The sequence below is a fragment of the Acomys minous genome, assembly GCF_964271855.1.
Source record: "Acomys minous genome assembly, chromosome: 7".
Taxonomy (NCBI): Eukaryota; Metazoa; Chordata; class Mammalia; order Rodentia; family Muridae; genus Acomys; species Acomys minous.
This window is the reverse complement of record NC_140488.1, coordinates 69,738,631-70,012,702: the sequence shown is the minus strand read 5'-3', so window position 1 is coordinate 70,012,702 and position 274,072 is coordinate 69,738,631. Positions and strand designations below refer to the sequence as shown.

Genomic DNA, 274,072 nt, shown 5'->3' with positions numbered 1-274,072 from the left:
TCTGGAGTCAACCAAAAACCCAAGGTGATAGGTACTTCTGTGAGGGATTTTCTTTTTTTCCTTTTAAAAGTATTTTATTCAAATTTACATTGCATATTAAGTAAAAGATGATCAAGAAATAAAGATAAAAATAAAGAGATGAAGAAAAAATATTTTATTTATTCATATTATATCTCAGTTGTTAGCCCATCCCTTATATCCTCCCATTCCTCCCTCTCTCCTGCTTTCCCCTTACTCCCCTCCCCTATGACTGTGACTGAGGGGGACCTACTCCCCCTGTATATGCTCATAGGGTATCAAGTCTCTTCTTGGTAGCCTGCTATCCTTCCTCTGAGTGCCACCAGGCCTCCCCATCCAGGGGACATGGTCAAATATGGGGCACCAGAGTTCCTGTGAATGTCAGACCCCACTCTCCACTCAACTGTGAAGAATGTCCTGTCTGTCCATTGGCTAGATCTGGGTAGGGGTTAGAAGTTTACTGCACCTATTGTCCTTGGCAGGTGCCATAATTTGAGCAGGACCCCTGGGCCCATATCTGCCCATCATAATGTTCTTCTTGTAGGTTTCTAGGACCCTCTGGATCCTTCTAATTTGCTATTCTCCCATGCTTCTCTCACCTAGAGTCCCAATAGGATGTCCCCCCCTCTGATCCACTTTCCTGGTAAGTGAAGACTTTCATGGGACATGCCCCTTGGGCTAGTGTCTAGATATAAGTGAGTATATACCATTTGACTCTTTCTCACCCTAAATCTGGGCCACACTTTCAGGAAGAAGACCATGTCAAAGGACACAGGAAAAGTGTTGTTCCCTCACTCTCCCTGGCAAGTTTCTCTCTCCTGTTGCTATGGCCAGTATTAAATCCAACCTCTTTAAGGTTCAGTGCAGTCTGTAAACCTGCAGCTCTCCAGGACTCCTCATGGACTCTAGCACCAGCCGTGTGAATGGAATAACTACTAGTTCTTGGCCTTTTTGTCATGAGACCATCATTGTTGGACTATCCAGACCATATCCTGTCAGACAATCTGATAAATCCTGTCCCACACATTCATTCTATCAGTTTTGTTCCTTTAGATAACCCAGAAATACACACAAAGTATATATCAGGGTAGAAACCAATAGCTGAATACATTTTTTGAACAAATAAGAGTACAAACGTTTAGTAGATACTTTTTATTATTTCATATAGATGTTAAATGAACATGTAGAAGTGATTTTTACCATTTTGTTCTAAATAAAATTCCAAAATACTGTTATCCCAAAGTTCTAAAAAAATTTTGGAAAACATTATCTTGGAAAGTTAAAGCAGGTAATAGTTTCAACAAAAGGTCTTAGTTTTACATAAAAATGTAATGTATGTTAACAAAATGATGAAATTCCAGGCACAGCTGTTTCCTTAATAATCTCCCCTACTGTCATCAAAGTTCTTAAAATGAAGGCAGGTTTAAAACATTTTTTTTGCTGTTACTTCTACCAATAATCTTTATCTTTAAGTATGAGTTAAGATCTATCTAAGATTTCTAAATTTGATGTAATTTACTTTCTTACTTCCTAAAAGAATAGGCTAGTTGATCAGGAAATACTGAATTGCAACAGCACACAAAACAGCAATAAGTGCAAATTCGACCAGAAGGATCAGGACAAAGGTATCGTCACTCATCTCTGCCTTGTACTTTTCATCTTTCTCGCTGTGGTGCCCTTTCCCTTTACCTCCACTGCCTTTGCCGTGCCCGGACTGATGCTTGTAAGTTGAGAAAAGTGTGCTGGGGCTATATGGCCCCCAGAGCTCTTGTATACCATCGGCATCTTCATATTGGCGTCCAGCACAGACCTTGAAGCGATATCGTGTATTGGCAAGATAGTTGGAAAAGGAAAAGGAAGTGTTTGGCCCTTTGTAAATCTAAAGAAAAAAGAGATCAAATGAAACTTAGTTTCTTTGCAATTAAAATATATTGTATAGGTTTTTTTTTTACAAGAAAAAATTCATTGGTTTTATGAACATGTTCACAATGAAAGTAAAATTTTATTCAATGTTTCTAATGTTTTGAGGGAATTCAGTATTGATTAGATAGTTTTGTTTAATAAAGCATAGCAAAACCCTACAACTGTTAAGGTTTAATTACAGTATGTATTTGAATCATTGATTGTGGCCAGTGGAATTAAGAAATACTAAACCATTCAATGATAATGAGATAATTAAATGAATAAGCTAGTTGTCCCCAAGTACAGATTATTTATATAAGTGTTACAAATGAGATGGAACTTTGGGATAAGACTTAGTTACTTTATTTGTTTTTTTGGTTTTTCGAGACAGGGTTTCTCTGTGTAGCCTTGGTTGTCCTAGACTTGCATTGTAGACCAGGCTGGCCTTGAACTCACAGGGATCCGCCTGCCTCTGCCTCCCGAGTGCTGGGATTAAAGGCGTGTGCCACCACTGCCCGCAAGAATTAGTTACTTTAAACACCATTAAAAATAACACACTTGGATGTCCTCTCCTCTGACCCACTTTCTTGGTAAGTAAGGTTTTTCATGGGACGTATCCCTTGGACTAGTGTTTTGATATAAGTGAGTATATACCGTTTGTCTCTTTTTGCTTCTGGGTGAACTCACTCATTATGATAATTTCTAGGTCAATCCATTTGTCCACAAATTTCGGGAATTCCTCGTTTAGGCGAGAGTAGCATGGAAGAATGGGGAAATAACAGGACCCACAGGGTCCTGGAAACCTACAAGAAAACTTTATGACAGGCAGATCTGGGTCCTGGGGTCCTCCTCAAACTAAGGCACCAGCCAAGGTGAAATAGGCAGTAAACTTCGAACCCCTACCAAGACCTAGCCGACGAACACGATATTCTCCACTGTTGAGTGGAGAGTGAGATCTGATTCTCACGTGAACTCTGGTGCCCCTTTTCTGACCATGTCCCCTGGATGGGGAGGCCTGGTGGCACTCAGAAGAAGGATAGCAAGTTACCAAGAAGAGACTCAATAATCTTAGAGCATACATAGGGGGAAGAAGTCTCCCTCAATCACAGACATAGGGGAGGGGAGAAGGGGGGAAGTGGGAGGGAGGGAGGAATGGGAGGAAACAGGGGAAGGGCTAACAATCAAGATGTAATATGAATAAATTAATTTAAAAAAAAAAATAACACACTTACTCCTTGCCAAAAACGCAAACCTTAGCTGGACATAGAACTATATATATTTTTTGAGACAGGCTTTCTCTGTGTAGCCCTGGCCATCCTGGAACTTGCTCTGTAGACCAGGCTGACCTAGATCTCAGAGATCTATGTGCCTCTGCCTCTGAAGTTCTGGGATTGAAGATGTGTGTCACTACTGCCCGGAAGTTTTGTTTTTGTTTTTGTTTTAAATTAAAGATCTATGAGGTAGCCCAGGCTACCCTCAAATTTGCTATGTAGCCAAAGACTACCTTTGCTCTCCTGCCTTTGTCCCACAAGTTCTGAGTCTACAGCCATGTGCTACCATGCATAGCAGAATGGTAAATACTAAATTTGAGAGAATATACCTGTTCAGCTTTTTTCCCATTGGTGACTTGAAGACAGTAAACAATGGGATCACCTTTAATTGGGTTCATGGAATCCCATTTGATCTCACAACTGTTGTTACTCAGTGGATGAAATTTAGGTGCTGGAAAAGGAAAATTACATTTTAGAAGGTTTTAGTTTTTCCTACATGATGTTGAATACATTGAAATGACTCATACAACTACACAATCATTATAAAAACATAGACCTAATATATATATAAATAAATAATACCATACTTAAAAAGCTATTTCTGTATTTTGAGAGGGCTTCCTATGTAGCTGTGGCTGGCCTGAAACTTGCTATGAAGACCAGACTAGCCTTGAAGACATGGATAGTCTCCTGCTGTTGCCTGCCTTATGCTGACAATAATGGTGTGCAATATAATTCCCAACAGAACTGTACTTTTTATCGGAAATAACTTTTGTCATACCATCAGGCATCATGATTATAGAAAAACCTTCAAAGTTATAAATTAATTGTTTAGATTTTCTATTCATATTTTATAAATTTTAATTTTGTCTTGTTCCTTCTAGAATAATCTGCATGGTATTTATATGGTACATTGTACATTTAGAATCGTTTTTGTATGGATAAATATTTTTATTTTAGGAGTTCAGCAATTGTGAAGGAGCAGATTCTCTAGTTCATGTTGTTAGTCTCTACATTGTAAGAAAACAGGGCTTAACTATACTGGGACAGTAGTCAGGAGAAGAAGAAAGAATTATTGGCATCAAAGCATGATTAATTTAACTTGAATTTGTTTCAGTTAGCATTACACCGAAGAGGAATGATTTCATGTTAGTGACTGAACATGGGGCCTGGAGAGATGGCTCAGAAGTTAGGAGCACTGCTAGTCTTCCAGAGGATCTGGGTTCAATTTCCTGCACCTATATGTCAGTTCACAACTGTCTGTAACTCCAGGTCCAGGGAATCCAATACCCTTACAGAGATATACATGCAGGCAAAACACCAATGTACATATAATACAATAACAATGGTTATTGAACTCATGTGGAAAGATTGGATCAAATATTACAACTGGGAAAGGGAAAAATAATCCTCAAACTCAAGGTTCTGAGAACTGCAAACTTGGGACTTATCATTGGTGTGATACATAGTCTTTTACTTTTCTGATTGTAACAGGCCCCTAGACACTAGCACAACTGACTCCATGATGGGAGTAACATTCAAGCCATAAAACTCAGCACATAGACAGTACCACCTGCCAAACATGAAACAAAGGCCCAATCCATCAGAGTCCATGGCTCTGGAAAGTCTCTAGATGTATTAACCTTGCTTTTTGGCTTCTGTAGTTCTGTTTCTGGCTAACTGTTCTTGTTAACTGAACTATGTCAACCGAGGACATATTGTTTTTGTGCTTAAAAACTCACCCTGAGAATGGCTAGGTGCTACACTGGGATCCTGAATGCCCAGTGTAGTCTCTGGCCAGCTAATAAAGGTTTTCTACTGGCTAAAGCCCAGTCTTCTCTGGTGGATACCCCACAACACTGCTAAGGAGAGTAAATTCATAGTTTTAGAAAGAAACTTATTAAAGATTACATATAAATTTTAGCTTTAATATGTATAGCTACACCTATTACTATCTTTTCATGACAAACCATTTGAGAAATATAATGTGTAGCAATGAGTGGATATGACAATGTGGAAGGCACACCTTCCTGGAAGTCAAGAGCCTGCAGTTCTGATCTTGGCTCTGCTATGGATTCAAAGATTCCTGTCTCACATTTTTCTTAGTCCTTTAGATTTATTAATTTATCTTATGTCTGTTCTGCTTGCATATAGGTATGGATACCAGTGTGTGTGCTTGGTGTTCACTGAGCTCAAAGAAGGAACTGGGTCCCCTAGAACTCGAGTTATGAATTGTTTTGAACCATCAAGTAGGTTTTGGGACTCGAACTTGGATCCTATGAAAGATAAATACATGCTTTTAACCTCTGAGCTATCACTTCAGCTCCATGTTTTACTCTTAAAAGTGGTAGTGGTAAGCCTGGGCGTGGTGGTGCCTGCCTCTAATCCCAGCACTAGGAGAGGCAGAGGTAGGCGGATCACTGAGTTCAAGGCCAGCCTGGTCTACAAAGCAAGTCTAAGACAGCCAAGGCTACACAGAGAGACCCTGCCTTGAAAAACAAACAAACAAAAAAGTGGTAGTGATGGAATTAGATGATATCTAAGATATTTGAAAAATATTGTTTGTGGGAGTCATATTAAACTATTTTCCTTCCTTTTTTTTTTGAGACAGGGTTTCTCTGTGTAGCCTTGGCTGCCCTGAACTCACTTTGTAGACCAGGCTGGCCTTGAACTCACAATGATCTGCCTGCCTCTGCTTCCTGAGTGCTGGGATTAAAGGTGTGTGCCATCTCAACCAGGCCTGAAGTCTTAATAAATCTTACATTGCCCCTTAAAACCATAATTAAGCATTACCTTTTTTTGGTATCTTATTAGTGAATTTTAAAAACTAATACTTCTAGGTTTTTAATATTTAATTTCCTTTTTATATTATTCATTTTATGCGTGTGGATATTTTGCCTGCATATATGTATGTCTGTACCACATGTGTGCCTAGTACCTGTGGGGGCCAGAAGAGGGCATTGGATCCCCTGGAACTGGAGTTACCGATAGTTATAAACGGCCTCTTGGGTGCTGGAAATCAAACCCCAAGCCTCTGAAGGAGCATCCACTGCTCTTAACCAACGAGCCAAGAATTAATTTTTAATCAGCAAACAAACCTCTCTTAATATAGTATTTTCTAGTTCCTGCTTGATTTTACATATTTTCTGTAGAAGCACTAATAAAATATTTAGTGTCTCTGTACACTATTTACCTTTAAGTGCACCAGGTGGGGTTTTTGTAGTAGTGAATGTGTAGATGTCAGACTCTGGTCCCTCACCAGCTTCATTACATGCCTGGATTTTAAAATTGTAATTTTTATATTCACTTAATTTTTGCACTTTGTGAGTCAGATCAGTCCCGTAGTAAATGATAGAAAATCTGAGAAATAAAAAAAAAAAGATTAAAGAAGCAATATTATAATCAACAGTTAAGCCCGATCATAGACTGCCAAGGTGCTGGGCTTTCTCCTTTTCTCTCATAACTTCTATTCTCTGGTACTTATACTGCACTGGGTAAAGGAAAAAGTGGCTAGGAAGAAGGGAAAACACACACTTAACCATGGACAAGAATTGAAAGTATTGTTTCGCACAGCAACAGACTGTTTTCATGCCTACTTAATTCACTGAAACTATTTTGGATTAAGACGGGTGTGTGTGCGTGTGTGAGAGAGAGACAGAAAGAGAGTCAGAGAGACAGAGACAGACAGACAGACAGACAGACAGACAGACACACACACACACACACACACACACACAGAGAGAGAGAGAGAGAGAGAGAGAGAGAGAGAGAGAGAGAGAGAGAGAGAGAGAGAGAGAGAAAGAGAGAATATGGAGAATGGAGACTGCTTGGCAAGATATAATGTTTTAAGCTCCTTTTTATTTTAGTAGATGTTAAGTGGTAAAAGTAGTTACCTGCCAGATCGATCTTCCATTAATAAGTTGTAGCTTATTAAGTTGGCAAATGGTTTTTTGCTTGAGGGAGTGCCCCATTTGAGTCTGAGACTATGGTTTCCATAGACAACACAATCAAGGTGTGGAGGGTCTGGTGGTAGTGGTTTGGTTTTGCTTCTTATTGATGGGCTAAAAGGGCTTAGTCCATAATGATTGATAGCTTGAATCCTTATTCTAGTGGTAAAAATAAATTAAAACATATGAATTTATATTTAGTAAATGAAAATATTTTCTTCATAAAAGCCAACCCACTATGTCTCTATATAGAATGACTATCATACTGATCACAGGACAGTTTCCAAGATATAGCTACTATTGAAAATTATTAATGAAAAGCAGAAATGGGCTCTTACTATTACCGAATTTCATCAATGATTCAGAACTCTTTTCAAAATAAATCCATAGTATATTAAGTACACAAATGTAGATCTGCTCAAAATTCTCAACAGTCTTTCCATTTACCCAAAATAAGATATGAGTGACTTACTTGTATGTAGTGTTAGGTTGTAGATCTTTCAGGACATATTCTGTTACTCTATCAACAGTTAAGATTTTTTTATCTCCATATTCGATGTTATATCCTGTGATTGGAGAGCCATGGCAGTCTGGCTCCTCCCACTCGATAGCTATGCAAGTTGATGACATTTTGGGAGGCAATTTGTTTTCAGCTTCTTGTAACATTGGAACTACTGCTGGTACAGTTGCAGGTGTAGTTACTTTTTCAGTTGCTCCAAACATTCCAACCCCAACTATATTTATGGCCTGAAAAACACATGTTTTGTTAGCAATTCTTTTTAACCATTTTTCTGTGCATGAACCATTTTTTCTATAACAAAATAATGAGTTTTAAACTCATAGTCTAACAACTTGGCTCTATGTATTGCAGAAATGCATGCTGGGACTTTCAGGCTGTATCTTTAGTAATGTAAGGAGGAGTGCACATGAGGGAAGTAAAGTCAGGAGTGTTAATATGGATATTTTAGGAAAATTATGCCCCCACAAGACTCACTAATTATGATTCTAAGCTTTCCCCAATTCTTCAGGCTTGAGTTTCTATCTGTTACACTCCCAATCAGTCAATCAAATTCAGTTTTTTTTTCCTTCAAGGAAAAGAGCACCACTGTCCAGCCCAAGCTAACCTGGATCTTATGATTCTCCTGCCTCCATCTCCCAAGTGTTGGGATTCTAACTGTGAACCACAATGCTCAGCATTGCCTCCTTTCTTTTCTTTCTCTTATTGTGGTAGTACTGAGTGGTGCTGAGTCTGACTCCCTGGGCCTTTGAGTATGCTGGGCAAATAAATGGTCTACCATTAAGGCCCACTTGGTGATGGTTTAAACTCTACAGAGAGCACATTTCAGATCATTTTAAGTTTCTACTATCCACCCCCCTGAAAACAGTTAAGTTACATATGTTATAATTCTAGTTCTTCAGAAGAATGGACCACTTCCAGCTGGGCTATGGTAAACATTTATGGAAGAACTGGCTTTGAGGACCAAGATAGGCAGAGAAGTACAGTTTGCAGGGAGATTCAATTTGTTTGGAATAAAGATTCTATAGAGGCTTTCTTAACTGTAATAACTGTCTCTTAGAGAGCAAAAGTACAGCCATCTTATCTTGAAGGCAGCCCCATCCCAACCTGAGCAAACCCATTTTATTTAATTAAAATATAATTACTTTCCCTCTTCTCCCTCTCTTCTTTTCAGCTCCCATTATGCTCCATCATTTTCAAATCCATGGCCTCTTATTCTTTATTATTATGGTATATAGGTATATAAATTCGTATATATGAAAATGAATGCATAAATGCAAACTTTTGAGTTTAGTGGTGTGTGTGTGTGTGTGTGTGTGTGTGTGTGTGTGTGCGTGTGTGTGTGTGTGTGTGTGTGTGTGTTTGTTTATCACTGACCACTTGGGATTGCACAAAGTATTAAGGTCTCATCCCTGGGGAAGAATTGTTCTCTCTCTCTCAGCAGTTTTTAATTGCCTGTACCTCTTCATCTAGGGGTGGAGGCTATAGAATTTCCCTCATATATGTTGGCATGTCAACTTAGGTATCATGGTGCAGGTCTTGTTTTAAACAGACATATTATCTCCTTCGTTCATGTAGCTGACAGTTTCCAATTTCCCCAATGTCAAAGTCAGTAATACTATTCCTACACATCTAATTTGACAACACCATCTCATCAAACTGATAACGTCATTGTGCTCCACCAGAAAATGCCCGGACCACTGACTGACTACCCTACCACCACAAGCCCTATAAAAACCCTAGTCTGTAGAAGAGAAATTTGCTCTATCATTCTTTTCCCCTCATGATAGTCCTCAAGCTTAATCCAGAATAAATGTGTCCCTGTGTTTTCTTCTTGATCTTTTCCCCAGGGGGACCTTATTGTATAGCACACAAGTTGTTTAATAACTACCCAGTACACTGAGTGGTGCATATCTCCCTCAGAGATACCTCCTCAGTATACTTCAATACCTATTCTTCCCTGTGGGGCTGTGGGGACTCAAACACATCATTCTTTGTCTCTTTGTGTCAGTCATCCTCATCCCTAGAACTCCTTATTGTCAAATGCTCTTGTCTTTGCAGCCTTACAGTCCAAAGACTCCTACGACCTCATACAGGACCTTCAGATAGGTTAACGGTTCAGCTTTTCTCATCTACCCAATGGACTGAATCCCTTATTCCCTCGTTTTCAAATTGCCTTGCACTTCCCTATGCATCAAACACACAAACAAAAAACCGAAAAAAAGAAAAACCTCCCTCTCTTAGATCTCAAGGGTACTTTCTTCACTTTATCACCACAGTGTCTGTAACCAGGTCTTAGGCATTCTAGCCTAACTGCTGTGATTACCCTTAGCCTGTAGCCTATTTACCTAAATAAACTGATGCCATATGTCAGAGCTGGCGCCTCCTGTCTCTAACTTCAGGCAACTGCTGTTCTTGCTATTCCTCACAGCAGTCAGTCTATCTTATATTAACTTGTTTTTTCCTGTCCTCTCCTCCATATCCTCCTTTTGCCTCCGGCCTTGTCACATCATCCTTCTCTACCCTGCAGCTTCTGTACAGCCCCGCCCTCCACTGTCCCTGACATTCTGCTCCCAGCTACAGATGATACCTTCTGGCAATGCACGCACGCACCCACGCACGCACACGTACCTCACGACTACTCAAAAAAGGGAGTAGAAGCCGTTAAGGTTTTTGGCCAGCTTAGTTCCACTCCCTTTCCCAGAGTCTTGCATTGGTTGATTGAGGGTATGTATCACCCTCAAGGACCCTCCCCCACATGGTTGGGCTCCTGTTGTTGATGGGTATCATAGGAATACCAACTCCTTCCATTTTCAGTGAGCACAGGAGACAAACTCCCTCCTTCCTGAGACCATTCCTCAGCAGGCAGAGCTCACTGCACTCACGAGGGTCCTGCTCTCAGCCTCTCTATCCTGACTCTATTTATACCTACCTAACCTATGGCATCATTCACTCCATCCCCTATATTTGGAGAGAATCGGGTTTCCTTACACCTAAGGCAACCACCACCATCAATGAGAGGCATTCCTCTCTCCTCTTTGAAGCATTCATATTGTCCAAAGGGGATGCCATCATCCACTGCCAAGGCCATCAGACAGACAAAGGCTTTGTCACCCTGGGGAATTGAATGGCCCATCTCTGGGCTGGCCGAGCAGTCTAGGGCCAGGATGTGCCTCCCCCCCTTTCCACTGTATACACCAATAGACTCCTCTCCCCACCTCACCTCACATAGGCAGAACACCTCAGCTCAGCCAGAGGTTGAATTTCAGGAGCCCTATTTCAGGGGTCCCACTGGCACCTCACCAAAAGACCCAGCCTGATATGCCTCAGCTGTGTCCTGAGGAGGAGAAGGAGGGCTGATGGCATGCTCTCTGATCCACTTCCCAACCTGTCCCTCCTCTCACTACTCTCCCTCCCCCTTCCCCTCCCCCAGGGATCCTTACGTACCTCAACTGTCTTACTACCCATCAACCTCAGGGAATCCCATAACTCCTGAGTGTTCTCCTCGTGTTGGCACTATGTTTACCTGTCCCTGGTGCAGACATGGCTTTCCTGCTCCATATGTGTTTGGTTTTCTTCAACAGGGGAACTGCACCATGCCCACTAGAAAACCTGAAACCGAATGTGTGTGCGGGACCACTGGGGTTGAGGCAAAGACTTCTGCAATCAGGCCACTAGAATTAATGTCCAGAGATTTCTTACCTGCCTACAACCCCTCAACATCTCTTTAGGAGGCCAACCCAAAAGGCCCTTTGCCTGGCCTGCCAAGCCCTCCTTCACATCCCCTGGATTTCCTTTCTCCACACCTGGTGGCAGCCTTCACTCCTCTCTGTGCAAGCACAAGTTAACTCCTCCCCCGCCTCTACCACACCAACACACTTTTCTCCTCAATCTGGTGAACTCCTTAGACTAACTGAACTGTCTACCCTTAAGCAATCAGTGACCAAAGCCTGATCCTTCAGAGTCACTGTCCTGACTTCCCTGTGTCCTTCTTTTTGAACCCCTAGTCCTCCTCTGTCTCTCTCCAACTCCACCTCTACCTGCTGTTTGATTCTCACCCATAAGTTCTCTAAAATCCTGTTCCTAAAACCCAATACCCTCAGAAGTTAACTTTGGAGGTGCCCCCTTCAGACTGTCATGCCTTTGTCTTTGGACACTCCATCTCCCTCTGGCACACTCACTCGTACCAAATGTGGACACTCAGGGAAGTTCCTCCAAAATGTTCTGCTTTGACCTTTCCCCTGCTTGGCATACACCACTGGCCTATTCTGAATTTGCACCCTCCAAACCTGCATGTACTTCCTCGGTAATTGGCTAGGCGAATGCACTCCTTCCTTTCTATTCCCTACAAAGTCTCTTCTCTCCTCTGAGGTACTCATGCTGGCCTCTGGCTCCATCATGGCCTCTAAGCAGTGCCGATGGTTCCTTTCCTCACAAGCCTGAAAGTCCTGACAGAGTTGGGTACAGGGACCTACATCCAGTGAGTAATCAGTTAACCCTTCTTTCCAAGCAACTGTTAGAGGGCATCAAGTATGTTGTACACCAGCTTCCTGACAATCCAAGACCACATCTGTTCCCTAGCTGCTGTTCTTATGCAGAACAGCTAGGGTGTCTCTGTTTTCTAGATGCTACCCATGGAGCTATGTGCACACTTCTGGGTGAACAGAGCTATTTCTTTACTAGTAAAGAGGTGGTGAATGAGGTTTAAAGGCTAGTGGGCTGGAAAGATGGCTTGACAATTGAAAGTGAGTGTTGCTCATCCTGAGAATTGGGTTTATTTTCCAGCACCTACATGATGTCTCACAACCACATGTAACTCCTGTTTCAGAGGAACTGCTGACCTTTCTTCTGGCCTTTGTGGGTGGCAGGCATGTTTATAAAATTAAATGAAAACAGTTAAAGGATAGAGCCATTGCTCTTCAGCAGTTCCTCCATCTTATGATTAACCCTTTCACCTCTTTGGTGCTCCTGATTATCCTGGGACCCCTCTTCCTCCCTCGCTCTACTAATCCTTTCCAGAAGGCTTTGGCTGGCAGGATCACCTCACAAGAATGTCTTAAATTTGTCTTCCTCTTGGGTTGGAGAGATGGCTTAGGGGTTAAGAGCACTGGGTTCAATTCCCAGCAACCACATGGTGGCTCATAACCATCCATTATGTGATCTGATGCTGTCTTCTGCTATGCAGGTGTACATACAGGCAGAGCACTGTATATAATAATAAAAATATATAAATCTTTAAAAAAATCTGTCTTCCTCCTTCAGACCCTTCATTCCTAGGGCCATAAGCAAGTACTATTAGATACTTGGTGGAGCTGTCTTCCAACCAGACCATAGAATTTGAATTGAGAGAAGAGAGGCCTGAGCATCTTGCCTTGAAGGCAGCTGCATTCTGGCCTCAACAGTGCCCCCTGTCATGAAAGTAACAGTTTCAGTTTCCTGAAACCGAATGTGGTATATTTGTTTGAGACAAGGTCTCACTCTGTACCCCAGGCTAGCCTTAAACTTAATATGTATTCCAGGATGACCTGAAATCTATGGTATTCTTCCCACATCAGCTTCCAAAATTCTGGGAACCATATACTACAGGCCTGGTTGCAGTCAGTTTTTTTTGTTTTTGTTTTTTTAAGATTTATTTATTTATTATGTATACAGTGTTCTGCTGGCATGCGTACCTGTATGCCATAAGAGGATACCAGATCTCATTATAGATGCTTGTGAGCCATCATGTGGTTGCTGGGAATTAACTCAGGACCTTTCCAAGAGCAGGTAGTGCTCTTAACCTCTGAGCCATCTCTCCAGCCCCAGAGTCAGTGTTTTTAATAAGTGTTTTAGGTAATTGCTAAGCTAAGAGAAATCGGAAAAGCACAGAAGTATAAAGGAAATGTGGCAGATCAAGCTGGAATGGGAAATACATAAAAAATCCTGTGGGCTTTAGATAACACAAGAAGGAACTCCAAATGATGTTGTTAAATATAAGCAATATTCATTAGATTAGAAACTCCTTTCCTTCTTGAGTCTCCTCTGGTCTTTACATTGGAAATGACACTAGAATTGTGTATGTGGGAAGAATAGGTTAATAGCTGTTGCCCTTTTTATAGTGAAGGAAATATGAACTCTACCTGCACTCTGCAAAAATATGTGGTTGCCGGAATAAGACTTTTAACTTCATAGCGCAAACAAGGGCCAGTATAGATGACATGCATGGAATCTTTAGCCTGCCCCCACTGCAGTCGGTAATCAGTGATTTCAGGGCCATTGCATTTAGGAATCTGAAAGATGAAACACACACAGAAATTTAATTCTTTCTTTTTCTAAATGGTCACTATATTAGATACCGTGGGAAGAAATAACACATGAAAGCTTGTAATCCATCAAATGATACAGGATGGAGATGTGTAGGAACAAACACAGGCAAGACAGTGTAATAACATTAAAAGGCACAAGTTAAAGCAAGAAAAAGGACTTCCTTATTCCACATATTAGATCAATGAAAACAAATATATTAATATTGTTTAGCATTACCATTGGTTAGTATGCTAAAACACATGCCCTGGTGAGCTAGCCTGTATAAGTTAAATAATCAGCTCTGCCATGCATTATTAACAGACTAAGCCTTTTGTGTCAATGTTAAAAACCATTGCTTGAGACTGGGGGAAAAACAACCTAAATAAATCTATATGTCTAAATAATAAGGCTAATTCTTATTTTTAAAAACATAGTTTGTAAGGCATTCACACGGTTGTAAAAGTATGTTTTTAAATCTTGAATGTTGTATATGTACCACATTGTAGTTGCATGTTAGAAAAGAATACTAATCTGGGCTGGGGATATTGTTCAGAAGTAGAGTGCGTGCCTAGCGTGTATGAAGCCCTGGCTTCAGCCTTAGTGCCACAGAAAAGTAAACTTCTTACACATTGCTCTGCCTTCACTGTCTCTTGCATTGGCTTTACAAATTCAATTAGTTACCTACTGGTGGTCTATTTTGGTCCCCAAATTTATAGTTGAAATCTGAAGAGTAGATTATCAGTTCTGTAGTCTTCATGACATGAGCAGTATTAGGTCCCAGGCACATTTTAGAAACCATGGTCCCAGGGTTTTGGGATCCTAATTCCAATCTATGATTCATTTAATTCCCCCACCCCCTACCCCCAAATGCTCCAAGTAATTAACATGTTTGTGTATCAGCAAAATGAATAACAAGTGGAATTGGTAACATACTTCCCAACTGACAATAACACAGGTTGGACCCTTGCAGGTTAGCACAGGTGTACCACACTGAGAAGGAGGGTGCCGGGCGGGGACAGCTCCACACTTCGTTGAATGAGATCCAAGCTACAAATTAAACAAACATACAAATAAACAAACACATGCATGACTGTGCAGGCGTGGCCACTCCTCATCTTGGCAACAAGTACAGTGCAGGCATGTATGCATTCAAAATGAAATAAGTACAAGCGGGCCATCTGCATAGTACAGCCTTTCTACTCCTAGTTTATTTTAACCAGAGACTGTGGGTTCTGCAGGAATTAATTTACTTACTGCACACTTCTTTTCAGAGCTGGGGCACTCCTTTTTGTCATTCTGAGAACCGTTTCCTTTTTTGCCACACACAAGTGTTTCCAGGTTCCCATTAACAGAGCGATTGCCTACAAAATATGTAAAATGCACTTAGTTCCCTCCCAATCCCCGCCAATCTATCTTTGTACTAGTGATTGAAGCAAGTGTTTTGTGAATACTAAGCACACATATTATCATTTAGCTTCACACTAAGTCCCTAGCTTTTAGGGATGTTTCTTTAACAGGCAACATATAGTAGAGTGAGTTAAGACAACTCTTTTCAAATGCTTAGAGACTCAAAGCTTCTTGTATCAATTAACTTCATAATTTGACTTAGACATTAAAAAGTTGGGTTTTCAAATACTGAGAGTTGGCTTGCTAAGAATTATTCAATTCTGTACTAAAAGGAAAGTCTAGTTGATAATATTAACATGCACACAAAGCAAAAGCCACAAGACAGGAAGTTTAGGGACAATTGTCAATCACACAAGGAAGCCTTATACTTACCAACGAGGTTGGCCTTCTTGCGTTTGGTTTTGCCATTTAAGGGCAGTGGTTGACAAGACTCAGGAGGAAGAGTAGGTGTCTGAATTGTCAATATGTCTGAAGGCTAGGAGAAAGAAAAGGTTTATTACCACTATATGAAATTCAAGATCAGCTTTAGAAAACATTAAGTAACATAACAGTTTATTTCAATACTCAATTTGAGAACTTTTCTTTTCCTGTTTTCTTACCTGGCTTTGTCCTTCAGGTGAAACGCAAAAGACTCTCAGTTTATATGTGGTGTCTGGTTGGAGGTTATCATACAGAAATTCCTGTAGAGTGCCTTTGTAGATTATTTTCCAGAGATTCGCTGAAGGAAGAAGAGAAAATTGGTTCAGTGTATTCATAAATAATCTATAAATTTTATAGTTCCCCAATAATAATAATATATGCATTATATACATACATATGCTAAGAAGCAACCATTTTGGAATAGCACTTGATCCAATAATCATTTTATGATTGTTAAATAATTTCATTCCCAATAGAATTCAACAAAAAGTGTAAGGGATCAATAAATAATTATTTCTTATTAAAACTCAAAGGAAATCAATTACATTCTGGGGCTTGGTTTATAGGTGTGTATTAATACCAATTTTCTGGTTCTGGTAATTGCACTATGATTACATAAGATGATGATATTAGGTGAAGCTAAATGAAAAATTTACAGGGGATCCCTACTATTTTTCATAATTTCTATATGTCTATAACAATATTTCAAAATAGAATCTTTTAAAATGTGTATGGCCTTACCATCATCTGAATTTTGATTAACTTCCAAGATGTAACTTGAAATGTTTGCTCCACCATTATCTTTGGGTGAATCTAAAGGAAAAAAACTTAAGTGATTCTTGAAAACACAAGCCTTTCACTAAAATTTTGTTTCCTAAATTATGACTTTTCACAGAAAATATAATCATGGCACACTGTTATATTAATATTTATATATTAAAAATCTCAAAACAATATAAGATACATACATTTGGTATCACTCATCAATCATTTAGGTAGTATTTCAAAGTTATTGGGAAGAGACAAAAATGATAAGCATATGTGGAATAATTATCATTTACCTAGTTTAGGGATAATAAATTTATATAAATATAATTTCTGGTTAAACTACCATTTATCTCTGACACTGACTTCTAACTATGGTCCTTATATTGGATATATATAAATTTTACTTGGAAGAAGGCCATGTAAGGATCCATATAAAGTTCAACAATTTGTTCATGTGTGAATAGTTAAGCTAGAATAGGAAATTCAATAGCAAATTAGAAAAAATAATAGGGTTTACAGCTAAACTTATTTCTATGGCAGAATATTTCACAAGCAAATAATATTTTACTTAGGGCAGTTGCAGAAAGATTTCTTCTCAGTAATGAATACTAATATGGAAAAAGCAAAGTTTAAACATAGAAGCATTATTTACCCCATCCAATTTTCACTTGGTGTGCATGGATTGCTCCCACCACATACAGATTTTTAGGGCATCCAGGCCTGGCTGGACGAGTACTGTATTTCACTTCTCCACTGGAATTGCTTCTTCCTTCCAGATTGTAGGCAAAAATCTGTTTGAGTAGAAGAGAATATTTTGTTGATCACTGGAAATAAAAGTCTGGTTTAATAGTTTATAGTGTGCCAGCTGAATGAGAATTTACAAGTTAAATGCAAAGTAAAGTTTCATTTCAAAGAAAAAAAACAGCACTCAATTTTATCCAATGATCTTATATGAAAGCATCACACCAATTTATAAGTCATGCTGCATACCCGAAACTTGTACGTAGTATTTCTCTGAAGATTTCTTAGTGTGCAGGAGAGGTCTTCGCCATTGTATTTAGGCTTAAAACCCAATTTCTGAAAACGAAGGACAGTGAATTTAGGAAAAAAGCCTAGGTTCAAGGTCTAGCCTCAATTTACTGTCTACCTGAATGGTCTTGAGAAAGTAACTTAGTCTTTCTGAACCCCGAAGTGGTTTGCACATAGGTTATGGCTGTTAGCTTGGTGTTCTTGTGAGACTCCTAACAGTGGGAGTGGGTATATCTCTGACTCTTTTGTGTGCTCGTGAGCCCCTTTTCCTCCTACTGGGTTGCCTTGTTCAGCCTTGATATGAGGATTTATCTAGTGTTATTGCATCTTGATATGCCATGTTTGGTTGATATCTCTGCGGGAAAGAGGAGGTTGGAGGGCGGAGTGGAGGGAGTGGAAACTGTGGTCGGGATTTATTATATGAGAGAAGAATCTATTTTCAGTAAAAAATGGAGATAATTTCTATTTTCAAAGGTTCCGTTTTTCAAGATGTAATGAGACAGGACAAGTGAAAGCAACTAGGCTATTAGCTACAAACCAGAGCATGTCTCAGTGTCATCTGCTTTATTCAAATCTTGGTAACATGTACACAATTAATTTATGGCTGCTTTTGAAACTGGCTAGCTATTTGACAGAGATATGTAAGGTCAGAATGAAATGAAGTAGTTGCCCACCCTCATGAGGAGACTGAGATGAAGAAAGGACACAGCTCAACAGAATTCTGTGAAGGTGTTGAAACACATGTGTGACTACAGAGAGTCATCCAGAGCAAGTCTGGGGTTGGACATGCTGACAGGTTTCTTTGAATAGAGACCGAATAGAGCACGGAGGTGCTGTTCTTGCATTAAACTAGTTGCGGGATAAGGAGACCTGTGCAGACTTGCCATGTACTGATCCCGTTCAGAACACAGTGACTCAATGTTGGTTTTTTTTCCAAGTTAGAAGCGAGTATAAAAAGGTATGGAAAGCTCAGGCTAAAGATCATAGTGCCGGGGGTGGGGGTGGGGGTGGGGTGGGGATGGGGAAACAAAAACAAAAACAAAAACAAAAAAAACCAAAAAACCCCACCAAAACCCAAAATGAAACTTACAGATTTTGCTTCCTCCATCTCTAGCACATAAGTAAGAGTGTCATTTGGGTTTGGGTTTGTTGGCGCACACCATTCTAGTGTCAAACTGTGGGCTCCTGCTTCTTTCAGCTTAGGTGGCAGTGGTGCTGGAGGTGTGTTTCCTGATGTATAGAAGACTGCTATTTCACTGAAATTACTAAAAGGATGTAAAAATGAAAGCATTAGTTTCAGGATCTGATGGCAGTATAGACTTTCAATGGTGAAAAAAAAAATTCAGTGTACCTGAAGCCGAAGTTATTTTTGGCAGCTAATCTGAACGAATACTTTGTAGAAGCACTCAGTTTACAGATCTTGTGCTGTTTCATGGTCCCAGTGTAACAGCTTTTGAAGTCTTCACCTTTACCCTTTGACAATGCACACAGAATATTAGAATAATTTAAAATATTATGCTGAACATATGTTCACATAGCATTAATCAGTCACAATTAGGTGAGTCTTAAAAATAACTCTGAATCAGATCTAAGCCAGATGGGGTCCCGTCACTAAGAGGGGGAACTGGACACAAGCCCCCATCCCTGACCCAGAAGCTGTCTCCAACTGATAACTACTTGCAAAGAAAAAAAGTTAGTTCCCTCCAAGGGAGTCACACTGTGTATACAAACCACAGTTAAGGGCAGGCCCCATGCCCAGCAGTAGTTGGCCAATACAAAAAGAACTCAACCATATTTTGGAGGTTTGCTGTGTCTGGCATTTAAAAAGCCCTACAAGTCTTTTGCTTATATATTATGGCTTCTGAGTTGGTGTCTTTATGAGATTTCTGTGTGTGCGAATCTGTGTGTCTCAGTGCTTATGAATGTTTCTTAGGCTTTTTCGCTGGCTCTTTTTGTTTCTGTTCTTTTGTTTGTTTTGTCTTATTCATGTTTGTTTTTATCTTACTGTATTGTTTTATCTTACTGTATTTTCTTCTTTCTGTTTTTAGATGCCAGTTTTCTAATGAGAACAAGTAAGGGTGTGGATTTACATAGGGGTGATGTAGGAAGGGGGGCGGTAGAGTTGGGGAAGGTGAAACAGTAATCAGAATATATTGTATGAAAAAAATCTATTTTTAATAAAAAATAAATTTAAAAATAAATGTACATACCTCATCCCATTCCAAAAGAAAGCCGTTTATTTTGGATCCATTATCATTGCAACCCTAAAAAGATCGAATGGTAAAATTATGATGGATTATATTTATATTTATATATATATATGCTGCACATATTATGTACATGTGTATATAGTTAAAGTGCCAAAATTACTGCTGCAAAAATTTGTCTACAGATATTTTGTTTTTATGACAATTCAGTTTTAAGGTTAAAGCACACATTTTGCAGGCTACAAGACATACCCTGATTCTATACTTCCTGTTTTCTGACTGCATAAAAGGAAGACAATTAAAATGAATATCTAAGGAGATGGAGAGGTAGATTTATTGGTAACCGGGATGATTGATCCCAAAAATTAACTGTTAGGAATGGGCAGTTCATTTTTTTATTAATTATCAAAATTATATCAATATTTCTCAATTCACTTGGCATAATCTTTTAGACAGAAGAGAAACATTATGAAGAGTGTTGGAGAAATAAGTTAGGTGAAGTATGTATAATCTACAAAGTTTAAGATACAGGAGAGTATTTTAATATCACATTGAGATACTTTTGTCAGTAAAATACTTACTTTCCATTGTAAATTCAAACTGTTCTTGGTTTTGTTAATCAGTGTTGGTGCAAGAGGAGCGTCTGGTTCACAGCCTGATGTTGTAAAGCTAACCACTTCAGACACGCTTCTGTTTTCTGCGTCTTTTATGACTGTAACTCTGAAAGGGGAACAGCAATTGTTTAAGCTCTCAAGTATGCAAGCTTGTGATTCCAGATGCATTTTTTGTTGTTTCTTTTGTCAGCATATATTGATTATACATAGCAATGGATCTCATGATGTCATTTTCATATATGCTTATCCTCCCCGCTCTCCACTACACTTTTTTGTTCCCTACCCACTCTCATCGATCCCTTTTTTCTTCCTAACTAGTCCCCCGCTTTCTACTTTCATGGTTTTTCTTTTTTGCTAACCTACTGAGTTTAAACTACGGTTGCTTACATGAGTATGGAGGTGGGGTTACGTGAAACTGGAAGAAAAGGCCATGTTGCTGGCAAATAGCTAGGTTGACTCAGCAATTCTAGGTACTAAACGTATAGATTAAGGAGTCTTAGATGGCTACGAGCTGCTGGTGGCTTGTGTGTGACAGACTTCTTACCTTAAAAAGTAGACCTTGCAAGGTTGTAGATCGTGTAGAGGTACAGTCACTTCATCACCACTGTGAAGACAACCTTTGTTTATATGGGATCTCACACATATTTAACAGCTAAGTAAGCAGTCCTAATTTCATAATAACTGACAAAGAACCATTCTCCTTGAACGGTAAACCATTTTTACACATGTGCAGAACAGTGTTATGAGTAGGCTGCAGCCTCCATTGAGGGGTAGCTGTGCTTCACCAAGCACAGCAAGGTTTTGAGGGATGATACGATCTGGGAGGTATATAGTTTTCACAGCTAGCAGACACTCTGTGGAGCTGCTCTAGGTCTCTAAGGCAGGTGCTCAAGTTCAGAGGGTAGAGGATGCACATCTACCCATCTGTACCAAGAGGAAGCTGAAGGAGCTGGGCAAGGAGCTGGTAGTCATCCGGAAAGCAGCCACCCAAAAGCACTGAGTTTGTCTTGTCCTTTCATTCAGTAAATCTTCATACCACACACCCGAAATCATATTACTAATTCAGAGCAGCCAATTTGCATTGTACTACCGCACACATTTAACTGAAATAGTACAGATCTGCTTTTAAGTAGCTCATTTAAAAGAGGGTAGATATGAAAAGCTGCAAAGAATACTGTGCCTCATGGGATTCTTTCATTTGTTTTCAGAGGGATGTTTCTGGGTGGGATCCGATCTGTTACATGAGCAGAAGGATGAGATGCCTGCATTTATGTCTGTCTGAGCAAACATAAGCACCTATGTGCCCCACCACACCAGGGACTTCTTCCTAGCTCTAGATCCTCAAAGACCTCTCTAAAAACAGAAGCTGTTGATGCCTTTAAGCAAAGGCCACTTAAAAGAGAAGGTTATAATCAGAAAGCATAAGCAAGCAGGCAACCTCCTTCCTGTGCTGTGGCCTCTCCTCTTCTCCTTCCTCCTTCTCCCAATGCTGAGAGCTAAGTTTTATTTCTTTTCAGGCTAGTGATACTTGCAGTGTACATTACATACCAGAAACAGATTTCCATCCGAGTAAATTTTCTATTTCCCTGTCTCCCCTACCCAGCAGAGAGAGGATGGAGGGCTGTGATTTTTAAATCTCGCAATTTTACCTGCTCGTTATCAAAGAAATAAAAACTCTACACAAATTCCTGTTTTCACTTTGAGTCTCTGGCTAAAGATGACAAAATTCTAGAAATAAAACTGTGAAGGTCGAGTTTTCAAAGTATTGTACATGATTCTCTGGCCTACTTATTGCCTAACTGACCCACGGGTAGAAGATTGTCTCTTACCCTCTAATTGTGTGTCTTTCCTTCCCTGTCTCTCTCAGTTTACATGCTCATCCAGGCTGGTTGCTGTTTGGAACATGTGCTGAGCAGCACGTGCTATCTTCCATGGTCTTCTCCCCAGTCCTGGCTCTATCTTTTGATTCGTACCCCTGAACTTATCTTGCTGTTGTCAAAATGTCTTTCTTAGAATCAGCTCGGGGAATGAAATTCTTAGCAGAGTTCAAGTCTTGAATTCCCAGTGCAATCTAAATCACCTCACTTGTTTACCCAAAGACCACATCATGTGGCACTATTTGTTCCTAAAATGAACCAAGTGAAAAATGAGAGGGTTTTTTTTTTTTTAAATTCTCCTTGAGTTCAATTTTGTCTAATAGGAAGCCTGTAGCTGAAAATGGATGAACGGACATCTGTCTGTCTGTCTAGGTTTTTCAAGACAGGGTTTCTCTGTGTGGCTCTGGCTATCCTGGAACTCACTCTGTAGACCCGGCTGGCCTCTAACTCAGAGATCTGCCTCTCTTTGCTTTCCAAGTGCGGGGATTAAAGGTGTGCGCCACCACTATCTGGTGGTCATTAACATACTTAATGAGCTTTGTGGCTTGATACTTGGTAACATACTACTAGAAATCTACTCCTGTCAAAAAGAATTTAGGAAAAAATGAAGAATTTAGCCTAAGTATAAGTTGGGGCACAATGACTATATGTTTATACAGTGTATTTGAATTGAATAATGAGAAAAATGAAAAAGACTTACGTATAAATTTTTTTATAGATTCCATTTTTACCATTGCTAGACAGTGCCAATTCAAATGTCATAGGAGAATTAATATCATGTTTTTCAGTACTGTTCAGACTCCATGAAACAGTAGCAGATCTTGTTTGAATATTAGAAACCTAAAATGAAGAAATGCAAGAAGTATACTTAAAATTCATAATCTATATACAGCCTTTTCTCTTTTTTCTCTTTTTTTCCAGCCTTTTCTTAAGTCTTATTTGATATTAGATGTAAACACATATTAGGTCCTAAGTACTGTAACTAAATAATTAGCTACTAATCATATCGTTAATGATGCTCACTGGCTTTTACTTCACTGATGACGAACATTATGAAAATTTTAACACAGTAAAGGCTTTAAAGAAAAATAGCAGTGAATTTGCATGGTTTAGATGGAAAATGTAAAAGAGCAGGACATCCTCACTTTTGTTACTTACCACAGGCTTTTCAATGTTGAAAGAGCATGTCTGTGTTCTGCATTCTACATTGTGTTCTAAAAGTAAGAAAAAAAACCACACCTCAAACAAAATAATATATTGGCAAAACCAAGAGAAAATAGTTAGATCTGTTATCTTACTACAAATATTTTATCACTATGAAACTACTAAGACCTAAGTATAATTTATATTAAAACATTTAAAACAGACCCGGGTAGAAATATGCATTAAATTCTAGTAGGATATTTACAAATTTCTTCAATTTAAATAAAATCAGACAAATTAAGTAGGATTGAAATGTGCAATTTTCCATTAGACAATAACTAGGAAAAAATTCAAGGCTGTATTTTTTTTCAATGTGTAGTTGTGTGTGTGTTGCTAGGAAATTAATCCAGGGCCTTTGGCATACTACAGAAGCACTTTACCACTGAGATGCATTCTAAAATTCATCATGATTTTAGAAGACAGCCTAATTATGACTTTGCTTACACTATGTGGACTTCAAAAGTAGAATAAGAGTATTTGCTACAATATATATAAACCTGAAGGACATTATATTAAATGGAATAGGCCAAGCACAGAAAAAGAAATAAGTCATGATCTCACTGGCATATAGAATTTAGTAATGTTAAACATCGAATCCCTACTCTGATCTAGCCAATGGACAAGACATTCTCCACAGTTATGTGGAGAGCAGGGACTGACTCTGACATGAACTCTGGTGCCCCATATTTGACCACTTCCCCATGGTGGGGAGGCCTGGTGGCACTCAAAGGAAGGATAGGCAGGCTATCAGGATGAGAGTTGATAGATAACCTATGGCCATAAAGTGGGGGAGGAGGTCACCCTCCGTCACAGGCCTAGGGGAGGGGAATAGGGTGAAAGAGGGAGGGAGGGAGGAAGGAACGTGAGGATACAAGTGATGGGATAACAATTGAGCTGTAATCTGAATAAAATAATAAAATAAAAAAATTTAAAAAGAATTTAGTAATGTTGAAAGAAACATCATCAGGGAATAGGAGCGGGGTGGAAGAGAATGGGTAATTGCTGATCAAAGGGAACAGCGTTTCATATAGGAGGACTAGGTTTTGAGAGCTATTGCATGGCAGGGTGACTCTAGTCAATATAAGGTATATTTCAATATAATGAACATATATTTCAAATGTTTCAACATTACAAAAAAAACCCCGATTGGTAAGTGAGATGATGGATGTTAATGTCATTTACTAATTCCACATTATATAAGTGTGGGTCAAACTGTCACATTGTGCTTTATAAGTGTTGGCTTATTATTTGTCAACTAATAAAAAAGAGACGATTAAAAAAATGGAGGAACAGCTATAATGAGGTAAAGCGGAAATAGAGGCAGAGAATGGCACCTTAATGTTTAATATATGCTGGCGAGGTGACATGAGAGTTTAGGTGCTTTCCACGTTTACCAGGGCCCTGCATATTTGAAATGAGAAAACAAACTCCCACAAGTTGCCCTCTGACCTCCCTCATTCACATGCATACACAGGCTAAATAAACAATTATGTGTACTAGAAATTTATTTACAAATGCGCTTAGAGTCCAAACTATTTGGCTTGAGTACTCATTGGCAACAAAACTGGGCTCCTGGGTTTACCTTTTAGAGCTGCATTTGACGACTGACTCTTCTTTTGTTTTCCACCTGATACTTGCTTATTGTCTCCACCTCCCATATTATTCTCTCTCTTTCCATGACTGTTTTCAGTATAAGCCCCGGTATTGTTGGAAATGTTGGCAGCACCAGAAGGTCTGAGATCATTATTAATCGAAGAGGGGATATGAACATTTTCAGAGGTGGAAGTGTTGTGTGCATTGTTGGAAGCATAGCTCGGAGAACTATCCGATGATTTGTGAGTTTTATAAGAGGTGTCTGGATTGCAATTACTTCTGGAAGGACCTGGAGGGCTGTTATTGATGTCAGAGCAAAAAGTAGTGTTTGAGGTAGAAGTGCTAGGGGCATGGTCAGAGGAACTAGTGATTTTGTCAATACTGTTAATGCCTGGAGGACTGTCAGCCATGCTGTTTCTTGGAATATTGTCAGTAGTGGAAGTGTCTGAAGTGGTGTTATCAGTGTCAGTGACTGGAGCAGTAGTCACAGTATAAGGACAGAGAGTACCAGAAGTACCAGACACGTCAGCGGCTTTGTTCAGGAGCAAAGGGGTATCATTAAGCGTGGAGCTATTCTTCTGTTCACCAAATTGGCGATCTCTCATTTTCTTCCTTGAATAGTCTCCCATTTTAATAGTTTTTTCGTCAAATTGGTTGTGATGTGCTCTTCCGGGAGGATAGGTTTCTAAAAGAGATAATGTGATAATGTTCAATAATTGAGCACTAATAAGTCATACTGTCCTTTAAAAGTTTTCTTACTTTGCTTCAATATAAATATTCAGCATTAATGTTTATGTTCTATGTATATGCATTTATGATATCCTGATAGGCACAGAAAAACCATGAGCAAGTACAGTATTTTCCTAGATAGCAACTTCCCTTTCAGATCTTTTTTTCCTATTTGTTTGTTTATTTCCTTTTTAATTTAATTAATTTATTCAGATTACAACTCAATTGCTATCCCCTCACTTGTATCCTCCCGCTCCTCCCTCCCTCCCTCTTTCACCCTATTCCCCTCCCCTAGGCCTGTGACAGAGAATCTTTTCCCCTACGATATGGTCACAGCCTATCAAGATCTTAATGATTGGGCTGAGAATCCTCCGGTGTCCTTTATATTCCCAATAGATAGCACAGAGAGTCAAAATTTTTATGATTTTCCAATTTAATTTTATAGACCATGTATCAAAAATTACATGCTATAGAGAGTCAAAACAAATATTTATAAAAGTTCAGTTTAATGAGTATTTTACCTAGGTCCTAAACTTTAGGCACTGTAAGCATTTTACCTATCGACTCTCATCAGCCCTAAGGTGTATGCATGATGTACAATCATTCATGAAAATTTTGTACTCGTTTCCATTTTAATAACTGTCCAAATCTGTTCACCTTTAATGAACTGAAAATATTTCATATTTTTCCACTTTTGTAAAGTTTTCTGTTTTGATTGGCACAAATTCATTGTATGTAGTGATATGTGTCACAAAAACATTTTCACACAAGTATACCATGTACTTTGCCCAATATCTACCCCCTTACCCTCCTATTTCTTTCCCCTCCCCTTCCTGCTCTTCTCCAGTTTTTGAGATAGCTGTTGTTGTTGTCGTCGTCGTCCTCCTCCTCCTGAGACAAAACTCACATAGATCCAAGGCAGGCCTCAAAGTCTAGCAGAGGAACCCTTCTGCTTCCCCATTCAGAATGCTGACATTAGAGGCAGCGCTCCCATGCCTAGATTTATGTGGTACTGGGATGAGACCCAGGGCTTTGTGCATGCTAGGCAAGTACTCTACTGACTGAACAATACAATTCCCAGACAGTCTCATTTCTCCTTCTATGTCACATCTATGTTTATATCTCAAAGACAGCATTTTGCACTTAAGAAAAGTATATTCTGTGGGTACAGAGATGGCACAGTGGTTAAGAGCAGTGACTGCTTTTCCAGAGAATCTGGGTTCAAGTCCCAGCACCCACATTGCAGTTCACAACAGTCTGTGACTCCAGTCCCAGGGGATCTGGTGCCCTCTTTTGGTCTCCACAGGCACTGCAAACACATGACATACAGATACACATTCAGACAAACACTTCATACAAATAAAAATAAAATCTCATTAGAAGAAAAGCATATACTACCGAGATGCTCCTGGTATAGAAATGATGCCGGTGGTGGTAGCAGTGGCAGTGGCGGTAGTGGTGGAGGTGGTGGCAGCGGCTGTGGAACAGCGTCTTGGATGAAAGCTATTGGAAATTCCACCTGAGTTGGGGGATACAGAAGTTGAGAGGGCTGTGAGTACGTGAGTGATGGTGTTGTTATGCAGGGCTGTTGCACAGGAGCTACCAGAGGCACATGACAGTCAAGTGTCTGAGGCACGATGATAATTTTTTCAATTCCGTTTTCTTCCACCACCTAAAAGAGAAGATAGAATCAAATGTACACATTAAAATTCATAGACATCATTGTTTTGGATCTATGTCATATGATGTGACTTTAGAGGCCAATAATCAAGAGGGTAATATCATTTTCTGTCCCCCACCCAGGTAGCTTGATTTCTTTTGAGACAATGTCTCACTGTGAAGTCTTTGGAACTCATGTAGATAATGCTGACTTTGAACTCACAGAGATCCACTTGCCTCTGCCTCCTGAGTACTGGTATTATAAAAGGTTTGTGCCCCCCCCCATGCCTGCCTGTAGCTAGCTTTTTAAAGAAGAGGTAATTTCTGCCACATTTCAAAACCTTAAAGTGTAACATATAATATAAAAGTATCATTCCTAATCCTTACTGTTTGAATACTTCCCAACTGGAAACTACTGTTAATTTCTTATGAGCACTTCTAAAATTTCTTATTTCCCCTTTTCTTATTATATCACAATAGCATTATTCTACCATCCCATAGTTTTCTATTTTATTTAGTATATTTAGTAATATACCTTTGAAGACTTTTATGTATAGATGTATAATTTGCCCCTCCCCCTTTGTTTTTGTTGTTTTTCAGACAGGGTCTCTCTATGTAGTCCTGGCTGTCCTAGAACTCACTTTAATAACATATCACTCCAAAGTTGTAAAAATGTCTGTCTGATAAATTCTTTAAAGTGAATTGCTGAGTGCAAGTATTGTGCACTCATATCTTCATTAGATATTTTCTTACAAGTAAATCTGTTTAGAATGAAAGTACATTATATTGATGTGTTTAACATGTTCTGCATCTACACCACTATGCAATTTTCACAACCAAATAAGCCATGAAGACAAAGGCTATGAGGAAGAATAACAAGACATTTTCTCAAGTACTATATTTCCAAGGCCATTGAGAATTTTATTAATCTCAATGTAAGTGTTATCTGCCTGCCATTTTAAGTGAACAATAAATATTTGAGGAATTTTAAAATAAGTTTTCTTAGGTCTTTAAGAATGAAATATTATTGAGTTTAAAATACTAAGTGATTTTAAAGACTAAAGATTATACATTACCAGAAGCCATTACTGTAAGAATTGTAAGGTACTTAAGGTGGGTAAGTAAACTCTACAGAGCAATGGAAGATTATTAAGTATTAAGTGTCCTAAATTCAGAAAACAATTAGATATCATTTATGAGACAATCTAAGGGAGGTTTGGTTAAAGCCAATCACTTGAAATAATTACAGTTAGAGGAAATATTTAAAGAAACGTTAACAGTAAAATATCTATTATCATATACTGACACAGTAAAAAATGTTAAGTGATAAACTTTTAAACACAAAAAAACCACATTAGCATACCTGAGATATGTAACCAGGAGGAAGGTATATTGGTGGCAAATTACCAGTTGGTGCAATGAGAGGTACGTCAGCAGGTCCTAAGAGAATTATTAATGAATTTTAAGCAAGTCCATTACAGAATCTAGTTAACTTTGCATAGAGGAAATCAGCACTGAGATTCAACAATAGCCATTTTGAAAGGATATTGCTGTGTATTTACAAAACCTATTGCCAAATTATAGATGCATCACTGAGAATTTGTTTCAATAATAGAATATAATCAAGAGATACATTGAGCACTGGGTGAAATGTATATTATAAAAATATTGGCAAGTTCACTGAAAGTGAAAATGAACTATCACCTTTCTGGTAGTGTTCTCTCACTTAACATGATTATATTGCCTAAAGATTTACTTTGTGTCAAAATAATTTCTTGCAGTGATATTACCTAATAAAATGAATGGAATTGTTATATTAGGTCTTCCTTCCAATAATATTAAAGAGAACACACACACACACACACACACACACACACACACACACACACACACACACTAACAATTGATAAAAAAAAAAGAGGCCATAAATTTGCAAGAGAGCAAAGAAGGGCATCTGAGATAGTCTGGAGAAAGTAAAGGGAAAGAGGAGGAATTATAATTATACTATAATTTCAAAATTAAAAAAATAATTAAAAAAAAGTAAAACAGGAGCCTGGAGGGATCGCTCAGTGGTTAAGACCATTGGCTGATCTCCCAGAGGACCTGGGTTCAATTCCTACTTCCTACATGGTAGCTCATAACTCAAGTTCCAGGGCATCTGATGCTCTCTTCTGGATCCACATTGGTGCACAGACATACATGCAGGCAAAACAGTCATACACATAAAATAAAAAGAAATCTTCAAAAATAAAATAAAGCACAGTTGTTAGGAAATGACTTACTATAAAGAAGGACTTCAGCAATGCTGTACTTTTATACCACATATTCTTAATATCTCAAACATACATTTGCATGGCAGCTAAAAGTTACTCCAGTGCAGATACTTAGATGTCATCATTCTTTGGGTTATTTGAAATTATTATAACTAGTTCCTAGTTCAAACAATATATGAATTTAAAAGCCGTAGAATGGTAATTTGTGTGAGTTCATGATAAACATCACACACCAACTATTTAAAATTTGTTGTTAGATATTTTCAGAAATGCTTGAGACATGAGTACAGAGACAAAAATCCCAACAATATAAAAACACAAATTCCACACACTTTAACAATCAGATTCTGACCAATTAGACTTTTACCTGAGTGACTTGAGATGTCTTATATGGATATTTAGTCTCTTTTAAAAATGATTTTATTGTATGAGAGTTTATCTGCATGTGTGTATGTGGACCTTGTATTTTCCTGGTACCTGCAGAATCCAGAAAAGGGTGCTGGATTCACTGGAATTGTACTTACAAATGGGTGAAAGCTGTCTCGTGGGTGCTAGGAACTAAACTTGGGTCATCTGCAATAGTAATACCACCTCTTTTTTTGTTTTGTTTTATGAGACAGGGTTTCTCTGTGTAACCTCGGCTGTCCTGGAATTCACTCTGTAGACCAGGCTGCTCTCAAACTCACAGAGATCTGTCTGCCTCTGCCTCCCAAGGGCTGGGATTAAAGGTGTGTGTCACCACTGCCTGGTGACCTATTAACTTCTTAACTAGAGTAGAACTTCCGATGAGCCTTACCCCAAATGGTCAGTCTCAAGAAAGAAAATGAGTGCTAAGAAATTTACTACTTAACAAACTAGTGAGATCCTTATGAGCCTATCTGGATACAGACCCACACAAATTGCATGAAATAAGACTAAATAACTTTCCTTTAGAAGAACACTCATTCCTTTTCCAGGCCTGATTCTTTCTCTGAAAACTTTCTTGCTGTGTTTCTGTCTGCAGCTTCTTTTTCCTTTTTGGTAATTTTATACATGTATACATGGTATGTTGGTCATATACATCCTTTCCAATCCCTCCCTCCAGCTCTTCTCACTCTTCCAACATATCTTCCATTTCCTCTTCTACTCTCTTATTTTTTTAAAAATATAATGCGTTAAGTCCAATTAATTCTACCAGTGTGTGCGCACATGTGGATTCACACAGTGAGGCATGAGCAATCTAGGTGGAAGCCCTCCCACAAAGAGAAGTGGCCTTCTGTCAATTGTCATCAACTGCCATTTCTCCTCAGGGAGGGGCGGGGCATGGAAGCTGCACCCTCTCCATGCTGGACTTGAACTCTCTCTTTTGAAAATAATTCATTTAATCTTATTTTATGTGCATTGGTGTGAGGGTGTCAAATCCCTTAGAAGTGGAGTGACAGCTGTGAGCTGACATGTGGGTCCAAATGAACCCAGGTCCTTTGGAAGAGCAGACAGTGCTCTCAACTATCTCTCCCGCCCCTAGAATTTAACTCTCTTGAGCTTGTGAAGGTCTTATGCCATAGCAATAACCACAACTGCCTAGTTCAATGTCCAGAAGCCAGCCTTCACAAACACTCCTCTCCATCCTCTGGCACTTATGTTCTTTCTGATCCTATTTCCAAGATAATTCCCTGAGCTCTTTTTGGTGTGAGTGTGCATGCTTGCGTGTGTGCGTGCACACGCATGTGTATGTGTGTGTGTGTGTGTGTGTGTGTGTGTGTGTGTGTGTGTGTGTTGATATAGAGGCTCTATCTACTGCTGAACAGTCAAAATTGCTCATTCTTAGTATTTTGAAGTTAGAAATCTCTGCATTAACCACAACCCTCTGCAGTTAAAAGCTTCCCTGGCCAGGGTTGAGAGCAGCCCAAGTCCGTCACTCCCTGGAGCTAGAGTTTACTGTATTTTCTTTACTAGTTCCTTATCTGTTCTGGTCTGGTAAATATGTTTACCCTAGTGCCTTTGGCATGCCATTGTTGTTTCTGAAACAACATTTTGGTGGATGGAAGGGCACTCATTCTTGCCTCTTTTGGCCTTTCTCCAGTCTGGTGATTATGGTTTGGGCTGTTTTCAGTGAGCTCCAATGGCTTCTGAGCTAGGACTCTGAACTAATGTCACTCATAAAGAAAATTCCTTTTGGTTCCTAGTGGAAAGGCTTTCTATTTGTTCGTGACTGAAGGACTCTGGCCAAAGCTATTCTTTGGTGGGAACTGAAGGCAGTAGAATAGGAGGGAAGCCCACTATAAATCTCTAAGGCTAAGGAGCTATTTTCAACATGTCTTGTGGCTGGCAGCTTGTCCAGAATGAATTTCTGCATACTGAGGACACCTCCTTTACCCCTCTCCTTCTCTCTGTCCCATTGTTTGCTGCTGCTTTCCAAACCAGGAGTACCCAAGCGGGTTTTTAAGTTCTCCAGGACCACGAATCCTCTCTTTTCCATCACAACTGTTTTATGGTCAATCCTGGTCTGTGAGATTTCCTTTCAAGGTTAATCTAGCCTGACTAAATGGTTGGGTATGGGTTTTGAGTGAAACTCTCTCACCTCTAAAAATCAGAAGGGTCTCTGTTTTCAGAGGATGTGCCAGCTTAGAACATTCCTCAGACTGGTCAGTATGATGAGACTAGATCTCACCTCTGACTACAGGGGAAGTCCACTGCCCTCGAGAAATACCTTCTGGGTGAACATGGCCAATTCGTGTCAGACCCACGCAATGGTCTTATACCCCCTATATTCTCTCTGACTGAACCTTGGGTTATGGTTTCCAAAACTGGCCTAAATTTGATTCTCACTCTTGAAAAAAATTCTTATTTTCCTTTGTAACAAAATTTGGCCCTCATAGATCAAGAATGCCTGCCACCTTATGGCCTCACTGCCATTTTCTTTTTTGACCTCTCTAGGAAATGTCCCACAGTTGACTGACATCCTGACGAGGGCCATGGTTTTCAGAAACCCCTGAGCTCTCCTCACCACCATGGGCTTCCAAACCGCCCCCAATACCTTCAACAGTCCCTTTGAGGACTCTTGTCTAACCTCTCTAAATTGGGACCGAGGAGTGAAATCTGACCCAGTAAATGTCCTGGTGCCGACATAAATTGGACAATGTCTCTCTGTGGTTTGAATGGCACATTTGACTTGGCAAATTCTCAGGGACCTTGATCACTTTAGGACTATAACCAGAAAGTGACGGGAAGCTCCCTTAAAGTCCTCTGCCTCCTCATTGGCTTTTCTTCTGCCAACCCCATTCTCCTACTGAAATTCTCCTCTTAAGAGAGACCACTCCCTTCTCTCTCTCCCTTGGAGATTCCACCTTTAGAGCTGCTGTTGATCCCCTCCCAAACCACCTCCCACCTGGTGCCTCTGCCTGCTGCTCTTGAGCCTGGTGACTCACTGAGCAATGGCTACAGTAACAAAGTGGGGAGTACTTCAGTTTTCTCCCTCCTCTTCACTGCTTTCTTGATTCTGGCATGGAAGACCAGCCCAGGGATCCACATATCATACCCCATTCAGTCGTTCCTCCTAGGGCATAACTCTCGTGTACTCAGTTCTCATCTCCCACCACTGTCCATTTCCTTTACTAGGGAGGGATTTGCGTCATAAGCTTGAATCTGCCACAAGTCTCTCTTAGCTGTCAAATTATTTTCAACTTCTCCTCCTGTGCTGAACCTAAGGGTGACTCCCTCCTATCCTTCAATCCTGTTCTTGTCTCAAAAGTCAACCTCGTTATACGGGACACAAACCACCTGACAACTGCCCAGCACCACCCATTGGTGTTTATTTCCCTCAGACGTCGTTCTTGATATATCTCCATTCTGTAGTACCTAGTTTCCCCCTGCTGGCATGCAGGGACTCAAACCCATCCCTTTTCACCTCCCTGTGACTATCCCCAAGCCCACAAACCCACCACCATCACCACCATGCTCATCCTTACTATTTGAAAACCCAGTGTTCCTACCACCTTGTGCAAGACCTTTGGCAGGCCAACTGTCTCATAGTTCCCATCCACCCCCATATTCCCCAACTTTCTACCATCTTCTCTCAGATCCGCCGCCCTTCCCCCCCCCCCCCCCGCCCAGACATCAACTCCCTTTTCAATCTTGGGCCTCGAACTTGCCTTCTTCACTGTTATCCTGCAGTCAGACCTTGAAACCTTTCTGCTTTCACTTGGACTGTCCCTGACTCAAGTTTCTCCCAGCAACTTACCTGGACAGTTCTCTGCAGGGATTCTGAGGCAGCCCCTACCATTTGGGGACTGTTCTTCAGTGGCAGTCAGCCTCTCTTCTTTTTTTTCTCCTCTCTTTCTCTCCAAATCTCCCTCTTTCTCCTCCCAAGTACTCCTCTCTTCCCACAATATTTTCCTCCGAGACATAGCAGACCTGCTGTACAGTCAATTACCTTCCGTAACACAGAGAGACCTCCTTTCAGTTCTGTGTCACCGAGGTGACCTGTAGCTGTAGGTATTCACTGTTGCTAGTCTCTCCCAACCTATTTATGCTGCATTCAAAGATGATCTCATAGTCATCTGGTCTCCACTCCAGACGTGCACAAAGGCTTTATAACCCTTAAACAGGCCCTCAGGAACTCCTGCCCTTAGGCTCTCCAATTCCTCCTGACCTTTTTGTACCTTTGCCTCTATTGTGCTAATAACCAGGGCTTAGGCCTTCTAGTCCAACCCACTCCGACCTGTTGCTCATTTCTCTAAACAAATTGAACTATATATCAGAGCTAGCCCCCTTGTACCCCAAAGTTCTAGAAACTGCTATTCGCTCATCCCCAGAGCCTTCAAAGTTACTTTCCTTCAGCCCACTGTGCAACTTGACTAGTTTTCTTACACTATTCTCCACTTCCTCCTTTTGTTCCCAGTCTTGTCACACTACCCTTCTCTAACTTGCAGTTTCTCTTCAGCCCTGGCATCCACTCAACCCTAACCACTCTGCTTTCTATAGAAATACAGATGAAATCTTTCTTGTGGCCCCAGTACTTTACAATTATTCCAGCATAGTAGATGAGGCCCTTAAGGTTGGACACAACTTCCCATTCCTGAACCTCTGGATAGGTTCATTGATGGAGGTTCTCTCAAGAAACCCCCTTGTGACAGCAATCTTAGAGAAGTACCATGATGATCTTGACTGTTTCCCTCAGTGGGTGGCAGAGGCAAGTACCTTCCTTTCTCAGACTACTTTTCACTGCACTCATTAGGGGAGCCTAAGCCTAGGCAGAAATACCACAGTTAGCAACTACACTCTAAGTATACCTATGCCATCATTCATTCAGAACCTCAAACTTGGAGAAAATAGTGTTTCCTCACTTTAAAGGGCACCTTGTCATTAACAGGAAACATCCCATGTCTCCTTGAAGCAGCCCCATTACCAAAAGACTCCACTTTGGAAAAAATGGCTACCTAAACCCTGGGTATGCTAGCAGGCCAAGGGCCAGGATGTGCCCCACTATCTTTCTCCCCTGACTATATTACTTATCTTCTCGCTTTTCACACGCATCTTTCCATAGCGGCAGAACACCTCAGATCTACCAAAGCCAACCTTTGAGAACCCTACTGTATCTCAACAACCTAGTAATCTCTTTCTCACCTGAAAAACCTTTCATTCCCTCAAGAGAACCACTCCTGTTTTCCTGGCCAACCACTTTCCCCTCTGAAATGTCCTTAGCACACACGTTCATCTCCGTAAACGATGTAACATCTGTCAAAAGGTCTCTCCACAAGCTAATATTAGCCCCCCACCTTTCCCAACTTATCTACTTATGGTGCAACTCATGCCTCCCTCTCACAATATGCACCAAATACTTCTTGGTAGTACTTGTAATTGATACTTTCAAAGGTTGGGTGAGGGCATTCCTCACATCTAACAAATGTGCCTCCATTGTGGCCTCTGGGCCACTAAGAGAAATCATTCTTCACTTTGGGGGACTGGCCCCCATTCAATTTGACAATGGCTCTGAATTTGTTTATCAAATAACTCAATGGACCAGCTCTGCCCCCAACATTTGCAGAAGTTTCTATATTCCTTATCACACCCTGGGAAAGGACAGAGAGTGAATGGCACCTTCAAAACAACCTAGCCTGCTTCTCTCTCTAGGTATGTAGGGCTGGATTTCTTTCCTCAGACTTCCTGATGTTCTTTATAACCCCCTCATCCTTGGCCCTTCTGAGGTAATGTATAGGCACCCCATTGTGTCCACACATCCTTTTACTTTGAACTCATCAAAAAACTCTCCCGCTTCATTGAGTAACCTCTATTTTAGATACTTAAGACCCTCCCATAGTTCTTCAGTAAGTCCCATGCTCCCGCCCTTATTCCTGCTCCAATAGATTACTTCTTGCTTCTCCTACCTTGAGATCTTGTTTTGATTCTCCATTCAGTGAATCCTCTAAAGGCCACAGGGAAGGGCTTTCCTGCACAGGCCCATTCTAACCACCCTTCGCACATCCAAACTTCAAGTTTTTCCCCATTGGTACCACTTCTCCTCTATAAGGCAGGTTCTCTTTGACCTTGGGGACCTGAACACACTAGTTACTAAATACTCTTCCACCTGCACAGGGCCTCATCTGCACCCCAGAGGGTCTAGATCCTCCCCAGTCTACCACCTAGCCCTGCTCCTGTTCTTTTTCTTTTCCCTCCCTCTCAGACAGGGGTCTGGGTCATTACTTGATACCTAAACCAGCCTGTCTTTTTCACTACCAATCTCCTGAAGTCCTTTAATGATTCCCTCAACTCCTTGTGTTGGATCTGCCTTCGCTTGCCTCAGGTAGCTAGCTAACAAGGTTTTCCTGCCTTCTATCACTGCCTGGCTTGCTTCAGAAGCAGGGCCCCACCATGCCTGACATGACACTGTTAGATCTGAGTACACACATGGGGGATAGAGGCAGAGATTTCTGCAAATAGGCCACCATAATTAGTTTTCAGAGATCACTTACTTGCCTACAACCTCCTCGGTGTCTTTTTACTGGCAATAATAAAAAGGCCTTTGCCTGGCCTACCAAGCCCTGCCCACCTGGCCCCCATGCAACTCCTGACCATCATCCTTCATTTTGTTAATGTTGGCAGCTTACAACCTGATCTTTGCAACCTTACCCTAACCATGCTTGCCCCGGCTCACTCCATTACCACTCCTCTCCTTGTTCAATCTGAAGAACTCCTTAGAACATCTGAATCCTCACTGTTAATCAGTCAGAAATCGAAACCCAGATCTCTTAACTGCCAGGGAAGAGATTGGCTTTCTGATCCCTTCCTTGTGTCTTACTTTCCCCACCCTCTAGTTTTTTCTTCTATTCCTTATTACTCCCCAATACATCTCTACCTGCTATTAAATTAATACCTATAGTTTCCCTGAAATCCTCTTCCTAAAACCAGATATTTTCAACTTAACCTTGCATGTGCCCCTTTCAGATTCTTATGCCACCATATGAGGCCTGTAACAGCCCTTAGCTGTTGGACACTCCATCTCCCTCTGGCACGCTCACTCACACCAAATGTGGACACTCAGGGAACCTCTTCCAGATATCCTGCTTTGACCTTTCCACTGCCTGGCATACACCACTGGAATCTTCTGGATTTGCAGCTCTCAGGCCTACATGTGTCTACCTGTTAATTAGATAAGTGTATCTACTCTTACCTTCCTCTGCCGCACATCTAACTCTTCCCTCCTGACACACAAATCCCAATCTAGATCTTGACCTCTGTCAGGGCACACTGGGCTGTGAAGATGATCGTCCTCTTAGTAATCTTGGGGGTTCTGATGGAAATGGGTACAAGGTTTTCCATCCTGTGAGTAACCCTTCTTTCCAAACAAGTATTAGGAAGTTTCAAAGATGTTGCATGGCAGCTCTTGACAGTCCAAGACCAGATCAGTTCCCTGGCTGCTGTTGTCATGTGGGATCTTGGTTTCCTGGAGGCCACCAAGACCCATAGGGGTATATGTGTACTTCTGAATAATCAGGGATAGTTCTTTATAAGCAAGTCAGCCCTGGTAGAGATGGAGTACAAAGATTAAGTGATAGAGCCACTGCCCTTCTTCAGGACTCCAGCTCATGGCTGGCATCTTCATTGTCCTAGATGCTTCCTTTGGCTGATCCCTTTCACCCTGATCATCTTGGGCTCCTCTGCCTCCCTTGCTTACCACCCTCTTCCAGAAGTTTTGGCTCACAGAATCACTTTAATTTCTTTTAGGGAAGTAAACCCACAAGAACATCCCAAAGCTGCCCTCTTTTTCAAAGCCTTCGTTCCTAGGGCTGTTGCCCCTCCCTAGTAGGAAGTACCATTAGAGCCTTGGTTGACCTCTCTTCCTTCTGAAACATGAGTGACAAGGTCCATGAATTGAGTGACAAGGTTCATGATCATCTTGTCTTGAAGGCAGTTCCATTTCATCAACTAACAGTTTCAATTTCCTAACTCTTAACTGATTCCTAATTCCTTAACTGAATACCCCATTCTTGCACATCCTAGTTCACCCACTAACACCATTTCATCTAACCTATATAAGGGCATTCTGATCATTCAGGAAAATCCCCAGCCCCACCACCAGTAACCATGTTCCAAGCCTAAGCCTTATAGAATCCCTCACCTGTGGAAGTTGACTCTCTTTCCTTCTGATGAGAGCCAGCCCTCAAGAAACAGGCATTGTGTGCCACCTCTGTCCTAGCTTCTTGGCCTTCCAACTACTTTTGCGCTTCACACACTCCAAATCCACTCCTGCTGCCACCCCACCCCCTCCCCCGTGGCCCTTTGCCTCAGCCCACACCTCATTCACACCCCCTCTGTTACATGACTCCCACTCTGATTCTCCCCCATTTCATGCTGTCTAGGACCCCCCTAAATGAGGTCATCAGACTCTTGAGTACTTTCCTTTTCTAAGTCCCTCTTGGCTTGAATAGAAGCCATATTTTTTTCCCTTTTTGTAGATCCTGCCGACCATGACCATAGACAGTTTCTCCACACCACCCAGCTGTTTGGCCTGACCTGACTGGGTGACTACATTATCCTTTATTCCCCGTTAACCCTGGATGAGATGGAACATTTCTGGGGAATGGCTGAGGCCCATGATGACAGCCATCTTTGTCAGGCACCTGATGATCACTTAAAGATAGCCATGGCTGTCCCTACACAGAACACTAATTGGTCTTCAGTATTTCAGCTGGCATGGCTGAACGGGCCCATAAGGTAAAACCATTAAAGGCTTAGAGGTCACACAGGCTCCACTTGAGAAACCAGTCCTCTTTCAGTCCGATTAACCCAGACTGTTAAAATTTGTCAATCTTAAACCTGAGCTTCCTGAGAAGTCTTCCATTTTTGATTTCTCCATCAGCCTCAGCTACTAAGAAGAAAGCTGCAATGCCTTGAGCAGGGTCCAAAGATCCCACAGAGGGACTGTCTCAACTTGGACCTTCATGTCTTTAACAACACAGTGGATGCAACTTAAGCTTCAAAAAGCAAGTTACAGGTTAAATCTCACATGCTTGTTTTGGCCATACAAAGACCAGCCCAAGGGACCTCTAAAGAAACCTGTCACTCCACTCCTGGTCCAGCTGGGCCAAGTTTTTGTTGTGATATTTTGGATACTGGGCAAAGTTTTGTCCAAACCTGAGGCCACCCACCAAACCATGCCTAGTTTGTAGTCACCGGGGCACTAGAATAGGGACTATCCCAGACAGGGGAACATTCACAGACAGGGATCCTCGACCTAAAATGCTTACAAGTCTTCTCTTAGGCAGCTTTCTTCTGTGCTGATGCTGCCAACTGAGGAACGAAGGTACCCAGGATCCTTTGCCCCCACAACATCTAAATCCACAGAATACAGGGTAATTATGATAGTCTATGACAAAATCATGTCCTTTCTTTTGGATGGCAGTGCAATTGACTACTTCTGCTCTAACCGCCTATCAGGAAACAACTATAGGAGTTTCTCTCCCTTTTGTTGTCATGAAAGGACAGCACAAGATCCCACATATCACATTCTCCTGTTCACCTTTTCTTTCTGTCCACCTTTTCTGTAGGCGCTCATTTCTGTTTTTACCCTCCTGTCCCTTTTGTTTACCAGGGAGGGACTTATTGCATAAGCTTGGAGCCTGTCAAATTATCCTCTCATGCTAGGCTGCAGCTGACAGAGAACCCATTTATTCCTTGACCTTCACTGTGACTCGTGGATGACCCCATTATATGAGACATAAGTTATCTAGTATCATCCAATAAACACCAATTGTCATGCATCTCCCTCAATAACCCTTCTGAATATATTTTGATAGCCCAATACCCATTTTCCTTTGCAGGGCTATGGGTATCAACCCTGTTATCTTCCATTTCCTGGTTCCTGTTAGCCCCATTGCAGAGAGCTCCTTCCAAAATATGCCCATCCATGCAGTCAGGAAACCCAAGGGCTCCTATTAACTGTGAACCCATCCACCTAGTAGTCCTCAACCCTTTCTCACACCCCACCCCCTGGCCCCCATCACCACTCCACAGTCTTGAACCTCACAGGTTCTTTCTTCACTATTGTCTCCCACCTCAAGTCCTATAGCTCTTTTGCCTAATCCTGACTCAAATTTCTTCCAACAACTTAACTTGACTGTCTTCCCCCCAGGGAATCTTAGGATTCAGTGCTCTGGACAACTGCTGCCAAAGCCCCTTGTCTCCACACCAGCACCCTTCTTCAATACATAGCAGAGCTGCGCCTATGTTTCTTACCTGACTAATTGTCTCCTGAAGTCCCTAGTCTTCTCAATTTCCTAGCCAACCTTAGGAAGTCTCTAGAAACAAGACTCAGTGGATCCAATCCCAGGTCACCTAACTGGGCCTGGCAGTCACCCCCCATACCCCACAATTCCCACTTCTTGGAAGGAGGAGATTAGCCTAATCCATTTCTCTAATGCGAAGAAGGATTTTCATTCATTTTTAGGGCTCATAAGCTCCTGCCAGTTGTATCTCCAACACTGCTATTATTTCAAAGCCCTTTTATGCTACATGAAATGGTGACATCGATGATCACTTGGCTCCCACTCTAGAAATACATAAATCCTTTACAACCCTGAAGCTGGCTCTTCCTTTACTTCCTGCTCTTGGGCTCCCCAACCTATTCTAGCTTTTCCACATTTACCTCTGCAGTGCTTGCTACCAGGTCTTAGGCATTCTAGCCTAACTGCTGTGATTACCCTTAGCCTGTAGTCTATTTACCTAAATAAACTGATGCCATATGTCAGAGCTGGCGCCTCCTGTCTCTAACTTCAGGCAACTGCTGTTCTTGCTATTCCTCACAGCAGTCAGTCCATCTTACATTAACTTGTTTTTTCCTGTCCTCTCCTCCATATCCTCCTTTTGCCTCCAGCCTTGTCACATCATCCTTCTCTACCCTGCAGCTTCTGTACAGCCCCGCCCTCCACTGTCCCAGACATTCTGCTCCCAGCTACAGATAACACCTTCTCGTGACAGACACACACACACACACATACCTCATGATTACTCAAAAAAGGGAGTAGAAGCCCTTAAGGTTTTTGGCCAGCTTAGTTCCACTCCCTTTCCCAGAGTCTTGCATTGGTTGATTGAGGGTATGTATCACCCTCAAGGACCCTCCCCCACATGGTTGGGCTCCTGTTGTTGATGGGTATCATAGGAATACCAACTCCTTCCAATTTCAGTGAGCACAGGAGACAAACTCCCTCCTTCCTGAGACCATTCCTCAGCAGGCAGAGCTCACTGCACTCACGAGGGTCCTGCTCTCAGCCTCTCTATCCTGACTCTATTTATACCTACCTAACCTATGGCATCATTCACTCCATCCCCTATATTTGGAGAGAATCGGGTTTCCTTACACCTAAGGCAACCACCACCATCAATGAGAGGCATTCCTCTCTCCTCTTTGAAGCATTCATATTGTCCAAAGGGGATGCCATCATCCACTGCCAAGGCCATCAGACAGACAAAAGCTTTGTCACCCTGGGGAATTGAATGGCCCATCTCTGGGCTGGCCGAGCAGTCTAGGGCCAGGATGTGCCCCCCCCTTTCCACTGTATACACCAATAGACTCCTCTCCCCACCTCACCCTATCACATAGGCAGAACACCTCAGCTCAGCCAGAGGTTGAATTTCAGGAGCCCTATTTCAGGGGTCCCACTGGCACCTCACCAAAAGACCCAGCCTGATATGCCTCAGCTGTGACCTGGAGGAGAAAGAGGGCTGATGGCATGCTCTCTGATCCACTTCCCAACCTGTCCCTCCTCTCACTACTCTCCCTCCCCCTCCCCCAGGGATCCTTACATACCTCAACTGTCTTACTACCCATCAACCTCAGGGAATCCCATAACTCCTGAGTGTTCTCCTCATGTTGGCACTATGTTTACCTGTCCCTGGTGCAGACATGGCTTTCCTGCTCCATATGTGTTTGGTGTGTGCGGGACCACTGGGGTTGAGGCAAAGACTTCTGCAATCAGGCCACTAGAATTAATGTCCAGAGATTTCTTACCTGCCTACAACCCCTCAACATCTCTTTAGGAGGCCAACCCAAAAGGCCCTTTGCCTGGCCTGCCAAGCCCTCCTTCACATCCCCTGGATTTCCTTTCTCCACACCTGGTGGCAGCCTTCACTCCTCTCTGTGCAAGCACAAGTTAACTCCTCCCCCACCTCTACCACACCAACACACTTTTCTCCTCAATCTGGTGAACTCCTTAGACTAACTGAACTGTCTACCCTTAAGCAATCAGTGACCAAAGCCTGATCCTTCAGAGTCACTGTCCTGACTTCCCTGTGTCCTTCTTTTTGAACCCCTAGTCCTCCTCTGTCTCTCTCCAACTCCACCTCTACCTGCTGTTTGATTCTCACCCATAAGTTCTCTAAAATCCTGTTCCTAAAACCCAATACCCTCAGAAGTTAACTTTGGAGGTGCCCCCTTCAGACTGTCATGCCTTTGTCTTTGGACACTCCATCTCCCTCTGGCACACTCACTCGTACCAAATGTGGACACTCAGGGAAGTTCCTCCAAAATGTTCTGCTTTAACATTTCTGTTGCCTGGCATACACCACTGGAACCATCTGGATTAATGGCTTCCAGGCGTGTGTGCTACGTGAACAATTGGACGGATGCATGTACTCTTACCTTCCTATAACCCACAACTGCACTCTGCTGAGAGGTCACAATCTATATCTTGACCTCTGTTAGGACACACCTGGCTGTGCAGATGATCATCTCCCTAGCAACCTCCAGAGTCGTCACAGCCTCTTGAGCAACAACTGAAGAACAAGTCAAAGGTGTCCTCATCCTTCAGGCCCTTCACATCCCAAACCTATGTCCTTCTGTAGGAAAGAGAGGAAGAGCCAGTGCCACCCAGTTTTCCTTTGTAGCCATAGAGCCTGAATCAAGAGATCAAGATCAGAACTTGGAGGTCACACCACTCCAGTCCTTCCTCACTATAAAAACTGCATTCCAGCTTGAATGCCCTTTCTTCCTGTGCTTACATTCCAGCTTGAACAGCCTTCCTGTGGCCAGCAGTTTCAACTCCCCATAATCAACTTCCTCAAATCAACACCACTAATATTCCTGCAGATCCTAGTTCAGGCATGACTGTTACCTGGTACACCGTGACCTCAGTTCCTTCTTTAGCTCCAATAAAAATTCTAGTCTGTAAGCAAAGTTTGCTCTCTTCCTTTCTCTGATGAGAGCCCTTCTTGGCTTTATTTAGAAACAGACCTCAAGACTATTTTTTCAGGGATAATTTCTATAGTTCATTACTAGAAACAGACCTCTCCCCACCACTGTGGGGTTGCCTCATTGCCTTCCTTTTCTTTTTACACTTTGTTCCCAGTAAGGAAACAGGTGCCTCTCTCACTAAGGACTGATGAGACCCCGTGGTAGTTTGAATAAGAACAGTCCTATAGGCTTATATATTTGAGTGTTGGGTTCCTCATTGGTAGGCTATTAGGAAGGATTGGAAAGTGGCCTTGGAGTAGCTCTGACCTTGTTGGAGGAGGAGTATCACTGGGGGTTGGGCTTTGAGGTTTCAAAAGCTACAGCCAGGCCCAGTCTCTCTCTCTCTTTCTCCAACTTTTGGATAAGATGCAACCTTCTAGCTACTGCTCTGCTGCTATGCCTACCTATTTGCTGCCATGTTCTCTACCATCACGGTCACAGACTCACTCTTTGAAACTGCAAGCAAGCTGCAAATTCAATTTCTTTTATAAGTTGCCTTGGTCATGGTGTCTCATCACAGCAATAGAAAACTAAGATCCTAAGCCTAGACAGATTTTTGTATTCTCTATGTCTATGAATGAGCCTTTAGCAGTTCTAGAAGTGGCAGAGACAAAAGTAATTATTGATAAGAAAGTGAAATTTTGTGTCTTGAGCACCTTCTCAGGTTTGACATTTGGGTATTAGGTCCTCCTCCCTGGTGTTAATGGCAAGGATGCTTGATAACCTTTTAGACCTGTATGATAGGCAAGTAGCATTTCACTCATTCTTTTTTGCTCCCACCTAGCTGCTCCCTTCCCTTTCTAGGCAGGGCCATCATTTTGGGGGGGGGACCTCATGTTTAAACTTCAGATCCACTTAAGGCTCCAGAGGCTCATTTGTTTTCTTTAACACTATGTCTCCTGTCCTGGAGTGATCTGTTGCTGTCCAGGGCCTCAAGGGTTCTCCATATATTCTACAAAGTAGATGCATATAAGATGTTTCCCCTGAGGTCTAGGATACCTCCATTCCTGGATAGTCCCTAACAGGCACTCCTATCACAGCTGCCCTTAAGGATCCTATCAACTTCCTGGGATGCTCCAACATCCCTTAAAGTCTGAAGTAGGGAAAGACGTACAGCCTTTCACTGATCAATTCTGGCCTACTGGGCTACTATACCCCTGTAACTCTGCATGCTACACCCCTGTCTGGGGAATAAAGAAGTCAAATGGGTACCACAGAACAGCCTAAGATTTGAGGACTATGAATGAGGCTGTGGTTGTGATCCATGCCATTGTTTCTAATCTTTACACTTTCATAGAACAGATACCCTGCAATATCTTCTGGGTCCCAGAATTAGACATTAAAGATGCTACTTTTGTATTCCTGTTGACACAAACTCTAGGCTCCTGCTTATGTTATAATGGCAACACCCCTCCAACCATGTTATTCAGTGGTCTTACCATAGGGCTTTGGGGATAGCCCTTTGTTTTCCAATGTTTAAAACATATCTCTACAGGGACTTTTCCTCTCTTAAATGTCTCCCTAGGAATAGTCTCTTTCAGTATGTGGACATTAATCTGTAACTAAGATATATACAGTTCAGATTCAAAACACTGTTCTAACTCTTCAAAAAGTGTCTTCACATAGCTATAAGGCTTCTTTTTAAAGGCTCAGATCTCCCCAAAAGGTCCATTTATTGAGACTTGGACTAACAGCACAAGCAGCTTTTCCAGTTACTGGAACCATCTTTTTTGTTTGTTTTGCTTTTTTTTTTGAGATAGTGTTTCCTCTGTGTAGGTTTGGCTATGCTGGACTCACTTTGTAGACCAAGCTGGCCTTGAACTTACAGAGATCCACCTACATCTACCTCCCAGAGTGCTGGGATTACAGATGTGCACCACTGGCCTTGGCTCAACAATCTTGTTTTTACTATAGGTACTCCAGCCAAAACAGCTAAGCACCTTCTTAGGAATGGTAGGATTTTACAGAATCTGCTTTTCCAAGTTTGACCTAATAGGTAAACTGTCTACGAAGACTTGAGGGAAGCAGAGGAAGAGCCATTAGATGAGATCCCTAAAAGGACATGAACAGTCAGTCTATCCCTTAAGCAGACACCTACCTCCTGGCCAGCATTAGCTCTGACAGATCTTGGTACAATTTTTTTTTTGTCTTTGTAAGTACATGAGCAGAAAGGAGTAGCAGTGGGATTTTCAACAAAGGCTTTTGGGGCCTCTCGGTGTCCATCTGCTTATTTTTCCAAGCCTGGCTGCACAGGGCTGCTGCACTTACCTCAGGCTTTGGTCCCCCATAGCTCTCTTGGTTGGGAAGATCTCCCAGTTAACCCTGTGCCAGAGCAGGAGGACTCACATGCCATACTATATCCTTGAAAATCTCCACTCAAGGGTTTTCCACTGGGTATCAGACAGAACCAGCAAAAACCCCTAGATGGCATCACCACCTCAACCCTTCAAAGTGTTCCCTTGAGGCAGAGCTAGTGGGTCTTGGGGCTCATTACCTAGTACAGTATACCACTGGACAGATGACCAAGGCTGTCCCTCAGTACCAAGCTAAGTACAGCTCAAACCTGAACTAGCTTTTTTGGTATTATCCCCTCATATTAGCTTATATGAAATAAGAAAAAAAAAAGGCAATTTTCAAAACTGCCTTGTGCCTGCATAGGTTCAAATACAGATAAACAGAAAACACTGAACCCCTGTTGGAGTATGTTATTCTAGCTATTTGCACCCCCTAACCCTCACTTGACAATCTACCACACACACCCAAACTATAAGTGTAAAACTGAGAATCACTAATCATAAAGCTAGAAATGTAACAAGGTCATGGATCTGATGTTTTAAAGTAAACAATATATAAAGTGCAGAGATGACCACACACATGGTTTTTGTTGCTGAGTGGCAGAGGGAGATGCTTAGATGCTGTGGAAGTTTGCACCCTCTCAATTACTCACCCAAAGGAGAAAGAGAGGAAGAGGAGTGTGCTTTCTGTGCTTAATTGGCCAACCTGCCACTTGAGGCTGGTGCTCAGATTCGCAAGGTCATGAAAGAAACTGGCTAACTTTCACTACACGGCATCTCCAGTAGTCTTATTATAATGTCATGGTCATTTCTCACATTAACCCAGGGAACTGAGCCTATCCTCGAGTCCTCCCCACAGTTTGAAAGCCCCTTTGAAGTTGTTTGGACCAGATTTTATCAAGTATTACTCATTTCTCCAAAAGCAGCAAGTCTACAAGGTCTATTTTACATGGCTTCATCGGTGCAGTAAGAACACTGTTCCACCTCTAGAAGCTCATAAGCTTCCAGGAGCTTTTTGGAGATCCTTGACTCCTCTTATAGTAAGACCCAGGAAAGGAGACCCTTAAAGCCCCCTAGATCCCATGAGTCGCTAGTTCTCATTCTCTTGCTCTTCTGTGTTGTATGATATAATTTTACAAGCTCTTTCCTCATATTCCCTTGATATGCTTTCTCCAAGACCCAACTCAGTTTAGGGAACTCTCCTTTTGAGAGATTTATATGTATGTATGTATGTATGTATGTATGTATGTATGTATGTATGTGTGTATGTATGTATGATTTTTATGTGTGTGAATGATATGTGTATGTATGAGTGCAGGCATGCATGGCTGGAGGTCAGAGAACAATTCCAGGAGTCAGTTCTCTCCTTGCTTGTGCTCCCAGGGAATTAAACTCAGGTTCACAGGTTTGCATGGCAAAAACGTTTTCCTGCAGGGCCATCTTATGGTCCTTAGGGAAATTTCTTAAACTATTCTTGGATTGAAGTTATCACTTACCTTCACTCACTCCTCACTGTGCTCCTATCCGGGGCAGAGGGGTTCTTTTTACCTTCACAACCATTATTAATATACTTACCTGCCTCCCTAAAATCACCCTATGGTGATACTTTTTAACCATTGTCACTTTCATTATCCTCCCATTCTTATTCATAGACCCTACAGTCATTTTCCTTTGTCACCTTTTCCAAGAGGTTTTTGATCTCCTGTAATAATACAATTCAACCCTTGCAAAGGATTTCTGGCTTTGCCAGACAATAACTTCTAGCTAGACTATTACTTCTTTTCTTTTATTGTTTTTTTTTTTTGAGACAGGGTTTCTCTGTGTAGCCTTGGCTGTCCTGGACTTGCTTTGTAGACCAGGTTGGCCTCGAACTCACAGAGATCTGCCTGCCTCTGCCTCCCTGAGGACTATCAATTCTTACCTGGCCACTCCATTTAAATGAACCCAACTGATAGCCTCCATTTCTAGTGGAATCTGTACCATGTGGGACACCTTCCAACATTCTCATGGCTGAATATAAACACAAATGTCCCTTCCTCACATCCTTTCATTTATCAGATTGCCTCTCAAGCCAGATTTCCATTTTGGTTAGGGCCACAGGGAAAAGTCTATTCCTGTGGGCACCGTCATGTCACTTCACTCTCCCGCTAGCTAGGACAAAAAAGACAAAAAAAAAAAAAAAAAAAAAAAAAAAAAAAAAAAACCAGATCCCAAAAAAGATCTTCACCAACCCTACATCTGACAGAGATCTAATATCCAAAATATATAAAGAACTCAAGACATTAAACATCAGCAAACCAAATTATTCAATTAATAAGTGGGGTACAGAACTAAACAGAGAATTCTCAACAGAGGAATATTGAATGGCTGAGAAACACTTAAAGAAATGCTCAACCTCCTTAGTCACTAGTGAAATGCAAATCAAAACAACACTGAGATTCCATCTTACACCCATACAAAGCCCTTTGCCCATGCTCATGCAAGTAAACTTAATTAAACTCAATGGGTCACAAAAAACAAGCAAGCACACCCATGAAAGTAGAAGAAAAGACCAGATGGGGAGAGAAAGGGCATCATCAGTGGAAGGGAAGCAAGAAAGAGCAATGAAGAGATGATCACAATACAGTATGTACATACGTGAAGTAAAAAGTATATATGTTTGCATCTTTTTAAAAGAGGAGAAGAGGCCATTAAAAGAACATGTGATGATATTTGCCTTTGAAAAATTTGTTTCATTCTGTGCAGTTTATACTGAGCTTTACGAATTCAATAAACCTGAATTTAACTTTGATAAGAATACATACCACTATAATTCAGATGCTATTTATTTTTTCAAATATATTATAGACATATTTGCAAACATAGAACTATATAAAAACTAACCCACATATCCTGTTATGTCAGTTTGCCTTTTTGTGGTCTTATAATTTGATGCAAACATTAAGAGTATATACAGTTGCTTTCATTGCCTTTTGGTATTCTCAAGTCTGGCAACTATGCCAAACATTCCAATGGATATAAGTACAGTCCTCTGTATTAACCTGTAGTGCATTAATCACCTGAAAGATTTTACTGTTAAAAGCTTTAGCACAGGTCATATTGTGAGGTAAGTGATTAAATTCCCATATGAAGTTAGAAGTAAAACTATAAGTAAAAACCAGTATCTACAATGTCTGGCTTTCTTCAAATACAATTTTTCAATTAACTTCCATTCATGTTTGAAAAGTTCATTTTGAAGATATTTGGAAAGATTAGCAAAATTAGCTGGGCTTCTTCTGTTGATGCTAAACTCCTATGAGGACTATTTTAAGAATATTCAGTCTCCTAAACAGTAAGAGCAATTTTACACCAAATTTAGGTTCACTTGATCTGACTGTAAAATAACACACATCTAATTCTACTTTAACAAACCTTGAATATTTTGAATGGACCCGTCATCAGCCTTTATGGTAAGGATCTCTCCAGGGTTAACGTGAACGAATACAATCTAGAAATAGATAATTATTTAATAGCATAGATTTCTATGGGAAAAGTTATTATCCCTTTGAATAATATCCAGGCACCCCAATTATGGGGATTTAAAAATGATTAAGGATAAGAGTACAATTGGGTCAATGAATGCTTAGGAGAAATTCAATACCCCTTAGTAATAACAGCTCATTCTTCCACCCAAGTAAAATTTAAATAGGTGCATTGAGATGAAAAGACAACATTCTCCTCTGCATCTACCCCCTAGAACAAAACCTCCACAAACAAATAAACAACCCCCTCCCAAATAAAATTTATCTGAAGGTAAAATTCAGACATACATGATTCCAGTATTGAGGACAAGAAGGCATCTTGGGCTGAGTCACAATCTGTGGGTAACTAGTATACACAGCCATGGCACTGGGATCCAGAAGGTGAGACTCTATCTAAAAAAAAAAAAAAAGGAATTTTGATTACATTTTTTTTACTTTTGCCACTTTTAGAATAAAACTTATCATAAAATAAAATTTATTATCATACACTAATAAGAGACTAGCCATTTTGACATTTCATGCATACACATATCTCAAGCATCTCTGTCTATGTTGTTATGCTAAAGTACCATTTTTGCTTTTTTTTAAATTCAGGAGACAAAAAGTTTGTCATCTTTTTATATTATATATTAAGTTAGGCCTTCTCTATCAATTACAGGGGCAAATGCTGAAGTTCACTATTTCTAGAAACCAACTATTTCTATTTCACAGAAAACATAGCCAATCAAATACAATACTTTCAAATATTAGATAATTGAACAAATCTGAAGGAACGTTAGTCTTAAGTTAAAGCCACAATTTCAAAAGATAAACCCTATGATACTGTAGGTTTACAATATAGGACTAGGACTTTTAAATTACACAAAGGAATATAAAAGAGCAGCTAAATTAATTAAAAAGGAAATATTATGTAGGATAAGCTGGTGTTGGATGTCCTGTTATTTTTATAAGGCCTGCAAAGAAAGCAACCAACATTGAAAAGACAAAGAACAAAACCAAAAACTTTCCAAGTAAGTGATTATAAAAACCAATGCCAGATTTTCTAATATTTTAACCAGTTACAGTGAAAAGAAAAAAAGAAGCAAAACTTCTCTTACAGGGTACATGGGATCTCCATTGATAACTGGCACTGTCGGAGGGATTTCAGAAAGAATAGGTGCAAGTTGATGTTCCATTGACTCTAAAAGGATTGACTTTCACATTAAGTGATATTTCTAAAATAAACAAACAAATAAACAGAAACTAACAGATTAATTAAATGTAGTCAGAATCTTGTTTTTAAATGACAAAACATGATACGGTACTTCTGAGAAAATCCATCTTAATTTTCCTTTCTACGAATGTTTGACATAAGCTGAATTACGTTAAAACATCATTTAAAGTAATCAATGATCTTCATAAATAACAACCAAGTGTGGAGGTGATGGTTTCCGCTTGATTGTTTTCTCTTCATTCATGTGAAGACAAACAAAGATAGCTCATTAAACAACATGAATAAGGGTTTAACTAAACAAGTCATTGACTATTTGATCTACTTACATGTAGTTCAAACAGTTGTTTTCCAATTTATGACAATTATAAACAAGGTTTTGTATTATAAAGATAGCTGTAAGAACTAACTAGTTCACATTAATTATGTTAGAAATACAGACATTGGCCTTAGTTATCTTGTACACTAAACCAAACAGTTCAAACCTAATGTAAAACTTTAAACCCAAACATTTAAACTTATATATATATTTAATTTAAATACTTCATCTATAGATGACACTAAACAACAAGCGAAACACTTAGATGAAAAACTGGAAGGAAATGTAGTTACTTTGAAGATAGAGAAGATGCTCAAGAAGAAACCTCTCTGGAGGGAGGCAAGTCTTGAAATGAGGGCCCGTGATAATTCCACAGCTCTTTCAGTAAGAGAACACTCATATGTCATAATTTAGTGACATCATTTCCTTTCCAAGTTTTTAAAGTGGTGTTACGATATTCCTTATTTGTTAATATTGTTTTCCCACAAATTAAAGACCAGTATTTTAAAAAGAAAACTGATGTGGAGTTATGAAGTAATCTAGATTGTGTCTCGTAGCGAAAAATACACATATTTTTAGGTTTGAGGGATCATGACTAGTTACCCCTTTAAGAGGTTGTGCCAAGAAACTTACCATTATTCTAAATATCTCTTTTGTAATCAAGGTATTGCCTTAATTTAGGGCAAAAGTCAGTGTGTTGTGGCCTATTCTGATGGCTGGAGCAACTTAAAATACCACTTTAAAGCGCAGTTTCTCTCTCCCTCTCCTCTCTCTCCCATTTCCCTCTCTCTCCCTGTCCTCACTCTCCCATTCTTCTGTCTACCTTCCTCTTTCTATTCCTCACCTTCCCCTTCTTTCTTTTCCTCTCCCCCTCCTCTCTCCCCTCCTCTTCTTTCTTTCTCTCTTTCCTCTCTCTGTATCTGTATCTCTTCTCCTTAATCTCCTCTCTCCCCCTCTCTGTCCTTCTCTCTTTGTCGCTCATTAATGTGCTAAATTTCATCAACCTTGCAATCATTTGTACATAAGTCATCTTAAATTGGTATCATTTACTATGTCATTGTTAGAATCTGTTTGCTTGTAGATGACATCCATATGTAAACAGATTCATAGTGCACAGGCTGAGGGAGAGAATTAGCTCTTCAGTACAAAGTGACAAAGACGTTTTACTTGTTCTGAAATTATAATTGATATTATATTTTCTAAAACAGAGACATCTTAAAATTCTTTTCCTATTATATTGTATTCAGTTCCTTCTTTGGACTTGCTTTGTTTTTGTTTTCCCACACACACTCTCTTTGTTACGCAGAGCCCTGGCTATCCTGGACTCACTCTGTAGACCAGTTGGAACTCATAGTAATCCACCTGCCTCTGCCTCCCAAGTGGTAGGATTAAAGGTGTGCACCACCACAACCGGCCCCTTCTTCGGACTTTTAAATCTTTAAATATTATAGGTTAAGTTATCTCTTTTATAAAAGGAATCCAGTTCTCTTTTACAGCATGGGTAGCGAATTATGTTTTCTCTTTATAATTGATCATTAAGGTCAAAATTCTAGAACTGAACTTCCATAGTTATATCAGTATTATTACAGACAAAAGTGGACTAAAGAAACAAAACTACAGTCTTTTCCTATCTACAGTGTAGTCTAACAACTGCTTTAAATACAGCTTTCATCCATTAGGTACAAGTAAGATAAATAAGTACACAATGAAGGACAATTTGACAAAGGCTTGGTTGCCAAGGATTTTTTTCTAGTGTAGAGAATTTCTAGGGCTGCTTCATTAAATACCTCTTTCCCAACATAATCTATTTTCCAACTCATTAAGTAGGTCAATTAACTACTCTATAAGGTGAAGTACCTTTTTCAACGAAGCTTTAATAGTTTTGAGTTTCCAGGCTCTTGAAATCTCCTGGAAAAATAAATCACATAGATGCTTCCATTTTTCTGTTTCATTTTCTTCACAAAATCACTATTATTCTGCTACTACTTTGTACTGTAGTTGGCTTATGGATGTAATGCATTAACGTGGAACAACTTTAAGGAAGAAAAACGCTGTGTCAGAAAGCACAAAAGCTGTGAGTGGCATTTGTGCAACTACAAATCCCCTGAAATTCATTGCAGTACATTTACTGTGTATGAGCAAAATTTATTAACTGTGGCCAAAATAAGGACTTACAAAACACAGAGAAACAGTATGCTTTTCAGAAGCTGAAAAAGCTTTAGAAATCGATAAAAAAAAAAAACAAAAAAACAAAAAAACAAAACACTTTAAAATCCAGACATTTAGGCTTCTTAGCTGTTTTTATACTTTTAATTTCAAGGTAGTTCTAGATTCATGCTTTTTCAATCTTAGTAGTTCAGAAACTGTTACATTTAAAAAGTGCAATAAAAAGGGGCTGGAGAAATGGCTCAAAGGTTAAGAGTGCTGACTGCTCTTCCTGAGGTCCTGAGTTCAATTCCCAGCAACCACATGGTGGCTCACAACCATCTATAATGTGATCTGATGCTCTCTTCTGGTGTACATGTGTATATGCAGGCAGAGCACTCTATACATAGTAAATAAACCTTTAAAAATGAAAAAATAGACTAGTGATTGATATGACCATGTTTTGATCAACTAACAATTAACTTGCATTACTAAATTGTCCTAAGCATCCTGCAATAGTACTTTCAAAGTATTAGAAGTAAACCTTGTATTATAGTTGAATTGCATGGGTACAATACTTAATTTTTAGAGGAGAAATACATATAATGAGTGTGAAGAATAATCTTAAATTTGAATTCTATACCAATGTATCAAAATTAAACTTATTTTGCATCAATATACAAAATTCCATACCAGTGAAATTAAAAATAACATTGCAGCAAACCGTCTCTGTCATCTTATTTTGGAAGCTGCTAAGCTGCACTTCCTGTCTACTCATGTAATTAATTTTCTTCCTTCTCAAGTCTTTGAAAGGGTTGAAGACCAGATAGTTTGGCTTTACAATTAAGCTTAGTTGTTCAGAGGTTAAGATGTTTTTTAGGTCTAGATAGATGTTTTAACTTGATAAAGATGACATATAAAAGATACTGATTTACATTCAGAATTTTAGATGCACCAAGACAGGAAAGATTTTCTCTTCAAGGCTGCCAAACACAAATAGCCAAAACACTAAGAATGTAACATTTATATCATTCCTGATTGTTTTGTGGTTCATCTTGCTATAGGTAGTTTATTGTATATATGTGCAATAATATAAATGTATATGTAAAAAAGAAAAATAATAAAGGAAAATGAAAAACAGTTCAATAAAGCGTTTTAAAAAATCTTACTGCATAAATGTTGAAGATAAACTATGTATCTGGGCACATTTACCCCAAATGTCCAATATAGCAAATGGAAGGATCACAAGGAATCACTCTGCCTTGAGAATTTCTATAGTTCGAATAAATGAATGATCCAATATAAACATTCATTGTTAGTCTATTGTAAGAAAATAAAGATATTTAAAATAGTCAGCTTTGATATCTGACTCTGTGTCTGCTCCAATAACTAGAATGCTTCATAAGTTACCTATGTACATTATACTTGTCTATGTGTGAGTCATTTCAAAAGGAATATATGAACCTTAGACATTATTTTCAACTTCTGTTGAAAAGCACAAAAAAAAATCATCACATGTAACCTGATTAGGAGTTGGTCCTTGGAAATACTCGTTGCTATGATTGGCAAGAGATTATTTTAGAAGAAATATTTAGAATTATTCTCTTGCCCCAGGTTTGCAGTTTAAATTTAACTTTTAACTTTATATAAATCACAATTTGTATTTCTTTGATATCTGTATTAATTATGCAGTGAGTTGATAGATAGGGCTTATTTAGTCTTGTTGAAAGAGAACAGGTGATGTTAATATTTTAGTACTTTTGTTTTATGTTAGAGAAGGGAGAGTGCATTGTTTTATAGCAAAGTCTGATGGTCAAAAGACCTGGGGTCAAATTCTTGCTTTGCCCCTTATTAGCCAAGTTTTGTTTTGTTTGAATTCTACATGTCTGAGTACTTAACAGGCACTTCAGAGATGCTCAATAAAGGCTGGAGGTTTTACCTGCAAATGCCCTACTTTAGTAGTCAATCACTGGAAAAATAGTCCCAATTACAAAGTGTTCAAAATCAAATGCTCTATTTCCAAGAAAAAGAGCACTTGCTAAACAATACTGCTTTTGAGGATCACTGGCTTTCTCTGTGTATAACATGAGCAGATGTGCAAGCTTCAAATTAAAAAGGAAAAATTCACAATTTAGAGATAAACCCATTTCTGCAACAAAGGTAATTGTTATTTTAAGTGGTTAATAGCAGAGAAATCTATTTTACTTAAATTAAAAAAGTGAATTTCTCTAACTGAAAGTCATTCCAACTACATTTTCTTATGAATACAACAGTTGGACCAGGAAATGGACTCTGAAGATGGCAACCACAGGCATGATGTGATTGCCAATGTTTCTAGCTCTTTACCAAATAAGGGGTATAAAGAGGTCAATTAACATCAGAGAACACAGCCAGAGCTTACCTCCAGGCTCCTTTCAGGTCAACTCAAGTAACTGTTTCAAAAGAACAGTTTAATTCTGAAGCTGATATTAAAGTCCACACCCATTGTGAGGCAATGCTTACTAGATAGTATCCATTAAATGTCCTCATTAAAAAATACATTGTATTTTGATGGAAAACATCATATTTATACATATTTATGAGGTACAATGGGATACTTTGTTTCATGCAGTAAATCAACTCATAGGAACTAGCATGTCTATTTTAACTTTTATCATTTCTTCTCACATTCACTCACATTCCTTCTATTTTGAGGTTCATAATATAATATTATATTGTTATACCGTGGTATGCCATATTATGAACCCAGGAAGACATGTGCTTCTTTTTGCCACAAATGGCTTTTCAGAGTATTGCAAGAAGTTATTAAAGAAAACAAACAATAAAGGGCTGGGGAGATAGTCCCATGGGTAACGTGCCTGCACTGCAGCACAAGAGTAAGGACCGGAGGTCAGAGTCCAGCACCAGGGAAGCCAGGTGCAGTACTGCAGGCCTAGCCTCCTGGCACTCTGAGGATCCTTGGTGGATCCCTGGGGCTCGCTGGCTAGCAGTCTATCAGGCAGGAAGCTGTAGGTTCAATAATAAAACCCATCTCAAAAAATTAAGGTGGAGAGAGATTGAGAAAGACACACTGACCTCTGGTCTCCACATGTACTTTATTGTGTGTGAGTACACCTACATACATTTATTCACACATATTTATAACACACACACACACACACACACACACACACACACACACACACACACAAGAAAACTAACATTAAAAACAGTTGAAATGGCAACAATAACAGAAAATGCATATTGTTCCTTCAGTACATGCTAAGAACCATTCTAAGCATTAATCATATAAATCCCTCTAATCCTTACAATAGCATATGAGATGGGCATTTTATTACATTGTTATTATGTAGTAGTGTCTAACATATTGTATGGAACTAGGGGAGCATTTCAGACTTTAAATTCTTTAGAGGAAGGACATTAAGTTGTTTTCCTTGGCTGCCTCTTTCTCCCTTCTACTCCTCTTTTGCAGTGATGAGGGTCAAAACCAGGCCTTGCACATACTGAGCAAGTAGTCTACAATTGAGCTACGTTCTCAGCTCAAAGGGATTTAAAACTAAGATAACACAGAGTGAGAGTTTCATGACCTCTCAAGCTTGCTCTGTCCACATAATCTGGAGGCCCAAACAGAGAACTGACTTAAAAATCAGTTTCTTTCAGTTCATCTTCAAACCCAATTTACCCTGCAACCTACTATCTATCTCTATATTTATTACCTAATTCAACCACATGAGACTGTGCAGTCTTTTATTTTTTCTGAGACAGGGTTTCTCTGTGTAGCCCTGGCCTGGCCTCCAACTCACAGAGATCTGCCTGCTTCTGCTTCTGGAATGCTGAGATTAAAGGCATGCACCACTACTGCCCAGCGGACTGGCTCACAATTGCATAGTTCCTATTAAAAATTGCTTTCTAATCTGCAGGTCTCAGAAGGGAAATACCTTATCCTAATGTATTACTACATAGTAATGTTGGTACATCTAAAACAAAGTATTAAATTTACAAATGAAAGTGCACATGGCAAATGAATGCCATCTATTTGCTTACCTAAAAGTTTTTTTAAATTAAAAACATGATTTACTTATTCTAGTTTATTGGTATGAGTGTTTTGCCTCTGGATATGTATATGCACTGCATGTGTGCCTGATGCCAGAAGGTAGGGCAGATCCCCCAGAACTGGAGTTTTGAATGGTTTTGCGCACCCATGTGGGTGCCAGGAACTGAACTTAGGTCCTTTGCAAGTGCAACAAGTACTATTAATCGCTGCACTATCTCTCTAGCTCTATCTAGAAGTTTCCTAAGAATTCTTATGTGTGTGTGTTTTTTAATTATTTATTTCTTTTGTTTAATTATTTATTTCTTATGTATACAATGTTCTGCCTGCGTGTGTGCCTGCTCGCCAGAAGAGGGCACCAGATCTCAGTATAGATGCTTGTGAACTCAGGCCCTCTGGAAAAGCATTGTTCTAAACCTCTGAGCCACCTCTCTCTAGTCTAAATTGCTGTGCCTCAAGGCCTTTGCACTCATGAGGTCAGAGAAGCCTCTCGTTGGAGAGGGCCTCATGAACACTGCCCTCTTCCCCCGCCCCCCAGTGAGGAGCTATTGGCAGTTGATAGTTGCTGGGGTGAGGAGAGCCAGTTTTCTTCCAGTGTGTGGCCACTGGCTACTGGTTAACTCCACACCCATGTGCTTTCTGGCAGTACTGATTTGGACTCAGTGTGTTATAAAACAAAAAAGAAAGGACATAACATGTGAGACAAGACTGGAGAGAGAGTGGAGCAATAGTTGCCTATGATGAGACTACAATTATACACGTATGAAATCCTCAAAGAATTATATTAAAAAGGAATTGCAGTATCTTAATACTCTCTCAGTATGCTTTAACTTAATTCATTTTATCCCTTAAGTTCCAGCATTTAAAATTCAAGAAGAATTTTAATTTTTTCAGGGATACTAATTACTGCTTTCTGCTATTATTTATTTGTGAAAATGCACCAAAGTTTCCAGATTAATGAATCTACACATATTTAGCCCAAATATATTTGTTAAGTGGAGGCATTTACATAAAGAATGCTAAACTGAGTACAGTAAAACATTAAAATAATGACATACTTCCAGAAAGAGTAAGAAAAAGGAGAGATCGGCGGTGCTTGAAATGATCAATATCTGGTTCTTGAAGTGAACTATGAACTATGTATTTATATTAGCAAACTTCAAAGACCTCTTATTGTTCAAGTATTTAATTAGGTTAGAATATATATACATGTGAAGTATATATCTAGAAAAAGATAGTTTATGATTGAATATTATGTATATAGATGATACAGTGTAGAAAAAAATGACAAAACATGGGAACACTAAATGGCCTAATCTTTTCTATATTGAAATCAGAGAAGAGATATTTCAACCCCATGATGTCTTATAAAATTGTAGCTATAGCTATAATTAAAACTCTCAATTTGGATTATTTTCTCTCATAAAATTAGAGGACTATTACTAACTCTTCATTTGCGTCTGTTAATAGTAATGACATAAATGTTCAACACAGCTTTGAGTGGAATCCACAATAGTTCTTGGAGACTGTGGAAGATCAATGGCACAGGATCAAGCCAGATACACAACACAACACACACACACACACACACACACACACACACACACACACACACACACACACACACCATCACCAGTACTACCACCACCACTGTTATTTCAAAGTTTCCCAAAATGACTTAGCTCTAGAAACACATTTATAATACTTGAATAGTTATGGGTTAACCAGTAAGTGTGATAAAAATATATTTTGTGAAAAAGCACAAAATTAGGTTGAAAATTATAAGCAATATCAGTGAAATATTTTCCTAAAAATGGTCACAAGAGGTAATATTTGAGAATAAATATAAAAAGTTCATGTAATTAAAATTTGAAATTACCACATTGTAGGGAACAGAAAAATTTAAAGTTGGAAATGTAGTTTGGTTATAGGGGTGTACTCCTGTAATCCTGGCATTCCGAATGTTAAAACAGAAGAGTCATGTCTGAGGCCAGCCACAACTACAAAGGGAGACTTTATCTCAAGAAAAATCAGGGACTTAACATGTTATTTTCATTTTTTTATGCATGAAAACAACAACAAAAAAACCCCACTCAGTGTCCTGTTTAGTAATTTCTGTATAGAATACATCTGCAAAAGATGTTGATTACAAATTTAAACATAATTGGAGTACTTCCCAGGAATCAGTTGTTAACCAAAAGACTTGAGCAGACCACATTGCTTTTCAATGAAATAAAGAAACAGCACTTCAGATGTAATAAAAAATGATTTGAAATCTCAGTGCTTAAGTACTTTAGGCATGCATACATAAAGAATGACTTTAAAAGTTAGAATTTTAGGATAGAAAGATAAAGAACGATGGTGGTGCACATCCATAATTTCAGCTACAGGAGAGATTAAGAAAGAACGATCACAGGGTTTACAGCATGCCCTCCCCAAGAAAATCTACACATACACAACTCCCTCAAAATAACAAACAACCACAACCTCAACATAAATACAAACAAAGGAACTTTCAAACTAGCAAAAAATCCAAATAAACATGTGTAGCATACATCCAACAGTGACTAGTACTTTTCTGTGCATATGTGCAGAAAATAGATTGGATACAAATATAATTGGAGTTTACCAGTGGCTGACTCTAGTTAGGTGGTGTATCAAGTGATTTATATTAAAAAAAAACATTTTCCAATTTACTCTTAAAATTTAAACACAAGTGTAAAAGGAGAAAAGGAGAGAGCAAACCTAGGATAAATGTGCATTTCTACAACATGCATTGAGATACTCAAATCGAGATCCCTCTTGGTACATTTCCATCCCCCATTCATGGCGGTGTGTGCTAAGGGGAGGAAAGTCAAGGCTGAAGCAATGATTTTAAGTACAAAAATAAACTAAGACTGATACATCACTCAAGTAGAAAAGAATATATAAAGATTTTTTAAAAATATAAAATGCCTATGGGAATAGAGCATACAAGTAAGCCTAAAAAGCTAGAGAAAAATTTAAAATATTGATCAATTTTGGGTTATTAATAGAAACCAAGAGTGTATGAAATGCCAGTCTAGTGCTCTGACACTTACTATAAAAATCAAATTATATTATTCACAAAACACCTTTTGGTGTCACTACCAGATTTAGACTATGGGAATGGGTGGTCGTTTGGCTAACCCAGAAAGCATTTTTAACACTAAAGTTTCTCCATAAAGAAATTCTTATGTTACATCTTAAGGTAATGCGTCCTAGAGAAGTCAAAACTACAAACGCCAGTCATAATTGAGAAGTTATGTTTAGCTTTGGCAACCGTCAGTGGCATGACATGCTGTGTGTGTCCTTCCTGGACAGACTCAAGAGTCTAGATGTGAATGTTGTCTCCCTTTGACAAAAGAAATGATACTTTCTGGTAAAAACGATTTTTAAAGAATTAAGATGTTACAAATTATTAGAGTAAGATCTCTATGAATATGTTTTATTTGGTCAGATATTACTATTTAAAATGGAATTTCTTATACTGAAGAGCACAGCCTTTCTTATCATAGAAGAATAAGATGGTATTAAAAAGGCTGATTTTTAAAATTTCACTTATTCTTTAATTTTAGATAATCTACTAGACTTATGCTCTCAAACTCTTATTAAGCATCAAATTATGCTGAACATCAAAAAGTGTGACCAAAATACAATATGTCAAATTGTACATTTCAAATATTTGAACTTTTACATAGTTGAATTATGTTTAATCATTGAATCTTTTAATCAGAAAAACTTTTAGCAAGGTAACAAAGAATATATGTTTAATAAGTTTAAATATGTCTTTTAACTTATTTAATTCACCAGTGTAATTGTGACAGAATGAGAATTTGTGAAAAATTGTTTTCATTTTAAGATGAAAGTTTTGGTGATAGTGTCAAAACCCTTATTTCAAATCTCAGCAAAACAAAGGAAAGAAAGCAAACAAAACAAAATCGAATGAACACACAAACACAAAACTTCTATTGTGTGAAGACTTGAGAGATCATGAAAGCTGGCTAGCCTAAGCAGCAGATCATTGTAAATTTACGTTTCCTAAAATATTTCCAGAATAAATTTCATAATGAACTGCAATTGCAATTTATAGCACAGTTCCAGTATAATAGGAAGGAAGCTGAGATTTCGTTTTCTTGGTTAGTCTAATTTTACTGGAACAGAGCACAAGGAGTTTTGCCTAGAGCTTAAAACTGGATTTGAGGTCCTAGGACGTCAGGATTGTATTAGTGGGCACAGAGCAATTTAAAATAAGAGGTGATACTGCTTTTACAATCAGGGCTTCAAGGGCTTAATAAGTCAGTGCGGTAAAAGGTACTTACTCTTCTGCTAAAATCTGGCACTCAGCAGTGATGAGCTGCATGGAGCCACATTGGTCTGGAAAGATTTCAATACAGCCTTGCTTTGAGGTGGACACAAAACCAGGTGGAAAACAGTCACCTAAAGCTGTGCTTTACAATTCTGCCATTCAGCTTTCTATTTACTGTTGAATGAAAAAGTCGTTATTAGGAATTTCTGAAATAAAAATATTCTCCGGAGACAAACTATCTTTAATTTGTCACTCTTCGTGAGCATTTTATGCCTCGATGAGTGATTAAAGTGAACATATATTCCATTTGCAGAGAAAGACACGAGCATAAAATTTCTGAGAACTAATTCTCTGCTCTCTCCAAAACAAAAGGTAACAAATTATGTAAAAAATAATTGTGGTGACCATTTACAAAAATAAACCATGAAAGCTCCCTGGTATTCCCGTTACTCACTCTATACGACACAGATATTACTTTAAGAATCGAATTTCAAGTATATTCATTATGTGGAATGTCAAAGGGGGAGGGGGAGCGCGAGAGCCAAGCAAGGCACAGGAAACTTTGGTGCGCAGCCCTGAGGTAGCTAAAAGGTTGATTTCTTCTTTTCAGGTGTTTAAGTTTTGAATCAATTTTTAAGTTTCTTTATCTCTTTTAATCTGTCAGAATACTGAGAAAATAATTACCAATCTCTTAAATGAATTCAGCATCAAAAACCCTTTGAAAACAATTAATTTCCTTTTTTGTTGTTAAATAGACAAAATTTGGGATGAAAAATTTCCAACTATACCACCGGGAAGGAGCCAGACAACTTGATTCAGAATATTTCTCAAGGAACCTCATTCAAGCAAGCAAGCAAAAGCAAGCAACAACAATAATAAAATAAGTAGAAAATGCAAAGACATAACCACTTAGTTTTCTTTTAAGCGTTAGAAGACTTACATCCATGAAAATAACAATACCCTCAAGGCGTGATACAAATATGCAGATATAAAACAAAACACTAATGATTTCCAAACATTCTCTCCACTCTAAGCCATAAATACTTATCCCTTAGGTGGTTAAATAAGTGATGCCCAGCGCAGGGCAATCCTCTTGTGTACATTCCTCAGGGAATCTAAATCTCTTCCCCTCAATAAAGTAAGCACCTAGTTCACTTACCAGTCAATGTATAACGAAAAAATAAAAAATAAAGAAATTAAGAAAGAAAAAAGAAAAAAGTACTGGACAGAATTAGACAAGAGAGTAAGAACTCCGAATTCTGTGACTAATTGCAATAGAAAAGTGTAGTTGCTGCAAAGTCAAGGAGCATAGCTAAACAGATACAAAAAGGCTTCTCCAAAAGCGGCACTCTTCATTTAGATACTCCTCGATCTGAGTTCAGATAGCAAGAGTTTCCTCAGCAGTGACCAATTCAAGATTGAGAAAGATAAAAGCCCGGTCTGGAAAACAGTCACCAATACAAAGACAAGCAAGTGAAGCTAAGCGAAGAAAGACAGAGCTGGCGGGACCTATGGGGCCCGACCGCCGGACGCAAGGCACTGGAAAGCGGTGGGAGGTCCATGCGGCACCAAAGGACTGGCGGGGACCTCGCCTTTTACATGGTCTGAATTGAGAAGAAAGCCCAGATGTAGGAGAAACTTTTGGTGTCCTCTCGCCCTCCCCCACTCCCGATCCCAAACTCAGAAAGTCTTCCCTCCAAAAATATCCCCTCACCTCCTCGAGCCGGCCCCAGCAGCCGTGTAACCCTATCCATCAGCATCCCAGCAACAGGCACATCCAGCCCCTGGGCTGCCGGCCCCGCCCCGTCCCGCCCCCTCGCCCCTCGCCGCCCCTCCCTCGCCGCCTCATGCTCCTCGTCCCTTTCCATCCGGTCACCACCTCACCGTCCATGCCCCTCGGCGCGCACCCGGCCTGGCCCGGGCTGCTCACGCCCCCTTGGCGGGGTGGCCGGCCCGCGTCTCCAAAGACGCCAACAGCCGTTGTGGGGGAGAAGAAAGGCACAAAGTTAGGAGCTACAGCAGCAGCTGTTCTGTGCCCAAAGACTGAGAGGGGAGGGGTGAGAAAGAAAAAGTGACAGGAAAAGAAAAACAAGAGTGGCTGTGGGCCGGCGCCCCCCGCTGTCGACGCAGCAGGGTCACAGGCCCGCGGCCCCAGGAGGGTACCAACAGACTAACCAGGCCACCAGGTCAGGGGAAAAGGGAGGGAGGGGGCGGGGACTGGCCGTAGCTCCTTGACCGCCCCTCTCACCCGGTGCTGACAAAGATCCCATTCTTTCCTATTATCCTTGTTGGGTCTTCTCTGTCCTTTAAGCCCCTGAGCTTTTCCGAAAGCCCTAGACCTCATTGCTATAATGTGCAAGCAACAAGTTATTCCAGGAACAACTGGGAGTGGTGGATTGAGCACTCCTAGATTTCGATGTCTGAGGTTTTCAGGCATAGAACGACCTCTGCTTCTGAGGTCTCGCTGGGCAAAATGAGTCCAAGTGAGTGCCAGGGTGGGTGCAAGAGAGCTTCCTGAAAGGCATTGTTCCCTGGACTCAAACTAGGGAAGGAATAACAAGAACCAAACTTTCTCTACTTATTCTTCTCTTGCCCCTTTGGCATTCTGTTTTAGTTCTCTTAAGCTGAGCCCAAGAACTCACTAGTGACTGTACAGTGGTTCTCATTTTCTTGGCCAAGGTCTGTCTGTTGAGAGAGGTTCCCATCCCCAAATCTAGATAGTTCTAAGACTATTGAGACTCTGCAGGCGGTCCTTAGCCAGTCCCAGATCTGTCCCTTACAGCTGCTAGCCTCTGCAGCTTGGCTTTCTGAAAGGGGGTTAAAACTCATCGATGGACATCAAAGGACGTTGACTCAGTGCATGTCTCTTCCCCCCACCCCCACCGGCCCAGGAATGGAAAGCCACTGCTTCTTTCATATGAGGGCCTTTTACCTCTTTGTATACTACGCTATTCACTCATTTGCGCAATCGTGGGACCGGCCAACCTTTTCTTCCGTTCTCTTGAGAGATTAGCACTCCCAATTTGCAAACCTATCTCCTTGGCCATTTTATTGTGTGGATTCTGTTTCTGTGGCAGCTGCAGCACCAAAGTGAAAGGGTCCAGAAGAGGAAATTGCTGAATCATAGGATTGGACACAAGTGTTCTCTAACAAAAGGATTTGTGAGGGGAAAGGGCAGGGGCACTTATAAAATACTAGAACTTACAAAGAACGGTGTGGCCAGGCTCCCTCTTCTCTGCCAACTTCCTCCCCCCATCCCTGTCATCTCCAATAAGAGGATTTGAAATTTTCCCTAGCCTGGCTAGTTCCAGAGTAAACAAACTGTCCTTACAAGTTGTAGGGATGCTAATGTCTGACAGGAGACAAGTGCCAGGAGCCCTGTTTGTGATATGGTGATTCTCAGAGGGACGGTCAGTCAATTCAATTCCGTTCAGCCGTCTTATATTTTAGAGCCCTTTGATGGTGTCCTCAGATTGCAAGTGATACATTCCCAACTTCACAAGCAGGACAGCTCTTTGAAATGGAGTGAGAACTACCTGTCTCGGATCAAGGTAAGACTAGTGCGAAAAAGAGACAAGGAGCAACTAAGAGCAGACTGAGCTCACAGAGAGTTGAGATGGGACCTGGAAACTGGGAACTGGGAACTAGCAGAGAAGTTAACGACACCTTGATATTTAAGTTCTTACAGGAAGCAGTCTATATGATGCAGGGGCAGAAACAAAGTTTCTGGGAGAGACTGAATGGGCCAACGATTTGAAAGAAAATGACTTGACAGATATAACTTAGAGGACAGAATGGGAGAGTCATTAAATCATCCAAATTTGTCACTGAAGGGGGTAGTGAAGACCAGTGAAGGAACAGACCTTGCTCTTTAGTGGCAAGATTGGTCTAATCATCAGTCTTGCACTGCCCTCCACCTATGCATTCGCAGAGGCCCACGGTTCAGTTTGCAGCACTGAGTTTGTCTGGTTGAGGGGATGTTTTAGAACTGGGGAGGGCTGCCACAGTCTTATTAAGATTTCTATCCCTTTCATGATCTCCTGGTTTACCTAACTTAAAAAAAAAAAAGAAAGAAAGTAAAGTGAGTCTGTTTAGTGGCTCCCTGAGTATTGTTTTAATCAGTCAGAATCTGTGACCTGGGACAGTTTCTTTGTAGAGGCATTTGAAAGCTCATGCAGAGGAATATAATTTATGCACCAGATAAATGACAGCTAACCAAGACTTACCCCTTAAAGATCTGGGCAACCATGAAACACAGAATTTTAAAAAGTGTTATGTAGAGACCATATACTGAAAATACCCTTGGCAAAGCTTAGTGGCCAAGTTGAGCCTAAGTAACTCAATAGGCAAAAACTCTTCGAGGCCGGCAGTACTCAATCCTAGAAAATAGTGACATCCTACAAATAGATGCACATGCCTCTCTTTAATAGAACTTGGGTTGGACTTCTGGAAATGTGAGCCTTATTCCAGACAGGAATCGTGTGGCAAGTGAGGGTTAAATTCTAAAGAACCCTCAAAAAAATTACTCTCAAACTACAGAAAGAAAAACAAGTTAAGATATTTCTTAGGTGTAAACATGCATCCAGAGAACAAATAAGCAGGTTTAGCATTTTTAACAACATTTTGGCCTTTTCTTTTGTTTTGCTTTGTCTTTGAGATGCAGTCAGTCTCACACTGTCAACTGGTGGCCTGGAATTCACTATGCAGCCCAGGCTGGCACTGAATTCTCCATAACCCTTCTGCCTCTGCCTTTAGGCTGCTAATTTTATACTTGAGCTACTAAGCTGGGCTTCCAACCGCTTGTGGCTACTACAAAAGGAACAAAGCCATACTAAAGATGTGTCAGGTTGAATCGGAAAGAGACTTCATTTAGCAGATTTAGTAGGATATATCATTTGTGACACCTAAATCCAGGGATCTTACTGCACTTAATAGTAGTTGTTTTAAAAAAACATGTCATATAACCCAAAGTTACAGGATGAAATGATTTGGGGATTGCCTCAATGTTCTTAGAAGTGGGAATACGTTTTTGTTTTTGTTTTTGTTTTTGTTTTACTGAGGCATACAAGACAAAATTTGTTATTAGTTTTTCATTGCTGCTGTAGAGTACTTGAATTAACAACTTAAAAGAGAAGGAAAGACTTATCTTCACTCAGGGTTTCTAGAGACTCAGTTCTTTATGGTGTAGAGAGAACAGCAGAGCAGAGTGATTGGTATGGTAGTATGGTATCTTTATCCTGGTAGCAGAGGAATTTGTATCATGGTGGCAGAATAATTGATATTATGGTGGCCCATAAAGAGAAGAAGGAGAGGAAATGAGGGAGAGAGAATGAACAGATATGAATATTTGAGTATACCATGATACCTGGTTTTCTCTTTTATTGGGCCTGAGGGCCTGTAGGATGACATCACTCATATTGAGGGTGTGTCTTCTCTCTCTAGTTTTCTTTTCAGGAGATGGCTTCACATGCATAGTTAGAAGTATGTTTTACTAATTTTCCAGGCATTTCTTCAACAAATGAAGTTGATGAATGAAGATCAGCCATGGCAAAATTATATGTATTCGAGGTGTACAATGTGATCTTCTGATATTCTTATATGCTGTAAGGAGATCTACAGTGCCCTCACATGGTTACCATTTATGTGAATGTGTGCTTAAGCTCTACTCTTTTTCAATTAAAATTTTTCATATACATTTATTTTATTACACATGCATAAAACAAATGTATACATATGTATACAACAGAGAGAACCATGTGACAATCATCAGTTCTAGAAATGTTACATTCATAGTGATTTGGCTATTTGTATTTGTCAAACTTGAAGTAAACATCTTTCCTGTCTTGTTGGGTCTAAATTTCTGAATGAAATTCAATATCTATCCTATCTCATTTCTATTAACTTAACTCCTTTATCTTGACCTAAAAAGCTCTTATCCCCTAACCAACTAAACTTGATTGTAGAACTAAACTATGTGTTCTTCAACACCCCTCAGAAACTTGAGAAGGAATAAAACTGAGTGAACCAGCAGTGTGGGTTAGCAGCTTCCAAAATGAACAAAATGACTGAGACAATTTACTGCCTGAACAGTCACCCAACACTCTCTGTAATGTTGGAGCCTCATCTTTAGCCTTCTGGCCAAATGTCTCTACCAGATTTATTAGCAAGTCAGGAACTATTGAGGACTTGTTAAGCACTACTCTTAATATTTCAAGTATATGATACATTTTAAATTATAGTCACCATAGTATAGGTTAGAATTCCCCAGAATTTATTTTATAACTGAAAAATTGTAATTTTGTATCATCATTTCTCATTACCCTACCCTTGATTGGCTAACCTAAGTTCTACTCAGCATTTATGAGTTTCATTTTTCAAAATTCCACATGCCAATGAAATCATGCAACATCTGTCTTTCCAGGCCTGAATAATATCTTATGACATGTACATAATACATATATGTAAAAGCAACTTTTTTTTTACCTGTCAACTGATGGGTTGTTTTCATGTCTTGGCTGTTGTGAGTAATTCTGCAGTGATCTTGGGAGTGAAGATGTCTTCATGAGGTGCTAATTTTGTTTCCTTTAGACATAGCCCTAGTAGTAGGTTTCCTGAATTATATGCTATTTCTATTTTTAGTGTCTTGAGTAACTTCTATGCCTTTTTTCCATGATGTGTTAATTTACCTTCCCACCAACAATGTATAAAGTTTCCTATTTCTCTGCATCCTTACCACCATTTGTTGTCTTTTGACTTTTCTTTTCTTTTTCCTCCTCCTTCCTCCTCCTCCTTTTCTTTCTTTCTTTTTTCTTTCTTTCTTTTCTTCTTCTTCTTCTTCTTCTTCTTCTTCTTCTTCTTCTTCTTCTTCTTCTTCTTCTTCTTCTTCTTCTTCTTCTTCTTTTCCCTCCTTCCTACCTACCTTCCTTCCTTCTCCTCCTCCGTTTTTCGAGATAGTGTTTCCGTTTTAGCTCTGGCTGTCCTCGAACTCCTTTTGTAGACCAGGCTGGCCTCAAACTCACAGAGATCCACCTGTCTGTCTCTACTGAGTTCTGGGATTAAAGGCATGTGCCAACATGCCCCGCTTATCTTTTGATTTTTGATAATAGCCATCCTAATAGATGTGGCGTCTCACTGTGGTCTTGATTTGCGTTCCTATGATAATGAGTAATGGTAGTGCATTTATGTACCTGTTGGTCATTTGTGTGGGTTTCTTTTGAAAAATATCTCAAGTCTTCCATCTATTTCATTTTATAACTAGGCTATTGGTACACACACACACACACACACACACATACACACACACACACACATGTATTCGCTGTGAGTTGTTATGTATTTTGGATATTAGCTCCATATTGGATTCATGGTTTGCAAATATTTTCTCCCATCTTATATGTTGCCTTTTAATCTTCCTGTTTGTTTCTTTTCTTTTCTATCTCTTTTTTAAATTTTATTTTATTAATTTATTCATATTATATCTCAATGGTTATCCCATCCCTTGTATCCTCTCATTCCTCCCTCCCTCCCATTTTCCCTTTACTCCCCTCCCCTATGACTGTGACTGAGGGGGACTTCCTCCCCCTGTATATGTTTGTTTCTTTTACTGTGCAGAACGTTCTTACTTTGATGTAATCTTATCTTCTTTTGCTTTTGTGTCTTGCTGTGTTTCTGGTGTCATATCCAAAAGAGCACTGCTAAACCCAATGCTATGGATCATATCTTCTGTTTTCTTCTTCAATTTTTAACTCTTAAGTATTTAATTCATTGTAGGTTGTCTTTTTATGGTATAAAGGACTAATTTCATATTTTGCTTATTATTTATTTATTTTTATTTTTGGCAAGATTGGGCATCCTTCTCCAGTTTTTAGGCCATAGGAAAAAATCTTTCTGGTTTGTGCCATTGTCTTTATCAGGCTTAGAAGAATTCATCTTCTATCTAATTTATGAGTTTCAACAATGAAAGGGTATTGTCTTTGTCAAATATCTTTTGTTCACATATTGGAGTGTTCAGATGGTTTTTGTCCTTCATTCTGCTAATGTGGTACGTTTTGCTCATGAGTTTGCATATGTTAAACCATCCTTTTATCCATGAGCTGAATCTCAGTTGATCAAATGTACTATTGGATTTGTTTTGCTTATATTTTTCCTGGTATTTTCATATTTGTGTTAATGAGATAGAGATAGATAGATAGATAGATAGATAGATAGATAGATAGATAGATAGATATAGAGATAGAGAGAGATTTTTTTAGTTTGCCTTACTTGTAGTGTTCTTGTGTTTTTGTCTGGTTTTGGAATCAGGATAATACTGGCCTCATAAACTTAGTTCAGGGGCTGGAGAGATGGCTCAGAGGTTAAGAACACTGTCTGCTCTTCCAGAAGTCCTGAGTTCAATTCCCAGCAACTACATGGTGGCTCATAATCATCTATAATGTGATCTAATGCCCTCTTCTGGCCTGCAGGTGTACATGCAGGCAGAGCACTGTATACATAATAAATAAACAAATAAATCTTAAAACAAAACAAAAAAACCCCTTAGTTCAGAAGTGTTCTTCCTTGTTTCTTTTTTGCAACAGTTTAAGAAGGAGTGGTATTAATTAATTTAAAAATGTTTACAGAATTCCCTTCTTTTCTTAATTAGCCTGGCTAAAAATTTATAATTTTTCTTGCTCTTCTCAAAGAAGCACTTTTGGTTTTAATAATTTTCTATGTCCCTTGCTTCTAGTTTTGTTGATTTGTGCTTAATGTTTGTTTGTTTATTTATTTATTTATTTATTTATTTTGCGTTCTTTGAATTTAATTTACTCTTCTTTTTCTAGTTTCCTAGATTAGAATCTTAGGTTATGAGTTTTTGCTCTTTGTTCTTTAAAAAATATACAAATTCAACTTTATAATTTTTCAATACACACAATTTTGCTGTATTTGACAAATCTTGGTAGGCTGAGTTTATTTATTTTCAAATATTTTAAAATTAATTTTGGTATTTTCTTATTAACTCAGACAGTACTTAGAAGTATACTGGTTGATTGGCTAGATCTGAGTAGGGGTTTGAAGTTTATTGCAAGTATTGTCCTTGACTGGTGCCATAGTTTGAGCAGGACCCCCGGGCCCAGATCCACCTGTCATTTTGACCACGTCCCCTGGATGGGGAGACCTGGTGACACTCAGAGGAAGGACAGCAGGCTACCAAGAAGAGACTTGATACCCTATGAGCATATACAGGGGGAGGAGGTCCCCCTCAGTCACAGTCATAGGGGAGGGGAGTAAGGGGAAAATGGGAGGGAGGGAGGAACGGGAGGATACAAGGGATGGGATAACCATTGAGATGTAATATGAATAAATTAATAAAATATATATTAAAAAAGAATTATACTGGTTGAGATCTATGTATTTGGAGATTTTAAGCTATAGTTCTGCTAATGATTTGTATTTTAATCTCAGTGTGGTCTGAGAACATGCATCTTGTGATTCTGCTATTAAATAAAAATTTACAACCTGGTATGTAGTCTATCTTGATGAATGTTCTGTATGAGCAGAGAGAATGTATATTCTGAAGTTGGATGAAGTAAAACGTGTGTGGATGTTCAACATAGCTAGCTGAATGATGGTATTGTTAAATTTAAGAATATGCATATTGATTGTCTGCCTACTTAATCTTTCCATTCCTCACATGTAGTTCTACTGTCTCTAAAAATAATGATGAATTTACCAATTTCTCTTTTAAGATGTATTATCTTTGCATCAGCTATTTTGGTGGTATATTATTAGGTACATATAAGTTAAAGATTGCCTTCTTGGTATATTGAGCATTTTGTCATTACGTACTGCCTATTTTTTTTTTTAAATCCCTAGTGACTTTACTTACATCTAAGTTTGCTTCCTCTGGAATTAATATACCTAATATTCTCCTTTTATCTGTAGTTTCTTTTACCATATTGTTAGTTATTCATTGATAACTGCAGTCCAAAACAGTACATTGAAAATTCCAAAAAGAAATATTTTAGAACTTTTAATTATATATTGATCTTAGTAGTGTGATGAAACTTGTGCTGTCTTGTTCTGTCCTTCCTGGAATATGAGTCATATTTTGGTTCAGTCTATCTACACTCTATATGTTACTTGCCTAGTATCTGTTTAGTATGTGTTTCATTAAGTAGCCTTTATTTTACTTAGGAATGGTTCTAAAGCACAGAAGTAGTGATGTTGGCTGGCCATCCCAGATACATCAAATAGAATTTGTGAAGTGTTTCAGCAAATAGGCGAAAGGTCTTGACTTAATGAGGAAAGCAAATTGTTGTATGCTGAAGATGCTGAGCTCTATGTTATTGCTATTAACCTACTACTGTGCCTAATTCATATGCTAAACTTTATCATAGGCTTGTATGTATATTAAGAAGTTTAGAATATGTAATGTTGGTACTACTGGTTTAAGCATCTATGGAGGGTCTTGAATTATATTTCCTGAGAATTAGGAGGAGACTGTAGTATTTGCACTGTGATGAATACCTGCGAAAAATAATTTAAAGGGAAGAATGCTTTGTTTTATTCATTTTGGTTCACAGCCTCCCTGGCTCCATTCTATCATGGTGGGGAGGGTATGACTGAGCAAAGAAGCTCACAGAGGGAATGCTTGTTCTAGGCCTTCAGTGTATGGATGCTGCCACGCACATTCAGGGCAGGTCTTTTCCTTTTAATTAATTTTGCCCTCATAGATATGCCCAGAGGAGTGCTTTACTAATCTCTGATGCACTTCTTAATATAACCATGAAAATAAAGAATAATTGTCACACATACAGCATATTTTTCAGCATTAATTTGGGTATATTTTTGAGATAACTTCCTACCATGTGGCCCAGGCTGGCCTAGAACTTTCTATGTAGCCCAGGCTGGCCTCAAATTCAAAGATTTGCTTGCCTCTGCCTCACTTAGCCTCCATTAATTTAGTTTTAATCTATATGTATGCTATATTTCTAAAATGTATTGCATTTATTTATATATGAATATATGTACATGCCTGCCATGCTGGGCATGTGCAGTTTAGAGGACTACCTGCAGGAGTTGATTCTTTCTTACCATGTGGGCACTGGGGATTGAACTCGGGTCTTCTGGCTTGGTGGCAAGCATCTTTATCTGCTTTGTAAAATTAGGCTAGTGCTATACCACTGAGAGATATATCAAGCTTTTAGTGTTTTGAGGCAGGGTGTTACTATGTAGCTGAAGTTGACCTTGTGCTGGGGTAGTCTCAGACTATGATACTTTTGCCTCCACTTCCTTCTTTTACAAGTATAGATACAACCATGTCTACTTGTCTTTGCGATTTTAACTCCATTTTTTAAAAGTTGCTTTTTCTTTTTTCTGTCAGGGTTTTTCTGTGTAGGCCTTGTTGCCTTGGAACTCTGTGGAACCATGCTCACTCTTAATCTCAGAGATCTGCTTGCCTCTGCTTCCCAAGTGCTGGGATTAAAGGCTTAGACCACCATGCCTGATTTTTAAAAAATATGCATTGGTATTTTGCCTGCACGTAGGTCTCTGTGAGGGTGTCAGATTTTGGAGTTATAGACCATTGTGAGTTACCATGTCGGTGCTGGTAATTGAACTCAGGACCATCTCTCCAGCCCCAACCATGCTAAAAACTGCATTTTTTTTTTAGTAATCTCACCTTTGTTCCTTTCTTGTCATGTTAGTTATATTTCATTTCTGTGAAAACGTATCCAAATTTCTTCCTGTTCTTTGTATCATTGATGTCTTTCATGTTGTTTACATATGAACATTCATATATACAGTGATGATTAGTTTTAGATGTCATCTTGTCACGATCTAGAATCACTTGGAAGTGAACATGAATAAAGGATTGTGAACATCAGGTTGGAATGTTGGCATGTGTGTATTCATTTCCACCCTGGTCTTTGTTATTTCTTTTCTCTTGATAACTTTGTGTTCAATTTATTCTTTTTCTAATCCCTTGAGTTTGAAAGATTGATTATTTATTTGATAGCTTTCTTCTTTCTTAGTGGAGGTGTTTAGCACTGCTCACCCTCCTCTTCATATTGCTTTGTTTTCACCTCCATCTTTGTATATTATGTTTCATTTTCTTTTCTTTTAAAATTTTTTCCTTTTCCTTTTATTTATTTATTTATTTTATTAATTTATTCTTGTTACATCTCATTGGTTATCCCATCCCTTGTATCCTCCCATTCTTTCCTCCCTCCCATTTTCCCCTTATTCCCCTCCCCTATGACTGTTCCTGAGGGGGGTTACCTCCTTCTGTATATGCTCATAGGGTATCAAGTCTCTTCTCTGTAACCTGCTGTCCTTCCTCTGAGTGCCACCAGGTCTCACCCTCCAGGGGACATGGTCAAATGTGAGGCACCAGAGTATGTGAGAAAGCCATATTCCACTCTCCACTCAACTGTGGAGACTGTTCTGACCATTGGCTAGATCTGGGTAGGGGATTAAAGTTTACCGCCTGTATTGTCCTTGGCTGGTGCCTTAGTTTGAGCAGGACCCCTGGGCCCAAATCTGCCTACCATAATGTTTTACTTGTAGGTTTCTAGGACCCTCTGGATCCTTTTACTTTGCTATTCTCCCATGCTTCTCTCATCCAGAGTCTCAATGGGATGTCCTCCGCTCTGTCCCAGTTTCCTGGTAAGTGAAGGCTTTCATGGGATATGCCCCTTGGGGTAGTATACAGATATAAGTGAGTATATACCATTTGAGTCTTTCTGCTTCTGGGTTAACTCACTCATTATGATCATTTCTAGCTCAATCCATTTGTCCACAAATTTCGGGAATTCCTTGTTTTTAATAGCTGAGTAGTATTCCATAGTGTATATGTACCACAGTTTCTTTATCCATTCTTCTACAGAGGGACACTTAGGCTGTTGCCATGATCTGGCTATTATGAATAAGGCTGCTATGAACATGGTTGAGCAAATTTTCTTATTGTGTGCTGGAGCATCTTCTGGATATATTCCAAGGAGTGGAATAGCTGGGTCTTGAGGAAGCCCTATTCCCAGTTTTCTGAGATAGCACCAGATAGATTTCCAAAGTGGCTGTACTAGTTTGCATTCCCACCAGCAATGAAGGAGTGTTCCTCTCTCCCCACATCCTCGCCAGCATGTGGTGTCGCTTGAATTTTTGATCTTAGCCATTCTGATGGGTGTAAGATGGAATCTCAGAGTTGTTTTGATTTGCATTTCCCTGATGACTAAGGAGGTTGAGCATTTCTTTAAGTGTTTCTCAGCTATTTGATATTCCTCCATTGAGAATTCTCTGTTTAGTTCCAAGCCCCATTTCTCAATTGGGTTATTTGGTTTGGTGGTGTTTAATTTCTTGAGTTCTTTATATATTTTGGATATTAGACCTTTGTCAGATGTAGGGTTGGTGAAGATCTTTTCCCAGTCTGTAGGCTGTCGCTTTGTTCTCTTGACAGTGTCTCCTGCCTTACAGAAGCTTCTCAGTCTCATGAGTTCCCATTTATTAATTGTTGACATTAAGGCCTGGGCCGTTGGTATTCTGTTCAGGAAGTTGTCTCCTGTGCCAACATGTTCCAGACTCTTCCCCACTTTTTCTTCTAAGTGACTTAGTGTCTCTGCTTTTATGTTGAGGTCTTTAATCCACTTGGATTTGAGTTTTGTGCAAGGTGACAAATATGGGTCCAGTTGCATTTTTTTACACATAGTCATCCAGTGAGACCAGCACCATTTGTTGAAGATGCTATCCTTTTTCCATCGAATGGATTTGGCTTCTTTGTCAAAAATCAAGTGACCATATGTGTGTGGGTTCATATCTGAGTCTTTGATTCGATTCCACTGATCAACCAGCCTGTTGCTGTGCCAGTACCATGCTGTTTTAATTACTATTGCTTTATAGTACAGTTTGAGATCAGGTATGGAGAATCCTCCAGAGCACCTTTTATTGTACAAGATTGTTTTAGCTATTCTGGGTTTTTTGTTTTTCCATATGAAGTTCAGATTTGAACTTTCAATGTCTTTAAAAAATTGTGTAGGTATTTTGATAGGGATTGCATTGAATCTGTAGATTGCTTTTGGTAGAATGGCCATTTTTACTATGTTAATTCTCCCAATCCATGAGCAAGGAAGATCATTCCATCTTCTCATGTCATCTTCAATCTCTTTCTTCAGAGTTTTGAAATTTTTTTCAAACAAGTCCTTCACTTGTTTAGTTAGAGTAACTCCTAAATATTTTATATTGCTTGTGGCTAATGTGAAGGGTGTGGTTTTCCTAATTTCTTCCTCTGAAATCTTGTCATTTGTGTATAGGAAGGCTACAGACTTTTTTGAGTTAATTTTGTATCCAGCCAATTTGCTGAAGGTGTTTATCAGCTGTAGGTGTTCTCTGGTGGAATTTTGAGGGTCACTTATGTACACTATCATATCATCTGCAAATAAGGATAATTTGACTTCCTCCTTTCCCATTTGGATACCCTTGATCTCCTTTTGTTGTCTTATTGCTCTGGCTAGAACTTCGAGTACTATATTGAAGAGATATGGAGAGAGTGGGCAGCCTTGCCTTGTTCCCTATTTTAGAGGAATTTCCTTGAGTATCTCACCATTTACTTTGATTTTGGCTATTGGCTTGCTGAATATAGCCTTTATTATGTTGAGGAAAGTACCTTGTATCCCTGATCTCTCTAAAACTTTAAACATGAATGGGTGTTGGATTTTATCAAATGCTTTCTCTGCATCTAAAGAGATGATCATGTGTTTTTTTTATTTTCAGTTTGTTTATATGGTGGATTACATTGATGGATTTCCGTATATTAAACCATCCCTGCATGCCTGGAATGAAGCCTACTTGGTCATGATGAATGATATCTTTGATGTGTTCTTGTATTCGTTTTGCAAGTATTTTATTTAGTATTTTTGCATCGATGTTCATAAGAGAAATTGGTCTGAAATTCTCTTTCTTTGTTGAGTCTTTGTGAGGTTTAGGTATCAATGAGACTATGGCCTCATAGAATGAATTTGGTAATATTCCATCCCTTTCTATCTTTTGAAGTAGCTTGAAGAGTATCGGTATTAGCTCGCCCTTGAAGGTCTGATAGAATTCTGCACTGAAACCATCTGGCCCTGGGCTTTTTTTTGTTGGGAGACTATCAATGATTGCTTCAATTTCTGTAGGGGAAATGGGACTATTTAGCTTGTTTATCTGTTCTTCACTCAACTTTGGCAAGTGAAATTGATCAAGAAAATCGTCCATTTCCCTTAGATTTTCAAATTTTGTGGCATATATGCCTTCGAAGTAGGATCTTATGATTCTTTGTATTTCTTCAGTGCCTGTTGTTATGTCTCCCTTTTCATTTATGATTTTGTTGATTTCCATACTGTCTCTCTGCCTTTTAGTTAGTTTGGCTAATGGTCTGTCTATCTTGTTGATTTTCTCAAAGAACCAGCTCTTAGTTTTGTTGATTCTTTGGACTGCTTTCTTAGTTTCTAACTTGTTAATTTCAGCCCTGAGTTTGATTATTTCCAGACATCTACTCCTTTTGGGTGTTTCTGCTTCTTTTTTTTCTAGGGCTTCCAGTTGTGTTGTTAAGATGCTTATGTGCGATGTTTCCAATTTCTTTTTAAAGGCACTTAGTGCTATGAATTTTCCTCTTAGCACTGCTTTCAATGTATCCCACAAATGAAACTCCTTGATTTCTTTCTTTATTTCTTCCCTGACCCAGGTGTCATTTAGCAGAGAGTTGTTTAGTTTCCACGTACATGTAGGCGTTTTGTTATTTCTGTTGTTGAATTGCAGCCTAAGAGCATGGTGATCTGATAAGATACAAGGTATTATTTCAATCCTCTTGTATCTGTTGAGGCTTGCTTTGTGACCTACGATGTGATCAATTTTGGAGAAGGTTCCATGGGGTACAGAGAAGAAGGTATATTCTTTCTTGTTTGGGTGAAAGGTTTTATAGATATCTGTTAGATCCATTTGACCCATGGTGTTGGTTAATGATGTTATTTCTTGGTTTAGTTTCTGTTTCAATGACTTATCCTTTAGTGAGAGTGGGGTGTTGAAGTCTCCCACTATTATTGTGTGGGGATCAATGTGTGGTTTAAGCTTTTTTTAGAAGATCTTTTACAAATGTGGGTGCCCTTGTATTGGGAGCATAGATGTTCAGAATTGTGACGTCATCTTGGTTGACTTTACCTTTGATGAGTATGAAGTGTCCTTCCGCATCCCTTTTGATTAATTTTGGTTGAAAGTCTATTTTGTTCGATATTAAAATGGCTATGCCTGCTTGCTTCTTGTGACCATTTGCTTGGAATATTTTTTTCCAACCTTTTACCCTGAGGTAATGCCTATTGTTATGGGTGAGATGTGTTTCTTGAATGCAGAAGAATGTTGGATCTTATTTATGCACCCATTCAGTTAGTCTATGTCTTTTTATTGGAGATTTGAGACCATTGATCTTGAGAGATATTAATGACCAGTGACTATTAAGAGTCTTAATTTTGATGTTGTTTCCAGTCGAGCGTTTGTGTAGTTGTGGTTTTGCCATGGTATAGTTATCTATTTCCTGAGTAGTTTTGGTTGTAGCTTGACCCTTTGGGCTGGAGTTTTCCTTCTAGTACCTTCTGTAAAGCTGGATTTGTGGATAGGTACTATTTGAATTTGTTTTTGTCATGGAATATTTTGTTTTCTCTATCAATGGTTATTGATAGTTTTGCTGGGTAAAGTAGTCTGGCCTGGCATCTGTGGTCTCTTAGGGTTTGCAGGACCTCTGTCCAGGCCCTTCTGGCTTTTATGGTCTCTGTTGAGAAGTCGGGTGTAATTCTGATAGGTTGCCATTAAATGTTATTTGGCCCTTTTCCCTTGCAGCTTTTAATATTTTTTCTTTGTTCTGTATGTTTTGTGTTTTGATTATTATGTGACGGGCAGTTTTTCTTTTCTGGTCAATTCTATTTGGTGTTCTGTATGCCTCTTGTATGTTTATAGGCATCTCTTTCTTTAGATTGTGGAAATTTTCTTCTATGATTTTGTTGAGAATAGTTTCTGGGCCTTGGAGACTGATATCTTCTCTTTCTTCAATGCCTATTATCCTCAGATTTCTTCTTTTCATGGTGTCCTTAATTTCTTGGATGTTTTGTGTCAGGAGTTTTCCAGATTTGGCATTTTCTTTAATGGTTGCTTCAAGATCTGTAATTGTATCTTCTAGACCTGAGATTCGTTCTTCCATCTCTTGGATTCTGTTAGAAAAGCTCTGTTTTGCTCGCCTTCTTCTCTGAGGTCTCACGTTCTCGTTTTTCTTCTGTCTGTGTGTTTATCATTGAATCCATTTTTGTCTTCAGATCTTAAACTGATTTTTTTATTTCTTTCATCTGATTGTTTCTATATTCCTGAGTTTCTTCCATTGTCTCTTTATAGGTCTTCAGAGCTTGAACCGTTTTATTTCTTTCTTTCATCTGGTTGTTTGCATTTTCCTGAAAATTTTCTAGTTCCACTCTATGTGCTTCTTTTATGTCTCTCACCTGTTTGGCTGTGTCCTCCTGTATTTGATTATGAATTTTATTTGTTTCCTCCATTAATATTCTCATTACTAAGGATTTGAGGTCATTTTCTTGTATTTCCGTTGTATTTGAGTTCTCTGGGTTGTTTTCTTTGGGGTAGCTGGAGACTGGAGACGCCATGTTGTTTTGGGATTTTTTGCATATGCTTTTACACTGTCCTTTAGACATCTTGCCGTCTTTGTTTTTATTGGGTAGCTTCCAGAGTTGGATGGAGGGAGTCTGATGATAGATTCACTTGTTTTCTCATGATTTCCGTAGTCTAGAAGCTCTGATACTTCACTGGTGTGGTTGGCAGGAGGCTAGCCCTGTCATTTTGGACTCTCACAGCCAGTGATCCTCAGCTCCCCTGTACTGTGTGTCCTGCAATCATTCTGGGTCTCTGAATGAGCGTTGGGTCAGGCCAAGGTATCCACAGCCTTCTGGGTTCCCTGTCAAGTACAGCCAGGGACCCTGGGCCCGAACCACATGCGGAGCTCAGCTAGATTCTCAGGGCCTGAACCGTCTGCCGAGATCAGCTAGGGATTCTGGGCCCAAAATGCACCCAGGGTCCAGCCAGAATTTTTGGGCTGGGACTGCGCACCGAGCTCTGCTAGGGGCTTTTGGCCCAAAGTGCGTGCTATGGTTTGCTATTGACTCAGGGCCCGAACCATCTGCCCAGCTCAGCCTGGAATTCTGGATTCAAACTGCACACTGTGTCCAACCAGAGTCTTAGAGCTGGGACTGTGCCAAAGGCTCCCCTAGAGTCTTTGGGCCCAATCTGTCTGCCAAACACAGTTAGGGACTCTGGCCCCAAACTGCACGCCGAGCTCCACCGGAGTCTCCGGGACGGAATTGTGCACTGAACTCAGCCAGGGACTCTGGACTCACACTGCACACTGAATTCAGCCCAAGACTCCAGGCCTATACTGCGTGGATAGTTCTTCCAGAGTCTTGGGGCCACCGAGCCTGTGTGCACAGCTCAACTAGAGTCTCTGGGCCCAATCTGCCCAGCAAGTCCAGCTAGGGCCTCTGGGCTGAATCTGCATGCTGACCTCAGCCTGCGTCAGTGCCCCAGAACTGCCTGCTGAGCTGAGCTAGTGTCTTGGGCAGAACTGCTCATTGAGGAGAGCTAGTGCCTCCAGTGGAATTGAGCGCTCCACCCAACCTGCGTCCCAGCAGGAGAACTGCGGCTGCACTGACATATCGCCTCCGGTGAAACTGAGCACTCTGCCCAGCCTGTGTCACAGCCGGAGAACTGTGGCTGCGCTGAGGTGGCGCCTCCGGTGAAACTGAGCGCTCCGCCTAGCCTGCGTCACAGCCGGAGAACTGCGGCTGCGCTGAGGTGGTGCCTCCGGTGAAACTGAGCGCTCCGCCCAGCCTGCGTCACAGCCGGAGAACTGCGGCTGCGCTGAGGTGGCGCCTCCGGTGAAACTGAGCGCTCCGCCCAGCCTGCGTCACAGCCGGAGAACTGCGGCTGCGCTGAGGTGGCGCCTCCTGTGAAACTGAGCGCTCCGCCCAGCCTGCGTCACAGCCGGAGAACTGCGGCTGCGCTGAGGTGGCGCCTCCGGTGAAACTGAGCGCTCCGCCCAGCCTGCGTCACAGCCGGAGAACTGCGGCTGCGCTGAGGTGGCGCCTCCTGTGAAACTGAGCGCTCCGCCCAGCCTGCGTCACAGCCGGAGAACTGCGGCTGCGCTGAGGTGGCGCCTCCGGTGAAACTGAGCGCTCCGCCCAGCCTGCGTCACAGCCGGAGAACTGCGGCTGCGCTGAGGTGGCGCCTCCGGTGAAACTGAGCGCTCCGCCCAGCCTGCGTCACAGCCGGAGAACTGCGGCTGCGCTGAGGTGGCGCCTCCTGTGAAACTGAGCGCTCCGCCCAGCCTGCGTCACAGCCGGAGAACTGCGGCTGCGCTGAGGTGGCGCCTCCTGTGAAACTGAGCGCTCCGCCCAGCCTGCGTCACAGCCGGAGAACTGCGGCTGCGCTGAGGTGGCGCCTCCGGTGAAACTGAGCGCTCCGCCCAGCCTGCGTCACAGCAGGAGGACTGCCGCTGAGCTGAGCTGGTGCCTGGGGCAGAATTGCTTGCTGTGTTGAGCCATCATCTCCACGGCACTACGCACTGAGCTGAACCCGGGACTCTGGGGCTGAACTGTCCACCGAGTCCAGTTTGGGTCACAAGGCACCACGTGCCCCAAATCCTGTCCAGAGTCCCCTCTCCCGCAGCAACTCCCCCCGGCCACCACACTAATCACCTCCACCGGAAGGCTCAGAGCTGCAAACCTCAGCCACTGCCACTGGTGCCGCTGGTGCCACTGCCGCTGCTGCTGCTCTCCTTTTATTTTTAATTTGTCCACTTTACATCCCGATTGTAGCCCCCTTCCTCATTGCTTCCCCGTCCTACCCACCCTCCCTTGTCCCCTCCCCTAGTCCTCAGAAAGGGGAACCCTCCTCCCCTAACATTTGACTACAGCCTACCAATTATCATCAGGACTGCCTGTGTCCTCTTCCTCTGTGGCCTGGCAAGGCTGCTCCATCAGGGAGAAGTCATCAATAAGTGGGCACCAGAGCCCATGTCAGACGTAGTCCCTACTCTCCATATTATGGGACCCACAAGGAGACTATGTGGTCTATCAACTACATCTCAGCCCAGGGTCTAGGTCCAAATCATACATGGTCCTTGGTTGGTGCACCAGTCTCTGCAGCAGCCCCCTCCTCTGCTTGGATTTGTTGGCTCCAATGGTCTGAACGTGTTTTATACTTTGCTTTGATTTAGTCTTTGTTTCAATAGTTTAAATTACCTCTTTTATCCTCCATACATTTGTGAATTTTGGGTTTTCTCATGTTAATGATTTGTGGCTTCATTTCATTGTGTATCATTTCCACTGTAATATTTTTTTGCTTATTAACGACCTAACTCATGTCTAGCATAGAGAATGTTTTTACCTGGAGAATATTCTCTGTACACTTCAGAAGAACATGTATTATTTAGAAGAACTTGGGTAGAATGTCTTGTGTATATTTCTTTGTTTCTGTCTTTCTTTCTTTTGTTCTTTGTTTTTGTTTTTTGTTTTGTTTTTCAAGACAAGGTTTCTCAGTGTAGCCTTGATCATCCTGGACTCGCTTTGTAGATCAAGCTGGCCTCAAATTCACAGTGATCCACCTGCCTCTGCCTCCTAGAGTGCTGTGATTACAGGCATGGGCCACCATGCCTGGCTTGTGTAAAATTCTTAAGTCCGTTGGTTTAGAATGTAGTTCAAAGATGCTGTTTCCTGAGTGGTTTTCTGTTTAAAAGTTTTGTTCATGGTTGAGACTGAATATTGGAGTTTGCTGTTATCATGTTACGCATTTATACTTCTACATCTGTCAATATTTGACTGATATTAGATGCATATGTAATACATGACTTTGATGGAGCCTTGCTGAATTGTCCTTTTTTACCTTAGCACAATGGATTTACTTGTCTTTATTCTTACATTTGATTGTTTGATAAAGCACAGCCTCTCTTTCTCTCTTTTGGTAGCCATGTATATGGAATATCTTTCTTCATTCCTTCTCTAGTCTCAGACTACTTCCAACATAGATAGCACATAGTGGGAACTTGTCTTCATTTATGTTTACCTGTCAACACATTTATTATTTTTTAAAAAGATAGTTTCTCTGGTTAACCTCAAGCTCCTAATCCTTTTATGTCTGTTTCCTGAATATAGTCTGTATCTTTTTATTATAGATGTTAATCCTTTTGTTTTTGAAAAAATTATTGATAGATAAAAGCTGTTTTCATTACTTCTACTTCATTTTTTTTTTTGGTCCTTTTATGGCCATTTTCCTTTGTGCTTGTTGAACGGTAATAATTCTTTTATACGCTTATTTATATTTTTGTTCTTCTATTTTTTTTGTGACAAGCTTTTAGCTGTGTATCTCATGATAGCTTGAAACTCATGATTTTCCTGTCTCAGCCTCCTGCCCAGCTACAAGCTTCCTATAGTGATGGATATTTTTGGTTATCAACTCATGAGAGAAATTTTTAGTTAACTGGATCATTTGAGGTAAAATTCACCTTAAATCCATATAACTTGAGGTCAAAAGACCTACTTTTAATCTGGGCCACATCTTCTGGTAGCCTATGTAAAGGACAAGGCAGAAGGAAGCTTTTGTTTTTCCCTGGCCTGCCCTCATACTCCATGGCAAATATGTCCCTTCACTTTCATTAGAGCCTACTTCTGCTATATATGTCATATATATTATACTATATCTTATATACTGGTATGGATATATGTATGTATGTATGTATGTATGTATGTACGTACGTATGTATGTATCTATCTATCTATCTCTATCTTATACTGAAGACCATCTGAGACATTCAGCCTCAAGGCCTGAATAATTACTGGATTCTTGGACTTTCCATTGGAAGACAGCCATTATTGGACTAGCTGGACCACAGACTGTAAGCCACTTTAATAAATCACAGTCCAATCTATATATCTCTCTATCTCTATATTCTCTATATCTATCTCTCTCTATATATTCATTCTATCAATTCTGTGTCTCTAGAGAACTATGACTAATACAAAGGTTAAATGGGGATTACAAAAATCTCCATAGATGCAATTCTATTTTAATCTAATTATAGCTTTAGTAATATACAAAATTTCTATTTTACTTCCTCTAATATTTTATGTTGGATATAACCAAATTTTAATTTATAGTCATTATTTTTACATTTTATTTAATTAAAAAGATGAGAATTTCTTACATGAGTACTGTTTTACATCATATCCACCCTTTTCTCTCCCCACTGCAGCTCCTCCAATGTCTCTCCAATTTTCCCTCAAATTCATTACCTCCACTTTTCCATTATTGTCACACACACACACACACACACACACACACACAAATAACACCTGCTGAGTCCATTTGGTATTGTTAATAGGTATATTTGTTTAAAGTTGACCATTTGGGATGGATAATTTATCAGGGAACTCATCCCTACAGAAGACTGATTCTTCCTCTCTCAGAATCCATTAGTTGCCTATAGTTTTTCATCTAGGGGCTTTGTGAGAATTCCAACATCCATGGTGGCATACCAACTGGTGGTGTTGTGTAGGTCTTGTTTAGGTGACCATATTGTTGATATTTCATGGGTGCTGTTGCACAGCAGACGTACTTGTCCTCTGGTTCCTGCAGTTTTCCCATCCCCTGTCCCATAATATTTCCCCAGCCTTAGTTGTAGGGGCTGTGCTGTAGATATATCAGTTAGGATTGGCTGCCAGGTGTGGCCCAGATTAAAAGTGGGTCTTCTGACCTCAAGTTATACAGATTTAAGGTGAGTCTTCCTACCTCAAATGATCCAGTTAATTAAACAGTCCTCATGAGTGTATCCTGTGAGATGCTCTCAGCATTTTGACCAGTTGTGAATCTGTAATAGTCTCCACCTTCTGGATAAAGCTCCTGTGGTGAGGAATGAGAACTACAAATATATGTGGGTATAAGGATAAACACTTAGAATGCAATTTGAAATTAAACTGGTTTAGGAAAATGACAATCGTGGGTTCTCCTCTAGGTTCCATGACCTCACAAGCTATTAGTAGGTGCTTGGCAGGGCTTATAGTAATAGGTATCACTTTCCTCCTGCTGAGCTCGCTTATATCTGCTTAGGCGGCAGTTGGTTACCCTTAGAGTACTTGTTGTTGGTGTATAGAAGATTTACTTTTTGTAAATTGGCACTTTGCTGAATTTGTGGATCATTTCTAAAAGTTTTCTGGTGGAATTTTTAGGATCTCTATTTATAATATATAATTTGTAAATAGGAGTAACTTTACTTCCTTTCCTATTATCTCCCTTTAATTTCCTTCTCTTGTCTTATTGCTCCAGCTAGTGCTTCAACCACAATAACGAAAAGGAATGAGGAGAGTGAAAAACCCATCTCATTCCTGATTTTAATGTTCATTTAGGATGATGTTGGCTGTGGGTTTATTGTCTTTATTATGTTTAGGTATATTTCATTCATTCCTATTCTTTCTAGGATCTTCATTATGTTATGAAGGTATGTTGGATTCTGCCAAAGGCTTTTTTTTTTAGCATCCATTGATATGATCATGTGATTTTTGTCTTTAAACTCATTTATATGATCTGTTGTATTTATTGACTTACGTATGCTCAACAATCCTTGCACCTCAGGGATAAAGGCAACTTGATCATAAAGGATGATCTTTTTGATATATGCTTGTACTTGACTTGTGAGTATTTTATTGAGGAGTTTACATCTATTTTCATCAGGGATATTAGTCTGCATTTCTTTCTTTTTTGTGTGTCATTACCTGGTTTTGTTATTAGAGTTGTACTGTCTCTGTAGGAGTGGTTTGGAAGTTCTTTTTCTGTTTCTATTTTTTAGAAAAATTTGAGAGGTATCAGTTACAGTTCTTTGAAAGTCTGGTAGAATTCTGCTGTAAATCTATGGTTTTGTTTGTCTATGGCTTTTTATTATTGTTTCAATTTCCTTATTTTTTAAGGGTCTGTTTAGGTTGTATTTGGCTGGAGAGATGATTCAGCAGTTAAGAGCGCTGGTTGTTCTTTCAGAGGTCCTGGGTTCGATTCCTAGCACTTACATGGTGGCTCAAAAGCATGAAGAACTCCAGTTCCAGGTGGTTCCATGCCCTCTTTTGTCATTTGTGGGCACTGCATGCATGGGGTGCACAGACATGCATCCATAATATACACACTAAAACATTTTTAACTTGTATTATACTTTATTTGCTCACTTGCATTCCTGCACGCACATTCCATGGCACACATGTGGAGGTCAGAGAAAAACTTGCAGGCATCTGTTCTCTCCTTCCACCATGTAGGTCCCAGGGATCTAACTCAGCTTGTCAGTCTTGGTGACATGTGTCTTTACAAGTTAAAGAGATCTTTAGCAAGCAATGAATCTGAAGCATCAAAGGAAAACCCAGGACTCACTTGGTTCACTGTTAAATTCTACCAGAACTTTAAAGAAATTATATATATATATATATATATATATATATATATATATATAATGCACTCACTTTATTATTTTTTTATTTCCTTAATTTTCTTCTGTCTTTGACCCATTTGAGAGTGCATTATATATATATATATATATATATATATATATATATATATATATATGCACACTTATATTCTAGGAAGCTTCTGCTGTTATCGTTTTACATATGATTTTTTTCAGAAGGTATTTAGTGTTAGTTACACCTCTCCCAAATCCCTCCTTTGTCTTGCCTGCCCACTCCCCAATCCAGTTAGCCCCTCCTGTTTCATCATTCCTCTTTCCTCTTGGTGGTTTTTTTTTTTTTTTTATCACTGATGCTCTATCTTCCCTCCCTTAAAAGCTCCTTCTCCCTTGGCCCTTTTCTAATTGCCTGACCTCCGTGGGTATTCCAAATAAAGCACACATATCTGAAGGTTCAAAGCCAACATCCACAAATGATGGAAAGCATGTGACATCTGTCATTTGGGGTCTGTGTTATGTCACCCAGAATGATTGTTTCCAGTCCTAGCCATTTACCTGTGAATTTCATTTTTCTTTAAAGGAAAGTGTGTTTATCTTTAGGAAATACAAATTCAAGTAGTTACCACATCTGTAGCGAACATTTAATGGTTCAGAACAAAAGCATGTTTCTAGCCTTATTATACGTGGTACACAATCTCTTCATTAGAGACAAACAATAAATACACAAGGAATTGTGGACTTTACAGAGTCACAATTTTACAAACATTCTAGTAAGAACTGTTCACATGAGAACCATCGAAAGATGCTAAATACCGGAGAGGTGTGTGTGACAAGGAGTAGAATTAACATGGCCTGAAAGATCCTTCTCACGAGTTATGAGCCACCAAAAGGAAAACAGTAACTACGCAGGGGTATAAGTGGACCCCAATTTTACCCAAATTAGCGCCACCAATAAGAGCCATTCTGTGCACCTGGATATGATGCTTAGTGAGTGAACACCACTTGACATTATTCCCATCCACACCACACGGTCTAGCCACCAGGTGCAACAGAAAGTGGCCAACTATTCTGTGGTTCTTAGCTATTTCTCCAATACAGCAGTATTTAAAAGACACAGAACGGCAGAGCAGCCTTTGACCATTAGAGTCCTGACAGGCATCATGCGGTCCTGGCTTGGATCCCACTGCTGATAAGAAATGGGACAGATGGACCTGGAACACAGATTGCAAGCTAGACAAAACTGTTACACAAATGTTCAGCCTCTGAGTCGCCAACGACACTTCGGTGAGATCTTATCCTTATTCTTAGGAAGGACATGTGTAGTGCTAAAGGATGAAGGGACGGTGCCTACGCTCTCTACTCTCAAATGGGTCAAAGACAGAAGAAAATTAAGGAAATAGAAAAATAATAAAGTGAGTGTGGCCAACATTTCAAAAAGAAGTCATAGCAATGACTAAATGTTCTATCTGAAATTCCTGAAACAGAGTCCTGTGTTTAGTCTCCTGGGTATGTTCTTCTGGGTAAGGGAGCTGCAAGCAAAGAGACGTCAGGGAGGAGGCAGGAGGCTGGAGAGGGCTAGGCCTATTCCCAGAGAAGACAGCAGTAGCCTTGTCAAGTTTCCCCCACGTACACACCGACTTTTGATCACACATACAGCTCTGTCATTTGGTGCTGACATACATTGTAGGTTTTCATTACTTTTAGACTTTGCCAAAACATATTCTTGCCTTTGATTCCACTACCTTGTTTCGCTGTAGTTAATTTTTTGTTTGTTTGCTTTGTTTGTCTTCTTTTTTAGCAAGTGTTTGATTTTTATATTCTGTTTGGAACTTCTTCATCTGGTAGCTACATCTGCACAATTGATGAGTCATGCTATTATTATTCATCAGTGTGATGACTTTTTGTCCTCACATCTGTTTTGAGGCGTAATAAAAAATATTGGGAGCATTTGTATCTGACCATTGGGCCAACTCATGTAAACGTAAGAGGTGAGTTATGCCATTTCTATCCTAGACTGAGCCTGAGAAATGTACCTTTCTCAAAGATATTCAACCTAATTTTGAATGAATTAAAGGCATGTGCTACCAGGCCCACTCATCCACCCCTTTTAAAAATGTTTCCCGTTTCAAAGTGATCTCTCAAAAATTAGAGATTTGTTGTTGTTGTTGTTGTTGTTACTTAAGAACCCAGGCAGATACTGTCATGAACAGTGTTCTCTGGGTAATTTCATGGCAATTTGAATTCACGAGAATGTGGTTAATATGTGCTTCTCTGAAATCCAGTGCGTCCATTTGGACTAATGAATGCTCCTTGGGTTCTTGTTCACATGACAAAGGAACTGGCACTTTAGCTTCAACAACAAACTTAAAAGAACAAAAAATGCAACTTGTCTTTAATATGGGTTTGTACTAATTACTGAGGAGCCATTCAGTGGTAATGACCTCAAACACGGAAATAGCTCAGGAAACAGCAATCAATCAAGCGACTGTTGGTTCTAAGAACTGCAGCATTTGTGAAGAATGAGGGAGGAATTCTAAGTGTGGCTGTCAAGTTCAGAGTAAAGCATTAGTAATGTCACATATGTAATATCCTATATAAAATACATACCTTGCACAAGATCTATCAGAATAATGTTAAATATAACATGCATACAGAGCTCAGGATTATCTTTTTCTTGAATTCTGTCACTTATTCTAGTTCAATAAAATGCTCACAAGGAAAATGATCACATAAGGCCCAAGTCTGTTAACATCACTGTTCTTCAGAATTTCTTAAAAACAAATCAATTTCCCTGGTTTAAACTTAGTCCTCTTTGGGGCTGGAGAGATGGCTCCCTGGTGGAGACTATTTGCTGCTCTTGCAGAGATCTAGAATTTGGTTCCCAGCACCCCATGGCTGCTGACAACCACCTGTAACTCCAGTTCTTGAGGCTCTGCTGCCACTTTTGCCACATAGGGTACATATGCCCTTTTTTGTAGCCCTGGTAGTAGTGGAAACCTGGCTGGTATGGAGAACTTTTACAAATTCTGCAAGTGGACAACTTACCCTTTTTGTGTGGATAAAACCTTGCTAATTTTGAAGCCAACCCTTTTATTCTGTTCCACTTTCCCTCACCACTTTCTGTGATGTTCTTTGCATTAGGTTTTAATGTATCTGGAGTGGCGACTGAACCAGGTTTCCTTTTACGTTTTCCAGATGCCTTCCTTCCACAAAGTATTTGCTTGGCCACAGAAGCAGCAGCAGCAGCAGCCGCCAGCTAGCCATAATTTCAGTTTTTTAACAGTCAAATAATATTCCACTGTGTAAATGTACCACACTTTTATTATTCATCAGTTGTTGGGCATCTAGGCTGTTTCTATTTCCTGGTAGGTAAGGACACAGCAAAATAGAAATACTAATTCGTGTGATGAGCACAGACACAGGGATTCTCAATAAAACACATGCAAACTCAGCTGCATCTATCTGTTTCATATGCTGGAATTTGGTAACTGATGAGTCACACTGCCTTACTTTTTATGTTTCCTGTGTTTCTCTGCTGTGATATGCACATCTGAAGTAATGATATTTCTTTCAATTTGCCATCCCAGTGAGCAGCCCTCATGTGAGCACTTGCTCCTCTGTACTGCTGAATCAAACAAAACCTAGACAGAAGCTTTAAACTGATTCCAGCCAGCTCTGATATCACCAGAGACCATAGAAGAGAAAATGGCAAAAATAATGTAAAGGCTGGAGAGATGACTCACTGGCTAAGAGCACTGGTTGCTCTTCCAGAGGACCTGAGTTTGGATCCCAGCATCCATGTCATGTGGCTCACAACTGCCTGTAACTCCAACTTTAGTGGACCTGACTCCTTCATCTGGGTCCCTCATTTGTGTACCTGCACACAAATATATACATAACTTAAAAAATTAAATCTTTGAAAATGATGTAGAGTAAGATATAAAGTTGAAAATTATTTAAGGCAAAAATAGAAAGAATAATGAAGCAAAATAAGGAATAGGACAAAGGGGAAATGAAAGTAGAATCGCTTTGAAGTGAAAAAGAAACAGACAGACGATGGAAGAAGAATGCTGTGAAGAGGGAGATTAAAGAGGAAAAGATAAAAAAAAAAACCACACAACTGACAGCACAATAAAGAAATATATAGGCAAATTACAAAAACTTAAGAGGAAAAACCTGCAAGCTGCTTCTGAAAATAAAATTAAAATGTTTGTAAGAGTAGAATAAAAATGAAAACATACGGCAGGAAGGGAAAACCCCAAATGGATAATAAAGCAAACCCAAACAGAGACAGTGCCTCAGAGCAGCTTCTTTATGTCTCCTCCAATATTGGAGCTTGTCAGTTGCAAGGGCTTCTCGGTGCAAGCTGTACACTCTTCTGATTTGTCCTAAAATACAGCACATTCTTAGGACCACAACTACCTATCTTGAACTTATTCTTCCTATGCAACCCAAATTTTGTGTTCTTTGCCCAATGTTTTCCCAACAGCCTCTTTTCTCCCCTACCTCTGATGTTTACCATTTCTTAACTTGTACCTGTTCAACCAGTTTAGATTTAGCGAGGCCATGCCATGCTTGCCCCTGGGACCATACTGTATTTCACTTAATTATTTACTCTTATCCATGGTGTTGCAAATAATAGAATGTCATTCTTTTTTTGCATGCCCTTCCCTTTTTAATATCAGATAGAATTCCATATATCGTATTTTCTTTATACATTAATATATTGACAGCTATATGGGTTATTTCTATTTCTAAGTTTGTGTAAGTACAATGAACATGGAAGCATAGCTGCCTCTGGGAGATATTGTTTATTTCCATTTGGCTGTACATATTCCATAGTGGAATTTTCTGGGATATCTGGCAGTCTGGTTTTAATATTTTTAGGAATCTGCATGCTGTTTTATATGCTGGGTGTACTCATTTACATTCTCTTCTATAGCGTTCAGGGTTCACAGTTTTCTCCACATTTATTTCAGCACTTATTTTTAATTATTATAGTATCTTGATGAACTGAGTTCCCTAATGGCTGCTATGGTTTATTTTTATAGGTTTTGAACTAGCCTCATTTATCCATTATAAACATGTTTATTCTTGCTTTCTTTTGTGATCCGTTACTGTGAGACATCATTTTTTTCTTTTTCTTTTCAGTCTATGTGAAGTCAGTCCTTGCAGACTGCATGCAGTTGTGACCTTTAAACAACAACCTATTCATCCACGTTAGGTCTTTTGATTAGGGAACTTAATTCACTTAAGTTTCAAGTAAACAACTGTCACTTTGTTAATTATTCTCTGGTTGTTTTGTGGATACTTTGTTTCTTTTTACTCTTTTAGTGTTTTCATTAAAATATTTTGATTAAAAGATTTCTATAGTTGTAGGCTTTGGTTCATTTTTTTCCAAAAATACCTATGATAGTTTTTTGCTTAATATTTACCATGATGCTTAAAAAAATAGAGGCATAAGAGAGCTTTGCAAGCTGATAATAATTACTCTTACAGTACAAAAAATCTACTTGGTTACACCATTTTCTTATTTAAAAATCTTAGATGTCATAATTTGCATAATTTTAATTGCATGTGGTTTAAATTTATTTTAGTTATTATTTTAACTATGTTTAAATCTTCTTATTAAAGATGAATAATCTACATACCACTTTTGTAGTAATAGAATGCTATGAATTTGACTCTGTATTTACTTTTACCAGTGAATTTTATATTTTTTCTGTTTTCCTGTTATTAATGGCATCCAGTAGATCAGCTTGAACACCCCTTTTTAGCATGGCTTGCTACACTGTTCTTACTGTGAAGAGCGTCTTCAGGTTTTATTTCTCTGAGGAACTCTTTGTCTGTCCTTTTAAATCGGAAGGACAGATGTGCTACGCTGATAATAAAAGAATTTTTTTGTTAGAAGGTATTTCCTTTGGTGCTTTCATATGTCATTGTACTCTGTTTCAGTTATGGTAACTGTTGAAAAATCTACTGCCAGTCTTGTTGGAACTTAATTATGTTACTTGACTCTTTTCCTTCCTTCCTTCCTTCTTTCTTTCTATTTTTGGTTATTTTTTTAAAGACAAGGTTTCTCTGTGTAGTCCTCCTGTCTGGGAACTTGCTCTGTAGACCAGGCTGATTTTAACTTAGAGATTCTTCTGCCTCTGCCTCCTGAGTGCTGGTGTTAAAGGCATGCACCATCAAACACACCTCTTTTCCTGCTTTCTTGTTTTTAATCATGTGTCATAAAGTTTATAAACATTCTTTATACCCATTCATTCCCTTTTATCCTTTAACTGTGTTTTAAGATATTTTATTGTCAGATTTAGAATCTACCTTTGAGTGATTCTGCTACTGATGCAATTTGTTTTTTTTTAATTTATTTTATTTCACTCATTAGCTACAGAATTTCTCTTTCATTTAAAGATATTTTCTGTCTCTGAAATAGCTCATTTTGTTTATTACCATTTTCCTAACTTTAGTGAATTGTTTCTTTAAATTTACCAAAGTTCCTTAAAATAATTGTTTTATTGTTAAGGCTGGAAAGTTGGTTCGGTGGTTGAGAGCATTTGCTGCTCTCACAGAGGACCTGGGTTTGGTTTCCAACACTTATATAGTAGCTCAACTATAACTCATTTCCAGGGGATCCAGTGTCCTCTTCTTACATCCTTGGGCACAAGGTAGATATGTGATACACATATATACATGTAGGCAAAACATGCATACACACAAAATATAATAAATACATTTAAACAAATGCAATTGTTTTGATTTCATTGTCACGTAGTATAATTAATTTCTTTGGGGTCAGCTGCTGGATGATTAGTGTTTTTGCCTAGACAAGAACCAGCAGCACTCCCAGCTGTGAACCCTTCAAATAAATACATTGTTTATTAAATCACTTGTTTGTTCCTCCATAAATTTTGTGTGTACTTATGAGCATCCATCTTAGCTTCCCCAATGTCTGCCGCCACATGGAGAGACATAAGTTTTTCCTCTGTAGGCTATATCTTTCTAAAATATGGGAATGTTTGTTATATTTTTCAAAAGTATAGTTTGGGTCCAGGCCTGATGGACCTTTAATCTCAGGACTCAGGAGGCAGAAGTAGGCAGATCTCTGAGTTCGAAGCCAGTGTGGTCTACATAGTCAATCCTAGGGCACCCAGGGCTACAGAGTGAAATCCTGTTTCAAAGAAAAAGAAAATGAAAACCAAAAAGTATCTTTCAAATGTTGAAACTGCTAGAAGAAAACATAGGAAGGACTTTCTGAATAGGACTCCATTTGCTCAGGATTAAAGCCAATAACTGACTGTATAAAACTAAAAGTCTTCTGTACAACAAAGGAAATAATTGAATGAAGAGGAAGCCAACATAACGGGAGAGAATCTTTACCAGCAGCCACACATCTAATATTCACAATATACAAAGAACATAAAAATCAGAGCTGAGAAAGATGGAATTAAAAATGGGCTATGGATCTGAAGAGACGGTTCTCAAAAGAAGAAATTAGAATGATTAAGAAATACCTTAAAACGTGTCCAACATGCTTAGCAATTATAGAAATGTAAACTAAAACTATTTTGAGATTTCATCTTATGGAATCTTAGAATGACTAAGCTCAAGAAAGCAACTGACAACAAATGTTGGTAAGGATGTGAAGGAAAGGAAGACCTTACTCAATGTCGATAGGATTGCCAATTAGTGTAGCTAATCCGGAAATATCATTGTGGCGAGCCTTTAAGCTAAAAATAAATCCATCAAATTACTCAGATATACCACTCTGTGGTATGTGCTCAAAGGAACAAACATCCTACTCCACAGCTACTTGTTCAGCTATGTTGACTGACTCCGATTTGTCCTTCAGTTAGTGACTGGAATATCAGACATCTGTAAAGAAAAATGAAATATGAAATTTGAAAGTGGATGGTTGGAACTGGAAAGTATGCTGAGGGAGGTAACTAAGACCCAAAAGAAAAATACCACATGTGCTCTTTTTATTTCTGGATCCTACCTACTTGTGAATCTTTAAATGTGAGTATATAAGTTGGAGTGATTGCAAGAATCAGGAAAGTAAAAGGTCCTTATGGGAAATGGAGTCTTTAGAGAAAGGGCTTATAATATACAGGGATATAAAGGGGTAGATGGAGAAAGTGGGGGTGTTTAAATGGGAAGTGGGGAGGAAAGAAAGAAAAAGGAAAAGGGAGGTAAGAAGGATAAATAGCACTAAGAATGTTTGAAAAAAAGATATGGAAACATGGTATTTTATTTTCAATTATGAGACTGGGCTGGAGGGATAGATCAGAGGTTAAGAGCACTTGTTGGGTTACACTGATAGATTTTCGTATGGTGAACCATCCTTGCATCCCTGGGATGAAGCCTGATTTATCATGGTAGATGATATTTTGATGTGTTCTTTTGCAAGTATTTTAGTGGGCGTTTTTGCATGAATGTTCATGAGGGAAATTGGTCTGAAATTATTTTTCTTTGTTGAGTCTTTGTGTGGTTTGGCTATCAGGATGACTGTGACCTCATAAAATGAATTTGGCAATGCTTATTTTGTTTTTACTTTGTGGAATAATTTGAGCAGAATTGGTATTAGGTCTTTTTTCAAGGTCTTGTAGAATTCTGCACTAAAACAGTCTGGCACTGGGAGAGAAATGGGGGAGGAGTAGGGAGGAAGCAGAGTGGAGGTGGGGGGAGGGACTTTGGGGGAGAGGAGGAAGGGGAAGGGGAAACTGCAGTTGGGATGTAAAAATTTATAATATAGTTATATTTATCATAATGACATGCTCTTACAGAGGACTCAGGTTCTGTTCTAACAAAAATTCTTGTGCCAGGCACACAAAATCTCTTCAAGTTATTGGTCAGGAGAGTACAAGACAATATAGGTTCTCCAAACAATAGAGAGGCTATTGTTATTGCCATTGGTTGCATCCCAGAAGTTGAAGATAAGATTCTATTTCTGAAGACACTACATACACTGGACTCAAGACTTTGAGTAATAAAACCTGGACACTACCTCCCTGAGGACTAGCTTTGATAGTATCTAAAGCTGCCAAGGGAAAAAGCAAGTAATAGTCCTATTCAGATGTAAATCCTAGGGACTACAATAATGACCATCATGAAAAGATATCTGCAAAGATGCAGTAAGGGTATTTACATCTTTGGGATAAACAACAGCTGTCTAGATGGCCTTAAGGCCTTCTCAGTGAAAGGGAAGTAATGTCTGGTGTTGTAAACCTAGACAACTACCTGTGCCTGTCATGGACTCTAGAGAACTTACTATTTCTGCCATGTTTCTAAGCCAGTATATTTATTTCCTAACTGCACTGTAAATGTTTATTTTGCACTCACAGGTAAATGTAACTCTTACTTTTCATCAAGAGGTTTCTTTTTGAAGCATGTAGAGAGCATTACAGAAAGCCATAATGGGCCAAAATGCAGAGAACAAATCAACATGTGTTGCCCAGTCCCAGTTAATATACCTACAATACAACTCCTATAACCAAGGCTTAGGGAACATGAAACTGAAGACAAGAAGATCATACTAGCCAGAGGACTGAGATGTCTGCTCTGAGGAAGTAATTTCTACAGATGATAGGGTGGCTACAGTCATGAAATCTCAAAAATATGGTCACCTGAAAAGATCTTCATGACAACACCACCAGTTAATATACCAGGATGGATGGAGAAAATTTTACAAGGCACCATCCTAAATGAAGAACTACAGGTACCCGATGGCTGCTTAAAGACTCAGAATCAGTCTTCTCTAGGGAAGAGCTCGCTGATAGATTATCCAACCCAAGCAGTCATGCATAAACACATACATATGAGCAACACACTAAATTAGCTCAGCAACCTGTGATTATATATACATATGTGTATGTATGTATGTATGTATGTATGTATGTATGTATGTATGTATGCATTCAAAGAAGAAGAGGTTATGAATTTGAGAGGAAGTGGAGGGGACTTGGGAGGGGTTGGGAAGAGAAAGAAGAATGGAAATGATGTAAATACAGTACTCATGTAAGAATTTCTCAGAACATTAAATAATAAAGTATAGTTTCATGGCTCAGTGGTTAAGAATATGCATCCCACTTGTAGAGGACTGGCATTCATTTCTTACACGTCAATTCCATTCCACCCCCACCAGTTGACTCACAACCACCCATAATTCTGCCTCCAGAACATCTTATGCAGTCTTCTGGGACTCTGTGAACACCAGTTGTCTTAAGTGCATGGACCCACACTTATACACATAATTTTTAAAACATTTAAAATGTTTAGTTTCAAGAGATCATGATGCCTAAATACAATTCCTATTCAATAAGAAAATAACACCTAATAATTTCTGCTAAATTGGCATCAATAATTTAAGGAAACCAAACTAAGCAGAGAGTATGGTATATATGCAATTAACAACTTCTCTAAGTTTTAATTTCTTTTTATTTTTACTCTGGCAATTTAACACACACAAACATTGTATTTTAGTCATTTTCACCAATATTACACTGCTGCATGCTTCTCTTCCTGAATCTGTCCTTTTCCCCCAACAAGTTCTCTAAATTTTATTTTATTTTTGTTGTTTTGTGACTCCATGAGTTTAATTAGTGTTGTTTGTGTAATAGGTGAAGGGTGCATGCAGGACTTAGCAGTGGTTACATTACTGAAGAAAACCTCTCCCTTCCACAGCAACCGTTAACTGTTCCTTAAGAAAGGGTAGGGCCTTGTGATCTCCTCCCCATCCACAATGGAATGTTTATTAACCCAGCTTTGTTCATGTTTTGTGTAGGTAAGCACAGCTTTTGTGCACTCATGAGTGCAATAGTCATACCACATCAGAATACGGTGTTTCATAGCATTGCTTCCATCCTTCCATTGCCCTTTTATGCAGTATTTCTTTGGGGGTGCGGGAAGAAAGGGTTTATTTCATTTTATAGCTTACAGTAGTCTATCATGAAGGGAAGTCAAGGCAGGACCTCAAGGGTGACAGTGAGATCCACAGTGGGTTTGGGGCTTTTTTGTTTTGTTTTTTGCCTCAAATGTTGATTTCTGTACCCTGCATATCTGATTACAATCCTTGTTCTGGAAATCTTCTATCTCAATGTTGTGTAAACACTGCTCCTCAATTGTCCCCTGATATGCCAATAAAACAGCTTACTTATAACCAATCACTGAGCAGGGGAGAGAATAGGGCTAGACTTCCTGCCAGCCAGGGGAGGAGGAATTAGAGGAGGAAGTAGGGGATTGAGCCATGGGCAGAAAGAAGTTCAGGAGATGCCCGAAGGAGAGAGCAGCTGAGCAGAGAAAGTCTTAAAGTGCAAGTATCTCTAGGATTTACACTGGGAGGAAGCTAGACTGACTTAGAGGTTAAGAACAGATTAAAACTGCTCAGGATTGTGGCATGAAGCTTATTTTATTGCTGGTCTTGGGTAAGAGAAATAGAGAAACAAACACAATTTTATAAAAATAATTTTAACAGTTCTGTTTAGGGGTTAGTACTAAACAATCACTTATTTTCTATACTTGATCAATACATCTCATTATCTGTTGTCCACTGCACAAGAAACTTCCCTGACCAAGATTAAATGCACCACTAATCTATGTATATAAACATAAATATTTAGAGGATGGTTTGATATCCTGTATATTTAGCAAAACATCAAGATTAGATTCTCTCCTAGTGTCTGTGACCTTCCTAGACATAAGAATTTGAACATTTTTACCGTACTAGACATGAATACCCTTCTGTAGAACCAGCCTCAAATCCAGGAAGAAAGTGATTGGTTGTTACCCTAATTGGCATGCCACTATTGCACCAGTGGGCATATTATACCTAACAAGTTGGTAACGTGCAAAATCCTTCACTGGGTAAGACTCATGATGTCTTTTCCCAAAATGGACTACATAGCACATTTCAGCACCATGAAAGCTAGTCAGTAGGGAAAAAGAGTCAATTACAACCAGACTTCTTTATGTCCTGCAACCAAACTGTGTTGTGTCTTCAGCATCAGTATCTTACTTACTATCTAGTTCTTGGATCCAACTAAGAGCTAGGGCAATAACCACCTCCTTGACCAACAAGTCATATGTGGTATCCCATGGTGATTTTAATTTTCTAATTTATGCCTTCTAGGGGAAACATTGTTTACTTCTGCAGGGTATTTATGTTCAAACTCCTTTTTTCTTTAATAGGATGTTTTAAATTGTTGAAAAGTAGTGGGGTTCAAAAAATTTCCCCCATGTATCCTTGGCTTTAGTTAACCTATCTTCCACTGACTTATCTCTTTGTTTAAGCCTTAGTATTCCTCCTTTTACGTTCATATCATATGGGAGGGGCCAGTAGAGTATATATGACTTGAACAAATCCTCTTATATGTCTAAAACCAGAAGAAAAAAGTCAGGAAAAATTCTTTAAGATTGGCTCTATGTCAGAAATAGTTTCAATGCTTAGCTAGGCTATTTACAACATGTACTTAGCATTTGTTTTTCATTTTTAAAAATCAAATCATGGTCAGACAGTGGAAAGTGTTGATTTGAATGAGAAATGTCCCACATAGGCTCATGTAATTGAACACTTGATTCCCAGTTGTTATTGTTGTTTGGAGATGTTATGGAACTTTTAGGATGTGGAGCTTTGCTGGAGGCCGTATGTTACTGGATAATTGGAGAACTGACAGCTTTACCTCCCTTTTGATTTTCTCTGATTCCAGGGTGTGGTTGGAGATGTGACCTCTCAGTTTTCTGTTCTGGTTGACTACAGTAATACTTCTTCTGTCATTATAAATACTCCCTTTGGAGTTGTAAGCCAAATCAAGTTCTTTCTATAAGTCATTTTTGATCATGATATTTTATCACAGCAACAGAAGAGTAACCAGTAGAGTTAGGGTCTTATTAGGCCTTTTCTGAGCATGGATTCAGATCTGTATGAGCATAACATTGTATGCCACAGCTTTAGAAATTCCTGCTTTCTTGTGATTTTTTTCTATACTCCTTTCTCTCCAGGATTTTGCTTTTGCATTTGGCTTGTCCTGATTGTTTTCTTGTGTCACTAAGCCCAGTTATTTTGCGTTTTAAAGTGATCCTGACCAGGATTCCGCAGGGAACCACCTCAGTTATGGGATTATTTCATGTCAGTGGAAAGAAAAGAGACTTCCTTCTGATTTTTGAGGTAGCTGCCAGACAACTAAAAAAAGAAAAAAGAAAAGAAAAAAGAAAGAAAGAAAACATAAATGCAGTTCTTTAAGAGCAAGCCCATGGTGTTCCTTCTGTCACTATTAACTTCATGGCCATCAGGAAACTATGGGATAGAGGAAGGTAAATATTGGCCACAGTGTTCCCTTATTACATGCAGCGAAGGCTTTCTTCATTAAACTCTCCTGAGGCTGCTTTGGTATTTTTAAAAAACTAGATTCCAGAGTTCTGTAAAAGTTGATTATGATAGTTTTGCTGGTGTGTTATTTTTTGGTTCTGAGTGATGAGAAGCATTGATCTTTTGAATATGTTATTGATTTTTAAAAAATTTACTTAAAAACCTTCAAAATTGTGTGTGTGTCTGTGTGTGTGTGTGTGTGTGTTTGTACGCGCGCGCGCTTGTACTGCTGTGCTGCTGTGCTTTTGAATGCAGGCATGCGTTTTGAGGGTCAAAGGTTAGCTTGCTGGAGTCAGTTCTCTCCTCTCACCATGTGGGGTCTGGGGATCAAATTCAGGTCATCAACATGCAAGCGCCAAGCTGCTGAGCCATTGTGCTGGCTAGTTTTTATGTCAACTTGACACAAGCCAGAGTTATTTTGGAAGAGGGAACCTCAATTTAGAAAATGCCCCACCAGATTTGCCTGTGGGCAAACCTATGGTGCAATTTCTTAATTGATGACTGATGTGGGAAAGCCCAGCTTACTGTGTGCAGTGTCATCCCTGGGATGGTAGTCCTGGGTGGTATTAAGGAGGCAGGATGAACAACACATGTGGAACAAGCCAGTGAGCAGCACTTTTCTGTGGCCTTTCTATCAGCTTCTACCTCCAAGTTCCTACCCTGTTTGAGTTCCTGTCCTGACTTTGACGATGAATTGTGATGTGGAAATATAAGCCAAATAAACCCTTTCTTCCCTAAGTTGCTTTTGGTCATGGTGTTTCATCACAGCAATAGAAATCCTAAATAAGCCATCTCACCAGCTCATGACTATGATTTTTTGATGAAATCTCAACTTAAAGTTTTACTATTTGTATAACTTTACTATTTAACTGAATGTTTTCTCAGTTTACTCTTCTACATATTATTTCCATGAATGGTAAACTATATTAGAGAAATACTTATAAAATAAGCAGAGGAAGATGATGACTAATATCCTCTGAGAATTGTCACCACACAGTCGTATCAATTTGAATAGTTATTCATATATCAAATCACCTTCATGAAGCCAGGTGCAGTGGCTGTAGTCCCAGCACTCTGGAAGGTAGAGGTAGGCAGATCTTTGCGAGTTTGAGGGCAGCCTGGTCTACAAAGCGAGTCCAGGACAGTCAAGGCTACACAGAGAAACCCTGCTTAAAAAAAGAAAGAAAAAAGAAAAAAAGAAGAAAAAAAAACCCCTTACTTTCATAATAGTTAAGGAATTCAGAAAAAAGACCATAGTTCTTGGTTTTAGTGTGAAAAATACTAAAAAGACAAATGCATTGAAGAATGTTGAAGAAATCATGAAATAAAAAACTGACTATATCACCATTCTCCCAAATCCTAGCAGTGGAGATAGATACTTCCTGCATTTTAAGGAAAAGGGAATTAAAGCTAGACCTTAGCCTAAGTCTGCCACAGTGAAACAAACCCTCTGCCTTTTGGGGCAGGGTGGGTATCAAAGCTAGCAAAGATTGTGTATTGGTATTCAGTGATGGGCTGTAGTGGAACCATATGCCACATGGAAAATAAAGGTCTTTATATCCAGACCAGAGTTTGTGGATGGTGCCTTCATGTCTGAACTGGCACCAGAGAACTGTGTGCTACTGGGATGCACTTGAGTTTCAGTACGGTTCACTTATCATCCTTGGAATGGACCCACTCCTCTTACATTTTTAGGAGATATTATTCAGTCATGTGTAGGTCTTTGTAGCAATGAAATCACATGTGACTCAACTTAATGTCATTCCTGATGACCAAGGGACTATTTTCACCATATGCTCCTCAACTTGAGGCAGGCAACACAATTATTATCAGGTCACTGCTCAAAACTGGAGCCTCTAAGCCTGGTCTAGCATCTAGCAGAGCCTGTATTTCAGTGAGATGGACTCATGTATTAGTTTGCATTGCCATCAGCTGTGGCATGGGTCTTGGTGCACCTATGAGATTACATAGGATTTTGAAACTGTAAGATTCAGGTGCAATCTTGTTTAGTGTTAATTTAGATAGTGGAAAGACAGTCTTTACCTGTGCTCCATCAACCTTTCATAGGATAGCATCTAAGAAGACTCCATTGTGTGTGTTTAGGACATGGTAGGAAGCTCAGAATTTGGCCTTGGAACTCAGAGTTGGGCTGGTGAATGATACAAATTCTCACAAGTATCATTAGCGAGTGCCTGAAAATGGAGTCACTGGAAAAACTTTGCAGGAAGGCATAGTTGTGGCCCCAGACTATAAAATGTCTGTTCCAGCAAACATCCACTGTAGTTGTCTATAGAGAGCATAAAACCATAATTCCACTTGAGCAGTCAATACAACATAGCAGTGTGGGCCATGATCTTACCTCAGAGCTGTACTCATAAAGCTATGGTTCAAGGGTAGCATAATGTTGCATTGGTGTTCACAGGTACAGCACAAAAACCCTAGAGCAAACAGAATCCCGGTGCTTGCCTACTGGCCAGTGGCTGTAATTAAGATATCAGGACCCATGTTGTACATAGGAGAGACCTGCTGAGGCCAATTTCCCCATTTAGATGCTTTACCAGATCATGCTAAATATCATACTAACTAAGGATTTGGAACAAAGCATATGATCCCGCTATTTCACTCCTGGCAAAATACTCAGAAACTCTGTACTCTATCACAGAGGTATTTATTCTCCCATGTTCATTGCTGCCTTATTCACTATAGCAAAGAATTGGATAACCCAGTTGTTCATCAACAGATGAATAAATAATGACAAATTGTTCTGTATTTAAAAATGGAATACTACTCATCTCTAAAGAAAAGTGAAATTAGGTTGGGCATGGTGGCATATACCATTAATCCCAGCACTAAGGAGTCAGAGGCAGGCAGATCTCTATGAGATTGAGGCCAGCCAGGTCTACATAGTGAATTCCAGGACAGCCAAAACTAAAAAAAAAAAAAAAAAAGGAGGAGAAGGGGAGATGAGAAAAGAAAAGGAAAAAAAAAAAACAAACAAAAAAACCACATACTCAAACACAAAGCAAGTCTCAACAGATACAAGAAATAACTCCCGGCATCCTATCAGAGCACCATTGATTAAAGCTGGATATCAACAAGGGAAAATGGAAAGCTTACAAATTCACAGAAACTGAACAACTTTATACTGAATGAAAAATGGGCCAAGACAGAAATAAGAAAGAAATTAAAGACTTTCTAAAATTCAATGAAAATGAATACACAGCATACCCAAATTTATGAGACACAATGAAAATCATAAGAGGAAAGTTCATAGTACTAAGGACCTATAAAAAAATTTGTAGAGATTTCATACTAGCAACTGAATAGCATTCCTGAAAGCTCTAGAACAAAAAGAAGTAAGCACAGATAAGAGAAGTAGATGGTAAGAAATAGTCAAATTGAGGGTTAAAATTAATAAAACAGGAAAAAAAACATACAAAGAATCAATGAAACAAAGAGTTGGTTCTGTGAGGAAACGAACAAGATAGACAAATCCTTATCCAAACTAACTAAAAGACACAGAAAATATATCCAAATTAACGAAATGAGAAATGAAAAGGGGGACATAACAACAGATACCAAGGGAATCCGAAGAACCATCACATCATATTTTAAAAACTTATACTCCTTCCAAAGGTCCTGACTTCAATTCCCAGCAACCTTATGGTGGCCCATGACCATCTATAAAGGGGTCTGATGTCCTCTACTGGCTTATAGGTGTACATGCAGACAGAGCATGCCTACATTTAAAAAATACATACATAAATAAATAAAAGGGTTTTTTTGGGGGAGGTGGCTCAAAGGTCAAAAGCACTGGCTGCTCTTCCAGAGGACCTTGGTTCAATTCCCAGCACCCACATGGCAGCTCACAATTATCTGTGTTCCAGCCCCAGGGGATCTAACTCTCTCACATAGACAGACATGCAGGCAAAATATCAATGCACATAAAACAAAAATGAAATTTAAAAAGCCTATCTATACTTCACAAAATTGGAAAATCTAAAAGAAACAATTTTCTCAATAGATACCACTTACCAAAGTTGAATTAAGATCAGATAAACAACTTAAACAGACCTATACCCCCCTATAGAATCAGTCATTAAGTTTCCCAACCAACCAACCAGCCAACCAACCAACCAATCAACTAACTAAACAAAAAACAAACAGAACCCCCAAATAACCCAAAACTTGTAGTTCTCCTCAGGTGGCTGTGTTCCATCTAGACCCACAGACAGGGGATTATAGTGGGGGTGCCTAGCCTGTATGATTCTGAGGACCAGCAAGTCTCTTCAGGAATCCAGGAGCCCTCCTCTTACTGGGGGAACTTAAGATCCAGCAGCCTGTCCGCAACCATACCCACCATCCTGAGGAGGCTTGCTCCAGGAACATCCAGTCTCCTGCCCAGGGCTCTTCTCCAACCCTAAAGAAATCCAGTGGGCACAAGAAACAACCAGCCAATGCTAGAGACAGCCAGATGGCTCAAGGCCAATGTAAGAACACACACACACACACACACACACACACACACACACACACACACACAAAGCCAGGGCAATATGGCACCTCCAGAACCCAGTTATTCCACTTCAAGCAGCCCTGGATACCCTGACACAACTGAAACACAAGAAAATGACATTAAATTGATGCCTTTGAAGATGATAGGGGCATTTAAAAATGAAACAAATAAGTCCCTTAAAGAAATACAGGAAAAAACAAACAGGTGAAGAAAATGTATGTATAAAATGATTTGGGACCTGAAAATGGAAATAGAAACAATAAAGAAAACACAAACTGAGAAAATCCTGGAGATGGAAAACTTAGGGAAAAAAATCGGGAACTACAGAGGTAAGCATCACCAAGAGATTCTACACACAATCTTGGGTGTAGAAGATATAATGGAAGAAATTGATACATCAGTCAAAGAAAATGTTAAACTTAAAGAACTACTGACAAAAAACATCCAAGAAATCAAGGGTACTATGAAAAGATGAAAGCTAAGAACTCAAGGTTGGCTAGCCCAGAGACCTAGGATAGAACCAAACAGGACTAGCAAAAAAATCTATGAAATTATTCCTAATGAGATTCTGATATACTCGGTTCTGTGTCTAGCTCAGTGGTCATCAGAGAGGATTCATTCAGCAGCTGGTGGGAGCAGATTCAGAAACCCACAGGCAAACATTAGGTGGAGAGACAGCTCAGATTGGAGGTCTTCATTGGGTCCCTCTCCTTGTAGCTTGGGGAATGCCACAGAAGATGGGGAAGAGGAATTGTGGGGTGTAGGGGGGTCAAAGACATCAGGAGAACAAAGCCCACAGGAGCAACTAAACAGGGCTCATTGGGGATCACAGAAACTGAAGTGGCAAACAGAAAGTCTGCATTGGTCTGCATTAGGTCCTTTGCATATGTTATGGCTGTTGGCTTGGTGTTTTGGGAGGACTTCTAACAGTGGGAGTGGGGCTGTCTCTGACTCTTTTGCTTGTTCTTGGGACCCTTTCCTTCCTACTGGGTTCTCTCACCCAGACTTGATGTAAAGTGTGTGCCAACTCTTATTATATCTTCTTGTGCTCTGGTTGGTTGATGTCTCTGAGAGGTCTGCTCTTTTCTGGGGGGATAGGCGGTGGGGTGATTGGATCTGGGGGAGAGGAGAGGTAGAGGGCGTTAGGAGGAGTGGAGGGAGGGGAAACTGCAGTCAGTGGTGTATTGTATGAAAGAAGAATAAAAGAAAAAGAGGAATGAAGTAAAAAAGTCCAGGAAAATGGATGGACTAAGAATGTATACTATTAAATGATACCATACAGGTTTATAAAGAAGAAGATCAACATGCTAAATATAAGATTTAGCCAGTAACATATATACATATATGTATATATATATATTGCATATGGTTAAAGTATTGCACATAGAAAGGAGAAAAGAAAGGCTAATAAGGGGATGAGAAGGACTGTAAAAAGTACTATAATGGACATAAGTTATGAAAGAGGATACAAAGTTTTTTTTACTAGTTCTAACTCTTTTGTTTTGGTAGTTGAAAAATTCATAAAATATTAGAACTGAAAATGTAAAATTTAATGTGATGCTTCACAGCTTCCATTCTGAAAGCCTCATCTCACTGTTGTAGATGAAGTTCATTGAGTTGTATAGACCTTGAGTCTGGTTAATTTTGGTGCATGATGGTTTTAATTATTTGCAAGTTTTTAAAACAATAATGTTAATTAAAACCAAACCAACCAACAAAAGAAACAAAGGAACAAAATTGAGGCGGGGTTGCCTTCTAGTGCATGGACATTGACAACACACCAACAATAGACTTGTGGCAAACCTGAGCCTGGGTGCCACCTAGTGTTGAAATAGGGAAAGTGACTACAGGTGCAAAGAAAGTAAGACCCTGCTTAGAATTTCTTGGAAGACAGGAAAAGACAAAGCCACACTATGGAGATGGGTACAAATGCTCAATCCTTCAATGTACAAATGATGCTGAATACTAACAAGAATACAAACTTTAATGGAGTCATGATATTTACAGAACAGTAGAAAGGAAGTGCTAGAAACTGAGGGTATCCAAACCAGTATAGGTTAACATTTCCCTGGAGAATTGAAAACAGCTTAGGGAAGTGATTTAATACTCTAAAATTGAAAGTTTACAGATATGGAAACAATAAGAAAACACAAGTCCTTAAGCTGAATACATTAAGTAAATATAAATAAACGATAAACAGTAATAGCAGAATAGATTAAACAAAGAATACATTAGCTATTTCTATGATAAGCTATTTGAAAGTAAACACTTGGATTTATTTCTGGGTCTTCAATTCAGGTCTATTGCTATGCCAGCACCATGCTGTTTTAATTAATGTTGCTCTGTAGTACAGCTTGAGATCAGGTATGGAGATTCCTCCAGAGGATCTTTTATTATACAAGATTGTTTTAGCTATTCTGTTTTTGTTGTTGTTGTTTTGTTTTTCCATATGAACTTGAGAATTGATCTTCAAGGTCAGTAAAGAATTGTGTAGGTATTTTGACACAATTGCGTGGAGAGCTGGGACTGACTCTGACATGAACTCTGGTGCCCCCAATTTGACCACTTCCCCTTGGTGGGGAGGCCTGGTGGCACTCAGAGGAAGGGGAAGTAGGCTACCAGCATGAGACCTGGTAGGCTGTGCTCATATGGTGGGGGAGGAGATCCCCTTCTGTCACAGACCTAGGGGAGGGGAATAGGGTGAAAGAGGGAGGGAGGGTGGGAACAGGAATGTACAAGTGAAGGGATAACAATTGGAATGTAATCCAAATAAATTATTTAAATAAAAAGAAAGCTAACATGAAGAGTAAAATAAAAAAAAATACTTTCAAAGTGAAAAAAAAAAAAGAAAAAGCAAACAGTTGGAAAGAATTAGAAAAGAATGACGAGGCATGAAAAATGCTTATGGGAACCTTGGGACAACATTAAAAGAGAAACACTTGACTGTTGCTCTTCAAGGGAGACTTGTTAATTCCAAAGAAGAAGAAACTTTAATCAAAGAGTTCATAGAAGAATTGTCCCCAAGCCTAGAGGACGATGCAAATGTCTAGGTACAGGAAGATGAAGGGCAACAGCCACAGTTAACCATGCAAAGATTTTTCAGGCAGCAAGAGGAAAGAAGTAATAACACAGCAGAACCTTAATTTACCCATCAGCAGATTTTTTCTGCAGAAATAACCAGGAAACAATATTATGAAATGTCCACAGTAACTGAAGGAGTAACAAAACCTCAACTGCCTTAGAACATCCCAAAAGAATAAAAGCTGAAAAACTATGTCTTCACTCTGTCTGTCTTAGAAGAAATATTAAAGGAACCTCTTTAAAATGAAAAAGAAACTTAAAAAAGCATAAAGGTAATTTCTATAAGCAACTATCTAGACAATTCCAGAATGCTTTAATTTTGTAAATATGGTATGCAAACCATTTATACGTTCAGTATGAAGATAAAACAAAGCAACTGGAGTGTAAAAAGCCACATCAGTGTGTAAAGAGAGGGGCAATAGATAAAGATGTAAAATGGGGTATCAAAAATTTTAATAATCTGCATGTGACAATGCATGCCTGTGATCCTATCAGTTGGAAAGTAAAAGCAAGGAGAAAGAAGCCATATGGACACATTGAGTTCTCAGCCAGGCTGGGCCACCTAGAAAGACCTTATCTCAAAAACAATGCAAACAAAACAAACCAAATGGCAGGGAAGAACAGAGTGCAAGGGTAAAATAAACTTATGACTATGTTTTCTATATTTCTTGCTCATTTTCTCTTTATTCTTTATATAAATTTTCTATCACTTCAGCATAGCTTATTATATTAAAAAGTTTTAAGTTGGACACAAGAAAGGGAACATGTTCTTATATTCTGGTGACTGGCTTACTAAACTGAATATCCTTAAGCACCAGCCATTTGATACAAACAACAGGATTTTCTTTGGAAAAAACACTATTCTTTTTAAAAAGTTAATTAAGTTTATTTTATTGTGTGATGAATGTGGAAATTAGAGAACAATTTGTAGAAGAAGATTCTATCCTTCTATCATACGTATCTTGTGGATTGAATTTAGGTCATCTACAACCCAAAGTTAGTACAATCCCTATCAAAATATCAATGACATTCTTCATAGAATTAAGGACAAATATCAAATGTGTATGAAATCACACACACACACACACACACACACACACACACACACACACACACACACACCTTAAATAACCAAAATTATCATAAGAAGAAAATGAATCAATCTTGAGGCTTTACATTATCTGATTTACTGTCCTGGTGTTGTTTATCCATCCCCACTGCCCCCCTCCCCACGCCATGGTCTCTTGAATGTATTTATCCTTCTCTCGAGTCTGAAGTACCAGTATCACTTGGAGAGCTCGATTGGTGAATATAAATTACTTTAGTTTCTCTTTGTTATGGAAAGCTTTATATAGTAGGTAGTTTTACTGGGTATAATATTGTGTTGGCAGTTGCGATTGTTCAGAACTTAGAAAACATCTTTCCAAGACCTTCTTGGATTTATACAATTTTATTGAACCATCAGTTATTATTATACTGATGGGTCTATCATTAATGTGATTTGGCCCTTATCTCTTGCAGCTTTCAATACTCTTTCTTTATTCTATAGTTTTAGACTTTTAACTATAATATATCATGGGGAGTTTATTTTCTGGTTTTGTCTATTTGGTGTTCTATAGGCTTCTTGTATCTGGATGAGTATTGATTTCATTAGGTTTGGAGAAGTTTCTTGTATGATTTATTGAAAATATTTCTATGCCTTTGATATGGTATTCTATTTATTTATTTATTTATTTATTTATTTATTTATTTATTTATTCATATTACTTCCCAGTTGTTACCCCTTCAATTGTATCTCCCCATTTCCACCTTCCTTCCCTCTTCTGCCCTATTCCTCTCCTCTAGACCTCTGATGGGGGTGGGGTCTCCTCCCCCACTGTCTAACCACAGACTATCAGGTCTCATCTGGATAGCCTGCTTCCCCTTCCTCTGTGTGCCCACAGGGCCTCCCCACCAAGGGGAAGTGTTCAAATCTTGGGCACCAGAGTTCATGTCAGAGGCAGTCCCTGCTACCTTCCCCCTCACCGTAGAACATGAGCTGTCCATTGGCTACATCTGAACAGGGGGACTAGATTTACTGCATGCATTGTCCTTGGTTGGTGCAACAGTTTGTGCAGCCACCACCTAGGTCCAGATCCACCGGCCTTGATGGTCTCCTTGTGGGGCTCCTGAATCCTCTGGGTCCTTCCACCCCACCCACTCTTCCATACAACTTTCAGCACTCCACCCAGAGATGCCCATAACTCATAAGTTTGGTCTTTTAATTGGTACCTCATAGCACCCCCATGTATATTTCATTTAAAAAAATCTATCATTGACTTTTACTAAATGATCAAATTCTTCTGCCTTGTGTTCCAGTCCTGGTACTTCATTTTTCATATGATCCATATGAAATCCAATAAGGCTTTCCATTTGGATTACTGAGATTTTAGTTTCAAAGATATTTTTAGTTTATGTTTTTAAGCAATTCTATTAGTCTTTCTCTTCCTTCCTTCCTTTTTTGAGTGTGTTTGCATGTACATGTGCACAAACATGTACCATGGCATGTGTATGGGTGTCAGTGGATGACTTGTGGGCTTTGGTTTTCTCTTTTCATCATTCAGGTCATAAGGACTAAAGTTAGAGTGTCAGTCTTGGCAACAAGTGCCTTCACTCACTGAAGCCATCTCACTGACCAGATTATCTTTATTGAATTCTGTTTTCGTATCTTGAGTTGATCTCCTATTTCATTTGGTTCTTTGTTTTTGTTCTGTTGGAGTGTGTTCATGTTTTCTTTGAGTGGTTTAACTCTGTTTAAAATCATTTTTCACTTCTTTGTTTGGAAGCTCCCTAGAGTCATTCTTATTGGGGGCATTACTATGGGCCTGGTAATCGTGGGGGATATGTTGCCTTGTTTTTGTGTGTGTGCTGTTTTTGTTTCCGTGCTGGAACTTGTACATCTGGGTAGGCTTTAGCCTCCTTCCTGCTTGAAGTTCTGTTGACTAGGAGGGTTTTATTTTTTTAATTAACTAATTAATTTATTTACTTTATATCTTGTTCATAGCTCCATCCCTCCTCATCTCCCAATCCCACACTCTATCCCTCTTCCCCTTCCCCCGTACTCCTCAGAGAAAAAGAGCCCCACTTCCTATCCACCCCCAGCTCATCAAGTTACATCAGGACTGAGCATGTCCTTTTCTCCTGTGGCCTGACAAGGGAGTCCCTCCAGGGGGAAGTGATCAAAAATCAGGCAACCAAGTCCATGTCGGAGACAGCCCCTGCTCCTCTTACTTACAGGACCTACATGAAGCCTGAGCTACCTACCCATCAGCTACATCTGTGTAGGGGGCCTAGGTCCAGTTTATTCATGATTCTTGATTGGTGCTTCAGTCTCTGCAAGCCCCTCTGGGCTCTGGTTAGTTTGGCTCTGTTGGTCTTCTTGTGGCATTTCTCTCTCTCCCCAGGACCTTTTATTCTTCCCCTCCACTTTCCCACAAGACTCCCTACATACCGCCCAATGTTTGACTGTGAGTCTCAGCATCTGTTTTGAGGTGCTGCTGGGTGGAGCTTCTCAGAGGATAATTCTGCTAGGCTCCTGTCTGCAAGCATAGTAGAGTACTGTTAATAGTGTCGTGGATTGACTCTCTCCCATGGGGTGGGTCTTGGGTTGGGCCAAGCATTGGTTCGACATTTCCTAGGAGAGTTTTCTTTCATGACTGGCTTTCAGAGATGGCCCATATATAGTGCTGTGGCTTTCTAATATGTATTGCATTTTAATATCATTTAGAACCATCTGAAACTGGACCTTAGTTTTCTCTTCCTCAGTCAAATTGAGGGAATTCCCCATGAAGAATATTGCAGTCTATACTTTTACAGGTATTGGCTTAGGGAGAAAATATAATGTATCCAGACTGGTAACAATAGACATTTGGCCTTCTTTCTCATACAACCTAGTTGGGTCTCAGAATCTAGCAAGTTTGATCATATATATATATATATATATATATATATATATATATATATATATGTATATATGTATATATGATCATATATATGTATGTTTATTTTTAATTTGATGGTGAAGTCTTATGCTGTAGATGTGTAATGATGTGACTTGATGGTCAGAGAATATTCAGTTCAGATTATATCCGTGGACTATGATGATGGTCTTGTAGCAAGTCCCAAACTAGTTCTTAAAAGGAGCCTAGTAATCTAAGAACATAGTAGGGCTTTCTCCAAAATTCTAAGTGTTAGAGTTGTGATGGGAGAGGACCCATTGCAAAGCCTTTTATTGTTGTAGGGTATGTAAGCAGTAGCTTTTACAGTCTTGTGGTAAATTGCCTGAAGCAGCACAACTGACAAAAAAAGGCTGCTTTCGTAATACAGAGATGCTTACTAAACATTCTTCCTCATTTGGTTATAGGACTGGACTTAGAAGGGGTAGTTGGGCAGACTCACATTGCTGGTTCTCCAAATTTTTTTTCCAACATGGAAGACTTCTAAATCTGGCTTGCATTTGCACCCAATTCTCTGACATTCAAAAACCTTGACAATATATTGACTGTAGTTATTACTTCTGTCTGAGTTTAATCAGCATAATATCACTAATGGAAAGGTCCAGTGTGATTTCTTTGGAAATGTGGAGGCAATTAATTGAGTGTTCTTCAGATTAAATTATGACAAAGGGACTGATAATTTATATATCACTGGGGAGGGGGTGGTAAGAGTATATTGCTAGGCTTGGCAGCTGTAAAATGAATTGCCTCATGGTCTTTTGAACAGATATGGAGATAAAAGACTTGGCATATAAATAGCTACAGACTGGATTCTAGGGGGTGAGTTAATTGGCTGAAGTAGCTAAACCAGCTAAAGCTGGTATAACAGCTGCAATGCAGTCATCACCAAGTTAGGCTTACAATATTGTACTCTTATTCTTTAAAGTATGACTGTTTTCTGCATGGGCAGACTGTGTGAATTTAGTGAGGCTGTGGTGGAAATCACTATCCTTGTATCTTTCATGCCCTTGATGGTGGCATTAATCTCCGAAATCTCTCTATAAATGCAGTATTGCTCTATACTCACATTTTTTTTGTAGAGGACGTTCTGGAGTCTACAAGTTGTTGGCTATGTTTATTTACACTATGCATTTCAGAATGTGAGAAATAGCCCAGCATATAGTCAAGAATCCACTAGATTCACTGATGGATGTACATTTAAACTCTATGAGCATTGTATCAGGGAAATTTCATTATACCTGAAATGACTGTCATTATAGAGCCACTGTCTAGTAATCTTTAAAAAGTATGTTTTTTTCCTTACTATAAAGTCACTTTATGACACAGTGTACCCAAGAGAAGGCAATGACACATTTCACTCTCTTGAACTGGAGAAAGAAAGATGTATATTATTTGCAAAATGCCCTGTTCAGTCTGGCAAATATTTGAGAGATAACTGAAATCAGATAGGGAAATATGACACAGCTCATATTTCAGTCCCAGGAAAAGACTTTGGATTAGCGATCACAGAAAGTAATACAAGAGAGTGTCTAAACTGTCTATAAGAATACAGAGTGATGCATTTTGGAAATTATGACATTTAAAAATCTGGATGTCTGTATGTAGAAGAATGAGAATAGATCCATATTTATCACCCTGCACAAAACTCAAGTCCAAGTGGATCAAAGACCTCAACATAAAACTGGGTACAGTAAATCTAATAGAAGATGAAGTGACGAACAGCCTTGAACATGAGAACCTCCTGAACAGAACAGCACCAGCTCAGGCACTAAGATCAACAATTAATAAATGAGACCTCCCCAGAAATAAGCTCACACACCTATGGACACTTGATTTTTGACAAAGGAGTCAAATCCATATAATGGAAAAGAGACAGCAACTTCAACAAATGGTGGTCTAACTGGATGTCTACATGTAGGAAAATGCAAGTAGACCCATATTTATCACCCTGTACAAAACTAAAGTACAAGTGGATTAAAGACATCAACATAAAACCTGAAACACTAAATGTTAGAAGAAAAAGTGGAGAAGAGCCTGGAATACATTGGTACAGGAGACAACTTCCTGAACAGAACAACAGCTCAGGCTCTAAGGTCTACAACTAATAAATGGGACCTCATGAGACAGAAGCTTCTGTAAGGCAGGAGACACTGTCAACAGAAGACTGGGAGAAGATCTTCACCAAGCCTACATCTGACAAAGGACTAATATCCAAAACGCATAAAGAATTCAAGAAATTGAACACTACCAAACCAAATAACCCAATTAAGAAATGGAGTTTAGAGCTAACCAGAGAATTCTCAACAGAGGACTATCAAATGACTGAGAAACACTTAAAGAAATACTCTGACTAAATAGATGTTTAGACAATCATAGATATCAATGAGTCAGGGTGGCAAGTAAGTATACCCAGGTATGATGTGTGTCTGCATTCTGTCACTGACCAGCCAATCAAAAATTTTTTGATTGAAAGAATGAGAAAATATTAAGTTAAACGCTGACATTAAGCTCATTATATAGTGGCATTCCACATGTTATCTGCTATTACAAATGCTAATGCTTTCTCCCTCTTCCTGCATCCTCTTCCTACATTTTGTGTATTTGGGAGAATATGCAGTTTATATTATTAAAACATAATTTACTCAATGTTTCCTTTTTCTTGGACCAAAGTGAAGAAAGATGTAACTTTGTTAAAAATTTGGCTTATCTATATAAATACATGTCTTTGTGATATAATTTGTAGGAACATCTATATTTGCTTAAAATATGCCGAGAAAATTTAATGAAGAAGAAACATTTCTTAAAGTTGCTTACTCTTTAGTTATGTAAGAAAATAAATGTTAAAAATGCATACTACAAAAAAGAAATGCTCAATATCACTAGTCATCAGGGAAATGCAAATCAAAATGACTATAAGATTCCATCTTACACCCACCAGAATGACTAAGATCAAAAACTCAAGCAATACCACATGCTGGCGAGGATGTGGAGAGAGAGGAACACTCCTTCATTGCTGGTGGGAATGCAAACTAGTCCAGGCACTTTGGAAATCTATCTGGTGCTATCTCAGAAAAATGGGAATAGGGCTTCCTCAAGACCCAGCTATACCACTCCTGGGCATATACCTGAAAGATGCTCCACCATACATCAAGCATGTTCATAGCAGCCTGATTCATAATAGCCAGAATCTGGAAACAACCTAGATGTCCCTCAATGGAAGAATGGATAAAGAAACTGTGGTACATTTACATAATAGAATACTACTCAGCTATTAAAAAGAAGAAAAATTTGAAATTTGCAGGCAAATGGGTGGAACTAGAAATGATTATCCTGAGTGAGGTAACCCAGACCCAGAAAGACACACATGGCATATTCTCACTCATAAGTGGATATTAATCTTATAGTACAGGATAACCATACAACAATACAAAGACTTAAATAAGTTCAGTACAAGGAGGGCCCAAGTGAGGATGCTTAATTCTCACTCAGAAAAGGCAATAAAATAGACTTTGGAAGTGGATTAAGAGAGGGGACAGGGTAGGAAAAGGAGTTGAGAGGGAAATGAGAATGGGGATTAGATGTGGGGAGATTGGGAGCAGGAGACCAGAGGGCTTGGAGAGAGAAGAGAAACTGAAGATAAGGACATCCCTGAGACAACCTGGAGACTTATAACAGAGTAGATTCCTGGGAGGATATGGGGGTGACTCTAGCTAAGACTCTTAGTAGCAGGAGCCATGGAGACTGAAGAGACCACTTTCTAGCCAGTGAAGACTGCTAAAGGAGAGAGGGGAACACCAACCCACCCACAGACAAATGGACCCATAATTTACCCTGCCTACAAGATGTGCAGGGATAAGGATAGAGCAGAGACTGAGCAAATGTCCAACCAATGCCTGGCCCAACCTGAGACCCAGCCCACGGGAGAGAGCCAACACCTGACACTACTAAAAATACTCTACTATGTTTGCAGACTAGAGGCTAGCATAGATGTCTTCTGAGTGGCTCCTCCCAGCAGTGGATTGAAAGAGATGCTGAGACTCAGGGATCCTTGTGAAAGAGGAGGATGGGGAGGATAGAAGGATCCAGAGGTGACAAGAATTCCACAAAAGACCACCAGAGTCAAATAACCTGGGCCCAGGGGGAGGTTAGAGAAGACTGAATCACCAACCAAGGACCAGGCATGGACTGGACCTAGGTCCCCTACACATATGTAGCCAACAGGCAGCTTAGTCTTCATGTGGGTTCCCTAGCAAGGGGAGCAAGAGCTGTCTCTGAATGGACTCTGTTGCCTGCTTTCCAATTACAACCCCCTAACAAGCATGGATACTTCCATGTAGAGATGTAATTTGTAACCTCAAGGAATTGATAATGCTACATGGTGCACTTCCCTTTGACAGAAAACACTAACATACATGGAGAAACTGGGAAAAGTGGTAAGAAGTAAGTTGTATGGCTATGAAGACATAATTCATAATAGAATACATTTATTGTAATCTTGCCGATGGCTGAAGGGTTTGTGGCACATCTCTATGATATGCATGGGCCCATATGTGAGTGGAAATGCAAACACAGAGAAAAGCTAGACATAACGATAAATGAACAACATGATTATTTATATGCAATAGAATTAATTATGTAAATATTTTGCTCTAATTTGTTCAAATTGAGAATTGATTCAATCAATATCAATCAGCATATTTAGGAAGCCCCTGTAAATACTTTAAAATGACATCTTACTGTATATTTCTAGGGTAAAATTCTAGCATATCTAACCACATTAGAATCCTGCAAATGCCCACAAGAAAGCAAAACAAGTACCATTCTCATCTTATGTTTACAGGTTTCACTTAAAGTTACATAACTATTAATAGAGACTAGATTAGCATGCAGGTGTTGTGGCTTCTGGTGTTGAGCCATTTTACCATACTATGATGATTGCCCCAAAACAAAATGTAGAAAATGAGACCTGATGTCTTATGACAAATATATTTGATATTTGTTTCAAGCAAGAGGAAGCAGTATAGAATAAGAGTATAGGTACTGCCGATTTTCAGGCATGTTCAACAAAAATCAATGAGTTCCAGTTATTTTTGATCCTTGGAGGCCTCTCTTCATGATGTTGAAAAAAATTTCCCATGGGGTGCAGCAGTAAAAAATGAAATAGAAATGGTTTACATGTGGAAGATGCAGACAGAACTCCATTCACGGTTTTCCTTTTTTCCATCTCTATTATCATTTATTTCTTCTAAGGTAATGTGACTTTTTTTTTTTAACTCAGAGTTAAGAACAGAGTGACCATCAACAAAACTTTGCCAATGAATATCATTTTTTTCCGTCACAATCAAGCTGTTTCAAATGGTTTAAGAACAAAGCTTCTGCTATAATATAAAAATCATTGCAAACTAATGATATTACTTTCAACATGCTAACAAAATGGAAGAAATATAAGACAACAATAAATCTCATAATTAACTAACCATAAATGCATATCATAGAACAAGATAGATTACATATATCTATATACATATACATAAATGCATGCACTTATGAAAAGAATTAATGAATTTTCAAATTTTTCTTCTGGTATCTTTAAGTAAATTTTGATTCCAATAAAACTCATGTAGCATGAGTTTTTTTTCCTTTTTTTTCTTTTTTCTTTTTACATGAACTTTGATTGCTTCTATTCATATATGGGAATACCAGTTGCCTTACTCATTAAGGAAGAATTAAATGTTGAGTCGGGTTTGTATTCCTAATAGGAACCTTGGTGAGGAAGAAAACCACCATTCTTTTGGGGCAACTTGAGTTCAGGGCAGAAGAGAAGTGGATACAAGCTGGCATTTGAACAGGTTTCTCTTCCTTACTTTCCAGGTTGTAAATTGCATTGCTGAACTAGCACTTGAACATTGCCTTCTGAAAGATAGAGCCCTACTCTGCTTAGCAAGTCAGTACTACAAAGGAAAAGGCTGACCATACATTTCTGTAGGTCCTGCATCATCTCTAGGTCTCAACTGATGACATGCATGCAAAGAGACATCTTAGGGTGACTGATGACTATTTGCTAATGTTAAAGTTATATTTAGAAGCTGGACTCAAAAGTCTGGTTTATAGCCTTTGCAATCCTTTTTATTTGAGGGGGAAAAAATCTTGATTCCATACTTAGTTTTATAGTTCAGAACCACAAATATTCTCTACTTTTTGGTAAGCAGTAAAAAAAAAAAACCCTGTGGATTATTTCCCATTATAAACTAAAATTTGAACATGTAAAAATTGAATAATAGGATTTATAAATGAGAAAGATATAATTATTTGTAAGTTATTAGTCGGAAACTTTATTTTTTAAAATTGTGATTTTGGAAAACACTAGTTAGGGAAATTCTTTCCATTGTCCTGCACTGGAGATAGGTTTGAATTACTCTCTACATACTTCATCTTCTTTTTCTGGCAGGGAAGCTTTCTTCTTGGGTATGTAAGTCATACTGGATAAAGAATGCTTTCTAAACGTAGACAACCTTCTCCTAAAGTTTCCACCTGAGAAGAAATATAGCAGAGGGTCAAAGCAACAATTTGATGCAGCTAGAGATAAAGTTATGACCACTGACTTCTGCATCCTAAGGACAGAATCACAGGGTCTAGTTTCACTGTGTAAAAAGTGAAGGTGGATAGTTCGTTGAATATGATATGGCATGAAGCTGATTAAAAAGGCAGCTGTCACAACTATGATCATTCCTATAGCCTTTCTACGACTTGGCAGGTTTTTCTTCATTGAATTTTTTAGTAAGGTCAGAATGATCATTGTGTAACAGACAGTTATGATGACAAAAGGGATGGCAAAACCAAAGAACAGTGACACATAATGCAAGACCAAAACATATTTTTTAGTTTGATTGTCCTGCGGAGGTTCAAAGCATTTAGTATTGTTTTTCTCATCCTGATAAGATTTGTACATTAAAAATGGAGAACTAGTTAAAATCACAAAAATCCAAATTCCAATGCACACGAACCTGGCTTTTTTCTGTGTAACCAAATTAATGTTCTGGACTGGAAAAACAATCGCAACACACCGGAAAAAGCTCATGGCTGTCATAAAGAAGATGCTACAATAGAGGTTAACATACAAGGCATAGGTGGTGAGGCGGCACAAAAAGTCACCAAAGAGCCACTTGCCTTTGTGAACATAATAGACCACACGGAGAGGCAGTGTGCATACACAGAGTAAATCTGCTATGGCTAGATTAATCATGTATACTTGGAAGGCTGATTTCTCATGATATGTTTTTATGAGGACATAGAGGACAAAGGCATTGCCAAAGAAACCCACAACAGAGATCATAGAGTACATAGTGGAGTACACTTGATTGCGGAACTCATCAATCGTGTTATGGCATGTGTTATTTCTGACAGAAGATACTGTCAGATTTTCGGCTCCATCCATCTTCTCCAGGAATGTCTGCTTTGTGCCTACAACATATGAAAAAGTTCCTGTCAATTAAAGTAGATCTTTAAATTATAGCGCATGTTCATGTTTTGTTTCACTATACTTTTCTGTGCAATTAAAAAATTGATAGATTTTTAATTATGTTTTGAACATCTTATACACTGTGTGTTTTGATCATGCCCAGCTTCACCCTCCAAGCCCCTCCCAACACATCTCTCTCCCAGCTTCTTGTCCTCTCTTCTTTTAAAAAATAATCCACTGAGTCCAGTTAGTGCTGCTCCCAAGCACATGCACCACAGCTGGAAGCAATTGTCAGGTTCTGAGGAAAGAGCCAGTTGAACTTTGCCCCCAGGAGGAAGGTTTGGGTCCTCCAGACATGCAGAAAACTTTTTTCCCCCTTTTCGTCTAAGCTTGCCTGATAGACTTCTTTTCTGATACACCTTTTCTTAACCCGCAAACCTAGGTAAAATATCTCCCTCATATTGGAGATTGTGCTGTTCTAAAATTTTCCTTCAGATGAGTTTATCATTTTTCACTTTCAGAAAAACTTTAAATATGCCAGTTTTACATATTATGAGTAAGTATGTATGTATGTATGTATGTATGTATGTATGTATGTATGTGTTATCATCTATCAATGTATTGCTTACAAGAGCTTTAGGTTCAATTCGAGACTAAAATTGGCACAAAAACACTTGTTTTCCCCTAAAAAAGAACTTCTAAGTAACATTTGGATGCAGGTCATACCTAGGGAAAATGATCTAATGCATGTTGGTGAAATTCATTCCTGTGGGAGAGATTCATATATGATTGAACTCTGTTTAGAACCATAGAATTGTGCAGCAGGAGAAACCTAGTGGCTACATAGTTATAATAATAATGAGAGAAGATGTTCCAGAGAGGAGAAATTTACAGTTGAAGAACTCTATCATAATTTAAGGTTCCGAGGAATGATGTGGTATAGTTAGTTGGAATATACTTGTTATGTGAGGAAATTGCCGTAGTTGTTCATTTCTGTTCTTTTTTCAGACTTGAACTCAAAGCTTTGAGTTTAACCACCCACAGTTAGTTCTCTCATAGCAAAAGACTGTTACTTGGTCTATCCAAGTTCATGCAGGCAGTTAACCACCTCTGAGGTAGCATAGATATAGTACGTTCTATTCTTTTATTTCCTTTTCAAAGAGGAAACAATTCAATACTTAGTCTCATGTTGATTTGTTGACTTTTATACAGCTCTTGCTTTTTGATAAACAAGATACCTGGAAGAATGCTCAAGTATTCAAGAGCTACTAGTGTGGGGTAGGATGGATCTTGTCCACAGAGGGGATATGGACACAGACAGCTCTGGTAGCTGTTGCAGGTGGGATAGAATGTGCCAGGTTTCCCACCAAGAACAGTTTCATCGGCAGTTCACAATGTGATATCCATTATCTTGCCATTCCAGCTAGTTATAATTTCTTGCATTTAAAATGCTATTTCCCCCAAGAACTAATAATAATATGTTTTTCAATGATGAGGGATATTTCCAAGGCTAAAGAGAACAACCAATCTATCATTCCTAATGTCTGCGTTAGTTTTCAATTTGTGTCCTCTTTTTTTTTTTTTTTACTATTGTTTCTCTGAATCCAAGTAAAAGAAGGACAACTTCCCTAAATTAATCCACTCTTTTTTTCTTGATACTGTTTATGATATTTTCTTCAATCTGAGACATTTTATGCTATGAAGCACTAGATGGTGCTATTGAGATTTTTGATATAGTTTTCACTTTTTACTTTTAGTCACATTATTTGAGAAATAAATGTAGTATGTTCTAAATCTGTGCCTGTAACATGACATACAATATGATCTTACATGACCACTATAAAATGATTACTAGTCACGTCCTAAAATGATGATTTGTTATATGCATATATTGTGGAGTACCTGCTACTATAAATTTAGTTAGCAAGTTAGCAGTTCTATCACACGCCCCTCTTGGAGATACATTTCTGTAATCGCAGCCCTTGGGAAGCCAAGGCAGGAAGATGGTGAATTTGAGATCAGCTTGGGCTATACAGGGAGACTTTGGCTCAAAAGCAATACACAGACCAAACCAAAACCACACCCATCACCACACATTCTTCCTATTTTATTGTTCAGACTAAATTGCGCCTTCTTGACTATGCTTTCTTCTCATTCTCCATCCACAGAAATTTTTATCCTTGTAGAACTCCTAGAGAATTTTCAGTCTGTCTTGCACACCACGATATGCTATCTGTTCTTCCAGACTCTCTGGTTGAGAGTTTTGTACAGGACCAGTCACTCATCTTCTTTGCCCATCAATGCTCAGTGTTAATTGGAATGATAGAAACCATTTATCATTTGAAATCATAATTGTCTATTGGAGCTCACTTAGAGTAACCATCTTATTGCACCATAATTTAAAGTCTTTTCAACCTTAGAGACTAAACATGTTGATATAGACAAAATTGCTTCTTAAAGTACTAAGGTACTAAATTATAAAGCTTAACTGCAGGGGTTAAAATATACATATCATTGATATGCAAATTATTTGTTTGTCCATTATATGTTACAAATAAATTTGAAATTCTCAGCTGCTTGAACAAAAGATGTCAAATAGAGCTGATAAATAGCAATGAAAAGTACAAAAAGAAGTGAAAGCCGTCTAATTCTATTAAAAATCAGCTTATTCTTTGAAAATAATTAGTTTATGCTTTGAAATGGAATAAACTTCCTTACAAACTTCAGCACTCAGGTTTGATTCTTTACTTACACACAAATCAAAGCAATTATTTAAATAAGCTGTAAAAAAGAAGATTGTAAAAATGTCAAACAAGGACTAGATTTTAAAGCGGTTCATTTAGTATAAAGTAGCCATTTCACATATAATGATATAAAATGTCTGAGCAGCGTTTAATTCAATTTTGCATAATTTGCTATGATTTTCCTAATGATGTGACTCCTAGGAGATGGATACAGAGAGTTCCTTTGGAAGCCCATGATTTCTTAAGAACCCAGTCTTGCCTTCACACAGCTCACAGTTGGGGAAGGAAGTGGCCGCTGAGGAGTATTAACTCAGCTGTTTGGAGTGGTTGTGCTAAGTCTAGTAAAAGCCACCTTAGCACAAAGAGAATGAATCATGACTTGATTAATGAAAGGAAACAGTAAACACAAATGGTGTCGACTTTATTTTAGTACAGATGATGAGAAACATTACTTCATTAAGAAAATTACAAATTGAACAAACCAGATTCATTTTGAAACTGAAGTCATACCTCTTTCTGGCACCGCAGTCCCCTTCACAATGTTTCCTTCTTATTGTGGCCACGGTTCTTATGTTGTAACGTCAGAGTATGCTTCAGCTGAAATCATAAGATTAAAAAGAGGAGTTAATGACCTCAGAAGCAGTCTGGAAGGGTCATGGGAAATTAGCAGTCTTAGGTATAGATCCAGAGTGTGATGGGACATCAAAGCTATACTGATAGATTTAGGACTCGCCATTGGCTTCCATGGCTCCTTGTTTCCCCTTCATCCTTTTTTTACATTCCCAAGGGGAGGGAGACTTGGAATACGGACTATGAAGGGTCACAGATGTTTCTGATGTGTGCATTCAGCTTTTGTACCTAAAGATAAATATAAGGTTATGAAATGTTTCTCTATATGAAATCATATTTTCTCTCATAAAGATTTTATAAAGTTCAAAGAATGAATTATTTGGAAATTCTCATCCAAGGTCTTAGTTTGCTATGAATAGGAGTTAGAATATTAAACAAAACTTTCTTAAATGGCTTGGGACACAGTGTTCTTCGAGAGAAGAATGGCTTAAAACAGCTTGAATTAGATCCCCAGACTCGTAATAATACTTGTCAGTTTTGGTCACTAGTGTCACACAGATACTTCTGGAGAGCAATAGTTTTAGAGTCTTGAACTGTAAGGGGTATGTATCCTTTCAACAAAATTACTGTTGAGAACCAAACAGATGCAACAAAAGTGTCAGAAATGAATAAAGAAAGGCTTTCCCGAGGCAGTAGCAACCTGACACTTCTCAATTTTTGTTGTGTTATAGCGACCCTCATTCTTGTCTGCCAGCAAGATTCCCTAGAGGCTGGCCACTTTTTCTTTCTGTGTGGTCCTAGTGCTAATAAAATAAACACCTTCTTCCAGTTTATTTTTATAAAGTAGAAACAGGCTGGAACTTTCCAAAGGAAATCTACTAACAAACAATGGAAATAAAAAATAAGGGTAATTCAAAGACATAAAATGTGTCCATCCTGTACTTAGATGACCATTTTCAGAGGCCATCCTGTATTTAGATGACCGTTTTCAGAGCCTCTCCGGGTCCTTCTCCCTCTTCCGTTGTCCTCCTTTCTCCAGGTAAGGAGTTGACCCTTGGAACCTGCTATAGTCTGTGTCAAATGTTGGTTGCTGGTCGAGAATTACTCAGAGTTGGCTCTTAAATTTTGTTAATCAAGAAGTAACTTTTTTATTATTTGTTTTTCCCATATCTTAACATAGTGATAAAGATATACTAAATGAATGTTAAATATATAAAATAGTTCTGATCATAACATTATGTGAATCCACTCATCTAATCTAGAAGGAAAATTAACTTCAGTACTGTCATAGATTTTTGTTTAAACAAAGCTGGAATTTCTCCCTAGACTGCTTCAAGAAAGGAAGCTTATGGATTTTTAAAATGCATATATGAGAAGTGTAATCTTACAAATTTAGCATACTAAGGAATTATTCATTTCCATGGTGATTGTGCAAATATAAGCCAGCCTAACATTTATATGCTCAAGTGAGTAAATGTCACATTGTCTGGGAAAAAGTGTAGTTTTATTTTTTCTTCAAGTTAGAATGGTAAGGAGCCCCAGTTCATTTTGAACTCTTTGTTTACACATAGCAGGCATTTGGTACTCTGTGGCCCCGTATATTGCCCCTCTTTCTCTTTTGGTTTACTTGCAGACTCTTGTTTCTGCTAGCGGCTTCTTTCTGCCATATTAGATGTTACCATTTTTAATGGTGTGCAGGAGAGGTGATGAAGTAAAAGGAAAATTATGTGAGTTTTGTGTGTACGTGTGTGTGCTGGGTATGGAACATAGGCCCCTACCAATGCCAGCAACCTCCTCAACAACCTGGATGTGTGTGTACATGCTTGCATGAGTGTCTCTGTGCATGCGTACATGGATGTGTGTGTTGAGGATACATATGCTATGTGTGGTGTATGTACGGGGGTCAGAGGAGGATACCAGGTGTCTTTTTCTATCACAGTCTTCTTTATCTCCTCAGGACAGAATCTCTCACTAAACTTGGAGATGTCCTTTTTCAACTGAGCTGGCTGGTTAGCAAGCTCAGGCACTTCTCCTATCCTTATCCCTATACCCTCAGTGATAGGGTTATTGGTGTGTGTGGCTATGCCTGGGTTTTTACATGGATGCAGGGGATTTGCACAAGGGTTCCAATGCTTGTATAGTAAGTGTTCTTACCCCCTGAACCATAATTCCTAGTCCTGGATATATAATTCTGATTCAAATAATTTAATTATTTTACTTGGCTCATGTTTGGTTAATAAAATTTATATAGCCCTTATTCTTAGAAAGAATATTTCTTATAAGGGAAAGGGTATTTGCTTGCTAGACTTTTAATACACTAAAAGCAAATAAGAGAATTAATTAACAAAGTAAATAAGGGAGCTCAGAAATATTATAACGTCCATCTTATGTGCCTACAATTTTGTAGAGGAGACATATGTATGTATGTATGTATGTACATATGTATGTATATATGAATCAATTATGTATTGTTTTGACTCAAGGCTCGTATCTTTTACTAAATGAAAAGGTACTGGTGCCATTTTTGTTTTTAGTAAAACAAAAAGCCATTATTGACCATCTTAACCCAATTTAATATATCTTTCCTTTGGTGTGGGTGTGATGGGATGTGTTGTTTGTACCTTTCTTGATGATTTTTATATCTTTCTTTATCATAGCCATCTGTGATCACTCAATATAATGCTCCTTATTATTCTTGCTTGAGTTACACTAGCACAAACAGCATTTGACTAATTTTATATTTCCTACTGGGCATAATATATAGTGCATTTTAAATATTGATTCATTTGCATTAACCTATTTTCTGTATCATTTTCTTGTGCATTTTCAAAATGAGAGGGAATTCTTGTATGGTTAAAGACGGTGATTGGAAACTTAAAGTACTAGGTGCCAGCAGACCTCATTCATACCTCAAGCTGTGGTGGTTGATTAATTAAGTGATTTTTGGAAAAATCACTTCCTCTCTGTCAAACCTTCACTTATTTGTAATACAATAGGGTTAGATTTTATGACCTTTAAAGTTCCTTCTAATTTATCATTCAATAAATCTCCAAAGATCAGGGCTATTCTTTTTTCCTTGAAAGCATATAATATAAGTGATGTATAGCTGCAAAGAAGTACATAGACATAAATTGTCTATAAGATTGGCTGTGTTTAGAATGTAATAAGCTTGGCCAGGCCCTCTAAAGGCAGCATGATAATTCTAGATATGACTCTGTTTTCCAAACTAATTGAATATTATTATGATTAGAAGTTGCTCTACTTTCCAGGGCTCACAGATTCTCCTCTATGCTCTTACTCCTTTTAAAGTTACATTTCCCGTTTTGATAGTACATAGTTTCATATGAAAATAGCTTCAATAACTCATACTCATATATATGTTGTATATTTCTATACAATGAACTTTCTAAAACATACTACACAATTACATACACTTAGTCTATAAACTTGTGGATAATGCTGTAAAGTAAATGTCATTGGTAGCCTAGTTTCACATTTGGGAATACTGAGGCAAGGAGAAACACCTAGCCTTGGAGTTTACTAAATTCTGAAGTTATTGTTGTATGTTCCTTTTAATTTTGGGGGGGGATTTTTTAAAATTAATTTATTCATATTACATCTCAGTTGTTAGCCCATCCCATGTATCCTCCCATTCCTCCCTTCCTCCCACTTCCCCCCTACTCCCCTCCCCTCCCCTAAGTCTGTGTCTGAGGGGGACCTCCTCCCCCTGTATATGCTCATATGGTATCAAGTCTCTCCTTGGTGACCTATTATCTTTCCTCTGAGTGTTGCCAGGCATCTCCATCCAAGGGACATGTTCAAATATGGGGCACCAGAGTTTGTGTGAAAGTTAGATCTCCTTCTCCACTCAACAGTGGAGAATGTCCATCGGCTAGTCCGGATAGGGGTTCGAGGTTTACTGCCTATTTTTTCCTTGGCTGTTGCCATAGTTTGCAGAGGACCCCAGGGCCCAGACTCGCCTGTAGTTTTCCAGGACCCGCTGGATCCTTCTATACTACTCAGCTATTAAAAACAAGGAATTTCCAAAATTTGTGGACAAATGGATTGAACTAGAAATTGTCATAATGAGTGAGTTCACACAGAAGCAAAAAGAGCTAAATGGTATATACTCACTTATATCGAGACACTAGTCCAAGGTGTACGTCCCCATGAACATCTGTACCTACCAGGATAGTGGGTAAGAGGGGAGGACATCCTATTGAGACTTTAGGTGTGAGAAGTATGTTCCTTTTATAATCTGTATCAGGTACCCATCTTGATTGATTACATGGCTCCAGGGTTCCAGAACCAGTCATTTATCCACCCAGATCTTAATGGATGCCCGAAATCTGCTTTGCAAAGTTTATAAGAGGAAGATTTGGACTGCTGGGAAAGTTTGTCTTTTTCTTAATGTGGATAATATTTGTTCTCCTGCTTTTAATAACCTAAATAAACGAGTCCTTTCATTCTCAAGTAGAAAGCCTTTTTAAAATTTGTTTAAACTAAGTGAAATAAGTGATGTAAAGATCCCAAATTTCACTTAAGACAACTGCTATTTCCTGTGGGTTTTTGGAAAATTTTCTTAGTCTTCTGGGATCCAAAGTGTAGAGTTATTTTTTTAGACCATTTTTTAGTTCAAATGCCTAGAAGCAAGCAAACTTGCTCTCTTTTCCCTAGAGATCAAAATTGCCTTTGACATCTCTGCTGGTTGCCAGTTGGTGCAGACTATCTTTGAATATGTTTCTTGTAATACAGCAACACTATTTTTGATCAAATAAATACTATTAAAATCAATTTTTGTGTTAAAAATGATCATATAGTGTAGTCATCTTTCTTGATTGAAACTAGTAGCTACATGTATTCTATTACTCCATTCCCTGACCTTTGACTCTTCTATGCTGTGAATGTGATTGTCTTAGGTAGTTCATGTAAATGGAACAAAGTAGTGCTTGCCTTTTTGTGATAAACTTAGATTAGCTGACTTCACTTATCATAATGCCACCAGTATACATCCATGACATTAAAGTACCTTCTTGGATCCAGAGGGTCCTAGAAACCTACAAGTAGAACATTATGATAGGCAGATTTGGGCCCAGGGGTCCTGCTCAAACTATGGCACCAGCCAAGGACAATACAGGCCGTAGACTTCAAACCCTTACCCAGATCTAGCCAATGGTCAGAACATTCTCCACAGTTGAGTGGAGAGTGGGATATGACTTTCTCACGTACTGTGGTGCCTCATATTTGACCACGTCCCCTGGAGGGGGAGACCTGGTGGCACTCAGAGAAAGGACAGCAGGTTACCAAGAAGAGACTTGATACCCTATGAGCATATAGAGGAGGAGGTAATCCCCCTCAGGAACAGTCATAGGGGAGGGGAATAAGGGGAAAATGGGAGGGAGGGAGGAATGGGAGGATACAAGGGATGGGATAACCATTGAGATGTAACAAGAATAAATTAATAAAAAAATAATAAAAAAAGAAAGAAAAAAAAGTTCCTTCTTTTCTAAAGCTGAATTTTACTCCATTTTATGAATATACAGTCTTTTTTCAATGGAGGCTTTTAGTTATATTCTATCTTATTATTTATAATAAGTTCCTTGTTTTATGAAAGAAGACTGCTCTTTGCTATTAAAACTGGGATGAGTGCCAGTACAGTCCTCCACTAGCACAAATAATGCAGTCGGGTTTTTCTCCCTCTCTCTTTTTGGAGGAGGGGTTCAAGACAGGGTTTCTCTGTGTAGCCTTGGCTGTCCTGGACTCACTTTGTAGACCAGGCTGGCCTCGAACTCACAGAAATCCGCCTGCTTCTGCCTCCTGAGTGCTGGGATTAAAGGCATGCACCATCACCGCTAGGCTGCAGTGGAGTTTCTCACATTGGGGAAATCACAGGGGTCAGGACATCTGGAGTGCAATGGATGAGTCTAGCCCCAGGAAGATCATCTTCTTGATCATTGTATTTTCCTTGTCAGGCAAGTATGAAGACTACTTTTTACAGATAAGATAAACCACTCTTTTTTTTTAAAGAAAATAGAAAAATCTTAATTTTCTAAGTAAGAAAAATATTGACATAGAGGCAAAACTACAGTAGTCTTTGAATGAGATTTCTATACTTGGAACAAAGTTGCATCTATACTTAGCTATGTGATCTTGGGCAAGTTGCTTAAGCTTTCTGATATCCTGTTATTACTTACTTGAAAATAAGATAGCAAAACCAAAGGCAAGAATAGGTGTGTGTGTGTGTGTGCGCGCGCGCGCGCGCGCGTGCGTGCGTGTAAACGAGTATAAGTTGTGTAAAGTCTAACAAATTAGGAAGGGCTGGGAGTGGTGATGCACACTTGTAATCCCAGCATTTGGGGAGGCAGAGGCAAATGTATTAACTCCTTGAGTTCAAGGCCAGCCTTGCCTACAGAGTGAGTCCAGGACAGCCTAGGCTATACAGGGAAACCCTGTCTAAAAAAACAAGAAGAAGAAGAAGAAGAGAAGAAGGAGGAGGAGGAGGAGGAGGAAGAAGAAGAAGAAGAGAAGAAGGAGGAGGAGGAGGAGGAAGGAAAGAAGAAAGAAAGAAAGACAGGAAGGAAGGAACTAGGAAGGAGATCAATAAGAGAGGGTAAAAATAGGAGATGAGGAAGCATTAAAAAATTGGCTAAGGAACACATGGGGCATCAAAAACGAAAATAAACATCTAGCCAGATATGGAGGTGCATGCCTTTAATCCCAGCACTCAGGGGGCAGAAGCAGGTGGATCTCTGTGAGTTCGAGGCCGTCCTGGTCTGCAAAGTGAGTCCAGGACAGGCAGGGCTACACAGAGAGACCCTGTCTCAACCCACCCCCAAAATTAAAAAGGTGACAATGGAGCCCAATAGCAAACCCCAGGAGTGTAGCTGAAGGTTCTAAGGTGAAGGCATGTTTTTGTGGTGTTGAAAGAAGCTATTGAAACAGTACTTGGATTTTGAGGAATCCTGTAGAAGAGGGGGAGGAAGAATTGTAGGAGCCAGAGGGGTCAAGGGCACCACAAGGAAACCCACAAAAATCAACTAACCTGGGCTCATAGAGCCTCACAGAAACTTTACTGACAACCAGGGAGCCTGCATGGGGCTGACCTAGGCCCTCTGCACATAAGTTACGGTTGTGTAGCTTGGTTTTCTTGTGGAAATCATAACAGTGGGGAGCAGAGTGTCTCTTGCTTTCTTTTGGGACCCTTTTTATTGCCTTGCCAGCCTTAAGGTGAGGGGTGGTGTCCAGTCTTACTGCAACTTGCTATGTCATGGTTGCTTGATATCCATGGGAGGCCTGCCATTTTCTGAAAGGTAACTCAGGGGGAGTGGATGGGGGGAGAGGGGAGGGTGGGGAGTACTAGGAAGAGAGGAGAGGAGAGAAACTGCATTGGCATGTAAAAAAGTAATACTAATAAAAAAGAAAAAGCCACAAGATGCCACTGAAGAAGATTCCAAGAGGGAAGCTGACCGTCATTGTTTGCTTTTGGGCACTGCTGGTCTAAAGAAACAAACTGTAGCATATGTCCTCAAGGGTGGCAAAAACAGTAGTACAGGTAACATGTCCCTCGGGCATGCTTAACAAGTTAGCTGTTCATAGTGGATAGGGTGAATTGCAAGTTAGTCCTGTGGCTACATGAATAGATGACACATGAAAGTTATAAATTAAATTAACGTGTGCCAGGCTGAAATGCCTGTTGAAGCTTATCTAAATTACTCCAAACTGCTAGTTTAGTTAATTTTACTGAATGCACTGAGATCCAACTAAATTTAGGTTTATTTTCAAAAGATGTTTATAACATAGTCTCAAGATAAGTTTATGCTAAATGCTAAAATGTATTAAAAACAAAGTAAGCAGTTTTATAAAGACAAGCCAATTAACTTTGTCTAAAACTCCTCTCTCGCATAACAACCACATAAATTTAGTGTAAGTACATAGTGTAGTAATTTTGAAAATGTTTTTTAAGTGCCTACGTGTCTATGTTCATATTTTGGTTACTTTGGTTGAATCTATTTATGAGAAAAAGTATATCTTATCCATCTTAATGCTCTTAGCAAGGGGGGCTTGGGGCACACTTAGCATTCAGTAAGTGGTTCTGCTTGGCACTGAACTGGTAGCAAGGAGCACACTTGAGGATGATACCTGGTTCTTACTGGTCCACGAATAATATAACAACTGCATCAGCCTTAGCTATCTGTCTTATTTATATCTTAGACAAAGGGAAAGAATGGGAATCATGGAGGATATTCTCAGCTTGTGGGTGAAGTTAGAATTCTAAATGACTTTGAAAAAATTAAATAAGATAGGTGATGTTACTAAAGTTGCTAGCAAGTATATTTATGTAAGTTCTTAAATACCAGTCAAGAGTGCTCTGGTCAGAGGATGAAGGTTGGGAAGAGGAAGGAAGAAGAGCAGAGAGGAAAAAGAGAAGAGAAGGAGAAAAGCAGAAGAGAAGAGTGGAGAGAGAACAGGGGGGAGGAGGAAGGGAGGGAGAGGAGAAAGGGCAGGAGGTAGGTAGGTATAAAATGCAAACTTCAACTTGTTCATGAATCAGAAATGCAAACTTAGTTGTGATTAACAGCATACTCATCACACTTTCTCCTACTCAGAATCTCCTGATTGCCTGTAGCAAGAGTATAAGGCTCATTCAGTGACACTTTTTTGAAAGAACTGTGTCATCATAATTTCAAATTTGCTTCTCTAATGCATCTTCTGCTGTACAATCCTACTCAAAGAGTAATTGAGTGGTGTCAGGCTTCAAGATTTCATGAGAATCCAAGACCAAATATGACCATAGAATGAGTCATAAGGAACATAGAGGTAAACTTCCTCTTTCAGTGAATGGTAGTTAACAAAGAGACACACAACTGGACAGAGACAGAGGATGAGAGACATTGGAACACTTAGCCCTAAATAAAAGGTCTTCCCAAGACGTAGGGATCTATGCAGAAGAGATAGTAAGATTGTAAAAGCCACAGGTGGTGGTTGACTCCAAAGAAACACCTTCTTCCAGACACAATAGGATTGATGTACATACGGATTCACAGAAACTGCAACAGCATGTACAGGACCTGCATAGGCTCAAAGCAGATGGAGTCCCAGCCCTGAGAAAGGGGGGTGGACCCCAAGTCCCACCCCTAACCAAGAAGCTAACTGCTATTGATGCCTTCTGGGAAAGGGAAAATCAGTTTTCTCCAATGGAGTGTCATTGAGAGCTCCACCCACTCCAGAGTCTCCCGTTCTGCATTGGTATTGTCTATCTGGCCCACAGCCTCTGAAAGAACATGAAATTGAGTGGGGGAGGATCAGGAAGGAGTTAGGGGAGAAGAAAGAATGTGATCTAAAAATATTGTCTGAATTTTTCAATAAAAACAAAAAAAGGAAGAAAGCTATATTTCTACACACTGTCAGGTGAACGAGATCACTAAACAAGCCAATGAAAATGAAATACAAATGAGAATGTTGAAAAGAATCTCAGAGCTACTCAGTAAAAAGGAAGCTACTGAAAGGGGTTATAAAAACGACTTGATCCTAGAAACCTACAAGTAGAACATTATGATAGGCAGATTTGGGCCCAGGGGTCCTGCTCAAACTATGGCACCAGCCGAGGGCAATACAGGCCATAAACTTCAAACCCCTACTCAGATCCAGCCAATGGACAGGACATTCTCCACAGTAGAGTGAAGAGTGGGATATGACTTTCTCACATACTCTGGTGCCTCACCTTTGACCATGTCCCCTGGAGGGGGAGACCTGGTGGCACTCAGAGGAAGGATAGCAGGCTACCAAGAAGAGACTTGATACCCTATGAGCATATACAGGGGGAGGTAATCCCCCTCAGGAACAGTCATAGGTGAGGGGAGTAAGGGGAAAATGGGAGGGAGGGAGGAATGGGAGGATACAAGGGAGGGGATAACAATTGAGATGTAACATGAATGAATTAATAAAATAAAATAAAAAAATCTCTTGACCACACACAAAAACAAAACAAAACAAAACAAAAAAACCCCGACTTTGTGTTCATAAAAGAGGAAAAGAGACTGGAGTGGGGGAAGCTACAAGTGGGGAATCAGAGTAGGAGGAGGATGGAGAAGATGGAAAGAGAAGGATCACAAAAACATACTGTGTTCTAAAATGTTATAATAATATTTAACACTTTATATGGTAATTTAAAAATTTGACAATTATGAGGAAAGAGAGTCAAAATTGGAAGTCTCCATTGGGTTCCTTCCCTCAGAGATTGGGGAATCCTTCAGGAGATGGAGAAGAAAGATTATAGGATTCAGAGGGGATAGAGAACACCAGGAGAACAAGGCCCTCTGAATCAACTAAGCAGGACTCAAAAGGGCTCACAGAGATAGTAGCAGCAATCACAGAGCCTGTCTGGGTCTGCCTATATTTGGTCCTCTGCATATATGTTATGGCTGTTGGCTTGCTGTTTTGGTGAGATTCTTAACAGTGGGAGTAGGGGTATCTCTGACTCTTTTACCTGCTTTTGGGACCCTTTTCCTCCTACTGGGTTGCTTTGTTCATCCTCAATATGAGGGCTTTTTGCTTATCTTATTGTATCTTGCTTTGTCATGTTTGGTTGTTATCTCTTGGAAGTCTGGTCTTTTTTGAAGGGAAATGGAGGGTGAGTGGATCTAGGGGAGAGGGAAGGTGGGGGATAGCTGGCAGGAGTGGAGGGAGAGAAAACTGTGCTCAGGATGTATTGTATGAGAGAAGAATCTATTTTCTAAGAAAATGTTTGGAATGAGTTTGTTTTTATTCACAATTAGAGATAGAAGAGCATCCAGGGAACAGCTGCAGAAAGACAATAGCATTGTTGGAAATAGCAGAATGAATTAGTGTCCAAGTCTGGACACCAGATTCATCTGATGAACCTCTACCACAGCGTATGGTTAGGTTTCAGCTGCCTTAAGGTGTCTCACTAAACACTGACACATAAACCAATGCCAGGTAATGTGCAAGCCATGGCAATGGAACGAAGTGCTTCACAGAGCGTCACATAAGTGCCAAGGAGTAATCTGTGCATTTTGTTTCTTTTGGGTCATAATCTGGGAATGCCATTCACTAAACATTAGAAATTTCAAGTTTTTAAAAAGTTCTTGTTTCTCTTCAGTTTAGCCTGTTTTAAAGCACAGTCCAGTCTTATTACTTATCCCTCTCAAGAATGCTCAGTGAGCTTTTTTTTTTTTTTTTGGTTTTTCAAGTCTTTGTTAGCCTTGGCTGTCCTGGACTCGCTTAGACCAATCTGGCCTCGAACTCAGCGATCCTCTTCCCTCTGCCTCTGGAATCCTGGGATTAAAGGCTTGTGCCACCAATGCCTGGTGTGAGTTCTTAATTCAACTTGAAGAATGATGCAGTAGACAAAAGCATTGCCTTCACTTTCCTATTGTTTATTATATAAACAGCTTATAAACAGGGCCTTCCAACTAGCTCCATTTGTCTTTTGACTTCCATTCGTTTGCTCAGGCCACATGTAAAGTATTCTTTGTCCTCATTGATATCAGATGCAATCCAACCCATCTGTAAGCCAGTCTCGTAGCCTCCATAAAATACTTTTCTAACCCCTGGAGTGATATGCTAGTTATATTAAAAGATATTTTATTAGCTGTTTAATATAACTATATTCTCTGTTAGGTCTTTGAAAAACAATACATACACCCTCCCTATGAAGATTTTCCTGCCTTCTAGAGAAAGACGTAGATGTCTTAACAGCTTAATGTACATTACAGCTGCTGCAATGGAAATCTGTAGATACGCAGATAAACTGGGCATGGCGATTCATACTTCAAAGCCTAAAACTTGAAGAAGTGGGAGGATTGTGAGTTCAGCTCCAAATAAGTTACACAGCGACGTTCAAGCCAACCTGAGCTACATAGTAAGTCCTTATGTTAGAAAAACAAACCTCAAACAACACAAAATGAACCGTAATAAGACACTTTATGAATAGAATAGTGAATATGTGTTAGAAGATGCCTTCCCCAAGAGAATGGGAGGGCAGGCAGTGAAGAGAAAGTAGAATGAGTGAGGCACAGTGGTGCATTTGACTGAGATACAGTATAAGATGGGAGGTTGTTTGTATGCCTGTGTGTCTATTTGGATGTGTAGGCATCTGTGCTTGACAAGACTATGAGGATTAAAAGTGGGAAATCAATTTGGGAAAGGATACTGGACCAAGGCCACAGAAAGTTGATAAGGTATTATATACCATTCTAGAAAAGTTTAGTTCACCTAGGTAATGGTAAACTTACAACAGGATGCATACTGAGAAAGGAATAGTTACAAAGGACAAAGAAAATGTGCAAGTGTGGCAGCTGACTTATGGTTTACTGTAGCTGAAAGTGGGGACAGGTTCAATTATATTGCAAGTTCCTTGGAACGAGGGATTACATCTTCACAGTTTATCTTTCAACTGTTTAATTTCTTATTTTACTTTCCCAGTTTTGCTCTTCAGTGGTTAGTGGCATTTGCAACAGAAACAAAATGAATGGCTGGTTTACCATATGCCATGCCTTCAAAAGAAACATAATTATCGACTCGCATACAGACAATGTGTCCTTTGATACTTCAAGAATCTTCACTAGTTTGAGTTGGGGAGGGGCTTTGAACATGTGCCAAAACTGAAGCCTGGGGTTGGAAATAAGGTGGAGAGGACTTGCTCAACAACACACAATTAGTCTGATATAGTGACAGGCACCTTTTACCTCCAGCACTCAGGAGGCAGAGATGGGCTGGTCTATGTAGATAGTTGAAGGCCAGCAACTAATGAGAAAGCCAGCACTGGAAGGCAGCTGCTTATCATCCAACGGATCAGAGTCCACTGTCAATCAGAGCAATTCTACCACGCTGCTTCATCTATCCTTATTGTTTCTCTTAATATCACCAGCAGTGTATTTTGCAGATAGCTTATTGAGATTGTTAGTGTAGCCAAGATCTTCAAAAGGCCAGCATTTGTTTCTCTGTTCTTTTCTTTTTCTTTTGTTTTGAGACAGAGTCTCACTATGTATCTCAGGCTGAGTGTAAAATCAGAATCCTTTGCCTTAGCCTTCTGAGATTATACATGAGCATGACCATGCCTGGCTCACCTTTGAGCCACTCTTCTATTCTTTATTTTTCTTCTTTTGCAGTATTTATCAACTTTCATGTGGATGACAGAAATATCTTACCAACAAATTACTTGCTTAAATTTTAGTCTCTCGTTTCCAGCTATCTATTCAACTGCTATACATGTCATTTGACTTTTTAAAAATTTCAACCTTTTCAAGTTAGCCTCTCCAAGAGACTTCGGTTTTCTATTCATTATACAAGTTGCTTTTTCTGTTTTTGGAAACCGAGTATCTCTGTGTCACCCTGGCTGTCCTGGAACTCACTCTGTAGACTAGGCTGCCTCTGCTTTCCAAGTACTGGGATTAAAGGCATGTGCCACAACCACCACCTGGCTTTACAAGTAGCTTTCTAATTATGAGTGCATAGAATCTAGTTTTTTGTTTTTTTCAAGACAGGTATCTCTGTGTAGCCTTGACTATCCTGGATCTAGAGGCTGGCCTCTAACTCACAACGATCTGCCTGCCTCTGCCTCCCAAGTGCTGGAATTAAAGGCACGAGCCACCACACCCCGCCTAGTGGGTCACAAAGCAAGAGGCCTAGTAATGTTATTTGATGCAACATCACCCTTATCCTTCATCAAGGCCTGTTGAGTCTTATGTTGAAATACTTGATTGACTCTGTTTTATCACCTTACTTCAGAATCCTTATCTTTATTTCTTATCTGTTTGACATTTGAACAGTATATATCTTTTTGTGCCTCCACACAGCTTGAGGTGAGCCCGGGAGCTAGAGGCATCATTGCTTGTACTTCAAGATTCAGTTTGAATTTCTCTATGAGTACATCCATGTGCACATTTAGTACCCCAATCACTACACAGTAATTATTCTCTTTTTTGTGAGTATTCTTGTTTACATGACTAGTTAGGCAGATAATGAGTCCAGTAATGAAAGTGAATGTGCCTTATTCAGTTTTGCTCCTTTTTCTCCTAAGTGGTCAATTTCAGAGGGGTAACTATATTTTTAAGTGCTTTTTCATATTATATTACTTAACTTGCAAAGGTGGGTGTCTAGATCAAGGATCATATTCTTTGGGGGTGGAATTTGGGTGCCATTGCATAGGGATATAAATAATCGTGCGGAACTGGAAACGAAATGTGGATGCCTCTAGGATGGTAAAGGCTATTAAGATACTTGAAAAATGTTTAAAAGATGCAGAGGACCACGAATTCCAAAATAGACAAGGTCTGAGACTGATGAGAACCCGAAGAGCGGAAGATGTGTTTGACTGTGAGCCTGGGTGTGGCTGATAGTGTGTGCTTTTAAAATTGAAAACAGAAGAGATCAAAAGATTAAATCAGTAGCCGGATGCAGTTTTGTAATTGTTTTGGATTCAAGACTTCCTTTACCTTTCTAGTAAATGATGGTCTGTGCCTGTGTGCTGTTGGAGGGCTGCCAGCAGGGGTGGGGTAGCTAGGCGAGGGCCAAAAGAGAAGGGGAAGTGAGAGGAGGCCTGGAACTCAGGGCTCAGTCTCCTCCAACAGCTACTTCCTCCATTTTTTATGGATAGTGGCAAGATGTAGGTAATATACTTTGTGAAGGTGAAACTCTATGGAGCCCCAATTTGTTTGAGCAAGTTCCAAGTACCCTCTACTTCTCTATGTAGCTTATTACTTGAACATCAAAAATACTGTAGTGTTGTTAAGCTTGTAAGCATGAGGTCACGGAGGGCAGGAATTCTGTTACATTAATCTTTTGATAGAGCAACCACTGAGTAATATGTGTTGGATAGGTATCCAAACTAATAGGAAGATCAGCAAATATGAATGAAATCAAGTTTTTGTTTTGTTTTGTTTTGGTTTGGTTTTGTGTTTTTTGAGACAGGGTCTCTCTGTGTAACCTTGGATATCCTGGGCTCACTTTGTTCAAGGCTGGCCTTGAACTCACATCAATCCACCTGCCTCTGCCTCCAGAGTGCTAGGATTAAAAGCATGTGACTTCAGGCCAGGCTGAAATCAGGTTTTATTTCTGATACTTACTTTTACTGCCTAATCCCTTACTTCTCTCATTTTGTGCATACATTATCCTATTATCTGCACCAACAGCTTAGCCAGTGATATTTTGTGATTTCCAACCTACATTGACTCCAGAAGTGAACTCATCTAGTCTTCTAGCTTTATTTGCATGATGATGGATAACTCTAGCCTCGCCTGTATACCTGAACTGAAGACTCCTGTTTTAAACTGCTTTATTGCTTCTATTTGTATGACCAAGGGGGGAAAACCAAGCTTGAAACAGAGCTCCTTTTGTGCCATACTCATGTGCAGTGTTACTGCTGTGTGCTTATTGAGTGATGGGCTATTGATTGCTTGGAGCAAGATAACCTATCTTTCATAAGAATTTATCTATATAAAGTCAAGCTGTAGCTGTGATTCTTATGGTAATACAAGATCTTCTCTCAAGGCCAGAATGATATGCCTATCTTATCATTCCAGTAGATAGTTATTTTCTCTTTTGGTATTTCGAAGGCCATGGTTGGCAACATTCTCACTGCTATTGAGAGCTCCAGGTGTGCCGAGACTGCATGGATGACAATGCTCGGATGTTGCTTTAGCAGAGTTTCTTTTTGTTAAGAAGACAGGAAGCTCTGCTGTTGGATAGTTGGAATGCAAAGTCAGGACACGCTGAAGCTCCAAAGAACCTTAACTGGTGGCACTGCAGATGAAGATACTGAGTGTCCCATTGCACACAGTAGTCAGATCAAAGCTATGTAAGACCTAACCACAAGTCACAGAAAGACTACAGAGATCTTGAAGAGTGCATATGTGTGGGTTTATGTGATGATGGTGGGTACTTCTACCCCTAGATTGGGTGATAGAAATATATTAAAGAAAAATCTACATGCTTTTAAATATTTTGTAAGGACTAATTAGATGGCTCAGTGCCTTCCAGACTTACATAATTCTGTGCTGATCAACAACAATTTGGAATCCCATAAAACACTATGGCTATTGCATACAGCTAGTTCTCAGTCATGCTCTTAACATCTCAGTATTTGGATCCCTAAATTTTGGAAGCAAACTATCTGTTATCAAGGAGATAAGTTATTTATGTTAAAAAAGAATTCAAGTTAAGATCAAGCTTTTAATACCATGTGAAATGCTGGGACTTCGTAGGAACATTGGAACAAGTACATAGGATGTGTCAGAGCTGTTTGAGTGTTGTTATTGTTAGCCCAGCTTCATCGAGCCTGTTTTAGTTCATGACAGTACATGCATAATCCTATGCAAAAACAAAGGCTACTGATCTGACAGATGTAAAAGCTTATTAATCTTATGCTTTAAAATTCAAAAGAAATGTGATGTCAAATTTTATTCGCCACTCCTTTTTATTGAAACGGAATTGATGAAAGATAAAACAAAATAACAACAGAAACCCAGAAAACCAAGTTAAACAAACAGACAAAAAATACCCTGTGTGCCCGGAGACTCCTTACGTCTATATCTCAACTCTTTTTTTCTCTTCTGCTAACTCCTTTGAAGTGGGACCTCAAGTGCTTGAAATGTATCTATTCTATGGGTACTAAAATAAAAATAAAATGATATTTTGTTCATCACAAGGGAAACCAACACTGTGTTTAATTGTATAAGGGTTTATAATTTTCCTTCTGTTATGTCCCTCTTTATTCCTACCAGGTCCTCTCTCTGCTAAATCTTTCATGAAATTTTAAATATTTGTCCCCGTATGAACCTACTCACTTCTTGAACTTACAAGAAAAAGTGGCAGGGCCCAAAGAAAGGAGATATCTTCTGATAGCATGAGGTGGAACAGAGCGAATAAGCAGAGAGCATAAGACTTTGATGCAGTGCAAGCAATGTTTTAAGCAAGCACCTTCTACTAACCTATGAAGAGTTCTAAAAGGCAAAAGTAATTGTAATTTGAGGATGTTTTAGGACCAGGATTAATGTACTTAAGATGTCTGTATTTATCTAACTGAATTAAATGGCTTCCTTTATTGCCTTTTTGTAGGTATGAGGATATGCCACTACTTGCAATGAATCTGTCAGATGGTATGGCAGTTGTATTTCCTCACCGAGGACCAGAAATTTGTTACTCTACCTTGTGAACCAATCTTTTTTGTAGGGTTGAACAGTATGAATCGATTTCTCAGGTGATTGCTCTTGCTAGGAAGGCTTTTCTCACCAGTCCTTGAATCATACCACATAGATGTTCCCATGGCCAGAAACCCAGATGACTTTGAGGTAAGGGGTAAAAGTAGCTCTAAGGTGTTTGTATTTTAGAAAGGGACATGGCTTTAGGATGCTGTAGTGGGGTACATGTAGTGCATTCTGAATTTAATGTGAAAGTGTTATTTTGATATTAGCTTTTGATTGTAAGAATTAGCAGGTTTAGTGGAGGTAGGGTAATAAAAATGATAAGTAAAAAGTTTTTAAATGCTATTTTACTTTTTTCAGAATTCTCTTTGAAGCATACAGTTACTGTCATGTACTGCTAGTGGCAAACTTGGAGTCAGATCATACTAACAGGCCTTTGCCCTACAGGTGTGGTATAGAAAGTGAGACGCAGCTAACCCTACACTTTCCCACATGCATTCAGTTATGTGGTGCTTTTTTGTTTCTGAATTGAATGCACTTTAAATAAAGCCCTTTGGATGATGACTTGTTTTTTGTGCAGTTGCTTTCGCATGTGTCATTGTAATAGACTTGGGAAAATGCCCCCATCGTTGTCTTATGGCATTTGATACACAAAGAAACCAAGAAATACTGATTGATATTCAGTAACCTGTTAGAACACAGCTGGCTAAATACCAAAACCAAAGCTAGGTTGAACTCCTAGTTCTCTGGCCGAGATTCCTTTTGAGATCTGCTGTAGGAAAGCTCAGAGTAGCTACTGCAAGGCTGCAAAGAACTTACCAATTTAAGATGGAAGACACCTTGAGTTCAATATTGCCAATGCTTGATTATGTTTGAGTGTTTAATGGTCATTTTTGTGTTCATAGTGTGTATGAGATACCATGCTAGTTATTGATGGCTAGCTAGGTGTAGCTTAAAAATGAATAACTTATTTCCGAGAGGCTTCACTCAGCAATTGATGGAAGCAGATGCAGAGAGTCACAGTCAAACAACAGGACAAGCTCAGGGAGTTTTGTGGAGGAGTAGGAGGAAGGACTGAGGGACTCAGAGGGGGTGAAGAACATAACAAGAAGGCCCACAGAGTCAACTAACCTAGGCTCCTAAGGGCTCGCAGATACTGAACCAACAACCAAAGAACATGCATGGGCTGGACCTAGGCCCCCTACACATATGTAGCAGATGTGCAGCTTGGTCAACATGTGGGTCCCCTAGCATTGGGAGTAGGGGCTAGGGTCTATCTCTGACTCTGTTGCCTGCTTTTAGATCCCTTTGCCTATCTAGGCTACCTTGTCTGGCCTCAGTTGGAGAGGATGCACTTAGTCCTGCTGCCAACTTGAGGTGCCAAGGTGGGTTGGTATCCCTTAGAGGCTTCCTTTTCTCTGAGAAGGATAAGGGGGAATGGGGGAGGGAAGAATGAGGGTAGGACTGGAGGAGAGGAGGGAGGGGCCTGGGATCAGGTGGTAAAGCAATTAAATAAATAAATAGAAATAGTATTTACACTTAAAAAAAGAATTTTTGCATCCATGCTTACAAGGAAAATGAATAATCTATGAGAGAGAGAGAGAGAGAGAGAGAGAGAGAGAGAGAGAGAGAGAGAGAGGGTGTATTTGAGGAGGAAAGGGAAAATGATGTAATTGTGTTCTAATTTTCAAATAAATAAATAACCTAGTGCCTTCTCTCAAGACTTTTGGGAAGAAGAGCAATTATCTTTCTGTGGGTCACATTCCTATGGATGTCTCTTCTTTCTCTTGCCTGAAGATGTAGGCACTGACCATTTCAATCCTTAATTTGCTCACTGAAGATATGTTCTGAGATTTGGTTACCCATTGTTATCACACTCTGTAGATTTAGCCCTGGTCTCCACCTCTTATCTATCATTAGCTGGTCATTAATTTTTAATCAATATCAGACACTTCTCCTTGGATTCTTGCCATCGTCTCAAAATTAACAGACCAAAACAAGGAATCATCATGTCCTACATTCCCGCATTTATCCCAAGTTACCTACTGCTATAGCACCACTGCCCTTATTCTATGGGATTAATATCTTGGAGTTACTGCTCAGTTATTCTGACAATGCCTACTGCCAACCTAACTTTGAACTTTTATTCAAATTTCTTTCTGTCATTTTTCCACCCAGTCAGTTTACTGTAGCCAGATTAAGCTTCTTGGTGCACCCTGCAGGTGTTAAGTGCACCCCTGATGTTATTTCTGGTACCAGAATGGAAGTTAAATACTGCAGCATTTTGGTCATTTACCACAGGCACCCCTGCTCAGCATACTCCTAAGGTTTACCTTTTTTTTCTAAAGCCTTCTCCACTAAGTCTGTATTTTACTTTTGGCCTTATTTACCAATAAAAAATGACACCAGTTCAATTATCTCATATTGTTACATTCTTCATGTTTTATAGCCACAGCAGCACTGCAATTTCCCCTAAGCACAGGGACTATGTCTTACCCACTTTGGAGGTAAGACTTTATATTGAGCTTGAACAATACTTGCTTTACTGGATTATAATAAATTAAAGAAATTTCAATAGGAACGTGAAAAATAGTGAAATAGAAGTAAGAGCTATGGATGTAGCTCAGTGATAGAGTGGTTGCTGAGCATGCTCAGAAGCCTGAGTTCAATCCCTCCCCCTGCCAAATAAAAGTGGAAGTTCACAGAGAGAAAGAGCTATGTTAATTGAGAAATTATTAGTTACCATTCATGGTATCAAGACCCCCAACTTTGGCATGTCCCTTGAGTTCTTTCTCTTTAGAGTTCTTCATTATCACCCCATGGTACTCCAAAGACTAACATAATTAATTCCCTGGACATAGAAGAATCTTCTCAGACAGTTTACAAATGTATTGGAAGTTTGATTAAAGGAAAGAGGAGCAAGTATTGGGAAGTGAAAAATGATATCAGTAAATTAGGAAGACACTGACACAGCTGGTTCAGCCTTGCTCCAATCTGTACAATTTTCTGTTTTGGCTGATTGGATCATGGTCTAGATTATTTTTTTGTAGGACCTTGGTGACCAGCATAGTTAGGATTTTCAGAGAATAAGGAGAAGTATTTTTTTAAAGGAGATAGATTAAATATAATATTTTATTTTGTTTGTCTACTATGTAGGCACAGGTAGCTTTTAGTCACAACTGAGGTACTAATTATAAAATAATGATAGGAAATAATCTTTCAGTGACTTAAACTTGGTGCCACAGATATGATAAATTCAAAATTGTGTAGACACAAATTTCAACTAAAATATACGATGGTCATGGCACTTTATAAAACATTATAAAGCTATCATTCTTAAAACACTTTACAAACATGCCCTTGCTATCACTCTTAAAGCACTATACGAATACATCCAAGTTAGTTGCACTTTAAATATATAATACTTTGACTTCTTTGGTTTCAAAACAATTGCAGAGCTGGGGATTTAGAACTACTAGACTGAAAGAGGTAGTGCCCTCTAGTCCATCTGCGTACCACTGAAAATAGCGTCCTGACCGCTAAAAACAAGAATGCTCTTACCCCAAGCATTTGATTAAATCGTATGATTTCTTAGCTCTGTGTTAACCTACTGAGTTTAATACAAAGTGACAAAGTAGATAATAGGCATTTCTTCTACTTATCTGTAGTTGAAGGAGCTTTCTTTTTGCAGTCAGTTTCTAGCAGCACAGTGTGTTTCAAGGAAATTCCTTAACCTGTCTCTTTCCTCATTTACCAGAGAGAAGGGGTTGGGGGAGGGTAGAAGAACTATAGTGAGAATGAGGGAGAGGAGGGGTGGGGAGAAGTTTAAAACTGTGAAACTGCCTTGTGAAAATTCCAGCTCAGACTTCAACTACTTGCTTTACCGGCAGCAGTCACTGCACGTATTCTTTGCACATTTAGAGGCAGCGACCACTCACTGCATCATAGAGGCTTCACTGCAGCCTTAAGATGGGAGCTTACGGTCTATTTTGCATTTTTGGCTGAATTGTCAAAGTGCTGGAGGCTGGGGAGTGTCGCCTCCACTGTTTGCCAAGTTGCGCCTGCAGCAGAGGCAGTGAGCAGCGCTAGCTGACAGGCTGATTAGATGATCAGATCTCTGGCCAAGAACCACAGCAGAAAGAATTCAAACTAGCAGAAAGAACCCAGACTAGCAGCCTATTTTAAGGCAGATAAGGCAGAGCACTTATCCCCAAACGTTGAGCTATTTGGTAAAACCTGCCATCGGTTGAACTTTATGCCACACACCCGATTTCCTTACCTGCGGATTCCAAGCTTCACAGTTTAAGGTCCCTTTGAGTTTGCTCCCTGAAGCAAGATCCAAATCTTCAGGAAATCCAACCTGCTAGTCCCCTGGAGAGCTAACTCTGGGTGGTGAGCTGCAGAGTAAGTGTGGATACTCTGGATGGTCCACTCCATTCACAGGGCTCCTGCTCTTTAGGAAAGCTTCTTTTCAGGAGGAGAGAGGTCAGGGCATGGCACGGTCGTTAGCAAGTACGTGCGGATTGGATTCTTCCTCTTTCTTACTAGTTCTCAAACTGCTTAAACTAGAGTTTAGCTTCCCTGGTGCAAAGTGGGGGAAGGGAGGGAACAGAGAGGGAGGAAGAATAGAAACTGGAGACTTAGAAAGAAAAAAAAGAAAGAAAAAGAAAAAAGAAAGAAACTGGAGACTTGCAGGTTATATGCATAAATGAGTGTTTATCTTTGGCAATAGAATCCTCAGGAAGTCCCGCAGCTGCTCTGAGGTGGGACGTAAGGAGTGTGTGCTGTTCAGCTTCCTTCTCTCTGATTTTTATGACTGGAGGTTGTTAGGCTATTTGTAGGCGGGGAAAGATAATCCTAGCAGTATATGCTAATATAACTGGCATTATGTGAAACTTGATCTTAAGACATATTTCCTCCTTTCCTCTCTTTTCATACCCCTCCCCCATCGTGTGTGTGTGTGTGTGTGTGTGTGTGTGTGTGTTTCCTTCCTTCATGACATTTGTGATTCTACAAAAAAATTTAAAAGCCTTTCTTCTTTTTGGTGCCTTACATCCTAGGAGAAAAATGTCTCGCCGATCTACTGTGCACTCATTAATTAGAACCTTAGGCAAGATTTCGATGTTGAAAACACATTGATAGGATTATGAAGTAAACTGAGTAAATGAGCTACATTGATTTTTAACTATGAATGTCCTGCATTGGGATGGATATATATCCATATATGGATATATGTAAACATTTTGAAAACTAAGCCTCATTAATAACTAGTTGGAAGGACTCGCAAATGTCCTTATAACAGTCTAACAATGGCTTCCTGGCCTGTTATGGGCTACAAGAAAGAAATTACTTAAATTTTGTCTCTTTAGGTAGCAGATGACTTTACAGTCACTCTTCATCCTCTTCCACAGAAGATGTTTGGGGGAAAAGGTCGTCCAAGAACATTTAAAAGGGAAGATAACATCTGGATTCAAGAGCAGAGTTTAATCCTATCCTTGGGAATTTTACTAACTGGTATTTTAAACCAGTATTTCTTCAATGGAATTGGAATCCCCAGAGATCTAGAAGGAAGTTTATAATTGATACAAAACATGTACTTTCACTTATCCTCTAGTGTGTGTTGTTTACAAGCAGTTTGACTTATGGTAGAAGGGATATTTATATTCGAAAGAAAAGAGCTTTAAGACAGCACCACTTTAGGTGCAGCAGTAAGGGGTGTTCCCCTACTTCTTTTGTTGTGTCTCTTTTCATGAATGATGGGAGAGATGGTGTTTCACTCAGCCCTGAGGAGGCTTTGCCTTATATACCTGCTCGACTCTTACTGAGTTTTCTGTAATTGACTATATTCCTTTTCTCCTTTCCTCTCCTCACCATCCTTTCTTCTCCATCCAATTTTATCTCATCTATGTCCTCATATTTTCAAAAATGGTGAATTGGGTAGACAGACACTTCTCTGCTGTTATCTCTTCATTCTTTTTTTCTACATTTCCTAGATCTTTTTAGTTCCGATATTTTAAAAATGTCTAGTAGAGAATACCAAGTAAGGTGTGGCAAGGAAGATGAGGACTCACATATGTGTTAAATGAGGAATTTGTGTTAGTCAAACACCACTTAGGTAGAAAGTTAGGAGTTTTTAGTCATGTGATATTCACACAATAACTGTAATCCACCAGATCTACGAAGATCACACAAATTCAGAGCTTAAAGAGGCCTTAAAAATGATCTTGTTTAGATTTTATATCAATTTTAATTGAAACGGACATGACATAGCTTTTTTTTATTGTTTTCTTCAGGTGTTAGCTCATTGCTTTGTTTTGTTTGTTTAATAGATAGTCCTATTCAGCTTTCTCATATTGCAGATAAGAAAATAGAGCACAGGAAAAGAGGTTCCCACAAGATATATTTTGGCTTAAATCTAAAATGTCTCCTATAGATTCACCTTTAAAATTTTTATTTTTTATTATAGTTATGTTTATATAACATAATTGATGATAGTTTTTCCTCCTCAAGGATCTTCTCCAATTCTCTATGCTTCCAACTCCATTCCTTCTTTTTTTCTCTTAAGAAAACAGACGTGGAAATTTAAAAAAAGGGCAAAAACAAGGATTAAAACAAACTACGCAACTAACTAATGAAAAAAAGAAAAAAATGAAACAAAGAAAGATCATGAGAAATGTATACACACAGGTATGTAAAGCAAATAAAAAATGTCTTCTCATACTTCTCTCCAAAACATTACAATTTAGCTCTCCTAGTTGCTTATTTTGTGATATTACCAACATATTCCCTAACACACACACACACACACACACATACACACCATAAAAACACAAAATCAGAAACCATAATATACAAGCAAAAGATCAGTAGGAAGAAAGAAAGAAAGAAAGAAAGAAAGAAAGAAAGAAAGAAAGAAAGGCCCAAACAAAATAACATGAGATAAAGACAATCTACAAAAATACCTTTGCATTCATTTTGGACTGCTGGGCTTGGGGCCTGCCCTTCAGTGAGATTTCATTGGAAAAAAAAAAACCTAAGTTTTCCTTTTCGAGTCCTTGCTAATTGGAGATAGCTTCTGAGTTGGAGATGGGAGCTTGTGTCCACTTCCCCACCTCAGTGCTGGGACTCCTTCTATCTTGGAGCTATGCGGGCCCTGTTTATGTTACCGCTCTGTAAGTTCATATGTCTTGTTGTATCTGGAAGACACTGTTTTCATGGTGTCACCCATCCCCTCTGGCTCTTACACTCTTTCCTCCTCCTCTTCCACACTGTTCCCTGAGCTCTGAGGTGAGGGATTCAATGAATTCTCCCCATTTAAAATTAAGTGTTGTTGCTCATGAGCCAGTGGGATTTTAGGGCTCTGGAGCCTTCATGAACAGGATCCCATCAGATCTTTTGGTCACAGTGACGTAAAAGCAACAAGACCATTCATTCATCACAAAGTCAAGAAGTGTAATTTTTCCCTTTAGCACTGAAATTGTCTTACAAGTCAATACAAATGGTGCTCTGGGAAAATGGGTAAAATGCTACTACCACACCTGTAGAAACACACACACACACACACACACACACACACACACACACACACACACACACACAGGGTTGGAGGGGCATGATTCATCTATGGTTTTTGTTTATAGACAATGGGGGAAATCATTCTGGCTTTTGAAATATGGTCATCACCAATTAATTTCCTTCTTTCTGCTCTACTACCTAGCCTGTAGAAGGTATAAAGCATGCAGAGGTGTTATTTCTAGTGAGTTAAGAACAGTGTGACCACGTTAGACTGAGATTGAAAATCCTGATGAACAGAGTGTCACAGACCACTTAGGACAAATGATGCTGATTGTCCAAGCTGCTTCTCCGTACACTTTTCTATTCTGTTCAGGGTTATAGCTGCTAGCCACGTGCAGTCATTTAAATTTTAATGTACATCAATAAAACATAAAAATCTATCCTTGATTCACCCTAGCTACACTTCAGGTGCTCAGTAGCATAACCACATGTGGATGTGACTACTGTATTTTAAAGCAACGGTCTAGGAGTGTTATAACTAATACCTGGTTTGTAATGGAGGATGTCACTAGTGACGTCATATAAACAAATGCCAAATTTTCACAAAGAACTCAGATTTCTCTTTTTCAGTCAAGAGTAAACAATTTTATTTCTATCAACTATGTGCTTATTTTTTTATCTCAGGGTATATATGTGAGCACTACTCAAGGCTCTATGTGTGGGCATTGAAGGTTTTGGTGTGGGGAAGAAGATAATTGGTTAGTATGGATGAGGAAGGCCCTTTTTATAGTTCTTATTTTCTTCCTGATAGGTCCAGATGAAGAAATACACATTGTACTACAAATAACAAATTATGCAATATAAAAGCTATATTAATTATGATGATCTCTCTAGTTTTACCTTCCTTTATATAATGTTTGTCCCTGTGTCCACCTCGTGATCAAGGAGAAAGAAGAAGAGAGCTGGTTTGGTGGGTCATTTTGGTATCTGAGTCTGTCAGGTGCATGTGGTCAGAAGACTTGCAAATAACTCCTAGACCTAGGAATTAGGGTGTCTTAACTGGGGTTTCTATTGCTGTGATGAAAGATAATGACCAAAAGCAACTTGAGAAGGAAAGGGTTCATCTCACACACAGTTCCATATAATAGTTCAGCATCCAAAGCAGTGAGGGCAAATTCATCATCAAAACCAGTGAGGGCAGCTACTCAATCAGGCAGGAACCTGGAGGCAGGAGCTGATGCAGAGGCTGTGGAGGGGTGCTGCTTGCTGGCTTGCTCCTTATGGCTTGCTCAGCCTGCTTTCTTGTAGAACTCAGGACCACCAGCCCAGGGATGGCACCACCCACAATGGACTGGCCTTCCCTCATCAATCATTAATTAAGAAAATGCCCTACAGCCTTGCATACAGCCTAATCTTATGGAGGCATTATCTCAATCGAAGATCCCTCGTTGCAGATGACTCTAGCATTATGTCATGTTGACATAAAACTAGCCAGAACACAGGACTAATTGGACTTGCTTTAGTCTCAGCGTATGTTTCAAGAGGGCGACAGTAGGACTGGAATTAGGGAAAGACCTTCTAATGACTATGGATTTTCCTTAACTATAGTGCTCCTTAACATAGTGCTCCATAACCACTTAAAAATTTAAGTTTAGGTTTTTTTTTTTGAGAAAACGAAAGGAAAAAAAACCCAATAAATCATCTTGCTATAAACTCCTAGTAAACGTGACACTATAACTGAAGTCTACTGAGAGTTATTTTAGGAGAGTCTAAGTCTGTAGCTCCTAAAATTTCTTGATATTCAAAGTGACTTGGCATTACTTAGAAATTCTTTTTTTATGTGGCTCATGGCAAAAGTCCTCTCACAGATGGCTTTAAATTCAGATCTTCTGAAGAGAATAAGCAGGACTGAGTTGCACAGGGAATGCCACTCACTCTATGTGGGGGAAATTGTATGTTAAAATCATGCTTTGGATTAAACAATGATGGGCTGGGGAAAATGCAAAGTCTATCTTCCTGAGATGATGGACGCATAAAGGGGATGTAGAGAGAGAATGTGGAGATTTCAAAGCTTGCTTCCCATGGTCAATCAACAGCTAGGTTTAGGAGACACAGAACTTGGATCTGGGTTTTTGAGTTTCACTGTAACTCATGAATTTGTAGTCTTAGATTCCATTCCCATAGAATGATGGAGGTAGAAAGAACTTCCATAGAGGAAATTAAGATGTAAATTAGCTGTAGTGTTGTCATGTCTGATTGCAGACTAAATCTAGCCCAGTGTTCTCATATGGCAGCTGAAGACATGGTCTCCACATGCTCCCAAAATGAACTTTGCCATTCTTCGACAAGCTATTCTGTTATTGTGAGTCTTAGTGTTCTTATTAGGAAAAAGAGAGAGATGATACCACTGGTTTTACCTATTTCACACAATTTAGACTTTAGCCAAGGTATAGAGATGTAGCTCAGTTGGTAGAGTGCTTACCTAGCATGCTTGAAGCCCCAAGTTCGATCCTCAGCACCACATAAGTTGGATGTGGTAGCATATATCTGTAATTTCAACACTCAAGAGGCAGTGGCAACAGGACATGTTCAATGTTGTCCTTGGCTATGTAGCAAGTTTGATGCCAGCTGGACTATGTAGGAGTTGGTCTCAGTTTCCTCTGTGTCTCTGTCTCTGTCTGTTTCTCTCTCTCTCTCTCTCAAGAAAACAAGAGCAAGAAAGTGCAGTGCTGATTTTTTCATTTAAAAACATGTTCATCATCTTCCTACAGAGTGCCTTCTTTCACTCCAAATGTTACATGTCTTGTTATAAGGTTTTGAAACAAATGACTTGGGATTATATAGAACATTACACTCGTAGTAGAAGGGACCAAGGAACCTCTTTATACCTGGAACTATGTGTACCACAATGGTAGTATTTTTCCAGGTGTATTTGCATATTTTTTGTCTTCCTCTGTCTCTGTTCCTCTCGCTATCTCTCTGCTTTAAAACTGTAGTTTAAGCACTTTTGAAGCACTATTTGTAAAACTAGTGTATGAAGGTAAAATAAAGGCATTCATTTCAGTCAAAGCTGGAGTTGTAAGATCAAAGTTTATTGCCACTTTAATCCTTTTGGTATGACCAGGGACATAATAAATAACTTAAATGTTATGTTTGCCATGTTTTTCAATTCTGATGAGTAAAACTAGGGGGGAGGTAATGATACCTCATCACTGGGATGAGAATCAAAGTGGGATAATACGTGTTAACAGCCTTGTGAACTGTAAATAGTTATAAAAACAATCTCTTGATTATTTCCTAGTAGCAGGGGAAATCCCCAAGGGATGTGCTCTTAAATTATCGTTGGCCTCTTTCCTTTATCTCATCAGCAACCAGTAAATTCTTTAGAAAACAAGCAGAATTTGTTTAACTTTTTGATTTGTGGCTTAGTCCTTAACCTAGCTTCACCTCTCTTGTCAAGAAGCCCTGTGTTTCAAAAAAAATGGCAACAGAAAGGCACAGAATATAGTCCACTATGCAAGGCACTGGGTTCAATTATTATGCTTTCAATAAAGAGCTTATAATATATTTGAAAAAATATACATCTACATTTTAGGGCTGTGGTTGTGGCTGTCTGTGTAGTGCTTGCTTAGCATGCACAAGTTCCTTTGTACTGTCTCTAGCACCAAAATGGAAACAGAACTAGATGTAGGCAAAAAATTGAACTAGATCAAGTTTTCAAAGACGGTATTTTCCCCTTTTTCCTTTTTAGAACTGCTCTCCTACCTCACCTTTGACCATGTCCCCTGGATGGGGAGACCTGGTGGCACTCAGAGGAAGGACAGCAGGTTACCAAGAAGAGACTTGATACCCTATGAGCATATACAGGGGGAGGTAATCCCCCTCAGTCACAGTCATAGGGGAGGGGAATAAGGGGAAATTGGGAGGGAGGGAAGAATGGGAGGATACAAGGGATGGGATAACCATTGAGATGTAACAAGAATAAATTAATAAAGGAGGAAAAAAAAAGAACTGCTCTCCTAAAGTACAGAGCAGGAGATAGTAGGGAGAGACACTATATTCCAAGAGCTTGTTTACCTTAGCGGATATTTAACAGCTTATATGCTGAAGGTCCATCTTGGCTGAACCTTCTTTTTGTCATTGACTAGTCATGACTCTGGACAACGGATTCTACTTCTTGGCTCATCAGATTGCTGTTTGCAAAAAGAAACCACTGGCTTCTGCTAGGAGGTGTAAATATAATATTTTCTGTCACAAGTTATATTTCCAATAAATATAATTTTTGGTTTACATTATAGTTCTTGTTCTTTCAGAATTATTTGTATCCTAAAAATTTCAGTCTATAATCAAATAGTGTCCAAAAGAATGATTTCTGGTATCAAGTGCTAGGAACTTTTCCACATCTTGGACTTGGTGGCTTGGTGGTTTGGTGGACGGAATGGGTGGGCTCTCAGATAATATTGGGCATTGATTTGATTACAAAATAGGATCTTGGTTTGAAAAAATATTTTCACAGTCACTTGATTTTGGGTGTGGTATATTTTTACACTTAGATACAGATAATCAGAAATTATTTCCTTTATCATTATTTCTTAATAAATATGTGTGCTTACTGTGTTCAGAGGCATCTTATTCTTGGCTGACTAGAGCCTAGATTGCATGATTGAGATTTTGACCTTAATAAAAGAAAGAAACCCATAAATGGAGATTTTTTTCATTGTAATTTTAGAGAACAGAAAATATGATGTGTGACTCACAGGACTCAGCTTTATCTCTAGATGTATAATTGATATGCTTATGAATTAAGGACTCAGTTTGCTTAGTTTCATTATTTCTGACTTGGGACGTGCCAGTGTGCATCAATCTCAAATGTATTTAGTTTACAGGTTGGTATTTCCTATGCATTCAGAAAAATGTGGGTAAAACCATGTGAGGAACTAACAGATGACTGGTTTTTAGTTGAACACGTTCTTCACAAGACCAGGGAAAAAGAAAATGTAGAATGTTCAATAAGAAGTGAACATTTACTTGACTGTATTTGCTAAACCTCCTAACCCAGAGTCTTTTTTAATGTTAACCAAAAGAGGTTTGTGCAAAGTGTTATGAAACTGGGAGCTCAGAATTCTGAGATTATTATTTTCTGTCACCTTAGTGTTGGCTATGGTAATTTAAAACTTTTCTCTCTTGTACCAAAATGTTATGGGTATTTGCCTCATCTGAAATGGTTCCAATCTGCTTTGATTTCTAAATGAAACACGTTCTTGTTTCTAATAACTATTCAATCTCTGTGTTTTCTTGAGTCCAATATGATTTAAACAAGCAAACAAACAAACAAACTACAGCCATGAGCAGTCAAAATGGACACTGTAAGAGCTTGCCTTTTTGATCCCTAGATCAAAACACCATCTCATCTGACTCCTTTTGGGTTTTTGCCTGTCAGTCCTTCCTTTCCTTCCTGTTTTACACAGGAAATGCTGATAGTGTTTAAATAAGTATCCCACGTTGCCTAACTGCTGCCTCATTTCTGAATTTGGAGAATGGTGCAGAGAGCCTTGCTGAACTTAGAGCCCAGGCGAGCCAATGTGAGTGCTTTCTTACACCAAGAAAGAGGCCTAGAATCATTGCTTCCATCTATATGTCTGCTAGAAGGGATGCTTTGTCTGCCAACTGCCTGACGATAACTCTAAGCTCACTGGTCCAACAGGGATAGGCCAGAGGAAAATTAGGGAATAAAAAGAGCCTTTTGACTTCTGTTTCATAGAGAGAAATCTTTTCCTTCTCATACTCTTTTTGGTTTCCAACTATGTAGTGCTTCTATTGCTTTGAATTTTGCTCTCTTTCAGCAATGAATATTTGTTATAAAGTTATTTCTGTGCTTGATTTACAAATGCACATTGGAAAAGCTTCACCTAATAATTGTTATAGAATGCATTGTACTGTTCAATGCAATTTCCACTTTTGCTTTTGGAACATCAGAAATAAATGCAATCATTAACTTCAATTTGTGAAATTTAGTTTCTTTAGAACATTAATACCATATCTTATCTCTGTGATATGGCTTATTTAAATGTTCACTAGTGCCCTTCCATAGCTTAGTTGGTTGAGCAGAATATTGTAGAAATGTCACTTTAAAAGTTCATGGATGATAATATTCCTGGAATTTATACTCATTCTTTTAAAATACAGTCTAGTCTTTTATGTTGTTTCACATGAACATTGAAATGATATTTATAACTACTGGTCACTGTATAGTTTTAAATATCTGAAAGCCAAAGGGAAGAAGAAAAGAGGAGGAGGAGGAGGAGAAAGCAGAGGAGGAAAGCCAAAGAATTATGCCATATTAACTGTAGTTTGCCACACTTTTAACTTTGAATTATTATTATTAGCAATTAAAAAAATCAACCCTTCAAGAATATTATACATTCTTCTTTGAACATGCTCACTTCCCTAACTCTTCCAAGATTCATATCCCATTCCAAATTTCCTTTTAAATAAAAATTTTACCAGATTAACTCTTTTTCTGAGGCTAACTGTAGATTATATTTTATTATATTAGATTTTGTGTCATATTCATTAAGTTAGAATTTGCAATGTATTCTAATAAAATATGTACTGTTTAATATTAAATATTATTAATTTAAACATTTGTTAAAACAAGAAAACATAACAGTGTTATTTTTAAAGTCTATTTTCATTTTATGGTTTAAACAGTTGTAGCATTTCTATTTATAAGATGTTGCTAAAAAAGTAGATAATTACAATTTTCCAAAATCAAGAAGAATTTTGCTTTTATTGTGTTCTGTGGACAATATTTTTATAATTTCTATGCTTAATTTTCAAGTGGTAGATTTTCCGCCTCTCATCAAACTTAGTCTCATTGTCTTTAGTAGTTCTTTTCTCAGTCAGAATGCAATTCTAAGTAAATGAAATTGGAATTGATCGATTACTAACTCTTTGGCATAAATGCATATTTAAATTGCTTTTTTCTGAAGTGACTTCATTTTACTTTAGTTATATGAAGTCCTGAGAAAGCATGAAAAATTTCTATGATTTTATTACATTGAATCAACCCACTCTATTTTCTACTTTTTATTGAAAACAGATTTTTTTCATACAACATATTCTGTTTTCCCCCAACTCTTCTCAGATCCTCCCAAATTCCTCTCCCATCTGACTCCGTACTTCTCTCTCTCTCTCTCTCTCTCTCTCTCTCTCTCTCTCTCTCTCTCTCTCTCTCTCATGCGTGTGCACACACACACAGGTGTCTAAAAATAATAAAATAAGACAAATAATATAAGCATACTAACAAGCATATTAGAATAAGATACAGGATAAAACAAACAAACAAAAACTAAACAGAAGAAAAAGTCAAGAAACACACACACACACACACATATATGTAGAGACACATATGTTTGCACTAACAGAAATTTCGTAAAACCACAAAACTGGAAACCTTAATATATGCAAAGGACCTGTATACTACTGCTACTACTAAATAATGATAATGACTTCTTGACAAAGCATTATGAGATGAAGAACCAAAGATGCAACTGGATTTGTTTTGTTGGCCATCTACTTCTGGGCATGGGGCCTGCCCTTAAGCGTGGTTTGTATACCAGTGTGACTCAGTTAGAGAAAACTAGTTTTTCCTTTGTGAGCAATTATAAATTGGCGTTAACTTCTGGGTTAGGGGTTCGAGCTTGTGTCCACTTTCCCTCTTAGTGCTGGAACCCCATTTGTCCCAGACGTATGTATACTGTGCATATTCATACTGACCTTGTACATTTAGCCATGTACATCAGTCCTGCTGTGTTCAGAAGGTTGTGCCTTCTTGGTGTCTTCAGTCCCCTTTGGCTCTTACACTCTTTCTGCCTCCTCTTCTACATGGCTCCCTGAGCCCCGTGGGAAGAAAATTCATGGAGACATCCCATTTAGGACTGAGTATTCCCTTACTATCTGCACACTGTCTAGTTGTGAGTTCCCATCTGCTGCAGAAAGAAGATCTCTGATGATGGCTGAACAGGATATACTGACCTGTAAGTATAATAGAATGCTTTTTGGAATCATTTGCAAACAATAGTATTGAAGTCCATGCTTTATTCAGTCTTGGGTCCTTGTCCGCATGGGCAATGTTAGGGTTGGGATTAGTTTGTACATATTGTTTTCTTATTTGACTTTAAAACATTATATTGTCCATTTCTTGTTCTAATAGTAGTTTATAATTTTTTCTGTATGTTTTAATTTCTTTCTTTAAAAATATTTACTCTATATGTATGTATGTGTGCTCAAGTGTGTATATGTATGTATGCCACATATATGTAAGGGCCTGCGGAAGTTAGAAGAGGGTATCAGATTCCCTGGAACTGGTTGTCAGCTGCCATATGGGAACTGGGAATTGAACCTGGGTCCTCTGCAAGAACAGTAAGTGCTTCTAATTCATGAGCCATTTCTCTAGGCCTAACTTGGTTTCTTATTAAAATGTTATGGTTTTGGATTGTAGTGGTTTAAAAAATAACACAAATTATATGCTTCATAAAGTTTTCCTCATTGACAACATCTGAGTGTTTATAGTACAATATGACAATATTGACACTGATACAGTCAGATACAGATGATTCTAAAATTTGATTATTTACATGTGTATTAATTTTCAAGTGTTAATAAACCTTGTTGTTGTCCTTTTGTTATTCATCTCTCATTTGAGACCATTGTGACAAGAGGTCATTTTATTACTCGAATTTTTAAAGTTAGCTGAGGTTTGTTTTGTGGTGATTTGGTAAACTTTCCTTTAAAATTCTCCTTTTATTTGTTTTTGTACAATATAATTTGATCATATTTGCCCCTCCCTCAACTCCTTCTAAGTCCTTTCTACCTCCCTACCCACCCAACTTTAAGTTCTTTTCCTCCCTCACTCTCAAAATAAAACACAGAAACAAGAACCCTCAATACCCAAATTAAAAATAAACATATAAACCAAAAAAGATACAAAAATAAAACAAAACCAACAGTGAACACACACAAAATAAACAAACATGCAGTCTATGTTGATCAACCACTCCTGGCATGTGGTCTGCCCTTGAGTATGGTTGATACAGCCAGCAACACTCCACTGGGGAAAACTGATTTTTTTCTTCCATGTGGTATCAACACAAATAGCTTCTTGGTTAGAAGTGTGAGCCTGTGCCTACTTCCCTTTCTCAGTGCTGGGATCTTGTCTGGCTTGAACCTATGCGGGCCCCATTCATGCTGCCATACTCAAATCCATGAGTATCAGGGTTTTTTTTGTATCTGGAAGAAGCTGTATCCTTGAAACCATCCACCACCTCTGCCACTTACAATCTTTCCACCATTTCTTTTGTATAGACCCCTGAGCCTTGAAGGGAAGGATTTGGCAATGACATCTAATTTAAGACTGTTTCAAATTATCTCACTCTCTGCCACTGTCCAGTTGTGAATCTTTTTGTTAATTACCATCTATTGTAACAAGACACTTCTCTGTTGATTGTTGAGCAATGCTTTGTTTTATTGGTATAGCAATATGTCATTAGGAGTAATTTTATTGCTGTGTTCATTTAGCAGAATAATAGTAGTCGATTTTCTTGTAGGCCCATCAGTTATCTAGTCTAAGGTTCTTGGACCCTTTAGCAGTATCAGATATGGGCTATATTTCACGGAGTGGGCCTTATGTCCAGTAAAAAATAGTTGCTGGCTCTAAACAGAAGAATGGGTAAAGAAAATGTGGTGCTGTCTATGGCATGGACTCTGTTGCCTGTTTTTGATCACTTCACCCTAACTGGACTGCCTTGCCTGGCCTCAGTGGATGAGGAGGAGCTCAGTCCTGATGCAACTTGAAAGGCTGGGGTGGGTTATTGTTGTTGTTGGGTGTCCCCTTTTCTGAAGGCAAGGGGATATGGGATAGGGGGAAGAGGTGAGAGGGAGGGGGCTATAATTGGGATGTAAGGTGAATATATAAAGTAAAAATAAATAAAAAAGAAAATGTGGTAATTTACACAATGGAATATTACTCAGCTGTTAAAAATGACATCATGAAATTTGGATGTAAATGAACGGAACTGGGAAAAAAATCACGTCGAGTGAGGTAACCCAGACCCAGAAAGATAAATAAGGTATATATTCATTTATATGTGGATATTAGCCATTATATGAATGATAACCAACCTACAATCCAGAGACTCAGAGAGATTAGGTATAGAGGAAGGGACTAGGGAGGTGTAAGAATCTCTTTGGGAGTGGAAAATATAATAGATTTTACCAGTAGACTGGGGGCAGGTGGGGACCGGAACAGGAGAATCATGTAGTGAGGTGGAGGGGAGATAGTATTGAAGGAGGGAATGTAGAGAAAGAGACAGCTGTAACTGAGAGACATTTGAGGGATGATGTGGAAACCAAGTGCAGTGGAAACATCCTAAAATATGTGAAGGCAATCCTAATGAGGTCTCCTAATAATGGGGAATGTGGAACTTTTGTCATCAAATGAGGCTTCCAATAGTGAGACTGGGTTGCATTCAGTTGAGTTGTTGGCTAAAGGAGTCCCATGGAAATCCCGAAACAACCCAGGCTGTTGCTAAGACAATGGGTTGCTCTCTACAAACTGAGAGTGAGGCCTCACTGCCAAGGGCAACTCCCACACAACTCACTGAACATGGAAAGTTGAGCTAGTACCTACATGGAGCCTTCACCATTACATTCTAGTGTCTTTAGTGCAGGAAGATGCTTTGCAGGCTACCAAAGAAGAAACATAAACACCAACCCAGCCACAAAACCTTTGACCTACAATCTGTCCTTCCTGCAAGATATGTGGCAGAGAACTTGTGGGAGTAGCCAAACAATGTCTATCTGTTTTAAGGCCCACTCCACAAGATGGAAACAGTACCCAGCACTGCTTGAATGACCAAAACCCTGGGACCAGTTAACCTGGAGAATCTATGGTAAAACCAAAAACTACTGGCCTAAAAAATGACTCCTGGGTTTTTAGCAGGTCCTTTATGTATATATTATAGCTTTCAGTTTAGCTTTTTTTTGTGGGACTCTTGAGTGTGTGAACAAATGGGTCTCTGACTCTTGTGCTTGTACTTGGGTCTTCCTTCTGTTTGGATTACCTTGTCCAGCCTTGAGGTGAAGTGTTCTTACTTTATCTTACCATATTTTACTTTGACAGGTTTTGTTTTTTCTAATGAGATACAGAAGAGAGTTTAATTTTGAGCTCCATTTCTTAATTGGGTTGTTTGGTTTGGTGGTGTTTAATTTCTTTTCTTTTTTTGTGTATGTTTAATTTCTTGAATTCTTTATATGTTTTGCATATCAATCCTTTGTCAGATGTAGGGTTGGTAAAAATCTTTTCTCAGTCTGTAGGGTGTCACTTTGTTCTGTTGACAGTGTTTTCTGCTTTACAGAAGCTTCTCAGCCTCATGAAGTCCTATTTATTAATTGCTGACCTAAGAGCCTGGGCTATTGGTGTTCTGATCAGGAAGTTGTCTCCTGTACCAATGAGTTCAAGGCTCTTCCCCACTTTTTCTTTTAACAGATTTAGTGTCTCTGGTTTTATGTTCAGGTCTTTAATCCACTTGGGCTTGAGTTTTGTGTACGATAATAAATATGGAACTACTTGCATTTTTCTACATGTAGACATCCAGTAAGACCAGTACCATTTGTTGAAGATGCTATCCTTTTTCCACTGAATAGATTTTGTTTCTTTGTCAAAAATCAAGTGTCCATAGGTGTACGGATTTATTTCTAAGTCTTTAATTCAGTTCCATTATTCAACCAGCCTATTGCTATACCAGTACCATGCTGTTTTAATTGCTGTTGCTCTATAGTACAGCTTGAGATCAGGGATGGATATTTCCCCAGAGGATCTTTTATTGTACAGGATTGTTTTACCTATTCTGGGGTTTTTTGTTTTTCCATATGAAGTTGAGAATTGACCTTCAATGTCTTTAAAAAATTTATAGGTATGTTGATAGGGAGTGCATTGAATCTGTAAATTGCTTTTGGTAAGATGGCTATTTTTACTATGTTAGTTCTCCCTATCCTTGAACAAGGGAGATCTTTCCATCTTCTAATGTCATCTTCAGTCTCCTTCTTCAGAGATTTGAATTTTTTTTCAAACAAGTCTTTCACTTGCTTGATTAGAGTTACTCCTAGATACTTTATATTGCTTGTGGCTATTGTGAAGGGTGTAGTTTCTCTAATTTCTTTCTCAGCATGATTATATACAGGAAGGCTACTGACTTTTTTGAGTTAATTTCATATCCAGCTACTTTGCTGAAGGTGTTTATCAGCTGTAGGAGTTCTCTGGTGGAATTTTGAGGGTCACTTTTGTACACTATCATTTCATCTACAAATAGGGATAATTTGATTTCCTCCTTTCCCATTTGTATCCCCTTGATCTCCTTTTGTCTTATTGCTCTAGCTAAAACTTCAAGAACTATATTGAAGAGATATGGAGAAAGTGGGCAACCTTGTCTAGTCCCTGATTTTAGTGGAATTTCCATGAGTTTCTCTCCATTTAATTTGATGTTGGCTATTGGCTTGCTGTATATAGACTTTATTATGTTTATGCATGTGCTTTGTATTCTTGATCTCTCCAAAACTTTAAACATGAAAGGGTGTTGGATTTTGTCAAATGCTTTTATGGGATCTAAGTAGATGATCATGTCATTTTTTTTTCTTTCAGTTTGTTTATATGGTGGATTATATTGATGGATTTCTGTATATTGAAGCATTCCTGCATGCTAGGAATGAAGCCTACTTAGTCATGATGAATGATATCTTTGATGTGTTCTTGAATTCAGTTTGCATGAGTATTTTATTGAGTATTTTTGCATCAATGTTCATAAGAGAAATTGGTCTTAAATTCTCTTTCTTTGTTGAGTCTTTGTGAAATTTATGGGTCAAAGTGGCTGTGGCCTCATAGAAGGAGTTTAGTAATGGTCCACCCATTTCTATCTTTTGGAGTAGCTTAAAGAGTATTAGCAGTAGCTCTTCTTTGAAGGTCTGGTAGGATTCTGTGCTGAAACCATCTGGCCCTGGAATTTTTTGGTTGGGAGACTTTTAACGACTGCTTATATTTCTGTAGGAAAAATAGAATTGATCTGATCTTGATCCAACTTTGGCAAGTGGAATCGATTAAGAAAATTGCCCATTTCCTTTAAATTTTCAGGTTTTGTGGCATATATGCCTTTGAAGTAGGACCTAAGGATTCTTTTTATTTCTTCAGTGTCTGTTGTTATGTCTCCCTTTTCATTTCTGATTTTGTTGATTTGAATAGTGTCTCTCTGCCTTTTAGTTGGTTTGGCTAACAGTTTGTGCATCTTGTTGATTTTCTCAAAGAACCAGATCCTGGTTTTGTTGATTCTTTGAATTGTTCTCTTTGTTTCTAATTTATTGATTTCAGCCCTGAATTTGATTATTTCCAGCTGTCTACTTCTCTTGGGTGTTTCTGCTTCTTTTTTCCCTAGGGTTTCCAGATGTGTCATTAAGTTGCCTATATGAGGTGTTTCCAATTTATTTATGAAGGCACTTAGTGCTATGAATTTTCCTCTTAGCACTTCTTTCAATGTGCCCCATAAATTTCGGTATGTTGTTCTTTAATTTTCATTGAATTTTAGGAAGTCCTTAATTTCTTTCTTTATTTCTTCCCGGACCCAGTTGTCATTAAGTAGAGAGTTAGTTTAATTTCCATGTGTGTGTAGACTTTTTGTTATTTCTGTTGTTGTTGAAGTTGAGATTTAGACCTTGGTGATCTGATAGGATACAGGTATTATTTTAATCTTCTTGTATCTGTTGAAGCTTGTTTTGTGACCTACTATGTGATCAATTTTGGAGAAGGTTCCATGAGGTGCTGAGAAGAAGGTATAATAGATATATAAATATAATTACATATATTAAATACAATTTATAAATATAATTGTTCACTAAGTATGTGTTTTGGATCTTGTTCTTTACAGATTACTTTGCAGTGTAGGTAGTCATTGATAGGCTGCATTAAAATCAACTGGATAGTTATAGGTTCACCAATTTTTTTCAGCTCTGCTAGAATTATTTTGTATAATTAAAAATGGAACCCATGGGGCAGAGAAATTCCAAATTTACTTAAAAATGAGCATACTTATCCTTTTTTAGCATACTTATCGTCCTGTGTCAAATATTTCAACTCTGTCAGCTTAATGAGCTATATAACATTTTATAAATCAGCTATAGAGGAAGTGGTTTTCCTTATTTAATAAGAAAAAAGCTCATTTTTTCAAAATGAGTTGAATCCACTAAATGTGCCTATTTTATGAGTGTTATTTTTGTTAAAAGCAATATTAACTCTGTTTTAATTTATTGGTTTCTTTGAGACAAGTTTTCTATGTGTAGCCTTGGCTGTCCTGGACTCAATTTGTAGATCAGACTGGCCTCGAACTCACAGCAGTCCACCTGCCTCTGCCTCCCGAGTGCCAGGGTTAAAGGCATGTGCCACGATGTCCAGCTCTGTTTCATTTTAGAGATGATATTTCATACAGCATCTCAAAGACTATTATGAGATTATCTTTCACCAGATTATCTTTTCCTATTATGTTCACTAATAGTAATGGTTTATTCTCTACTTTTCAATTATATTTTGAAATAAAATTTATGGCTATCAACTATATATTTCCCTGGTGCATTCTCTTAGTTTGTGCACTCATTCATAGTGTAGAGAGAAAAAGGTATGGATTGAAATTAAGGTTTCTGTCCACTTAGTCTTTTACTTAGAAGCCACTCTTAATGACCATGTGAAGCACGCACAAAATTCCGGACTTGGAAGTGATTCAGATTTTCCTCAAATTTAGGTAACTATTGACTACGAATGTGAGCAAAGACATACTTTTTAATGAGCCATTCTTCTTAAAGTTCAAAAATGATTCTGTAATTGTTTGATGAGACTCTTTTATTAAGCTCTTGCTTTATGAAGTTGAAATGGTTTCTTTTGTCCCTTACAGTCTGCTGCTCTTAAGTTTCGATGGTTTTCCTTGTTACTGCTGCCTTTTCAGTTGTCTGGTCAGCATGTTCTCATAATTCCTTGTGACTAAGTTCCAAGTGCTTGATTAGCTCTGATTAGCTTCCGGTCTATGTTTATGTGCTTCCAGAATGTGTGGAGAGGAATCAAGGAAGAATCCTTTGGAGGTGTTACCACGTACCATTTCTATCTTGGATTGCTTTTACTTTAACTTCATTATTTTTTCTTTGTGTTTTTTAATTATAATTAAAAAATTGAGATTATAATTACTTTATTATTATACCTGGATCATCTTTTTGATAGCCAATAGCAATGTATTTTACCTATATTTATTTATTTTATTATTATTTTGTGACTGTGTGTGTGTAATTGTTTACATGTATGTCTACGAGTGTTTGTGCCCTTGTGCCGTAGTATGAATGTGGAGGTCAGAAGACAACTTGTAGGAGTCAGTTTTTTGTTTCTATCATGTAGGTTCTAAGGATTGAACTCAGGTTATCAGGTTTGTTGGCAAGCACCTTTACCTCTGGAACCATCTTATCTATCTACAAGTAACAATTTAACTGTTGTCTTTGATACATGCACAGCATGTTACAGAGGTGTATACAATTCTGTGATCCTTTGTTGCAAATCTCTTACTCATATCTTCTTACTGGATTTCTCATAAGTAATGTAGGCCAGGGCCAATGTTTTATAAGTTCACTAAGTTTTTAAATAGTTTCCCCCGTATTGCTTCACTGTTACTATTCAAATGCTAAGAGCTTTATTCTGCTCAGAGATTCCACTTCATTGTCACTTTCTCTCAATCTTTCAACCAGAGCTTTAGCACCAGCTATGAGGACCCAGTGCCTCTGCCAACAGGGAAGTATGTACCCAAAGGAAGGATGATTCTGTGCCTTTGCTCTACCTCCTCAGTGAGTAGACACAGAACCTCAAAGACACAGTTGTAGGGATGCTAAGGAGCTAGCTTGGCTTCATTCAGTCATGAGCCTGAGGGATACTTGGTACTCCAGAAGTGAAGGACTGCTTTTTAAAAAAATATTGTAGACCCAAGAAAATCATCTAGCTTCCAATTTCCCAAAATATTAGTTATCTACTGAGCTAGCTAGCAGTTCCATAAAAGGAATATAAATGACTGGCCCACTTTCTTGGAATACTTGGAGATACAGAGTTTAGCACACTATTTTCCAGTGTTGCTGACTGATGAAGTGTGTGTAGAGGAAGCTATTTTAGGGAGCATGAAATCAAATATGATTTATTTTGCTGATATCAATCCCTTACACTCATTTCTATGGAATACTCTCCTCCCGTTTCATCTCTTTGGATTCTATCAATCTTTTCATTGTTTAGTCTTTACCATTTTACTCTTTTTGATGACTGAATCACTGCTTCTTTGGACAGGAGCTGATTTGCTGAGTTCAATCTGGGGTTGTCTGACTCCTAGGATAATATATTGTCATTAGGCCAATGTTTCTTACTTGTTTCAGCCTGGACTTCTTGTGGCAGTATAGGATTCTGGTCCATACTCAGTCATTCACCCATTTGGGAAGAGCTCCTCCTCTAAATTATCTTAATTCAGCCGCCCCAATTTTGATTGACTGCTGCTATGGGTCCACTTACAATTTGTCTTCATCTATCTATCTACTCTTCTAATCAAAGGTATAAAAATATACTGAGGGACATGTTGAAATTATAACATGCCAAGGGAGTCTTTACATTTCCATTAAAGCATTTACAGTTTTTAATTGCTAAAACTCTTGCCTTCCTCTGTAGACCACAAACTTATGGGCAGCATCAGTGGCTTCAGCTTTGTGTGCTCATTGCCTCACTCAGTGACTGGCATACAGTGTGTTGTTGGTATGTAACTTAAATGAACAAAAGGCAAGAGAGAGGATGTAATTGCTAAGGAGGTTTGCACACGTCTGCAAAATGCCTATGTAATAGAAAAAATCCAATAAGTTTGCAATACAAAAATAGGAAAAATGTTTGTCTTAAGGGTTGGCAAGACCACACTCATCAAAGGTGATCTCAAAGCTCTCAGGGTGCAAATTTGTTGAAAGGGTTTTTATTTGAGAAGTGAGTTCTGGGACATGTACTCACATATATGGTTGTCTAGTTACAATGCTGATGCAATCTCTTGATTACACTAAATCTTGAATTCTTTAGCACCACAGCAGAACACTCAAAATGAGCTAACTAGAAAGGTAGCAGAGACATGCCATGAAAATGTTATAATATGCTCAGAAGGAGGTGAAGGCAATGAGTTTCTGCAGCCAAGATTTTCCTAAACATGCAAGTCCAGATGCCTTACTGGATACATGATAACATACAGAAGCATATCCTAGAAAACTCACCAAACAGGGTGAGCAAGTCTGAGGACACTTTGTGTGAAACAACACATTGCTTCGTGTAGAGCTGTATACTAAATGCTCTTATGGCAACACATTATGGATTGGAAATGCCCAAATGTCACTGTAGCTTTAAGTGGTAGAGAAACTTACATTGTGTTTTGTACTGGAGGCATATGGCCAAATTTTATTTGAGAAATGTTTTATCAATGTTTCCTTTATTGTTTGTGAAGACTGAGAAATGTGGAGTCCAGATAAGGTTTCTTCAAAACTGTTTAAATCCCTGTGGTGATTTATAAACACACTTCACACATGCTACTTGAAAGAGGGTGAGGCAGGATGCTGAGAAATTTCAGCAGACCTTTCATTGTTGAATGTACCTTCAGATGCACAGAGTTTGAAAATATCTTAAGATCTTTACCAAGGTTAGAACTTACTTCAATACTTGACAAGTGAAGATTCTTTCAGCTCACACAATGATTACATAATGTTCTTTCCAACATCTTGGGGATAATAAATAATCAAATCTGTTCAATGCTTGCTATTTTTTAACAATTAAAAAAATTCAAACCATTCTGGCAAGCTCATTTTTCTTGTAAGTGCTGTTGAGAGGAAGCTGGATTGTTGCCACTGGCTCTTTAACCTTAATCAAGATTGTATAATATGTAAATCCATGAAGGCTTACAAAATGGCATTATAGCTCTCTTGGCTTTCTGAGCTACTTTATTCTACGATTGCTTGTTTATCTCCATTGTTGATTAACTGGGTGTTTTCTTAAAACTCATCAATATTTTGTTGTATCTTCCTCCTCAAAGACCCTTAAGCTTCCTTGGTTGTCACCATTGCTGTATAATTACTGAATCAGTCTTCATGCCTCATTCTTGTAGTCTCCGTTACTGTATTTGACACCTCTTTCTGTTTTTGCTTGGAATACCATTCAAGCTCCTTTTCTAGGCCTCACTGTTACATTAGAGTTGGGTGTAGATGCTAACATAGCCAACTCAACCATCTAGCAATATTATTTCTGCAGTAAATACTTGACACTTAGGAAGGGAATAAAAAAATCAGCAGATAATATCTTGACAGTATGTTGCCCTACCTCAGTCCACACCTGAGTGTCACTGCCATTATTCCACATGTAGTCTCTGGTATGGGTCTGAAATTATAATGGCTGTTGATAGGTCTTGAGGGGAAGAAAGATGTAAATTCAATATACTGAAGCATGTACATTTAATTAATAGAAAACCATACATTTCTTGATATTTTGTAGCATTATATGTATTTTTTCATTCAAGTTCTGAGTATTTTATATATCTTTTCTTGAGCATTTCTTATGGAAAACTACCCAAATTCAGTTGTAGGCTCATAATATAGTAAGAGTGGACTAAGACAGACTGAATTTGTACTAGACTTTATCTGAGGGTTGCTTGTCTTTTAGATAAAGTCTCTCAGTTTAATTCATGCTGGGTGGGAAATTGCTATACAGCTTATATTGCTGTCAAGCTCACCCTAGACCTTCTGCTCTAGCCTCTGGAGAACTGGTTTATAGGTATTTGTCACCAGTAAATAGGGACTCTGGTCTTTTTCAGAAAATGAGTTGGGAGCCATCTTATTATTTGAAGGATTGATTTTGAATTAACTAAACAACTGAACATCAGTGTAGAAAATACCTTTTAGAAGCCTTACTGCACTGTGTCTCCACTGTCTAAGAGCCATCTGAATAGATAAGCATAGCAGTGTAGTTAATGCAATGGTACATGATACTGCACTGTGGCTGTACAGACATGAATAACCTAACCTAACAGTGATAGTGATCAGGGACAGTTTCCAGTTACTCTACTCATCTCAGAAGCTGCTGAGATTATGATTTGAATTATAAAAAAGAGTAAATCATTCACTGCACCCTTAGTTTAAGATGTAAGAATGTAAAACAGCATTTAGAAAAAGAGTTCATCTAAAATGGTCAAAAATTTTTTTTTGGTTCCAGGGAACAATGAAACCACAAGTGTGAGATACTATATCTAGTAAAAAGTATATATGTGAAAAATTACGGCAGAGTTCACTATTAGTGACATGATAGTAAGATATTTGATCTGGATTGTGCTGTATGTCTACTCTACTTCCTTTCCTTATGTTCAGGTGCTTTTCAATTTCGAAGAAGAATACAATTACATTTTCAGGTTTTTTAAGTTCCTGGAACTCAGACAAAGATTTAGGTCATGTAGATTATTGAGGTGGGTATATATTTCCCCTGACAATGCTGGTACTATTTCCAGTGGTCACAGTTGGATAATGACTTGACTAAACTCTAGGTGCATCTTGTGGATCTATTTTTCCTTTTTAAAAATATTTTTCTTTTCTTACATATACATCTATATTATTATACATGTATACAATAAACTACTTACAGCAAGAAGAACCATGAAACAATCAGGAATTATGTAAATGTTACATTAATAGTATTTTGGCTATTTGTATTTGGCAACCTTGAAGAAAACATCTTTCTTACCTTGGTGAGTCTAAAATTTAGATTGTAAATCAATATCTATCCTAGGTCATCTTTATCAACTTAAAACATCTATATAGACCTAAAAACATCTTAACCTCTAAACGTCTAAGCTTAATTGTAAAACTAAACTATTTCATCTTCAACTCCATCAGATACTTAAGAAGGAATAGAATTAATTACCTGAGTAAACAGGAAGTGCAGATTAGCACCTTCCAAAGTAAAAATCAAACAAACAAAACCAAACAACAACAACAACTCCAAAACAACAGACAGTTTGCTGCCTGACAGTCACCCAAAACTATCTATAATATTGGAGCATCATCTTCAGCCTTCTGGCCCAGTATATCTGTGAGGCAGGAATTATTGAGGATTTGCTTACCCTATCTTGGCAGAGTCTGGCCTTTGACTCTGCCTGCATCCAAGCTTACCCATTTTTAGGTAGAATTCTGTCAGTGGCAGAAAAGAGGACATTTTGTCCAGTGGCTATCTCCATTAGGAGATTCATTGATGTTCATCATCTTCTTTGAGGTATGCTGGATGTTGCCAGGAGTTAATCTATTTTAATGTCAATGAATTTTAAAATAATAAAAACATTTTAAATGCTATATCCTGTATGTTTCTAAGGCTTTTGAAAACCTTATCTAACTATTTTACCATATCTATCTATAGAATCATATCTATCTGTTAAACCTAGGATGTATATTCTTGTGATAAAAAATAGACTAGTAATTGACATGACCTTGATTTGACCAACTAACAATTAACTTATATTACTTAATTATTCTAAGCAGCCTGAAATAATACTTTCAAAATATTGGAAGTAAACCTTGTATTATAATTGAGTTGTATGGGTAACAGTACTTTATATTCAAGTAGAAATATATATAATATTTGTGAAGAATAATCTTAAATTTGAATTCTATACCAATGTATCAAAATTAAACTTATTTTGCATCAATATACAAAATTCTATACAAGTAAATTAAAAATAACCCTGTGAGTAACAATTAAGACAGTAAGTGAGGAGTTGATTCAATAATTGCTTTTTGTCCTATCATCCCTATATATATCTTTATTCTCTCTTCTTTCTTTTCAACCCTATCTCCAAACTTCAGAAAGGAAGATAAAGGAAAAGAGACATCCCTGAGTCCAACCTTGTTTTCTCTCTAAATAAGACTAGTAATAACTTATAACCAACTCCTAATGAATATCTATAGCCCAAGAAAACAACCAAAAACCTACCCAACTGCTTTTAAGGGAAATGGGGTATCATTCTCTTAAGGTTTCTCCTGGCTGATTTGGGATGAATAATACTTCATAGGGGCTCAAATAAAATGGGAGAAAATGGTTAAACAAGGTAGGACTAGCATTTGTGGTCCTATTCTAAATGTTGAGAAATTCCAGGCTTAATTAAAGTCCTGTGTTGGACAGTCTGAATTCCTGGACCAATTGGGATTGGAAGCTTTCTTCGAAGCTGATTTGGGAGTTGTTATGTTCTGATGAGGAACAGCAACTGAAGCACTTGGGGCTGAAGCATGAAGGATTCAGGATGTCAGCGTCCAGTATGCTGAGAGAAACAAATCTTGCTAGGCCTGATGCAGCGTCAGTGTCTGGTTCTCTTGTTCTGAAAACATATAATTTCTCACGAGCATTATACAGTCCTGAAATTAGAAATGTACAAAGTATGTGTGATGCACATAGCAATTAAGGCTGGTTCTCTGCTCCTTGTTTGAGCAGAAAAAAAGACATCTGTAAATCTTCATTCATGCCGTATGAAGAATGGCATCTAATAATAAATCACAGGGATTCTATAACCAGCAAGATGCCTTGTTCATGCTTAGTCATTCATGTCTCAGCCAGTCTGATAGCTATTTCCATGTAGTGGGATGAGCAATATAAGTTACGTGCTTGTTCTGCAGTTTGAATTCTTCACATCCTGATTGTAGCCCTCTCCTTCATCGCCTCCAGATCCCCCTCTCTTCCTCATCCCCTCTCCTTCTCTCTCCACTTGTGGATCTTTAAACTCAAAGAATGTTAGAATAAAATTAGATCAATGTATGTTAAAGTACTTATCCTACTTTGCTTTCTATTGCTGTGATAAACATTATGGACAAAAGCAACATGGAGAGGAAAGGGTTTATTTCAGCTTACAATGTATAGTCATGAGCAGAAGTCAGGGAAGGAAATCAGGCATGAACCTGGAGGCAGGAACTGAAGTAGAGACTATGGAAGAATGCTACTTACTGCCTTGTTCTCTGTGGCTTACTCAGCTTGCTTTTTTTTTTAATACACCTCAGGCCTACCTCTTTGGGGGTAGCACCACCCACAGTGGGCTGGACCTTCTCACATTAATCATTAAATAAGAAAATGTCCCACAGACTCATCTAGAGCTTAGTTTGATGGAGGAATTCCTTTAACTGAGGTTTCCTTTTCCCAGATAACTCTAGCTATGCCAAGTCATCAAAACAAACAAACAAACAAACTAACTAATTATCTAGCCCAGTACTTTACAGAGTTTAATGTCAAGTATTCATCATTATTATTTTTATTGCTTTTTAGTAGAAATATTTAGCAGGCATATTGAAATGAATTGCATATCAGGTGAGATCACACTATTAGCAATAGAAATTTAAATTACTCGCACAGGTAAGATAATTAGAACAATTTTAATAGGCCAAGTGAAAACTAAACTGAAAATAAGAAACAGTTGAAAATAAAGTTGTGGTTAAAGCATTCAGGAAGTACAATCCAATAACTAGAATTAACTGAGAAGAAAAAGGATTTCCAGAGATTAAAAAGGAAGCCACTTCTTGTAATATATAGATGAAAACAGGAAGCCTTTTAAAGAGAGCCTGGTGAGCATCATGCGCCAAGAATTTAACATGACCTACAAATGGAGGAGAGGCTGTGAAAGTGATCATCGGCAGGATTCTAGTGGAGGGGGCCAGCTGCAGTGGAGGACAGTGCCAAATGTGCTGCAGGAAGATGGATCACTGAGAGAAACAGGAAGGAAATTCTGCCTCTTGAAAGACTTTGAAGGAAAGTACACTTTGTTTAAAGTGAGCATGCTTGAGTAAATGGAGTCCATTAAGCTGGTTACATTGTAAAGTGATTATCAGGACAAACCTGACATTCTTTTGGGTATTTTCTGAAGCTTGGGAGATTTGCATTGAAGAAGAATATTTTACTTTTGTGTGACTATAGATTGGAATACTGTCTCTAACTTGCAATGAAGTGAGATTTGAACAATAAAGGTAATGTTTATTTTATTGTTTTTTGTTCTTCATTTTTTTGAAAAATCTTTTATTTATTTTTTTCCTTGATATTTTGGCCCTCTGTTAGTCTTCATTTCTTTCTGAAATTTTTGTCTCTTCCCACTTAGTTTCTCAGTGGCTATCTCAAGAAAATGGCATGTGCCTCCTTCATCAACCATTAATAGTCCTCAGGAAGCTCCTCAGGAAGAGATGGCGCCTCAGAGGTATTTCCTCTATCCATGATGGAAGTTTCCACAGCTGCTGTATGCTCACAACTGCAAGGGCAATATCGTACCAGGATGGCAGCATTTTGTGACACTCTTCCTCTTAATTCTTTCTGCCCTCTCTTCTGGGATGTTTCCTGGGACTTTGTGGGAAATGATGATACAGATGTCCTATGATGTGTGTGTATATTAACTGTCACCCTCTACAGAAAGAAGCTTCTCTGCTCCAGTACTTGTCTATACAAACACAAACATTTTAGAAGGCAGTTCATTTAGTGGCCCATCCCCTCTACAGGTATAAACTTTTGACTGGATTTGTAGGACCTTCCATGGAGCAGGCCTCGAATCCAGTCACAAAGTGGTTGAAAATAAGGAAATGGAAGCTGGAGAGATGGCTCAGCTGTTAAGAACACATTATCGTGGAAGACCTGCGTCCAATGCCCATCATCCACGTGGTGACTCACAACTATCCATAGGTCTTGGGGATCTGACCCCCTTTTTTGACTTCTGTGGGCACCATAGAGATACATATGAGCCATACACTCACATATATAAAATAAATGTAAGAAAAAACCCCGAAAATATTAGGTACAGGAGTTGGATCATTCAATTTATTGAGGTAAATAACTGGCATGGCTATTATCAAGTAATAGACATCTGAGAAAATTAGATGCCAAACCTTGTCTGTTTATATTATTCAACTAGTAATACAAATATTATTTCCTATGTGTGTTTGTGTGTATTTTTCTTTGCTTGTTTGATTATTTGTTGCTGTTGTTGTTGTTTTTAAGACAGTGTCTTATGTAGTCCTGGCCATCCTTGAACTTGCTATATAGCCCAGGCTGGCCTCAAATTCACAGAAATCCTCCTGCCTCTGTCTCCTGAAGATATGTATCACCACATCCAGCTGTTTTTTGAGACAACATCTTTGTGGTGCAGTCCAGGTTAGCCTTGAATTCTTGATTATTTTACCTCAACTTCCCAAGTACAGGGAATATAGATTGTCATATCATCTGGTCCCAACATCTCCTCTAATATATACAGCCAGAATTTCTTCATTAAAAGCTATCTCTTACATTTTAGAAAGATTTAAAATGCTTTTTTTTTCTGAAGCAACCTATCTTGCATGAGATAGTTTAAGATTTATCTGTCCTTGTTTCTTCAAGATTTTGAAGTATAACACCTTGGATTAATTCCTTTTTTGTTTTCTTTCTTTTTAATTTATTTTTATTTTAATTTTTATTGTAGCTCTTAATTTTTTTAGTTTATTTACTTATTTATTGGCATATACATTTATATTATTACATGTAAGTAGAAAAATTACATACAGCAAGAAGAACATGAAAAAATCGGGGATCATATGAATGTTACATTCAAGGTATTTTGCTTAATTGCATTTGGCAACCTTGTAGAAAACATCTTTCCTATCTTGGTGAGTCTAAACTTCTGAATGAGAATCAGTATCTTTCCTCTCTCATCTCTGCTAACTCAAAACCTATATCTATATCTAAAAACATTGTAACCCCTAAACAGTTTAGGGTAATTGTAAGACTAAATTATCAGGTCTTCAACCCCATCAGAGACTTGAGAAGAAATGAAAGTTAATTACTTGAGTGAAGTGGAAGTGAAGGTTTAGCAGCTTCCAGGAGAAGAAGAAGAAGAAGAAGAAGAAGAAGAAGAAGAAGAAGAAGAAGAAGAACAAGAACAAGAACAAGAAGAACAAGAACAAGAAGAAAAGAAAAGAAAAGATTTTTAAAAAGGACAGTTTACTGCCTGAACAGTCACCCAAAACTCTTTATAACATTGGAACATCATTTCAGCATTCTGGGCCAATATAGCTGACAGATATATTTGTGAGACAGGAACTATTGAGGACTTGCTAACCCTGTCCTGGTAGAGTTTGGTCATCTCTGCCTGTATCCAAGTTTGCCCATAGGCAGAATTCTGTCTGTGGCAGAAACAAAGATGTTTTGCCCAGTGGTTGGTTTGCTACATTTGAATCCCTCTCCATAAAGAGGATCTTTGAGGCTCATCATCTTGTTGAGGTAGGCTGGGTGTTGACAAGAGTTAGCCTGTCTTGTCAAAGAATCTGTAAGATATTAAAAGCTTATTAAAAGCCATATTCTGTAGGTTTCTGAGGCTTTGAAGACTCTATTTTACCTTATCTACCTATAGGATCATATCTATCTGTTAAACCTAGGATTTGTGTTTTTGTGATTAAAAATAGGCTGGTAGTTGACATGACCATAATTTGATCAACTAACAAATGGCTTGTATTCCTGAATTATTCTAATCAGCTTGCAATAGTGTAATACTCTAGTATAATATTCTAGTTGGGAGAGTCTATTCCTAGAAGCCCCAGATGATAGATGGAGACCAGATGGATGCAAAAACAAGAGGCTTTATTGTCCCAGCGAGCTGGGGTCCACTCTCATATCAGAGTGAGGCAACCATCGAAAAGCGAATTTGCAGAGTTTTTATACTTTTACAAACAGGCAAGCTTAAGCAGCAGTGAGTCATCAAGCTGTTAATGGTAGGTCAAGTTGACTTCTAAATCCATCCTCTCTAAACAGTGCATTTCTAAATCTCTAAGCCCAGGGCTTTCCGCTCTGGGGCTCTTCACCCTGGGGTGTGGCCGGAGTCAGTTATCAGTTTGTGGCTTTTCTTGGAAATAGTTTTAACATTCTTGTGACAGGTAGGGAGGGGGAGTTGAAACAGTCTGCAGTAGTGAAAATTTACAGGGACCTTAATGGAGGTTCTTGAGGAGGGTGGGGCTGGTTCCAATAGCCCTTTCCAGGTATTGGAAGTAAGCTTTATATTATACTTGAGTTGTATGGGTTCAGTTCCTCATTCTAGAATAGAAATATATATATATATATATATATATATATATATATATATATATATATGTATATATGTACACACAGACACACACACATACAAGATGTGTTAGAGAATAGTCTTAAATTTGAATTCTATATCAAAGTTAATCTTATTTTGTATCAATATACAAAGTATTATACTAATGAATTAAAGATAACCATTTTTGTTAGTAACAAGTAAGGCCTTAGGTTGAAGAGTAGGTTTAGTAATCTACGTTTTATCCTATCATCCCTATATATTTCTATACCCCCTCTTTCTTTTTAAGCCCTATCTCCATATCTATTAAAGAAAGATAAAAGAAAAGAGAGACATGCCTCATTCCAACCTCATTTTCTCTCTGAATAATAGCAATCAAAACTTATAAGCAACTCCCAATGAAAAAAAGCATCTGTAGCCCAAGAGAGCAAACATAAACCTACCCACCACCACCCCCTTAGGGGAAATGGGGCATCGTTCTATTAGGTTTCTTCCTGCTGATTTGAGGTGAATACCTTTGTAGGGTCCCGAATAAAATTGGGGAACGTGGTTAATCAAGATAGTAATAGCATTTGTGGTCCATTTTCCAAATACTGAGAAATTCCAGGCTTAAGAGAAGTCCTGTGTAAGGACAGTCTAGAATACTGGGCCAGTCTGTATGGAAGCTTTCTTTGAAGCTATCATAGGAGCTGTCCTGTTCTGATTCGTAACAGTGCCTGAAACACTTGGGGCTGGAACTTGAACGATGCAGGATGTCTGAGTCCTGCATGATGAGAGGAATGAATCCTGTCAGGTTTGATCCAGCTTCAGTGCCCCGTTCTCTTGTTCTGAAAACATATAAATTCTCACAAGCATTATACAGTCCTAAAATTATAAATATATGAGTTGTATGTGATGCACAGAACAATTAAGGCTTGTTCTCTGCTTTTAGTATGAGCAGAAGAAGCTAATCTTCATTCATGCCATATGAAGAATGGTATATAAAAATAAGTCACAGGAATTCTGCAACCAATAAGAAGCCTTGTTTATGCATAGACATTCATGCCTCAACCAGTTTCAGAGCCATTCCCATGGAGGGCATTTAGCACTACAAGTTGCCTGCATGTTTTGCAATTTGAGTTCTTTTCATCCTCATTGTAGTCCCTTCCCTCATCACCTCACTTTCCCACCATCCCTCCTTTATCACTTCTCCCTCCCTCCCCTAGTCCTCTGATAAGGGAGCCCTCCTCCCCTAACCTCTTACTTCTGCCTATAAGGTCTCATCTGTAATATCTGTGTCCTCTTCCTCTGTGGCCTGGCAGGGTCACCCTGCCAGAGGGGAAGTGATCAATGTCAGAAGGCCAAAGTCTATACCAGAAATAGTCCCTACTTTCCTAGGTCCACATCATGAATGGTCTTTGATTGGTGCATCCAACTCTATATTGTAATATGTTTATCCTGTATTAAGTGGCTAATATCCACTAATGGCTGAGTATATACCCTGCATATCTTCCTGGGCCTGGGTTACCTCACTCAGGATGTCTCTAACTCCATCCATTTGCCTGCAAATTTCAAGATTTCCATGTTTTTAATAGCTTGAATAATATTCCATTGTGTAAATGTACCAGAGTTTCTTTATCCATTCTTCAGTTGAGGGACATCTAGGTTGTTTCCAGATTTTGGCTATAATGAATATGGCTGCTATGAACATAGTTAAGCAAATGTTCTTTTTGTATGGCAGAGCATTTTTAGGGTATATTCCCAGGAGTGGTATGGTTGGGTCTTGAGGTAGACTTATTCCCAATTTCCTGAAACAGTGGCAGATTGATTTCCAAAGTGGTTGTATAAGTTTTCACTCCCATCAGCAGTGTAGGAGTGCTCTTCTTTCTCCACATTCTCACCAGCATGAGCTGTCACTTAAATTTTTGATCTTAGCCATTCTGATAGATGTAGGATGGAATATCAGAGTAATTTTGATTTGCATTTCCCTGATGGCTAGGGACGTAGGGCATTTCTTTAAGTGTTTCTCAGCCGATCGATATTCCTCTGTTGAGAATTCTCTGTTTAGCTCTGTACCCCATTTTTAAAATTTTATTTTATTAATTTATTCATATTACATGTACCCCATTTTTTAAATTTGGCTATTTGGCTTGGTGGTATTTAATTTCTTGAGTTATTTGTAAATGTTGGATATTAGCCCTTTGTTGGATGTAGGATTGGTGAAGAATTTCTCCCAGTCTGTAGACTGTTGCTTTGTTCTGCTGACTGTTTGCTTTGCTTTGCAGAAGCTTTTCAGTTTCATGAAGTCCAATTTATTAATTGTTGATCTTAGAGCCTAAGCTGTTGGTTCAGGAAATTGTCTCCTGTGCCAATGAGTTCAAGGCTCTTCCCCACTTTTTCTTCTAACAGATTTAGACTGTCTGGTTTTAAGTTGAGGTTTTTAATCCACCTGGACTTTAGTTTTGTACATGTTTATAAATATGGGTCTATTTTCACTTTTCTACATGTGGCCATCCAGTTAGACCAGCACCATTTGTTGAAGATGCTATCTTTTATTCCATTGTATTTATTTGGCTTCTTTGTCAAAAACCATGTGCCCATACATATGTGTTTTTATTTCTGGGTCTTCTATTCAATTCCATTGATCAACCGGCCTACTGCTATGTGAGTACCATGCTGTTTTTTAGTACTGTTGCTCTATAATACAGTTTGAGATCTGGGATGGAGATTCCTCCAGAAGATCTTTTATTGTACAAGATTTTTTTCTACCAATTCTGGTTTTTTTGTTTCTCCATATGAAGTTGAGAATTGATCTTTCAAGGTCTGTAAAGAATTTTGTAGGAATTTTGATGGGAATTGCATTGAATTTGTAAATTACTTTTGGTAAGATGGCCATTTTTACTATATTGATTCTCCCGATGCATGAACATGGGAGATCTTTCCATCTTCTGATATTTTCTTCAAGTTCTTTCTTTAGAGACTTGAACTTATTTTCATATTGCTTGGTTAGAGTTATGCCACGATATTTTATATTATTTGTGGCTGTTGTGAAGGATGTAGTTTCCCAAATTTCTTTCTCAGCCTGTTTGTCTTTTATATACAGCTGGGCTACTGATTTTTTTTGAGTTAATTTTGTATCTAGCCACTTAGCTAAAGGTGTTTATCAGCTAAAGGAGTTCCTTGGTAGAATTTTAGGGTCATTTATGCATACTATCATGTCACTTGCAAATAGTGATAGTTTGACTTCTTCCTTTCCTATTTATATCCCTTGATCTTCTTTAGTTGTCTTATTGCTCTAGCTAGACCTTCAAGTACTATGTTGAAGAGACATGGAGAGAGTGGACAGCCCCGTCTTGTCCCTGATTTCGGTGGAATTGATTTAAGTTTCTCTCCACTTAGTTTGATGTTGGCTATAGGCTTGTTGTATATTGTCTTTATTATGTTGAGGCCTGGATTGATTCTTAAAAATCAATTGTTATCTACTAGGCTCTCCCTGAGTAGGTAGGGACAGAGAGAATGTTTGGAAAAGGGGAAGTAATGGGAAGGAGTACTATTTCTGATATTTAAAAAACCTCACCAAACTTAAGAAATTTTGTGCAGTCAGTTCAAAGACAGCAAAAGTGTCAAATTAGAATACTTTGGTAATAATTTAGTCTGGATAGGAACAGATTATTTCACAGTGTTCATGAAAGATGAGTAAAAGATTAATGATTATAACTATTGTATCTTGTCAGTACAAGTTGGATGATAAGACTACAAACTGGCATTTCTTTTTCTATCTTACTTTATGCCTTAATAAGTAAGGCATGCTTTGCATTTATATGTGGAAAAAATTAAATTACTTTCATCTTCTATATTGCAATGTCCTTATACATAGCCTTGACTCTAATACTTCAAATCATTAAAAGATTAACACAAATAAATTTGAATTGCATGCAATGCTATATTTATACATTTATGTCAGTATAAGTCATCTTACCCATTTGGTAAAAATCTTCATCCTTGACCTACTTTTTCCTTGCTAGGTTTTACTTCATGCTGTTTTCTTTGATGAAAATGCATTTTTTCCTCACTCTTTACACCTGTTAAAATTTGCTTTCCTTTCAAACTCCTTCGTAAGCCCTATTTCTTCAGTTGGGTACTTTCTAAACACCCCAGGACATATGGTTCTCTCCTTTTCTGATTACCTATCATTTCAGAAGCTATACTGCACACAGCTGCCACATATCTAGACTCTCAGAGGCCATGAAATCTAGATTTGAATCCCAGAACTACCACTATTAGCCATTTAAGTTGGCTGACTTGTTTAATATTGCTGAGCGTTGTCTCCTCATATGTAAAATGAGGTAGTAATAGGAGTTATGTATAGTCATTAATGAAGGGAAAATGGACCAAAACATATTAATTTGTGTAGATTGACGCTAGCACACAGTAAGTGCTCACTATTTGTTAGTCACTATAATGTTTAGAATTGCCTGGTCTCTCATGGTGAGATATTTTGCTCTAACCAGATTACAGGTGACTTGAAGGCAGCAACCCTTCAAAGTAGCCACTAGCTAAGCCAACTAAGCCAAATGAGAGCCCTAAACATTAAAGGCCACATTTTTCTTAAAAGGCACGTTCTTATCACTGCTTGCTAGCTGAATGTGATGTGAATCTACAGCCTCACTCCAATAAGTTTATTAGAGTGCTGTCTAAGCACCCTTAGTTTTGTGTCATTATTCCCAGCGATGTGTTTGGCTCTTTACAAACTGGCAGCCTTTGTTCAGTAGGCTCACTTCTGTAGGTGGCAGAATTGCAAAACTTAGAACAAACAAACAAACAAACAAAACAAAAGCCAAGCAGTGAGATTGGGATTTCAGATAAGCATGAAGAATGTTAGTGCAATTTCATGTTTAAATTATTTATCTTAAATTTCAATTTACTTGGATTTTTCATATTTTCTTTGAGAATTATATAACTTGTTTATTCTGATGGGCATCTGAAAGGCTAAAGAGTGGAGCCTTACAATACGAATTGAAAAGGAGACACAGAGCTGCAGGGAACTAGGTACAGGGATTGCATCATCTGTTTTGAAGGTAAGTAATTCTAAGAGAGTAAATCATGAGTGAGAAAGGCTGTCTCGGCTCGGGCTCATTTGCCTTTCTTCCTCAGGAAGCAAAACTACATGTTTGCTTAACTTTAGTTTTAAATTATTTTCTGCTTAATGTAAACAACATATGCTTGTTATACAGGATTTGAGAAATACAGATGGTATAAGAACATAAAGAAGAAAATTAAAGCCACTCACAGAGTGAAAATCACATTTAGCATTAAACACTATTTGATGTTTTGAATAGTTGAAGTATTCACATAATTGAATATATATGCGTGTATGTACGTATACACACACAAATTAGTGTATAGGTGCTGGAGAGATGGCTCAGTGGTTAAGAGCACTGGCTGTTTTTTCAGGGGACTCAGGTTTGGTTCCCAGTACTCACATGGTGGCTTACAATGGTCTGGAACTCCAGTTTGACATGTAAGGGTACCAGAAACACATGTGGTACACATAGATAGATACAAGCAAGCACTCATGCACAGAAAAGGTAAGCTAAATGAAGCTAAAGCAAAGGAAATTAGTGTGTATCATGGGAACACTTTGATCATTGTTCTCTAACTGTTGAGACCTCATTGTTCCTCACAGTTACCACTAATAAAAGTGTACCTTTGCTTTTTAATGCAAATATAAGCAAATGTGCTTTTAGTATTTGACTTTAGCCATTGAGAGGTAGTTTCTTAGTTGAAATTTGTACTGCTGCAAGTAAAAAAAAGCCACACACAACCAAAATCAATGTGAGGAGGAAAGGGTTGATTGCATCTTCCAGTCTGGCATCTGGGGAAGTCAAGGCAGGAACTCAAGGCATAAATCTGGAGGAGGGTGCTGCTTACTGGCTTGCTTAGCTCACTTTCTTACAGCACCCAGGACTAGCACTACCCACAGGGATCTGTGCTGTCCTACAGCAATCAAGAAAATACACCACAGGTTTGTCCAGATATTGGGAGCACAAAGGCCCCTGCACTCATAGAGAATTACTTGGGAAACCAAGAATGTTAAACACGCAAAGTCTAATCAATGGAAGAGATGCATAAGCCCTTTCCTGCCCAGAAGGCTGGGAAATGAAGTGGCCAATAATAGCCAAGGTGACCTTTGCACTATCTGTAGGGTCAGGCCATTCCTAGCTACCTTAAGCTCCCACAAGCAGGACCAGAGGTGGCTAATAATCTAGGTAGCCTCTGCTTTATCTGTTATGGCCAGGGGCTCCACCAGGCTCCCACAAACAGGACCGGAGGTAGTTAATAGTCTAGGTGACGTCTATGTTATCTGTATGGCCAGGGGCTCCCATAAACAGGACCGGAGGTGGATAATAGCCCAGATGACCTCTAGCTCTGTGCTAGCTGTAAGATTAAGACCACACCAGGTTCCTCCCTTGACCATTAAGATAACACATGTAGCCTATCTCTAGAACCCATCTTCTTGGAAAAAGTGACGTGTACTTTGAGAAGATTTCCGGTGTAATTATGCCTCATTGCGCACAGGGCATTGTTTTACACCAGGAAACTTTTTTTTCTCAAATTATACTGTACTTACATATGCCTAAAAACAACTGTCTGGTGGCAGACTCTAGAAATCCAGACTTCCTTTTTGCCTTAAGGGGATCACTGCTCTCTTGGCCCTGGCATTTGCAGACTCCCACACTCAGAGGCCAATGTAGGGCAGGGGGTGTTCTCAATTGAAGTTCGCTCTGCCAAAATGATTCCAACTGTGTCATGTTAATATAAAACTAGCTCGTACTAGTAAGGTGTTCTGGATTTTGTTATTTTCTTAGCTGATTTTTGTTTTGTTTTGTTTTGATGTCGATGGAGATGACCAGGAACTTGCTATGTAGCTCACACTGGCCTCGAACTCTTGACTTCCTGATGCAGCCTCTTCAGTTCTGGGATTACAGGTATGCACCACCAAGCAGAGATTTACTCAGATGCTTTTTTGACTTGACATCATTTCATGACTATATCACGTTAGTGAGTAAAATGTTTCTTCATCTTTATCTAAAAATGTAGCATTTGCAGCTCATGCATTTACTTCCCTTTCCTTAACCAGTTCACCATCATTGGTAAGTTAGCTGGGAAAGCCCTTGATTTCTAGATCTCTCATCACTATGTCATTTCATGTCTCACTTTACACACTCTTACTCTTTATTAGCAAACAAAAGGTGTGGAGCCCTCAGCTTTTTAAAGCCAATCTCAGAATGTGTCCTGTGCTGATTTAGATGTGCAGATAGGTAGCCCACAGACTATTCATTAAAAAAGTAGTTCTCAAGCAGGGCGTGGTGGTGCACTCCTTTAATCCCAGCACTCAGGAGGCAGAGGCAGGTATCTCTGTGAGTTTGAGGTCAGCCTGGTCTACAAAGTGAGTGGTTCCAGGACAGCTGAGGTTACACAGAGAAACAATGTTTCAAACAAAAACAAAAAAACAAAAAAGTAGTTCTCATCAATTAATGAGGAAAAGGTAAGTAATGTGGCAGAAGGATATGTATCCCTAGCATAAAAATAATCAGTGATGTTTTATTTGACAAAAAAAATCAACTAAAAAATAACAAAATACAGAACATTCTATCTCTGCTGCTTAGTGTTATTATTCTCTGTCTCTGTCTCTATCTCTGTCTCTCTGTCTCTGTCTCTCTCTCCAGATGAGGAAACAGGCTTACTGTAGTGTTCTTACTCGCGTAATGTGGTCTTAATTCATCAAAGAATCCATGACTTCCGATTACTCAGGGTTGTTTTCTCCCCAGTCTTAATTATGCCCTCTTAGCACTTTGTGAAGCTGTGAAGCTTGTTTGGTCTTAAACCTGTGTAAAATACTTTCTGAAGGGGGTTCTAGCCTAAATTATGATCACCTGGTGCTTTAAGTAGGGATATTGACAACTCAGTGGGAACAAAGACTGCCAGATAGGAGACTACAGGACATGGGCTGTGTGTGTGTGTGTGTGTGTGTGTGTGTGTGTGTGTGTGTGTGTGTGTTTGTGTGTGTGTTTGTGTGTGTGTTTGTGTGTGTGTGAGTGTGTGTGCCTGAGCGCGTGCGTGTCTGCATGCACGCACATTTCTGTATTAGGGAATCTGTTGGTAATATCATAGGATAAGCAACTAGGAGAGCCAAATTGCAAGGGGGGGAGAGAAGTGTGCAAAGACTTTTCACTTTCTTCATAGCTATGCTGGATGTGGACACTGCAGGTAGCACTTATCTGTTCATGACACTGAAGTGAAAGCTACTATGATGTGACACTCATTAAGGAACACTTCCAACTTCTGGGCTTCCGTATCCTTTTTTGAATCATGTGTTTGCCGAATGGCTGTGACAGATGCTCTTATTACGTCATCCTCTCCAAACTGTAGTCCCACTTTAAAAGAAAGACAAAAATCCTAAAAGCTATCCTTTATGCTTTATGCTCACTCTCCTTGAGGCCTTCTTCCTTTCAATTCAGGCTTCTAGTGGTTCTAGATTTCATATCTCCTAACCCTTGAAACAAGACTTAGCAAGGTCTTAATTCTTCCATGTGACCTTTTATTGATCTTTTGTGGGAATGATTATTAGTTTCTAGGTCCCATCTCACATGATTTACTCATATAACTCAGCTACAACCTGACTCAGATGAGCTGGGAAGGAAGGGTTACCTGTTCCAAGCTTGTATTTCTGCTAAAGCCTCAGCTTATGGGGAAGCAAGGATGTAGCTAGTAGGCAGGAGCAATGATTGTTCCTCAAACTTGAAATTCAAACAAGATATTTTTCTCTCTTTTAAAAAAGTATAAAGTCTCACAAGAAAACAATAGTCAGAGTCCTGTCCATACCGTGCCAAAGGCTTTCTACTTGAACAAGAGAAGTTTGGTCAGAAGTTTAAGGTAAGTTCAGTTGAGCTGAGGTCAGCTCTGGGTCTTGTGGAGCCTTTCAGATTCTGGGAAGGAAGAGGAAGAAGGGTACTGAAAACAACACCCTCTCCGTGCCTTGCTTGTCAGGAGTTTCTTCCTCTTTGGCTTCAAATTATGCTTTGACAAATGCAAAATAAAGCTACAACATCTGTAATATATGTTAGAGGACTCGCAATCAAAGGCAAGATTTTTTCTTTTTTGTTTCAAACTAAAATTGAAAACTATCCATTTGTAGTGATAATTCCCCTCCCTCCTTCTCTCTCCTTTCTTTTTCCCAATTACCTAGAGAGATGTGTTATATGAGTCTTAAGTTGTTTAATAAAAGAATTGCTCAGACCTTGTTGAGCAATCTAGTTTCTCCTGTCATCATATCTAATAAAAATATCATTTAAACACAAACTCCAAGAATTCTCCTCTAATATGGTTGAAATATAACTAATTTATCATTTCTTTTTTTAAAAAATAGACAAAGTCTGTGGGCTAGAGAGATGGTTCAGAGGTTAAGAGCACTGACTGCTATTCCAGAGGTCCTGAGTTCAGTTTCCAGGAACCACGTAGTGGCTCACAACCATCTATAATGAGATCTGACGCCCTCTTCTGGTGTGCAGGTGTACATGCAGGAAGAGCTCTGTATACATAATTATAAATAAACAAATCTTTTAAAAAATAAATAAAACACAGGGTCTCACTATATAGCTCTGGCTGCTTTGGAACTTGCTGTGGATATCAGTCTGGCCTTAAACTTGTGATCCTCTTGCTTCTGTTTCCCAAGTGCTGGGATTATAGGCATGTATCAAAAATGGCCAGCCCAAATAATTTTATCTTTAGCTTATGTCATACAAACTATGAAATATGACTAAAAATGTCATGTGCTGAATAACCCAAAAACAGAAGGATGGGTGGAGACATTTCCTTATGGAAGCAATTGACATCTGCAAAGGTATAAAGGGTATTCATGTGTCTAAAGTTCTATGATGGAAACAACTGGGAATTGATATAATTTTATGTTAATGAGATTAAGTTAATCAGATACAAAAGTATAGTTTAAGAGAAGTGAGAAAGGAGACTCATAAGGGAACCTAGCTTTGCAAAGAGAGATGTACAATATACAAATGTATCTGGACAGTTGTCTCTGTGTTTTTAAATCTTAAAAAACCAGCTTCTTAAGCAAACTTCAAACCTTCACAAACTTGGAATTTGTGAAAAGCAGAAAGACATGTTAGTAACCTTGGAAATTTTGTTAACTGAGTTGCTATCATTACAATAGGCAGATGAATAGGCCCTTGGGTGGAATATATAATTTATTTGTTCTTAGGTTATAAATATTTGCTTACAGTACTTATTCATCTATTCATTTAGCTAATGCATAGAATAACTCAAATGACCAAGAAGAAAACATCTGTAGTAATGAGCCATTTGCAACACAGAATTTTATCTTTCACAGTTCCTAGTAAGAGTGCCATTGACATCATCAAGATGGCAGCATAACAAGCTCCTGACACTGACACAGAAATACTAAGCGAATAACTGACAACTGATTCAAATACTTGTATAGGAACTCTAGAAATCAGAGATTGACAGAGGCCAAATGAACCTATTCAGTGCAGTAGAAATTCTGTGCAATTTTGACTCACCCCATAGCCATGGTACCCCGCCTGTACACAGTGTGGTTTTGGAGTAGCAATAGCTCAACCTCTAGTCTCATTTTATGAGTTGGAGAAAGCAAAAGAAACCATAGTTGCAAGTTATTACCTTCTTCAGTGCTAAGGGATTTATGTTTCATTGCTAACATGGAGATTAGCAAATATCTAGAAGCAAATGAAAATGAAAACACAGCATATTAGAATAAATGGGAATTGGTGTTGAAATAGACATTTTAAAGTTGAAAATTATTATGTTAAAGAGGAGGGAGATACCAATAATACAGCTTTTATGCCTTATTAAGCTAGAACAAAACCAAACTAGACCCAAAACTAGCAGAAGGAAAGAAATGTTAAAGGTGAAAACAGATGAAATCCATCTCAGTAAAATTTCTTTTGGTTTATATCCTTATTGATGGCAGTTTTTGCTTTTGAAAATAAATATCATAGTCTTTTGTCCAATAATGAAAAATTGGGACTTAAAATGCAGACTTTTGCTACTCCAGGGAGCTTATGACTTATGAGCACTCCCAGTGGGTGTCTCAAATTAGAATATCCAGAGAGCATATTTTCAAATTTTTTTTGTGTGATTGGGTCTTGTGTAGCCTAGGCTGGCCTCAAAGTCACGTACAGAAAACATTTAATTAAAAGAAAAAGCAATGTGGTCTGAGAACCTCACAGGATAAGGGAGAAAAGATACATTAAAAATGTCATGAAAAATTCTAATAATCTTTAATTATTCAAACTATAGAAATGCAAATTCTAGTTAATATCTAGAACTTTCCCAGTCTCCCCCAGTCTAGCTATTCTGGAATGTTTCAAAGTTATGCAGTGGCATTTTAGAAACACTAAAAATAAATGAGAATCATTTCCCTTCTGTTCCACCTCCAGTAAAAATAACTTCTCAAGAAATTACACAATGTTAAATTCCTTTTAAAAAGGTTAGCCTTGGTCCTGCACGTCTAATTAAAAGGAAAATCCTTATTAATGTCCAAATGGCCCTTAGTAGGAAAGAGGTTGCATTTCAAAAATATAATGTCCCCCAGAGGAAGCATTTGTGACAAAGCTCTTTGATTCCAAGGAAATTCATTTCAGGCTAACTTGTGGAAAAAAACCCAGATGTTCTGTGACATTATTTGCTAAATATTGTTTATGCACAGTGCTGGATGAACTAGGTAATTTTGTTTCCCTGGGTCCCAGCACTACTAGAAGATGGGATGGATGGAACTTCTCATCACTCACTGCTTTAACCAATGAGGAGCAGAAAGCTGAGGAGTATGGCCTACCGTAGTGTGCCCAGCTCCTCTCTGAATGGAGATATATAGAAATAAACACAGGGGTAGAATTGTTAGAGAAAAGGCAAGAGGACTAGCTAAATTTGAATTTTAGAGAAACTGAACATTTGTCTAGTGTAACAGAAGAACATCCCATGTAATATTTGCTAGTTATTTATACTGAAAGTTCATTCTTAGGTTTTTTTTTTTGAAATTCAAATTTAACTATAATATACGTCTTTATTAGCAAGGTCTGGCAATGCAAGGATTATAGCTCAGCAGAGCCTCAGTTTTCATTTGTAAAGTGGAAATACTATTTAACATTTATAGAGATCTTAAGCTTTTCAAAGAGGAAGTATATTCATCAACTCATTTTCACATAAATCCCAGGATATAGGTAGAGTAGGTATTTGTCATTCATGTGGAAATGAATGCCTAGAAAATCGAAGTGAATTGTCTAAGACTAGCCAACTGCTAAGTAACAGCAAACTTAGGTTTTGTAACCCAGCACTGCTTTGAAGTTTAATGTGTATAAGAATTACTTGATCCTTTAAAACAAAGTCCAGATTCTGATTCAGCAAGCCTGGAATGGAGCCCAGTATCCTTCAGTACAAACAAGTTTCCCAAGGATGCCAATGTTACTGGTCTTCAGATGAAGTTTGAGTATCACCGTCTAACTCATCCTCAAACCAGTGTTTTTATTTTTCCACTACTTATGAGCAAAGCATCCCTGGGTAACTTTTGTAGTTTGAATAATATAGTGTAACAAAGTCTTTGTAAAGTGAAAGAGTAGAGCTATTTTCCCGGCAATTGAGTCTAAATGCTGTATCTCTCCCTCTTCTCCCAACGTGGTTTCTAATAAAAATAAAACAAAACAATGACAACAACAAGAACAAACTCACATTGAGACATTTAACATTTACTAAGGAATTGCCCACCTAGAAATAAACTAAGTTAAAACTCAGAAGGTAAAGTTTTCTATTACTCTTCTTAACCAAACTTTCTGCAGCAAAGTGGTTGGAACTAAGTGAACCTCAATCAGAATAATTCACTTCTATATATTTCTGTTCATAGTACTCCGACTCAATTATTCAGGGCCTCCACTTTTCTATTGAATTCAGGTTTCTTAGCTCAGTCATTATGGCCCTCTATGATCTCAGTCTTCTCCATCATCCAGTATACATTTCCACCCTGACATTTTTCTCATTCCTTTTCTCTGTTGCTTGTAGGCTGAGCTGCTAATATACTATGACACCTGCCAAAACCCTCTTGCTTTTAAGACCTTTCTTACACTTTTATTTATTATGTAATCCCTTCCATCTCATTACAGTGAAATTTTTACCTATTTTGTATGACCTGCTGGAGAGTTGGGCATAATGCTACATATGTGTAGTCCCAGATACTCTGGGTCTAATGTGGGCGAATTGCTTGAGTTCAGGAGTTTGAGGTCAGTCTGGACAACACTGTGAGGTACTTTCATTCACCAAACAAAACAAAACAAAACAAAACAAAACAAAAACCCCAAAAACGTTCTCTATAAAGGCTCCTGCATGCTAGTGTTTTCTGACTTCCTAACCAGCTCAAATCAAATCAATATTCAATCTCTTCCTCTGTGAGTCTCCACATTACCTTGTTTGCATCTCTCTCATGTACAGGAGTAGTTGAACAAGATATAAAGGACTTGAAAGGTATTTTGGTGTGCTTTTATTTCATCAAGTTTTTGTTTTCTGTTGGAGTGTTGTTCTATTTTGTTTTTGTTTTTGCTTTTGTTGTTGTAGTGAGTTTTTGAGAAAGAACTTAAAGTTGTAGTTGGGTGGCTGGGTGGGGAAGTATGTGGAAGGACTTGGCAGAAGGGAAGAATGGTTAAAGTATATTTAAATGTAAACATTGTTTCAAATAATAAAATATACAAAAATAAAAATAAAATAAAAAAGCACATGAAACACATAAAAAAAGAAAGTAAAACAAAACAAACCAAGTATTTCCTTCCTTCCTTCCTTTCTTCCTAAGCAACATGTTAAGTAGTGTAAATTACATGTGAATAAGATTTGAGGATAGACAAATAAGCTGATATCCTAGTGGCTAGTATAAATGAAAGACCATTAACTGATGATAAATGTAGCTTAATGGTACAGCATTTTCATAGTGTGTACATAGGTCTGGAATACACACACACACACACACACACACACACACACACACACACACACACACGCGCACACACACTGAGCAATGAGGTCTCCTCGACAACTGCTTCTCCTTTTCATTTCTAATTCATCATACTTATAGTAGGGCCTCCTCATGAGACCCTTTCTTCTCTGGTTTACTGTTCTGAGGAAGTGAAAGGTTTTCCAGCAATGATGGCATCTACAGGAGGAAAAAAAATCTTTCTGGTGGAAGTTAGAACTGAAGATATGAATAAAAATGCACAAAGGTGACTTCAAGATTTTATGAATTGCCTGGATCAATGGAGACATAATACAGCACATGCCATGTGCTGTTAGAATATGTGTGGGTAGAATTCAACCTGATGATTACAGCTTCACCTTGTGCTTTGAGAGTTCAAGACTGCTCAGTACACTTTGAACTTGTCTAGCCGGTATCTACTGTTGCATAAGCTAACTTCCTGAGACACTATGTAATCCCTACTTGTTCTGCTTTTGTGTGGTTGAATTCTGACTGACAGGCTTTGAAAAGCATAACTTGCTTCTTCCATCTCTTCCATCTCAGGCCTACTTACAACATCACAGCTGTTTTAGTCCTTGTTCTATTACTGTGAAGAGATACCATGACCATGGCAACTCTTATGAGAGAAAAGCTTTGAATCTGTTTTTCCTGATTAAACTGTGAGCACTTAGCATAAAGTAATAAGCACATAGAGTTTGCTAATTAAACAATGGCCTAAGCAAATGAATTGCAATAAAATGTTAGTTTGTATATAGTGGGTCAAAATTAAACATAAAGCACAATTCATTATTTATATGACTGCTGGTGTTATAGATGGTATAAGTCAAAACTGAAAATTTCCCTTGTGTCATTTCATTTTTTTTAACTATCTAGCATTGAGCAATAGAAATTTTTGTGATCATGTAAATGTTTTATACTGGTGCTTTGCAAGCAGTAGCCATATCTGACTCTTGGACCTTGAATAAATGGCTAGTGTGGTGTACAGGATATTTTTTTGTCAAGTTGGCAAGTGATTATGTCATCCAGGAAGAGAGAGAAAAGTGCCTCCATTAGTTTGGCCTAAGAGCAAGCCTGTGGTGCATTTTCTTGACTGATGATTGATATAGGAGGACCCACCCCACTGTAGGCTATGCCACCCTTGGGAAGATGGTCCTGGGTTTTGTAAGAAAGCCAGAAAGTAGTACTCCTCCATAGCCTCTGCCTCTAGGTTCCTAGCCAAGTTCCTGTCCTGACTTCTCTTCATGATGATAAGCTGTAAAAAGGACACAAGCCCGTTATGTCCCAAGTTGCTTTGGTCATGGTGTTTTTCACAGCAAAAGAAAGAACAAGTACAGAAATGGGTACCAAAGAGTGGGCTGTTGTTTTGACAGACCTGGCTATAATATTTTGGGGTGTACTGTGGTAGTGTTTCAAACTTTGAACTGGAAAAGCCAGCAGTGCTCAGAGATTAATGCTGTTTTCTGTGGGAACTCTGAAGAATGCTGAGAACAATGCACATGATGGCGTCTGGCTTTCGAAGCTGCAGAGGCAAGCAAAAACTCTATTGGGACTGTTTGTGTGACATTTTTGAATTAGGGATGTGTGGTTTCTGGTCAACCTGGGATGAAGAATAAACTGCAATTAACAAGAGACCAGTACCACAGAAGTGCTTTGCTATGCTGGGACCAACAATGATAGTTAGCTGGCTGTGAAAACTCTGGTATGATTGGGAAGGGACCAGAATCAGTAAGTTAAGATTTTTCCTGGGAATATTTCCTCAAGGTCAACATGCAGAGTTGTCATTCAGAGGCCAAGAATTCATTCCAAGTTGGCAGCTAAACTTGGTGATCTTTGAGAGGTTTCATAGTGTTACTGGTTTTTGCAGCATGAGTGCTACAGGACTGAAAGGCTCATGGATGGCAACTAAGGTTTGGCACTGTGACAGGCCAAGACTGGTGAAGTGGATACTCAGAATATTGGAGATGCCAAAGAGAAAACCAAGTGTAAAGTGGAGCAGTCTTAGGCCAATGTGACAAGCCGTGTGTGCCACCTTTACCCTAGCACATTTTGAAGGAAAGACAAATTGTGGGTCTATGGTTTTGTGGCTGAGGTGGTGTCAAAATCTCTACATTGAGACTTGATACCCTATGAGCATATACAGGGGGAGGAGGTCCCCCTCAGTCACAGTCATAGGGGAGGGGAGTAAGGGGAAAATGGGAGGGAGGAAGGAGTGGGAGGATACAAAGGAGGGGATAACCATTGAGATGTAATATGACTAAATTAATAAAATATATAAAAAAGAATTCTTGCTTGGTTATAGAAGATGGCCAGTTTAGGCTCCATATGCCACATTGGTAGGAGTCTTAGCTAAGGTAATCCTTATAGATTTCTGGGAGTTTCCATTGCCTAAGATTTTTAGCTTGTCCCAATGATGCCCCCCCATTCCAGTTGTCTCTCCTGCTACTCTCTCCCTATGTTCCCCTAACCACTTAATCCCTCCTACCCATCCCCATCACACCCCTAGACCCTTCTCGCTATTCCACCAGTGATGTCTATACTATTTCCCTGTGTAGTGAGATTCATGTGTGTAGTGAGAATTTTGGTTTCTTAAAAAATCCAGCTATGTTAGAAATATGTTTTTGTTTTACTCCTAAGTGTGGGATATAGGGCTACTTCAGAGTGTCCACAACAGCTGACAATAACTTGTCTCGTGCTCTGGCTGGGGCATGATTTTGCCATCTGAAGATAGTTCATGTTTTGAATTTTGAAGAATCTTAAGAGAGTATAAATTTAAGAGCCCCAGAGGATCTCTGGTGGCTAGTGACTCCCCTGCTGCTGCTGCTGCTGGTGGTGGTGGTCCTTGCTGCTGCTTTTACTGGTTTCTGATTGCTGGATTGCTGCTTTCTGGTTAGAGACAGCCTGCCAACATAGATTGGACTTGCCCCCAAGGAACTCAATGGCCCTAATCAGCAAGAAGTAATGTAGAGAGATCTATGCCCCTTTTCTTCTCTATGCTTCTTTCTTTCCTACATAGTAATAGGGGGTTGGAAGGCATAGGGGAGGTATAGGGAGGTTGGAAAAAGAGCCCAATAAAGTATCCCAAACTCTAGTGATATGTGTGTTCCCCCTTGAGCCCTCCTTGTTACTTAGTTTCTCTGGGTCTGTGAATTGTAGTATGATTATCCTGTACTATATGGCTAATATCCATTTATAAGTGAGTACGTACCATGTATGTCTTTCTGGGTCTGGGCTACCTCAGTCAGGATCTTTTCTAGTTCCACCTATTTGCCTGAAAATTGCATGATGTCTTTGTTTTTGTGTTTTTGTTTTTTGTTTGTTTGTTTTTTGTTTTTCGAGACAGGGTTTCTCTGTATAGCCCTGGCTGTTCTGGACTCACTTTGTAGATCAGGCTGGCCTTGAACTCACAGCTATCTGCCTGCCTCTGCCTCCAAGTGCTGGGATTAAAGGCGTGAGCTACCATGCCCGGCGATGTCTTTGTTTTTGATAGCTGAGCAGTATTTCATTGTGTAAGTGTACTGCATTTCATTTATCCATTCTTTAGCTGAATGATGTCTAGGTTGTTTCCAGATTCTGGCTATTAGGACTAAAGCTGATATGAACATAATTGAGCAAATGTCCTTGTTGTATGGTGGAGCATCTTTTGGGTATATGCCTAGGAGTGGTATGGCTGGGTCTTGAGGTAGAACTAATTACAATTTTCTGAGAAAGTGCCAGGTTGGTATCCAAAGTGGTTGTACAAGTTTGCACTCCCACCAGCAATGGAGGAGGGTTCCCCTTTCTCCACATCCTTGTCAGCATGTGCTGTCACTTGAGTTTTTTTCTTAGCTATTCTGACAGGTGTACAATGGAATCTCAGAGTTGTTTTGATTTGTGTTTCCCTGATAACTAAGGATATTGAGCATTTCTGTGTGTCTCTCAGCCATTTGATATTCCTCTGTTGGAAATTCTCTGTTTAGCTCTGTCCCCCACTTTTAATTGGGTTATTTGGTTTGATGTTGAATTCAAGTTCTTTTTTTTTAATTATTGAATTTTTTCCTTTTTAAAGTAAATATTTTTACATACACATTTATAATATTGTACACATATATAATAAACTACCTACATCAAGAAGAACCATGCCACAACCAGGAATTACATAAATGTTACATTCTTAGTGTTTTGGCTATTTGTGATTGGCAGCCTTGAAGAAAACATTTTCTATCTTGGTGTGACTAAAATTCTGAGTGTAAATCAATATCTATCACATCTCGTATTTATCAACTTAAAACATCTAACTAGACCTAAAAACATATTATTCCCTAAACAATTGAACTTAATTGTAAAACTAAACTATGTAGTCTTCAACCCCATCAGAGACTTGAGAAGGAATAAACTTGATTACCCGAGTATACAGGGAGTGCAATTTAGCAGCTTCCCAAATGAGAAGATGACAGAGACAGTTTGCTACCTGAATTGTCACCCAAAATTCTCTATAACATTGGAGCATCATCTTCAGCCTTCTGACCCAATATATCTGACATACATATTTGTGAGGCAGTAACTATTGAGAACTTGTTTATCCTGTCTTGGCAGAATTTGGCTGTCGACTCTGCCTGCCTCCAAGCTTGCCCTTTTTTTAGGCAGAATTCTATCTGTAGTTGAAACAAGGATGTTTTGCCTTTTCCAGTGGCTGGTTTGCTGCATTTGAAGCCATCTCCACAAGGAAACTATTTGATGCTCATCATCTTCTTTGAGGTAGGCTGGGTGCTGCCAGGAGTTAACCTGTCTCATTGTCAGTGTGTCTTTAAAATAAAATAATTTTTTGAATGCCATATTCTGTATGTCTCTGTGGGTTTTGAAGACCTTATCTAAGTATTTTACTTTATCTTTCTATAGAACCTATTGATCTGTTGCACCTAAGATGTATATACTTGTGATAAAAATAGGCTAGTAATTGATATGACCATGATATCCCACAGTTCTTCTAGAGATGGCAGCTAATGTAGTCTGTCCCCTGGGATTTTTCTGTGGGTTAGCTGGGTGGCCCATGCCTAGACCCACAATGTGGATCCCACTCACCTGGGAATCAGCAGCACTTGTGTTTTATAGATATCAGTTTGGTCTTTAGGTCATTGTGCAGTCCTAGTTGTCCTGTTAATCAGAAGCCGTGTGCTATTGGTGCCACTATCTTGAATCTCCCTTGAGTTCTTTATATATTTTGGATATTAGCCCTTTGTCAGATGTAGGATTGGTGAAGATCTTTTCCCAGTCTGCAGGCTGTCACTTTGTTCTGTTGACAGTGTCCTTTGCCTTACAGAAGCTTCTCAGCCTCATGAGGTCCCATTTATTAATTGTTGATCTTAGAGCCTGAGCTGTTGTTGTTCTGTTCATGAAGTTGTCTCCTGTGCCAGTGTGTTCCAGGCTCTTCTCCACTTTTTCCTCTAACAGATTTAGTGTGTCTTTATGTTGAGGTCTTTAATCCACTTGGACTTGAGTTTTTTGCATGGTGATAAATATGCATTTTTCTATATATAGACATCTGATAAGGCCACTACCATTTGTTGAAGATGCTGTCTTTTTTTCCATTGTATGGGTTTGGTTTCTTTGTCAAAAATCAAATGCCCATAGGTGTATGAGTTTCTATCTGGGTCTTGATTCGATTCCATTGATCAACCTGTCTGTTTCTATGCCAGTACCACACCATTTTTATTACTGTTGCTCTATAGTACAGCTTGAGATCAGGGATGCAAATTCCTTTGGAAGATCTTTATTGTACAAGATTAGGTATCTGGGGTTTTTAAAATATGAAGTTTAGAATTGTTCTTTCAAGGTCTGTAAGGAATTGTGTTGGAATTTTGATGGAAGTTGCATTGAATATATAGATTGCTTTTGATAAGATGGCCATTTTTACTACGTTAATGCTACCAGTCCATGAGCATGTGATATATTTCCATCTTCTGATATCTTCTTCAATGATTTCTTGAAGTTCTTCTCATACAGGTCTTTGACTTGGTTGGTTAGAGTTACGCCAGGATACTTTATATTATTTGTGGCTATTGTGAAAGGTGTAGTTTCTCTAATTTCTTTCTCAGCTCATTTGTTATTTGTATACAGGAGGGCTATTGATTTTTTTTGAATTAATCTTGTATCCAGCCACTTTGCTGAAGGTGTTTATTAGCAATAATTCTCTGGTGAAATTTTTGGGGTCACTTATGTATACTATCATATCTGCTAATAGTGATACATTGACTTCATCCTTTCCAATTTGCATGCCTTTGATATCTTTTAGTTGTCTTATTGCTCTAGCTTAAACATCAAGTACTATATTGAATAGATATGGAGAGAATGAGTAACATTGTCTTGCCCCTGAGTTTTGTGGAATTGCTTTAAATTAATCTCCATTTAATTTGATGTTGGCTATACATAACTGATGCCAAAAATTTCACCAGAAAACTCCTACTGCTGACAAACACCTTCAGCAAAGTGGCAGAGGTATCTCTGTGTATTGAGGTTATAGTCATGCACCATGGAGCCTGAATGTTCCATCCTCCCTTTTATTTCTTATTTTGTTGTCTTGGATAATCTCTGGTTTTTAGTTAGTCTTGCTAAGGGTTTGTCTATCTTGTTGATTTTCTCAAAGAACCAACTCTTCTTTTGTTGTTGTTTTTGTATTGTTTTCTTTGTTTCTTTTTTTTTTTTCTGAGTCCAACTTATAACAAACTCTGATTGAAAATAACCCTCTATAGCCCAATAAAGCAACCAAAAACCTACCTGACCTCACTTAAAGGAAATGAGGCTTTTTTCTCTTAAGGTTTATTCTGGCTGATTTGGGACAAATAATACCTTTGTAGGGGTCCAAGTAAAATTGGAGAAATGGTTAAAAAAAGCTAGAAATAGCATTTGGCGTCCAGTTTCTAAATGTTGAGACATTCCAGGCTTAATTAGAGTCCTGTGTGGGACATTCTGAAATGCTGGACCAATTGGGATCGGAAGCTTTCTTCGCAGGTGTCCTAGGTGTCTTGTTCTGATGAGGAACAGCAACTGAAGCACTTCGTGCTGGAACATGAAGGATGCAGGATGTTAGTGTCCAGCATGCTAAGAAGAATGAATCCTGTTAGGTCTGATCCAATGTCAGTGTCCAATTCTTTTGTTCTGAAAACATAATTTCTCACAAGCATTATACAGTCCTAAAATTATAAATATATGAGGTGTGCAGGATGCTCAGAACAATTAAGTCTGGTATTCTGCTGTTTGTATGAGCAGAAGACATACATCTGCAAACCTTCACTCATGTCATACGAAGAATGGCATCTCATAAAAAGTCATAAGGATTCTGTGACCAACAAGAAGCCTTGTCTATGCATAGACATTCATGTGTCAGCCAGTCTCAGAGCTATTCCCATATAGTGGGATTAGCAATATAAGTTACCTGCTTGTTCTACAGTTTAAATTCCTCACATCCAGATTATATCCCCTTCCCTCATCCCCTCCTGATCTCCCCTCCGTCCTTCATCCCCTCTCACTCTCTCCTCTAGTTCTCAGAGAAGGGAGCCCTCATCCCCTAACACTTCACCTCAGCCTATCATGTTTGTTTCTATTTTATTGCTTTCAGCTCTGATTTTTTTTTCTTGCAATCTGATCCTCTTGGGTATATTTGCTTCTTTCTTTTTTTCTAGAAGTTTCTGGTGTACTGTTAAGTCACTAGTATGAGGTCTCACTAATTTCTTTATGAAGGCATTTAGTGCTACGAACGTACTTTTTTATATTGCTTTCATTGCGTTCCATAAGTTTGGATATGTTATACATTCATTTTCACTGAATTTTAGGAATTCATTAATTTCTTAATTTTTTTCTTTGACCCAGTCAAAGAATTGACTAGAATGTTGTCTAGTTTCCATGAGTTTGTAGGCTTTCTGTTGTTTTTGTTGTTGTTGAAGTCCAGCTTTGATCCATGGTGGTCTGATAATACACAGGGGATTATTTTAATTTTCTTTTATCTGTTGAGACTTGCTTTGTGACTGAGTATGTGGTCAATTTTGGAGAAGGTTACACGGGACACTGAGAAGAAGGTATATTCTTTTGTATTTGGGTGAAATGTTCTGTAGATCTTTATTATTTTCATTTGAATTATAATGTTTGTTTGTTCCATTATTTCTTCGTTTAGTTTCTGTAGGATGCTGAAGTATCCTGCTATTAATTTGTGAGGTTCAGTGTGTGGTTTAAGCTTTAGTAATGTTTCTTTTAAAAAGTGGGTGCCCTTACATTGGGTCATAGGCTTTCAGAATTGAGACATTATCTTGGTGGATCTTTTCTTTGATGAGTATGATGTGTCCTTCCCCATCTCTTCTGATTAATCTTGGTTGAAAGTATATTTTTATTAGATATTAGAATGGCTATACCAGTTTGCATCTTCAGCTCATTTGCTTGGAAAAATATTTTCCAGTCCTTTGATGTTGAGGTGTATTTTTTGTATGCAGCAAAATGACGGATCCTCTTTTCACATCCATTTTGTTAGCCTGTGTCTTTTAATTGGGGGAATTGAGTCTAATGATGTTGAAAGATATTAATGACTGATGATTGTTAATTTCTGTTATTTTGATATTGATGGATTTTAGGTATGTTTGTGTGTGTGTGTGTGTGTGTGTGTGTGTGTGTGTGTGTGCGCGCGCGCGCGCGCGCGAGCGTGTGCACACATTTGTTTATAGATACTGTTTAAATTTGGTTTTGTAGTAAACTATCTTGTTTTGTCCATCTATGGTAATTGAAAGTTTTGTTGTGTATAGTAGTCTTGGTTGACTTCTGTGGTCTTTTAGAGCCACCAAGACATTTGCCCAGGACTTTTTGGCTTTTACAGTCTCTGTTGAGAAAACCAGTGTAATTCTAATAAGGTTTAGCATTTATATGTTATTTGGCCCTTTTCTTTTGTAACTTTTAATATTCTTTTGTTGTTGTTGTTCTGTACATTTAGTGTTTTGATTATTATGTCGCTGGAGGATTTTCTTTTCTGGTCCAATCTATTTGGTGCTCTGTAAGCTTCTTGTATATTTATAAGCATCTCTTTCTTTACGAATTTTCATCTATGATTTTGTTGAAAATATTTTCTGGGCCTTTGGCCCAGGAATCTTCTCCTTCTTTTATTCTTACTATTCTTAGCTTTGTTCATTTTATAGTGGCCCAGATTTCATGGATGTTTGTGTTAGGAACTTTTTAGATTTACCATTTTCTTTGCCAGATGTATACATTTCTTTTATCGTATCTTCTGTGCCTGAGATTCTCTCTTCCTTCCATCTCTCATATTCTGTGTCTATGGTTTTTTTCTTACCTAAGTTCTCCATCTTCAGGATTCCTTCACTTTTTATTTTCTTTATTGCTTTTATTTCCATTTTTATATCTTGAACACTTTTATTCATTTATTTTAGCTGTTTGATTATAATTTCCAGTATTTCTTTAAAGTATTTCTGAATTATCTCTTTACAGACCTTTATCATCTTCATAAGGTTGTATTTAATGTCATTTTCTTGTCCTTCAGCCATGTTGGAATATCAGTGGCTTGCTGTAGTAGCATATCTGGGCTCTGGTGGTACCATATTGCTCAGGCTATTGTTAATTGTGTTTTTACATTAGCTTCTAGCAATCTGGATTTTAGGGTTATTTTAGATTTAGGTGCTGATTTCTGAGTTTATCTTTGCTAGATGAGTGGGTTTTTTTCTCCTTGGTTTCTGTTTCCTCTCAGTCCCTGAGTGGCCTAGGGTTCTGGTGATCAGTCAGTCTTCATGTTCAGTAGGGTGTCTTTGCTGAGGCTTTTGTGGCCAGATCTATCTCTGGGGTTTTGGGTGCTAACCTTTCCTCTGGATCCCTAGTACCAACAAGGCCTAGGATCCCTTATGCCTCCATGATCTCTGGGAAAGAGATAGAGTTGTGGGCCAGAAAATGGATCCCAGGGGATGTGGGTGCAGTTTAAGGCTGTTGCATGTACTTTAAGTGGAGTTGTCAGACATAGTGTTTGAGTGTCATGTCTTACCTGGTGTCCCTGACCTCCAGGAAAACAGGAGGTGTTCCATTGATTTTCTTTTTATTTGGATGACCTTGTCACAACCCCTCCAGTGGAGTCTGTGTGACAAATGCTACTGCACAACCCAAGGCGACGACCCCTGCCCAGGGAGAGCATCCTGGAATGGGTCTGATGTTCTGGCCAGTTGCAGCCTTCTTTTTACTCATTGTGTTGGCATATTCTGTCTTTGTTTTTTCTCCTAACCTATTTCATATCAGAAGTTTTCAAACATGATGATCATTTCTGTGAAATTCCCTAACATGGGACTGCAGCCAAGGACGATTCAGGCCCAGAGTTCACCACCAGTTCTGCTCCACTTGTTAAAAGACACATGGCTAAGAATTAATAATCAGTTGATAATTCATATTATGACTTACAAATAAGGTGTTTAAGAAAGCTCCAGATAGTGACGCTCAGATAAAAAGAAGAACTAAGAAAAAACAGTCTTGGCACACATATTTTTGGCATAATGAGAGAACATTGATCTTTGATAAAGAGGGCACATGCATACTGATATGAAGCTAATGACTTAAGATTGATGACAACATTATTACTTTGCATTCTGTACTTTGTATTGTGTATGCCTGATTGCTTCACTGACTCCCTTGAATGAAAAAAAAGTAGCCACAAAAATACTCCCCATCTCAAAAAATGTGCATAAAAATCTAGCTTGCTTGCCTGCAAACTACACTCAGATTCAAACACTACCTCTGGGGTTGTCTCTGTTTGTCACTTGCCTATCTTTGTCCACTGACACTTCTAGAACTCCTGTTCCGAAGGACCTATACATGGCTGAGATGGTCTGTGGCATGACCTATTTATTATGAGAGCAAGATATTGATGTAACTCACTAATATTACATTGAAGTTAATCTCTACTTTTATATGAAGTAGTATTTGTTTTTATAAAATTATGTGTGATAATACTTAGTGCATATAGGCTTAGAATTGTTATATGTTCTGGATAGATTACATCTTTAATAACTATGAAGAAACTCATATGGCTAATCATGGTTTGAAATCTTCTTTCTCAGCTATTAGTATGAGTATACCTGCTTTAATCCTAGTCCCATTTACTTAGAATATATTTTCAGTCCTTTATTTAAGGCTATATTTGTGTTTGTCAATGAAGTATGTTTGTTCATAGGCTACAGATAAATAGCACACACACACACACACACACACACACACACACACAATCTACTAGTCTGTGTTTGAATTGGAAGATTGACACAATTAACACTCAGAGTTATTATTCAAACGTGTGCAGAGAGTTCTGTCATTTTTGTTTGTTTTTATAATTTTTGTTACTTTACTAGTCTAGTCCTCATTTACTTTTTTACTATTCTAGTACATTTTATTCTGTCCTCTGACCTCATTGTTTAGGAGTGTTTCACTTATTTTCTGTAGTACAGGCTTGGTGGTCATGAATTCCTTGATGCTGTGTTTATTATAATATGAATTTACTTCTCCTTTACTTATGAACTATAGCTTTTCTGAATGTAGTAATTTGCCTTAGCAGTAACTGCCTTTCAAGTTTGAATTATATAATCCCATGCCTTGTTGGCTTGTAGAGCTTCTTTTGAGAAAAATTCCATTAGTATGATTTTTTTATGTGGCTTTGTATATTCCTCAATGCTTTTAATGCTTTTTGTTCTGTGTGTTTAGTGTTTTAGCTATAACGCAGGATGGGGGAGGTTGTTTTCTTATATTTGTTTGGTATTTTATATGCCTCCTGTATAGAAGAATTTTCATTCAGAACATGGCTGCTCTGGCAAGAGATCATATCCAAAGAGCTTCTAGATCTGAGTGATCCAGCTGGAATACAAACACATCTTTAATCCAGGAGAGAGAGGCAAGCAGATCTGAGTTCAAGGCCAGCCTGGGGTAGAGCAAATTTCAGGTAAAGAAAAGCTTAGGTCCAGGCGTGATGGTACATGACTTTAATCCCAAACAATGATGGTAAAGTTAGTTTGTAGAAGGAGGCACCTGTGTTTAAAAGTGATGTCTAATTGACTGGCAGGAAAAGTGATGAATCAGAGAAGATTGACAGATTAGGATATACCCAACTCTCTTGAGAAAAGGGAAAATACTTAAGGGGCAATGCAGAGAGAGAGAGAGAGAGAGAGAGAGAGAGAGAGAGAGAGAGAGAGAGAGAGAGAGAGAGAGAGAGAGAGTTTTTACCAGGACAATAATAGCCAGACAAGTTGCAGAGAGAGAACTCAGGTAAAGACTGAACAAGCCAGAGGATGAGAAAGAGCCCGAAAACTAGAGCAGATTGCTGAATTAGTCTGACATCAAGTAGAACAGTTCCTGGCCAAGAAGCCAGATTGAATAAGCCAGCTGGGAGAGGAGTTTGAGCCAGAACAGTTGAGTTGAGGCAGCCAGCCCAGAGCTCAGAAAGAACAAGGGGAGACCCGGTGGCACTCAGAGGAAGGACAGCAGGTTACCAAGAAGAGACTTGATACCCTATGAGCATATACAGGGGGAGGAAATCCCCCTCAGGAACAGTCATAGGGGAGGGGAATAAGGGGAAAATGGGAGGGAGGGAAGAATGGGAGGATACAAGGGATGGGATAACCATTGAGATGTAGCAAGAATAAATTAATAAAGGAGAAAAAAAATGAAAAAAAATAAATAAAATAAAGTTCCTCATATATATTGCTTCAAAAAAAAAACAAACAAACAAACAAACCAAGTAAGGGTGAGCTTATTAAGTAGTAAGTCTCAGAGGCTGAAAACATTCTAGGCCTAGGTTAGATTGTATGGAGGCTAGAAGCTTCCAGGACTAGGCCTAGGTTAGCAGATGGAGGCAGTAATCCTCTGAGACAACAATTGAAGCAGGCAAATAAAAGTTTCCATAACACTCCTGTAATCAGATGGCCATGTCTTTCAATAATCCACGTATTTAGTAGGCTGAGGCAGGGTGTGGCCCAAATTTAGGCTAACCTGTATACTGGGGGAAAGCCTATTTCAAAGATGGAAGGACAGTCCCTCCACACAATTAGATATTAAGTAAAGGAGCTATAAAAATAAAGGAATAGATTAGGGTGAGAGTCTCTCTTGATGCAGTCACACAGCTTGGTAGACATATGGAATCTGTTTTTATGCTCCCTTAGTTTCTTCCTTCTCTGGTTATATATGATGCTGCCTTCCACTGAGAGCAGATCTTCTGTGGTATTTTACTTTATATATTATCTGCCTTGTGACCAGAAGTGTGGTTCTTATTACTATGGGCAGTCGTTCTGTAACTAGGCATTAGAAAGGGCTGGCTGGTGGAAAGTTCCCCATGAGCATCTCTTAGATCCTGGCAGCTTTGAGCACTTGCCACTGATATTCCCCTCAGACAAGATGTCCACTGTATAGAACCTCACGGTTCTGACTCAGTTTTTTTCTCCCCCTAGCCAGAGAGATTCTATAGGCCACCTCTGAGAGTATGTCCCCTGACCCTTGTGATAGGCTCCCACTGTGGGTTATGCCATGCAAGGATGGATTTGCTTCTGGCCTCACTTAGCTCTTGGCTCAGCAGGTATGTATGTGTGTGTGTGTGTGTGTGTGTGTGTGACACGCGCACGTGTGCACACTTAGATTTTTTTCAAAACCTGCTTTATTTAGGATTGTTAAACACTTCAATCTCATGTCTAATCCACTGACCAGAGGAAGGAAAGAATGTTAATAGAAAAAAAGCATTGTGGACGTGTTTAGATGTAGTTCCTTGGGCCAATTCCACTCTACAGTTGTCAGGATACCAGCAGTCCAGTCTAATAGCCAACACCAAACTGCACAGGAATCTGTAGAGGTGGCACGATCCAGCAGAAACCACAAGGCTCTGCTGAATTGGCAGGAGTCTGTGGGAGTGGCCAGAATCAGCCTGAGTACCATGAAGATTTCTCTGGAATGTTTCTGTGAAATGAAGACCAATGAAGTCCTGCAAAGACCAGCATGGCGGAGAATTGCCAAAAGCCTCGTCTCACTGTCCATGGTTCTTTTTCTACTCCTTCTCACCATCATGCACTCTCTCATGGGTCTGCTCCCAGCAAAATAGCACATGCCCTCTCTTCCAGAAAAAAAAAAAATCACATGATCTCTCACAAGACAGCTTTCGATAAAATACCATGTGACTTGGCTGATTCTTAACAAACAAACAAACCAGACAATTCCACTTTATGTATATTTGGTTCAGTTTTTTGAGACAGGGTTTTTCTGTGTATCCTTGGCTGTCCTGGACTTCATTTGTAGACCAGGCTGGCCTCGAACTCACAGAGATCCTCCTGCCTCTACCTCCCAAGTACTGGGATTAAAAGTGTGCGCCACCACGCCTGGAAGCAGGGATGATTTTTAAAATACCGTTTGCGACTTATCCAGTCAACTGCTGAGTAGAAAGGATTTTCCAGCACCTCCATTGTATACTGACTGCAGGATTTCTATCTGATTAGACTGCCAATATGTCTGGGAATGAGACCAGTGTTAACTGTGTTTTGTAGTGTTCACCTGCCCCCCATTCTTGGTCTCCATCTGTCATGCAGCTTTTATCTCTTATACACACCACTTCGCCCTCTTCTTTCTAGATTATTTGGTACTGAATGTACACTGTGTTTCCTGAGCCTCTCTCCTTGCCTTCAGCCATGGCTCTTACCTTCTGAAGCTGCACTTGGATTACATACTTGCAGCTGAGTGCTTCTTACTTGGGACTGAGCTCCCCAGCAGACTCTCTGTCCCATTTTCTAAAGTTTTCTTTCTTACTTTGCTGCTGAAACTTCAGTATTTTTCTATAGTCACCCACTTCAGAATAGGGCTTCTCTTCAAGTACCCCCAAGCTTATTTCCTGGTGATGTACAGCCATTTTGCTGCCTGAAGTTTCTTTTAAGCAACATGTAATTGGGTAGTGTGATTATTTTGTAACTCTCTGTCTCTGAATTTGAGAGCCCAATCTGTTGTCACTTACAGTAACTAATTGTTCATAAATAACCCCTCACTACATCTGTTTTGTAACTCCTGTGATGATTAATCTCACTGTTACTGGATTAGATTGGGAGATGTTTAGAGAGATTAGGAGCCCACACAGCTCTGGGTGTTTTTGTTAGGATGTTTCCAAAGAAGATTAAGTAGAGCCTCTTTTTTTAAAAAAAGATTTATTTATTTATTATTATTTATACAGTATTCTGCCTGTATGTGAACCTGCACACCAGAACAAGGCATCAGATCACACTATAGATGGTTGTGAGCCACAATGTGGTTGCTGGGAATTGAACTCAGAACCTTTGGAAGAGCAGCCAGTGCTCTTAACCTCTTAGCTACCTCTCCAGGCCCCTCAGGATTTTTTTTAAAAAATTGTTTTTGTTTTAAATTTTATGTGCATTGGTGTTTTGCCTGCATTTATAGCTGTGTGAGGGTGTCAGATCTTAGAGTTGCAGAGTTGTGAGCCACCATATGGGTGCTGGGAATTGAATCCAGGTCCTTTGGAAGAGCAGTTGGTACTCTTAACCACTGAGCCATCTCTCCAGTCTAGGTACAGCTTCTTAAACTGAGGTTACATATATGAATGTAGAGTTATGAAAAATTTGACAGCAGTAAAAGTTTTCTGAATGTGCACTGACTTGTGGTGTTTTGGGTATCATTCACCTATGTTGTGCTACAAAAGTTCACTGTCACCTTTGTTCCAAACACACATCACGCTTTATACTACACATGCTCTTACACCATGTCAACAGCAGCAACACTGCCTTTAAACACTTTGGCTCAGATTCAAGACTATTATATGTTATGAGTTGTGCTGTTTGTATATGTAAAACTTTCTGTTCTTATAAAAATGTAATAGTTTATTTACAGAAATCAAAGGCTTTGAGTGTATTTCTTCACCATTCTTTAGCACACATCAAATCTGTATGTCTTTTTCTTTTTCAGTGTTTTTGAGACAGGGTTTCTCTGCATAGCCTTGGCTGTCCTGGACTCACTTTGTAGACCAGGCTGGCCTCAAATTCACAGAGATGCACCTGCCTCTGCCTTCTGAGTGCTGGGACTAAAGGTGTCCACCAGCATGCCTGGCCTGTAAGCCTTTTTACTGTATTATGTTAGAATGTTTGACTTTAAAAGATGCTGTTTAAGTGACTGACTTGAATTTCATAACATGTCATGGGATGAAGTTTGACTTAGGACTAGGACAGAATACTGACTGACACTTTATCTCCTTTACTGCTGTAAAAATGTCAAGCACTCTCTTCTGGCCAGTGAGGCATATGCTGAGAAGTCTGTTTGTCTCATGAATTTAGATATCCTTCTGTGCTATTTTAATGTTCCTTTTTCCTTGAGTGTCTTCTCTTTATCTATAAACCTTCAGGGTTTTATTATAGTATGACTTGACTGAAAAATATATGACATGATCTTTGACCCTCCTATGCCTGGATAGTGTATCCTTTTCTAGGTTTGGAAACTCTTCTATTCTGTTGTCACACACCTTTAATCCCAGCACTCGGGAGGCAGAGGCAGGCGGATTTTTGTGAATTTGAGGAGAGCCTGGTCTACAAAGTGAGTCCAGGACAGACAGGGATACACACAGAGAAATCTTGTTTAAAAAAAAGAGATTTATTCATTTTGTCAATTCTAAATCTTGAATCCTATCACAGGACTTGGGGAGGCAGAGGCAGACAGATCGCTGTAAGTTTGAGGCCAGTCTGATCTACAAAGTGAGCCCAAGACAGCCAAGGCTACACAGAGAAACCCTGTGTCAAAAAAAAAAAAAAACAAAACAAACCAATACCCTAAAACCAAAAAACAGAACTGAAAAAAGAAATCTTGAAATCCTAAAACCCAAAGGTATGATCTCAAAGTTTGCATGAGCTTTCTTTGTCTCTCTTCGTTTTTTTCCCCTTTTGCTTCTTGGTATAATTTTAATTATCTATTTTTACATTTTTTACTTTGTAACATTATAATTACATAATTTTGCCTTTCCTTTTCACCCTCCAATCCTTCCCATGTATTCATCTTGATATTTTTCATATTTATGTGTTTTTAAACATATAAATACAACCTGCTCAATCTGTATAATGTTACTTGTATGTATGTTTTTAGGAGTGGCCACTTGGTATTTGATAACCAATGGGTGTCCTCCACACTGTGGAAGACTATTTCTCCTGCTTTCAGCATTCCCTAGTTGCCTGGAGCTCTTTATCTAAGGCTGAGGCCTGATTTGGCTTCCTCTTTCCACTTTATTGGTGTTCTTCTTGTTCACGTTATGTTTAGGCAGCTATGTTTTTAAGATTTCATGGATATAGCCTCTGAAATTTTAGGAGACAAAATCTCACAGAAAACATCCTTAGTGTATTTTAAAATATCATTTATTGGAGCTGTCTAATACATTTATATTTGGTCTATCCAGTTATTCATGTCTACAATCATGTTTTAATTAAACATAATTATTAAAAATTTTAATACAATGTATTTTGGTCCTATTCTCTCCCCCAACTCCTCCTAGACTTCCCATTCATATAACTGTATTTTTGCTCTCTTTTCAAAAGAAAGCACAGACATGAAAAGGAGTTGTTTTGTGTGACTCCTGAACATGAGGCCTGCCCTGAAATGTGGTTGATATACCAAGCATTACTCTATCGAAGAAAACTGATATTTCCTTTCCTAGTAGAAAACCCAGCTGAGGAAGGAAGCCTGTCATCTTAGCATTGAGCTTAAGGGCTATCCAGTAATACTAGACTTCGACATTAACAGCAGGGTCCAACATACAAACAGATAGGTTGATCAATGGAATTGAACCAAAGACCCAGAAGTTAATCCACCTGATTTTTTACAAAGAATTCAAACCTTCATTTATTGCTGGTAGGATTGAAAACAAGGGCAATCACTATGAAATTAATGTGAGGAATTCTCAAAAAGCTAAAAATAAGTCTACCATATGACCCAGCTATACCACTCTTGGCATCTGCCCAAAGGACTTAACATCCTATTCCACAGATACTTGCTCGGCCATATTTATCACTGCTCTGTTCACAATTCCTGGGAAATGGAAATAACGTAAATGTCCTTCAGTGTAAAACTGGATAGTGAAAATGTGGTATGTACACAGAATGGAATATCATTCAGCTGTAAAGAAAAATGAAATTATGAACTTTGCAGGTAAATGGATGGAGCTAGAGAAGATCATACTGAGAGAGATAACCCAGGCTCAGAAAGACAAGCATCACATATTCTTGTATATACATATATTGAAGTAACTGCGTAAACCCAGGAAAGTAAGAAGAACCATTTTTGGAGTATTGAGTGGAGAGCAATGGAGAAGTTTGGGATAGCACGGTACAAGTGATTTGATTAGTTTGAACCAGTGCTGTTCCTGTGCATGCTGTCACAATCTCATGAGTCCATATGTGTACCAGTTCTGTCATCCATTACCTCTAGATCTTCATCTTCTACCTCCTCTTTCATGTAGATCTCTGAGCTTTGAGGAGAGAGGTGTTTAATTTTTATGAATGTATTTTTCAACCTAAGGATTTTACATTTACTTTTGAACTTTCTTCTGTCTCTTTGTGAAATTTTCTGATAATGTATTAAAATGTTTGTGTTTTCTGGAAACCCACTGAATTTCTTTTAAATGGTTGCTTAAAATTATCTGGATGTTTTCCCATACTGATTATGGTCTAATAGTGCCTTGTACCTTATGTTGTTTTATTAGGTAAAGTCACAGTTTCTTGAAAACTTTTATTTGTCAGCATGGATGTCATCTGGATATTTATTCCAGTATCCCTAAGCTGAATTTTGCCTTTCTTTAAAAAAAATCTTGCCTATTTTCTGTGACTGTAGTCACTTTCATTATTTCAACACTGGCTGACACTGTGGCCCTGATTTGTTAGGAGTTTTGTTTTGGATTATTTTTAATGCTTCAGTACTAGAGGTAAATTTGCGATCATGTCTGTCCCAACTATGCTATTGTATTGTTCAGAATAAATGAATAAAATAGAAAGAGTAGCCCTAGAAGCCTCTCCATAGGTCTGGGGCATCAGCGACGTGCCTCGTTCCACACTTCCTAGTCAGAAAATGCAGATTTCTGTTTGACTCCAGGCAGTCATTATGGATGACTCAGCTATAGGCTCACCGGTAACACCTGCATCCCTTTACCTCCTACATGAGACTAGAGTTAGCCCAATCTTCTTGCTGCTATAGCTGAATTGGACTTGGATACCAAGAGCATTGCAACTAGATACATGTTATGCTAGATGTACTGAGCTGGGATAAACCTGAGTTTTCAGCTACCTGTGTTAGGAAGAGGGCAGCTCATTCCGAGGCTGGAACTTAGGTGGTTGAAACTTGATTCTATCCCAAAGTACATAGGTCTTCTCCTCATGCTGGAGCCTGTTCGACAGGTCTGTTTGAGCTCTGGCCTGTATGTGGCAACTTCAGGTTTTAGTGGTTCCTTGTTGTCACAATGGCAGCCTGGCACTGTGCACAAATAAATAGGCCCACATTATATTTTGTGCTTTGCCTTTCAGTAGGAGGATTTTTGCTTCCTTCTCTGTCATTTTGTATTGGAGCCAGCCACTTGATCCAGGGCAGTTACAGTGGCTCAGTTCACAGGGATTGGCCTCTTGGTAGGAGTCGTGGGCTTTACCCAACACGGTTTTACTGTGCCTGGAATGGTACCTCTTTCTGTGGCAAGAGATGCTAGCAGTTGGGGAGGGGGTGCTGTAGGCAACTCTTTCCTTTCTCTTTCTTCAATAGGATATTTCTTTTTTTTTTATTAATAGCAAGTGCCATCGCCCCATACCTGATTTCCTTTCATCTCCTGAAAAAGTATGAAGAACTATGCAGCCAGGTATACTTATGTGGAGAAAGCACCAGATGATTTTTGACTGGCTGACATCTTGTGCTAATTTTCTGCCTGTCATTAAAAGTATTTTACTTTGTTTCCTCTTTGCTCCAAATGTTATCACTGCATCGGACAGCTATAATGTTAGATATTTGCCACACTGCTTCAGTAAATGTCCCCATGAAGAAAAGTGATTCACTTGAAGCAAGCTCTGACTGGCAGGAATTTTGAGTTCCTGTAGAACCTCTAAATAGGTTACATACAGAGTGGCAATTCTGTGAAGATGGGACTTTTCTGAACTTAAAAACCAATCCTCTCCTCCCTCCCCCTTTTCCTGTTAGGTTGCTGGCTTCCATGCCTACCACGATCACAAGGTTCTCAGGTCACTCAGGGCTTCTATAAAGTTGCTTAGGAGGAACCTATAAACAGGCTAAATTTACCCCCAAAGCATGCTCTTCTTAGTAATGACAATTTATCACCCCTCTCTTAAGATTACTGTATGCCTTTAAGAAATTTCCAGAATTCTGAAAAAGTTGCATGTGACACTTTTTTCCCCAGTGTTCTTTTTTAAAAAAATTTTATGAAGGAGTGGATTTTGTAAGGCCTCACTTTATGATTTGAGAAGTCAGTTTCTCTTCGAGCACTTTTGAATTGTTTCTAAGATCCCTTTCCCAGACCCACTTCACTACAAAAGGAAAGTAACAGAAAAGAGGTAGTATAGTTATGAGTGCTGGTCCATAAGTATCTGCTCATCTTCTGTAGATGAGGCCTTCTGAAGACTCCCTTTCTCTGCAAGAGCAGGTGTATTTGTATTTGCTTAGATTTTGAAATGCTACTGCTTTATACATACTTGTATTAATATATTATGCATTTGAGGGTATATTAGTATTATTTATTGGATTGAAATTATGAGGGTAAATACTATCATTACTAATTATAGCCATTTGTTAATAATAAGCTGTTATTAACCATGAGCATTATTACTAGAGTTTACTAGTTTATCGAGGTTAGCTAGAGGGTAAATGACAATTACTATGGTCTCTAGGTGATGGTCTTGATTCTATTCAAATGCTACTTAAGGTAATGTTTAGCTGGTATATTTCTCTTTCATCTTCCAATTCTCTGTTCCCCAGAAAGTCTGTGTACTCTTGACATCATCTTGTTTAATATCTACTTCATTAGTGTGGAGCAAGGCCTTTGCTATCTCAAAGAGTTTATATTTCAAGGTTATCTTACAAGGTTAAAAAGGAAGGCAGATCTCTGTGAGTTCAAGGCTAGCCTGGTCTTCAGACAGAGAGTTTCAGGGCAGGCAAGGCTACACATTGAAACACTGTCCCGAAAAACAAATACAAAAATCAATGATCTTTCTCTTCATGGTACATATTAACTCTACATAGGAGCGCACTATGGTTTCCTATACATGTGCCTTCTTTGCTTTCCTGCCTAAGCTTCCACATCTCTTCTCATTCTCCACCTCATCCCATTTTCAGCTGGAGCTGCCAGTTCAAAGAGCTACTCAGGTCAGCACAGCCCCCACCACATGCCTTGCTCAAAGGCAGGCACCACCTGCTATATTTGGTTTCTAGAAATTACTTGTCAAAGGCAGTTGTCCCTATATTTTTCTTCTGTGAAGAAATGTTATCTAGTACTTGTTGAGAGCCCTTGGCACAAATGTTTGCTTCTTTCAATTTGGGAACTGGGCAGTGTGAACAAGTGAGCATATCAGATATAAATATCACTTTAGAGTTGATAGTACCCAATGTTGCACAAACAGATAAAGGGAGAGCAAGAAGTAGCAAAGGAATTCCAGAAATGCTTGATATGGTAGTGTGAAAATCACCTTAGTTATTTAATGTACATAATTGATTCATTTGCTCAAGAAGATTCTTGGCTCATTGTAACTGTAAATATCAGTAAATACGTGACAAATGTATTTGAACATGGATATTAACATATTTTGTATCTTTGCTCTCTATTTTGTCTTGCTTATAAAATGAACTAAGCTGTTTTCTAATTCAATTGAAACAAAATTAGAAATGAAGTTACAACAGTCATTTGTAAACTCACACCTAAATTCTTCAGTCAAGCAACCAAAATTCTTTAACATGCTCATTTCACACAGTCCTGTCATCTTACCACACACCCCACAAAATTGCTACATTAACTAACTTTGATCCTATGCCAACCTGCCATCATATTGCATCCTCTACTCAAAGCATTATAAAAATAGAAGGGTCATGGGGGCACTGGGAAGCAGAAGAGTTCTTGGTGGCAGGGGATGAGACAGTGTCAGGAGAGATGATGCCAAAGAACCGGGCATTGGTCAGAAAGGCATACTTGAAATTTTTCCGTTTTGGCTCTCTATAAAATGGGGCCAAAGAGCAAAGAAAATATAAAGAGATTTACTTTGTATTGAATACTTTAATCCATGATATTAAATATCCTCATTTTGATTATTGGATGGAGGAAAAACTAAAAGTATATTGCCAGATCTGTTGGTCATATGTCTCTAGTTAAATTCCATGTGCTAATTGGACTCTTAAGCATTCAGACCTAAAGTATGTGTGTCCTAGAAACCAAGTTCAACAACAGTGTGTTGCTAAGCTGAAAGACACAGCTCCATTTTTGCCATTTGGCACTGAACACCATATGTTGAATTACTCCTTTGCTTTTTGAACATTTAAAGCACATCATAATGTGCCACTATACATTTGGTTGGAAATTCCCTTATTGAGGCAACAGGGACATCATTATATCTCCTGATATTATAAGAAAGTAGAAATATAGATTCTTATGCATTGAGTGGAATGAAAACATCGTGGGTATATTTTATAAACTCCTTGGTAACAGATGTCCTGTATGATAAGAATAATCCTTTATATTCGCATTGCACAAGAAATGTACAATGACTGCAATGAATATTGTGTAACTTGGTCCTTTTAACAACAGTATGACTAGTTACCTACTAAGAACTCCCATTTATTTACGTGAGAACAAGACAGGGGATTGGTTTAGTCTGACAGTGATTCAGAGAGGCACCCTTTCTGGAACAGCTGAAGACACTAGCTGGATGTTTTAAATTCTAGCCTCAGTCATAATCTCATTTCTTCATTTCAATGGCTACAAGATGAGAGGTGAAAAGATGTTATATCATCTCGACACCATTGAATTTTCTGCTTCAAACTTTTTTTTTGGTTCTTTCTTCAAACAGTTTGTAACATTTATTGCCCTACTATGAGAATATTACGTTGCTTCAGCAGGCTCCACTTCACAATGCATTCCTTTCTAATCACCACCCACTAAAGCTAATTTTCTGGAGTATACTTATGCTTTGAATTTGGAGTTTCAATTTATATTTAATTACATAGCTTTATTTTTATTACATAAATTTTATTTTAACTAAAACATAAACTACATTTTGGGACTATCTTGGAGTGGAATTCCTGGTTGATTTTGTGCTTTTAAAGAGAAGATTTATTTTTTCAGGTGTGATTGTGTGCACCATACTCTGCAGAGTCAGAGTCAGGAGCAGAGAGGGAGGGAGGGAAGGAGGGAGAAAGAGAGATAGGCAGAGACAGACAGAGAGACATAGACATAGACATAGACATAGACATAGACATAGACATAGACATAGACATAGACATAGACATAGACATAGACATAGAGGCAGAGGGTAGAGGGCAGAGGCAAAGGCAGGTAGATCTCTATGAATTTGAAGGCAACTTAGTTTATATGCAGAGTTCCACGCTAGCCAGTGCAACATAGTGAGATAATGGGGACCTGTCTCAAAAAAGAGAAAAAATGATTAAAAAATTATATGTATTGTGTGCGTCAGTGTATGGATACATGCATGAGGATGCAGTTGTCTCTGGAGGTCAGAAAAATGTGTTAAATCCCCCAAACATGGAGGTATAGTCTGTTTTGCCCAATGTACTGCAAGGAATTGAACTCAGATCTTCTGTAGTACTGAGCACACTTAACCACTGAGCCATCTATTCAGCCCTACAAACTGTTTTTGACAGTTGGTTGCATTTATACCAGACATGAAGGAAGGAACCAATTTCTATGTACTATCAACAAAACTTTATATATATATTTCTGTTTTTGTTCATTTGCATTGCAACAATAGATACTTAAAACTGGGTAATTTGTATAGTGTGCAAATTAATTTATCATCATTCTTGAGGCTGTGAAATCCAAGATAAAGAGACCACAGATTCAGTGTCTGGCCTGTTCCTCACATGTGGTCCTTCTCATGTAATACATGCTAGGTAAACTTCCTATAGCCTTTTAAAATGGGTTCTAATCTCATCTATACAGTTTTGCCTTCATGCCTCCTTCTTAGGAGGTGATTGGGGCCCATGCCTTTATGACTCAATCACCTCTTAAGTGTCCCTTCTCTTAATACTATTGCATTGGGACCCTGTGTTATGGCACACACTTTTTATCCCAATACTTGGGTCAGAGAGACAGGCAGAGATCCTGTCTCAAAAAATACTATTGCATTAGGGATAATGGTTTCATTTATTAGGGATAAGGGTCTCATTATATGAATCTTAGGGGAGCATAGACATTCAGTTCAGCATACCATCTTAAGTGAGTATGAGATGGTATTTATAAAGAAAGCAAAAATAAGAAATACTGGTGAAGATAAAGGGGGAAAAGTTAATCTTATACAATGTTGGTCTTATACAATTAGATTATGTACTCTGTGAATGTTTATGGAGGTTTCTCAGAAAACTAAGAATGAACTTATATGATCGAACTACACCCTCAGTACCAGGCATAGGGGGCCCTCTTTTGAGTTGTTGGCCAGGGCTGTCTAAAAAACTCCCCAAACATATAGCCCATTGCTGCTGCCATTGGTTACCATCCAGAGGAGGAAGGTAAGTCCCTATTGTTAAAGATACCATGCACTTCAGGAACAGGGCCCAGAGCCCCCTGAGCTGGAACTGACTTGCTTGTCCCCTCCACGAGGACCAGCATTCATGGTACCAGAAGGAATTATGCAAGCTTCCAAAGGAGGGAGGTAACCAACAGTTCTACTCAGCTATGTAGTACATCAATGACCATCCTGGCATACTAACTCTAAGGATGCAGTAGTGGCACACATACCTTGATAAGAACCACTCTCAACAAAAGAGATGCCATGCTTGATACTGACAATTTAACCAACTGCTCAATGCAAGTGAAGTCATGGTTATTAAATGAGAATCTATAAGCATTAATTTGCTAAACCAACACAATCTTTCACATCAGTCTATAAACATTTATCCATATTCCCACAGATAAGTGTAGTTCTCACATCTCACCAAGGAAACTTCTGGATGCAATAGGTGGAGACCATTACCACAACCAACCAAAATGCAAAGCTGTGGAAAAAAGTCCCAATGAATACGTCTACAAAAAACACTCTTGCACCTAAAGTTCAGGGAACATTGTTCTAAATTATGCTGGAGTTTCAATGCTGCAATATTCAAGTAGGAAGTAGAACTCTATATAGTTAATGGAGAAATCTGAATTATTATTAGGAGGACAAAATGAGATAATACATAGAAATTACTTCTGAATATCTCTCATTAAATATTTATTACAGTTCTATTTTAATAAAACAGATAAATCTTCAGCATAAAATATTCTTAGCTGGGCCCCAACCTTTCTAGATATTAAACAAAGAAAGAAACTATTGGTCTAATTTTAAACAACTGTTTTTATTTTGGATTCCTTAAATTTCTTTCTCCTTACACCACCCCAATCCCTTTCAATACCCCAGCCCCAGGTAGGAAGGAAAGAAAGTTAGTTAGCAACTTCCTGCTAAATCCAATCCTCCTTTTAGGATATCTTCAACTCCTTCAAAACTGTTTCTCGCCATTTACATGTCATCTTTTGAGAACTTTTTCTTTAGTGTTCAGGTTATTTGGGTTTCTTAAATTTTGATCTTTGATGAATTTTTAGTTGATTTTTTTTCTTAACATTTACTTTACATCTTGATCAAAGAATTTGACAGACAGAGAGAGGTGAATGAGGCAGCATTGTGAGTGGACAGAGACAATAAGGCAGAGATGGGGAAATAGTGCAGCAGCAAATGCACGGCGAGAGCAGGGGAAGTCCTGTGGGGGCTAAGGAATTGCCAGATTAAATAGCCCCTGCATTGCCTACACATAGAGTTGTCTTCAAATTTGGAAGTGGTTTAGCATCTTAATTCTTATCTGTTCCTGAGCTGAGGGATTAGGACATAAGGAAGAAAAGTTTGGGTGGGGGTGAAACCTAAGGAATTTTCAGACCTGACACAATGTCTGGAGTAGAGGAACATTAGATTGGTTCCCAAGGACTTCTTTTTATTTTTATTATTAGCAGATAACAACTCAACCCTCAGACTTCTTAAGCAGTGCTAATAGCTATCATTTAGAAAATCCTTCTAATGGTCCAGTCTTTTGCTTGCACACTTTTCATACTAGTATATAGTTACATGTTATCATAGTTCTTTTGCTCCTCTGTGAAGAAACTCTGAGGATATATGCCAATTGTCCAAAGTCACAGAGATGCAAGAGGACAGAGTCAGACTTTGTAATTGGTGTTATTTTATTTCCTACTATGACTAATTTGGAAAGATTTTTATAAGAAAATAAATGTATTGTGACTATATGGTGACTGTAATTCAGTTGATAGAGCACTTGCCTAGCATGCACAAAGCCCTGCATAAAAAGCCTGATGTGTTGGTACATGGCTACAACCTCAGGACAAGAGGTGTGGGGGAGAGAGGATTGGAAGTTCAAGGCTACCCTCAGCTACATTGTGAGTTCAATGCTAGTCTGAGCTACATATGATCCTGCCTTAAAAGAAAAAGAAGAAGTAAGAGAAAATTTCTCTAGAGAAATATTGTGCTTATTTTACAATATATATACTGGATAAATCAGATCCTTGTCAATTTCTAGAGTTTGATTAATATCTTTTTATTTTAAATTACTTGCTTTTGTTATTTTCCAATTGTATCAGTATATATTAATTGTAGAAATGAAAGTTTTTCTTTTGACATTTTTATATATGTATATTAAGTATTTTAATCATACTCCTACCTGTTATGCTCCTTTGTCCTCCTTCCTCCTTCCACTGGTCCTTTTCCTCTTTCTAAAATGCTCCCCCCCCCATTACATTTGTGTCTCTAAAAGAAACATTTAACAAGGTTAGATCTAGATTCCACATGTGAGAGAAAATGTACAATTTTTATTTTTCTGAGTAGGGCTTGTTACATTTAATAAGATGACCTCCCTTTTTCTGAAAATGGAATTTCTTTTTTCCTTATATGTGATTAAAGCTCCCTAGTGTCTATATATCACACTTTTTTCATCTGTTCATCTGACACTAGTGCTAGAATAAACAGGGTTGCAGAGATGTGTCTGTGGTATATTGACCTAGATTCCTTCCAGTATACAGCCAGGAGTGGCCTAGCTGGACCATATGACAGTTTTACTTTTTATTTTTTTTGTGAAACCTCTATACTAATTTCTGCACCATCTGCACTAATGTATATTGAAGACTGCAAATTTCTCTTTTTCCTTCTCAAAGGTAGTTAACCCAGAACCTTCTCCATCTCCTTTCTCTTTGTACAAATTAGTCAGTCACATCAGATTTTGTATGTATATATTTATTTACATATTTATTCATATTACGTCTCAATTGCTATCTTATCCCTTGTATCCTCCCATTTCTCCCTCCCTCCCTCCCACTTTCCCCCTACTCCCCTCCCCTATGACTGTGACTGAGGGGGATCTCCTCCCCCTGTATATGCTCATAGGGTATCAAGTCTCTTCTTGGTAGCCTGCTATCCTTCCTCTGAGTGCCACCAGGCCTCCCCACCCAGGGGATGTGGTCAAATACGGGGCACCAGAGTACATGTGAAAGTCAGTCCCCACTCTCCACTCAACTGTGGAGAATGTCCTGTCCATTGGCTAGATCTGGGTAGGGGTTTGAAGTTTACTGCATGTATTGTCCTTGGTTGGTGCCATAGTTTGAGCAGGACCCCTGGGCCCAGATCTGCCTATCATAATGTTCTTCTTGTAGGTTCCTAGGACCCTCTGGATCCTTCTATTTCCCCATTCTCCCATGCTTCTCTCATCTAGAGTCCCAATAGGATGTCCTCCCCTCTGTCCTATGATCATAATGAGTGAGTTAACCCAGAAGCAGAAAGAGTCAAATGGTATATACTCACTTATATCTGGACACTAGCCCAAGGTGCATGTCCCATGTCCTATGAAAGTCTTCACTTACCAGGAAAGTAGGACAGAGGGGAGCACATCAGATTTTTAAATCAAGATCTTACCAATGGGATGAGAAATTGCCTCCACTAAAAAAATTGCCTTGTTGAGATATTTTGCTCTGGTTGTGTTCTTCTGTGTGTCACTGAGATGATTTATTCTTTGATTCTAACAATTATTAGAGTCCCTTTATCCTCACATTTGATCCCATGGAACAATTGTTTTCTTGATGGCCTCAGTGGAGGGGAATCACATCGAATCTGTATAGTTTTGACTTGAATTTCCTTGATGGTTCAAACTCTTAACAAATTTTCGTATATTCATTGCCAATTATTTATAGTTCTTTTGAGAAATATCCACTTAGATAATTTACTCTAATAATAGGGCTAGATTATTCTTTTGGAATTTAATCTCATTGAGTTCTGTGTATATTCTGTACATTAATATCCGTTCAGAATAGCTGAGAAATATTTTTCTTCTGTTGTTTTAATTGAAAATCCCTGGTCATTCTATTTTACCAATAAAGACTCAGAAGCCAGATGCTGTGGTTAAAAACCTGCTAGCTCAGAGAAACAGGGAAAGCACCCAGCTGACCTCCCTACTCAGCTCATGTCCTGATGGAAAAGCCCCAAAAGGCTCACTAGCTCAGGTGGCAGGCCAGGAGGAAAAGGCCAGAAAACCCAAGGCCAAAGGCATGCTAGCACAAAGCCCCAAAAACCAAAAGCCAAGGAGCTGAGGAACTCTAAGAGCAAAGCTAAAACCCCAAGCTAAAGAAACACCAATGACCAAAGCTCCAAAGACCTCTTCTACTTCTCCATGCTGTCTTAGATACCCTTCAACTCAAAGTCCCTTGCTCCACCTCTTGACCTAAGGTTAACTTTATTAAATACTGTATACAGATAGCTCTTGGGTTAAAGGTGTCTGTAAGGCTGGCTGAACTACACCTTAATCACATGTATACAATAAACAAAAAGTTGTTGGATTAAAGGCATGTTAGGGCTCAACCACAAGAAACAGGGATTTACAGTTCAATCTCAAGGATCACAGTAGGAACAAAGACAGATTTTTACAGTTCACAATCTCAAGGATCACAGTGGGATGAAAGATCCTGTAACAGGTTGGTGCATCAGTTTGTGCAGGCCACCCTGGGTTCTGGCGTGATGGTCTCGTTATGGAGCTCCTGACCCCTCAGGGTACTTCCATCCCTGCCCCAGTCTTTCTTACAACTCTCAGTTCTCCATCCAGCATCTAGCTGTGAGTCTCAGCATCTGTCCCAATCCCCAGCTGAGTGGAGTCTCTCAGAGGACATCTATGTTGGCCTAATATCCACTTACAAGTGAGTATATAGTATGCGTGCCTTTCTGGCTCTTGTTTACTTCACTCAGGATGATGCTTTCTTTCTTTCTTTTTCTGTTCCACTGAGTTTGTCATCTGAGTTGTTGGGGGCAAATTCAACAGAGAAGACTGCTGGGGCATGGGTTTAAACCAATACAAAGTCTTCATTACCCAGCCAGTAACTACACCAGACATTCAGGATGCCAGTGTAGCCCTGAGCTTTTCTCAGGGTGAGCTATTAAGAACACACACACACACACACACACACACACACACACACACACACACACACACACACACACACACTCTGAATTGACATACCTTAGTTAACATGAATAGTTATCCAGACTGAACTACGGAAGCTAAAAGGCAAAGTTAGTACATTTTGAGACTTGAGCACCAATCAGTGAGATATTGATGGTTTATTAGAACACCACACCGCACGACTGTCATGACCAGGGACACAGAAAGAACTTGGGAGCCTAACTTGATGTTGGTCTGCTTTTAAGGCAGGCTTTTTATAAGAATACCTGTCACCAGGTAACAACCAGGTAACCAGATGGGAAGCAAGGGGGAGGGCAGAATTACATCTTTTTGATCAGCTAAACATAAGAATAACTGGTTTTGTTCTGAGCATAATGTACCCAGGTGGCTAGATAAAGCATTTTAAGCTGATTGGCTGGGATTTAGGATTAAGGGTAAGGATTTGGGCACTTTCCAGCTCTCTGGGAGTAAGGAACATAACAGGATATTGTGGTGTTAACTCTAATAGAACATCTTTTATCTCTAACCCAAGCAGAACATGCATTTATCATCTACTGTTTTATTCTAAGCAGCAAGCATTGAACATTCCTGGTTTCAGGCACATAGGACCTGAGACCTTGAACTGAATTTCACCTTGTGATCAAAATGGAGACTTGGAGTCAAAATGGTTTTTGATACTATAAGAGTTGTTAACAGAAGAGCTACAGTCATGTTAGAAACTAAAGTAGCACTATAGAGGTTAAGCAGGTTACAACATTACCCCCATGTGAGTTTTGTCCTAGAGTCAAATCATTGACTTAAATTATCTCTTGTTTATAAAGAGACAAGGAAGAGACCTGCGGTACATGTGAACCAAGTGTCTCTAGGAGTTGTTAAAAGATTAGTCTCTTTTATTCCAAGGGGATTAGACAATTTTATCCGGGACCTAATACGAGTTTTATTTTTCTGTAAGCTCCCTCAAAAGTGAATCCCATGGGCAAGAGGTTGTGTCATTAAGAAACTTAACCATTTGTCCTTTATGCCAGAGAGCCTCTTTTGATTTAGCATTTCAGCCTGGTAGGTAGGAAAATGGACGATGTTATTCTCTTTTGTAATTGCTTCCAGCTGACATTAGAATATTGCTATCAGAGCCCAGGAATGCTGAAATGCCAGTCAAAGGCTGGGCAATGGGGCAATTATCAGAAGCATATGATTAGTTGATCCAGTTGAAAGACAGGAAGCAATCACATCAGCTGGACTGGTTTACATCAGCTCTCAGAAAGTCTAGAGTTCAGCAGTTTGCAGTCCATAGGTAATCTCTGGATGGAGTCTGCCAGCCAAGTGAAAATCTGTTAAGACAAATATAGACTAGGGACAGAATTAACATTTTTTGCTAAATGGAAAAGGTGAAGAATACCAAGACCCGGTGAAAATTCCCATTTTTAGGAACAGGTAGGTGTAATTATCTGGAGTCAATTTGATTTGTGGCAGATGGATCCAAGTCACTCTTTGATGCTCTTAAGTACCATTTTAAGGTTACAGAAGGAGACAAGTTGGCAAGGAGACAGTTTAAAATCTAATTAATGTGAAAACTTGGAAGAGTCTTAACACAACAGTATCCTAAATCATTTAACATTATTGAAGTTTTTGTATCTTTTAATCTTTATAACTTATATTTACTAATATTTAAATATTTTTGATCTTGTAAACTTTATAAATTACACACACACATAGTGTGGGGGGTGGGGTGTGTGTGCATGGGTAATTAATTACCATAAGACATAGGTAGTTGGTTACCAGCAGCAGTAAAGTACATTTTTTTGGATAAAGGAACAGTAAGTAAAGAGGTACTTTTTAAAATTAGAGATTTGTGCTGTCTATGTGCTGAGTTTAATAGCCTGAATGGCACTTCAGGAATGATACCATCATGGAGTCAGTTGTGCTAAGGTCTAGAGTCATACTAAGGTTCTTTTACAGTGTGACTTTGGTTTTACCAGTGTCTACAGAACTGAATCCTGTGTCTTCCTCCTCCTAGAATCTGTTAGTTGCCAATATTTCATCAGTAAGAGCTATGACCTCAAGAAGCCCTCTTTTATCCATCTGTAAGTGACTGTTGGCTCAGGTATAGGTCCACTCCCGCCAGGAAAATAACAGGATACAACATCAACACAGAAAATCCCACAGCTTTTTATACACAAAGAACACACATGCTGGTTCTATCCTTTTCCCGACTTCGTTCTCAGCAGCTTATTCTTAGAGCTTTGTTGCTCTGGCTGAGGATTTGAGTGCTATGTTAAAAAAGAGTAGAGACAGCATTGAACCTTGTAACCTTCTTGATGTTAAAGGAAATTCAGCTATTTTCCATATTTTGTGTATCTTGTGCTATGGCTTTGCTCTTTATAGCTTTTATTATGTTGAGTTATTATATATTATAGATTATATTAATATATTCTAAATTATTTCCTCTGGCATTTTGAAGCATAGAATAAATTATTATTAATTATAATCTTCACAAATGCAAGAGTATAGTAAAGCTTCCTTTATGGCCTTAAAAACACCAGAAAGTTCCTTTTATAAGGGCTCTATGCAGTTTAGCTTAGGGTGTCACCTTCAAGGATTTTGGATATAATTTTGGATTGAATTATAAATTTGTTCATATAGCTATAGACAGTTATCTCAAAAAGTGATATTTGGCAAGGGTGATGTTTTCAATTGTCAGTGTGATTACTGCATAGATCAGGAAAGTCTTCTTTCAAATAATTCCTTCATAATGCCTGAAGTGTCATCATTTAAGATCTAGACTCTCTATTACATAATACTTCTGTTTGCCCAGTTTTAGAAGTAAACTTGCTCTACAAGTATTGAATTTACAGAAGTTTTACTTGAGAAAACATAATGCCCTTCTTCATTACGATAAACTTGCCATTTTTGCAGGTTGTCCTGATACCATCTCAGTGTACAATATTAGTTTTATTTTCTCTGTGGATTAAAGAATGAAAATGCAGGGATGTATGTACGTTAACCAAAGCCAAAGTTTATGTAAAGAAGGCAATTCTGTTACAATTCAAAAGAAAAACCCCAAGTAGGCAGGGTGTAAATCTCAGCAGCTGCCTGAAGGAGAACAGAGAAGAGAAGGATGGGAAAGGCCTTGTGAGTTTTTGGATTAAGCAATCATTGGAGGTCAGCCACGTGGCACGGGGCCGGGTGGAGGAAGCATGGAAACCCAAAGCATTAGGGAAGATCAAAGTGTTAGAGAAAAGATGCTTAGGAAAGAGATAAAAGAAAAGGAAAGTTACACTTTTTTGTAAAGTTCAGGAAAATACTCAGACTCCAGCAGCAACATGGCTGTGCTCTTTTAGAGACAGGATTAAGGGGTAGGGGTTTGGGGAAGGAAATGGCAGTTCTCTTATGAAAGGGACAGTTATTATGCCTATCTTTTTAACATGGCTTAAGGGGATTCCATTTTCCTAGGAGTAGCCACACCTTCCTAAGGGGTGGACCCTAAGCCAGGTGATTGACCTGCCTAGCTGGATTAATTTGTTTAGCTTTTGTGTAACTTGGAGTGTCAGGGCTGCTGTCCTGCCAGCAATTCCATCCTCTTGAGGGGAAGAAACTACTTTTCCCTTAATGGGCATTTTCTGTTGCTATAGCAGTACTACTTTTAGCTAACAATAGAAACTTCCCCTTAATTTGACAAAAGAGACAATATTCCCCTACTTCTTGCAGCATCATAATCCTCTCTAGAGTCCTTACCAGTTCTACCAAATCTCCAGCCAACTACTTACTTCCTGTCTCACTCAGCTACTGTCAGTCTTTTCTTTAGATAATTCCATTGAGCCCTCCCCCCTCTCTCTCCATATATATACTGGTCTGGATTTGCTTTTGAAAAATAAAAATACAGTGTCCAACCAGAAGCCAGTTTGTAAAAGTGAAGGCATTTTTGGCACTTGGTTGGCCTCCCTTCCAATGATTGGTCCTCACCCCTGCAGCCTCACTGTTTTATTAGAACTGTGTCTCTGATGCATAAAGTCAGGTAGTTTTTGTTTACTTACTAAATGGCATGTACTGTACTAAAGTGTTTACATGTCTTTCATTTACTGTTGCAATGAATCTGAGAGGTAAGATCTTTAGAGGTAAGGAAACTGAACTTCAAAGAATGTCAATAGTTTGCCCAAGGTTTTTCAGTAAGTGGCAGTCTGAGTTTCCAGAGTCTCCCCAGAAGGGCTTCTTTATCTCTATACTATTAGTTATCTCTTCTAAAATGACTGCTGTGCTTGCGGATGGGAGCGTTGCATGGCTGCCCTCTAAGTGGCTCCACCCAGCAGCTGATGGAAGCACATGACAAAACCCAGAGCCAAACATGGGGTGGAGCACAGAGAGTCTTGGGGAAGAGTGAGGGAGAAGGACGGAGGACTCAAAGGGGACAGGAGCTCCACAGGAGGACTGAAAGAGCGAACTAACCAGGGCCAAGGAGGGGGGGGCTGTGGAGATTGGGGCTTCAGCAAGGGACCACACATGGACTGGTACTGGGCCCCCTACACAGATGTAGCTGATTGGCATCTCAGTTATCATGTGGGTACCCTAGTGAGGGAAGTAGCTGCTGGCTCTGACATGGACTCTGCTGCCTGCATTTTTTTTCTGTCACTTTCTCCAGGAGGAGCTGCTTTGCTGGGCCACAGGGGAAGGGGATGCCCATAGGCATGATGTGACTTGGTATGCTGGGGTGGGTGGGTGGGTGGGTGGGGGTTCCCCTTTCTCTGGGGAGTATGGGAGGGGCAAAGAGAGGAAGGGTAGGTCTGGGGTGAGGGGAAGGAGGGGGATATGACCAGGATGTAAACTGAGTAATTAATAATGTATATGCATTTGAAACAAATGACCTGTTCTGCACCATCCTATTCCTTCAGGTCTTAAACTCTTCAGGCGGGGGACAACTATATTTGGTATCCTTTCTTCAATCTAGGAACCAAACCTATTCAAACTGTCTCTACATCCATGTTGCTTTAGTTGAGTCCTGTAAACAGTTCTTGATCATTTTGTATTTTGTATTTTTATTCTGCTTTCTGCCCAGCCTTAACTCTCTCCTGCTCTGTTCATCCACAACCAATATTAGAGTGTATGTTTCTAGGTTTTTGAGTCGACATTAAACTTCTAACACAGTGATTCTCAACCTTGCTAATGCTGTCAGCATACTGCCCTGTCTGCTAGCAACCTATGATGTCATTACCTATCTGCTACTAGGAGTGGCCCTACCTAGGATTATAAAAAGGAAAAACCCACCTCTCCATCTCTCTCTCTCCTCTTAACTCTCTTTCGTTTCTCTCTTCCTTTCCTCTTCCTCTCTTGCTGACTCTTTCTTTCTCTCTGGGGTATCCCTACTACTATAATAAACTTCTCTGTATCATATCTGTTGTGGCACATATTTCATATTTCATATGCTGTGACCCTTTAATACAGTTCCTCATGTTGTGGTGACCCTCAACTACAAAATTATTTTTGTTGCTACTTCATAACTGTAGTTTTGCTACTGTTATGAATTATAATGTAGATATCTTTGTTTTCAGATGGTCTTAGGTGACCCCTGTGAAAGGATCATTAGACCCCTAAAGGGATTGGAACTCATAGGTTGAGAACTGCTGCTCTAACTTAAGGAGAAAGCATACAGGACTTCAGAGAAGACATTTGGTAAGTTACTGTTATGTACTGACCCTTTCAGGTAAGCCATTTTTCACAAATGGGATTTAATTTAGTCCTCCAAGCTCTTGATTTAATTGTTATTACCATCATTCACAACCCAGGTCCAGTAATGGGAAAGCTAGGCAATTCTCTTAGATAACTTGAGAAAGAGCATGCATTAAAGTGTTGGAACCATCCTGTTCCCCCTCTTCAACAGCTTCCAGTGTCTATTCTACTTGCCTTTCTGAATGGGAATTAAGCATCCTCCCTAGCTTCTTTAGGTCTGTGGATTGTAATACGGTTATCCTGTATTATATGGCTAATATCCACTTATAAGTGAGTATGGGAGCCTACCATAGATGTCCTCTGAAAGACTCCACCTGGCAGGGGATCGAAGCAGATGCTGAGACTCACAGCCAAACTTTGGGTAGAGAGCAGGGAGTCTTATGAAAGGGGAGGAGGACCTAACGGGGACAGGAGCTCCACCAGAAGACAAACAGAGCAAACAAATTTGGGCCTGAGAGGAGAGGGGAGGGGCAGCAGAGACTGATGCACCAAAGAAGGACCATGCATGAAGAGGACATAGCCCCCCTGCCAATAGGCAGCTCAGTCTCCATATGGGTCCACTAGTAAGGTGAGCAGGGGCTGTCCCTGCCATGGGCTCTGTTGCCTGCTCTTTGATCAATTCTCTGGGGCAGGGTGCCTTACCATGCCACAGAGGAAGAGGATGCAGGCAGTCCTGTTGAGACTTGGTAGGTTGGGGTCAGTTGATAGAGGAGAAGGGCTCCCACTCTCTGAGGACAAGGGGAGTGGCATGGGAGGAAGGGAGGGAGGGTGGGCCCTGGAGGAATCAAGGAAGGGGGCTGCAACTGGGATATAGAGTGAATGATTTTAAAAAATTTAAAATTTAAAAAGTGTTGGAACAAGATTTCCATTTTATTGTCTAGCTTCAAAGACTAGATTCTCCTTCCTTGGCATAATAAGACACTAACCTCTCACACACTGATACTGGTTCATTGAGGTGCTGTGGCAAGGAAGTCTTCTGTAATGCAATGGAGAGAAGCAACAGAAAACCCTTACTTAAAATTCATAATTCCTGTCTCAGGAGAATCCTGTGATTGGCTCTTTCTTATAAATTTTGGTCTCTGGAATAGAAGGAAGAGGGGCAATTTGAATTTGCACCACTGTGGAGTTGACAGAGTGTATTATAAAGTACATAATTCATTTTTGTTACTTAGTTGATAAGGTAACCATGTGGTGCTAACAAAATACTAATTATTGTTGCACTCACTATGTGTCAGACATTTTGGTAAACACATTCTCAACTTTTCTGTACTATCATAGTTCCCATTGTAAGCTGTGGTTTATAGAAGTTAAGTAATTTAACTAAAGAGAGAGAGCGTAGACTGGAACTTATCTGTGTCTTATACCAGAGGCTAGTTTCTTACCTCAAATGCATTATTTCTTCTTCTAATATAAAGGAAATATAGAGAGGATTATATTCATAAACATAAAAGTATTTGGCTAATTGATATATGTATTTTCCATTGCAAGTAATGCTCAAGATTTACAGGGCTAGCACAATTTTTAGGAGTCAAAAATAGGGGCTTGGTGTTTATAGATTGCTTACTGGTACAACAAGTGCTTAGCATGGACAAGACCCTTGTTTTAATCTTCAGTATCAAATCCAAAGAAGCAAACATAAAAAAGGTTAACAGATAAAAATTGTGTATGGGAAAAGTCATTGTTTTATGGTTACTGTTGTTGTGATAAAAACTTCATGACCAAAGCTACTAGGGGAGGAAAGGGCTTATTCAACTTACATCTGTACACCACAGTTAATTATTTTAAAAAAAACCAATAACAACAACAACAAAAACAATAAGGTCAAGAACTCAAACAGGGTAGGAATTTGGAGGCAGGAACTCATGCAGAGCCCATGAAAGGGTCTGGCTTACACACTTGCTCCCCTGGCTTGCTCAGCCTGCTTTTTCACAGACCCCAGGACCTCCAGCCCATGAGTGGCCCCACACACATTGAGCTGGGCCCTCCCCCATCAATTGCTAATTATGAAAATTAGGCATGCCTACAGCGGGATCTAATGGAGACATTTTCTAAATTGAGTCTCCTTCCTCTCTGATGACTCTAGTTTGTGTTAAGTTGACACAAAACTAGTCAGTACAGTCATGAATATAGAGGCTTACATAAATCAGGGGCTGGAGAGATGGCACAGAGATTAAGAGCACTTGTTACTCTTGCTGGAGACTGACCCTGGATCCTGTCACAGGTCTTCAGAATCCAAGATGACATCAAAAATATCATCCACCATGATCAAGTAAGCTTTATCCTAGACATGCAGGGGTTGTTTAATATACAAAAATCCATCAACATAATCCATCTTATAAACAAACTGAAAAGACAAAAACTACATGATCATCTCATTAGATGCTGGAAAAGCATTTGACAAAATCCAACACCCCTATATGATAAAAGTCTTGGAAATAGATACAAGGCACATACCTAAACAGAATAAAGACAATATACAGCAAGCCTATTGTCAACATCTAATTAAATGGAGAGAAACTTAAAGGAATTACACGGAAATCAGGGTTGAGACAAAGCTGCCCACTCTCTCCGTATCTCCATATCTATTAAATATAGTACTTGAAGTCTTAGCCAAAGCAATAAAACAACAAAAAGAGATCAAGGGGATACAAATTGGAAAGGAAGAAGTCAAAGTAATCCTATTCCCAGATGAAATGATAGTATATATAAGTAACCCCCAAAATTCTACTAGAGAACTCTTACAGCTGACAAACACCTTCAGCAAAGTGGCTGGATACAAAATTAACTAAAAAACTCAGTACTTCTCCTATATACAAGTGACAACCAGGCTGAGAAAGAAATTAGGGAAATGACACCCTTCACAATAGCCACAAATAATATAAAATATTTTAGTGTAACTCTAACTAATCAAGTGAAAGACTTGTACAAGAAGAATTTCAAGACTCTGAAGAAAGAAATTGAAGAAGGTGTCAGCAATTTGAAAGATCTCCCATGCTCATGGATTGATAGGATTAACATAGTAAAAATGGCTATTTTACCAAAAGCAATCTACAGATTCAATGCAATTCCCATCAAAATACCAACACAATTCTTTATAGACCTTGCACTAGAGGATTTTGAAGGAGAGAAAAAGAGAAACTCTATGCTATAATGAGTTAGTAAATTCTGATTGGACATGTTAGCCAATGTAGCCAAATAATGCATTTTAATTGTTGGACCTTGCTGTTTTGATAGCTGGACTTAGTCAGGCATAAGGAAGTGGCTAAATAAGGGAATATACCTTGGAAGCTAGCTTTAGGAATGTAATCTAATGATTTAGGAAGGAAGAGGAAAGTGAAGAGGGCAAGGCCTGCTGGTACCCTGTTTGCCATGCTCAGGCCTATTAGAGCCCTTCAAGTGCCACGCTGTTTTTCTTTACTATAACTTGAAATCAAGGATGGTTATATACCAGCATTGTTTTTATTGTTTAGTATTGTTTTTGATATCATGTATTGTACATGTTTCTATATGAGCTTTGAGATCTTTTTCTACGTCTGTGAAAAATTACATTAAAATTTAGATGCAGATTGAATTGTATCAATAGTCGATTTTGATAGGGTAGCCATTTTTGCACTATCAATCCAAGCAATCCATGAACATGGGAGGTTCCTTCCTTCTTCTTGTATCTTTTTCAATTTCTTTCTTTAGTGTCTTAAAGTTTTTATTGTACAAATCTTGTACTTCCTTGGTTAGATTTATTCCAAGACATGTTTTGAGGCTACTGTGAATAGGATTATTTCCCTAGTTTTTTTTTCTAGGTATGCTTGTTCTTGGTATACAGCAGTGGTTGTTAGCCTTCCTAATGCTGTGACCCTTTAACACAGTTATGTTGTGGTGACCCCAACCATAAAATTATTTATATTTCTACATCTTAACTAATTTTGCTACTGTTATGAATCATAATATAAATACTTGATATTCAGGATACCTGATATATGACCTGCAGAGAGCTATGACCCACAGATTGAAAACCACTGGCATATGGGAAGGTATTTTTGTTCCTTAATTCTGTGTCCTGCTATGTTGTCAAATGTATTATCAGCTGTATGAGTTTCCTGGTGGAGTCGGTAGGGGCTTTGATGTATGGAATCATATATCATCTGCAAATGACTATACTTTGACTTCTTCCTTTTCTTCTGTTGCCTTGTTCCTGTAGCTAAGATTTCAAGAACCATGTTGAACAAGAGTAGGCACTATGGGCATTTTTTATCTTATTCCTGGTTTTAGGGGACATACTTTCACCTTGCAAGACAGTGATTTCATATGGGACTGCCTTAACGAACTTGACTATGGTAGATGATGTTTTTGATTCAGTTTGTATTTATTGAGCTTTTTTTCATCAGTCTTCATCAAGGAAATTGGCCCATAGTTTTTATTTTTAGTTAGACTTTTATCCTTTTTTAAAAATTAGAGTAATGACACTGACTTAAAGTTTCAGTCTTTTCATGGCATTCCAGGACTCTATTATATTCTGTTTATTTAGTTTTGAGTGATATGCTTCTTCTACCTTGTCTTTCAGCTTGATTTTCAGGCATTTTTTGCATGATCTCTTCTATTAATGAGGCTTTCCATTTACATTGTGATTTGATTCACTGAATTTTCATTTTTAGCATCATTTCAGTTTGATTTTCTTCAGCAGTTTTATCTCTTTATTGAATTCATTTTTCACATCTTGGATTGACATCCTTATTTTGTTATCTCTTTGTTTTTGTTCTCTTGGAGTACATTCACGTCTTTTATGAATTGTTTAAACATACAGTCACCCATTTGAATTCTTTGTCTAGAAGTTCTTTCAGGTCATTTTCATTAGGTGTCATTGTTATCAGTGTAATAATTTGTAGAAGACACATGTCTTGGTTTTCATATTTCTGTTTCTGCACTGGGATGTGTGCATCTGGAATAGCTGATTTTCTTTCTTTTTTGTTCAGGTTGCCTTTCTTCTTTCAGTGGGGTTATTTAAGATGTTCAGGAGCAGACTAACTCTTAGTAGGACTGAAATGTCCACTTTCCCCTCTCACACATACATTCTTCCATACTCTCACTTTCACTTAAAACTTTAGCATGACTGTTTCTCTGTGTTAGTAGGTAGTTTATTTCTCATGAAAGCTTCATTTCTTTGTGATATTTTGTGTCATTGCTTGAATTTACCCATTAAATTCTTAAAAATTGTTAGGAATATTTTGCTTTGGGTGAATTGCATGTTTAAATGCTCATTACATGCTTGCAGTGTGGTTCAGACAATTAAACATTTCTGTTTCAAAATAACATGTGGTACAGAATCATTCCTCATTTATAATCTTACCACTCAATCTCATATTATTCATGTTGTCTCTATTAGATAGAAATGTTTATTCTTATCCAAACTTTGAATCTGACCACATGCTTCACAGTAATTTGGTCACATGCAAGCTATTAGACTTTGAGTAACAAGAGACAAATGCTGAGTAAAGCATATCACTGATCTCTGTTGCTTAGGTTTTTTGTTGTTGTTCAGTTCTCAAAGCCTATGAAAAGAGAGAGCCAGAGTCAAAGAATTCATAGCTTAAAAAATTTGGAAGTGATTCAAGAAACATATAAAAGCAGTATGTAGGCACTAGAGAGATGGCTCAGTCTGTAAAATGCTTGTCCTGAAAATATAAAGGAGCTGAGTTTGATCCCCTATGCCCTTGTAAAAATGCTGGAGCAGTGGTGCTTGCCTGTAATCCTAGCACTGGGGAGGCAGAGGCAGGAATGTCCTTGGAGCTTGCTGGGTAGCCAGCCAGTTTAGCCAAATCACTAAGCTCCAGGTTCAGCAAGAGACTCTGTCTCAAAAAATAAAGTCAAGAGTTATTGAGGAATGACATTTGATGAAGCTTTTGCCTTCTCTACATGTGCACATACATAAGTACTTGTATCTTCAAACACATGTGTATACACACAGAGACATACACATAAAGGAAAAAGCAATATGTAGTTTAAATGTCATGGCCAAGATAAGCCAGAGTTTTTAGCTTCCACTGAGATTGTGAATCAGAGTGGACAGATACTCTGTCAGAAGTCAAGAAAGAAATTTCTAGTTTCAACTCATATGCTGGTTTTCTGTCTGGTCTATGGAAAATTATTTGCATTTTCTGGAACCCACTTTCATCATCTGGTAAATGCAAGGTGTCATAACAATAAATGCTCGCATGAATTTCCTTGATTTACAGTTTAGTTAATATCTTTTAGGATATAGAGAGCGTAGGCCTTAGAAGGTCAGAATTTGATTAAAAAAGGCATTGTTTGTGAGGAAGAACATGACTTGTAGGACAGGAATAAAAAATTTATACTGCAGCAATACCCAATAGAAAAATACATATGAATTTACCAAAATAAAAGAGCTCATCATAGAAACATTTGTAATAAATCAGTGCCGGAATGTATATAAGCATATAGCAACACAATTTGTCAAGTATCTAAATTGAAGTGTTGTCACATAATGCAATATTGTATATCAATTAAAATGAACAAAAAAGGCATTGTTTACTTTGTTCATGTATATATTTACTCTATCTGGTATATTATATTAGCTCTTATTTTGTTTATATGTATTTAGTGGTGATAACATTGAAGGTCTACAGCCTTGGCACATGTAAAGACTATATAGCAGTCTTCGTGCTATAGATCCATTAGAAAATTTATTAACACTAAATGAACTTTGTTCTGTTTTACAACTCCATCCTATCATCCATAGAAAAATTCTCTGTTCTACAAGAAAAATGGAGTTTGAGACATTAAAAGGATTAGAGGATTATTCATCCTTTCACTGAAAATACCAAGAGTCCTATTACTTGAATCATGCTATCTGGATAACAGGGAATTGTGACAAGTTTCCAAACTTTAACCCTGTTTTCTTCAGTTGCCCAAGTTCATATCCAGTCATTAGTCTTAACATCCTTGGTGGTTTTTAAAATTATATATATTTTAAATAACTTTACAGCCTGATCACAGCTCCCTTCCTCCTCTCCTCCCAGTCCCACCCTCATATCTCCTTGCCATCCTCCTATCCCTTTATCCTCAGAGAGGGAGATGCTCCCCATGAGTACCAACCTAACTTGGCACATCAAGTCTCAGGGCTAGGTGCATCCTCTCCCACCAAGGGAAGACAAGGCAGCCCAACTATGGCAAAGGGATTCAAAGGCAGGCAACAGAGTCAGAGACAGGCCCTCTCTAATTATTAGGGGACTCACATGAAGAACAAGTTGCTTATCTGCTATGTATGTGTAGGAGGCCTAGGTGTGGCCCATGCATGCTGTTTGGATGGTGGTTCAGTCTCTGTGAGCTCCCATTGGCCCAGGTTAGTTAGTTGACTCTGTAGTTCTTCTTGTGGTGTCCTTGACCTCACTAGCTCCCTTGATCCTTTCTCCTACTCTTCCACAAGACTCCCGAAGCTCTAACTAATGTTTGGCATTGTGTCTCTGCATCTGTTTCCATCAGCTGCTGGATGAAGCCTCTCAGAAGAGACTTATGCTAGGTTCTTGTCTGCAAGCATAGCAGAGTATCCTTAATAGTGCCAGGTGTTGGCTCACTCCCATGGGCTGGGTCTCAAGTTGGGCTAGTCATTGGTTGGCCTATGCCTTCAATCTCCACTCTGTGTTTATCCCCTGCACTACTTTGTAGGCAGGACAAATTTGAGGTTGGAGGTTTTGTGGATGGTTTGGTGTCCCATCCCTCCATTGTAAGTCCCACCCGGCTACAGGAGGTGGCCTCTTCAGACTCCATATCCCTTGCTGGTAGAAGTCTCATCTAGGGTCACCCCCATTGACTTGAGGAAGCCTCCTCATCCCAGATATGCTGCACCACTAATTTCCATTCTCTGACCCAGCTGTCCCCCATCCCTAAGCCTGTGTACCTCTTCCATCCCTCTCCCTATCTCTGTCCCACCTAGTTCCTTCCCTCCATCTTGTTCACATGTCTATTTTGTTTTCCTTTCTAAGTGGGATTCAAGCATTCTCTCTCAGGCCCTCCTTGTTACTTGGCATTTTTGAGTGTGTGGATTTTAGCCTGGTTACCCTGATTTGTTTGGTAAGGAAGTTCTGCCTTTGTACTTTGAGGATGAACTAGTATATTCAGAATGCAGATGGGTACTGAGGTTCATAACTGATTATTATCTTCAAAGCATAAATTTAAGTTGATCTGTGTCTACTGTGACAGATCTTTAACGTGACGCATCAAGGAGACCAATCTTGGTCTCTGCCCTAATTCAGTATTTTTATTGCTGACTTAAATGAGGATGTTGACAATGAGATTAAATACATAGATGGTACAAATCTGGAGGGGGGCAGTAATACACTTAAAGACATTAGTAGGATCTGTAAGATCAAAAAAGTCATTTTGTGTTTGATATGAACCTTTTGTGTGCTTGAATTATGTACATGGTAACAAAAGGTTGAATCTTGGGTTCTTTACTTATTGCTATTTTTATTCATTAATACTTTACTTCCAGAGGAGCTAGACAGTTGGATCATATAATCTCTTGGTAACAAAACCATCCCCCATCCCCACCCGTGTGTGTGTGTGTGTGTGTGTGTGTGTGTGTGTGTGTGTGTGTGTGTGTGTGTATGTGTGTGTATTCTCTCTGTTAAGCTTACTTAGATGTAAGGTTATTTCATCAGGTAGTTTTCAAAGTTAGAGAGTCGTGCAGTTAGTTTATGTGAGAGTTAGTATGAGTTTTTACACGTTCGTAATTAAATTTCTGGCATATATTTAAAATGATTTGGGGAAAATACTTGCAGTGCCAGATAATGACATTATCTATTTAGCAACAAAACAAAGCGCCCAAAATTCTAACCGTGAGAGTTTAGCTTATTATATGTAAGGTACTGTAATCCATAGAAAGCAAAAGTTCTTTTTTGGGGAGGACCCTCAACTTTGTGTAGTGGAATGGTCACGTATTTGTACACATTATTTTATGCTACATGGTGATGTTTGATAGGACTAACTAAGAGGCACTGAAAATAAAACAGCAACTTTCTGAATGGAGGCTCATCTACTCATAAATATATGAGTTTGGAGGGTCCTTTTCAAAGATGTGAGAGCTTGATCTCAAGTACAGCCAAACTACTGAGGACTTCTGGTAAGCCTGTCGGGTTTAGAGAATCATAGGTTTGTGGTTTGTTTTTGTTTTGTTTGTTTGGGCTTTACTCTTTTTTGTTAAGCCCTACAATTCTTATGTAAGCATGCATAGAGAAATTAAGAAAGGAAAATTTGACCTATTTTCAGGCTTATCAGGCCTAATGCAAGGTTTAATATTAGAGAGGGTGTTTTTGTTTTGTTTTGTTTTTTGTTTTTTTGGTATGTGTTATACTGAGGATTGAACCTACATGCTAACAAGTGTGCTACCACTGAGGTATAGCCCTAGATTAATTCATTTCTTTTTTTTTTTTTCAGCCTGTATCCTTTCAAATGAAATGGGAGCCCCCTACTGTTCTGCACCACCAGCTGCTCTGTTCTGCTAATCAAGGAATGAAATTGAGAATATGCTTTGGCTCTAGTGGAGGAAAAAAAGAGCAGGTGCCAGAACTCACATATTGAAATAGACTAGGGGTCTGTTTACTGGTGTAGCATTCTCCAGTGGCAGATCATCAAGGACAAACATGTCAGCTGTGAGCCACCAGCTGCCAATAGTTCCTTTCCCAGTTGTTTGGGGGATAATCCTGGTTAGGTATGGGTTTGCAGTGCCACAGGTATTATAATGTCAGAGTAAGTCCCTACTACTTGCAAAACATTTTAAAACCATTTTTACTATGGCAAGCGTTGGATTGTCTGGAAAATGCTAATCATCTATAAAATAATGAGCAGTGTCTTTTAAGAAACTACAAAATATGTTTTAAATAAGGAAGAATTCTGTGAAGATCATGGATGTGGTGTTCTAAAATTGTGATGCAGTTTTAGTGCTTCAGATTTCTATGGTCTCTCTTACTTGTCACTTGAAAAAAACGCCATCGGATTAAAATTTCTGAACCTTAGCAAAATTTCAGTGACATTTTCTGTCTGTTTGTATTCCTCCCACCTCTTTTCCCTCTTCTGTTCCCTCTCCTCCTCTTTTCTTTCTTTCTTCCTTTCCTCCTCCTCCTCCTCCTCCTCCTCCTCCTCCTCCTTCTTCTTCTTCTCTCTCTCTCTCTCTCTCTCTCTCTCTCTCTCTCTCTCTGTCTGTCTCTCTCTCTCTCTCTCTCTCTCTCTTTAAAACTTCATTTCTTAGCATAAGTCCATGGACTCACTGAGAAATCACAAATTTTAGGGTATTACTGTTAGGAGTGAACGGTGGACCTGATTACTAACAATTACAGCCTTGAAACCCCGACTTGCCCATGAAATTCAACTTTATTTCCCTTGCATGTGTATGTTTCCTTACTTTTAGCCCGCCTTCTTTCAAAAAAGGATTTGAACTGCCAAGCTTTAACTTGTTCAAAACTTCAGATGGTGTTCCAGTTGATGAAGACGGCACTCTTCACCTTTACAACGAAAAGTTGCTGCAAAACTACAGTGCCAACTTTTCCACATTACATAAAAAAACATTAAGAGCAGTGATTCAGACATTTCTTGTGAAATCTGCTTTGGAAAATTCATTGGCACAGCTTTTAGCTGAACAGTGTTCCCCTGGCTTACAGTGAAATGCAGCCCAGAGAACAAGAAATATAAACAAAGTTTGCTCTGCTTCTGTTTACCTCCACCAACCCCTTGGGCAGTGTACCTGCTTGGATTCTTCATCATCATGTAAGTATAACATCTATTCCTGAATATGTCTAATTGGAAGTAGTAAGCATGCCTGTAACTAATCTCAACAAACACATCTGTAAGACTGGATAGGAAGAAAAAATGTAGCCAAATTACCAGCAGATGTGAACGTGATTTTTTTTTTTTTGCCTTCAGCCATTGTACCCAGCGTACTCATTAAGTGCCTAACTCTTATTGCTTATTAGCAGATTTTCGTATGCATATACATATGCATGTTGCTGTTTCTTCCCACTTGATTTTGAACTGATGGACTGCAGGGTACTACATTTATATCATGTAGTTCTATGTTTGGTGTCATAATAGTACAGCTCACAGGCTGTCTTGCTGTATTAGGAAATGAAACTGCAGAGCTAATCCTACCATCATCTCTGGCAGTAGTTTCTACTTTCAGTTCGACCAGTCTGATTTCATAATAGTAATAATAATAATAATAACAATTTGACCTTTACCAAAAAATTTAAGTAAGCACTTTTTATTTTTGTGAGCATTCATAATTAAGCTTGAATGTAAACAGAGCCCATTCATCAATTTTAATTTACATGATCAGATTTCAAGTGGCTTTTTTTTTAAATGCATTTACATTTCTAATTTAAAATTGTTAATGAAACATGACTGTTATAAAAATTATTACATTTAATGTGATGAGTTTGAGCATATGCACACAGCCATGAAGCTATTCCCACATTCCCTGTGGCAAACACATCCAGATTGCTTTGGATAGAAATCATAGTGCATAGTTACAGTTGTGTGTGGTTGGGAGTTGCTGGGTTTCACATCCTTCTAAGGTGATGTGACTTGACATTTGCACATACTCACTCATGCAAGGGTCTTTGAAGTGGTATTTCCTGACCCAGATAAGGAGATATAGTCATCTACAGAATTCTAAACAGCAGTTTCCTGACTCAGTTTCCTGCTCTAGCCCTCTTTCTTTTAAAAATTATTCATGAAAGATTCCCCTTTCTCATCAACAAAGGCATAAACTGTGGTGACTATTCTGAGGTTAGCCCTGTTGACTACTGAATTTTTTGTGTGTGTACTAGGGGAGAATCTTCCAGTTCAGTCCTTTTCTTTGTTTGTTTCCTTACCTTTTCTTTTTCTTCTTGTCAAGATAACTGGAGAAAGGCATCTTGTCTTATTTTAAAAATAAGCAAGGGGCAAATGGAAAAGGACACACATATCATACCTTACCTGAGCATGGTTGTCTTTCATGACTCAAACCCTTTTGAACAAAATGACAAGTAAAAGATATTTTCCTTGGGAATTTATTTGCCTTCATGATTTTCTTTGCTCTTTCAATATTTTACATTGTATTCAGTACTTTTCTCTTTATTCCATTTGTAAACACCTTAAAACCCATGTTTTTTAATACGCCTGTGCCAGTCACCTAACACTTTTTCCTTTCTTCCACTTTGAAAAATTGCGATATAATTATATCATTTCTCCCTTCCCTTTCTTCCCTCCAAACCCTTCCATATGAGCCTCATGGTTGTCTTTCAAATTTGTGGCCTTTAAAAAAATAATCATTACATACATATATGTATACACATCTATATTTCTAAATACAACCTTCTCAGTCTGCCTAATGTTACTTGTATGTGTGCTTTCAGGGCTGGCCATTTGGTATCGCATAGCCAATTGGTGTGCTTTTCCTTGGGGAAGACTATTTTTCCACTCCCAGCATTCCTTAGTTGCTAGTAGTTCTTTGTAAAATTATCCCAAGGTTACTTTAATACTGAATGTTTTAAAGACTGATTTTAAAGATGGACGGAGAAGAAACACACCAAGGTTGCCTTTTTGAAAAACTCTTTGAATATTGGCATCCTATCCTGTAGCTCCACATTAATGGAGATGATCCAAATGTAAGTTCCCATTGAATCTTAGAAAACAGGACAGAAAGAACAAAAGTTTGCGGGTCAGGCAAGCCTGTGTTAGAAGTCCACTCATTTCTTAGTTGTATGTGAGTTTAGTCAAGTTACTTAGCCTACCTTTTTATCACTAAAATTAGGATCACTTTTATAAGGCAGTGCAAACCAAGAAAAGAAACCACCTGCTATTCTTTCATCCCAAGAACAAATTCTATGTTTTCATGATGTATGATTCTAAACATTACCAAGTTTCGTTTGGTACAGTTTTTGTTGAATAGTTTTTCAGCTATGTCCATCAGGCATAATGGCTCACAATTCCATTGTTTATTAGAGATAGTATTTGCAGGACTCTAACTTGCAAAGTGGTTGTTGAGCTTTGCTTAACACAGTGTTACAAAGAAAACAGAGCACTCCATGAGCAAATAAGCAGTTCTGAACTGATGGTCCATGTTAAAATTTTTGAATTATCTGACAGAAAAGTCTGGCTTCTATCTTTTGGAAAATCAAAAAGGTAAGATAATAGTGCTTAATGGTCCTGGTAGCCTGAAGCTAATTATTAACCTTCAGATAGGGTCTCCCTTAGATTGGCTTTCAGAACCTTTAGGCATTTTAAATTGTGTCTCCCATGGGTATTTTCACTTAGTTGTGCTGTTCTGGGAACAACAAGGAGTTTTAAGCAGCTTACATATCAATCTGCATTCTGGAATTTTGAGACACTATCAAAAATAGAGATTCTTATGTAGTTTCCTCTGAAGTGAAAATAGCCTCACTTTTGTATCAAGTTACATTTCAGTTTTATTTCTGCTGTGCTTTGCTACAAATCACTAAATAAGAGTTGATATTTACTATCTCTTCAATATTTATTAACACACAGAGAAAACACCATTTGAATTGTGCTGTGTGCTGGACAGTTTGATGTCAACTTGACACAAGCTAAAGTTATCTGAGAGGATGGAACCTCAATAAAGAAAATGCCTCCATAAGATGTAGCTGTAGGCAAGCTTGTGGGTGCTTTAGCTTAATTATTGTTTGAAAGGGAAAAACCCAGCCCATTGTGGGTGGTGCCATCCCTGAACTGATGGTCCTGGATGCTACAAGAAAGCAGGCTGAGCAAGCCATGAGGAGCAAGCCAGTAAGCAGCACCATTCATAGCCTCTGCAATAGTTCCTGCCTCCAGGTTCCTGGCCCGTTTGAGTTTGAGTTTCCTTTGATGATGACTGGTGATGTGGAAGAGTAAGACTGGCAACCCAAATAAACCCTTTCCTCCTCAAGTTACTTTGATCATGGTGTTTCATCACAGCAATAATAATAACTCTAACTAAGACAGGACTGTGGGGTATTGCTGTGCAGATGTGACCGTCTATTTGGGGGAAGGATTTTAGAGGGACTTTGGAAGTTGAGGCTAGAAAAGCCATTGAGTATTCAAACCTTGGTGGGCTGTTTTATGGGATCTTTGAAGATAAGAATGTTCAAAGAAATGCAGATGATGGAGACCTGGCTTGTGAACTTTCAGAGGAAAGCTTGAGAATACCTTAATGATTCTATCAGGATTCTTTATTATTTTGAAATAAGAATCAGTGGATCTGGTTAGCTGAGGCTGAAGAATCATCTGTGGTTAACAAGACACCAGAACAACTAAAGTGAAACCTTTGCTTTACTGGGACAATTGGTGCTAGTTGGCTGGAGCTGAGAAATTGTCAGCGATTAAGAAGAGACCAGTTTTCACACGAACTTTGGTGCCCCATATTTGACCACGTCCCCTGCATGAGGAGGCCCGGTGGCACTCAGAGGAAGGATAGCAGGCTACCAAGAAGAGACTTGATACCCTATGAGCATATACAGGGGGAGGTAATCCCCCTCAGTCACAGTCATAGGGGAGGAGAGTAAGGGGAAAGTGGGAGGGAGGGAAGAATGGGAGGATACAAGGGATGGGATAACCATTGAGATATAACAAGAATAAATTAATAAAATATATTTTAAAAAAAAGAAGAGACCAGCATCATTGAGGTGAAATCTTCTGGAAAGTGTTTCCTCAGAGTCAACACACAGAAGCTGTGGTCCAGAGGTGGTGAAGGTTGTATAGCATGCTGGCATCTGACACATGTGATACTCACCCAGTTGGTACTGGGTTTTAGGGCATGAAGCATTCATGAGGAGCAGCTGAGTCTTGGCACTGGGAGAGGGCACTGATGAAGGTGCAGCTAGAGTAGCAATAGAGGCCCCTGAATGAAGGGGTCATGGAGACAGCTGAGGCTCGGCACTGTGAGGAGAGCCCAGGAGAGGGTATTGGTGAAAGTGCAGCCCAGGTGCAGAAGACTCCAGCAGTTTGGAGATGCCAGTGCCATGTGACGACTGCCTAGAACAACAGTTACTACAGGTTGTCTTTGGCCTGAGCATAGGAGACAAGCTGTTTGAATTGCAGAGGGCAGAGCCAGAGAAGGGATCCAAGGCCTTTGGAGCATCAAGGTAATCACGAGAGGAATCCTACATATTGGACATTGAGTCTTTTCTGAAGTTGGAGTTTGGTTTTCCTCTGATCTGATTGTGACTATGGCCTGGTTCTTCTGTCCTGAAATAAGAAAGTATTTAAAATTATTTTTGATTTTATAGGAGCCTACAGTTTAGAGACTTTTGATTTTTTTAAGAGACTGATTTTTTTTATCTTTTATTTTTTATTTTTTTTGGTTGTGAGGCTAGCCTTTACATCTCTCCAGCCCAAAAGACTGAAATTTTAAGTGTTTGAATTTGTATGACTCGGATTTTTTAAGTTTGTAAAATGTATATTGTGATGATTATATTACTGTGTGATCTTGGGGATGGACAACAACGTTTGTGGCTTTACAGCAGTGGCTCTCAACCTTCTTAATGCTGAGACTCTTTAATACAGTTTCTCATGTTGTGGTGACCCAAACCATAAAATTACTTTCGTTGCTACTTCATAACTGTAATTTTGTTACTGTTAGAATGTAATATAAGTATCTGATATGTGATTCCCGTGAAGACTCCTGGTATAGCAGGTTGAGAATCATTGCATTACAGGGATGTGTTTATGTGTCAAGTTGACAAGGGGTCCATTGTCCTGGGTAGTTTTATGTCAACTTGACAAAAACTAAAGTCATCTTAGAAGAGGGAACGTCAATAAAGAAAATGTCTCCTTAAGATCTAGCTGTAACAGGACATTTTTGTAATTATTGATTGATGGGAAAGGACCCATCCCGTTGTAGATAGTGCCATCCCCTGGGCTGGTGGTACTAGGTTCTATAAAAAAGCAGGCTGAACAAGCCATGAGGAGCAAGCTAGTAAGTAGCACTCCCCCATGGCCTCTGCATCAGCTCCTGCCTCCTGGTTCTTACCCTCTTGGAGTTCCTGTTATGACTTCCTTCAGTGAACAGTGATTTGGAAGCATAAGGGGTATAAGTAATTTCTTCCTCCAGTTGCTTTGACAATGCTGTTTCATCACAGCAATGATAACCTTAACTACAACATGCTGTCAATGTGTAATAATTTTCCTATGAGGAGACTGACTGTGTATGTTGTTTTAATATCTGCCTTATGCAAAGTTCTTCATTAATGTCATGATGTTAGATATGACAGAGAACATAGAAGAGATTACAGATGAATAGAGAGAATGTTCTAGGCATGCTACTTTCAAATCAAAAGATACTGATATGAAAAATTATTTGGGGGCTGTAGAAAAAGCAATTGTTAGCTTTAATTAGCATTTTTGTATAAAGGAGAACATTTAGGTATCAGATTTTCTTCCATTCTCTTAATTTCATCACCTAAAATTGTAAGTGTAATATTTCCCTATCATGTCTAGTACATTAATCAAGACGAATCCCATTTTTTGCTACTAGACATATGCCCTGGGATTTTTTTCTCTGATTCTGATACATGAATATATCTGTGCAGGGAAATTTATTCTACTTATTTAGTTACTCTAAGTGATCAGAAGGAAAGATCAAACATTAGTAAAGACATCAATTTATATGTAGAAAGTTTTGAAACAGAGGAAAGACTCTTTTGTTTTGTTTTGTTTGGAGAAAAAAATCTCTTGAACAAAGCACTGGCTGTCCTGGAACTCACTTTGTAGATCAGACTTGCTCCAAACTCAGAGACCCACCTGCCTCTCTGCCTCTTAAGTGCTGGGTTTAAATATGTGGGCCACCAGACTTAGGCTGGAAAAAAGATTTTTTTCTTTGCCATCAATTGCCATCAAAAGGAAGATGTCATTTTTAGAAAATATGGCTGTGTGACATGCTGTGAAACTGTCTCTAACCATGGGAAAGATTAATATTATTAAATTTCTTGCACAAAAATATAGCTTTTAGTTGTTTTGCACACAATCTTATATTGTTTTTCTTCTCTACTTTCTCTACTCCAGGAATCCTGCCCAACTTCACACTTTTAAAAAACAAGACCACATGAAAGACCTCCGAAGGTACCTGGTGTTCAAATACATCCAATATCTAGTCCTACCTTCTCCAAATATCATCATCACCCTACTGGGATTGCTTGCCAGTCTGTATGTCATGCTAATATTGACCTTTCCTTCTGTATCCAGAAAATCCACTGTGGTGTTTATTAGTAGCATAGCTCAGGCAGACATCTTAGTTGGCTGCAACATTTTTTCTGCCATTACAGCAGGTATGATAAAGAGCGAAACATCGTCAGCTCCTTTTCAATCAGCTTTGAGGCAGAACTTCCAAATTGCAAATGTACATGCCAGTTCCCTTTTACTCAGCTGTGTTAGCCTTGAGGCTTTTTTGATTACTTTTTTTCCAGTAGAGACACGCCACATAAGGAATGTTAGATGTGCAAAAGTCACTTCTAAGATCATCTGGGCTGCTGTAATTACTGAGTGTTCCCTTTATCAACTTGAGTGGGTTAAAGGCCTTAACATCTCATATCTTGGCATTCATAGGCAAATTCAGCTATTGATGAATTTCTGTTATGAAGTCACAGCACTGCTGAAGTTACTTATTTACCCTATTGGAGTTCTTCTAAGAATCTTCAATGTATATCTTTTTTACAAAATATATTTCCGAGACCATTATAGTTAGTTTCTTAGGAATGTGAGATGTGGTGCCCAGCTGTTTGGTCAAACCCTCATGTTTATGGTGCTGAGAAGACATTTGATAGATGTGATTAACTTTTAATTTATTAACATTAAGAAAAAGAGACTAATATCAGTAATGTAGATGAATCTCATCTAATCAGCTGAAGGCCTTGAGAGCAAAAAGCAGATTTTCTAGGGAAAGGGATACTGCCTGAAGACTTGTAACATGAGTTCCAAGCTGCTGTCTGCACTGCATATTTCAGCATCAAGACTACAGCGCCTGTGTTCCTGATGGTCCAGCATGGTGGCACCCCCCACAGAGTTTGAACTCTCTAGCTCTGAAAAATCATGTGAGACAGTTAAAAGAAAGAGAAAATAGAACCTGCTCAGTCTGTATAATACTACTTGTATGTATGTTTCAGGGTTGTTAACTTAGTATTGGATAACCAATTGGTGTTCTCTTCCCTGGAGGAGACTATTTCTTCTGCTCTCAGCATTGCTTAGTTGCCTGTAGTTCTTTGTCTGGGGTTGGGCGTCCCATGAGATTTCCTTCATCCATGTTAGCATGCCTATTGCTGTCATCCTTATTTAAGTCATGTTTAGACAGCCATGTTGGGGAAAGTTCATGGATGCAGCGTCTAGCAATCCTTGGAGATCCAATATTACAGAAAACTTTCTTATCTCCTGGGTCTTAGAATCTTTCTATCCTCTTTTCTGCAATTGAAATGGAAAAAAGAGGGATATGGTAGAGCTTGGAGGGAGGAAAGGGGATAAATACTGTAATCATATAACTTCAAAGTAAAAAATAAAGAGAGAATGTCATACTTCAAAATAAAAAATAAAGAGAGAATGTTATATACTGTATGTTCTGTTTATTTTTATTTTTAATTTTGGAGAGCCTTGACCAAGATTGATTTTTGCTACTGGGAATCTTTCCAGAGAAACAGAATCTTTCCTGTTCTCTCAATTAGTTTTGGGATTTCTGAAATTTCTTCTCTAATGCAACTAGGTTTAAGAGCATTGATGTCTCTGTGTCTAGTAGTAAAAAAGGCTCTAATAGCATGATGTGGCAAGAGGTATAATACATCATTGTTGACTACACTCAATGAAATTTCCTGGTGAAGACACACACACACACACACACACACACACACACACACACCTAGCTTTGAACTCACTATGTAATTGAGACTGGTATTTGATTCTGGATCTTTCTGATTCTTTTTCCCAAATACTGAAATGATAGGCATGCTCTGTCACATGTGGCTGGGTGCCCTAGAGCATCCTTATAAAACTTAGTGAGACTGCAGAGATTGAACAATTACTCCAAATTTTGACAAGTGGAAAAAGAAAGGAATGAATTCAAGGCTTTTAATTCCTAGTCAAAGGCTTCATTAATGACTGGAAAACATCCAAATCTTCCCTGGAAAACTCTGAATTGGTCAAGGTGAAATGATGAAAAACTAAATATAAATGCTGTCCTTTGAGCAAATGACAATTTAACTAGAACTCCTAATCTCTCAGGATGTCTGCTGTTAAGTGAAGATATAACCAGGAAGGAAGGGGCTATTCAAACTTGACAGGAGGATAAATGGCTACATGCTAATGAACCTGAGGACAGTGAACTCCTAAGGTTAGCCAAATTTCTTTTGTCAGTAGAAGCAGCCTCATCAAAGGAAGAACTCTGTTTTTCCAGAGAAACTGTTATAGAATCTCATATCAAGGCTTCCTTATGATGCCACTCATGTTTGCTCCTGGCGCCTCCTGACTATCCTTGTGTTATTTCTGGGTATATAATTACATTCAAGTCCCAGCAAGCACTAAAGGTGAGGTGTGTTACATAAGGCTGTTTGTTAAGATCCAAAAGAACTATGATTTTTCCAATTTATACAGACAGATGAGTGAAGTATTTAGTAATGGATATTAAGGGTGGAAAAGAAGGGTGAGGAGGACAGATCACTGGATTACGCCAAATAACCTTATGGAGATAGGAGTGGTAGAGTGACAGCCACACACTCTATTACCATGAACACGAAAAACAGATTAGGAGATCACCAACATTCATTTTAAAAACAAGACATTTTATTGTTTCATTGAGAACTTCATACACCATATTTTGATTATATGCTCCTATGCTACTCCCTGTAATACTTTGCAGATCCATTCCTTTCTCCTTACCCAGCTGGCACTTTGGTGTTCTTTCTCTTAAATTTTTTAAAAGAAGATCCTCAGGCTCTTACAATCTTTCTGTTCCCTCTTTTACTACATTCCTTGAGCCTTAGGTGTAGGGTTTGTGTTATAAACATATTAACTGGGTAGGGGCATTTGATGGTCAGTTAACTGCAGTTTTGGCCTGTTGTGGCTTTCTGTATGGTCTTTGTTACTCCTGCTGCTGGAAAAGTAAAAGCTTCTTTGGTGGTGGTGGGGGAGCTACCCTTATCTGTTGATATTAAGTATAAATATAAGTATTTTAAGTTTAGTTTCAAATTATAGTGGTTTAATAAAGGTGACATTAGTAGGTTCTCCCTGAGGTTCTGTGACCTCATCAGCCATGAGTAGTTGATTACATTTACTTTTAGGCAGGAGTTCCCTACTGTTGAACAGGCTTTAAGTCGACTCAGGTACCTGTTGCTCACCCCCAGGCTAAGCATTACTATTTCACCTTTCAGAATATCTGCCTGTGCTGGTCATTAGGGTTCTTAGGCATTACAGATGGATAAGACTATTGCTTGCTTTTCTCTCTGGGCAGCTTGCATGGCTCTTTTCTATACCATGAAAGCTAGACCTCAGAAAGGAGGTTTCATTCAGGTCAGAGCCAGTTTGGTTCCTCCAACTGCTGTCTCTAAAGTGTGTGGTTTCTTCACCAATAGGGCCTTACTTTCCTTTTTCTGGAAGACAACAAAGGGCAGTGGCTAAAGCCTATATTTTGGGGAGGGTTGTCTTGGATTTCCATGAACAAAAATTTCAAAAGAGGTTTTCCTTGCTTGATCCCATGGTCTTTGTTAGAAAGCCTATGGTTTTGGGGAAAGCATTTTTACTCCAAATGACATAATTTTAGTTACTATGTATATAACTCATATATTAAGTGTAATTTTAAGTAAACATTAAATAATATAATTCTTTATCTCATACGGTCAGTGTTCTTGAAGAACTTTGTGGCTTGTTTTTGTAGACCAAGAATTATAATGGGAAATATTACCCATTGTAGAGGAATTCTTAAATGCAATAGAATAGTAGAGTCTGGAATTTTGTAATCCAATTGGTGGCACATAACAACAGAGTTAACATGATTGTAGTTACAGTAATATGCACTTGGGTCAAAGAAGTCCTCATAATAGTCTGATACACAGGGTCAGAAATCTATAATTTTAGTTTATTGATTATTATGAAAATAAATAGAAAACATTACATTAAAAGCACATAGTAGTGAAATTTGAATCACAAAGATGACTACAGTGACAAAGAAATAAAAAAGGAGAAGGCAGAGGAAGAAGAGGCAGCAGCAGCAGCAGCAGCAGCAATAATTTGGGAAGCTGGGATAGGGGAATCATGAGTTTGAGGACATCCTGGGCTACATGGTTAAGTCTCATGTTAACCTAGGCTACATACTCACAACAGAGAAAAATGACTCCCCAATTTCCTCACCTAAAGCCACTTTTCAAACCGGATTCACTTGAATTAAGTGGAGGATATATCCTTGAGTAAGGGGACATGCCTAAAATTATACTGTTAATCATCCTACAAGTTAAAGAGCTCCAGAACTTTGCTTCAGGGTGACTTTGCTTTGAGAAACAGGAAATAGACTTTTAGAGGATTGCTGAGTAGTATGTCTGAAGTGACACTAATTTCAGGATACCCAAAGCATCACAGAGGTACATTAATCAGGGTATGGAGGATTTTGGAGATAAATGATCAGTAGACCTTTAGCTTAGCCCACCTTATAATGGGTTTAATGTCTTTCCAAATTCACATTTTCATTATCTTCTGTGTTTCAGAATATATAACTGCCATAGACATACTCAATAACTTGCAGAATTATCATGTTAGTGCCATAACCTGCAGAGAAAGAGCTATTTATTATGGTAGTAAAAGTCAAGCAAAAGCCATTAGAGTTGCCTCTATCAGTGGAAATTATCAATCAAAAGCAATATTGATTTTCTTGGAAGCACTTCAGTTATTACTACTAGCACTATAAGGGCTTTGAGGATACTAGTGTAGTGTGGGGATTCTCACCCCTTCCTGGCAATTTAACCTATCTGAAATTTTTGCTGTTTATCCCAGGATGGACAAAACTATCCCTTTTTGTTTCTGGATACATAGCTAGACTCAAGTTCCAGCAAGCTCCAAAAAGTGGGGACACTTAATCAACAAATACAACAACTAATAATAATAATAACAATAAATAATTTTAATTTTAAATTTTAATATATTTTATTAATTTATTCATATTACATCTAAATTGTTATCCCATCCCTTGTATCCTCCCATTCCTCCCTCCCTCCCATTTCCCCTTACTCCCCTGCCCTATGACTGAGGAGGACCTCCTCCCCCTGTATATGCTCATAAGGTATCAAGTCTCTTCTTGGTAGTCTGCTATCCTTCCTCTGAGTGCCACCAGGTCTCCCCATCCAGGGGACATGGTCAAATATGGGGCACCAGAGTACGTGTGAAAGTCAGTCCCACTCTCCACTCAACTATGGAGAATGTCCTGTCCATTGGCTAGATCTGGGTAGGGGTTTGAAGTTTACTGCACGTATTGTCCTTGGCTGGTGCCGTAGTTTGAGCAGGACTCCTGGGCCCAGATCTGCCCATCATAATGTTCTTCTTGTAGGTTTCTAGAACCCTCTGGATCCTCAAGACCCAGCTATTCCACTCCTTGGAATATACCCAGAAGATGCTTCAGCACACAACAAGAACATTTGCTCAACCATGTTCATAGCAGCCTTATTCATAATAGCCAGAACATGGAAACAGCCTAAGTGTCCCTCAGTAGAAGAATGGATAAACTGTGGTACATATACACTATGGAATACTACTCCGCTATTAAAAACAAGGAATTCCCGAAATTTGTGGACAAGTGGATTGAACTAGAAATGATCATAATGGGTGAGTTAACCCAGAAGCAGAAAGAGTCAAATGGTATATACTCACTTATATCTGCATACTAGCCCAAGGGACATGTCCCATGAAAGTCTTCACTTACCAGGAAACTGGGACAGAGGGGAGGACATCCTATTGGGACTCTAGGTGAGAGAAGCATGGGAGAATGGGAAATAGAGTGGAGACCTGGTGGCACTCAGAGGAAGGATAGCAGGCTACCAAGAAGAGACTTGATACCCTATGAACATATACAGGAGGTCCCCCTCAGTCACAGTCATAGGGGAGGGGAATAAGGGGAAAATGGGAGGGAAGGAAGAATGGGGGGCTACAAAGGATGGGATAACAATTGAGATGTAACAAGAATAAATTAATAATAAAATAAAACAAAACAAAACAAAAACAAACAAACAAAAAAACAAACAAAAAACCAAAGTGCTCCAACAGGAACAACAACCATGGAAGATATTCATTTAAAATGATTTAAAGCCCCCTAATATATTACCAATGATCATGAAACAGAAAGAGAAAAAAATGTTGGAAAATCTGTTATGAAGTTAGAAGTTATTTAGAGCAATTCTTAAATAGTAAATGAATGAGATACAAGTAGGAGGCAAGGAAAGTGGAGCAAAAAGACAAGAAACAAGATTAAATAAATGAAAAGAAAAGGAAGAAGAGTTATGGAGAGATGCTACAGAGAAGAAAAAACAGCATGAGATTAGGAAAAAAAATTCCTTGCAGCAAAACAAAGTTCAAAGACAAAATTAGTTAACTATAAGAAGGGTAGTAAAAATTAAAATATGAATCTTTTATTATGAAAGACAAACTGCATTAGGTGTGGTGGTACATGACTTTCATCCCAGCACTTCGGAGACAGAAACAGGCAAAATTTTGTGGATTTGAGGCTGGTCTACATAGGCAAGTTCCAGACCAGTCGGGGTACATATCAAGACCTTGCCTAAAGTAAGCAATCAGGCAGGCAAGCAAGCAAGCATTGATATTTAAATATGACTAAATGACTAAATGTATAGTAGAGAGGAAGAAGTGACAATATGGGATGTGTATGTGTGTATGTGTGTGAGAGAGAGAGAGAGAGAGAGAGAGAGAGAGAGAGAGAGAGAGAGACAGAGAGACAGAGAGACAGAGACAGAGACAGACAGACAGACAGAGACAGACAGAGACAGAGACAGAGACAGACAGAGAGAGACACAGAGAGAATAATAATAAGTAATAATTTTAAAATTTTATAAAGTAAAAATACTTCTGAGAGCATGGTAAGAAAAAAAGGGGGATGAACAATGAAGAGGAAGAGAAATGAGGTGAAAGAAGAAGGCATGTTGGAAGATCTTTGTTCTCAGTCCTCAAAACTTGCAGGCTGTCAGCTACACAAGTGGAGGGGATCAGTTGAGCCTGCAGACTTGTTTTTCCAACTGGTGGTGTGCCTTTGTCTGCCTGAACGGTCTTCTCTTTAGTAGCTGCACTTCATTGTGTACCAGGGACCTCTACTGGCTACACTTAGCTTTGCAGTCTGTGAGTTGGTCAGGTTTTCTTACTGCACTGAGATTAGTCCTCTCTGGTGTGATTAATGTTCAATTGCTGACCTGAGGCTTGGCCCTACCAAACTTCCGAATTGTTCTAAGTTGATGAAGCCTACTCGTGGACAGTGGAGGTGCCATTGTACATCTCATTGCCTAAGCAGAGCCTCCTCCAGTCAGAACTTTTCAGATTGTCAGAGTCTAGCCCTAAAGTGCTCTGCAGCTGCCTTCCAGGATTGCCATTCCCTCTGGGGCTGTGGCAGGTTAAATTCAAGCTCCTTGACTTGTGTTTTTTCCTCTATTGTGAGGCTTCCAGGGTGGCTCCGTTTTGAATCATAGAATTCCTCTCCGTAACATGATCTCCACTGCTGATCAATCTGTCAAAATCCAAATCCACAACTGCCTTTGAAGTTTACAGGGCTGTGAGTGTGTCCTTACAGGACCGTATGTCTCTTTTTACAATGTTGTCTTGCTTACTGTGTGAAAGGACAGAGTATCTGAATTTTCTTCCTCTTGCTACGGAGCCACACAGCTGGAGCTATGTTCAGCTTTGTTTCTTCCTTGTGTGGCACTTGTCTTCTCCTCTGTGCTTTCCTGCTGTTATTTCATTGGCTTTGGCAATTCCTGAAGTCTGTTCCTTTTTTCTCTTTGGAACAGAGTTCACCATCTTATGCTGATGCATCTCAATTGGATCATATAGGGTAGCTTCTACTTTGCCAATACCTGGAAGTTCCTTGATTGCTGTGCACCTGCAGGCTCATGAGGATGTCCTGATTTTCTGACAAACACTGAAAGGACTCAAGCCTGGCATACAAATGCACATACATGTTCCATATAGCAGTGGATAGATCCAGCACTGTGGCCCCTTTCTGGGATGTCCTAAAGGGCAGTAATGAAATGAATCCACCAGTAAGCAGAACTTTGAATGGTGGACATGGTTGTTCACTTTGTTTAGTTAGAAGGAAACATGGCTAAATGTTAGATTATGTATGGAATTATGGGCTGCAACTCATGGCTTAGATAGCTACTGAGGAACTTAGAAAAGACATTGGTTAGAACATTTGCAACAAGGACATCTGGGGAAGAAGTATTTAGATGGATTTCCCCTTTCATTTTATTTATTTATTCTTTTCCATTTTAAAACATTATTTTTGTTAACTTTTTGAGAATTTTACGTATTCTACTTTTGAACATATTCACCTCTCCAATTCATTCAAAGCCACCCTCTTTATCCTCTTATCCCTTTCCACCCAACTTTGAGATTCATTACTTCCCTTTATTTCCTCACTGAGTTCAGCTTGTGTTGCCCAGAAAGTGATGAGTGTGGGGCTTGACCTGGAGTGTGGTTGACTGCCTCTCCCAGTAGCTATCAAATGCCAATATCTTCTCAGATCGTGATGAGATTTCATGTCCACCTTACTTCCTCTCTGTTGGGGTTTTGCCTGGCAGGTTTTATGATGCTGTCATAAACACTGCGAATTCATATGTGCAACTTCCCTGTTGTGTCTGGAAAACAGTGTTTGATATTATTGACCACCTCTGGCTCATATAATCTATTTACCTCTTCTCCCTGAAGGTCCCTAAGTCATGTCTAGACCAAACTATTCTTGTCCATTGGTTTGAAATCCAGAGATCAAGGAGTTATAATAATATGGTTACTATCTATGAAAAGGCTAACATCACACAAATTTGGCTAGGACACTAGCAATTCAGTAGAAAAATGTACTTTCCCTCTAATTAGCACTTACAGGTGTTCCTGGATGTATAGAATCAAGTGTCTGTTTAAAGCCAGGCTAGATGAGACACCAATTATACTATTTCAATTAAGTTTAGTTTGGTGAATCAATGACTTTATTGGTGTTAGAGTCACACACAGGAGCATGAACAGGAGTTACTTATGGGAGCATGGGTGATGCAGTTGCAACACCAAAAACTCCACACCAGCATGTGCAGTGACACATGAAGGATTTATCCTAGGAACATTCTACCCAAATGTTGTACATAGTTCCTCCACAGTGTCTCCTTTTCCTCAGCAATTCTTTACCATGCATATGATTTGAGAGGAGTTTTGTGAATCTTGTCATTTCCTAAGCCTCTGGAGTCTTGTACATTTTATAAGCTTCCTGAGTCTTACAAGTTTCTGTAGCTTCCTGTGATATAAAACTCCCTTCTTTTTCCAGGGGAAAATATTTCAATTCTACACACCACCTATTCTAGACACCAACTGTCTTAACTTTGCTGGTTTATTCTTGAGATGCTTTAAGCAGATACACTAAGCAGGATCTATTGATATGAATTTTTATCTAGATGTGCACTTTATCAAATTTCAATGCATTATGCAGTAAATCAGAGTAACTGATTAATTTATGTTTTAAATAAAAGAACATATCGTAAAGATTAAAGGACCAGGACCAAGTTTTGAAGACAAATTTGTCCAGAATTGTCTTGGATCACTAGATTTGAAGTAAAATATCAGAACATTTTGGGGTTGAAAAGGAAGAAAAAGACTGTGAGACACAGACATATATTTGGATAGAGTATGCACTCTAGAATTTAACTTGGAATAAGTCTTGGAAGACTATTATCTCAGTACCTTCCTTTCTTTCCTTGGTTCTTTTTCTTTTTTTCCCCTTTTTTTCCCTTTATTAATTTATTCTTGTTACATCTCAATGGTTATCCCATCCCTTGTATCCTCCCATTCTTCCCTCCCTCCTCTTTTCCCCTTACTCCCCTCCCCTATGACTGTTCCTGAGGGGGACCTCCTCCCCCTGTATATGCTCATAGGGTATCAAGTCTCTTTTTGGTAACCTGCTATCCTTCCTCTGAGTGCCACCAGGTCTCCCCATTCAGGGGACGTGGTCAAATATGAGGCACCAGAGTATGTGAGAAAGTCATATCCCACTCTCCACTCGAGAGTGTGGAGACTGTTCTGACCATTGGCTAGATCTGGGTAGGGGCTTAAGGTTTACCGCCTGTATTGTCCTTGGCTGGTGCCTTAGTTTGAGCGGGACCCCTGGGCCCAAATCTGCCTATCATACTGTTCTACTTGTAGGTTTCTAGGACCCTCTGGATCCTTCTACTTTGCTATTCTCCCATGCGTCTCTCATCTAGAGTCCCAATAGAATGTCCTCCCCTCTGACTCAGTTTCCTGGTAAGTGAAGGCTTTCGTGGGACTTGCTCCTTGGGCTAATATGCAGATATAAGTGAGTATATACCATTTGAGTCTTTCTGCTTCTGGGTTACCTTGGTTCTTTTTCTAACATGACTGTGAAGACTGGAAAACCTACTGTGTTTTGTTTTTTCTTTAATTATTTTCTAGTATTAAAAAGAGTTAAATGTTTTATTTGTATTATTTAACCAAATTATGAATAATTGAATTAACTCATGTGGGAAGCATGGGGATGAAATGAGCAACTATAATCAGTAGACAAACATTGGTTCCCCTTCTATGATACTTCATTCTTTAGAGATTCACAGGGGAACTGGAAAGGCCCCATTAGCACTTAAAAGAAATTTTGGACAATCCAAGCCACTTAAGTTTTGAAATGGCTTTCTGTCCAGAGCTCTCTTGGGGTTAGTATATTTTGTCCCCAAATGGAAAAGTCAAATTAATAATCTTATTCACTAAATCTTGTGAGGTAAAAGTAAGGAGCACTTTTGGACACCATTATTTTGGATACCAGAGGAATCCAGTTTCAACAGCAATAAATGACTCAATGTTTGCCAGTGTCGAGGTGCAGATTCTAATAGAATTCTCAACAGAAGAATCTTTAATGGCCGAGATGTACTTAAAGAAATTGCAACATATTTAGTAATAAAGGAAAAGCTAAGATCAAAAACTCAAGTGAAGACACATGCTGGTGAGGATGTGGAGCAAGAGTGACAATCTTGTTCTTGGGAGGAGTACAAACTTGGACAAGTACAGTGGACATCAATTTGGAAGTTTCTCAGAAAATGGGGACTAGAGCTACCTCAAAACACAGCTATACCACTCCTGGGCATAGAGCCAAGAGACGCTCGATCATACCAAAAGGACACTTGCTTAACTATGCTCTAGCAGCTATGTTCAAAGTAGCCAGAAACTGTAATCAACCCAGATGTCTGTCACCTGAAGAAGGGATAAAGGAAATGTGTTACATTTAGGCAACAGAATACTACTCAGTCATTTAAAATGAGGACATTGTGAAATTTGCAGGCAAGTGGATGGTAGATACCTTGGCCAGTTGTAAGAGGTCAAGAAGACCTTATCCAGTCTCTTCTTGGTAACCTGCTATCCTTCCTCTGAGTGCCACCAGGTCTCCCCCTCCAGAGGACGTGGTCAAATATGAGGCACCAGAGTACGTAAGAAAGTCATATCCCACTCTCCACTCAACTGTGGAGAATGTTATGACCATTGGCTAGATCTGGGTAGGGGTTTGAAGTTTACTGCCTGTATTGTCCTTGGCTGGTGCCTTAGTTTGAGCGGGATCCCTGGGCCCAAATCTTCCTATAATAATGTTCTACTTGTAGGTTTCTAGGACCCTCTGGATCCTTCTATTTTGCCATTCCCCCAAATTTTCCTAAACTAGAGTCCCAATAGGAGGTCCCCATATCTATCCCGATCTCCTGGTCAGTGTAGACTTTCATGGAACATCCCTTTGAGGCTAGTGTCCATTTATAAGTGAGTATATAGCATGTGAGTCTTTCTGGGTCTGAGTTAACTCACTCAGTATGATAATTTCTATTTTCATCCATTTGCCCACAAATTTCAGGATTTCCTTGTTTTTAATAGCTGAGTAGTATTCCACAGTATAAGTGTACCACAGTTTCTTTATCCATTCTTCGACTAAGGGACATTTAGGTTGTTTCCAGGTTTTGGCTATTACGAATACAGCTGCTATGAAAATGGTTGAGCAAATGTCCTTGTTGTGTGGTAGAGCATCCTTTGGGTGTATTCCAAGGAGTGGAATAGCTGAGTCTTGAGGTACCCCTATTCCCAGTTTTCTGAGAGTGGAAAGGGGGGGAAGAGGGTGGGAAAGTGGGACCAGGTGGGAAGATGGAGGGGGCTGCGATGGGATGCAAAATGAATAAATAAATAAATTTAATTTAAAAAGAAAATTAGAGATTACTTCTGCTTCATTTTTCAAGACTTTGTGACCCAAGTGATTCACTTACGCTGGATTTCTGACTCAAAGTTTCTCTGTTCTCTGATTTGTTTCTTGTAACGTATATCTAGACATAAACCAGAAGTACCAGAAAATTTAAATAGCATTTCCTCCATAGTCTGAAGCCACATGGAGCAGGAGCCTCACGCTGGAATTTTGGATCTGTTTGTAGAGCATGTTTGAACATGCATGATATCTTTCAAACCTCCAGAAGACTGAGATGTTGCAGCAAAGTGCTTTATGACCTCACTGTGGCAGGCCCCTGAGACTTAGAAGTAATTCACAGTGCCTTTGCTATTGCTGCACTAGACAAGACAGCAAATAGATGCAAAGGGCATCATGGTCTTAGGGAAAAACCAGAAGTCGTCAATGGTGATTTTCAAGATTTAGATCTGAGCTCAAACCTCTTCAGTTATTCTAAACATTGGAGACATTTCTTTATTGTTGACAGGAAATTTCTAGGATTAAATATATTTTGAACTTTTAATGTAAAGAGTTTTTTGGTCATTAATCTAATTAAGATGGACCAGATGCTTAATATAACATTGATTTTCCAAAAGGCAATAACTAGTCATGTGACCCTGAGTTAAGTCTCTTCCCCTGCTTTGATCTCAGGTTTATCACTGGTATTATGAATGAGATTAGGTGGTAATAGGACTTTTAGCTCTGTGAGCATAGGCTTCTGGTTTTATTCTCTACTGAAAGATAGGAAACATAGTTTGTGATTTCTTCAGTGTTAAAAAGTATACTGTATGCAGAATCACTCTACTGCTATAACTCTTGCTGACACAATTAAAGCCTGGACAGTTTTATTTCTGGAGCACAGCAGCTGCCCAGTCCAAAGGAATTTTCCTTAAAGAAACCTTTCCTTACACCATTCTCTTGGTTATAAGCTTTTAGTGGCTCATCACTAACAGAAGGACAAAATGAAAACGTCACTGGATCTCCAGGCCATCTTTCCCACCGTGTCTTTTACCATATCTCTCACTGTCTAGTTACATCAGAATTGTGTCATTTTACGAAGTATTTCTGTAACTTTGCCTTCCACCTGTTTAGTCCATCCAGTGTGTTCAATCCTTGGCTAGTGCAGAAGGCCTTCCCGGATAGTCTCTAGGCTGATTGCAGAACTAACTTCTGTCATTTTGGTATTCTTCATATTGAACTGTGACATCACACATTCAACTAGTTACTTTCTACACTGGTTTTTTCTGTTGCTGTGATAAAATGATATAACCGAAAGCACCTTGAGTGATAAAGAAAGAGTTTGTTTTGGCTTATGGTTCCAGAGATAAAATTCCTCATGGCAGGGAAGGCATGGCATGGTGGCAGGGGCAGGACGAATCAATATCCATCACAAGGGAAGAGGAAGATAGGATAGGAAGTGGGGAGGGTCTATGAAACCTCAAAGTCCACTCTTACCTACATATTTCTTCCAGTAAGAATGCAACACCTCTCCAATTAGTGCCACCAACTGGGACCAAGTGTTCGAACACATGAATTTATGGAGGATATTTCTCATTCAAACAATAACACTTGTGTTTTTTTTGTGCCTTTGTTCTTGACAAGAGACAGGTCTGCCTATTTCACCTGGAATACCTAGCCTGCCAGTTGCTAGATCATATTTTCGCATGGATGCATTTTAGCTAAATTAAGTTATTGTCTAGCTTAGCTTGGAAAATAGAGCACTTGGAATGATTAGGAAAATCCTTGATAGTCCTATAAGTTACGCAGTACTATTATGCTATGTTTTTTTATTTGCTAAGTTCTTTTAGGTGCCTTTGCATTTTCATAAATGTACCTTCAGTTGAAATTATCCCAAAGTTTAATTACCAGTTTGGCAACATTTCTGTATCTTTTTGCCTATTAAAAGATGCTCATTCTCATTTTAGTATGCCCATGAATGAATCTATAGTCCTCATTTAAGGTCGGCTTGAGAGTTACTAGATAAGACCAGATAATAAACAAATTAATTTAATTAGTGCTGCTATCTGTCCTGCATAATATGTCAGGAGCTGTTTTTTGGAGTGCTTAACAGAAGCAGGCCAGAGAACGTATGACCTTGGCTTGCAAACTCTCACACTGCCTTGAGGACTTGGCAAGATACTTGTGTTGGTTTAAAAAGTGTATTACTAATTCCAGGTCAGGATATGGAGCTTGATGTAAGTTTTTGACCTAAAATTTGAAAGAAGTCTAAGCATATAGATAACTAAAGTTATTGGTAGCTTTTGTTTCTGTTCCAAGAATCCTCTGGTTCACACGTATGTACACTGTATGAAAGCTTTGAGAGAAATAAACTTGGGGCTACAGTATTTACTGTTAGTCCTCCCAAATACTTGTCTTTTTCTCATCTCTTTTACTATATCTTTTCTATATTTTCCTATATCTTCTTATTTTCTCAGCCTCTTGCCCCATATCCAGGTACTGGTTGATATTGTCCAGAGTGGGCTTTGGCAATAATGTGCCAATAAGTATGAGAAAAGTTGGCAGGCTTGGCAAGATCTTAATTCTAGTTTTGAGGGTGTTTTCTAAATGTGTGAAGTTGTTAGGAACTTACCTCCACCCACATAAGTATCATGTGGCTTAACTAATGATGTGTACTTATTCACTGGATTGATACTTCCTATCAAGAGAGAATTATTATATAGTTCCAGTCTGTGGTTTTCTGAATTTAACAAATTACATCATTGTTCTCTATCTCAAGCACGGATGATAAAATAACTAGATGACTGCCTCATACTGTAATCTAGTGTATCTCAACAGTCATTCTTCGGTAGGAAAGCACAGGTCTTTCTGTGCTCTAGAAACCCCATTGCAAAGGAAGGTATTAAGACAAAGGCACTTACAGTGACATAAAAAGGGAATTCCCCTGACATAATCAAAGAGGCAAATATAGATCTCCCATTCTTTTAAAAGAAATCAGAATCTTTCATGTAAATCTCCTTTTGCAAAGTGAATCTCTATCTGTATTTCCCACAGAATAGTCTTGAAAACTGGTTTTTATCCCTGTAAATCTTTTAATAATATTCAGCAATTTTATCCCACACAATCAATTCAGTATGTGATAATCTGAGGACAGTGCTTTATCAAACAAAACAAAACAAAATGAAACAAAACAAAACAAAAGCATTAAAAGTCTAATAAAGTAAGAAACAGTCTTATTTAAGATTAAGAGATCATCTATTATAGCTTATTCATATTACATCTCAATGGTTATCCCATCCTTTGTATCCTTCCATTCCTCCCTCCCTCCCATTTTTCCCCTTACTCCTCTCCCCTATGACTGTGACTGAGGGGGACTTCTTCCCCCTATATATGCTCATAGGGTATCAAGTCTCTTCTTGGTAGCCTGCTATCCTTCCTGAGTGCCACCAGGTCTCCGCATCCAGCAGACGTGATTAAATATGGGACACCAGAGTTCATGTGAAAGTCAGACTCCACTTTCCACTCAACTGTGGAGAATGTCCTGTCCATTGGCTAGATCTGGGGATAACCATTGAGATGTAATGTGAATAAATTAATAAAAAAAAAGAAGAAAAGAGATCATCTATTATAGCTTCTTGACCTTGATAAAGCAGGCAAGCGTTATCCTAATTTTACAAGTGAAAATCTCTTGGACTACTTATTGATAATCTTTTATTAGATTCATTCCTAGACAATATCTTTCACAGTTTGGCATTGAGTAAGGTCAATTCCATCATGATCTAAATTCATGGCTTCTGTTGTTTGTCTTGAGCAATGTGGTGCATAAGATTGGGGTCAACATGTTTCTATAGGCTTTCTAGAGTACATTTTATCATCCTGAATATACGTTGAACCTATTTCACTTCTCAGACCCATTAAACAATTCCTCAGATTTTCAATGTGTCATGGTCTTGCCTTTTGTTCAATGATAGTGGATTAAAGAAATTAATTTGAGGTATGTCAGCTTCCCAAAATGCTAAAAAACAAAACAAAACAAAACAAAACAAAAAACAAGAAACAACAACCTTAGAGTAGTAAATACAAAGATTCAAGAAACTCTAAGACATAAAAGTAACAATAGTCAAGCAATAGCCATTGTGTTGTACAGAAAATTGTGTGCTATTCCTTTTAAATCAACCATATGTGTCACCCAAGACCATAAAAATCTTTATATTAATTCCTCATAGTTTTATGTTTTTTCCCAAACCCTCTCCTAGCCAGTTCCCTCTCTACATCCACTTCCACTGTCTGTTCTATTTCCCCATCTGAGTGAGCTTCAAAGAGAGCATCATGAAAGTAGCAGCTGTTTGAGAACCAGTTGATTGATTCCTTAATCCTATATGAGACATCAGAGGGCTTTTCCTTTGGGGAAATTTTCCATGACCCCGTTTCAGCTATGAAAGCCAGAGAGATAAATGATTATTGTTTTGACTCTAAGTATGTAGAAATGTTTCTCCCCTATCTATGTCTTTTAGAAAAGGTCATACATACTAGAGATCACACAAGTGTAGCCTTGGCTAAGAAACAGGATCTTCCAATATTAGGCCCTAAAAATTGTAATTTAAAAGTCAACACAGTGTGTCTTTTGAAAGCATTAGTCATTCCATTCCATTTGTTCTCTGTCTAACTAAGTCACTTAGGTTAGCAGTGACATTAAAATACTTTATGGGAGAATATTTTTAGAAAGTTCTTTGTGGTCATCAGTGTATCAATTCTTAAAATGAAAGTTGAGAGAACCCCACACCTAGATGAAGAGCTATACTCACTTAACTACTATTGAGAGAGGGAGATTCTGCTTTCACTGGGGATGAGCTCTCTGATTAGTTTATCCAATACCCAGTGGCCAACTCTAGAAATATGTACATGCAAGCAACACTGAGCAGTCTTAGCAGGTGAATATGTAATGACATATGGTTAAAGGAAACAGGGCTGTGAATTGTGAATTTGAGCATGGGAACAGTCACGGAAAGGGTAGAAAGAAGTAGAGGGAGGGAAAATTGTGTAACTGTATTTTAATTACATAAAAAGCTGACATTTGATTTAAGGTCAGCTTTTATTTTGACATTTAGGGATTGACAAACAGAAATCTCACTAGTGAGCCAGCAAAATAAATAAATTCATGTGCAGCAGCATCAGCTGGTAATTAGGGATCGTCAAGGTATTGTTTACAATTTTTTTTCTACTCCTCCTCATGGGATGAGGATTCAATTTCACATATTTGAATGTGAATATCTAGTTCACATTATATCAATTTTGCTGTCACCAACTTTTCTCCTTGTATATGTCTGGCTTTTTTAGTGAAGATCAATTAAGTATTATATAAATGGTTCACTTCTTGTTTTGCTGTTGTTGTTATTGTTATGTTCCACTGTCTATATTTTTTAAAGTGCTGTTTTGATTCCTAGAGATTTAGTGTATGTTTTAATTGCACGTTTTAAAAAATTTATTTATTCACTAATCATAGCCCCATCATTCCTCACCTCCCAGTTCCACTTTCCCTCCCTCTCCCCTCCCCCTCCCCTATTCCTTACAAAAGTGGAGTTTCCCTTTCCACCCACCCCAGCTCATCAAGTCTTATCAGGACTGAGCTTGTCCTCTCCCTGTGGCATGGCATGGCAGTCCGGCCAGGGGAAGTAATTGAAAAGCTGGCAAGAGAGTCCATGTCAGAGAGAGGCCCCACTCCCCTTACTAGTGGACCCACATGAGAACTGAGCTGCTTCATTGGCTGCATCTGTGTACTGTTAACAGAACAGCAGTCTACAGATTGGGAAAAGATCTTCATCAGTTCCACATCCAACAAAGGGATAATATTCAAAATATATAAAGAACTCAAAACATTAAACACCAAAAAATTTAAATAATCCAATAAAAAATTGGAGCACAGGGCTAAACAGAGAATTCTAAACAGAGGAATCTCCGGTGGCTGAGAATCACTTAAAAAAATGCTCAACCTCCTTAGTTATCAGGTAAATACAAATCAAAATGACTCTGAGATTCCATCTTACAACTATCAGAATGGCTAAGATAAAAAAACTCAAGTGACAGCACATGCTGGCAAGGATGTGGAAAAAGGGGAACACTCGCCCATTGCTGGTGGGAGTGCAAACTTGTACAACCACTTTGGAAATCAACCTGGCACTTTCTCAGAAATTTGGGAATAAGTCTACCTCAAGACTCAGCTATACAACTCCTGGGCATATACCCAGAAGATGTTCTACTATACAACAAGGATGTTTGCTCAACTATGTTCATAGAAGCTTCACTTGTAATAGCCAGAATCTGCAAACACTTAGATGTCCTTCAACCAAAAAAAAAAAAAAATGCTTAATTGCCTGTTTGGATAGCCTGAAAATAATGGATTTCTGTCTAGGGAGAATGTCTGATATTTAAGTTACTTGCTGCATAAATAAGAGGACTGAAGTTTGGGATTTTGGCCTACCCATAATTCCAGCCCCAGAAGGCAGAGAACATCTTTTGGGTATATACCCGGAAGTATATAGCTGGGTCTTGAGGTAGAGCTAGTCCTAATATTCGGAGAAACCACCAAACAGATTTCCAAAGTGGTTGTACAAGTTTGCACTCCCACCAGCAATGGAGGAGTGTTCCCCTTTCTCCATATCTTCACCAGCATGCGCTGTCATTTGAGTTTTTGATCTTAGTCATTCTGTCAAGTATAAGGTGGAATCTCAGAGTTGTTTTGATTTGTATTTTCCTGATGACTAAGGATGTTGAGCATTTCTTTAAGTGCTTCTTGGTCGTTCAATATTTCTTTGTTGAGAATTCTCTGTTTAGTCCTGTATCCCATTTTTAATTGGATTATTTGGTTTGTTGCTGTTTAATGTTTTGAATTCTTTATATATTTTGTCAGATGTAGGATTGGTGAAGATCTTTTCCCATTCTATAGGCTGCCATTTTGTTTTGTTGACAGTGTCCTTTGCCTTGAAGAAGCTTTTCAGTTTCATGAGGTTCCATTGATTAATTGTTGATCTCAGTGCCTGTGCTGTTGGTGTTCTTTTCAGGAAGTTGTCTCTTATGCCAACGAGTTCAAAAGTATTCCACACTTTTTCTTCTATTAGTTTAAGTGTATCTGGTTTTATGTTGAGGCCTTTGATCCACTTGGATTTGAGTTTTGTGCAGGGGGATAAGTATGGATATATTTGGATTCTTTTACATGCAGACCTCCAGGCCTCCAGTTAGACCATTTGTTGAAGATGATTTCTTTTTTCCATTGTATAGTTTTGGCTTTGTCAAAAAATCAAATGTCCATAGATATGTAGGTTTCCTTCTGGGTTTTTGATTCAATTTCATTGACCTACCTGTCTGTTTTTATTCCAAAACCAAGAGGGTTTTTTTTTATTATGATTATTGGTCTGTAGTACAGCTTGAAATTAGAGATTGTGATACCTCCAGAAGATCTTTTATTGTACATGATTGTTTTAGCTGTCCTAGGTTTTTTTTCCATGTGAAGTTTTGAGAGTTGTATTTTCAAAGCTTGTAAATAATTGTTTTGGGAACTGCATTGAATCTATAGATGGATTTTGGCAGAATGGCCAGTTTTTCTATATTAATCCTATTGATCCAAGAGCATGGGACAATCTTTCCATCTTCTAAAATGTTCTTCAATTTCTTTCTTCAAAGACTTGAAGTTCTTGTCACACAGGTCTTTCACATGGTTAGCTAGAGTTAAACCATGATATTTTATATTATTTTTGGCTATTATGAAGGGTTTTGTTTCCATAATTTCTTCTTTAGGCTGTTTATCCATTGTATACTGATCCATTGTATACAGTATCCATTGTATACTCAATTTTTTGAGTTAATTTTGTATCCAGCCACTTTGTTGAAGGTGTTTATCAGTGATAGGGTTTGCCCAGTAGAATTTTTTGGGTCACTTATGCATACTATCATGTTATCTTTGAATAGCAATACTTTGACTTCTTCCTTTCCAATTTGTATCCTGTTAATCTCCCTTAGTTGCCTTATTGCTCTAGTTAAAACTTCAAGTACTATATTAAATATATTTTAGTGGGATTTATTTATGTTTCTCTCCATTTAATTTGATATTGGCTATCAGCTTGCTGTATGTTGCCTTTATTGTGTTTAGGTGTGTGCCTTGTATCCCTGATCTCTCCAAGACTTTTATCATGAGGGAATGTTGTCTTTTTTTTTTTTCAAAATATCTTTCAGCATCTAATGAAAATGATCATGGATATTTTTCTTTCAGTTTGTTTATATGGTGGGTTACATTGATGGATTTTTGTATGTTGAACCATCCCTGAATGCCTGGGATAAAGCCTATTTGGTCATGGTAGATGCTGTTTTTGATGTGTTCTTGGATTTTATTTGCAAGTATTTTTACATCAATGTTCATAAGGGAAATTGGTCTGAAATTCTCTTCCTTTGTTCAGTCTTTGTGTGGTTTATGTATCTGGGTGACGGTGACTGTGGCTTCATAAGATGAGTTTGGCAATTTTCCTTTTGCTTTTTTTTTTTTGGAAGAGTTTGGGGTATATTGGTATTAGCTCTTCTTTGAAATTCTGGTAGAAGTCTGTGCTAAAACCATCTAGCCCTGTGATGTTTTGTTTTTTATTTTTGTTTTTTGTTTGTTTGTTTGTTTTTGTTGTTGTTGTTGGGAGACTTGATGACAGCTTCTGTTTCTTTAGAGGTTATAGAACTCTTTAAATTGTTTACCTGATTTTGGTTTTAATTTGGTAAGTGGCATCTATTAAGAAAATTGTCCATTTCTTTTAGATTTTCCAAATTTGTGGCATACAGTTTTTTAAAGTAAGACCTAATGATTCTTTGGATTTCCCCATTGTCTATTGTTATGTCCCCTACTTAATTTCTGATTTGTTAATTTGGGTATTATCTCTCTGTGTTTTAGTTAGTTTTTCTACAGTTTATTCTATATTGTTGACTTTCTCAAAGAATCAACTCTTGGTTTCATTGATTCTTTGCATTGTTCTCTTTATTTCTTATTTATTGATTTCAGTCCCTAGCTTTATTATTTCCTTCTGTCTATTCCTTTTATGTGTTTGCTTCTTTTTGTTCTAGAGCTTTTAAGTGTGCTTTTAAGTTGCTAGTATGGGATCTATCCAAGTTCTCTGTAAAGGCACTAGTGCTACAAACTTTCCTCTTAGCACTGCTTTTATTGTGTCCTATAAGTTTGGGATGTTGTACATTCCTTTTCATTGAACTCTAGAAGTCTTTTATTTTTTTATTTTTCCCTTGACCCAAGTGGTCATTGACTAGAGAATTGTTCTGTTGTTTCTGTTGATGAGTTCCAGCTTTAATCTGTGGTGGTCTGATAAGATGAAAAGGGTTATTTCAATCTTTTATTGTCTGTTAAGGCTTGCTTTGTGGCCAAATATATAGTCAGTTTTGGAGAAGGTTCCATGAGGTACTGAGAAAAAGGTATATTATTTTGTGTTTGGGTGAAATATTCTGTAAATATCTGTTAGGTCCATTTGATTCAGAACATTGGTTAGTTTCATTATTTCTCTACTTAGTTTCTGTCTGGATGACCTGTCATTTGGTGAGAGTGGAATGTTGATGTCTCTCAGTATTAATGTGTGAGAATTGATTTGTGATTTAAACATTAGTAATGTTTCTTTTTACAAATGTGGGTACATTTAGGGCATGGATGTTCAGAATTGAGATGTTGTCTTGGTAGAATTTTCCTTTGATGGGTGTGAAGTGTCGTTCCCCATATCTTTTGATTAATATTGGTTTAACATCTATTTTATTAGATATTAAAATGGGTACTCCAGCTTGCTTCTTGGTTTTTGTTGTTTTGTTTTTGTTTTTTGGTCTTGGAAAATCTTTTTCTAGCCTTTTACTTTGAGGTAATGTCTATCTATGGTGTTGTAGTATGATTTTTGTATGCAGTAGAATGATGGATCCATTATGTTAGCCTGTGTCTTTTTATTAGGGAAGAATTGAGTTCATTGATGTTGAGAGATATTAATGACCAATGATTGTTTTTTAAAATATTTTGAATTTTTAAAATTTTTTTATAATTTATTCACATTACATCCTGATTGTTATCCCCTTGCTTATATCCTCCCATTCCCACTCTGCCTCCCCCTTCCCTCCTATTCCTCTCCCCTAGTCCTCTGATCAGAGAGCCCTCTTCCACTACCATCTGACTTCAGCCTATCAAGTCTCATTGGGATAACCTGCAACCTCTTCCTCTTTTCCTCTAAAGGCCATCCCACCAAGGAAAAGTGATCAAATTGCTGGCACCAAAGCCCATGTCTGATGTAGTCCCTGTTCCTCTTACTAGGGGATCCATGTGGAGAATGAGCTATCCATCGGTTACATCCTAACAGGGCATCTAGTTTCTCTGCATGCATTGTCCTTGGTTGGTGCCTCAGTTTGTGCAGCTCCCTTGGGTCCAGATTTATTGGTTTTGATGGTCTCCTTGTGGAGCTCCTATCCCCTCTGGGTCCTTTTATCTCTCTTCTGGCATGCAGGCACACTTGCAGGCAGAACATTGTATAAATAAATTGTTTAAAGAAAAGAAAAACATGAGACACATACATTAGCACACACAAAAAGCCCATAAAAACAAAAATCAGAAACCACGTTATAGAAGCAAAGATCTGTAAAGGAAAAAATACTGTGAGACAAAAACTTTCAAAAATACCAGTGAGCTCATATTTTGTAGGTCATCCACTGCTGGGCATGAGGCCTGACCTTGAATATGGTTTGTATACCTAATGAGACTCTATTGAAGAAAATGAAATTTTCCTTTGCAAGCTATTGCCAATTGAAGGTAGCTTCTGGTGTCACATCAACTCCAGTAGATTCTGTATGACAAGTTGCACAGACTGATCATTAACTTCAAAGGAAGGAGGTCTCCTGGAACCGGTTGTGGAACTCTTAGCTGGAGAAAAAATATTAAGCCGTAATTCTCATGGCAATTAATCTAGTCTATTTCTTTTCTCATCTATGAGATGTTCCTGATAGCCTAGGCTGAGGTTTTTAAAGCAAGAAATTTGATAAGAGACCATCCCTTGAGATAGAGGCATGAACTTATCTCCGGGAGAACAATCGCTTCACTTTATAAATCATTTATAAAATTACAAAATAGTATTATGATTGATAAAAACTTTCCCAACAATAAAATGTCATATGGTTATACGTGTGTTGTTGGAAGTGGGCTTTGGTGTACAGTTAAGAGAGCCTTAAATAAAAAATTAAAAGTTTAAATCATACCTTAAAGACTCACAAAAATATAGGTTAGATACTACTGATCATAAGAATTTTTAACCTGCTCTTGGAATTATGCCATTCGCCTTGGATAGTTTTGTACTTTCCTGTGCCTAATAACAATGATGTTCTCTGTCCTATCCGTGATTGCTTCACTACACACGTCTTCTGTGTTCTATTTGTGATTGCCTCACTGAACACATCTTCTAAGAGTTGTAATACTTGTTTCACTGTGTATAAAAATCCTTGCTTGAGAGCTACAAAATACACTCAGAATCAAACTGCCTCTGTTTTGTTTCTGTTTATCACTGTCAAATCCTTACCCACCTAGTCTTCCAGGACCCTATCACAGAGACCCCCACACCAGGTTGGGGTGATCTGTGACATTCTGGGTTAGGGATGGGATATTGTGTCTACTTCAATACGCAGCACTTGGAGTCCATCTGGTATAGACTCAGGCAAGCCCTGTGCATGCTGTTTCAGTCTCTGTGAGTTCATATGTGCCTCAATCATGTTTTGTCTAGAAGGCCTTGTTTCCTTGGTGTTGTCCATTCTCATTAGCTCTTACAACCTACTACCACCTCTTCAACAGAGTTCCCTGAACACCGAGAGGAGAAATCTCATGGAGATATCTCATTTAGGACTGAGTCTTCCAAGTTTCTTACACACTGTCCAGTTGTGGGTCTCAGTATTAGTTCCAGTACACTGCCCAAAGAAGATTTTATGAGGAAGACAGTGATCTATTAGTAAAGCGGAACACTATTTTTATTGCTATTTCATTGCTGTGTTACTTTAGCAGAAAGATAATATTTGATTTTCCCCTAGGTCCATAGTGTATCTAGTCTCAGTTTCTTGGCCACTCAGGCAGTGTCAGAGATGGATTCTATTGCATGAGGTGAGTCTCTCAATTCCAATCAGATAGTGTCTGTTTACTGCTATAATTTTTTGCCACTATTGCACCAGCATGTCTTGCAAGCAGGTCATTGCTATAGAAAGCAGGGTTTGTGGCTGGGTTGATATTTACCTTTCTCCTGTGGTAGTGTATAGAATACAGTCCAATACCATGAACATCAATCTATAGTCATAAGGTTAATGTGTAGTTTAAATTCTGATTTCCTGTCTAAATGTTGTATAAACTCTGTTCCCCAATCGTTCCCCTGAGATGTCACTAAAGCAGCTTACAGCCAACCAATGAGCAGGAGAGAGAATAGGCCTGGACTTTCTGCCAGCCATGGGAGGAGGAGTTAGAAGAAGTAGGGGATTCAACCAGGGGATTTAGCCATCGGTAGAGAGGTCCAAGGAAGGTGAGGAGGAAGGAGCTGGAGCCTAGGAAAGCTACAAAGTGCATGTATTGCTGGGATGTTTTCTAGGAGTAAGACAAAATAACAGAGGGTTAAGCTCAGACTTAAATTGCTCAAGATTGTATTACGAAGCCTTGAATTATAAAAGAGTCTCAATTATTTGTGTGATTGCTGTGTTAAGAAATAAGCTAAGAGAAACGGTTTTATAAAAATAACTTTAAGACTGATCAATAGGGCTGAGCTCTAGGCCGGCACCAGCTCTGCTTCATTGTGTTCAGTGAGTTATACAGGTGTTGTTTTCAGAAATAGGACTTTACCATCAGTTTGGGAAAAACAACGCAAGCCTTCTAATGCCCTGGGTTTTTTTTTTGGGGGGGGGCTCTTTGACCAATGATTCAATTAGATGGGACCCAGTCTAGGAACTGGAGGTTTCATTTGGTGGAGAGTGATGTCTAACTGGGGCTTTGTTTCCACCATTATATGGTGATTCCAATTTAGATTTCATACACACACACACACACACACACACACACACACACACACACACACACATACACACACACACACGAAGCTTCTACCCTATTGTTTTTCCATATGACCCTTCAAATGGCTGTTAGTTTTATCTGTGTTCTTTCCCTTACTGCCCATTTGATTTTCCCATTCCAATCTGCCCTATTCTACCCATCTATAACTATCATATTTCACCTTCCTAAGAAGTACTTCCTTCCTTACTAGTTCCTCAATCTATAGCTCATCTCTGTGGTTATGTGAATTGTAGCATACTTATTGAAGATTTAACATGTAATATCTACGTAAAAGTGATAACATACCACAGTTGTCTTTTTAGGTCTAAGTTACCTCACTCAAGATGGCTTTTTGTTCTTTTGCTTTGTTTTGTTTTAATTTTTGGTGGTTGTGGTAAGGAATCCATCCGTTTACCTGAAAATTCCATGATCACCTTTTTAACTGATAGATAATATTCCATGGTGTGATGCACCACATTTCCGTTATCCATTTACCCACTGACAGACATCTAGACTGTTTCCAGTTTATAGGTATTATGAATAGAGCAGCAATGAGCATGATTCAGCAAGTGTCTCTGTGGAGACATGTAGAGTCCTTTGTGTATATGCTTAAAAGTGATATAGCTAGATCTTGAAGTAGAACTATTCCTAGGTTCCTGAGGAACTGCCACGTGGATTTCCATAGTGGCTGTTCAAGTTCCACCAGCAATGGATGAATGTTCCCTTACCCCACATCCTCATAAGCCTGAACTGTCATTTGCCTTGACCACTTTGATGCATGTGATATGGAATCTCATGTAGTTTTGATTTGTCTTTCTCTGATGACTAAGGATGTTGAATATTTCTGTTAGTGCTTCTCAGCCATTTGAGTTTTCTTCTTTGAAAATTCTGTTTAGATCTGTACTCTACTTTTAATTGAGACTTTCCCTCCTTAGGGTTCCCCTTGCTCACTTTTTTCCTCACCTAGACCAACAACCTGAGAGCCACAACTACAGATGCCCTTCTGCCTTATAGGTACAAGGCTGGGTCCTACCTAGTGGAACTGGGCAAGGCCCACAGGCTTCCTGGGGCTGGCTGGTAAAACCTTGGTAGATTCACTACACACTGTACCAAGGCATCTGTTCCAAATGAAGGTATTTTAATACTTATTTTAATTAAGGTTATGTGTTTGTGTCAGAGTGTATATCTGTGCACCACATATGTGCAGAAACCCCAGGAGGCCAAAAGTAGGTAATAGATCTTCTGAAACTGGAGTTGAAGACAATTGTGAGCCATCATATGAGTGCTGAGAAGCAAACATGGTTCCTCTGCAAAAGCAGCAAATGCTCTTGATTGTTGAGTCATCCCCTTATACCCCTAAAGGAACATTTTAATTAACTTTTTATGACTATATAATAGTTACACATAATAATGACGTTCTTTATGGCATTTTATATATGCATATAACATAAGGCATTCCAAATTTTATTTAGGCAAAACTTAGTTTTTATGCCTTCTAATTTTTATGTCACTTTAGGCAAAAACCTTTCTCATAATTTATCCTAATATCTTAATTCTAGGATGACCCCTATATGTATTGTTTTCTGCAGTGCATCCCAGTTCTGTGAAACTGCTAATTGGTTTATATTTCAAAATAAGAATACCTTTTACTCTACTGGATAGCTCTTACATTATCTACTTAGCTGACAACATAATGCAAAATACCAAAAAAAATCTCTATTTCCATTTTGTATGTTTCTTCCTCTCTATATCTCAATTTTATAATTCCGTTCAAAATTTAACTTGCCATTGCTTCTACACTGTGCTGAGCTTTTTGACTCTTTTGTGTATCAGCATTTGGTTCCACATTCCATCATCTGAACTAGAACTTCAAGAGTCATTTAACTTTCTTATTCCCCCCATGTTCAGTAGCCAGTTCTTCCCAATTCTCTCTCAGTAGCTCTTTCATTTCTCAGTCCTCTTCTATCTCAGCCTTCTCTGTGCAGGCCTCATCCAATTGACTAATTATTTTTCCATGCTTTCACAGGAAATTTCTTTTTATTTATTTAATCACTTTATATAACAGTCATAGCCCCTATCCCCTCCCCTCCCAGTCCCACCCTTCCTCTTTCTTCCCCCTACTCTCCTTCTCCTACTCCTCAGAAAAGAGGAGCCCCCTCAAGCCACTCGGGCACCTCAAAATCGCATTAGGACTGAGCACATCCTTTCCCACTGAGGTCTGGCAAGCACTGCCTTGTTTCTTTCAGTACCATTCTTCTGCTCAGCTGTTCTTTCAAAATTGAACAACCCGGCTCAAAATTCAATAGTAGTTTTCTCTCAATGTCAATTTTCATGTATCACATTCGGATGAATGTTTTTCACACTTTGACTTTTCGTTCCTTTCTAAAATTACTTCTTGAAAACATACACCCTCAAAGGTTTCCCACTGTAGCTTGCTTTTCTGTGCTGAACTTTTTTGCATTTGCTGCTTGCGCCCTCTGCTGGTTGTGTTACCCTGTTTCCTCTTAGTTTGTCTTCCTTAAAGGATCCTTCTTCGTGCTTTTGTGATAGCCAGATTTCATCACTATTATGATTCTTGGAATACTGCATTTTAATTTTTAGTCTTTTATACTGTAGTCAGATATTTTAATTAACATTTTAAAGCTTATACCTTATCTTCTACAATAGTACCTGATGTATAGCAAGCAAATACAAGAGAAAGACACAACCTATGTTTATTTGTTTTAGCATTAAATTATATTTGGTCTTTGTTTTTCTTGACTCTTACCTTTATGATATTAAAATTTTGCTGGGTATGGTGGCACACACCTTTAATCTCAGGACTCAGAGACAAAGTAAATCAGATTTCTGTGAGTTCAGGGCTACCTTGTTCTATGTAGTGAGTTCCAGGACAGGGCTACATGTCTAAAATTTTTATTGAGCTTTTAGGGATGTATCATAGAAGCAATGAATTCTGCTCAACTCACAGAAATGAGACTTTTGCTTTGGTTAGCCATGTGAAGCCAAGATCAGCTTTCCTGATTACAGCTGCTGAAGATACTACAATCTTTCTTTTCCCATGGGATGTTTGGTTATGGAGTATATGACAGAGATAAGAAATATAATGACTATAATCCCAGAACTTGGGGGGCACAGAGGCAGGCAGAGCTCTGTGAGTTCAAGGACAGCCTCGTCTACAAAGTGAGTCCAGGGCAGCCAAGGGTACATAGAGAAACCCTGTCTAGGAAAAAAAAGAAGAAGAAAGAAAGAAAAATAAAAGGAAGGAAGGAAGGAAAGAAAGAAGAAGTATCATAATATCAATTGCTGGACCAAGGCACAAGATTTGCTGTCTAACAACTGTTGGAATTTGAATCCATACCTTGTTCTACAATACTTAAGTTTACATTATTTCATTCCTTGTAAGGTCAAGAACAAGAAAAGGGTGCCTATTTTTTCCACTCCTATTCAATATCGTGCTTGAAGTCTTACTAGAGAAACAAAACAAGAGACAAGAATAAATGGAATAGAAATATTAACAGAAATCAAAGCATCTCTGCAAATGACATGGTTCTATTCATAAGAGACCTTATAGGTTCCACCAAAAGAAAAAAACTCTTAGAATTGATAAACATGTTCAGCAAAGTGGCAAGGCACAAGATTAATTAATGCACAAGAAAATAAATAGCCTTTTTACACACCAATGACAGACTGAAAAATAAATCTAAGAAACTATCTAATTCATCATAGCTTCCCCTTAAGTAAAATACTTAGAAATAAGCCTAACCAAGTAAATGGAGAGCATCTACAATGAAACCTTTAAGATACTGGAAAATTTTGGGAGGCACTAGGAACTAGAAAGACATATTGTGTTCATAAATCAGAAGAATCAATATTATAAAACTGGGCATCCATATAAAAAGCAATCTAGAAGTTCAATGCATTCTCAATAAACATTCCAGGACCACTTTTCACAGATACAGAACAAGAAATCTTAAAATTTATATGGAATTACAGAAGACCAAGGATAGTCAAAAGAATACTGAACAATAACAACAAAAATACTGAGATGATGACTAACACAGATAGCTACACCTTTAAAAAATTATTTTGAATGTTTGGTCTTAAATGGAACATCTCTATCATAGCTCCTCCTCCCAAGGTTCAGAAATCATTTCAGAAAGACTGTAAGAACCAGTCTATGGATGACTATAAAGAAACTGTTTTCCAGACACAGTAAAGTAGCTGAACATAAGAACTTGTGATGAGTCTCTTCAAATGTCACAGAGAGCAGGGTAGCAATCCACATGAAGTAAAAAGACAATTCTAAGTCAAAACAACTCAGTCACCAGTGTTGGTTGAAATTTCTAGAGTCTGACATCAGGCAGTTTCTTTTAGGCATATTTAAGTACAAGACAATTTGGTAAACAAAGTTTTGAGGCATAACACAATCCCTTGCGCACAAGGAGGCTTAATTACATCAAATACTTTCTCAAAGTATATGTTATTTCTTCCATGAAGATTGGTTCTAGAGATAAGCTACGTGTGCTATCTTAAAGGACTAGGGGGAGGGTCTGGTGTGGACTTAGTCATAGAGATAGCACAGAGGCTTACCTAAACTATTTGCCACTTCCAATCCTGCTTGGGGGAGGTTGAGAGAGCCCCTGGCAATATAAATACCACAAAGGTCACCTAGATGATTAACTGTCTCCAGTCCTGCTTGTGTGATTCTGGGAGAGCCGCTGGCCATACAGATAATGCAACGATCACCTAGGCTATTCGTTGCCTTCATTCCCAGCCTTCTGGATAGAAACAGGATATTGAAGCGAAAACTCAGCATGCTTAACATTCCTAGTTTCCCTAGTGCTTATCTGTGAGCAAAAGGGCCTTTGTGCTCCTAAAGGAACTCACAGTTTTTGTGACAGGATAAGACCTGCTCAAACTAAAGCCAGGAAAAAAAATCTCTGCATGGACGATGAAGGTGGGCACAAAGTCCCACATTAACTAAGGAGCTAGTAATAGATAGTTACTGGGAGAGGGAGAGTCAGTTTTCTTCAATGATGTGATTATCCTCCATCATAGGTCTAACACACTCTAGTGGATGGCTACATGACCAAGAATATATAGGCAGCAGCGATTAGACACAATGTTTTTTGTTTGTTTGTTTGTTTGTTTTTTGTTTTTGGAATGAGGACACTTGTTGTATGGTGGAACATCTTTTGAGTATATGCTCAGGAGTGGTAGGTATAGGTGGGTCTTGAGGTAGAACTATTCCCAATTTTCTGAGAAAGTGCCAAATTGATTTCCAAAGTGGTCTTACAAGCTTGACTCCCACCAGCAATGGAGGAGTGCCCCCTTTCTCCACATTGTTGCCAGTACATGTTGTCACTTGAGTTTTTGATCTTAGCCATTCTAACCAGTGTAAGATATAATGTCAGAGTCATTTTAATTTGCATTTCCCTGATGATTAAGGGCATTGGACATTTCTGTTTCTCAGCCATTCGATATTTTTCTGTTGAGAATTCTCTGTTTAGTCTGTACCCCATTTTTAAACTGGATTATTTGGTTTGGCAGTGTTAAATTTGTTGAGTTCTTTATATATTTTGAATATTAACCTTTTATTTGATGTAGGGTTGGTGAAGGTCTTTTCCCCATCTGTAGGCTGTAATTTTGTTCTGTTCACAGTGTCCTTTGCCTTACAGAAGCTTTTCAGTTTCATGAGGTCCCATTTATTAATTGTTGATCTTAGAGCCTGAGCTATTGATGTCTTGTTCAGGAAGTTGTCTCCTGTGCCAATGAGTTCAAGGCTCTTCCCCACTTTTTATTCTAATGGATTTAATGTGTCTGGTTTTATGTTGAGGTCTTTAATCCACATGGACTTGAGTTTTGTGCGGGGTGATAAATATGGATTTATTTGTGACACAAGGTAGTGGAATCAAAGGCAAGAACATGTTTTGGCAAAGTCTAAAAGTGATGAAAACCTACAGTGTATGTCGGCACCAAATGACAGAGCTGTATGTGTGAGCAGAAGTTGGTGTGTACGTGGGGGAAACTTGACAAGGCTACTGCTGTCTTCTCTGGGAATAGGCCTAGCCCTCCCCAGCCTCCTGCCTCCTCCCTGACGTCCCTTTGCTTGCAGCTCCCTTACCCAAGAGAACATACCCGGGAGACTAAACACAGGACTCTCTGTTTCAGGAATTTCAGGTAGAACATTTAGTCATTGCTATGACTTCTTTTTGAAATGTTGGCTGCACTCACTTTATTATTATTTTTTTCCTTAATTTTCTTCTGTCTTTGACCCATTTGAGAGTAGAGAGCGTAGGCACCGTCCCTTCATCCTTTAGCACTACACATGTCCTTCCTAAGAATAAGGATAAGATCTCACCGAAGTGTCGTTGGCGACTCAGAGGCTGAACATTTGTGTAACAGTTTTGTCTAGCTGGCAATCTGTGTTCCAGGTCCATCTGTCCCATTTCTTATCAGCAGTGGGATCCAAGCCAGGACCGCATGATGCCTGTCAGGACTCTAATGGTCAAAGGCTGCTCTGCCGTTCTGTGTCTTTTAAATATTGCTGTATTGGAGAAATAGCTAAGAACCACAGAATAGTTGGCCACTTTCTGTTGCACCTGGTGGCTAGACCGTGCGGTGTGGATGGGAATAATGTCAAGTGGTGTTCACTCACTAAGCATCATATCCAGGTGCACAGAGTGGCTCTTATTGGTGGCGCTAATTTGGGTAAAACTGGGGTCCACTTACACCCCTGCGTAGTTACTGTTTTCCTTTTGGTGGCTCATAACTCGTGAGAAGGATCTTTCAGGCCATGTTAATTCTACTCCTTGTCACACACACCTCTCCGGTATTTAGCATCTTTCGATGGTTCTCATGTGAACAGTTCTTACTAGAATGTTTGTAAAATTGTGACTCTGTAAAGTCCACAATTCCTTGTGTATTTATTGTTTGTCTCTAATGAAGAGATTGTGTGTCACGTATAATAAGGCTAGAAACATGCTTTTGTTCTGAACCATTAAATGTTCGCTACAGATGTGGTAACTACTTGAATTTGTATTTCCTAAAGATAAACACACTTTCCTTTAAAGAAAAATGAAATTCACAGGTAAATGGCTAGGGCTGGAAAGAATCATTCTGGGTGACATAACACAGACCCCAAATGACAGATGTCACATGCTTTCCATCATTTGTGGATGTTGGCTTTGAACCTTCAGATATGTGTGCTTTATTTGGAATACCCACGGAGGTCAGGCAATTAGAAGAGGGCCAGGGGAGAAGGAGCTTTTAAGGGAGGGAAGATAGAGCATCAGTGATAAAAAAAAAACCACCAAGAGGAAAGAGGAATGATGAAACAGGAGGGGCTAACTGGATTGGGGGGTGGGCAGGCAAGACAAAGGAGGGATTTGGGAGAGGTGTAACTAACACTAAATACCTTCTGAAAAAAATCATATGTAAAACGATAACAGCAGAAGCTTCCTAGAATATAAGTGTGCATTATATATATATATATATATATATATATATATATATATATATATAAATAATATGCACTCTCAAATGGGTCAAAGACAGAAGAAAATTAAGGAAATAAAAAAATAATAAAGTGAGTGCATATTATATATATATATATATATATATATATATATATATATATATATAATTTCTTTAATGTTCTGGTAGAATTTAACAGTGAACCAAGTGAGTCCTGGGTTTTCCTTTGATGCTTCAGATTCATTGCTTGCTAAAGATCTCTTTAACTTGTAAAGACACATGTCACCAAGACTGACAAGCTGAATTTGATCCCTGGGACCTACATGGTGGAAGGAGAGAACAGATGCCTGCAAGTTTTTCTCTGACCTCCACATGTGTGCCATGGAATGTGCGTGCAGGAATGCAAGTGAGCAAATAAAGTATAATACAAGTTAAAAATGTTTTAGTGTGTATATTATGGATGCATGTCTGTGCACCCCATGCATGCAGTGCCCACAAATGCCAAAGGGGGACATGGAATCACCTGGAACTGGACCTTTTCATGCCTGTGAGCCACCATGTAAGTGCTAGGAATTGAACCCAGGACCTCTGAAAGAACAACCAGCGCTCTTAACTGCTGAATCATCTCTCCAGCCAAATACAATGCTCTCGGGGTTTGGGTTTGTTTCATTTTTAAATACTTGGAAATCAATAGCTGTGGTTCCCTGACCAAGACCTATGCAGTATTGAGCCATCAGTATCCATCACAGATGACGGGCAGCTCCTCCCTAACTAGCTATGGTAGTTAGGAGATGTTATGGAAGGGGCATATGAGGCCCAGCCCTCCCTATGGAGATATTAGTAGTTAACAGTTGCAGAAGATGAGGCTTATAAGACCTCACCCATAGGAGGAACTATTGGCTGTTAACAGTTGCTGGGGAAGAGGTTCTTGAGGCTCCCACTTCTCCCTGAGGAGCTACTAGAAGTTAAGGGTTGCTGGGAGAAAGGAATTATTTCTATAGTGATGGAGCCAAGTTAAGTTGCCCATGCTCATGGCAGGACATTAAACATAGTGAATCATTAAAAATGACATGAAAATAGGAGGGAGAATTGTTTGGAAGAAGAGAAGGATCTGTAGGAGTAGAAAGGGAGGAGGATACATGGTAATGGCGGTAAAGTGACCCAAGTACATGGCAATATGTATAAAATTATCAAAGAATAATAAATAATGTAGAAATGTAAATTTCTTACACACCAAAATATGTTAACACATTATATATAGCATGATCAAGTTGGTTTCATCCCACCGATGCAAAGATGATTCAACATATGCAAGCCCCCAAATATAATATAAATAAAATGATTCAAGGACAGAAGCCATATGATCATCTCAATAGATGCTGAAAAAAATTTAAACGAACAAAAAACTTTTATTATCTTTACTTGAAAGTGGAAAGGTAGAAAAACTTGAAGCCAGTGGGACTAGGAAGTAAGCAGGTATCTCTCCCAATATCTGATAAAATAGATTTTCTACTGAAAGTAAGCAGAAGAGATAAAGAAAGACAAGTCATTCTAAACAAGGGAAGGACTACCTAAGAATACATAACCATCCTCAACACATATGTGCCAAACTCTGGTGCATACAAACGTCATTAAAAAGTACTACTAGATTTTAAAGCAGAGATTTAACTCCAGTTCAGTTGTACTTAGTAACTTCAATACCCCACTTTTCCAACAGACAGTTTACCTAGATAAACACTTAACAGAAACATCAGCATTAAGTGACATACACCAAATGGACCTAACAGATGACTACAAAGTAGTCCACACAAACACCAAAGAATATACATTCTACTCAGCAGCCCAATAAGCTTCTCTCAAGTAGACCATATCCTGGAACACAAAAGGGTCTTAACAAAATACAATAAAGCTTAAAGCCAACAGCAAACAAATCCTTGGTATGTACGTTAGCTCACTGAGATTGAACAATTCATTACTGGATGATGAATGGGTCAAGAAAGAAGTCAAGAAAGAAATTAAAAAAAATTCCTGGAACTAAAAGAAAATGAAAACATAGCATAACAAAACATCTAGGGCACATAAAAATCTGCTTTAAGAAGGAGTTTTTTGTTGTTTTTACCAGTTTGTTTATAAGTATGCTTCAAAGTCTTATAGAATTGCATCAGCGTTTTGATAATAAAATCAGGATGAGTTATTATTTTTTGTAAAGAAGAACACATTTCTAAAAATTATCTTAACGATTTATGGAAAATCTGGCTATTGAAA

The 274,072-nt window shown here is 38.7% G+C and overlaps 3 protein-coding genes across 12 annotated transcripts; 1 reads left to right on the top strand and 2 right to left on the bottom strand.

Moving 5' to 3' along the window:
* Positions 1 to 1,172: 1,172 nt before the first annotated feature.
* LOC311601648 (fibronectin type III domain containing protein 3C1-like) lies at positions 1,173 to 63,091 on the bottom strand. 8 transcript variants are annotated; one of them, XM_084789250.1, is made up of 29 exons: positions 63,006 to 63,056; positions 61,305 to 61,465; positions 52,627 to 52,676; positions 50,337 to 50,455; positions 49,528 to 49,632; positions 49,130 to 49,205; positions 28,810 to 28,886; positions 27,186 to 27,459; positions 25,048 to 25,743; positions 23,421 to 23,476; positions 22,963 to 23,102; positions 20,930 to 20,989; positions 20,353 to 20,491; positions 19,775 to 19,828; positions 18,916 to 19,037; positions 18,655 to 18,829; positions 17,526 to 17,612; positions 17,188 to 17,326; positions 16,509 to 16,580; positions 15,947 to 16,065; positions 15,720 to 15,822; positions 15,195 to 15,301; positions 14,874 to 14,987; positions 13,775 to 13,924; positions 7,611 to 7,885; positions 7,085 to 7,297; positions 6,385 to 6,551; positions 3,521 to 3,642; positions 1,173 to 1,897 (listed from the first exon to the last, which is right to left on the bottom strand). In XM_084789250.1, exons 4-29 carry the CDS (start codon positions 50,412 to 50,414, stop codon positions 1,562 to 1,564), a joined length of 4,056 nt encoding a protein of 1,351 aa, XP_084645376.1. In that variant the 5' UTR covers positions 50,415 to 50,455; positions 52,627 to 52,676; positions 61,305 to 61,465; positions 63,006 to 63,056; the 3' UTR covers positions 1,173 to 1,561. The 8 variants fall into 8 exon arrangements, with proteins under 8 accessions (XP_084645376.1, XP_084645383.1, XP_084645378.1 ...); XM_084789257.1 differs by having other exon boundaries at positions 25,576 to 25,743; XM_084789252.1 differs by lacking the exon at positions 63,006 to 63,056 and adding an exon at positions 62,451 to 62,532.
* A 52,145-nt stretch (positions 63,092 to 115,236) lies between these two features.
* CYSLTR1 (cysteinyl leukotriene receptor 1) lies at positions 115,237 to 143,488 on the bottom strand. The gene is made up of 3 exons (XM_084790146.1): positions 142,948 to 143,488; positions 121,447 to 121,533; positions 115,237 to 118,194 (listed from the first exon to the last, which is right to left on the bottom strand). The coding sequence occupies exon 3, from the start codon at positions 118,166 to 118,168 to the stop codon at positions 117,146 to 117,148; it is 1,023 nt and encodes a 340-aa protein (XP_084646272.1). The 5' UTR covers positions 118,169 to 118,194; positions 121,447 to 121,533; positions 142,948 to 143,488; the 3' UTR covers positions 115,237 to 117,145.
* Positions 121,559 to 240,392, top strand: LOC311602278 (lysophosphatidic acid receptor 4-like). 3 transcript variants are annotated; one of them, XM_084790147.1, is made up of 5 exons: positions 121,559 to 122,545; positions 191,095 to 191,162; positions 221,660 to 221,780; positions 232,255 to 232,610; positions 238,881 to 240,392. In XM_084790147.1, coding segments are annotated over exons 4-5 (681 nt in total). In that variant the 5' UTR covers positions 121,559 to 122,545; positions 191,095 to 191,162; positions 221,660 to 221,780; positions 232,255 to 232,608; the 3' UTR covers positions 239,560 to 240,392. The 3 variants fall into 3 exon arrangements, with proteins under 3 accessions (XP_084646273.1, XP_084646274.1, XP_084646275.1); XM_084790148.1 differs by lacking the exon at positions 191,095 to 191,162; XM_084790149.1 differs by lacking the exons at positions 121,559 to 122,545; positions 191,095 to 191,162 and adding an exon at positions 220,622 to 220,670.
* Positions 240,393 to 274,072: the final 33,680 nt, after the last annotated feature.

Coding starts and splice junctions, on each gene's coding strand:
- LOC311601648 (XM_084789253.1), bottom strand. CDS start 50,414: ATGGAACATCAACTTGCACCTATTCTTTCTGAAATCCCTCCGACAGTG. Junction 49,206..49,527: donor GTCCTCAATACTGGAATCAT/GTATGTCTGAAT, acceptor ATCTATTTCTAG/ATTGTATTCGTTCACGTTAA. Junction 15,302..15,719: donor CAAGAAGGCCAACCTCGTTG/GTAAGTATAAGG, acceptor CATATTTTGTAG/GCAATCGCTCTGTTAATGGG.
- CYSLTR1 (XM_084790146.1), bottom strand. CDS start 118,168: ATGGATGGAGCCGAAAATCTGACAGTATCTTCTGTCAGAAATAACACA.